Source organism: Hippocampus guttulatus, chromosome 2 (assembly GCF_054856545.1).
Source record: "Hippocampus guttulatus isolate MCC_2025c chromosome 2, RoL_Hgut_1.0, whole genome shotgun sequence".
Taxonomy (NCBI): domain Eukaryota; kingdom Metazoa; phylum Chordata; class Actinopteri; order Syngnathiformes; family Syngnathidae; genus Hippocampus; species Hippocampus guttulatus.
In genome coordinates, this window is record NC_141262.1 from 34,315,875 (window position 1) to 34,556,346 (window position 240,472).

A 240,472-nucleotide genomic window follows, 5' to 3' on the forward strand; every position below is an offset into this window, starting at 1 on the left:
TGTCCAAGTGCTGCCCTCCAAGAAAAGTTTTCAGCGCAAAAAGTGACGTAAGTGTCTTCTGCTTAAAAATGAGCCCCCTGTTGTTTATGAGCAGCGAGGGCAGGTCAGCTCACCAGAAGGCTTGTCAGGCAGGTTAAAGTGTTCGCTCCCACAGTCAAACAAAGTATTTAACCAACAATGTGACCCCGGTTTGTTGGCCATACGGTTTTCAAATCAGTTAGTTGTCACCTGTCAGGGAACGGCGCACCTGCAAAGGCAGCATCTGGCTCGGTGACACGCGTGCACGCACACCAGCGGGATGTCATTACTGTGCTGCATGAATATGGAACTAATTAATTGTCTCCCAAGTTATAATGGGGCTGTGTGGGGAAAAAAAAGGGGGATAACCAACATCCTAAACTACGAAAGGGGAGGAGAAAGACAGAGTAAAAAACAAACTTTTTAAGGTCTTCACTGAAGTTATAACTTTGAAAAAAGTACTTCCACACCTGTCTGAAAGACATTATGTTGTGTGTAAGGAACCATTTTCCGGAAAGCAGTCAAGATAATGCATTATATAGCCTGAAAAACTGTAATGGTCAACAACATCTGGAACGAATCGGATTTAATGTATCCCTCACCTTGCAGGGTCTTGGGGATGACTGATTTACAAAAAAATGGCGGAGTCACTCAAAACAACCTACCAGGCGACTTGCAGAATCGGAATGGGTTTTTTTTTTCCTTTATTAGTACCTGAAAGAACAATCACAACTAACATCCTTTAGAATCAGGTCATGCACTACTGCAGATGAAATGAGAAAATTGCTGAAGGAAATGGAGACACAGATAATAACGATCATACCCACACCTCTGTTGCTTTTCAGGACACACAAAGACACTTTATGAGTTGATGGGCACGCTACGGCGCCCAAGGCGCTTTACAAAGCCTCGCATTCACCCGTTACACACGCCAATGAGAGGCTGCTGCCATGTCCACTTGGAGCAAATTAGCTCAAGGACACTGACGTGGTCACAAGGGTTGAGGATCGAACCCACACACCGTTGGGTTGGGAGACGACCGCTCGACCACTGAGCCATGCTGCTTAAAATTAAACCGAGGTGGGGGAAGTTCCTTCATTTCTGGTTTGGAATTAGGTCAGAGTGATGACACCTGACATTTAATCGAATCCTAATAGGCAGCAGGATGACTGGAGGGCTATGAAGCTCTGTCTTTGAAAGATTTGATGAAGACACAGCAGGATTGTGAATTGAATGAAGAGGCACGCTGACTCGCAGAGAAAAGGAATTCTCCAAGTGAAATGATATGATTTGACAACTTTCAGTTTTCTCAAGTCAGAGTGAACACAATAGGACATCAGGTTTTGGAGACAAGTCAAATTGGGCCCCATTACATTTCTGGGAAGAGGGTTAAAGTGTGAAGCAGGAAAAAAAAAAAACATTTTGTTGGGCTGTGACACACGGGAAAGGGCACACGTTATTGGGAGCGTTAAAAGCATCGCTTTTCCAGGACCTTTATAGTTTTGCTGTAAGACTGACATTCATTTGTGATGATTCAAAAAATGCTCGAAGGTAAAACAACATTCACGCATATCTGATCAGAATATTTCTTCTCCCAACAGGCTTCAACATGTGGTACACATTAAAATAGCGCTATGTAGTGTACTTATTAATCTTTTTTTTTTTTTTTTTTTTTAATTAAAGAAGAAGCGTATTCTTCTTCTTAAGACATCAGCACCTTATTCCCACTTGGAGTATTTCCAGCACGGCCGTGACCCTCGTGAGAATAAGCGGATGGATGGAGGGATGGATCCAACAGTACTCCCGTCATCCAGAAGGGGGCGCGTGACTACATTTTGCCGGTTCATCATTCGTCATTGAACACCGGCCAGGCCACCTGTCTGTCATTATTTTAAGCCAAACCAAAACTGTTAATCGTCAGTCCATCATTGTTCATTTTAACCGCGATTCCATGATCGCTAAATTCCAGGTTGTCATTACAATTCTAGAACCATCAGATTGTTTTCTTGTTTGTTTTGTTTTGGTTTTTTTAGAACTATCAGATCCTTCTTCCATCCTTCTTCCGCCGTGGCCAATCGACATTGAAACGTGCTACTTATTACGTTGCACGCCAGTTGACATGGGTGCACATGGAGCACCAGATGAGTGCCCACTCGCTTGAATTTCTTCAAGCACAAATTCTGCACAAGTGAAAGTCTGGTGGCTTAGTGGTGAGAGACACCGGAGGCATTTATTTCATCATCTCATGGTTTCAAGTACACTCCTGTCCCACATTAATTTTTACTCTTTAGAATTTCTTGCAGCCAGTTGGGAGTTGGAAACGAGCTGTTTTGTTTCACTTGTTGGTTGAAGAATCAGACACCGTGTTTGTGACGAATCTGCAGACAGGAAAGCTGGAATTGGGAGCCAAATTGAAAAAAGAAATTCTTTGCTGTCTGCTGGATAAAATTCTCACTGCGCGTATTACAACAGCATACTTCAATGCAGTTTCCATACGAGACTTTACACAGATCTTCATGGCTTTAAGTCAAATCGGTGATTGGTTGTAATTTGTTGATCCATCAGTAACATCATTTGTTGGATCCAATGCATTTCAATGGATGTGAATTCTCAGCACATTCTGGCTATTCGTGGAACGGGCTGGTCCCAAACCCGTGAATAGGAGGGGTCGGCTCTATACCGGTGGTAAATAAACGAGCTGACGGGTGTCCTTTAACAAGTTACTAAATCTTCAACGTGCAAAGCAAAGATTTGCACCCGTCCCGATCCATACGTTGTTCCTGTGAGTGCTGGTCACGGCGTCACCGGCTTGCTCACGTTTCAACTCCAAGTAATTAAACTTCAACCGTCAAATTCATAGAAGCAATGAATAATAACATGAAGCATGTATAGGGGAAACATCTCCACTGTGACCAATCTTCGAACCACAAAGCCTTTGAGAAAATGCAAGAAAGCAAGTAGACCGTGCAGCCGGCGCGCGAAGAGTAAATCCATACAATCCATTCAACAAATCCAAAAATGCTTATACACGACTGAATGAGCAGAGGCTGCGGCGTGACCATTAAACCATTCACAAAGCCAAAGCTGAGAGTCTGTGCCGTTTAGGGGACACATAAAGTGTGTGAAGCTTTTGGGGTGATCGTGCAGTGATAAAATGTTTTCTCTTGTGTTTGGAAAGAGTGAAGGGGCAGAACTTGCGGGGGGGGGACTTTTTCTCCTTCTATTCAAACACCCAAATCGTGGGTACAGAAAAACGTGATACTGTATTTTCATGCCACAGTGCGCAGCCATTGGACAGTGACAAATCTGAAAGCAGGAGCGTGTGTCCTCATTCGGGTCATGGGTGATGCCAGCTGATTTTGGGCAAGAGGCGGAGTTTACTCTAGATCGGTCACCAGTCTCGCCAAACAACCATTCACACACATGCGTACTAATTTGGAGTCTTTTTCACACTACATCACACCCCTTGTTATGATCGCAGGTTTTGGACAGGTGTGATTCTGGTTCGGCCGCCGTGTACATGTCTGATGTTGCTCACCGCAGTCCTAGGAATGCTCAGGGAGTTTGTGTGAATGCTCAGACGGATGGAAAATTCGAGGGAACATTGCTCATGAGGTCATCCATATGGCTTGTCAAGTAGAAAATCTAGTAGGCTATTTTTCCAGAATGTTTCATGCAGAGTTGCATACCGATATAGTCTCCTCGAATACAAATTTGTTTTTAATGCACTTTTCGGCAAAGGGATCTTGGGATGCTGTTTACTGTCACTGTTTTGCATAAACCGCACTGAAACACATCGTCGAAACACAACAGGCAGAAACACTGATGTATCTTTGGCCAGCGATGGAGTACTTAGAATGCATGTAGTTGCACTTACTTGAAAATAATTGCATTTTCATGACACAGCGTTGTGACTAAATCACAGAACCTTTGGGCCAGACTTTAAGGTTTGCAGGTGTGTTCAAAGTTGCCACAAATCCCACAGTTTTTTATCAGATTATTTTTAGGTGTCATAAATTGTCTGAAGACCTCCTACTCACCAGTCAGCACAAAACAATAGCTCGATCCTTAATTGCAGTATCTGGCAAAATGAAAAACAGAATAATTGAGCGATCAACTAAAAAATATAGAAAGTATAACAAATAGAATCACTTCCTTTTTGGCCCCACAATGCCCACAGGCAGAACATTTGACTACTTGACATGACTTTGTCCTTTTGCATTTGTTTAACGTTACAACAGAGAGGAAAAAGCGCCATGCCATTTCCTAATGTACTTTGTTGGTGCAAAACCGGAAAGTCTGACTTGTGGCTTATTCTTTTCATTTGTCACATTCAGCAAAACATACAGTACATGCACACCCCCGATTGAACCACGATCAAAAATTAAAGTGCATCAAACTGCAGGGGATCACTTTGTATTTGTGTGTGGGGGGGGGGGGCACCACTTTCTTATCACCTGAAGCAATGCTACGAAAAAAAGGTTGAGCTATAAGCGTGGAAGTTTGAGTGAACAACTTACACACAAATTTCAGAAACATGACCAAGTTTGAGAATACCCATGCATGTGGTATTCCTCAACTCAACTCAACTTAACTGTATTTATAAAGCACTTTCAAACAGCCATCTCTGCATACAAAGTTCTGTACATGGAGCAATTTAACATATACAATAAACAGTAAAACAAATCTGTAATAAAGACAGTAGAAAGCACCGAACAGTAAAACCAAGAACAAATCTAAGTCATGCTGAGTCGAATGCCAAAGAATACAAGTGAGTTTTGAGGAGGGTTTTGAAGATGGGCAGCGAGGAGGCTTGCCGAATGTTCAGTGGGAGGTCATTCCAGAGAGAGGGACCAGCAACGGAAAAGGCTCGATCCCCTCTGAGCCTCAGTTTAGTTCTTGGTACTTCTAATAAGGTCTGGTCCACAGACCTGAGGCGCCGGGCAGGTGTGTAGGGGCGGATGAGCTCAGAGAGGTAAGGTGGCGCGAGGTCATTGAGAGATTTGAAAACAAATAAGAGGATCTTGAAAATAACTCTAAAATGTATGGGGAGCCAGTGAAGGGATGCCAGAGTAGGAGTTATGTGCTCCCTCTTACGAGTACCAGTCAAGAGGCGAGCAGCGGCATTCTGGACCAGCTGAAAGCACTTAATGGAGGACTGGCTGGCTCCAAAGTAAAGGGCATTGCAGTAATCGAGCCGCGATGTGACAAAGGCATGAATTACTGTCTCAGAGTGTTCATGAGAGAGGAGAGGTTTTACTTTTCTGTGATCATTGTGGCAATGAGGTCATTTTGTATTAAAAAAAAAAAAACGCTTTCAGTATCGTCAAGGTAGAAGTGTGCCAATTTAATCTTCTTAAAGTACTATTAAAGCCTTACAATGCGTTATCGTCAGAAAATGGAGCCAGGGTCACAAAGGTTAATGTCAGGTCATTCTCAATGCATATATGCCAAGGGATTTGTCCTGGAAAAGATGACACAAGGTCAATGTTTTTTTTTGCCCTCTGCGCCACGGCTGAAAAGCAGAATTTTAAACCGCCTCACCGTCAAGCATTTCACCTCAATCATCCTGGTTTGAATGACAACTTGCCCATGCGGTCATCCCACCTGAAAATGCTGCCACCCTTGCAATTCATTTGCTGCGGCTGTGCCAGAAGGAAGACGGATGGCATATCGAAAACAGAATGAAGTTCAGCATTAATTTTCAGCATGAACACACTGATGTTATCTACCAAGGACCACATCAATATAAATGGAACATGTTTATTTGTGTGCGGGTGTGTGTTCAAGCAACCACTGTCAACGCGGCACAGCAATGCGGCCCACCACACATACATCTCGCCATCCATCTCTCTCAGGCTAATCCCAACCATACATCTCTACCCTCTCTCCGAATCAGCCATTTGATTTGGACGCCACCTGTTACTCTCCACATGATTAAAACAGAGAAGATAGGAAAGCAATTACAATCAGTAGTACTGCATTGTGTGTGAATTACTGCATGTTTGTTTGTTTGTTTGTTGTTTTGATCGACACAAGCAGACTAGCGTGCACACAACGCACGTATGTGTGGTACTTTATCGCTCGGGATGGGGCGAAGAGTTACTGAATGCATTATTTATTGTTTTATTTTTTAAGCGATGGCCCACATTAGATGCTTTTGGCCATGCCACTTCATTGAAAAGGTTTCTATGTACTGGAAAATTTCATGAATAACACTCATTGTTTTGCCCCACACCCCAAATTGAGGGTGGGTGTTAAACAGAAGAATAAGTTTGTTTAGACCAGGGGTGCCCATTACGTCGATCGCGATCGACCAGAAGATCGCGGTCTGCTCCCAAGTCGATCGCGAGCGGTGTAGAGGAGAAAAACAAACAAACAAACAACCATTTGTATGTCTTTGTGCATGTTAGTAATATATTTGTTTTGTGTTAATGTACACTGCACCCTAATCATCCTATCAGTCTCATTTACACAAAAAGTATTTAAAAAAATAAAATCAAATATCTTCCTGCGTCACCGGAAGTTGTTCGCGCTCAGCAGTCTGCAATTGCGGCTTGTGATCGGAGTTGCTGCGCGAAATCTTTTATCGTTATCATTCTTCTCATTCAGTTTGTTTCGTATACAATTCACCGAGGGCACGGGCAAATAGGAATCTGGAGGGCCGAGAGAAGCAGTTTAAAACGGCACACGTGAGCTATGATAGTTAACAGGCCGCCAAAGTGCCTGTCGTGCCTCCGTGTCAGGGTGTTCCTCATCCTGGTGTGCGTGTGTATGTGCGTGCGCGGTAACGGGTCGATCGCGGTCCAAAAGGTTCTAGAGGTCCATGTTCTTCCTCCCCATTCGTAGTCATGTATTGGATTTTTGCATTTTCCTCTTGTGAGTTGCTTTTTAAATTTATTTATTTTTGGTTGTTGTCATAGTGCAATTCCCGTAATTGGCTTTCCGTTGCATTATTTTCTCTTATTTTTCCTTGCATGCTGCAAGCGCTTTTTGTTGGCCCCCTTCTTTTTTAGTTCTTTGTGATCAGCATTTTACGTTGTACTTTTTCGGTGTATGTTTTTCCTTAAAAATATGCGTTAACGATCTTGTCCTTGTCTGCGGTTGCAGGATCCAATTCTGTTCCGGATTTATTTGTATTGTGAACGTGTAAGAGGGTGGGTAAAAAAAATATTTTTAAAGGGGAATTCCATCAAACATTCTTCTCAATATGTTCTATGTACCCCCCAAGTCATTGTGATTCATATTGTGTTTGTAGAATATGAATGAAGCAGCAAAATCCTGCCATTTTTATTCATCTCAGGGGGCAGCCATTTTGCCACTTGCTGTCGACTGAAAGTGACATCGCAGTTGCTCAGAGCTCAGGTAAGGTGGCTCACCTGTTTTCTGAATTTGGTCATGTGAAGTTTGCAAGCTGAGCCGTGACTGGTCGTTACCTCAGCCCTGAGCAAGAGTGACTCAGAAGCTACAAGAATGTTACACAACTAAAAGCTTTAGAAATGTTCCTCTTCTCCGTCATGTCGCTGCTGTAGTCTTATTCGCCCTGGTTTTGAAGGTTTTCTGACCATCAACAGCCAACAAAGCCTCTCATCAATGTTCTAGATTTTCAAACTGGTAAAATCATTTCCCTCCCATCTTACCTACCTTCCAGCTCAGCTCTGACTGGTGCAACTCAGATTTTTTTTTTTAGGATCCCAGCACTCAGAGTGTGATTTCATCCTTCAGTGGGCCATGAAAGCTTTTTAAAAGTACATTGCCACCGCCAGCGCATTAATCGTCTCGGATATATTGATTTGGCTGTTCTGTTGTGCAAAGAAGCAGATGGAAGGGTAGACAGGAAGAGACAACAGGACAGCAATACAGGCAGGGGGAAATCGAGTGGAGGAAGAACCAAAGCAGTAGAATCTGGTCAGTAGACTTCTATAAAGAGGTAGTTTGAATCCCGCTCAAGCATGCCGCTGTCTTGGAGGAAAGCAGGTAGTATATATCAGATATCAATTAATCAAAGAAAGTGCTTTTTTAATGCAAGAACTGCGGCAAGAAATGAAGTTCATGAATGGGACTCGAAACATTTATCACTGTCAGCTATCACAAGGTGCAGAAGATAAAAAGTCAAATGTGCTCTGACAAAATTCCTATTCATTTCTACAGGACCGGTGGGACTAAATGCTTCAACGCACCAACGACTGAAGAGAACAATTGATTGATGTAAAGTGAAGCGACACAGACGTACCAATAGCCTTAAACTGCGCCCCCCAGTCAGTCACACGATAGATCATGTATACATCAGGGGTGCCCAAGTCTGATCCTCGAGAGCCCCTAACCTCCCTGTTTTCGATGTCTCCCTCCTCCAACACCCACAATACAAATGATCAGGATCAGGCTTCTGCAAAGCTTGCTGACGAGCCGATCGTTTGACGTACGTCTAGTGCAGTCGCGAATGCTGGTCTGTCAAGGAGGGGAAGTTCAATTTCGGCATACATCATAAAATGTGTCCGTTTATTTATTCGTGAATTCTACTCTCCGTTCCTTTTCAAAAAAATGAAAAGGATCCCTTCACCATAGGATCGTGATTGGCTCATTTCGCTGTCAATCAAAAAGCGATTCAGCCTCACACAGATCATCCGATCATCATGCAGAAAAGCTGAGCTTCCAGGCCAGCCTATAGACGCCCACTGTCCGTAGACTCCCAGAGATGCTGAGCGTCCAACAGGCGGGACAAAACCAGCATTTATCCAATGACTCGTCTTGTTTCAATGCATTGGGACAACTTACACTGAACTCTCTAGGCCACGAGTGTCAAAGTCAAGGCCCCGGGGCCAGATCTGGCCCGCCACATCATTTTATGTGGCCCGCGAAAGCAAATTAAGCATGTCAAGTTCGATGATGCTTGCTAAAGTCTGAACCAAAATGTCAAATTGTCATATGTAATCCACAATGACAGTCATTATTCTTGATCCCTGATTTTAAAACTAGTTATTCATCAATTTGTTGTGCACTGTGTTTGTAATATGTGGAGCTGATTAAACATTTAGATGGTTTCCCAAAATTCATAACGGCCCTCCAAGGCAAACCGTGACTACAATGTGGCCCCTGACAAAAATGAGTTTGACACCCCTGCTCTAGACGCCCAGCTTCCGCGCGGTCGACGCTCTGCGTCCACAAAGTTTAAAGCACAGTGAAGCTGCAGGAATGAATGAGAAGGGAGGGAGTCACGTTGTAATCGGTAATAAGAAGCTGATTCGGAACAAAAGTTGAGCGTGTTGTAGCGCATATTTAGTCAATGACATGTCCACACAATTGTACGTACATACTGTACATATATTTGATCACTTACTTTTTGACATTTTAGGGGAAGCTGAGCTTCCCTTGCAGTCTTAGAGCAATCGCCTCTGGTGTAGTGGACGAGGGAGACATCGAAAACAGGCTAGATATGGGCTCTGAAGAACCTGACTTGGCCACCCGCTGACGTACAGTATACGTTCTCACAAACAAACGTAATTGGAAGTAGTGAAACATGTAATATACAGGAAGTCATTTCACGGCGCCTCTTTATTCTCCAGAAAAATCCATTTCAAATTGCGAGTCTCACCTATGCTTTTGATCATAGATTGTGCCTCTATTGGCCTGTGAACAGGTTCTCTCCAAGAAGACCATTCAACAACCGTGGCTCATTTAGCTTCACCTGCTGGGAAGACCAATCACATTTGTGCACTTCCTTCTACGGTACACAGACTCCTTCGAGTTACTTAAAAGAACGGGTTCCTTCATCTCTCATTTTAGGAGTGGTTCGTGAAGAATACATGAGAGATCAATTCACAGAGGGTCCAGACTATAAAATGTAAGCTTTTGTTTCATATTCATTGTGTGGCTGAGTGGTTAGCACGTCCACCTCAAATGACCTCAATTCTTTTTCAATGTCCTATTGATTCTGGCCTTTTATTAACAGACGATCAATCGCAGGAGTACCCCACAAAGACTTTGCCCCACCCCCTCCCTTTTGACCCTGAACGGTACAAGAGGTCCAATACAGAAAATTGACGGATGGCCTTTCTTTTTCTGTTTTATCCCGCCATCTTTCAACGACGCTTTCTCGCTCTCAGACATGCACGTATTGGCCTTGAAAAGCTTGAAAGTGCGTGTGCCTCGGCAGAGAAGGGAATCGGGAAAACCGCTCGATTCAAATGATGTAACCCTTACAGCATATTTGAAGGCGTTGCAGCAGAGTGGAAATTAGAGTTCACGTACTTGGACTTGTTCACAACAAATCTTCCTGACGTGAAGATTCCTGGCTTTAAAACTGCACAATTGTCAATCCACCAAGTCAATTCAAAGCAGCAGTCCAAAAAATTCACACGTCAGAAAACATGGCACGTATGAGTCAAAGATTTAGCTGTTTGTTTGTTTGTTTGTTTTGCTGACATGGCATCCCAAACATTGAATTATCCATAAAGCATCATTTCCTGAAACTGCAATTTTCATGTACACTGAAAAAATTTTTTTGTTGAATATACTCCGTCAAGTAGTTGCACGGAATTAAATTATCTGGATCCAGTTCCATTTCTCAAGTAGACTATACATCAACTTCAAAATATATCTGGATCTGGATGATTTATTTTGTGTGGCCACTTGACGAAATGTCAGTCAATTCAACGCACCTTTTTTTTTCTGCGCATGATGTTCACTTATCGCCTTTGTGGGCGCTCTTTCAAAGAGACAGAAAGCAGAATTTGAACCATCAACCTTTTATGGAGGCGTAATAAAGGTGGGGAGGCCAAGGAGTACTGTAACATGCCTCATAAGCAAAATGGAATTTCTACAGCCATTCAAATGCAACGCAATGCGATGTGAGTGATCAGAACGGAGGTCAAGGGCCTGGAAGGGCCACGTTTAATATGCTTGAGCAAAGTCCTCCTTGGTTCTCAGTGGACACAATCTCACTGGCCACCGCACTGCTTCACATCAGTTGGAGGGCCTGGCAGAAGCATGTGGCTTCAAGCGTGATGGGAAGAAGACTGCCGGAGCATCACCCTGATGACGAGTCAGGATGAAACACGTCCGACTGGCATGAACAGAATGCGTGACTTTGTTCAGAAAAAAATTAATCAGCAAACACAACCACCGTGCCAAAATTCTTTTTTTCACTATCATTTCAGGGAAAGAGATGTTTGGAAGTCGGAGGAGAAGAGGAGGTTGAAAAAAGAAAAGTCAAACATAATTTAAACGCAGCGCTTGTGTATTTACTTCTGTTTTTCTCGAGCGAAACTCAAATCAAACTATTTGTTATGCACCTTTCGTACGTAAAAATGGCTGTCAATTATAGACGGATTTTCGCCCAGTCCTTTTCCCTCGTGAGTAGTAGGGGTTGACTCTCCCCTATTTTTTTTTAAATCTAAATAAACAGTTGCAGGAAGAAAAAGAAAGGACATGAACCACTTAGAACTACACAAATTTCTGCATAAATCAGTGATCAAATGTCATTTTGTCATCATCTGCTCCAAAAGACAAACACACATTTCATTCACCAAGTAGTCACTGCGTGAATACACACTCTCACCAATCCTGAGGTGAGCTCAACTGCAGGCTTCCAGCTAACAACGCACAACAAAGAAGAGGTCCGACCTTTTTCTTGGCCTGTGTGTGTTCCAAACTCATTAATGAAGGACATATTATCACAACTTCAGTTCTGTGGGTTCATTTGAATATTTCTAATGGCAACGTAAGGTAATTGCATGCTAATGTAGGCAAAGGTGCCTGGAGGGTAATTTAGTACATAGAAGTGTCAGGAGGTGAGAGTTGGGGAGTCAGCTCCCATCTGTGCGGCACTTCAGGCCGTGGACTTTACCACTGTGGACAAGAAAGGACAGGTGCTGGAGGTTAGAGAGGAGCGGCCCAGCGCATCGGTTTTGGTCTCAAAACAATATGTGTGTGTGTGTGTGTGTGTGTGTGTGTGTGTGTGTGTGTGTGTGTGTGTGTGTGTGTGTGTGTGTGCGTGCGTGCGTGCGTGCGTGCGTGCGTGTGTGTGTCAAACAGACAGATGCCGGCCTGGCAGGTGCACCATCCCCATGACAGGTGACCGCTTTAACTGCGTTGAAAGCCTTATGGCCAACAGGCCAGGGTCACACCGTTAGCTAAGTACTTTTTGATTCTTCGAAGGAGCCCTGCTTTGACCTGTCCGAACGCTGAAGGCAGAACGCTGGCTGCATTTGCACTCCATCTGTGATGAATGCACCCAATTTTAAGGCTTAATCGCACTTCACGGCTAAATGAAGAGGTAAAACACGTCTCCAAATTAAAGCTTGTGTCTACACTGATTGTGTCAGCTACTGGTCTCCATCCAGATTTTTTAATTTTTTTTTGTTAACAAGTGTGTGTTTGTCTTTGACCTAAGCAACCAAATGTTTGTTGGTCTTAAATGGGCTATCCAGATATACGATTGAAAGTGATGCACATAATCAAGTGAAGAGTAAACAGCGCAAAACCCGACTGACCAGACCTTGAGTGTCAAAAACTCAGTTTATTGCTTTTTGAATAATGCTTCAAAAGAAGAACAACCTCTCCGGGAGCCGTCACCTTACCGTGGTGGAGGGGTTTGTGTGTCCCAATGATCCTAGGAGCTAAGTTGTCTGGGGCTTTATGCCCCTGGCAGGGTCACCCATGGCAAACAGGTCCTAGGTGAGGGACCAGACAAAGCACGGCTCACAAAACCCCTTATGACAGACAAAATCGATGGCACTCAGTTTCCCTTGCCCGGACGCGGGTCACCGGGGCCCCCCTCTGGAGCCAGGCCTGGAGGTGGGGCTCGTTGGCGAGCGCCTGGTGGCCGGGCCTACACCCATGGGGCCCGGCCGGGCTCAGCCCGAAGAGGCAACGTGGGTCCTCCTTCTCATGGTCTCACCACCCGTGGGAGGGGTCAAAGGGGTCGGGTGCAATGCGAGCTGGGCGGCAGCCAAAGGCGGGGACCCTGGCGGTCCGATCCTCGGCTGCAGAAGCTAGCTCTTGGGACATGGAATGTCACCTCTCTGGCAGGGAAGGAGCCCGAGCTGGTGTGTGAGGTAGAGAAGTTCCGACTGGATATAGTCGGACTTGCCTCCACACACAGCCTGGGTTCTGGTACTAGTTCTCTCGAGAGGGGTTGGACTCTCTTCCACTCTGGAGTTGCTCATGGTGAGAGGCGCAGAGCAGGTGTGGGCATACTCATTGCACCCCGGCTCAGTGCCTGTACATTGGGGTTCACACCGGTAGACGAGAGGGTTGCTTCCCTCCGCCTTCGGGTGGGGGGACGGGTCCTGACTGTTGTTTGTGCATATGCACCAAACGGCAGCTCAGCATACCCACCCTTTTTGGAGTCCTTGGAGGGTGTGCTGGAGAGTACTCCTGCTGGGGACTCCCTTGTTCTGCTGGGGGACTTCAATGCTCACGTGGGCAATGACAGTGAGACCTGGAGGGGCGTGATTGGGAGGAACGGCCCCCCCGATCAGAACTCGAGTGGTGTTTTGTTATTGGACTTCTGTGCTCGTCACGGACTGTCCATAACGAACACCTTGTTCAAACATAAGGGTGTCCATATGTGCACTTGGCACCAGGACACCCTGGGCCGTAGTTCGATGATCGACCTTGTGGTTGTATCATCGGATTTGCGGCCGCATGTTTTGGACACTCGGGTGAAGAGAGGGGCGGAGCTGTCAACTGATCACCACCTGGTGGTGAGTAGGCTCCGATGGTGGGGAAAGATGCCGGTCCGTCCTGGCAGACCCAAACGTATTGTGAGGGTTTGTTGGGAGCGTCTGGCGGAATCCCCTGTCAGAAGGAGTTTCAACTCCCACCTCCGACAGAGCTTTTCCCATGTTCCGGGGGAGACGGGGGACATTGAGTCCGAGTGGACCATGTTCCGTGCCTCTATTGTTGAGGCGGCCAATCTGAGTTGTGGCCGTAAAGTGGTTGGTGCCTGTCGTGGCGGCAACCCTCGTACTCGCTGGTGGACACCAGCAGTAAGGGATGCCGTCAAGCTGAAGAAGGAGTCCTATCGAGCCTTTATGGCCTGTGGGACCCCAGAGGCAGCTGACGGGTATCGACTGGCCAAGCGGAACGCAGCTTCGGTGGTCGCCGAGGCAAAAACCCGAGCGTGGGAAGAGTTCGGTGAGGCCATGGAAGCCGACTTCCGGACGGCTTCGAGGAAATTCTGGTCCACCATCCGACGTCTCAGGAGGGGGAAGCAGTGCACCACTAACACTGTGTACAGTGGGGATGGGGCACTGCTGACTTCGACTCGGGACGTTGTGAACCGGTGGGCAGAGTACTTCGAAGACCTCCTCAACTCCACCAACACGTCTTCCTTGGAGGAAGCAGAGTCTGAGGACCCTGAGGTGGGCTCTCCTATCTCTGTGGTTGAAGTCACCGATGTGGTTAAAAAGCTCCTCGGTGGCAGGGCCCCAGGGGTGGATGAGATCCGCCCGGAGTTCCTCAGGGCTCTGGATGTTGTGGGGCTGTCCTGGTTGACACGCCTCTGCAACATCGCGTGGTCAACGGGGAGAGTGCCTCTGGATTGGCAGACCGGGGTGGTAGTCCCTCTTTTTAAAAAGGGGGACCGGAGGGTGTGTTCCAACTACAGAGGGATCACACTCCTCAGCCTCCCTGGTAAGGTCTATTCAGGGGTGCTGGAGAGGAGGGTCCGTCAGGAAGTCGAGCCTCAGATTGAGGAGGAGCAGTGTGGTTTTCGTCCCGGCCGTGGAACAGTGGACCAGCTCTACACCCTTAGCAGGGTCCTCGAGGGTATGTGGGAATTCGCCCAACCAGTCTACATGTGTTTTGTGGACTTGGAGAAGGCGTTTGACCGTGTCCCTCGGGGAGTTCTGTGGGGGGTGCTTCGTGGGTATGGGGTACCGAACCCCCTGATACGGGCTATTCGGTCACTATACCACCGATGTCAGAGTTTGGTTCGCATTGCCGGCAGTAAGTCGGAATCGTTTCCAGTGAGGGTAGGACTCCGCCAAGGCTGCCCTTTGTCGCCGATTCTGTTCATAATCTTTATGGACAGAATTTCTAGGCGCAGCCGAAGCGTTGAGGGCGTCCGTTTTGGTGGCCTCAGTATTGCATCCCTGCTTTTTGCAGATGATGTGGTGCTGTTGGCTCCTTCAAACGGGGCTCTCCAACTCTCACTGGAGCGTTTCGCAGCCGAGTGTGAAGCGGTTGGGATGAAAATCAGCACCTCCAAATCTGAAACCATGGTCCTCAGTCGGAAAAGGGTGGAGTGCCCCCTCCGGGTCGGGGGAGAGATCTTGCCCCAAGTGGAGGAGTTTAAGTATCTTGGGGTCTTGTTCACGAGTGAGGGCAGGAGGGAGCGAGAGATCGACAGGCGGATCGGTGCAGCGTCTGCTGTGATGCGGACGTTGTATCGGTCTGTCGTGGTGAAGAAGGAGCTGAGCCGAAGGGCGAAGCTCTCAATTTACCGGTCGATCTACGTTCCAACCCTCATCTATGGTCACGAGCTATGGGTCGTGACCGAAAGAACGAGATCCCGGATACAAGCGGCCGAAATGAGTTTTCTCCGCAGGGTGTCCGGGCTCTCCCTTAGAGATAAGGTGAGAAGCTCGGTCATCCGGGAGGGGCTCAGAGTCGAGCCGCTTCTCCTCCACATCGAGAGGAGCCAGATGAGGTGGCTTGGGCATCTGATTCGGATGCCTCCTGAACGCCTCCCTGGTGAGGTGTTCCGGGCATGTCCCACTGGGAGGAGACCCCGAGGAAGACCCAGGACACGCTGGAGTGACTATGTCACCCAGCTGGCCTGGGAACGCCTCGGGATCCCCCGGGGAGAGCTGGAAGAAGTAGCTAGGGAGAGGGAAGTCTGGGCTTCCCTGCTAAAGCTGTTGCCCCCGCGACCCGGCCCCGGATAAGCGGTAGAAGATGGATGGATGGATGGAAGAAGAACATTTGGATTAAATGACTTACTTTTTTTTTTTTTTATGTAAAAGAGAAGACTATACTTCACTGCATTTTTCAAGGTTTGTCTTTGACAGGAATAAATTGTGTGGGAGCTCATTTCACAGATGGATGAGCAGGGCAGACTAACACATTATTGGCTTTTAATCATTCTGTAAGATTTGGTGCAAATCAAGAACTAGTCTCAAAATATATTCCTGACCATATTTTTTTTAAGTGCCTTGTAATGATTCCTTACTTGCTCTGTGTAAGACACGGCTTCTTCCCCCGCCCCTCCCCCACCCAGACTTGTCCACACACGATAAATGTTCCACTATGTTTTGGGCTGAATTGTGCAGCAGTAATCTGTTCACATCCATTTTCCAATCCACTTATCCTCACCAGGGTCGCGGGCGTGCTGCAGCCTATCCCAGCTGACTTCGGACAGTAGGTGGAGGACACAACTGAACTGGTTGCCACCCATTCACGAGGGCACACACAGACGAACAACCATCCGCGCTCACACTCACACCTGGGGACAATTTAGAGTGTTCAATCAAACTACCCTATATGTTTTTGGAATGTGGGAGGAAACCGGAGTACCCGGAGAAAACCTACACAGGCACTGGGAGAACATGCAAACTCCATACAGGAAGGCCAATCGAACTTACTGTGTTGCACCTCTGCACTGTGAGGCTGACATGGTAACCAGTCGATCACCAGGCTGCTTAATCTGTTAACATTTGATTTGAAAATAATTAGCTGACTGAAATCAGTGGAATCTGCAACACACTGCTTTATTTTCAGTTACTTGGGCTAAAATATTTCAATTTGTATGTTGGTACATGTACTGCTTATTTCCTTATGTTACAGATGCTACTCAGGAGGCCCACCGATGAGTTGGGCACAGGTATGAACAACAATCCTACTACAGAGATTTTTCAAAGAAATCTAACAGCACAGTGTCTTCCTGCACGAGAAACACATACCAAAACGTTTTTAGATGCCTCACTCAGCTCACCTGAATTCCCTCGCGCAAGGAGTCCTCGGTTTATGACGGTCCAGATATTTGAGGTGTTGTGGTTGTAGCGCGCAATGGAATAGTTTGCATAGTGGCTTCCCAATATGTCATCACGGGGTACAAGAAGACACACTCAGTTACTGCCATGTTCAAAGGTTGTATATTTGGGGTTGAATGTTTTTCATAGAATTCTTTCCTGGAATTGACTTCAATGCTGCGTTAGCATAGCTTAGTTAGATACTTCCGTACATACTTGGAACTAGTTGTTATATCTACCTTCGTCATAAGACTACGACAGACCCAAACTATTCACGAATACACAATATCGATAACAAATCCTTTTCACTTGCGCTTTCATCTTATTTTGGCGCAGCACCAAATAGGAGGCATACCAAGTATCCATCCAACCATCCATTTTCTCCATTTCACAACTGACAACATTTTTGGCTTTTTAGGGAGGTTGGTAACATCTCATCGTGTAAATATGCTTAGTCATGCTAACACGTGAACCTCCAGCGAAAAATATTGCAGAGTAGGGTACAGTATCTGGGTTAGAGGTGACTGGCCCTTATTTTGTCCCACTCCTAACAAGAGTTTTAGGTCAGTTAATATCTGAAACTGTGATGGATTGATTATTTTTAGTCATCATACATTCGCTTATTAGATTGATTGATTGATTGATTATGCTTGCAAAGAAGAACGCTTATGCTTGCAATCATTAATTGACTATGCCTGCAATGAAGAACGCTTCTGCTTTTAATAAAGATACATTCTTTATTATATACTCACTTTTAGAATCAAGAATGCTTGGTGCACTGTGTGGAGGTTTAGGGACGCAACCACCTTTCTGAGGACGCATTTGGGAAGAGATTAGTGTTAAGACTAAACAGTGAGCAAGGTTGGACAGTGAATGGAGCCATCAACACCAGCTGCAACGTGATGTTTTTGTAACAATTGCACACATGTACGTAATTTACACTCACATAGTCAAACAGGTTCAGTGTGTGTTCAACAGCCTCCACCCTTTAGGTTGGACACACCTATGTAGTAGCTTTCCCAATAAATGAGGAGGTGAAGGGGGAGATCTTTAGGGTGACGTGCGGAGAACTGAAACCGAACGCTTCTCCTCATTCCCTCCTGGTACCAGAATTCAGTCTCCTGTCTCCTCCTTGTGTTTTATTCCTGAGTGTCAAATTGGACCAACCTGACAGACTGCAAGTCATTCATCAAACAGAAGTGGCTTCAAGTGAGTCCAGCAGACCGCAGGTGTGCTACTTATTTGTCTGAGCACTCTACAGCATAGGTTATATGTGTCAAGTGTTTGGTGTGAAATGTGGAAGCACAGCCATGCACACTTTATATTGCATTTTTTGTTATATGACAGGTGTATTCAATTGGTCCAAATGGGTTTGGGCATTCTGCTCTGAACGAGAAGAACCATTTCTAACTTAGTCCCACGATTACTTAAATACAGTGTGACCTTGATTTCATGGACTAATTGGGGGAATTCGCTGACTGTCCGTTCCATCAAACCACTTATTTGTGGGCTAAAAACACATGGTGCAGAACAAAGTTATTCTTTTGAAATTTTTTCGTGGCCTAAAAATAACATTTTAAAAAATCAAAAGCTTGAAACGGAAATGTTTTCATGTTCATTCAAACTTACTGTGTTGGTGCTTGGGGGATGTGGGGGGCGGGGGGTGATGGAGTGCATCAGTTCACATTCATGAGCCACGATGTTAGCGTTTCCTTTTTTCCCTCTATTACAATTGGTTGACATAAATATGGGCTTTACGGGGGAAAAAAAGTGTACTGTACCAAAAATATGGGCAAGAGACATTACTAAATCCAGTAACAAAACAAAAACAAAAAAGACCCAACTACAAAGTTGTCTATACGACATGCTCCTGGAGAGACGCAGACCGAGGGCGATGCTAAGCTAATGTCAATATTTTCCATTCGATTTTTGGGTGCTCCCTCCTCTGCTAACATAACTGCCACATAGGTCCATGAAACATTACCTTCCAACATGGCCAGCACATTGGTGTGCTTTTTTTTTTTTTTCAACTTACCTGTGAGAAGAGAGCAGTGCAACTTGGGCAGTCTGTGTCTGTTGATGGCGCCACAGCACCAGTAAATTGCCGCCAATTCGGAGACTAACAGTCTTGAAATGCTACTTTAGAAAGAGCGTTTTGAGTGGACTGGACACTATTTTCTCAATGTTGAATGTAGAGTCTATTGGGCCATTGTTTCCTTGGCAACATTTGACAACCCATGAAAAAAAAAAAACCTTCACATTTTCCTCCAGCAGGAACCGGGTCATTTTGAATACTTTTAATGCATAAGTCGTAGTTTCAACATTAACTGAGGTGACATCTGTCATCTGTTGTCCACAGCAGCGGCCCCCAACCATCGGTCCGGCACTGGGCCTCTGCCCATTTGGGACATGGCCGCACAGAGACAGACCTGTGAACTGTGAGCAAATTTACTCCATCAGACTTGACGGAAATGTGCGCGACTCTCGCCAAACGGAGTCGTCCGTCCCCCCCCCCCCCCCCCCTTTTAACATTGGTTTGCAAGTTGAAATTAACAGAATAGTAACAAATTGACCAAACATTTAGTTAAACGTGCATCTGATGGGTAGCCATGACCTCTGAAGATGAAGCCATTTTAACCAGAGAAGTTCCCCGAGTGGTATCTCCAGAGCGACGTGGAGGAGGAAGCTGCTGTGCGTGGTGTGTCGTTAAAAACAAGGCAATACGAGAAACCTGTTGAATCATTTGAACAAGTAGCACCCGTGTGATCAAGTGGAAAGCATGAAAATGCAAGCAGAGCTTGCACAGCTTGCCCACGTAAACATTAGCAGTCTAGTCACTAATAACTAGCCGGCAGCCACGATTAACAGTTAGCAATGATGCTAACGCCATAGGTAGGATTGTAACTTCAAAAAGGATTATATTTACATGATGTGTATTTATTGTTCCTCATTGGTCCATTGCTTAGTAATTCACTGTGTTATTTTATTCTACATTCGTTGTACAGAAGAATAACACTGCTTGAAATGAATGGGAAACATTTACTGTATTTTCCACACTGAAAGGCGCACCTAACAGTCTTCCATTTTCTTAAAAGCTCACAGCGCACCTTCATAAAATCTGATGTGCCTTGTGTATGGTCACTATGGTAATATTTCGACCCCAAAATGGCTCCTTGCTCGAGACATGCTGACAACGCAGAGTTCAAACTGATGGCGGTCGGTTACGCGGTTGAACACGGAACTGGAGTGGCGGCAAGAGGGGTCAACGTTAACGAGTCAATGTTATAACTTGCTGTTGGTTAAGTGAACCATGTCGCTGCTTTATTAAATAAGTTTTACTGACATCTGATCGTTCTGTTGGCGTTTCCTTGAGGGTAGCTTCATCTAGTGGAGGCATTGTAGATTGCGTCTTATAAAGCGGTGCGCCCAACGTATAAAAACAATTACAAAATAGGCCATTCATTGAAGGTGCGCGTCATAATCCAGTGCACCTTTCAGTGTGCACAATACGGTATGTTAATAAAATGTTTAATTATGCTCTGATTATCTATGTTGTCAGTACCAGTGCTTTAAAACTAGCAATTTAAAAGCAGTATAAAAAAAAGGTAGCCAGTCCGCGAACAATATGTACTTGTCTCAATTGGTCCGTGACACAAAAAAGGCTGGGGACCACTGCTCTATTTTGCTTCTCCTCATCAGGGACACAGTTGAGCTGGAGTCCATCCCGGCTGGCTTAGGGCGAGAGCCGAGCTACAACCCGCAAGGGTCGCATTACATGACATCCAAACTGTTTTAAAACTCTGCCTGAAGTCGGTGTAATATAAAAAAAAAAGTTTAAAAAAACATTAACATAATATGCTGTTTAGCCATTAAATGGAGATCATTTTTTAAATTTTGCTGGGTACCAGTCAATCCCGGGGCACATACAATATAGCGTACATACAAACAAAACACTCACATTCACACCTATGTGATATTTCCTTGTCATTTAACTTCAGAAATTTGTTGGGCGAATAAGATGCAAAACTATCGAAATGTGTCGAAACCGCTTTCTTGCCTCACAACACAACACTTGAGCATTATCCTTTTTTATGACAAAGAGTGACACCTCAAAGAGAACCAATTTGAAGGTGTTTTGACAGGATAGACCAGTGGTCCTCAAGTAGAAAGGCTGTAGGTCCACTTATTTTTTTTTTTTTTTTTATAAGACCTGTCCCATGCACGGCGGTCATGGGGAGCAGGGCTATATGCCCATTTAGTATGGTCAAGCCAAGCTTATACAAATCAACACTCCTCACAACCAACCAATAATGGGGTGCATGAAAATAACAATTATTCACTTTGCCAGTACACAGCAAATAATGAGAGGTATTGTGTTGAGGCACAGGAACTCTTTTATTTTGTTAAGTTGTGCCTGCTTAATAATAGAAATAGCCCTTTTCGGGAAATAAGACATTTTTACTTTAACTTTGTTAAACAGTAGTTGTCTTTTTTCCCCTTAATTTAACAAAAGCAAAACAAAATACTCATTTTACCAAAATAAATACTAAACATGAAAACAAAAATATCCTTTTCATTTGTACAATTCCCCTTTTCACATCCCCTCTGAAATCACTTAAAAAATATATCAGAAGAGGAGTTAAGAACCATTTTAAATACTGACACAAGGGAGCACAGGAATGTGCAGGGCTGTTCTTCCACTAAAGGTGAATGCAATGTCTGAGGCATGCAAATATTATTTGAGGACGCCATTGTGATGTTCATTTACCATGTTGCGGTGTTCTGCTGTTAAACAGCTGCAAAGATCTCCGGGTAGACGGGAGCAAAACTGCACACAATCGAAACCTCCCGCGATTCGTCTTGCCTAATTGTCTGTGTGCGGCTCTCCTGGGCTGAAGCTGTGAGCACACTGTGGCGCCGCGCATGCGTCTGTTTCCTGACACAATCATCCATTTTGAATGCGTGACGCTTATGTATGGGCACACCTTAAGTTCAGAGGAGCCAATCAGCGCATCGTTATCGCCGACATGCCCTGCTCAGCCAGGGTATCCAGTTCGTCAAACATTATCCACACACAGTCGCGCTGCTGCGTCCTCTGCAATACATCTGTTCGTGCACGCAAATAATAAAACGGATCATTTTAACAAGCGATCGCGGTAATGCGCAGATTATAGTCCAAAAATATAAAATGTATAACGTAAAAATCACTTTATAATTTATTATTTTATACAATTTGCCGAGGGTCCGGACAGAGGAGGTCCGGACGTGGATCGCGGTCCGCCAGTTGAGGAAGACGGGGATAGACTCAAAAATCATGTTCAATAGAAACCATGAATAAATCACAACATAAGAAGGCTAGAGATGATCTCATATGTTTCTTTTTGCTGAGATAGGATCCAGCTTCTCTGTGACCCTGAACAAGATAAGCATTTAAAAAAAAATGATCACAGATTTTTCCTGAAGACCGAAATCTAGATTTGGTTGTGCTGTGGTTCTGAGCATTAAATGCGACTGCAGAGCAAGCAGAACGCATGTAATTGTTTATGTTTTAATCATTGTTGGGAGAAAAAATAAAAACAAGATAATTTGCGGCCTTCTTATTTTGTGACTCATTCGTGTTCTCCGTTTAACGTGAATTTTGTGTCTATCCCGTCAAAACAACAATTTGCTTTTAAATTGGTTCTCTTTGAGGTTCCAACGCTGTTTATTTTTCAGAAAATAAATCACATTAATCCATACACAGAGGTTGTTGGTTTACAACTGTCCTGATATGCAGTGGCGGTTCTGGATCAATTTCGCTGAGGGGGCCGGGCTGGGGCCAGGGGTTTTGATGGGGGGGCACATTCAACCCAGGGCTAAAAAGACAGATTTGAAATCTTATTTGACTTTTTATTTCTTCCGACTTTGAAATTGTAGTCATAACATTACAGTGATGAGAAAAAAAACAGTATTAGGAGGGCTAAAATGTCTGCAAGCGTAACAATACGCCGTGTCCATCTGTTGAGAATATTCAAACCAGGGGATGATATGGTACCAGCCTGTTGGGGACAAAAGTTGCAAATACACTGAAGCTAGATGTTTTACATGCATATAATTATCCAAATTTTAAAAGGCAATGTCTTGTATATTGATCCTGTTAAATAAAAATTAAAATAAAAAGGGAGACTAAAAAAGTTACACACACACACACACACACACACACACACGCGCGCACACACAGGCACACACACACGCAAATAGCACTCGTGTCGTGGTAATTTCCTTCTCTGCGGACTGCTTCTCATTATCCCGCTCATTTTTAAGTGGCGCAGCGCACTAAAGGGTCCGACTCGAATGTTAAATCACGCACTTTGGTTCCACCTTTCGCGTCGGCGACTCGGCACGACTGCGTAATCTACGCTCGGAGGGGGGGCCACAGGGGGGGCCAGAATCGGTGCTACAGGGGCACTGGCCCCCGTTGGCCCCTCCCCCAGAACCTCCACTGCTGATATGCAACATTTTTTGAGATTACTGTATTTTCCGCACTATAGGGTGCATCAAAAAGTCTTCAATTTTCTCAATAAACTCACCGAGCACCTTAAAAACTGGTGCGTCTTTTGTGTGGTCATTACGGTAATACATCGACTCCAAGATGGCTCCTTCCTGGAGACATGCTTCCAATGTTATAACTTGCTGTTGGTTCAGTGAACTGCATCGCTGCTTAATTAAATAAGTTTTTGTTGCAGCTCAGAAAAAAGGAGAGCTGTGGTGTTCATTTTTTAAAACAGGCTCAACAAATACAGGTACCTGTACGTCTTTGTCTGTCTACGTGCCTTCTTTCATTCGACTCGAGAGGTGTTCAAGACCGCCTCCGAAAAATGTAAACGAATGATTACGTCAATGAAACTACGAAAATTGAAAACAATACATCAAAACTGATAAGCAAGCGAGGATATCACAAAATCTATAGCCACCCCTACAGAATTTAGATTGTGATTTCATCATTTTTGAATACACGACAAAAGAATAAATAACTACAGTACTACTGACATCTGATGGTAGTAGTCGTGGCGGTATGATCAAGGAAATGACAATGCGTTTTTCGGAGCCGGTCCTGAACGCCTCTCGAGTTGAACGGAATAAGAGAAGGCTCGGAGACGGACAAAGACTCACCTGTATTTGTTGAAAAAAGGAGAGCTGTGGTTTTATTTCTTTTAAACCGCAGACTTTATTTATGGTTTTCACAGTCTCAACAAATACAGGTACTGTACGTCTTTGTCCGTCTCCGTGCCTTCTTCTGTTCAACTTGAGAGGCGTTCATGGCCGCCTCCGAAAAACGTAAATTCATTATTACTTCAATGAAACCACGAAGAATATCAATCGAGGAAATCACAAAATAAATTCTGTAGGGGTGATATAGAATGTATTTTGGGATTTCCTCACTTGATTTTCTGTTTTGATGCATTATTTTCAATTTTACATTCATAATTAATTAACATTTTTCAGAGGCGGTCATGAACGCCTCTCAAGTTGAACTGACGCCTCTCGAGTTGAATGGAAGGAGCGTAACACCATCTAGTGGAGGCATTGTAAATAAGATAAGATAAGATATCCCTTTATTTGTCCCGCAATGGGGAAATTACAGTCAGAATTCAGAAAGGAAAACGCTGGGTAGGGAGAGGGAAAAAAACCCCACGCTCGAACTATCCTCTTCTGAGGATAATTTAAGTCCAGGATAAAAAAGACCCTAGCACATAAATAAGCATATGACAGTTACAACAAGTCACAAGACATAACATGTAATAAGGGGGAGGATGAATGGGAAGGGGGGGTGGGGGGTGACCGCAACGCGGCCGTCCTGACCAGCTGCACGGACACACGAGCGCTCTGCAGATCGAACCAGGTCACGGGGGAAAAAGAATCGGAGCGATGAAGACGGTGATAATAAGGATGTGTATGCGCGTGTGGTTGTCCAGTTGTGTATGTGTATGCGTGTACAGGTCATAGCTGCTTCGTCGAGGTCTGCTCATGAAGACAGTCCGGGCTTATCAGTCCATGGCCGAGAAGGAGGGGGGTGATGGTGGGGGCCCTAGATTCCATGCGTACTTCCATCCAGGGGAAAGGGCCAGATAGCATTGTTTGTTTTGGAGGGATGGCCGCCAACAATTTCAGACAGCCTTGAGTCCGTGGCCTGTATCTCTTCAATGGCGGCGATCAGCCAAATCCTCAATCTCTTTCCGCAGCGCGGATTCCAACTTCTCCATGTTGTTGTCGATCGTACGGAGTCGCTCAAAAACCGCATCAATATTGCGGTTGAGCTCAGTCACCGCTTGAGTCTGAGTGTTGGACACTCGCGCCAAATCATCCAGAATGACCGGCAGCTTCTTCCCTTCCAATAAAGCCGGTCCCGTCGGTTGAATTTTGCGATGGAACAGAAAGCTGCCAACACCAAACAGCAGCATACCTGTTATCGAAAGGCCGATAATGTCGATGTCTTCCACATCCTCAACGGACAGTATTGACGGGCACGCCATTCTCCACTTTCTCCATGGATCAAGGGCGTATCCGGCAGCAAATGTCCCCGGGGGGCAAGCAGGCTCCCCACTGCCTGCTCTTTTCGTCGAAAAAATTTTGTCGATTGCATCGAGAGACCAGCCAACTAATTCCATGGTTAGTTCTTCGGATGAAAATACGGTAGGAGGCTAGGAAAAAGTTTGACAAAGACAGCACAAAGACTAAGTGGCGAGCAAGGAGAGGGTGGGGGTGAGGGCAGGAGCTGAGCAAAAAGCGTCCGCCTTCGTCGAGAGCCAAGCAGAAAAGGGCCAAAAAACTGCGCCTTATAATGTGAAGCGTCCAATGTATGAAAAAAGTTTTACAAAATAGCCATTCATTGAAGGTGCGCCTCATAATCCAGTGCGTCTTTTAGTGCGGAAAATACGGTACAGACGACACTCAATGAGCTAATTTTCACAGCAGCATAAGAAGGAGTCGTCATGCGGCACAGGAATCTCAGCTCAGTTACTGCCTTCCTGTTTTTCACTTGATTGTTTCTAGAACGGCCAACAAGTGTCTTCCTTCCAAATATCGATTGTAATTATGACTTGGCGACTGCGGTACTGTGTGCAAGTGATAGATACCTCCAACTTAGGTACAATTTCAGGTTCCGTTGCCGCCGCATGTAAGGAACTCCTCCGTAAAGTCATATGCCATTGCAGCAATTCAATCAATGCAAAATTGCCAAACCATGTAATGTACTGAAGGTCTGGATCAGGACATCCACATCTTGGAATATTGGAATGGCTATAAATTCAGAAAAGTAACATTTTGTCAAAAACTGTCCTTGTAAAATGTACTTTAATTTTCATGACTCTCGATCCCCCCCCCCCCCCCAAGTAAATATCACCCCAGTTTTTTTCAGGGTGTTTCAGATTTGTGAAGAAGATATATTCTAAAATAATCAAAATAAAATCAATAAATACATTGTGTTAAATACATCCTTTTACAATTTAACACGAGGAGGATAAATAGGATTACGTTGGTTTGAGTGACAGACTTGGTGGCTGGAGACACTGAAAAACGACGGGAAAAATAGAAAGCAAGGACTTATCTTCGGTCTACCCATGGTCAGAGCAAACAGCTTAATTTTTGCTTTTGTTTTGTTCCCCCCCCCCCCTTCCATAAAAGGAAAAAGAAGGTTTTAGTAACAGGGTTGCATGTAGGTTGAACGACACAATTTTGGAGCAAAATTATGACTGCTGAAAACGTGGCTTTGCTAAAACCAAAATGATGTCACAATTTCTAGGAAGACACACCAAAAAGAATCACACCAAATAAAGCTGATTTAAAACTTATGTTATTTGGCATTTTTGATAAGTCATCATGAGGGAGAGACGAGTGAAAGGCCACCTCTGGGGGCACTTAAAAGTTAGGTGTTCAAGTAATATTTCGGAATACCTTTACGACAGCTCCAGTTACATTTTGTGTCATATTTGGCCAGCTTTACAGAGGGACAGGACCAAGCAATGACGACACCAATCAAAAAAAATATTTCCAACTGCATTTTTATTTGACAAATTCATCAGATTGAGATTTGCAAATACTTCACCAGTATCAGAATGGTTACCTGGTTGTTTACTAATGCTGTGTAGAAAACCAAGAAGCAACAGTAGCGGCTTGCTAAACAAATGGCTGAACAAAAAATGTTTTCCGAGGGACATGTGTTCCTTTGTAACCGTCAAGTGCGTGAACAACACGGCCTATACTTCGACATTTATAGAGACATTGCATAATGTGTTCGTGAGCTCGCATAAAAGGCAGATAATTTTTGAACAAAAACATGATTTTAATTCGCAGTCAAGATAACCTGTATTTACAGAGAGTTCAGAAGCTATAACAGTCAAAATTATATTCATCATGTAAGGGCCGTTAGTACACTTGTTTAAATGATTGACACAGTACCTTCTGCACATGGATGAATTGAAATTTCAGGGGCGGAAGATGTAGTGTCTTCCAATTCTTGAATGGCACTTGCATTCAATGGGTTTTCTCTTGCGTTACAGTTGTATATCTACAGAACTGAAGTTAAAATGTTGCGCTTCATTAGTCAGAATTGACTAACCACGAGAACACCATGCTGCCCTTTTGATCAAACCATTCAGGGAAAAGAGCGAGGATGCTAGACTGAAGCCCATAAACAGTGTATAATTTGGGTGGAAAAGGTCAAAGCAGCTGATGGCTCCATCCATCTAAAATAGCAGCTGACCTAATAGTGGACTGGACTGGCTGCCAGGGTTGATTAAACAGAACTAGAGATGCATGACAGCTTCGAAACAAGATGCAGAAAGCCCAACCAACAAGTGGAGGTGCGAGTCACAGTTGCTTTCAATCTTCCATTTCTGTCGTTTAAAAAAGAACATTTGTTTTCACACAAGGACAAAGTAGGGACAAATATCTCTTGTCTTGATTTCACATTTTCTTGATGCGACTTTGTGCTGAACCTTCACCATAGCTAACATAAGTCTCAACCACAAGCTGTCTGCTGATGGCCTCATCCATCTAACATGACAACCAACCTCTGAGAATTGCTTTGGGATCATGACAGGTCAAAGTGAGAGAGACAGAGAGAGAGAGAGAAAGAGAAAGAGAGGGGGGGGGGCGCTTTGAAAAAATAAAACCACAGAGAGAGTCAGAAATGAGAACTTTGAAGTATGAACCTGTTCCCTTTCAATGGAGTTTGGATGAATAATGATGTGAGCAAAGATCAGGGTTGACAAGATAAGGTTGTCCTAAAGCTGCAAAAGGTATTCTTTGACAACAGATTTTGATTAACTCCTTAGCAAAAAGAAGAAAAATAAACTACAACTAGAACAGATTAGCTGCCTTGCACTTACAGGTAAATTCCATTGTAAGACAAATACAGAACAGATCACCATTTGGGTTTCCGTTGCCCTCAGAAATGTGCCAAATGCAATTTGAGCAACAGCAAATTAGTCATTCAAACAGAGGAGAAAAAAAAACCTCAAATGTAGCCCAAAAGGTTTGATGCTCTCATGAGGTGGGTTTTGAGACGTGGCTGTTTATTGCAAAAGTATAAACACATTTCTTTGCATTTACACGAGTCATATTTGCTGAATTCCGTCTGGCAAGGCTTTCAGCAGCCGTTGTCTAAGTGTATGGCATAGAAGGAGCCTCTTACAAATTCAAAGCAAAAGGATTGTTCCGTCATACTGTATGTTCCTCAAGTTTCACCTGGCTTGGACTGAAGCTTTGAACCAAGAATATTGATTAGAATTGAAGAAACAGTCAAAACTTTAGTCAGGAGCCACGAAGATCAGTGTGGAGTCTTTCTCTTGGAATCATCCTGCGGCCGCTGGCAATTTCAAACACAAGCCAACAGCACCCTCCTGTGTCTAAATTTGGCGGAGGACATCAAATGTGAACGAGCGCAATGCTGTTGCAACCTCGTGTTCCAAATTAAAATTTTAAAATACAATCAACTTGATTGTATTTTAAATTTTTTTTTAATTTGTGGTGTTTTTACTTGATTGAATCAAGTAAAAATACCACTTTTAGAATGAGTTTGTATGCGAGTGGCATATGGGTCAAACCCAGAGGTCAACTTTCACGTACATATGTGTCCATGTCAAAAATATGACATGAGATGACAAACACTCATTGAAGACTCGTTGACAAACTGATAATTTTGCACCGGAAATGTGCAGAGCCCTCCACAACTTTGAAGTCAAGATGGCGCCCGAGTAGGCAGCCGTCAGCAAGTGCTCTCATGAGCCTTGCTTTTTTTGTTGTTTTTGTGTTTGTTTTGTCACTTTGTGTTTGTTGTTACGTCGTGTGGACCTGATGTGGACTTTTTTCAGCATTTTTTGGCCACGACATTCATCAAGGAGGAGACTCTGTGCTCGGTGGTTGCGCCTTCTCGGCAGCATGGGTATACCAGCACTGTTTTTGACTGGGAGGAATGTCGGCGCCATTTGACTGTCGTCGCTGGACAGTCCCGGGGCGCTTGTGTCTTGGGCAGCATTTTTCACAGCCCCGCTTTGTTCAGCGGAGAGATCGGTGCTGTTAAACGGTCTGCGGCTGGATGGATGTAAGTCTTGAGGAGCCGACGATGAGAAGAAAGGAGCGTTAGCGCGGAGCGCCGATGCGGATTTGGAACTGGGAGTCGCGGCTTGGGGTTTGAAGCGGATTCAAAACTTAGCTTGTAGCAGACGCGTGCACATTTTCAGCATGACGTCTCTGATCCACTGGTGAAAGGACACTTTGATCCTCTCCTCTTTCATCTATAACTGCTTCAGACAACAAAGTGTATGCAGAAAATTGGTGAAGACTGAACGACTGTCTGTGTCCTATGTGTTGTGTTGTGTTGTTATTTTGACTTCAAAATGGCGCCGCGTGAGTGGCTGCCTTTCCAGCAGCTCCTATATTTTGTTGTTCTACTTCTTCCTTTCATAACTTTGCTGCTGTGAATTGGGAATTTCTCCATTGCGAGACTAATAAAGGTTTTCTTTTCTTTTGTTATAATTATGAGCACCCCGAGTTAAGGAGTGCTAAGATCCTTCAAATAAGTTCAATTTTTATTGCAGAAGCAAGACCCTCATACTGAAAACTGTAGAAATGTTTCACCGTGTCCATGGCATCTCAGTCCCCAAACCTCAACCCTATTGAAAATCTGTGGCGTGCGCAAAAGTGTTGAGAAATTCTGCAGAGAGAAATCATCGAAGAGCCTTCTTTCTCAATCCTCCCAACTTGTGAAACATTATTCAGTGTATGTACCGGTAATTATTTGTGAATGCGTGGTTTATTTTTTTGATCCTGTATTAAAAAGAAAGAAAAAGAATTTATGAGAAATTAAAGACTGCATCTTAACCAGGGGTGCCAATAATTATGGCGGGCAACTATTTTACATAGGGTACACATTTTAACTGATTTTATTTGTTTATGTATTTTATTGCTTCAAGTCCAAATGGCCTGGCCCATGGGTCCTTTTGAAAACTCAAATGTGGCCTTTGAGCATGAACGTTTGCCCATCCACAGGCAACATTAATTTGAAAGACGTGTCCCACTAGTGCGGCATGAGAGTTTTCGGGGCTCCTGGGGATATCCACTAAAGGTCTCATTATGCTGTGTATTTAAAGGGTTACATTTGAAAAGCTGCCTCGTCACTTCTGGTAAAAGAAAGGTTAGATTTTGAAAACATCCATTCATTTTCAAAACCGCTTATCCTCACAAGGGTCACGGGCGTGCTGGACCCTTTCCCAGCTGCTTCGGGTGGTAGGTGGGGTACACTCTGAACTGGTCACCACCCAACCGCAGTTCATGTTGAAAATGCAAACCGGGTTTGCTAAGACTGTTATTTTATTGCTAATTTCTGTTCATGTGATGTTTATGACTGAGAGAGAGACAGGGGGAGAGAGACAGAGAGAAAGAGCGAGAGTGAGAGAAAGCGAGAGAACTTTTGAGCACTTTTCCATGCGAGTCGAAGGAGAAACAGCTTTGCATCAACGAAAGGTGGCCCTGAGTAGCTGCACTTGTGGTGGCTACAAAAACATGGGTATCATAAAGCAACACACAGACAATGAGCCAGAAGATGATGATAAAATAGACGCTGTTAGAAGTATACAGTATAATACCAAATGTATATTGCTAAAAAATAAAAGAAACACTCAATATAATGTAACTCCAAGCGTTCCCTTAATTATTTTTTTTGCATTTTTAAAAAAATAAAAATAATGCCATGCCATTGAGATGATAGTATAAAAGGTATACAGGGTGTTGAGATTTTTGGGAATGATATAGAAAGGTGATTCTCGTTCTGCCTGATGTTGACGCTGTCCCCGTTGTTCCTGCACTGAGCAACTCTTGTTGAATTAAAAATTGCCACTTTTCAGCCAAGCCACTACAAGAGATCACACAATGCTGACTAAGCCTTTCCGCTCCTTTAACATCTTACTGTATTTTTCAGTATATTAACTTTTATAACCATATAAAAGGCAAGACATTTAACTCATAATGATAAAAAGGGGCTGCGAAAGAGCCCAATACGACAACCAAAGTCTTTTCAGTCAACTTCTTCAGCACTGTAGATGGTGGATATGCTAATCGCTCGCACACGCTGCCACTGTGACGAGAGTATAATCATCCATCCATCCATTTTCTGACCCGCTTTATCCTCACAAGGGTCGCGGGGCATGCTGGAGCCTATCCTAGCTGACTTCGGCCAGTCGACGGGGGACACCCTGAACCGGTTGCCAGCCAATCGCAGGGCACACAGAGACGAACAACCATCCATGCTCGCACTCACACCTAGGGACAATTTCGAGTGTTCAATCAGCCTGCCATGCATATTTTTGGAATGTGGGAGGAAATGGGAGCACCCGGAGAAAACCCAGTATTATCATATACAGTATCGTACTGTATTATAATAATATACAATTTAATCTCTAGTTTTTACGTAGGCTCGAGGCATCTTAGCTGCTTACAGGCGTGGGACAGAGGGCAGCCCCAGCAGACCGTGAAGTGTACGGTCCCTGCGCTCAAGGTGAAAGATCATCCTTCGAGAAGCTTCAGGTCCTTTCCTCCTTACCGTATCTATCAGTGCACGTGCTCTGTGCGTGGGGATCATTTTCCCCTCTGCAATTGCATCTTTCTCACCGTCGTTCAGGACTACACCCAAAAGGTCGTCCAGTAACTGAGAAATAACTTCAGCACTGACCCGCTCCGTAAAGTCAGCTCTCAGTCTCAGAAGCTCGTCATCTGGAAGAAGAAAAACAAAGTAAGTTCAAAGGTTCCCGCATTCTGCTTTTGATTACATAATAGGTCAACTTTGGGACTCAACTTCCAACAACAATCGTAAATGAAAGCATCTTCAACATTGAAGTCCAAACACTGCCAGTCTCATGAAAGAATACAGTTTGAATTTGTGGGGATAGCGCTATCATTGAGCAAACCCATCGAAAAACATGATTTCATGTAAGATTCGGACCTTCTTTTTCCTCTGCATTTTTCCCTCTTTGGTGTGACGTGCATCACTCATTTGCAACAAAACAATTAGCTTTGTCTTGGGTCCACACTCATGTCTCACATTTCACGGTAGCAATATTTTATCTTGATGAGTATTTGCAGTCAAATCAATGCAAGAATAAATTTTTTTAAAAAAAGACTCACCGTATGTCCTGATTTCAGCCACAAAGGGTCCAGAACCAGAATAGTCACCTATGAAAAAAAAAAAAAGATGAAAAAAAAGCTGATTATCGACCACCATAATAATGTGTGGGCCATGGTGTTTCTAAAAAGATGAGCACACACCTTGTCGAATATCGCAGCTCCACACTGGCCCACTTGCATTTTCAAGTATGAGAGTGAATTCTTCCCCTGGTTTTTTGACGAACACCTCAAAGAAATTAGGGTCCCAATCTTCATATGTCAGTTTAAAAACCTGTGAGAGAAATACAAAAGAATACCTCTTTAAAAAAAAAAAAAACATTCAAATCAAGTGAAAATACCAGCATTGTTGATCATTTCAGGTGATTATACATTTTGTTCATTTTTTTAACCTTAATTTATCCAGGCAGAACATATTCTCATTTGCCATGACAGCCCATCAGTTACATTGTGACACAACACATGAAATGCCATATAGGACAGGGGTGTCAAACTCATTTCACATTGTGGGCCACATATGGCCTCGGTAAATGTAAAGTGGGCCGGACCATTAAAATTATATATACCATACTCTGCTATAAATAACCAAAATAATGTATGTCTTTGTTTTGGTCTAAAGAAGCACAAGAACATTAGGACAATGTTGAAATGTAATCAACAGATCTAGCGGATACTCCATGAATTGCACCTTATTAAAAATATTCATTCGGTGTCTTTTATGCATTTTTTCACTTTTAAATTATTCTGCGGGCCTGATCGAACCTCCTTGCGGGCCGGTTCCGGCCCGCGGGCCGTATGTTTGACACCCCTGATATAGGACATGGCGAAGAAAAGATAAACGGGCTAAAAACAGGTGCAGCAATCATCTACAGGACAAGGGTTAAAATCAAGGCCCGGGGCCCAGATTTGGCCTGCCACATAATCTTATGTGGCCCACAAAAGCAAATCAAACATGTTAGCTTCCATGATAAAATTCTCATATGTAATAAATAAGAGACTATAAGAGAATATTGTCAGCATTTTCTTCTTACCAAACCCCTCATGACAGTAATTTAAACAATAGTTGAATAAACCATTATTATTGGCGGGTTTATATGGTTTCGGTCATTACGGCCCTCCAAGGGAAACGGTACCAAAAATGTGGCCCACGAGAAAAATGAGTTTGACACCCCTGATCTGCAGTACTCTCCACCAACTTTTTAAATGAATGAGGTGAGTTTCATTATTTGTTGCAGAGTGTTCCAGTCGTTTGGAGCAGAATGGCGAAAAGAAGGTCAATCTCGTGATGAGAATATGAAGCTTCAAGATTTCATGGGCGAGTTGTATTTTTTTGGACTCCTCTAGATGGCACTCTGTTCAACATAGGACTGGAAAGCACACTGACTTGCCATTTCTTAAACCCCTTTCTGTAAGCTAACAGGGAGGACTCAAAAAATACAGCAGGTGCTTCATGAAGCATCTTGAAGCTTCATTTTCCCATCACTGGGTAAATCGTAAGTAGTGTGGTTTTGGGTTACAAGGAGTTGAATCAAACTGCTGTATAGAGCAAAAATATATTGGGATCTTGCCGAAGGGTGTTTCATAGATAAACATAGACAAGTGAAATTGTCTGTGTGAGTAAAAAGAGGGCCCAAAAACAGGGATTACGGTCCGTCGTGATGAGTGTTCAGGGGAGCATTGGTGACAAAGTAGATGGCCGCGTGGTGTCAGGCTTCCGATAACAACTTTTTGAAGTCAACCAATGAGTACAATTATTTGTGTTGAGCCACTGTGTAAGGCAGTTCAGCCATACCTTTGGGCTTATTGATGCACCATCAACATCAGTTTTGAGGTTAAATTGGTCATCCATTTCCAAGGCCCCCTGGGGGTAAGACTTCACAATCCTTTCATAGCCTAAAAGAGAAGTTGTCTTTTCTAGTTCCTGTGGTGGAGAAACACACTACAGTCACAAAATCAGCTCTTCATCAACAAACGTTAAATTAAATAATCTGGTCTGCAGCGATCACACTTGTGCCATCAAAAGAGATAATTACTGCTTCAAGAGCAGGGTCGCTCGGGATCAGATAAACATGCAGCGTCAGGAATGCTTTCTTGGTCTTGTAGATGAACGCTTTGCACTTCAGAGACACGAGAAAGCCAGCCCAACGCTTGATCCGGAAGAGCACTCCTCTTGCAGAGAAATCTGTGTGTGGTAGCTTGACATGGGATGGCGTGACCTCAGACACGTTTTCCACACTAATTCCATCATTATCTGAATGCAAAACTGCAAACTTCTCGAAGATTGTAGGATCAGCAGCTGCACAAGAGAAAATGCACCATTGTTAATTTGCACACGACCTGACAAAGTCTTTTCTCTGCAGTCATCCTCACTTACCCGTGCAGATCCAGTGTGGCAGATAGACCTCATCAAACCGCCCCTCAGTAACCGTGATGTCCAATAAGGGCCCTGCAGCCATGTACTGGAGGGACTCCATTGTGTTCTTGTGCTCCCACCATTTGCCAAAGCGGTACTTAAAGCTCAGAGGTGAATCCTTACAAGTCCAGCGCAGACCTGAGACACTGCACTCATATTTACCTGGCACAGAGAGGAAACTGGTGGCACACCAGATTATTACGGTTGATGAAAATGAACAAAACAGTTAAAACTATAATTGAGGGGGGGGGGGGGGGGGGGGATCACGCAAAGGACTGAAAATTGTTATAATCCTGGTGGGACAGAAAGAAAAACAAATGATGACACCAACATCTAGAATGATGCTGAATGTTGCCACTGAATAAAATGGAGAGCACTGACCACCCCAGCAAATTCGTGAAAGCGTGATATTAATAGAGACGTATTGTATTGCATAAATGAAAACATTCCCAGAGCTACAGTTAAAAAATATCCTTTACATCCCATTCAATGATGTGGTGTCTGACATACAGAATGAATTAATTCTGTTGAAATAATGGGCGCAACATCATGAATTATATTTGTGTCCCCCAGAGCGTAGTGAGAGTCTTGAAAATGTGCTTCACCTGTACCAGGTGACCCCATCATCACAGCTCACTTCCGGCTCAAGTTTAGTCCATTCGTCTTCGGCAACTGTTGCAATTTCAGTGAACCACTTCTCCTGGTTAAAGGCACAAAACATGCAATGAAAAGTTACATGGTATTTAGAGCAGGCCTCCATTTTCATAGAATTTTATAGAATCCAAATGTTATTTCATTGTTTATTCCGGGATCACATCAAGAATCCAAATACAGGAAGACAATCAACATTTTGTCGAAGATGTACTTACTGTGTCCATTTCAAAGTTGTCCTTCATCCATGGTTGCTCAGTTTGCCTGAAAGTGGTCCGAGGGGAAAATAAAAACTTAAATACACACACCATATGAAGCAAAAATATATAAAAATTATTTTATATATTTTTGTTTTGCTGGTTAAAGTTTTTTTTTTAATATTGTGCTCCTGAGATAATGTTGGTGATTAGTTTGAATGCATTATTAGTTATTGAATGTCATTTTATTTTTCAGTATCGTATGGTTTGACATGGTCAGTCAAAAAATATTTATTGTAAAATTTAGGATTCAATGTAATTTTTGAATTTCAGCTGCACTTTAAATCTTTTCTGTTCCAGTTACTATTCTTTGTTGTAAATTGGTCCATATTTCTTTCTTTTTTTATGCTCTTATACGTTATTAAGGATACAGTGTTCTGCAAAGGTGTACTTATAACAATTTTATAGACAAATGATACTATTTATAGCCGTGCGGGGGGGGGGGGGGGGGGGGCGCGAGATGTTTCCCTCTTCCTTGGGGGGGCATGACAGAAAATGCCAAGAACTTAATCTGCTTGTACCAATGTTTTTGAGCTTCTGGTACAACCTTTAGCCGTACCTATAGGCATGGCGCGGGCCCTTCTGAACAGCCAGCAGAATCTGTGTCACAGATTTCTGATCTCGAGTAGGCTCAGCTTCATGGTTATATCCCGCAAAAGTAAACGGTGGCATGGTTTGGAGTGGGTCAGAGGAAAAACAACCGCAGCGCCATCAGCTTTTTCACAATTAGCTTTTTAATGAAATATGAGCGAGGTGACAACGCAGATGAGACTGTCCCCCATCTACCAGATGAGCCTGGTTCATCAAGGCTCCTTCAAACAGTAGATTGTGTCACCTACACGCCTGTCCCTTGAAAGCTATTAATCGTGTCACCAGTTCAATTTTGGGGCCTTCTTTGCAGCTCTCGCAGTGTTTCTTTAGTCAAAGTCAAGTCCCAAAATTTCTTGACAACACTCAAATCTGTGCGCCTCTGCAGGTCTACATCGTTGCTTTCATGATATGCAGTTTAACATGACTGAGTAGTAATACTGCCTCAAAAAAAACAAAAGAGTCCGTTGATTGGCTGGAAAGTAGCAAGAAGTGCTGTCGTCATTGTGCAAATCAGCAGAAGGCATTCAGTCATGTGACCGTGGCAGCAGCCGTGAGAAGACAACATTGCTTCAAATGCGCAGTCTTCCGTCTCAGCGACGTAATTTAAGAGGCAGACTGAAGGGAAGCGAGTAAAAGGCCGCCGTCAACTACATGACTTCAATGATAGCTGGATGCGTGGTATGGACTTAACATTCAATTGTTACACGCTCGTAGTCCGCATCATAAAAATATTTGCGACTATGTCACGTGTAGTATGTGGATAAATATTTCGTTAACTGTCGGTCAAAAGAATGAGGCTGCATTTGTTGTCACTTTAAATGTATTTGCAATGACGTCGCAAACAGCGGCATCTGCCGCCAATGTTAAGGACCGTCCACAAACGGATGACATGCATATATCAATGCAAAGATGAGTAATTCTTTCAATCTAACCGCTGTCGGAGCTGGAAGTGGTAGACCGTTGCATGATGGCCATCTCCCATTATGGAGACACTTTTTGAAATTATTGTCAGACATATTACCTCTTATATAAACTGTGAGAGTATCTGTCAAGAAACATTTCAGTGACATGCTCACCAAAATCGATGAAAAAGAAAAAAAACACGAAGTTGCCAGGACATCATTTGAAATTTTTCATGTAAGATGTATGAAGCAATTTAAATCTAAAGCTGTTGATCTAATATTGTTTCGTGAAGTACACACAGATTTAGAGTTTTTTTTTTTTTTTTTTTTTTTGTGGAATATTATCAAATTACTTGTTTCCAATTTTGGGAAAAAATAGAGCCCATATCACCCACCTGTATTCCCTGCAGATTGCACTATATCGGGCCTGCGCCATTTTGTATGGGTGTCCAGAGAAAATGTGGTGCACTCAAAACCAGACACAGTGCACTTGGAAATGTAGTGAGCATCAACGTTCAGTCATCAGGTTAACATAAGCCACATTGCGTTGCAAGCAGGAAAACAAATTACTCAGAGGTTTTAGTGCGCCTCAATAGGCCACTGCAGAAGTGCGGGATGATAGAGTGAGTGAGGCTAGGGGATAAGAGTTAGCCACAGTCTTTACAGGCAAACACCAAATCTGAAACCGACTACCTGTATACACGTTTGGGCTATACGGTGTTTGAATCATTAAGGTAATAGGACACATTTGGCCATGTACGTGCCACACAAGTACTCCCGTGGAAAATGGGTGGATTCAAACAAAGTGTGCAATGAAATGCGAAACTGCATTTGTGTGTTTATCATATCGAGATGTAAATACCTGGACAAAAACTGAAAAAATGGGCTCTTCCTATATTCACCTTTATATCTCGTCAAACCCTTTTTTTTTTTTTGTTCCAAAGCAAAAATAATCAGCCTCGCACATTCACATCCCAAAAGCCTTTCACCGGTTTAAAGACTTACATTTTCCTTAAGACTGTGTCGAATGCTGGTGGCTCCCGTTCCTCAAGGATGCTGTAGAAGATCCGTTTTTGTTCCACAGATTTCAGATGATCAATGACTTTCGACATCTTCTCCTGAGGGCTGTGGATAGCTTTGATCTCATCGCTTACAGCAACTCCCCTTGTATTGAGATCCTTTATTAGAATGTCAACATCTCTCACCATGTCAACCAACATGCCTTTGTATTGCTCAACAAGGCAGTGCCCTGTGGAAAGGAGGGGAATCGGTTGACACATCCCAGTTTGTTATGAATATTGTGCTCAAAGTAAGAGCAGTAGTAGGTAGAATTGGCTTGATTCCCTTTGACCTGTTCTAGTTTTACTGTGATATGTGAGATGTCATAACTTTTAGACTGTACTGTGATTTTTGCAACAGGATTCCTTTTGCACTCCGCTGTGACCTTCTGGATGAGTTGTCATTACATTCTTGCAGAAATCAAATTTGGTTACCACTCGGGTCGTGATTTTTCCCAGTTTTGTCCATTTGTTAATATGGGCTCAACGTGGCTCGGCTGAGTCCCGAACCTTGGAAATGGCCTTGGAACCTTTTCCAAACTGACAGATTTTAGTCCCTTTCTCGATCGTTCTTGAATTTCTTGAGAATATGGCATTGCACTGTTTGTTTCTTTTTGAGACATCGTAGCCTATTTCTCTCTATCTGACTCTTACTATTTACTTTCTTGATTCAACAGATAATCACATCACCGTTTATAATAAACATGTCACGCATAAAAAGGACAGATTAGAAAGGAGGAAGGTATGTTGTCATGTTGCAGTGATAAAAAGAGATGTGCACGTCTGGGGGATTAAAAAAAAAAAAAAGGCAAACAATGGTTACAAAAAGCTGGCAAAGGGAAGCTACCACTCACCGAAGAGTCGAGGCTCGATCCGACTCAAGCAATGCAGCATCTTCTTGCTTGCTTCTGAACCTTTCAGGAGGACGACATGATTCAAATGGAACACCATACTTCCGATGTCAGGGTTGGAAGAGATGATCATACTCTTTTCCCCGGAACTCAAGACACGATCCACTTCAAGACTGTTCATCAGCCGAAACAAAACACTCTGTGACATCAAGTCAGACCTCAACACCGGAAGCTCTTCAAGTGTTCTAAGTTTTAGTCGCTCTTGAGGCAGCAACTGTCCATGGGTACGGGCAGCTGAAAACAATACAAACAGAAACAGTCAGATGTGTTAGACAAGGAGAACATACGCTCATTCCCAAGTGCTCATCAAAGGGCCTCTGTCATTTATTGTTGGTTCTGGTTAGACTAGGAGTTATTCTGATTGCCTGAATAGAAGTAGCAACAGAAGTAGTAGCAGTAGAAATATTTACAGTGGTGAAAACAACTGTAATTATTTCCCAATGACCAAAAACAAAACAAACGACAAAAAAAAGACTTACGGACTTTAAAAAAAGCGGGATCTCTTTGCTTTAGGAAAAACAACATCTTCCGGCTTGCTTCTGGACCTTTGTCGAGGAGCAGATCAATCAGAGAGTCTGCTTCTTTTCTCAATCGAGAGATCGAGAACAGAATCTTTTGGCGTTCAGTGCCACTCAAGACGTCAGCCTTTGAAAGCTCCAACAAAAGTTCATATAAAAGTGAAAATGACACCTCTTTTACAAAATCAGGCCTCAACTGCTGAAACTCTTTTTGTCCGGAGTCATCTGGAAAACAATTCAACCAGAGAAAATCAGGTCAGGTGTCTTAGACAGGGGAGAACATACGGTCATTCCAAAGTGCGCATTATTTAAAATAGAAACACTGTCACGGTTCTGTTTTTGGTTCTCATCAGTAGGTGGCGTCAGAGGGCTTCTCCTCCAGCACCACAGCTGTTCGTCGTCGTGTCACTGTTACCCATCTGATTAACTCATTTACACCCTTTGACGTATAAATACGTCAATTCGCGCATAGCCGTTCCCTCCCCATGACGTATTAATACGTCAATCACGTGTCTTCATGGGGGAGGGTGCAAGAGAGTCCGATGCAACTTCTCACCACAGGATTAGGCTTGACGGCAATGTTAAATGGCAAAAAAATGGCCATCGGGTGGCAGTGGTGCAAAAATCAACCAGGATCAAGCCGCAGAAGTAGTAGAAAGGGCAGAAGTAGTAGAAAGGGCGTACAGTGAAGGAGGGGCGTATGTGGATAGTGGATTGGAACATTAGCAACTAGCAACGATGGAGAAAAGGAAATAACTAACTAAAAATGATTTTTTTTTTCGGTATAAAAGCGTCCTCGAAACAAAACAACAAAGGAGATGGTGTTTGTGTGGAAGAGAAAATGATGCTTCGGTCACTAATCGAAAGCGGCACCCGTCAAACGAACGTCGGCCTGCACAAACATGGCGTGCTACACGCGCGTCGCATAGCTCACGCCGAGTTTCGAGTTCATCTGATGAAGATGAACTTGCTCCACGTCAGCGATCATCGCTTGGCAGAGCATTTTGTGCCTCCCGATGCCCCACGTCGCCCACAAATCGTCTCCCCGGCGACTTCCAGCGATGACGGCAAAGAGGCTGCATTGCTTCGCATGGCCGACGCCGGGCACACGTCAGCGATTCGTTGGAATCGTCTCGTAAAGACGACGGCGAAAACGATGAATTGGAGAGCAATTTGGATCCCGATATGTCGGACGAATATGTGCCTTCGGATATAACGGAAAGCAGCTGAGCGTCCTCGCCAGAGCCGCTGGAACGAGGAGGTAACTGCTGACTAGCTTGCAAGTTCCCATTCAAAACTTCATCACTTCTTATGCCTCCTGTAGTGTCCTTTTTGTATTAATATTGTGTTAAACCAGATTAGTTAATCATAGTAGATAGAGAAAAACGGGCATACGGTTGTCGAACAGAGAAAGTAATACGTCAAACAGATGTGGAACCAAGAAGCTAATTGTGTATTAACGAAGCATGTTAGCTACCAACTTTTGACCTCCTCTAATAGGTTTCATTCGGACAAAACACTCAATGCCTTTCTATATCATTTCATCAACGGCTTGACCTACGCAGCAAAGAGAGTACTGAAGTGCGTGTGCATTGGGGTATCTGTTCTATGTTAAACGGTGTATGTTTGAAGGTAAAGAATACAAGCCTTGTATATCCCAACGTAGCGAGCGGGAAATGAGAATGGTTGCTATAGCTACACAAGGTAACGACCCTACAATGGAATGTGGTTACTATGGCAAAGCAAGGTAGCTGCCCCTAAAAGGTCAGTGTTAAGATAAGCAGAACATATAGCGCAGCAAGGTGGCTGTCCTGAAATGGTCATTGTTGAAATTAGCAGAACATAGCAAAGCAAGGTAGCTGTCCTAAAATGGTCATTGTTAAGATTAGCAAAAAACCTGCAGTCTGCCCAGAAGGAATCATCGCTAGGTGGCCACACATACGGATAAGGTTAAAGCCACAAGCAATCACACAAAGGGCCCGGTAGGGGCCCCTATTATATTTTAATAAACAGAACAACTGTGATACCATTATAAACCATAAACCAAGTTGTGAAGTAATTATAGATACCATTAAAATCTAGCTAACGAAGAAAGCCACAGCCAATCAGAATTACACAACGCAGTATGACACCATTAAGTTAACAAACGATCGTAAAAACTAACCAATGAAATGAGAGGGGTTGCCCCTCATATCGCTATAAAATCTGTGTGTATTCCCGGGAGAATTCAGAGTTTTCCGATGTGCACATCTGTACCTCTCCGGGTTTGACTGAATAAACTCGTTTGTGACCAGCCTGCACCTCGGCCTCTGGACTTAGTCTGTTTTTGGACTTCGAACGATCTCGGCTTCAAGCACTTAGAAACTTCTGGTGTGTCCCCCGATCTGCGGCTCGACTAAGAAACTTCTCCTCGCTTCTTTTTGTGTCGGCCCACCGGATCCTTCAGCTGACGCCCGGGAAGAGGCGGAACGCCTCGGCGCGCCCCTGGTGTCCGGGAGAAGGCGTGGGGGGTCTGGTTCCGGGCCGACACATCACTCCTCAGTCACTTTTATGTACCGCTACATTCCCCGCTATACTATGAAGTTGCCAGTAACACTAATCATTTATGTACGGTTGATGCGTCTCGTAGATGTGGATGAAAATATGCGCCGTAAATGCGCTGACTTGCATGTCGCCATAGGTTTAAAAAAAAAAAACAGGACACATTTGGTCCGCTCAGCTCTGCTAAAACCACTAGTGTTAAATTCATATTCCATTTCATTTCAAATTGGATGCTGAGCAACGTGGAATGAATGGTGTAAATAGCAGTGTGCGAGCATGTATGTGTGTGTGTGAGAGATGTTGAAATGTAAGTGGAAAGCAACAATAAAAAAAATAGAAAAATAAAAGTGTGGTAATTGTACATACGTCTATAAATTACAGATTGTCCAACCAGAAGCCAAAAGATGACGACTCCTCGCTTTGGTGGTGGAAAGAAAGGTAAATAAAATGATTGTACCTCACTCTGCAGCAAGATATATTTGCAACTTTTTATGTTTCTATAATTTATAGGTCGTGCATCTGGACGTGGTGGGATGAATCGATGTGGTGACAAACTGGATGGAAGCCAAAAACCATCTTCTCCACAGCTGCACTTTTGTTCATAGTTCAATAGTTTTGTTGTGTGCAAATAAATTATTTTGCCACAAAAACATTATTTGTAATGTTCTTTTGTAGGAGGAACACATTATTGAGGTATTTGAGCTGCCACGACAGCAAAAAATTGTGTAAAACTTGAAATGATGCTTGAAATGCATGATTTTACAAAAAGCTCATTTTCTCTGGATTTCTGCAGAAAATCGGCCTTTTCCATCAAACTTAGCAGTTTTCTACTGCTGATTGCCAACGGACGGAGAAAGATAGAAACAAACTTTTTTTTCTGCCGATAGAAGAGAGTCTCACCTTTCTTTTGACAGGTTGCATGTATATATAGCCATAGGACAGAAAATTCTGTGGGCCTTGCAAATCAGTCAAAATTCAGTAAAATGTGAGGGATTGAGGAGGTTGCTCCAGTGAAAAGGGGTGGTATTCAATGAGTTAAAAGGACTGCCAAGCCGTCACTTGCTGTTGGATCCTTGTGTTACTGTCATGCTGTTTTGTTGCTTGTGGTGATACGTTTTATTTCCTGGTGTGTTCATGTTACTTTGAATTGTGATCTTTTCAGGACTTGGTTCATGCTTTCAAATTGGTTTTTGAATACATTTTGTTCGTTATGCCCTGCTTCTAGGTCCTCTACCCTTGCGCGAACATGACAAGCACGTCACATTATTGGAATTCATTTGTGACCATTTCAGAGAAGAAAATGTGGGAAAGTTTCCAACGGTGTATAGAGCAACATGACAAGTGGGCACCATCATCTTGATACTGTATGTTGTAACACACATGGAATGTGTACCTGAAAGGCTAACAAATAAATTCAAGAAAAATGACTGACAGATTACAAAAGTACATGACCTATTCCACGACCCACACTGCTTTTCCCACAAATAATGTTTCATTTACACCCCTGACGTTGAGCTTTAAGTGTTGTCATCTGAAGTGTCTTGGTCATTTACATCCGGCAACTTGGAGAACCAACTGGAATTTCGGCCCATGTCAGCTTATTGGTGAAAATTTTTAACTGAACCCTGACGAGCAGATGAAACGAAAGCATTGTGGAAGTACAGTATATTGAGAAATACTCAAGATGAACTCTTGCTCTTTGAAGCTTTTTCAGACAGCTTTTCGACATGCGAGATCACACAAAAACATTGGCAGTTGTTTACTAAAACGTCAATGCCAGTGGCTCTCAAACGTTTTCCACAAAGACCCTCCCTAGTGAGCAAGAGCAGGGAGAATATTCTGTGTCTCAAAGTGTTGTAGTACGTGTAGTACATATTGCTACTCCGTGTGTGCTAAAGCAGCAATTGTTGGAGTCATGGAGGACAACCATGAAATATATTGTGTCGAGGAAAAAGTATTCTATGCGCCTCAATTTGTCTAAACACTGCATTTTGATTGGTTCATATTCCACAAATGCAATATCAAACAGCAAAATCTACCCATCTCATGGGGGCGACCATTTTGCCTCTTTCTGTCAATTGAAAATGGCATAACAGTCGCGCAGAGCTCAGCTCGCGACCGATCACGGCTCACCTGTTTTCTGAAGCTGAGCCAGGATTGGTTGTGACCTCAGCCCTGAGCACCTCTGTTGTCGTATTCAGTCGACAGCAAGTGGCAAAATGGCTGCCCCTTGAAATGGGCAACAATTCAGGAAGGTTGCTAACAGGTGTATCGTTCTGGTGGATTGTACTGTTGAACTGCTTAATTTCACAAACGCAAAATGAATTTGAATGACGTGCGTTGACTAGCGGAGGCGCATTGAACCTAGACAAATTAGTTTTGGAAAAAGTTGCCATTGTGATACACCTGTTATTTACCTTCCTCAGATCGAGAATAGCTAGACAGTGAAATAACCATTACTTTTAAGAAAACTACATTTTATCCCAAAACAGACCTCAATATTGAACCTGATGCTTGTCATGGTGAGAAATGAGTTTCAAAGTGCTTGCTGACCCAAAATTTGTAGCTGTAAAAGCCAACTCTTTTCTCCGTAATCATGTCATATAAGGGCTCGTTTAAATGGCCGCTCAGCTCAAGTCACTGAAGACAAAGAATAAGACTTACAGTCACCGGCGCCACTGGTGTCGCTGGTGCTGCTCGTGCCAGCCTCTAAAAAAAAAAAAAACATTTAGGTACAAATTGACAGATGTTCTATTAATACTGGGTTGAAGATACCTTTATGATCCAATTGAAGCACTTACGGACTTTAAAAAGAGCAGAATGTCTTTGTTTTAGGAAAAACAATGTCTCCCTGCTTGTTTCTGGACCTTTGTGGAAGAGCAGATCAATCAGAGACTCTGCATGTTGTCTCATGAAAGACATCTGAGACATTATCCATTGTCTGTCCCTGCCACTCAAGACATGATCGTCATCAAGGTCATCCAACAGGTCACATAAAAGTGAAAATGACACCCGTGATATAAATTCAGGCCACAACTGTTGAAGCTCTCGTTGTACAGGATCATCTGAAAAGCAATGCAAATGGAAAAAGTCAGATCAGATACCGTTGCTCGGATGGCGAGAACATACGATCATTCCCAAGTGCTCATGAATTAAAATAAAAGCACATCATTATTGGAATCAATTTGTTACAATTTCAGAACACAAAATGGAAAGTTTCAAACTGTGCATAGCAATTCAAGAAGTTTTCTTTTTCTTATTTTTAAAAAAAATGGTTTTAAACAGTATGCGTGGGTTGTGACGGTCAGCTTGAATAAAGTCTGACGGGTATTATATATTACATATACTGTAGGTATTTTATTTTGGCCAGCAGTTACGCCAGCAGTCTCCCCAGATTTGATAAGAGACCTGCCATTTGTCTTTTTTCCACTTGCGTTTGGCTTTGCGACACCCCTGACAAATAATCAAGTTGTACTGTTTTACTCTGATTCGAAGGTTGTTCAGTTGTTGTTTTTTATGCTTTTCACTGTCTTCGTTATTAATTTATTGTTTATTGTTGTACACGTGATATTTGCTCCATGTACAGCAACTTTGTATACAGCGGTGGTTGTTTTAAAGTGCTCTAGAAATACAGTTGAGTTGCGAACCGCTTTATCTTCACGAGGGCCGTGGGCGTGCTGCAGCCCATCCCAGCTGTCTTTGGGCAGTTGGCGGGGGGGCACCCTAAACTGGTTGCTGACCAATCGCAGGACACACGTAGACAAACAACCATTCACACTCACACCTAGGGACAATAAAGAGCAACCTACAATGCTTATTTTTTAAACGAGGGAGGAAACAGGAGTGCCCGGAGAAAACCCAGGCAGGCAAGGGGAGAACATGAAATTCCGCACAGCCCGAATTTGAACCCGAGACTTCTGTACTGTGAGGCAGACGTGCAAACCAGTCTGCAATTCTGCCGTCCAGAACAGCTAGAATATGATAATAACTGAAAAGAACGGTAATCATTACAGTTCTTTTAAAGAATGAACTCTTTATCCAAATGCACAGACCTCAATGTGGAACTTGATGCTTGTTATCTGAGACATGCGTTTCAAAATGCTCGTTGACTCAAAAGGTGTAATAGGAGAAGCTCAACACCTTTTCTCCATAATCATGTCGAATATACGCTCATTTAAATGGCAGCTCAGCTGAAGGCATTTAAGAAAAAGCAACAAGACTTACAGCGGCTGGTGCCACTGGTGCTGGCGGTGCTGGTGGTGCCGGCCTCTAAAAACATACAGTTGCAAATATAAGGCGGGCAGTCAATAAAGTGCGCTGTTGTGCGTCTTCAGCACATGAAAGAACACGCCCCTTTGTTCATTTTCCATCTCTGAATCATGTCACCTTCTCAAGTGTTTTGGTGCAGGCTTTATCACCCAATCGAGGCTTTGTGCAGGTCTACAATCGTGTCCCTTTCATTTGACAGCCCTTAAGTCTTAGACGTGGAGGTCGAGTGCTTGGAATGGAAGAAATTGATTCCTCAAACACAAGTTGAGAACGGTACTCGGGACTCCTGCGAATTGAGCATCAGCTAATCTTGTTGGAGCCGGAATGGCAGGCAATCAATATTTCATCCGTTGAAATGCACGACAGCTTGTAAATTTTATATCCTACACTCTTGACTGCTGTGCATTCCATTGCCATAAACAATAAGGCATTTGAACCTGCAACTAATTATTTTGTTAATCAGTCAATTGAAAAATTCCGCAGGGGATGAAATAATTATTTCTTCCATTGCAGGTACAAAATAAAATACATATCATGTGTCACGCACAAACAGGATGCATTGTAAATAATAATCAGTTATTGTTATGATCATTGTTATTTATTTAGTTCGTTCGTTTTACTGTATTGGCTGAGCATGGTCACCAGAGTGCAACTCACCGGGTGCTTTGAAAAGAGTCGGATTTATTTGCTTCAGCAAAGACAACGTCTTGCTGCTTTCTTGCGGACCTTTGTGGAGGACCAGAGCAATCAGAGACTCTGCTTGTTGTGTCATCTTCGGATTCTCCTTCACTATCTCATGCATTTCCATGAAACTCAAGACCTGAGCCTCTTCAAGACCGCGCATCAGCTTACGTAAATGTGGTAAGAACGCCTGTGTCCTGAACACAGGCTTCAGTTGTCGAAGCTCCCTTTGCGCAGAATCATCTGATAAACAAAGCAAACAGAAAAAGCCAGGTCAGATACCTCCTGCGGAATGAACAGACGGTCACTCCCGAGTGCTCATTAAATTAAGATAAAAACTAGAGCTGTCAGTGCAGCGCGTTTTTATTGGCATTAATTAAAATGAATTTTAAATTTTTTCTCGCGAGATTAACGCGGCACACGTCACAAGCGGATGTTACGTTGCTCTACAAATAAACCAGAAACAAAACAACAAGCGCGCTGCACAGGTCCACGCACGTTTGACACCGAAAATTGATACTTAAAGAGTTTATGAATGGAAAGTTTACTTTTAAAAAGTTGCCAGATTGTTCCACTGACAAGCCCAAAGTTACCTGTATGTTTTGCAGTCGTAAACTGAGCTATCATCATAGCACGTCGAGTCTGAAATACCACTTAATGCCCAAGCATACAGCTGACGTGGGTACTCCGCCCCCTCGTCTCAGACAGACAGCTATGGATCATTTCAAAGCGAAGAAAATGGATGACACGACAAAGAACAAATTTGCTGAAGCCAGAGCTAAATGTATGGCTACTGCATGCAAGCCTGTCAACATTGTCCACAGCTCGACTCAAGCTGAAATCATTCGCATTGCATCTAACGACTCCACAACGGATTGCCAGCGAGAGCCTCCATTACAAGCTGTGTCCAGAGATTGTACGTAGTGGAGAAGGCTAAGGTACACCAAGCGGGAGAAGACACTGTTTCGGGAGAGAAATAAGAATAAAGAGCAGGTAGCCTGTCGAATACGATGTATGCCACTGACGCGTTGTTATTTGTTTGGAACTATTTTGTGTGGAAGGTTACAGTGTTCCGTGTCCATATAAATAAAGCGGGTGGAGTTTCTCTGTGTTCTAGTGATGGGAATTCCGGCTCCTTTTAGAGAGCCGGCTCTTTTGACTCCGCTCCCTAAAAAGAGCCGGCTCTTTCGGCTCCCAAATGGCTCCTCAGTTTTTTTGTTGCTTAAATTAATTTACTACCAAAAATAACGTAATATTATGCGTAAAATGAATTACTAATGCAAAAAATAGACAGTATATCAAATATTTATTATTTATATGGCTTTATGTATATTCCTCTGAACATACCCAACATGGAGTACAACATGGAGTGCTACAAAAATAAAAACAAAGTACAAAGACCCATATCAAAACAAGGTCAACAAAAAGTTCCAATCTCTGAATGTGTATATTTATAAGCTTTTAACTATTTACAGTAAAACAACATAAGTAAGCTTTGAATACCACACAACAAATTATAAGTTAAAATTTGTAAAACAAAAAGAAGAAAGCAGCACCCAGGTAAAAGTTTTAACTTGTCTTTCGCGAAGATTGGCATGAAGAAAAACCAAGTGCCTCAGCTTTGAGGGGTTGATCCTGTTTCTCCTCTCTGTTAATATTTGCCCTGTTTTGGAGAAGATTCTCTCAGATGTTGCGACAACACACAGCCAACACAAAATGGCTGAAAATCACTTGCAATCATTTTACCCAGTTCCTTGTCAATTGTGTTCTGTTTTGCTGGTTTTATAGCTTTTTGCATAAAGTGGCTCATAGAGCTCTGGGTTGTACATCTAGGCAGTTGTGACATTGCAGCAGCAGCAACAGTTGCAGACACACTAGCACCTTCATTAATAGCTGGTTCCCTTGCTTGTCTTTTCTCTTCAAATTGTACTGATGGGTGGACTTTTCTGATGTGCCTGTGCAGGTCATTTGTGGAGCCTGATCGATGGGATATTTTAACCTTGCACAGTCTACACGCTGCCTTTGAACTATCAATTAAATTGAAATGAGTCCAAATTTCACTGCGTTTCCTATCCATTTTCTCACCTTTCCGCTTTCCACCGTGTTGTTTTTTTCGCTAACTAACTCTCTCGTCTCCTCGTTTGTCTTGTTTGCGTGCTGCTCAGTGTGCTGCTGTGTCTCTTCTCTAACCCCTCCCCCTTCTCTAAACTGCAGCGTGTGTGTGTGTGTGTGTGTGTGTGTGTGTGTGTGTGTGTGTGTGTGTGTGTGTGTGTGTGTGTGTGTGTAAAACCCTCCCCTTCCTCTTCTACCACGGATCTTGACCAATCACGTGCGGCTTTAACCGAAGGGGGAAAAAAACAGGAGTAAAAAAAAGTCGGCTCCTATTCGGACCGGCTCCCAATGAGGAGCCGGCTCCCATCGTTCACTTCAAAGAGCCGGCTCGTTCGCGAATGACACGTCACTACTGCGTTCGTCTGACTCAGACTGACGGTACGCTTAGACACGTCGAGAGTTCAGCGGTGCAGTCGTAGCGACCATACTGAAAATAAAACGTCTCCGGTGTTGTCATCGAACCAAGTGTAGTCATCCGAAATTATGTCTACACAAAACCGTAGAGGGACTTCCGCGCAAGAAGGAACAACAGAATCAACATAGCCTGACTGCTGTGTTCAAAGCAAACTTGAGAAAAACGAAGTATGCAACCATGGCTTAAATCCACAATAGGCTGAGTACTAGTTTACCTTAGATGTGCACTTTATAATGTTATATTGCTCTGTTTTGATTCCATAAAAAGAGCTATTAAAGCAGCTGTTGTGTGACAAAATATTTTTTTCACTGTTGCTGATGGACAGTAATATTGTGTGAGAGATTGTGTGTGAATAACTTCCATGTGAAAAATGTTCAATCGAAAAAAATCAATTCAAAAATCGAAATTGTTATTTCAGTAAATATTTGCATTTTGCACATAGAAAACTGATTCATGATTCCATGTTGAGAGCATTAAAACGGGGGAAAATAGGACAAAAAATATCTAAAAGGAAATTCAGAAACGATAAAAAATGTGTGAGTAATCACGATAAATTTTTTTGTGAATTTGAGTGAATTATTACAGTTGCATTTTTAATTAGATTAAATATTTTAATCGTTTGACAGCTCTAATAAAAGCACATCACATTATTATTGTTATTATTGGAATTCACTTCTTACTGAAACCTGGGTAGCAGATAAAATGAAAGCATTGTGGAAATATGCTGAGAAATAATTAAGTTATGCTTCTTTACTCTAATTTAAAGGCTTTTCGGACAGATTTTCGATCAGCGACATCACGCAAAAACATTACAGTCCCAAGAGAGTGACCAGGAGCAGGGAGAATAGTCGGTATGTCTGTGAGCATTGCAATGTGTATTCATGCTGTGCATTTTTTATGTGCTGCTGCTCCGTGTGTGTTTATGTGCCAGTTGTTTGGAGCGCTGTGATGACTGTGAAAATATAATGCAGTTGTTGAAACAACGTCTTCAACAAAAGTACCATGCCAAAAAAATACTCTCAAAATACCACTGGACTGACCAACGTTAGAATATCGTCGTTAAGTAGTAGAACAATGAGACCGAGTTTTTTTGACCGAAAAGTATAGGAGGTCACTTTAAAATTAGGCCATGTGAACATTTACATTGTGCTTAAGAACAGGTAAAAAAGATCATATCTAAATATTGATTTCATTAAAATTTATTGGAAAAATTTAATTACCGTATTTTCCGGATTATACGTCGCTGCGGAGTCTAGGTCGCACCAACCATAAAACGCATAATAAAGAAGAAAAAAAACATACATAAGTCGCACTGGAGTATAAGTCGCATTTTGGGGGGAAATTTATTTGATAAAATCCAACACCAAGAACATACATGCCATCTTGAAAGGCAATTGAAAATAAAAATAAAAACAACACGCTGAATAAGTGTATGATATGCTAACGTTGCATCGAACTGAGAACGTGCCTGGTGTGTTCGAGTAATATATTAAGAGTTATTCATATAACTATAGCATAAAGAACATGCTAACAAGTTCACCAAACCATCAGTGTCACTCCAAATCACGAAATTGAATGAAATCTTCATCCTCTGTGTCACTTTAAAACAAGTCCACTAACTCCGGAGGCAGAAGATGCAGCGCTTCCTCTTCTACGTCGCTTACGTCAGACTCATCGTGGTTTTATCAATACAGGTCTAGAGCAGCCTCTTGTGGTTTAATGTGAAAATAACATGAAATGATATAATAAAGTGTTAATAATTTCACCCATAAATCGCTCCAGAGTACAATTCGCACCCCCAGCTGAACTATGAAAAAAACTGTGACATATAGTCAGGAAAATACGGTAGTGTTTTACCTCACCGGATTAAGTAAATCAACCACTTCTAAAAGACTGAATAAAACATATTGTGCTTATATGTTAAGAACACCCGAACCATAATTAACGAATGTACTATTGTAGGAGGCTGTTTATGTTAGTCACTTGATTTTCTGTTTTGTTGCATTATTTTCGCTTTTCTGAGTGTAAGTGAAATAATCATTAATTTACGTTTTTTCAGAGGCGGCCCATAAACGTCTCTCGAGTTGGGCGGCAGTTGAAAAGGCACTTAGTCCAACAGAGGCGTGTCTGTATTTTCTTAAGTGTTTCACGAATTAAAAATGTGCATATTTTACAAACCAACACGACAGCTCTGTTTGCTTCGGAGCTGCCACATTATGCTATCCACATGACTGTAGCTTTGAAAAAGTTGCTATTGTGACCTGTTATAAATCTTCCTCCGATTGAGCACAGCAACACGCTCAAATGATGATGGCAGTACTTTGCAGGATTTTAGTCTTCCTCCAAAAATACAGCCCTCAATATTGAAGTTGATGCGTGTGATGGGAAACATGCGTTTCAAAATGCTCGTTGACTCAAAATGTGTAGAAGGAAGAAGCTCATCTACTTTCGACTTAATCATGTCAAATACAAGCTTAATTATCTCTTAGCTCAGTTAAAGTCATTGAGAAAATTGAACAAGACTTACAGCGATAGGTGCCACTGGCGCTGGTGGTGCCACTGGTGCCGGCTTCTAAAAACATGAAGTTTCAAATTTACAGATGTTCTCTTAAATTGACATCCTGGAATTGCAGGGGGTTGCAAAAATTACCAAAACTAAAGCAAGTAATGGGAAGGCTAAAAGTCCAAAATATTTTTTATTGGAGAAATGCTTTTGACAGTGGGGAAGAATGACAGAAGAGGGTTACAGTGCCCAAATACTCTTTCATACTAATGGTTGGTTCGTCTGGGGACGCTCATGTTTTCGTTCACGGCGGATGCATCCCTGCCATGGAGGAATATTGAATCACACGACTAACAGCTCCCACTTTCTGATTATTTAGACTCAAATGAGACTAAAGGGGGAAAAAAAGGAAAAGTCTTCCACCAATTCTCTTGTGCAAGCCATGATTTGTGTCTGGCAAGAAGACAGGAAATACTTTCACGATACTCCTTCCTTCCTTCCTGCTTAAACCTCACCTAAGTGGAATTGCTTGTTCAGCCCAGGAAAAGCAGCTTTTAAATTATGGGCAGGAAAAAGGCGCAACACAAATAAAAGATATTGGGAGTTGTAACGACAACATTCTGACATTCCATGAGTTGATGTAGCAAACATTTTTCCCCCAAATACAAATACCGGTACCTTCAATAAAGGAGCTTAATTCGAACAGATCAAACTCCATGCGTGTCATATCATGCTTGAGGAAATGAATCCTTTGACAAAGGGCATTATTATGTAATTTACGATTTAGGAAATGACACACGGCAGTGTTTTTAAAAGTAAATATAATCCAACATGCAATCAGGGTACTTTTTTTTGGTGGGGGGGGGGGGGGGGGGGGTCAATCAGAACATTTTAAAGATCAACAGGAGAATTTTAAATTTTGATTAATTGTCCAGCCCTAACGCACATACACACGCAGACGTGCACACGTACACACACAAGATAGCTGGACAATAGGAACGGCATCGGCTTTGATATTAACACTTGTTTCTTGCATTCCAATTAAAAAGGGCACTGGTTGGTCTATTGTTTGACCACCTGTAATATTCCCTATCTTGAAAAAAAACTCAAACTGAAACCTAGAAACTGGTACTCGGCGCTCCGAAGCAGAGGAGGAAGTAGTGAGGTGGGTGAAGCCTCTATTTTTAAGCAAAAGAGGGGTGAACTCCAGAAGCATATTAAAAAACACGAAACGTATCATTTTAAAAAATGTGATACTTGGCAAAAAGTCTTTTCTCTGGTGTGTGTTGTGTGACTTATTGAAACTGTCTTTCCAGAGACTCTTTTACCACAAACTGAGCATTCATGCATCTCATCTGCATATCCTCACAAGGGGCCTGGGGGGCCGCGGGCCTGCTGGAGCCTTTCCCAGCTGTCTTCGGGCAGTAGGCGGGGGACACCCTGAACTCTTTGCCAGCCAATCGCAGGGCAAACGACCATTCACGCTCACAATCACACCAAGGGACGGTTTAGAGTGTTTCCATGAACCTGCCATTCGTGTTTTTGGAATGTGGGAGGAAACCGGAGTACCTGGAGAAAACCCACGCAGGCATAGGGAGAACATGCAAACTCTGCACAGAAAGGCCAGCGCTGGGATCGAACCCTGCACCTCTTCACTGTGAGGCCGATGTGCTCAACTTTCGAGCAACGTGTTCCCCTCGATGCAAAATATGAGATTTAATATGTTTTAATTAAGGGGAAAATAATTGATATTTTTGTCTCCCCATCTACTCTACCGAAGTCAAAAATACTGTTTTGTTTGTTTTTAAAACAATATTGACTCTTTTTTACCCAGCTGGTGCGACTTTCTCAAAACATAATCATTTACAAATTTACAGATGTTCTCATAGAGTCTATGATCAACTTAAAGCATTCAGAGTAAGAGTTATTCTTCCTTCGTGTTTGAGTCTGTCGATGAGCCGCATGCACGTCACTGGTGAAGATCGGTATCAATTTTATAACATAAAACCGGCATGTACTTGGCAAGCTCTTTCACATTTTAAGTGTGACATACTTTGCAAATGGATCTCCATGTTTGAGGAAAATACCACCATGCGGAAATTACGACCACCTTCAGACTTTACCGAATCACACCACTTTGGAAGTTGAGCACGAATTTCCAGGTAATGCTTGGTGGGTGGGTCAGAACCCAAGACAAGAGACAGTCGGGGCATCTTCCAAAGTGCACAAGAAAGGCACGTGGGAAATTGATTGAAGAACCTGAGTTGAATACGCTGCGATTGGCTGGCAACCAGTTCAGGATGTCCCCCGCCTATTGCCCTTGTGAGGATAAGCGGATCAGAAAATGGATGGATGGATGGATGGATGGATGGAGTTGAATACGCCCAAAATTGCGCATGCGCCTGAAGGAATGTATCCCTCGAATTACACCGGGACTCACTGGACCAGTGGTTCTTAAGCTGGGTTCGATCGAACCCTCTGGTTCGCTGAATCGGTCTCCGTGGTTGGATGGAGGCTTTGCCATGGAGGTTAAGACACACCCGATCAACATGTCAATTAGTTATGACACACCCGATTGGCCATCACTGGCTGCAGATGATCACATGACTTTGCTTGTCCAATCAGTTCTGTGGGAAATTTCGTTCGCTTAGTTTTCACAGTATGCCTGTCGTGATTGTACCTCATCCATTTTTTAAAAACCTATACTTTACTGATACAATGTAATCTTATTTACTTTTTTCTGTTTTTTATAAATGCAATTTTCTTTGTATATCTTGAATTTGTAAAAATAATAATAATAATAATAATCTCATTTATTTATGACCAATAAAGGGTTCGCTGGATGTGCATATTAACTGGTTGCCTTCGATACCTCTGAGAAGGTTCAGAACCACCGCACTGGACGTTGAAAACACGTTTGACTCGTCGTTGCACAGTCGAAAGTGAAAGTAAACTTTCTTCTCCCGTCCATATCCTGTCGCACTTTTCAGAGTCTGTTGTTGGTTAAGAATTTTTAAATGTGAAAAATAGTAGTTACCAGCACTTTGTTCATCCGCCATGTAACCGATCTCCTCGAGCGAAACTTTTATAAGGTTGTCAGTTTCATCCTTGCCCAGCGAGGAAGTCAAAACGGTCAACAGCTCCTCCGCCGTGCTGCACGTCCCCTCCTTCAACGACCCTCGACTCACCAGTTGCTGACAGAGCTTCTGGAAGTCAGCGATTGTCAATTCGGACAGCGTTTGCGTTACGTTAGCTCCATTTGTAGCCATCCTTTCTCACAAACGTCGTCAAATCGAGTCACCGTATCCTCAAGAACTCTGATGCTGCGATGTCGGAACTGAACTGTCGACCCCCCACCAAGAAGAGTGCACTGGAACGCCCATTTGAACTGGGAGGTCTACATTGCCAAGTCAGTGTCCTGTACTCGTGAAGTTGTTGGGTCGACACCAGCAACCATTCACCAGCGGGGAAAATGGGGTGGGGGTCCTACGTCTGGGGGCGGCGCATTGAAAATCTTTTTTTTCTCCATCATTGCTGCTAAAATGCCCGTTTTAAGGCATTGGTACTGACAACAGACATAATGATGGAGCTGACAACAAATATAATGATGGAGTCATTAAACATTTAAGCAACACAATTTTCTTCATTTTTTTTCAAACATTTTAATTCAACAGCATAACAAATGTGATTTAAAAAAAAGTCATCTCTCGTTTCTAGATATCTAAAAACCTCGGGGCTTCTTCGCCGCTTGGAAAGGATAGGACAAAGGGCAACCTCAGCTGGGCGTGAAGTGTACGGTCTCTGCGCAAAAGGTAAAAGATCATCCTCGCAGAAGCGTCGGATCCTTTCTTCCCGATCAAATCGACCAGTGCACGTGCTCTGTCCGCTCGGGTCACGTTCCCCTCTATTATTGCTTCTCTCTCACCGTCATTCAGGCTTGTGCCCGAAAGGTCATCCAACAACTGATTAATAACTTCTTCACTGACCCGCTCCACAAATCTGGATCTCACTCGCAAAAGCTCATCATCTGGAAGAAGAAAACAATGGAACCCTCATTATGCTTTTGTTTGTATGGCAGTTAAACTTTCATTTATGAATGAACGTCTCTTCTGTCACATTTCTGTCACATTTCCGAAGATTTTGGAATATCTGTGTGGATAAAACTATCATTGAGCAAACTCACAGAAGAACACGATTTCATGTAAAATTCTGACTTTGTTCTGACGATGCATTTTTCCCTCTTTGGTGTGACATGTATAACTCGTTTGTAACAAAACAATTAGCTCCGTCTTGTGTCCACACGTGTCTCACATTTTACGGTAGCAATATTTTATTTTAATGAGTATTTGCAGTCAAATCAATGCAAAAAAGAAAACAAAAAGATGGTCACCATATTCCACCACGGCATCCATGAAGGGTCTCTGACCTGAGTAGTCAACTGGGGGGGAAAAAAAGCAGATTATCCACGACCAAAATAATGTGCCGGTAATGTAGACAAACACGCCAAATGTCTAAAAAATATATCATAAGAAGAAGAAGAATACTTATCAACACACACATTGTCGAATCTCACAGCTCCACACTGTTCCACCAGCTGCATTTTCAAGTGTGAGGGTGAATTCATTCCCTGGTTGTTGGATGAACACCTCAATGTAATTCGGGTCCCAACTTTCATATGGGAGCTGAAAATCCTATGAGAGAAATCCCAAAGAATTCCAAGTAAAAAAACAAAACAAAAAACCCAACCACCGTTCAAGTCAAGTGAAAATATCAGCACTGTTGACCATTTCAGGTCCGAGCACAATTTGCTTTCTTTATTTAAGCTTAATTTCACCTGGCGGACCAGATTCTCATTTACAAGGTCAATGATAAGCACTGTCGATGTTGGGCATGGGGAGGTTACATAATGTGAGCAGAGTACAAAGCGATAGTGGCTTCTTGTTCAAGAGTCTGTCCATCCCTTCTTCGTGTGTTTCAGGTAAACGTGGAGCAGTCAATTTGTCTCTGCAAGTCAAGAGAGGGCCAAAATACAGGGAGTACTGTTCACAGTAGTGGGTGTTAAAAGGAGCACCGGTGAATAAAGCGGGCTGCAGCGTGGTACAGTAGATGGTGTCGACCTTGTGGAGTAGACATTTTGAAGCCGCCCGATGAGTACAATTGCGTTGAGCTCCTGTCAAAGGCAGTTCGGCCATACCTTTGGGCGTATTGCTGCACCTTCCACATCAGTTTTCAGGTTGAATTGGTCATTCATGTTCAAGGCACCCAGGGGGTAGGGCTTCTCAATCCTTTTGTAGCCTTTCTCTTTTGCGTTCTTGTGTAGTTCCTGTGATGGAGAAGCACATACAGTCACAAAGACACCTAATCAGCGGCAAAAGTGAAATAAAAAAGAGTATTGACTGCAGCAATCACACATGTGCCATGAAAAGAGATAATTACTTCTTCAAGAGCAGGGTCGCTCGGGATCAGATAAACATGCAGCGTCAGGAATGCTTTCTTGGTCTTGTAGATGAACACTTTGCACTTCAGAGACACGGGAAAGCCAGCCCGGCGCTTGAACCAGATGAGCACTCCTCTTGGAGAGAAAACTGGGTGTGGTAGCCTGACATGGGATGGCGTGACCTCGGAAACCTTTTCAAAATTAACTCCATCAATATGTGAATGCAGAACTGCAAACTTCTCCCAAATTGTCGGATCAGCAGCTGCACAAGAGAAAATGCACCATTGTTAATTTGCACACGACCAGACGAAGTCTTTTCACTGCAGTAATCCTCACTTACCCGTGCAGATCCAGTGTGGCAGATAGACCTGATCAAACTGCCCATCAGTCACCGTGATGTCCAATAAGGGGCCTGCAGGCATGTACTGCAGGGCCTCCAAATTTTTATCGTGCTCCCACCACTTGCCAAAGCGGTACTTAAAGCTCAGAAGCAAATTCTTACAAATCCAGCGCAGGCCCGAGACACGGCACTCAAATTTACCTGGTACACAGCAGAAGCTGGTGGGACACCAAATTATTGCGATTAATGAAAATGAATACGAATTGAAAAAAAAATGCTAATTAAAACCAAAAAAAAACTGTTTAAAAACAACAATAACAACAAGCTGAATTACTTTTTACAATTACAATACAAACTAAAGATAACTTTATTGACGGGTAAACTGTCCTTTGTTTTCGCCTGACAATTAATTTTATGCATAAGATTTCAGAGCTTATTTTAAATGTGTTTACTTTGGCAATACTGTATGGAACGAGGAAGTTTAAAACCATTAAAACAGTTGCGATTCCCTCACTGTATGTCGCGTAAATGCGAAGTCACCAGGTAGCAGTTGTCCGGCGCTTGCCTGGAGTTGACACATTTGATATGGCTCCTCCGCGACTCCAACCACGTTTCAGCTAAATCTTAATCTCGCTTCCTGTTCTCAGACAGACACTTTTGCTGCTTGCTCTCGCTTGCATTTTTCTACTGACCAGCTTTTCTTCTCACGAAACCAGAAGCAACACCAAGCAAACTTATATCTGTGAGACTGTTGGCATCCAAAATGTGAGCCACATAAGGTCCATATCTGAACCAAATTGTAGAGCCATATCTGGCCCTACTCCGGCCCACGCTGGGCCAGAACAGGCTCCTGATATCAGCCTTAATTCAGCCTTAACTAAGCCACTTCATTAATGAGCCATATTTGACCCACATTTTTTTTTAAAAAAGCCTCAAAAACGACAGTTATAAAAATATGTTTATTGTCATAATTTGTGAACCTTACATATAACTGCACATACACTGGAAAACTGCATTTTTCTTTATTTAACAGTGAACACGGAGTCCAAGCTGGGATGCAGCTTGCTCTTGAACAGCATTTTTCCATCCATCAAATTGCTGTGCTCGCCATGCCCTCTTTTCTTCTCATGCTCTCCTTCCATCCCTACCCCTCTCAGGAGCTAAATGTAGACATCTTTTGATTGTGACATCGATTTCCTTGTCTGTGGCCCCAGATGTTAGGCGGTTAGGTCTCACAGCGGCTGTAAGAACTGTAAGAAAACAAGGATGGACAGTGTGTTGGGAAAACAAACATTTGTACATGTCATTACCAATGAATGGTCAGTAAAAATAACCCTTGAAGTTTCTTTAAATAGGTGTGACACTGTGGGGTGGAATATTTGCCACCAAAAACTAAATGTGGATAATTTTTAAATAGTTTATACCGAATTTGAATTACATAAATTGAAGTTAAGTGGCTCGGATAATGGATGGATTTGTATATTTTACTCTGAATCATATTGAATAACTGAATCTGAATTGTACAATTTGAATTTGAAAATAATCAATTTTTTTTTTTTTTTGTACACTCGGATGAAGATCGGTGCGGAGCTGTCAACTGATCCCCACCTGGTGGTGAGTAGGCTCCAACGGTGGGGCAAGATGCCGGTCCGACCTGGCAGACCCAAATGTATTGTGAGGGTTTGTTAGGAGCGTCTGGCGGAATCCCCTGTCAGAAAGAGTTTCAACTCCCACCTCCGGCAGAGCTTTTCCCATGCGGGGTACATTGAGTCCGAATGGACCATGTTACGTGCCTCTATTGTTGAGACGGCCAATCTGAGTTACGGCCGTATGGTGGTTGGTGCCTGTCGTGGCGGCAACCCCCGTACACGCTGGTGGACACCAGCAGGAAGGGATGCCGTCAAGCTGAAGAAGGAGTCCTATCGGGCCTTTATGGCCTGTGGGACCCCAGAGGCAGCTGACGGGTATCGACTGGCCAAGCGGAAAGCAGATTCGGTGGTCACCGAGGCAAAAACTCAGACGTGGGAAGAGTTCGGTGAGGCCATGGAGGCCGACTTCCGGACGGCTTTGAGGAAATTCTGGTTCGCCATCCGACGTATCAGGAGGGGGAAGCAGTGCTAACACTGTGTACAGTGGGGATGGGGCGTTGCTGACTTCAACTCGGAACGTGGTGAGCCGGTGGGCGGAGTACTTCGAAAACCTCCTCAACCACACCAACATGCCTTCCTTAGAGGAAACAGAGTCTGAGGACTCTGTGGTGGTCTCTCCTATCCCTGTGGCTGAAGTCGCCGATGTAGTTAAAAAGCTCCTCAGTGGCAAGGCCCCAGGGGTGGATAAGATCCGCCCGGAGTTTCTCAAGGCTCTGGATGTTGTGGGGCTGTCCTGGTTGATACGCCTCTGCAACATCGCGTGGTCATCGGGGAAAGTGCCTCTGGATTGGCAGACCGGGGTGGTGGTCCCTCTTTTTAAAAAGAGGGATTGGAGGGTGTGTTCCAACTACAGAGTGATCATACTCCTCAGCCTCCCTGGTAAGGTCTATTCAGGGGTGCTGGAGAGGAGGGTCCGTCGGGAAGTCGAGCCTCGGATTGAGGAGGAGCACTGTGGCCCAGCTCAACACCCTTAGCAGGGTCCTTGAGGGTACGTGGAAACTCGCCCAACCAGTCTACATGTGCTTTGTGGACTTGGAGAAGGCGTTTGACCGTCCGTGTCCCTCAGGGAGTTCTGTGGGGGGTGCTTCGGGAGTATGGGGTACCGAACCCCTTGATACGGGCTGTTCGGTCCCTATACTGCCGATGTCAGAGTTTGTTTTGCATTGCCGGCAGTAAGTCGGAATCGTTTCCAGTGAGGGATGGACTCCACCAAGGTTGCCCTTTGTCGCCGATTCTGTTTATCACCTTTATGGAGAGAATTTCAAGGTGCAGCCGAAGCGTTGAGGGGGTCCGTTTTGGTGACCTCAGTATTGCATCTCTGCTTTTTGCAGATGATGTGGTACTGTTGGCTCCTTCAAGCAGGGCTCTCCAACTCTCACTGGAGCGTTCTGCAGCCGAGTGTGAAGCGGTTGGGATAAAGATCAGCACCTCCAAATCTGAAACAATTTTCCTCAGTCGGAAAAGGGGGAGTGCCCTCTCCGGGTCGAGGAGGAGATCTTGCCCCAAGTGGAGGAGTTTAAGTATCTTGGGGTCTTGTTCATGAATGAGGGCAGGAGGGAGCGAGAGATCGACAGGCGGATCGGTGCAGCGTCTGCTGTGATGCGGACTTTGTATCGGTCTGTCGTGGTAAAGTAGCTGAGCCAAAGGGCGAAGCTCTCAATTTACCGGTCGATCTACGTCCCAACCCTCATCTATGGTCACGAGCTATGGGTCGTGACCGAAAGAACGAGATTCCGGATACAAGCGGCTGAAATTAGCTTTCTCCGTAGGGTGTCTGGGCTCTCCCTTAGAGATAAGGTGAGAAGCTCGGTCATCCGGGAGGGGCTCAGAGTATAGCCGCTTCTCCTCCACATCGAGAGGAGCCAGATGAGGTGGCTCGGGCATCTGATTAGGATGCCTCCAGGACTTCTACCTGGTGAGGTGTTCAGGGCATGTCCCACTGGCAGGAGACGACCCAGGACACGTTGGAGAGACTCTGTCAACCAGCATGTCTGGGAACGCCTCGGGATCCGCCAGGAAGAGCTCGAAGAAGTGGCTGGGAGAGGGAAGTCTGGGTTTCCCTACGAAAGTTGCTGCCCCCACAACCTGACCCCGGATAAGCGGCGGAAAATGGATGGATGGATGGATAGATGTTTTTGTCTTTGAAACTGTATTTGATCCTCACTGGAAATTACATTCTGTTTATTTTCATATTCAGTCTTACAAATACAAAACTTCATTTCAACGTCAGATTTTTTTTTTAAGTCAGGTAATAATTTTTCTCAATTAACTTCATGGCCAAGTATGAAGAATCCGGTTCGTATCACAGCAAACGGAATCAAAATGAATTCCATTGTATTTCAGTGAAGAAAGGTTTATTTTTGTTATCTTGCCCAAAATCCCTGGCAACACCTCTGACTGTAAAATCACCTACATTTTCACTCAACTCATATGCACAAGGAAACTGTGACGCAGCAGGTTCAGAACCTACCCGCCTGTGACGTTGCGCTTTATTTCAAAATGTGCGCGCTTCAGTATCTTGATTTCGATACAGCAAGTGACAATTTTAGGAAAGAATACATGTAAATAACCATTAAGGTGTAGCACACTAAATTTTTAATATTTCCCAATGCCAACATCTTCTTCTTTTCCTTTCAGCTTTTCCCTTCAGAGGTCGCCACAGCGAATCAGTTGCCTCCATCTAACTCTGTTTTGTGCATCCTCTTCTCTCACACCAGCTACCTTCATGTCCTCTTTCACTGCATCCATAAACCTTCTTTTTGGTCTTCCTCTCGGCCCCCTGCCTGGCAGTTCAAGACTCAGCATCCTTCTCCCAATATATTCACTCTCTCTCCTCTGGACATGTCCAAACCATCTCATTCTGGTCTCTCTGACTTTCTCTCCAAAACCTCGAACATGAGTTGTCCCTTTGATGTACTTATTCCTGATCCTATCCAACCTGGTCACTCCCAAACAGAACCTCAACATCTTCATTTCTGCTCCCTCTAGCTCTGCCTCCTGTCTTTTCTTCAGTGGCACTGTCTCCAGTCCAAACAGCATGGCTGTCACCACGGTTTTATACACCTTTCCTTTCATCTTGGCTGAAACTCTTCTATTGCACATCACACCTGACACTTTTCTCCAGCCGTTTCAGCCTGCCTATACACGCTTCTCCACCTCTTTTCCACACTCTCCATTACTCTGGACAGCTGACCCCAAGTACTTAAAATCCTCCAGCTTCTTTGTCTCTTCTCCATGTAATCTCATCCTTGTACTTGAGTCCCTCTCATTCACACACATGTACTCCCCTGTCTTGCTGCAACTGACCTTCATTCCTCTCCTTTCCATGGCAAACCTTCACCTCTCTAGATTTTCCTCCACCTGTTCCCTGCTCTCACTCGAGATCACAATGTCATCTACAAACATCATAGTCCATGGAGATTCCTGTCTAACCTCGTCTGTCAGCCTGTCCATCACCATAGCGAATAAAAAGGGGCTCAGAGCTGACCCCTGGTGAAGTCCCACCTCCACCTTGAATTCCTCCGTCACACCGGCAGCACACCTCACCACTGTCTTACAGTCATCATACACGTCCTGCACCGCTCTAACGTACTTCTCTGTCACCCCAGACTTCTCCATACAAGACTACAGTTCTTCTCTGGGCACCCTGTCGTACTCTTTGTCCAGATCTACAAAGCCACAATGAAGTTCCATCTGACCTTCTCTGTACTTCTCTATCAACATCCTTAAAGCAAATACTGCATCTGTCGTACTCTTTTTTTGGTATGAAAACATACTGCTGCTCACAAATGCTCACTTCTGCTCTTAGTCTAGCTTCAACTACTCTTTCCCATAGTTTCATTGTATGGCTCATCGACTTTATTCCACTGTAGTTACTACAACTCTGCACATCTCTCTTGTTCTTAAAAATGGGCACTAGCACACTTCTCCTCCATTCCTCAGGCATCTTCTCACTGTCTAAGATCTTGTTGAAAAACCAAGTCAGAAACGCCACTGCCATCTCGCCTAGACACTTCCATACCTCCATTGGTAAATCATCAGGTCCTCCTCCTCCTCCTGGGCAATCGGCCCCCCATCAGGGACTTGCCCACCATCCCAGGTCCCACAGCCGGTATGACTCTCGCATATGCCACGCGAGGTTCACACCCAGTGCGGACCCCGGAAGTGTCCTCGCCTGATTATTGTTTAAGGAGGGTTGTGGGGCGGCTACTCCCACTCCCCTCCATTCCGGCGGGGCGAGCGCTTTGCGCCTCACCATCCGGTGAGACCCTACATTCTTCCCCGCCGTCTGGGGGCCAAGAGCCCCGGCGTCCCCCCTCCCCCCCCTCACGCCACTCGGAGGCATCCCACCACGCGAGGTAAATCATCAGGTCCAAGTGCCTTTCCGCTCTTCATCCTCTTCAATGCCTTGCTCACTTCATCCTTGCTCATCTTTGATACTTCCCGGTCCACAACAGTCACCTGTTTGTTCTTTCTCATTTTCCTCATTCATCAACTCTTCAAAGTGCTCTTTCCATCTTCCCATCCCACTAATGGCACCAGTCAATACATTTCCATCTCTATCCTTAATCACCCGAACCTGCTGCATATCCTTACCATCTCTGTCTCGCCAACCTTTCCCTATGCCACCATAAAGAAGTCATATCTGTGCTTGCAGCACATAATTTCCCCCCATTTCGGGGTAATGCTAATCATCATTTTCGCGTTCTTCAAAATTCAGGCTAAACTCTAGACAGCATTGTCTTCGTTTTGTAACTGCCAGTGTACTGTCACAAAAGACAAACATTAACCTAAGCATAAAATAAATGCATTTACTCACCACGTCTTTTCTGGATGTCTCACCGGACCGTGCATGGGCAACTATGGTCAAAGAGCGTCGTCGTTAACTGTGAGCGGTATTCTTCTTGCTTCTTCTTTTTCTTCTTCTTAATTGGCGGGTGGCAGCTAACATTCGCGGTGCATCACCACCTACTGTGTCGGAGTGCAGCAATACATGACTGTTGTATAATAAAGTACATAAGAGGAAAAAAACCCTAAAATTCAATACTTGTACCTTCTTTCGCTGACATCAGTCGACTTCAACATAATTTTACTTGACCACGTTTAATTTGTGTGTGCGCACAAGCGAGCGTGCACAAGCCTGAGTGTGTGCGAATAGAATTCCGCATACGTCTGCGATGTAAAACAAGGCTGTGTGTAGAAAAAAAAATCTGAAACTGCATTTAAGGGTAGCACAATACTGGCTGTCCATATATGGCCCAGGGTTGTGCATTTATTTCTGGGCCACATACTTCACTCAACGACTGGGCCACATCTTGTTCGCCAGAGTCAAGCCAGTGCCTCTTTTGCCACTCCTGGGCCATGTTCGGCCCACATGCCTTATGCCAGTGCCAACGCAATGCCACCTGTGTCAGCTTCATGCCAAATGTGGGCCAAATGTCTTTGCTATCTGGTGGCATTCCCTGAAATAGTCTGGGAGCAAAGTCGATAGACGTGAGACAGTGGAGCCAAGCTTGCATAAATGAATGGGGAATCTGATTGGTCTGAGCTGAATATCTCTTGAACCCCAAGGAGAAAACAGCCACGGACAATAGCTGTAAGAAAAAGCAGCAGCAAACACAAACTTTGCAGAGGACGTCCAAGGAAAAAAAAATAGCAAAAAAGATTTGCTCCATTTCTGTCCCCCTGATGGAAACACTCCATCAAAAGAAGCAGTCATCTACCGAGCCTAAAAAATTGATAATCGGTGCCAGAGCGTTGTGAAACATTTTTACGGAGAGAACACCAAAGTGCTGCTGTTTTACCGATGACAGGGTGTCCAATAGACAGAACCAAAAGCAACACAAATCCTTTTCGAAGAACGAAAAACTAGCCAACAAGAAACCCGCTATGAAATCTACTTCAAGCGCGCCAAATTTGGAAGACTAAAGTCAACATGAAATACAAACTAATGATAACAAAAAAGGAAAAACAAATGATGACATCTACAGCACATAGAGATGCTGAATATTTTCGCTGTTAGAATAAAAATGAGAGCATTGATCGCCAACAAAGTTGAACATTCAATAAACCGACAGTTAAGTCCAACAGTGTCGATTTCAAAAGTGTCCTTCATATCCCAACCTATCATGCGGAAATGTTTTGGATTATGATCTGTTTCTTTCCTTCTTCGAACATTTCTCTTCCGATCATTCTGTTACCACCATTCAGAAGCAATCAATTCCGTTTCTCAACACCGTAGGTATTAGTTTTCTGATTGCACCCAATGAGTGTCGTGAAAATGTGTTTCACCTGTACCAGGTGCCCCCATCATCACGGCTCACTTCAGGTTCACGATGAATCCATTCATCCTCGGCAACTGTTGCTGTTTCAGTGAACCACTTCTCCTGGTTAAAGGGACAAAACAGGCAATGAAAAGTTACAGTGATTGGGAATTATCTCCTTCCACTTCACCCATTTTCATTGAATTTCATGGAATTAAAATATTATTTGATTCTTCATTTTGGGATCACTTCAAGAAGTTGAATAGAGGAAGACAATCAACATTTTGTAAAGGATGTACTTAATGTGACAACTGCAAAGTGTTTTCTTTTGTAGACTCTCACCGATGATGATTTGGACCTGAAAGGGGTCACGTATTACGTGTATAAATAAGTAAACAAATATAAAACAATCAAGCCTTGCCAAGTACTTAAGAATAGACAAGCTGTGTGGTCATTGTCTATTTATTGACCTTACTCGCTATTGTTCTTCAAGTGTTATTTTCTAGACCAGGGGTCGGGAACCTGTGGCTCACGAGCCAGGAGTGGCTCTTTTGATGATTGCAACAAAATATTCTCACTTGTTTAATCCATCCATCGATTTTTCACTGCTCATGTCCTGTTCAGGGCTGCAGTTGGCGGCAGGAGCAATTTTAATTGGATGATCCTGGTTTATGTTGGCCGTTGCTGACTAAATCAGTAAGCACCCCCTTTTGAATCAGTCTGCTCAGTCACTAGCTCAAAGCTAACCCCTTGACAAAACAGATGGTGAAAAGATGATGAGTGTGGTACACTTCAGGGCGAAAGGACAGAAGAATTCGCCTTTATGGAGAGAACAGCTTCTGCGGTGTGTCTAATTTTCATGTGTCAAAATTGCATCAGTTAGACAGTTGAATGTAAAGCGGCACTTTGACACGCGCCATGCTACCTTCGCATCAAAATACCCTGCGGGAGACAGCAGAAAGAAAGCGTGCTAGCTACTGAACAGAGTGCAAGCTAGCCAGCAGCAACTCCGCTTATGGGCCCGGCAAGGTGACTATAATTCCACAATCTTTGCTGGATCTTTAGCAATAATGAGGAACGGAAAACCTTTCTCATTAATGGTGAGTCTTATAACAAAATTATTTGAAGGAATAAATTCAGAGGCTTATTACAGTGACATTGTGTTGAATTCAATTTTAAAACATAAATATGGCTGTTACTGAAATACATTTCCAAATATTTTTCTTTCTTGGCTCTCTTAGTTAAAAAGGTCCCCAGCCCCTGTTCTAGACAAGTGACACTTCAAAGTAGCTCTCATTTGTTCATAGATCCTTGTTTGTAAGTATTTTTGTTGTTTTATTATTGCTCTTGATCATTGTTTTAATGTCATTGGATTTTAGATCATTGGTTTGTGTATTTTCGATGTTCTATTGAGCCTTGCCTTTGCAAGCGCTTTTTGTTTCATGCATTATTCTTCCTGGCTCCTTGTGACCAGCGATGTCAGTTTTTACTTTGTCGGTGCGATTTTCTTTCATCAATATTTTTGTTGTCACACTTTGTCGGAGTCTGTGTTATTGGAATTCAGAAAATGATTCGGTTCTGTCTGAACCTGACAAGCTGTAGTCGGTGCCTCTGTGGTGGAAGCCATCATGTTCATAAAACCCCAAATGTTGGGGCGAGTGTTCTAATATTTACAGCGGTTGACCCTTTGCCAGGCCAGTCCTTCCGAATCTTCGTCAAGAGCTAAACAGCATCAAGGACGGATTTACTGGTACTACTGTAGTAATTAAAGAATTGTCCTCGTGTGTGAAACGTAACAGACTGAAATTCAAAACAATGGAGCAACTTATTTTTCTGAATAAAAATTTGTGAAGACAAAGCTCACAAGCATTGTCTTCACAATTTACTCATTTACATAATTTTCACATTATTCAAACATATTGAATAATACAAAATGATTGCATAGATGTGAATGATATTGTATACACTTTATCATCAAATCAGTCAATTCTGTCTGTCAAGTGGGTTGCCTGCAGGGATTTTGAAAGTCCAGCAGGTGTCAGTGGTCAGCGACACAGTATCAACACAGTGTGTCATTGTGTCAACACGCTTCATGAGGCTTCATGTGGACCCATCACTGTTTTGGGGCCTACAGAGTTTATTTAATCGGCTGCTGCATTTTTCCTTGATCTTCCATTCAACAGTTATTACTTAGTAAACTATTGGTATCGGTCCTCTTGAACAAATTCCAAATGGTTGTACAGTACTGGCTACGGACCAAGTTCTTATAATGGTACCGCTTGAGTTACCACCTCTTCTCAGCTTCAGAGGGGCTTGTTTTTCCAACGCATACACAGATTTTCCCATACACTAACTTCACAGACCCAAACTTCAAACAGAGTATCGACTTTCAGCGTTTTTAATTGAAGAATCATTGTAATAGGACACATTTGGACACTTACATGGCATTCACATGTTTCATTTTTATTTTTTTTCTTTGCTTGCATGAAAAATGTGGGGATGCAAACAAAGAGTGGAATCTGCTAAATTGCGTTTGAGTGTTTGGTGTTGATCAAATTATGATGTAAATACCTGAAAGTATAAAAGCTCAAATTATGCTCTCTTGTGTCATATTGAACTTTAGATGCCGAATCCCAATGCATTCAGTCAAAAGCAAAAATGCAAAAATAAAACCCCACAAAAATATGTACCGGTACATTTGAATTTGAATTTGACTGAAAGCCTCCAAAGTCACATCCAAAACTTTATCCCTTCGCTGGATTACAGACTTACTTTTTTCGGAAAGATCTCGATTTTGTCGTTTGCTTCCGCTCCTGTAGGATGCTGGAGAAGATCCGTTTGTGTTCTACAGATTTCAGATGATCGATGACTTTCGACATTTTCTCACGGGGGCTGTGGATGGCTTTGATCTCATCACTTACAGCAACTCCCCTCATATTGAGATCATTTATTATCATGTCAACATTTTCAACCATATGGGTTGAAATATCTTTGTATTTATCAATAAGGCGGCATGCTGTGGAAAGGAGGAGAAAAGAAACATCCCAGTTTATTATGTCATAGTGTTTGTGTTCAACGTAGCAGTAAGAGTTTGTCTTGGCTTTATTACCTCAGAGCTGTAAATGCTTCACGTGATATGTGAGATATGCGTTTGTTTTAAAATATGTTCCTGTCATTGCTACCTCTTGTACTTTTTTGTGACCGCCTGAATGAGTTGACATTACATTCCTAGAGGCAATTTTGTTGGGCGACCACTCCTAGGATGGTTAATAAATGTTTCCCATGTTTCCCATCTGTGGATATGGGCTCAGCATGGATTGCCAGCATCCAGGACCTGGAAATAGCTTTGGAGCCTTTTCCAAAATGACTGATTGCCATCACTCTCGTTTGTTCTTGAATTTTTTTTTTTTTTTTGTATTGTGGCATTATTTGAGAAGGACATGATACGGGGGTTGTGGTTGTAATAAAGTGGATTTAAAAAACTCAAATCAGTATTTAGAAAATATTTTGTGATGACTTGAGTTTTCTTTTTGACATATCCAAATTGGCTTGATGATCCCAAAACATTTAGGTGTGATGACTACCCAGTGAGAAACTAAGGAACTGGGTAAAGATTTGTTCACATAACTGGATGTAATAAACATGTCACACGTGAAAAGGACACATCATAAATGAGGATGATATGTTGCAGCTGTGAGACACAAAGAGCTCCAGTTTTTTCTATTCAGCAGATATTTAATTACTTTTAAGGAAAGTACTCTCAGTATCCAAAAACACAGACTTCAATTTTGAATTTGATGCTTCTCGTGGCAAAAAATTATTTTCAAACTACAGTCAAACCTCGGTTTTCGTCCATAATCCGTTCCAGAAGGCTGTTCGACAACCGAAATTGTTCGAAAACCGAAACCACGCTCTTTTTAAAATAAGAATGTTGACTGTACACGTCTGCTCACAATGGAAAGCAACACGAGGAAGCGTCACTTCCTCGTCTACCCGAGGAAGCGTCACTTCCTCGTGTAAGGAAGGCGAGAGGAGTCAAATGGGGCATTCAAGTGCGCTCAGTTCGTTTGAGAACCGAAATTTGTTCGTCATCCGAGGCATAAAAAAATCAAAGTTTTTGGTCGAAAACCGAATTGGTTGAGAACCGAGACGTTCGAAAACTGAGGTTTGACTTTACTTGCTGGCACAAAATGTGTAGTAGGAGGAGCTCAACTTCATTCTCCATGATAATGTCAAATAGTAGGTCATTTCAATGGTAGCTCAGCGAAAGTCATGGAAAAATTGGAACAAGACATACAGCCACTGGTGCAGCTGGTGCCGCTGGTCCCGCTGGTACCACTGGGAGCACTGGTAGCACTGGTGCCGCTTGTACCAGCCTCTAAAAAGATGCAGTTACAAATTTACAGATGTTCTTTTAATACTGGCTTCATATACTGTACCTTTATGATCCAAGTCAAACAGTGCTTCTGAAATAGTGGAGGAGGCTCCCGAAAGCTAAGACGAGGAAATATGAAGAAGCGTATGTAGCGCTTGGTTTCGCTGTGACTACGGTGGGAGACGAGGAAAGGCCGGTGTACCTACTGTGTCTAAAAATGTTGGCAGTGGACATCATGAAGCCAAATAAATTAAGGGGTCACTTAAATAACAATCACGCTGAGTTTTTTTCAGCGAAAACGTGATGAATATATGTCAAAATAACGGCAGAAAAAAAACCCACGAAATTTTCAGTGATATTTATTGTAGATCTCCATAATACAATGTCTGGTTAATGTCTAATCATCATTCTACTTAGTGGCATTACTGTGTTCAGAGTTGTATTCCTGCGTTACTTTTTTCACCAACTCCAAATGCTGACCCATCGGCTCGAAGTTACAGCATCCATTCATATTTACTTTGGAAATGAAAGCATTCGAGTAGACTAGCACCATTCTGGGCAAAAGCAAACGGAACTACCTGTTAGGGGGAAAAAAAACAAAAAACGGAAATTTTCAGAATCCGTATGATTTGTGCGATACGGCCATATACGTAAGATTCACCACAAAATCCGTATGAACTATGGCTAAACCGTATGAGTTGACAGGTATGGTTCATGTAACCTCTTCAGAAACAGAAATATAAAAGATGTAAATGTTTATACAGTCTTGTTTAACTTAGATTTTGTTACAAAAGACAGGCTTTGTTATCAGAAATCACCCCTCCTGCTCCCGAGTCCTCACAAATAAAATATGAAATGTCGGGTTTGCTTTGGACTCAGGCCTGCAAATCAAGCTAAGTGATCGGGCTCGGGCCAGGTAGGGCTTAAATACCCTCGGGCCGGGCTCGATTTTTTAGGACAGATCTTAGCTCTACATGCGGGAGGGGTGGGGAGGGGCGCGAGATGAGATCAGATCAGATAGCTTTGAAGGGGAGAATTAAGGGTCATTACCAACTGCTCATTAGATTAAGTTAAAAACATTTAGGAATACATTTGTGACAATTTCAGAAAAGAAAATGATGGAAAGTTACAAACATTACAGCATATAGCAATGTGACAAGTGGCCATCAACCGTGTAATTTTCTGAAAAATACGTTCGAATGAGCACTTCAAAGCAAATATCTCAAGCAATAATGAAGTCAAACTGATTGACTCTCATTGAAGACTTCTCAAACAGATTTCCTTTCGACAATGACAAGACTTTGTGTTTGCGCTGGTGTTTCTGTGCAAGTGCGCTTGCGTGCCAGTGTATCAACACAACGGTGCGAGAGGGTTATCAATCTTTTACTGTCACCTTCATTGACAATGCAGGTTATCGGCCTTTTGTGAAGCACTTGATGTCGCATTTCATGTCAATGAAAGATGCGCTGGAAACACCATCAGAATCGATTTGAGAAAGCATGACCATACTTAGTTTGACATGATGCAGTGGATGCTGTTCTTTGAGTTTTCCATTAACTGTAATCCAAGATCACGGGAGTGGACACAACCACCTTTGCAAAGCCACATAGGGACATCGAGTTGTTTATTTTTGGTTGAATGGTTTAAACTCTCATCAAGCATTCATAAAGGGGGTTGCCTTGTTAACTTCAGAAATCAGTTTTGTTTTGAAATGTGGGGTGAGTCCTATTTAATTACCACCCCTAGCCTCGCATTCTCATGGGCTCGCCATATCTCAGCGATTTCGAATACAAATCTCTAAATATTTTCATGAAAGTCCACTTCCATCTCTGATACACACACACACACACACACACACACACACTTATACATATATATGTATACTGTATATGAATGTGCCTGTGTGTGCGTGTGTGTGTGTGTGTGTGTGTGTGTGTGTGTGTGTGTGTGTGTAAGAGGGCCAAAAAAACATTCTGGACTGTATTATACAGCGGTACCTCTATTTCTTACGAGCGTCTCTTCATACGAAATTTTCAAGTTACAAAAACCACTTCTGAGAGATAACATGAACTAAAGAGGGCAAAAAATGATGAGAACGCAGTTAAAAGTTAAATGACCATCATTTTTATTCTTTATTCTTTGTTTCTTACGTTATGCACAGCTCTCATTTATTGTGCAACAATCAAATTGTAACATGAATTTGTTACATATTTTGATGCATTAAATGCTTTATAAAACATTTATGTATACATGGAAAACGTCTCTTCTTCCAAAATATTCTACTTAAGATATCTAGAACATATTCATTTTGTAAGTAGAGGTACCACTGTAATTACACAAAATCTGTGAAATTGCAAAGGCCTGATGTGTTCTTTTACTGTCTCCACAGTCGAAAGTGAAAGCAAATTTTATGACACCCCCTCCTCTCCCCCTTCTCCTGTTGCACTTTTTGCAGTTTGCTGCTGGTTAGGAGTTATTCAATCGGAAATAAACATGTCGAAAACAGTAGTTACCCCCATGCAACCAATCTCCTCGAGCGTATTTATAAGGTTGTGAACTTTATCCTTGCCCAGAGAGAAAGTCAAGACAGTCAACAACTCCTCCGTGGTGCTTCACGTCCTACTTCAACGCCCCTCGGTTCACCAGTTGCTTACCCAGCTTCTGCAAGTCAGTGCTTGTCAATTCTGACAGCATTTCCGTTACTTCAAGTGGACTTGCAGCCATCCTTTCTCACAAAAGTCCTGAAGTCGAGTCGCCGTTTCCTCGGGAAGTTTGAGACCGCCGGGCTCGTTTGTTACAGCGGTCAAGCCAGCCTCCACTCGCAAAATTGAAGTCAAGTGAGCCGTCCTGCGATTGTCACACTGTGCATTACAATAATCTGCCGCCGGCGAGCGGCGTTGGCCACCTTCAAAATAAGAGCGCTTCAAATAATGAATACGCGTCAGTGGTTTGGATTAAAAGAAATCAATTAAAATATAAAATAAGTCATTTCTTGGCTGTCGGGTAACGATAATTTCACCCAGGAAGAATAAGAACTCTCAGAACAATGCCAAGAAGCGTTCTCAAGTGGAGATAGAAAGCAAAATCAATGGTAATTCTACATGAATTTCACCTGATATTTTAAAAAATCATTTAAAAAAAATGAATCTTCGTTATTCTCAACCACAACAGATTGTCGACACACTAGGGCACCCCAGGTATCCAACCACAGTACTGGCATTAAGATCTGATTTTCCCTTTCAAAATAAAATGTCTCCGAAATATGACATTTTGACCTCCTCGCCTTATTTCAAAAATTATTTAAAAAATTAATTTTAGGTATCCCTCAACCAGACCTGGTCTGGGGGGACTCTACAGCACTCCAGGCATCCAACCAGATTACCCTCGCTCAGATCGCATTTTAAAATAAAAGGCCTCTGAAAACTGACATGTTGACCTGAGTTCTGACATGTTGACCTGAACTCTTAACATGTTGATCTTTTCGTCCATTTTTAAAACATCTTAAAAGAAGGAATTTTAGTTATCCCTCAAACAAACAAGGTCTGGGGGACACTAGAGCACCCCAGGTATCCAACCATCCATCCATCCATCCATTTTCCGAACCGCTTGATCCTCACTAGGGTCGCGGGGGTGCTGGAGCCTATCCCAGCTGTCTTCGGGCGACACCCTGAATCGGTTGCCAGCCAATCGCAGGGCACACAGAGACGAACAACCATCCACGCTCACATTCACACCTAGGGGCAATTTAGAACGTTCACTCAGCCTGCCATGCATGTTTTTGGAATGTGGGAGGAAACCGGAGCACCCGGAGAAAACCCACGCAGGCCCGGGGAGAACATGCAAACTCCACACAGGGAGGCCGGAGCTGGAATCGAACCCGGTACCTCTGCACTGTGAAGTCGACGTGCTAACCACTGGACTACCGGGCCGCCATGGTATCCAACCAGACTAGCCTCATTCAGATCTGATGTCGCATTTCAAAATAAAAGGACTCTGAAAACTATTATCGTTGTTGTTGTTGCACTTATTTTTATTGTTAATATTATTTTATAACAAAACAAAGTTCAAAACCTGTTTTAGCCCTACTGTCATGTTGTGGGTCAATATGACCCGTTGAGAAAAAAAGGATTAAACTTAGTCTGCTGGACTCTGGGGGGTTGTTTTGTTTTGTTTTTAATATTTTAAAAAAAATTGCACTTGAAAACAATCTGAGCACCTTTTGAATCAAAAATCTATTTTGACGACGTTGATTCAACACCATTATACACTATGGCTGAAAATAAATGCATTCTCTTTATTTATCGGGGAACATGGCTTTAGGCGCTGTTTATGTTTCTCCTGGCTGTGCAAGTGACATCCTGAGGTATGCGAGCGGCTGGGATGGTCGGGAGTGTTTCAACGAGAATCGAGCATGTCTGTGGAAAGCCACTCCTGTTTTGTCTCTTGTCGTCCTTCCTTCGCCCTTTTCTTTTCATTCACCATAATGTCTTTCACTGGGAACTATGAGCTGGAGAGTCAAGAAAACTATGAAGACTTCCTCAAAGTAATTGGTATTGGTTTTCTCGTTCCATCAATCTCCAAATATCTGCAATATCGCACATGTCAACTTTGTTCACTGTCTGTATTTGGATTTTTTTGCCAAAGGACTTCTCAGTGCCAAGACTGACAGCAAAGTCCAGACAGAAGTCCTTCAGGATGGAAATGACTTCACGTGGACTCAAACTACCCCCAACTGGACTTGGTCAAATAAATTCACCACCGGTCAGGAATGTGAGCTGTTGACAATGACAGGCTCCACATTCAAGGTGAGTCGAGATCCTTTGCGGCAGGTCGGCGGTGAGCATGGGTGGGAGGAGGGGGGTGGGGGTGAAAAAAAACTATCATTTTTCATTTGTAGTTTTGATAACATTCATTGAAAGTTCTTTGTGTAAGAAGTGGGTTTATTGGTTCTTTACAGGCCCCCGTCAGTATGGATGGTGGGAAGATTTCGATATTATTTCCGCAGTACCTCTTCACAGCTGAGATGGTGAACGATAAATTGGTCATGGTGAGTGTTATTGATCATCACACAGATTTAAGCATTGATACTAAAATCCCAGATTAGCCTTAAAGGGGGCATATTATGGAAAAATGACGTTTTCATCTTTGTCTTGCTGTGTAGAAATAATTTGGTCTCTCTTGTGCTTGCCATCCTATCAAACATGAAGTGAAACCACCAAATAATTTGGAATTATGTGCCTATTTCTGAAAATGTGACTGAGCGCTGTTTGACTGTTACTGAGTTCTGCCCTGTTGTAAAACTGTGGAACGAATTCACATAATTACCACCCCCCGCACCAGGTAGAAACCTGTAAATAGAGATTTACAACTTCATTTCGCTGATTTAAATGTTGATTGAAGATCTCTTGAGTTGAGGTGAATGAAAGATATCTTGAACGAGAATTGCGAAACAACATTACAGAGATTGGAATACAGTTTTTATCAACTGTGGGCCTCTAAATAAATATACTTCGCTTGAGTCTGAATGTTGTAAGGCAGCAAAAGAACACCTCCAGTGCTTTGCGTTTCTTCCTCCAGCTTCTCTGGTCATTCCAATGCCAGTAATTAACAATTAAGTCAGTAAAGTCCCCGCTGAAGGCCCAGGAAGAAAACCGTAACCTGGATTAACCAAATCTATCCCAATTCTAAACTAATGTTGTCCACTCAACATGCTCCTGTTCTAGAAATGCATCACTCCGGGAGAGAAGGGTGTGACTTTCACAAGAGTGAGCAAGAGGACGTCTAACTGCAAGACCCAACACGCTTGAAAAGAACTGACGCTGTATTGAAGTTGCTGTTGCAAATGCTGGAATGGTACAAAACATCTGTTGACTTGAAATGACATTTGAGTGCAACTGACCCAAGGCTGCACCGCCAGCATTTGGGTTGAAGTCAATAAAAGTATCACTTGACTCATTTTAAACTCAGTGATTTTCCATTGAGCCATTTAAAAAAAAAAAAAACATTTTTTGTACAGTACTGAAGTCCACTACAAAAATGTATCCACATTCCAAGAACATGAAAAAAGTGCTATCTATCTATTTATCTGTCTGTCTGTTTGCCTATCTGTGTGTGTGTGTGTGCGTGTGCGTGTGCGTGTGCGTGTGTGTGTGTATGTATATATATATATATATATTTGATAGAGATAGATAGATAGATCTACTGGATTAACATTAAATGAGGGAAATTTATGGCGACAGTGAGAAAACACACGTACACCAAAAAAGATGCAGACACATGTCTTGGTATATTATTCTTTTTTTTTTTTTAATCGTTATTTCAATTACATTTTTGAAATAGATTTTGATTACACTGCTTGTCTCTTGCTCACCATCCTGTTGGTAATCCCATTCGGAATGGAATTAATCTGGAATAAAGAACAGCCAATAAAGTTCAGTCTTCACAGCAAAATTCCAGAGTGTAACCGGCGTGCATGCTCACCTCTGTGAGTTTGTCACCAGACACCTCAGCAGTGTAAACATATTTGGGGAACTCGATCTTGATTTTACCTCCTTCTAAACGGACAGTGGTCTTGAATGTTGTGCCGTCCAGATCTTCCAGTTCCGCCTTCCTGTTAAGCATGAATGTGTGGGTCAGACTGTCACCGCCCATATACTTGGTAATGCTGTAGTAATCGCCCTGGTAGATGTCCGTCACCATGTCTTCATTGGGAACTTCCACCTTTGACACCCCTGCACACAATATGACATCAATCCGTTACTTTCTTGGTGTCTGTGTTGTTGTTGTTGTTGTTTTCATGGAGCCAGCATCACAGATTTCTTACCAATCGCTTCCAGGAACTCCTTGTAGTTCTCCTGGCTCTCCAGCACATATTTGCCGGTGAAAGGCATGATGAAGACGAACGCGAGCACACCGCTGACTGCGGTCCGCCAGTTTACGGCTCCCGTTTTTATACTCCACTCTCATGTGTTTCAGTACCTTGATGCAAACCACTGGGTTGGTCCTTAACCGCTATACCCAAATACATGAAAATCGACTACTCGTCTGCAGGCACTTGTCCAGTTTCCAAAGCAAATTCTGTATTTTCCAAAGTCCTTTGCATTCTGAATGACAGGATAACATTGTGTTCTTTCCACCCTTAAATTTCACAGCGTCAACTTGTCCCACGGTGTTATAAAATGTGATAAAGCGTGTCTACAAAGAAACCCGTCCAATTCTGTTGGTCATGTTTTCATCATGGTCCAGGGTGAGCAAACCCTGGGCTGCTCAAATAGCCATATTGCTCTGAGCTGCCTGGTCAGTGATGTGGGAGGCGATCACATGGGCATACGGTGTGAGATCTGAGACCCCGCCGTTCAGTAGGCACGTAAGAGTTAAGCAATATAACGATATGCAGTGCATCATAGATACAAAATAAAGCATCTATCGTATTGTTAGATTAGGCCTGACGTAATTGGTTGACTGGAGTTTGGCTGTTTTACTGCTGTGACCTTTATTTTGCTTTTCCTTTGCTTTCTTTATCTATGGCACTCTTGGCACACATTTGAGTTGAATCTAGTTAAGACCGTGCAGTCGCACATCATCACGTGGACTTGGAAGACTCGATTCTCTGTATGGGGGCGGCCAAGAGGGTATAAGAACGGAAATCATTCAGGGGGCGGTTAGACCTTCTTCCGCATCTTTTGAAGAAGGAAACACCCCACGAGGGTGTACTCGATCTTTCGGGCATTCGTGAAATAGTTAAGCTGAGAATGTCCAGTGTTGACTCACTTTTCGTGGGTGATACGTTCCAAGCACCCCCGCAATAAGGGAATTTCCATAAAGCAGATGTTGACCTATTTGTATTTTTTTAATCCTATTTAGGGGGAGATTTACGCCTCTATTAAACCAATACAGTCCAACTCCACCCCTACACACACACACACACACACACACACACACACACAAACACACAGCTCTCACCTTTCTCAACACTTCATAAATGTAACTTAAAATGCAAAATAGAGAATAAATACCGAGCTCCTCTTGATTATAGGTGACAAGGTGTCTAATTTTCATGGTCTGGGGTTTTGAAAAACAACCCCCCCCCCCTCCTATTTTTTTTCTTTTCTCTTCTTTTTTTTTTTTTTTGAGATGGGGGGGGGCGACTTAGAAGGAAGCAAAAGTCGGAAGAAAATATGCCAAAATAGCAAGGTAAAACTGTATTACAAGTTATGGTCACACATTAAAATACGTGATAGCGTGAATCTGCAGTAAATGAACCGCAAAGTAGCAAGGGATCACTGTACAGCCACTTCTGGCAGTTAATGATTTAGCGAGCATAAAGGACCTTCAAAAGTTCAGATCAGGACCTTACAATTAGGTGCCATGACGTGGATTGTTCAGATCAGAACTTTACAGTTTGATGTAACGATTACCGTTTGTTTGTATAGGTTTTTTTTCTTTTTTAGTTGATGGACAACTCTGCTACCTTGTGAACAGTTAGAGAACAACACAAAGTGCCTACGGACCACATTTCACGAATGATCAATCCAGCCGGTGAAGAAAGCTGGCTGTGTTGTCTGTTTCTCGATACACGCCCACCATTATGATGGCTAGGATTTCTAAAAGTAACGTTTTTATTATTCTATCATAGTAACAATTTTTGTGTTGTGAAATACTGTACTTATTTTGAGTTGCTTATCACTATCTATCCATCCATCCATTTTCCGATCCGATTATCCTCACAAAGGTCGCGGGGGGGTACTTGAGCTTATCCCAGCTGTCTTCGAGCAGTAAGCGGCGGACACTCTGAACCGGTTGCCAGCCAATCGCAGGGCTCACATAGACGAACAACCATCTGCGCTCACATCACACCTAGGGACAATTTTGAGTCAGCCTGCCACGCATGTTTTTGGAATGTTGTAGAGACCCCACACAGGCACGGGGAGAACATGCAAACTCCATACAGGAAGGGCGGAGCCGGAATCAAACCCTCCACCTCCGCACTGTAAGGCTGACTAACCAGTCGACCACCGGGCGCCCTGCTTATCACTAAGATATTAAAAATATAAAGAAACAATGATGTCATTTTTGATTGTTGGCCTCATCTGCAACAGCCACTCACAGCGTTACAGAAAATAAGGTTTAGTAGGCAGGGGTTCGGTAGGGGTGTTTGCATGGGACAGTTCTGCACGTTTCTAAGTTTGGCATTGTGTAATGTTGCAAGACATGTCATGTGTTTTGTATTTCATGGACAACGCGTTCCTCTCGTAAAGTGACAAGCTTTGTCGTGAGCGCCTCTACGAAGAGGAAAGTACCCTAAAATCCCGAATAATTGTGCGATCAGTCTAATATTTTCAGAGGTTGATGTGAGCACGAATTAAATACTGTATGCCAATATACATTTTGGTCACCATCGGTCGCAGTTTTGGCACAATTAGGTGACGTTTGGATTCCGACTGTACGGGGTTAGACTGTCGTGTTGCATCACTGTACTTCAGTACGAGTGAAAAGGGACATACTGTATTACATTAGTATCGTATCGGCCACTAAAAAGGGGTTTGAATCATTTAATACAAGATTCCATGGGACATATAAACACTATGGAAATCTAAAATTAAATATAAATATTATTTTCCCTTTTCTTTCAATTCTGAAGCAGATAATTGTTGAACCGGGTTGAAGTCACGTCAGCCCATCCGCCATATTGTATGTGGCTTTAAAAATAGACATACATTTGGCAAATGATATCGTAAAATTGAGCTAGGGCAGTGCTTCTTAATTATTATATGTTAAACAATTCGCGCCGCCGCCCCCCCCCCCACTCGCTGCCGCCACTATAAATGTCATTTGGCTCTAAAATTGTTGAAAGTACACGTCTGCACGACATTCTATCCTTATTAACATTGAAGAAAAGAACAACGAAAGAGATATAGTTCAACTTACAGTAAATATTTGAGAAGGACTGGTGTGTAGTTATAGAACACAGTTATCGACATTTATTGAACATGAAACATGCCGTAATTCGATGCCCCAACCGTTCTGTCACCACATCAAACTTCAACAATAATTAACATCCTGACAACTGATATCTCAATGTTAGCCAAAGCAGGATTATTATGTTTTCTCGAGGAAGAATGCATCGATACATCTCTTGTATTGATTGTGAGGCTGCAATGGTCAAACATCAATGCAAAATCCACAGCTGCATTTACAAATTTATAACACTGAGAGGTGCTCTTGCTCTTTGGTGAGACACAACGGGACCTTCGCGTTTCAGCAGGCCTCAATAATGGATACATACAATTCGATGAGAAAAATAATGAAGGAAATGTAATGACCTCCATGCGTTTATGTAACCTATAGTTGTCCTGAAATAAAATGTACGTGTGTTAGCTGTTGTAAAAGAAGAAAAAAAATCCAAATTACTTATTTGAATCCCCTAAATTGACATTTTTCTCTTGTTCCGCACTCTTGATGAGCAACACACATATAAGTAGAGAGAGAGAGAATTGGAACAGGTATTCACTCCAAAGGCAGACAAACAAAATAATATCAAGCAGAACCATGTTGAATGCTTGTTTATTAGGTTTAAATACCAGTTTTGCAAGATCTTATTTCCAAATTACACTGCTTGTCTCTTGCTCACCATCCTGTTGGTAATCCCATTCGGAATGGAATTAATCTGGAATAAAGAACAGCCAATAAAGTTCAGTCTTCACAGCAAAATTCCAGAGTGTAACCGGCGTGCATGCTCACCTCTGTGAGTTTGTCACCAGACACCTCAGCAGTGTAAACATATTTGGGGAACTCGATCTTGATTTTACCTCCTTCTAAACGGACAGTGGTCTTGAATGTTGTGCCGTCCAGATCTTCCAGTTCCGCCTTCCTGTTAAGCATGAATGTGTGGGTCAGACTGTCACCGCCCATATACTTGGTAATGCTGTAGTAATCGCCCTGGTAGATGTCCGTCACCATGTCTTCATTGGGAACTTCCACCTTTGACACCCCTGCACACAATATGACATCAATCCGTTACTTTCTTGGTGTCTGTGTTGTTGTTGTTGTTGTTTTCATGGAGCCAGCATCACAGATTTCTTACCAATCGCTTCCAGGAACTCCTTGTAGTTCTCCTGGCTCTCCAGCACATATTTGCCGGTGAAAGGCATGATGAAGACGAACGCGAGCACACCGCTGACTGCGGTCCGCCAGTTTACGGCTCCCGTTTTTATACTCCACTCTCATGTGTTTCAGTACCTTGATGCAAACCACTGGGTTGGTCCTTAACCGTTATACCCAAATACATGAAAATATTCAAAATACAGTTACATTAATTAGGTGTGTTCAGGCAGTTAGTCTCCTTCATTAGGCAAATTACTGACAAACTGGTTCCCTCACCTTCACACTCTACATCAGTCTTGTTGCGAGGTCGGTGCCACGAATTTGAAAATAGCCAGCATTCAACCCAGCTTGATAAAGTTATTGATTAGATAAATGCATCAAGTGTTCATTACCATGATCGGTGTCTTCACTAAGATGAATAACTTTTTTTCCCCAGAATCGTATATCAAACTGGTAGCCCTTCTCGTTCATCAGTAAAAAAGCTTTTTCAAAAAGGTTGGTTACCCCTGTTCTAATGTGATCCAATACAAGAGCTGCATAAAAAAATCCCTCTCTCTCTATAGGTATGCACACACACACACACACACACACACACACGCCAAAGCCCAACCTCGAAAGATAGACAATCAGACACAACCCCAAACTCAGTTTTTACATGTTTATTTTTCCATGGCACATCAAAATAAAAAATACACCATTTTACAATTCAGTGTGACAAAGCAACACTATGAGATGGTACATTAAAAAAAATAAAATACAATAAAAAAAAGTAACAAAATATAACTTGGAAGTTTTTGGTGTGTCAGTGTAGTTCGGTGCGAGTCAAATCAGCACCACTCACAGAAGACAAATAAAACACGCAGTGATGCACTAATCTAGAGACAAATGCTTCCAGTGACATCTCTCACTCAAAGGTGGTGGCTGCAATATGCAACATAGTCATTGTGTTTGGAGAGCCGACTGCTCTCTGGCGGAAAGGTGACAGTAAGTCAGGTCACACAATTGTTCCAAATAACTTAGAAAAAGGAGTGAAGCAGTGGTGTTCAGACAGGAAAAAGCATATTGCACCTTTGTGGCAGGTTGATCAAGAAGTCCCAAGTAATGAGCGCATTGAAATCTACATGGCACGAGATTCCCAAAAAGAAGTGAATGAAAAGAACCCTTTCGTCACTTGAGGAAATAACTCTTTAATAACCGTCAAGTCCATCGACAACAGCTGGGTCCAACGTATAAAATAGGTTTGGGAGTGAAAGACCGTTTGTGGTATCTCCTCTGAACACTGGCACACACAATCTGGATGTGTTTAAAATTAACAGGAAGTGGAAAACTGGGCACTTCACAAACGTGGAATGCAATTACGCGCGACTGGATGCAGATGTTTGTGTTGCAAATGCCATCATGCATCATGTTTGGGAATGAAACATCTTTAGAGGGAATACAGTACACTTTCTGGCACCCCCCTACATTGCTGTGCTGGGTGTGGGTTAAATGTTTTGGGGATTCAGTCGCTCTCAAATGTTTTTTTTTTTTTTTTTTTTTTTTTTACAAACACGTGGCTGGTAAGTTCCCCAACCCTGACTTAAAGCATTTCAGCGCAGGATGAAGGTGAGTTTTAGCCTGTATCCTGAGCCTTTATGACAACAATGGTGATGTTCTAGGTTGGTATTAAAAAAAAAGATATCCAAACCCAAGTGTATATATAAAAGCTATGGCATGCTCCAATGTAATATTCAAGTAATTTTGTTCAAGTCCCTGATACTTAAGTGGTTCATGTAAACATTATCAACACAGACTGACCCAGCAGTTCAATAGAAGGCAGCAGCAGCATTTTATATGTACAGTACACCACTTCCAGGTCTGCTTCCCCATGCTGGTCCAGTCACATCAAATCTTTGATACCGGCTTTAAAACTTGGTTCACCTTCTGTGCGCTGCAAGGCATGCCTTTGGAAGCGGTGACGAGAGATTCTTGTAGGTTTTGACTTAGCGGGCCAGTGAGGGCTTTTTTTTAAGCTGCCAACCGCACCTGCTGCGCACCAAACAAGGAGTTCTTCCGCCCCCTCAAGGACTAATGCGGTGAGGAATTCCCAGAGAGGCCCCTTTGGGTTTGACGCAGCCTACATGCGTTTAATCAATGTTTGCTAACACGAAGAGCGCGCGCGTTTCCTTCACATGGCACGGCCTGAAAACACAAACTGCTGGGCAATGGTGACCCCAGTATGTGTTTTCCCTCCCAAAAATGTGGTCATTTTGGTAGAATGAGTCTTCTACAATCGATCTATCCATCTATCTGTAGATATAGATAGATATAAATGTAGATGTGTCTACAAAATCAAAATGGGAAAATATCTTTTTCACAGCTTTGTTGTTGGGTTTTTTTGTTGTTGTTTTTTTTTGCACTTTTACAAAACTTGGCACTGCTTTCATCTCAGTCACAATCTAAGATATCAGTCAGAGTCTGCGGAGAAATCAGTCATGTCAGAGTGATGACCTCTACCGGGTCTCTTTTGTCTTTGGACCGCTGCTTGCGTTTGAGATGTCTCTGCGAGAAGGGAGGGAGGGAGGGACGCGTCGAAGGCGTTGCCGTGCCGACGGAGAGAGAGGACAGATCCGCGAGAGGCAACGGGGACGGGAGCGCCGCGGCGCTCTCCCTCTGCCGTTCTCCCTCCGTCTCCTGGCGTCACCTGTCGAAGCAGCCGGCCGCGAAAGTGTGATGGGCCCCCAGGTAACCACCGGTGTAGGCCACGCTCAGGCAGTGGTGAGCTTCTCCGGCGAGGGCCATCTGAACGGATATGGGGCCCTGCAGCGGCAGCGCACGAGCACCCGCCTGGAGGCCGGAGGGCAGACTTGAATAGGAAGGAAAGCCGCCCCCGGCGGCCAGGCAAGAAGCCCCGCTCAGGAGCCCGACCCGGTGGCTCTGAAAAAAGTCCTGAGACACGTTGACCACAGGCCCCAGAGCCTGAGCGTCGGCAAGCGTTTGCAGCTGAGACAGGGAGGGGGAATGTTGGGAGAGGTTTGGGAAGCGGTCCGGCTGGAAGAGCAACTGCGGCGTGCTGGAGGTGGACGACGAAGACGGCGGTCTCTGAATGGCTGACACCGGAGAGCGGTGAGAAGTTTGGCCCTGAGATTGCAGAGAGGAAGCTCGGTGCGGAGGGGCGCACTTGGTTTTGTTGGCCTCTTTTACGTCGTTGTCGTGAGCACTGGGGAAAGCAAAGGCAGGCCTGTGTCAATGTCTCGCTTCGTAGAAAACAAACGCATTCGGTTCTTGACGCCGTGTTCAGGATCGACTCCCACAAGCAAGACCATCAAAATAAGAAGCGAGACTGAATGGAAAAGATTTCATTCTGGCAGTGTCCCTGACCGTGCTTATGTTAGTTTTGCAAATGTAAAGTGTAGCTCCAGTTATTATTATTATTATCCCTTCTTTAGTCCTTTCATTTTTTTTTTGATTTCATCAAAAACTTTATTTTCAATTTTAATTTTCCCAATTTCAATCATTTTCATTTCCGATAACAACCTCGGTGCGTGTTCGTATGTCTTACAGCAGCATGAGTTCGATGCACTGGGTCAGGTGGTCCCAGGTGTAGCCGGTCAGTAGATGCAGCGCAGTTGTCCAGCTCGGGGAAATCTGGAGGCAAATACGCGACGCCGCCACGCATGCGGCAGCAACTTGGGATGGCCGGAAACTCAGGAAAGTGTGATCTAAAAAAAAAATTTAAAAAAAAAAATCAATCAATCAAACAAACAAGGTTGTGTCAGTTTTCAGTCCAAAGCGGTCCATTGCCATTCGACCCACCTTGCAGTGAGACCTCCAGGAAGTAGTGAGTGTATTTGTCCATGAAAGCCTTGGTTTTGGAGAGGGAGGACAGGGGCCAGCCGTTGTACAGATCTCCCTCTTGCACCGAAGCGTTGAGGTAGTAGTCGATGAAGTGGGCCGGTGTGGGCATGCACAGATTCCAGCCAAAGGTCTCCAGCAGCAGAAGTTCCATTTTGATCAGATCCTTCTTGTTGAGAACCATGTTCAAATTACACATGAAGCCCAGTGAGTTCAGCTGCTCCAGTTTCGGCACTCTGTCCTCCTTCTCTTCAAATTTGCCTGGGGAGGATCACAGTGACACGTCACAATCACCGAACGCATTCCGGTGGCAACTTGTCGAGGGTGTTCAACTGAGGGGGGGGGGGGGGGGTCTCTTTTTTAATTTATTATCACATACATGTAGATTTCACGACAAACAGCACTCACTTTGTTTTTCTTGAAACTACCTTATGTTCATGAAAGACACATTGTGAAACCCGTTTAATTTACCCTTGTTGACACGTTCCAATCTCCAAGGCTGTCAAGAACTTTTCAGCCCATTATGCCATCAGATCTTAATATATATAATAAAACGAAGGCCGCATCATAGGGCTAATCCTGGGTAAACACCCTCTTTTGCTTAGTGCAAGGAAGACAACATGCTGACTGTTTGTTATGCATGCCAAGTGAAGAATCACACCTTTTTTTAAGTTTAGTCCCGATGATGCGGTTTCGGAACAAACCACGTTTCATTATCACGCCGGCTGGAGCAGCTCCAGGCCGAGTCACTTGATCATCACGAGTGAGCCGCAGCAGAGGTCTGTCACGATGCTTCAAAAGGGTTTACCAAACAGCTCAAATGAAGTATTTAGTATTTAATTTGGAGGGAGCGAGTGCGGCGTCATCATCCTTTCGCCAAGGTGCATCGACTCTACAGAATGGTACCGGTACATGCAGGTCAGCTCATCTTGATCGAGCTCCGCTGACGGATCATTCGGGTTTACCCTAACGCCAAATGAGCAATTAGCATCTACAATAACAGGCTCGGTGGCAACGGGCTTTGGATCATCCCACAAAAGCCGAAGGCCAGCGATCACAAAGCAAGCGCCTGCTTCACATGAGCAGATAAGTTGACCGGCACTGAACATCTGGCTGAAAAGCAAAGCCATTCGGCGAGCAGGTCTCGATGAGGCTCACTGAGGATTACACAAGCCCGCGGCCGTCTATGAATAAGTCAGCTTCAGGCCTCATCCAGCATTTCCCGGCGTCCTCGCTGACTCACTGCATTTTGCCTTGCAAACGTTACAGCAGTGCCCAACCCGAGACATCCCCACCTCTCATTTCCATGGCAACTGCCCAAAGCCTCAGGGGGTCCGTGTGACCAATGAGGAGACAAGACGCAGCCTTGAATAGTTGAAGTCAAACTTTCAGCGCAAACTTTGAACAATCGCCATGCGGAGACATCGTGCCGATAAGCCGCGGGTTCTATTGTGCGCACGGGTACCACAGAGAAAACTCCAGAGCCACTGGCTTTGCTCCAAAACTACAAAACAGAAAGTAACATGTTTGATGGACCTCAATGACCATCGACCAAGGGAGTGCCGCTCTTCCTCACCAAGCGTGAATTTTAGCACTGACCTACTCTGAGGTGGGGGTAGGGTCAGTGAGCGAGCCGGCCTGAGTAGTCCGGGTAAGCGGGGGGACCGCAGCTCCGCTGGCCATGGGGGTAATTAGCGGAGAGGCAATAATGGCGCGTCTGCACCAAAACAGGAAGCTCGGCGAAACGAGGCCGTTTACGCCCGGCGGCCACATTCTGTCACCCTCATAGGAACTGGCTGGTGCCGGACGGCTGCGTCCATACAGACGACGCCATAAAAACCCGTCGATACCGCAGCCTCTTTGATCTTACCGCAAGTCCGTCGTCGCCTCGAGCTTTTGTGCACCTGGAATGGGCGAATGACAATGTCAAACGTGGCACGTCTGCTTTTACACTACGTCGTGTTGCATAGAACGGCTTTCGTGGATCGAGTTCAAAATGTATCGTTTGCGGTCAAAAAAAATCTCTTTCTACCCATTTCACGCAATCGGAAGTCAAGTGGCAGTTTGGACAAAGTTGCAGTTTAAACGGGGCGACCATATTCCTGGCAAGATTCTGATTGTGAAAAATTTAATTGTCTTGGATAAACGAATGTGAATCGATTTTGCGGTGGCGAGCCTCAGTCAACATCGAAATACCAAACGGCTTCAAGACGAGATGGTTGTTGCCATCTGAGACATCCCAATCGGATGAAATATCATTTTCAGACGCTGGAAAATGCATCTTGACAATCTCTCGCTGCACAGTCTGTCAACTTAATCCGCCAATCCGGAGAAGATTAACTCAGAGTAGCAATAAGGTGTATTTGAGTGTACGAGTCGATGGTTTTGCTTCTAAGACAACAGTAGAGGAACCATTCGGTCTTTACACACACACACACAACAATGTCGAGCGGCAGGCATATTGTAAGGCAGATGATCATGACAAAGGCCAGCTTTGTTTTGCTGTGCTCGAGCTGGTGCATTCCTCGCCAGTTAGTTCCGCCTACCTGGAATGAGGGCGACAAAACGATCCTATCTGAAATCAACGGCTATGGGAGGCGATAGCGTTTCGTAAGGTTCAGCCAATTCAAGGGCTTCTTCTGGAGCTCTGCGTGATCATTCTCACGACATCTACGCGTGATGGCAAAGATGAGAACAGGCCGGGGAAAGGTCAGGTGGGAGGATAAGGCAAGACCAGGATGCAGGGCCTCTTCCCGGGTGCGCATTTGGGAGAAGCGGTGGGATCAGAAACCCGAGCGCTCTTTCTGCTTCACGACACAAGATAGCAAGCAGCTCCTCTGAAGAAGATACAGTGCTCGACATCAATGAGGGCGCGCGCACACACACTCGCACACTTTTCACCCCAGAATTTGAGATTTCCAAAACATTTTTTCTAAATTCTGACAATTGAACCCACTGGCAAATGATTGGCAGTTACAATTGTGTTCATCGAAAAGTCCTCATTTTGGGAACATTAAATGACGGTTAGGGGAAAAAAATGGATATTTTGAGTCTGCGCATGATCAGATATTTTCCAAAGTGTCGGTGCAGAGTACCCACTCATTCATAGCCCTGCATCCCAAGTGTCCGAGGATGTCAAATAATCTAAGACAGCTTCATGAGAAGTCTGAATTTAAACTATGATTTGTTTTTTTGAGAAATATTCATTCAGCGCCTCATTCTCCTTTCTTTTTTTCCCTCTTTGTATTGACGTCCATGGAGGAATTTCCTTTGCCCGCACCTATCCTTTTATGTGCTGCCTCATCTTTCATCAGGAGTGTGAAATTGCTCACAGCTCCATCATAGGATCTCCTTGTTGCCACCCCTGGCTGTGGCAGCTCTCACAATGCAGGTCCAAGTCGACCCTTGACCTGTGATGCTAATGGCCAGTGAAGTGGCCAGGAAAAAGCAAAGAAATTGTGTGACTACGTCGTTGTGCTTGGTGGCTCGGGGCGTGCTACAAAGCGTGTAAATGCTGATCCGCGTTAGTAAGCCCGTTGCACGTCACAAAACGTTCTTTTTATTCTTAAATGCCATTTGGCAATATCATAATGACACATTTAAATGACTATGAAAGCCCAGTTGCACCACCTTTGTCAAAAAGGATACAAAACAGTGGAGGTGGCTTTCTTTTGATATACATTTTGGGAGACCTCACTGGGTGGTTCAGTTCCAACTTATCCCACTTTGCAGCCCCCCCGCCCCCCTTGCCTTTGAAGTAGCACTTTGCTCATTTCCCAACCGCCCCAAGGACGGTGGGCTGCTTTTACTGGCTGCCCTGCCCCAGGACTGGCTCGCTATGCCTGTCCGACACAAGGTGAGACAACCGAGTGGAAACAGACCCAGTAGCAAAAGGTAAAAGGACCCCACAAGAGTCCAATTACGTGGCAGCAGCAATTCCAAGCCTTTTTAAGATCAAACACTGTGAGGGATACTACTTGAACGGACATCTTGACTGGGCGATCGGGGCAAAAATCTATACGGGCTGGTCATAAGGTTGCACCAGCAACCGACATGTCATTTAGCAACGTTAGCTTTAAGTCTCTGCCATACAAGCGCACATCCTCCCTGCTCCTAGTCTCCATTCCCCTCCCCCTCTCGGAGAAGGGTCTGGCTGCACGTCCTGCTTGCATTGACAGGCTTTTGTTTGAGGCCTGACTCGGAGAGCATATGGCAGGTGCCCCTCAACCCCCGAGTTCCTCCCCACCCCGGGGCTCAGAGGCCTGCGGAGGTGCAATGTGTCGAGTCAATATTTCACAGAGTCTCACAGGATGCTCTATTTGTTTGTTTGTTTGGGGTTCCGGAATCAGGCTGCTTGAGTAAGAAACGCAACAATCGACAATCAAACAATATGTGCGGCTCTTTGTAATATTTTGCTGTCGCTGCTTGTAACACTCAACATCTTATTTTCATCAACTGTCAAGTGGGAGTATATCTGAAAGAGCTCAACCCGCTGTCAACTCAAACGCCAATAACGCATGCACTTCCTCTCTGTCAGTATCATTAACATTCATAACAAAGCATCAAATGTCCTTTTGTTTAAAATCATATCTGTAGCTCTTGAATTGAAATTCATTCGATTGTATAAGTCGTCACCATGTGGTCACCAGTCCATGTACCGTATTTTCCACACTAAAAGGCGCACTGGATTATGAGGTGCAACTGCAATGAATGGCCTATTTTGTATTTTTTTTTCATTTATGAAACGCACCGCATTATAAGACGCAATCGACAATGCATCCACTAGATGAGCTACGCTCAAGGAAATGTCAACAGAACGATCAGATGTCAGTAAAACGTAGAAGACTGGACTGTCTCAGAAGTGTTTGTTATTTATTCCTTTGTTGTGTATTCACAAACGAGGAAATCACAAAAGAAATTCTGTAGGGGGGCGGGGGGGGGGGGGGCTATAGAATTTATTTTGTGATTTCCTCGCTTGATTTTCTGTTTTGATGCATTATTTTCAATTTTTGTAGTTTCTTTGAAGGAATCGTTAATTTACGTTTTTCGGAAGCGGTCATGAACGCCTCTCGAGTCGAACGGAAGAAGAAAAAGCACGGAGACGGACAAAGGCGTACCTGTATTTGTTGAGACTGTTTTAAAAAATGAACACCACAGCTCTCCTTTTTTCGGAGCTGCAACAAAAACTTATTTAATAAAGCAGCGACACAGTTCACTGAACCAACGGCAAGTTATAACATTGTAAGCATGTCTCCAGCAAGGAGCCATCTTGGGGTCGACATATTACCGTAATGACAAGGTGCACCGGATTTTAAGGCGCTTGTGAGCTTTTAAGAAAATGGAAGACTTTTTGGTGCGCCTTTTAATGCGGAAAATATGGTAGTTCTTTTCTTTCGCCAACACACACACACACACACACACACACACACACACACACACACACACACACACACACACACACACACACACACACACACACACACACACACACTCAAGTCAGGATGTGTGATCATTCCAAGGCATCACAGCATTCAGATAAGAAGTAACATGACATTCCTCAGGGATATTTGAGGAAAACAACAGGGTCCCTAAATAAATGCTTCCAACAGCCAGTAACACTCGTTCCCAGGGGGCCTGAAAATCAGACTATAATCTTACTACAGCACAAGAGGCTCATCTATGAACAAACATCCACCCAGAAAGACACAATGGAGTAACGGGATTAAGCTGTGACGACTGGGAGGCACAAAGGAGGTAGCGATTAATTAACCAGAACAGTTTTAAGAAAGAATGAGCGTGGCTGTCTGAGGCGGTTTGATAATTAGGCCAGATTCCAAGGCAACCCTGGGGACAGATAAAAAGTAGAGACAACTCCAAATCAAACACCCTTTTAAGCTTTCATCAATAATGCCAGGGACTAGCTGGAGAAAGCCGTGGAGCAGAGGAGAGGGGCTCCAGAGCGCAAACACACAATCAAAGGTTTCTATTAAAAAAAGATATCATCTGTTACAGAATGCAGAAAAAAAAGATCTGTTCAGACTGGCTTGACAACATCGAAAATCACCCTCAAATAATTTCTTTTCAATGTAATCGCTTCCTCGTCTCATCCTAATCCGTCCGACCGAATCGAAGTCTGATCGCAAAACCAGGCCTGAGCATCATTACTCAGCTTGCACACAAACATAAAGTGCACCCTCCCAAGTGAGTGGGCCCCGTTCCAGACACCATCATTAGCCTAATTACCCATGATGCCAGAGGTTGCGTTCTAGTGCCGCCCCCCTCCCCCCAAAAAAACAACCTCACAGCCAGTTCATCACCAAACAGAACGAGAATTCCATTGATTTTTGTGCAAATAGCTAGTACTGTATTGTACTAGTATGTTAACTTTGTAAAAATATTTTGGGCTTATTTACAGTGCTAGCTGATGTACAGAAAACAGCAACAACAAAAAAAAAGCACCAGATAGTGAATGAAAATTGGATTAGTGTGGGTTTGCGAGAAGGATTATATGGAGTGAACACCCGGTTTTCAAAGGGGATACGATACGTTCAGCTGTGATCAACGCGCAACATGAGAAATTCTGCAGAGCCCTGTTTTTCCCAAAATTATTTTACTCCTGGCCCCGTGGTTGACTGGTTAGCGCGTCGGCCTCACAGTGCAGAGGTGCAGGGTTCAATTCCGCCATTGGCGTTCCTTTACATGTGCTGCCCGTGTCTGCGCGGGTTTTCTCCCACATTTCAAAAACATGCATGGCAGGTTCACCGGGCACTCCAAATTGTCCCGAGGTGTGAGTGTGAGCGCCGATGGTTGTTTGTCTATATGTGCCGTGCGATTAGCTGGCAACCAGTTCAGGGTGTCCTCCGCCGACTGCCCGAAGACAGCTGGGATAGGCTCCAGCACGCCCCGCGACTCTTGTGAGGGTAAAAGCAGGTCAGAAAATGGATGGATGGAGGGATGGATTTTAGTCCTCCTACACCAGCTGGTTGCAAACCCAGTCCTCGTGGGCCATTATCCAGCCCATTTTAGATGTCTCCCTACTCCCACACACCTGATTCAAATGGTTAGGATCGTCATCGTGCTTCTTCAGAGCTTGTTGATGGGCTGATCATTTGAATCAGGTGTGTGAGGTGAAGATAACATCTAATACAGGCAGGATAGTGGCGCTTGAGGACCGGAGTTGGGCATCACTGTCCTCCACGCTTTAAATTTATTAAATTGTACAGTTAACAAATTGTAACAAAAAAATGTGAATCATAAAATGTATACAAAATGGTGTACCAATTATAGTGTCTTTAAGAGGCGGGGCCTGATGGTGTGGCATGAGACGTCTGAAAGTGCGCATGAGTGTCTGAGCGTGAGCTTCGGCCGTCTGCAGCGTCCATGTGAGCTCATTCTGCTTTACTGTTCTCTCAGCACTGGATCTGTCCATCCATTTTCTCATCCGCTTATCCTCACGAGGGTCGTGGGGCGTACCGGAGCCTATCCCAGCTGTCTTCGGGCAGTAGGTGGAGTACACCCTGAACCGGTTGCCAGCCAATCACAGGGCATACAAACAACCATTCACACTCACAATCACACCTAGGGATCATTTAGAGTTCCATTAACCTGCCATGCATGTTTATGGAATGTGGGAGGAAACCGGAGTACCCCGAGAACATGCAAATCCACTCGTCTCCACTCGGGAAGGCCGGAGCGGTATCGAACCCAGCACGTCGGCACTATGAGGTGGATGTGCTAACCAGTCGGTCATTGTGCCGCCCCCCCCACGACATTGTATCAACAACTGAAATGTGCATCAACACTTGTGGCTCTCCTTTCCCATTGGTGAGAGCATTAAAGAAAGGAAGTAGACAGGAAAAGATACAAAACCCATCACTGAAAAAAAGGAACTTTGGGGGGGGGGGGTGGATACAGCGTGACTGATTGTGGTATAGCGTGAAACCACTTTATAGAAAATACAAGGTGAATGTTGGACTTACTGGCTAAGAGCAGACAGGACAGGGCAATGACATAGAGCTGCTTGACGGCCACATCGTAGTGGTCCATGAAGAGGTCCAGCAAGTAGACGGAGAGGTGGCGTGCCGTTGGACATAACTGGTAGCGATTACTCAGGATGGCCAACAAGTCTGCAAAGTAGCGACGCATGCCAATCTGCGGTGAATGGGCTCGATAGACGGGTAACTTCAACTCCTGGGGAAGAGACGGAAAAAAACACGTGAATGATTGTGCGTGGGTAACAGGGTGTACAGAAAGCAATGGCGGGTAGCTATAGGGGTTGTAAACCGCATGCATAATAATTGTGAGTTGCGCAGGTCTGCCGCTGGGTGTCAGGAGTGGTGCTGTGGGGTTAAAATACTCATCTAACTCTGCCTCCATCACATCTTGATTATGGTGTCAAGTCATTTCCATATCATTTCTTTCTCCTTCGTTGCGGCGAAGAGGAGCTAATTTGGGTCACGGAAGAGGTCTCTGAGTATCGGGCATGGCTGTTGGTGTCTCTGTGTGCGGTTGGCTGGGTTGACGGGGGTCGCTCTTCTCAGAGATGGAGCAGTGGATAGGATTAGGTTTCACCCTGAGCACGTCTTCTATTCATGTCCCATTAGCTGCATGTGTTCCAAAACAGTAGGAAGATCCTAAGGAGCATTAGCATTGAATCGGCCTCAGGATCTTCTCAATCAGTCAGGGAAAAATCGAAACTAAGAAAGGACAAGGCTCTCTAGTTTCTGTATTTCGCAAGTATAAAAGGCATATTTTGCTTTGTGCAAACACACAAAGGAGCTACGTTCGCCAGATGTTTAGGGCAGAAAATATTTGTGCTTCTAAAAGTGTTTTGCTCTTGGAAATACAGTTAAAAAAACAACAACAACAACAAAGACGTTTGATCTGGATGTATTAAGAGATTGGGGATTGCCAAAGTAATCCTATTTTAAAATTGTGAAGGGTCTTTACATGAGAAAAATTGAGTCAGGACAGTTTTTTGAAGCAAGCCTCCATTTAAGCAAAGTGCAACACTTTGCAAAACAGATTGCTTTAAAGAAAAAAAATGTTCATTCTGGAAGGATTACAGGAAATGTCACTTATTTATCTTGAATGCCATAAAAAAAAATACATGCAACCGGATCCAAAAAGTGACTCTTCAATGCAATCCCAAAATAAACAGTGCCGCCCCCTCCACCATCACCACCACCACCCAAATCCACATAAAGCAACTCCACCCCCTATGCCAGAATCCAGCATACCACCCAGTCCGCCCCAAACTCTCCTCCCACTGCTTCAGCTCCTGCCTCTCGTCCATCTGTCTGTCTGTCTGAGGTTACAAGGGGTGCGGGAGGACTGGGGTGGGGAGAGCTCCAAAGAGTTGGGGGGGGGGGGGGGGCGGAGAGGAGAGGTGCCTTTGTGGAGGACCTGCACGATAATTAAGGATTCCACAGCTGCCTCTGGCTGATTTGCATGTCTGGTAATTTGCCACATGCTCCACAGTGCCACTATCTCCCACATCAGGGCATTTGCACCGCAGCAAACGTCATTAAAGGCTGGAACAGACTGTGGGGGAGCAGGCACCATGGAGGAAACCACAACACTGCATGAAGGTGTTTTAATGCTCCAAATTCCACAAGAGTGCATTTGTTTTCTTTGTACCTACTCATGAAATTACACACATGCAAAACTCAAGTCAAAATCGCTAGTTCAATAAGGAGCAATTTCACAAGATGCCCTTTCAGTACGTATCAAACATTAATTCAATACTAGGTGATTCCTACAATTCCACAGAAAGACAAACAGTAATCAGCAATGTGCACAAATTTTGCCTATTGTTATTTTTATTTTATTGTTTTCTATCCTACTTAGGCATGTATTTGATAAGTGAATGAAGATTTTGCTAAGTCATGTGATAATCAGTACCTTTTGCGAGAGAATGTTTATAGGCAAATATGCAATATTTTCATGACTCTTAAGTCTCTCCGGAGTACAAATTACAATTCGGGGGGGTGGGGGGGGGGCATTTATTTCACATAAACTGAGACTGAGAACTGTTTAGCTTGGACTCGAACCCAAAATCCCTGGTCCCTAATCGTGGGTGCGTTCGTGAATATGCTCGGGGCACGCACTTCTTCACTGCGACTGATCGGAAACTCAAAGAGCGTTGTTCAAATGTGCCGTTCGGTTATTCAGAGTGCCTCAAAGAAGGAGTGCCGGAGATCAGTGAATCAGGCAGCACAGACGGAAACAGTTCAAGTATGAGCTGTCGATCGGTTAATAAAGTTGCCTGTGTTCAAATAGCAAATGGAGGAGAGTGAACTCTGCCTCTCTGAACACGCAGACTCGCAGAGTGGTGTATGGGCGTTGGATTTAAATTCCCGACGCAACGACAGGAAACAAGTTCCAGTTGGATGTACCTTCTGCTCTCAACTACAATACAATACATGCTGATTTATATAGCGCTTTCACAACAGCGGCAGCTGTAACAAAGCGCTTAACAAAACAGTTAACATAAAGTAAAACAAACAACACATAACACGGACAGTCGTGCAGTCCTAACCACTTTTCCATCACACGCTTTGTTGTTTGAAGCAGTTTGAGATGAAAGAGGAGAGAATCAAAGTGTCCTTTAACCAGTGGATCAGAGACGTCATGCTCAAAATGTGCACATGTCGGCTACAAGCTAAGTTTCAAAGTCAACAAGAAGCTGTAGCATCCATTGGCGAAAAAAGAGATCGGTTCACTTCTCCTGTCCCATGGAAATCCATTTCAATTCCAAGCGGCGACTCACGGTTCCAAATACGCATCGGCGCTCTGCGCCAACGCTCCTCTCTCCTCATCCTCAACTTCAGCAGCCATCCATCCAGCCGCACCAACGCCGACTGTCCGACAGCGCCGACATAGCCACTGAACAAAAACGGGGTTGTGAAAAATGCTGCCCATTACAGGCGCAAAAACACAAGCGCCCCAGGTCTGTCCAGCACCGACAGTCAAAGGCGCCGACATTCCTCCCAATCAAAATCCCTGCTGGTACAGGCGTGCTGCCGAGAAGGCGCAACCACCGAGCACAGATACTTCTCCTTTGACGAATGTCGTGGCCAAAAAGCGCTGAAAACAGTCCATATCAGGTCCACACGATGAAACAACAAACAACATGTGGCAAAACAAAAGACAAAAACAACAAAAAAGAACAAAAAAGCAAGGCTCTTGAAGAGCACTTGCCGAAGGCTGCCTACTCGGGCGCCATCTTGGAAAAAAAATAATAAAGTGTTTCTTTTAGTTTAGTTTAGTTGGCTTACAGTTCCTTAACGAGAATCCCATGTTGCATTGTGGCCAAATGTACGATAATGGTCGGTTATTGCGCCTTTTGTTACTCTAAATCGGGGGTCTCAAACTCCTTTTTGTCACGGGCCACATTGTAGTTACGGTTTGCCTTGGAGGGCCGTTATGAATTTTGGGAAACCATCTAAATGTTTAATCACCTCCAGATATCACATACACAGAGACCAACAAATTGATGGATAACTAGTTTTAAGATCATAAGTCAAGAATAATAACTGTTACTGTGGATAACAAATGACAATTAAAAATTTTGGTTCTGACTTTAGCAAGCATCATGGAACTTGACATGCTTGATTTGCTTTCGCGGGCCACATAAAATGATGTGGTGGGCCAGACCTGGCCCCCGGGCCTCGACTTTGACACCTGTGCTCTCAATCCTTGTGGGGCAAAGACGACGCATGCTGAAGGAGCGATATGTCGTCAGACTTTAGTTGCCATGACTACTACTCCTTCTGTTTCCATTCTTCTTTTATTTTCTTTCGGTTAGTGGCAAATATTTTTGGTGCATGACTGCCACCGTTTCAGCATGCTAAAGAAGGTGGCCAGCGGCAGTAATGCACCAAAAATACTTGCCAACTGCCAAAAGAAAGCCAACACGATTAGAGGACGGGATTTTGGGGGCCAGTCTGGGCTCTAATTTGAATATATGCAAGTCGCGCTGAAGCATAAATCGCCAGGCCAGCCAAACTATGAAAAACATTGCATGCACCCTATCACCTGAAAAATACGGTAATACAACGGTAGCGTGTTTTGCCATTTATGGTTTTGACAGTTTAACAGTAGTCAAGCACTGTGTAAATAGCCCTTTACGGCAGAAGCAGTAAAGTAAGGGAGCAGTTCTTGCGGTGTTGCTCCCCTAGAGAAGTTCATGTTTCTGTTTGTAAGCAGGTTTACATTAAAACAACAAAAATGAAAATACAAGCGGACTTGGATGCACATTGGTGGGATGATCATTTTCAATCAACAGCATTCAAATCCGGGTGAAATTTGAAAGGCGTTTTAGCTTCAAGTAACAAGCAACCTGCAAATGTGTTGGCAATACGGATGGAAAATCCGACTAAAGGATGTATGTCCATGAACCTGCTGAACTTTTTTTCAATTAAAATATTTGTATTAAATCACAATCCATCATGGGTGGCACGGTGGACGACTGGTGAGCACATTGGCCTCACAGTGCAGAGGTGCAGGGTTCGATTCCTGCTCCGGCCTTCCTGTGTGGAGTTTGCATGTTCTCCCCGTGCCTGCGTGGGTTTTCTCCGGGTACTCCGGTTTCCTCCCACATCCCCAAAACATGCATGGCAGGCTGATTGAAAACTCCAAATTGTCCCGAGGTGAGCATGAGCGAGGATTTTGGCATGTCTATGTGTGCCCTGCGATTAGCTGGCAACCAGTTACTCGACATTGTATACGCCAGCAATGTGTCTACTTTTGGTGTATGTGTAAATATTTCTGGCCCTTAAAATCATGCAATCTACTGCCACTTTGTGTCCCCTCCAGATGTAATTCTCCTCATGTGACACTTTTCGAAGGGATGACTCAAAAGGTAGTGCGCATCCTTAAAACACAACAGTCAAGTAATATATGCCGTTAACACAAGAAATAAAAGATAAAGCAAAACGAAAAAAGAGGGGAAAAAGAACAAGAAAAACATTCAACAAATAAAAATTGACTCCAGGCCTAAACGGCACAGACATTTACAATCAGTCAAAAGACACCTATTTAACCTTTAGCCCAGTCCGCATTCAGTTTTAAATGACGGCAAACTCTGCATGTTGCCTTAATTTCCAAGCTAAAAAAAAGATTTTCAGAAGGCGGGGGAGACTTAACCACGACATTATTTTAGGCCGCTGTGAAAATAGTCTTGTGTAACAGTCTGCTCTTTCAAAATGCGGGCATGGAACCTGTGTCTCAGACATGGAGTGAAGCAAATTCGGCGCTCCACACCCCAACGTTTGCGTGTGATGCTCCCCTGAAGCCACACATCACCAACGGGCCATCTCGCACATTGGGGGTTTATTTGCAGCTCAGTCTGCATGCGTAGACAGCCAGGCCAGCTGACGGCTCACTCTGAATCACACCCTGTGTTTCTGAATAGAGGATTGTGCGAGGGAATGTCTACTTTTGAGCTCGTAAACATCGCTATCAAAATCGGATGCCTCCACTTCACGTGACGCACGCGGAATACCTGAAACTGTTATCTAGGATCTTCTCTCACCGTGACGCTGGCAGGGACTTGAAGGTGCCTGCCGCTCAAGTGACAGATGTCTCCATTAAAGTCGCACGGGGGAAGAAATATGACCACGCTTAAGGTTAATTAAGACATTGCCAATTAATGAGCCTCGACTCATCCATGTAATCCCATTTAGATCATTTTAAATGGGCAACTTGGCCGCGTAATTACATTTTGCCGCCAACGTTTACAAAACGTGAAACATCCTCAGAGACTTTGTTCCATCATCACAGCGAGAAAGGCTGGGTTTTCAGATTTGTTCTGACCAATCGTGAAGCCCCGCTTTACAAACATGACATTTCGTTCATGGGGAGAACAACGAGGAAAGCAAAAGTCAACGCCAATCGCGGACTGTTCATTTGGTACATGAGCCTTCAGGGGGGGACATCACCCACGCTGTGTCTCTGAATGAATGATTGATCCTAGGGCCCAACCAAAATTGCTTTTTTTTTTTTAGGCTGATGCAAATTCAGATATTTGGCATAAAGAAAATTCCTCAACCCGATTATTTGCTTGACTCATTTCAACAAAAAAAAAAAAACATTAAATCATTCAAATAACTTCCTTGTTTGCCTCTTCATACTCGCGAGATACGAATTGCAGAGTGAAAACTTGACACCACGTTGTCCTGTAATTAGTATCTGTTCAACTTTCAACACAGAGGAATTTTCAAGCACAAAACAAGACGGCGCTAAAATCTCACTCAAAACATTCCCCTCGTTTCCTTTTTTAGTAGTTATACGCAATGAATGAAGAAGATGTTATACTGCTCTCCTCTTCCACTTGTTGCTCACGGTGGTCATAGAGGATCATTCATTCATTCATTCAGAAAGAAAGAAAGAAATCATGACCAGGAGCTTCGGCAGCACAGACGTTACACGGCCATCCACCACTGTTGTAAATGTTGGCGGCGTTCAGGTGCAGTCACTCGCGCAAGCAGTGGGACAACAATGTCATCTTCTCAGGAAACATGCATATTGACGCAAGTGACGCAAGGGCATCCATCTTTCTGTGTGACACTTAACAGCATTTACTCTTCCATGAAAAAAGAAGAATATATTAGTTTCATTGGCAAAACTGTGGCCACTTTTGATCATTTTAAAATAGGGTTCAAAATGGCCAATATAATTGCTCTGATAATGAACTGACTGGTCAAGCCCGACATAGAGAAGTTTGCAGCTATTCAAAAAAAAAAAAAAATTTTTTTTTTAAATCCAATACAGTCAAACCTCAGTTTTCGAACGTCTCAATTCTCGCCCAAAATATTTGCGAAAACCGGTTTTCGACCAAACTGAGCAAACTCGAATACGCCACTTGACTCCTCTCGGCTTCCTTCATTGTGTGTAACGTTCATTGTGAGCAGACGTATTTGTTGTGATTTACGCGAATCTGACTGTTTTTATGTCATTTCTGCATCGTGTATTAGCCCCTAATCGTGGGCTAATAAAATAGTTTCAAATTTCAAACAAATCGCTTTTCGAACAGCCTTCTGGAACGGATTATGGTCAAAAACCGAGGTATGACTGCATATTAAAACCCTCTGCATGACCTGACAGCAGAAAATGATTCAACTGTTTTTTTTCTGGGGGTAGACCAGCTCTCTCTGGCCCCATTTTATGCCTCCAATGTAATTTTCAATTAATTTGTCTTCATCATGGCGGAAATAAAACAAGTCAATCAGCGAATGTACACAGAGACGACGTGACTGAAGGATGAAGCTCGTGTGGACACAGGGAGGTTCTTGCAAATCAGACTATTATCGTTTTTTTTTAAGGTTATTTAAGTCCATTTAGCAACAACTGTTTTAAAGAAGGAATCTCTACTTGATGGCGCAGGAGACAAACTTTGTTTTGAGGTGCGGACGGCTACATTCGCGCGGCTGCATATGGCCAAAACCAGAGGCGTGACGTGACCATTCCCATCAGATCATCAGGTGAGTTCTTATATTTTAACTGATTCTACAATCTAAAAAACACAACAGCTAACTGGGAACATTTCATTTTTGGCAGTACAGGTACTCCATCATGAACAAGTCAAGCTAGCAATGTAGCAGCCTTGGCGTTAGTGAGATGGGGGTGTTTCTTTGGGTGGAGTGGAGAGAGGCTGCATTCAAATCTTGTCGTACTTTCAGGACCACATACTCCAACTATAACACCACTATCAAGTCTCAATTACAGAAGCCATCAATACTGTACCAAAACGCAATACGACAGCAGCGCACAACTGCCAAATGCAGTGGAACCCTTATTTATGACTGTCTCAATGTTCAAATCATTCAATTTATAAACCAAAGACCAATTAAAAATACTGGTCTTCGTGCGAACCTTGTCGCGGCGTGCAAACGTTTCATTCATCCCTTTTGCGGCTCGCACCGCGGCCATTTTCGGGAGGCGGATCATTTCAGCCCCCAATTGTACTCGACTCTGAAAGAAACAAATCTACAATGAGGTATCTTTGAACGGACCGAGAGAGGTCTGGACTAACGCAGACTGGCGACGCAGTTTGCACGCGTTCCGGCAGGGCAGCTGCATAGGAATGAGGACCACAGTTCTGCTTGTTGTTGTAGTTAACTTGGCGAATAATGTTATTCATATTTATAATATTTGTTAAAGGATCATTTTTAAATTGACAAACCCGTTCAAGATCGAATTTTAAGTTTATAGATCAAGGTTCCAACGTACATAGTCAGTGCGCCTAAGAGAAACACTACTACTAGTGTTGGTAATAAATTACCGGAATTACATTGATGAAATATTAGAAATAGGGATGTAAATGTAGGTCAGTGCTTCTCATCGTGTACAGGCCAAAAGACAAGAGTGGCCCTGGCAACTCTACCAGTGATGAAAGCGTGAGCATCTGTGTCGCCATCAGTGTTATGTTCACGTTGTCAACAACTTAACAGCTGCTTGGCAAGGTGAACTCACCTTGATGCGGAGGGACTGATGGATGTCTGCAGCGAGTTGTCCTTTCCACCATTGCAGCTCTCTTTCCATCTTTTCCCATCCAGAAGAGCCTTTCAGGATCTGCTTGGACCTGCAGAGACACACGTGTTCCACAACATCAAATGGCAAGCTGATATGGGTTATGCTACTATTTTCTCATCAATAATTACTGATGAAAGGCATTTTTATAGGATTTTGATAGTGAGCAATATGGAAGTCTTGATGGATTCCAAAACATCCTCATCGAAAAAGTTGATATTCGGTGTTCGTCCGAGGCCATTTCCAATTGCGGGGAGTTTTAATGGCCGTTCAAATGTATCACGGACGCTTTCTGGCAAGCTTTTAAACAGCCACGAATTAAACTACAAGTTTAACCTTCGGGTCGCTGTTTCAATGTATTAGCAGCACCACACGCGACACACAAGTTAAAGAGTCCTCATCACTCGTGTATAAAAAACCGGTGTGAAAATGAGCGCGTCGTGATATCGCTGAGCCCCCTCGACTCGTACACGTTTAATTTCATCTTGGATACAACGGTAAAACTTTTTTTTATAACCGACCTTGTTCAACGTGCCACTCACCGCTCCGTCGGGAATGCCCCCCAGACCCCTTTGTCTCAGTCCGACATCCTGAATGAGACAACTCCGTTTCGGCTCAACTTTGAAGAAAGCCCTCTTTACTGGGCTAAAAGGCGGACTTGGGGTGCTCGGAACAAGTTCCCTCAAAGGCCACTGACCCCGAATCCCGGCACGGACCGTTTTGCGTGCTGTATTGACACTTTTCCGAGCGATTTTCTCGGCGAAGCTTCGGCTGGAACAAAGTCGCCTGCTCGGCTGCACCAGCTGCCGCCGTTACGGCTAGAGGCTCATGCGCTTGACTCGAGAGTTCCTTCCTGCGTACTGGGAAATGTAGTCCTTTTCCCACTGCGGGCTTCGTAAGAGGACCGCAAAGCAAAGCTCCGGTTGTCTGTCAGGTTTTTTCCCAACGTTTTCCGTGATGCGGCTCCCCACAACAAAGACATGGTCGTTGTTCAATTTATTGTTGTAACTGCACCAAAATAACAATAGCCAGTTTTTAATGACAATATCGGAGAAATACTTAACACTTTGTGGCTGTGGAACTGCCAGACAATTTTGCTTTGCACCGATCCCAAACTTTTAGATATTTGCTATCTTTGACGAAGTCTTTCCAGGTGGCTCACACTCATTGATTTGTAGAATCCTGTGAAATAGAAAAACACGTGTAACATAAAATTGTCTCTATACGATATAAAACAGTATCTGTGATACAGTTGACCGCAAAATGTCTCAAAGACGACTGTAATATAAATATTCAGAATGAGACAAACAATTTAAATTTGGACTAATTTTAATCAGTTTTGTAATTTGGAATGGGATGGTATACGTGAAAAAAAAATTGGGAAGATCTGAGGTTTGCGAAAATGAGGCAGATGAAAATTTGAAGTTGGTTTGAACCAGCTGAGAAATATGAAAGGGGGACTAAATGTAAATTGGAGTCGCTATATTCAGTTTAAATTCATCTCTCCTTTTATTATTTATAATTTTATCTGTGGTTTTAATGTTCTTGTTTTGATTGTAAAGTGTCCTTGAGTGTTTTGAAAGGCGCTTGTAAATGAAATGTATTATTATTATTATAAAATATCAGCATTTATCTGCATTTATCTTGAAATGTTACCGATGCAATGTGGGAAAATGTCTACGAAATTCAACTTTTTTCAATCCAAATAATTTGATTAAATCACAATCTATCGCGGGTGGCACGGTAGCATACTAGTTAGCACGTCCTCCTCACAGTGCAGACGTCTAGAGTTCGATTCCAGTTTCAGTCCGGCCTGCCTTTGTGGAGTTTACATGTTCTCCCTGTGCCTGCGTGGGTTTTCTCCAAGTACTTCGGTTTCATTCCACATGCACAGTAGCTTTATTGAACACTCTAAATCAGGGGTGTCAAACTCATTTTAGTCGTGGGCTAATTTGGAGTTGCGTCTTCCCTGGGGGGCATTATGACAGTGAAACCACAAAATTATTACTTGTACACAACAAATTAATAGATTACTGGTTTTGAAATCGGCCAAGTTAATATAATAGTTTGTTCAATTATTTTTCAAGTGAGTGTAAACAGGGTAACGAAAGGATTGCAAAATCTCGACGTTATTTATTACACATGACAATTTGACATTTCGGTAGAGATTTTAGCAAGTTGACACAACATGATTTGCTTTCGCGGGCTACATAAAATGATCCTGCCCCCAGACCTCGAGTTTGACACACATGCTCTATATTGGTTGTTCGTCTATGTATGCGCCGCAATTGGCTGGCAACCAGTTCAGGGTGTACCCCGTCTATTGCCCGAGGACAGCTGGGATAGGCTCCGGCACACCTGCTACCCTCTTGAGGATAAGTAGATTAGAAATTGGATGAATGGATGGATGGATATGACTGCTGAAGCGCATGCTCGTCATACTAAAGGTTAACTTCACTTTTATTAATTGTTGAATTGCGGTTTAGTGTGTGGTCGTTTTTAGCGCCATCTGGTGACAGAGTTTGTTCATTTAACCACAGACGTCCAAACTTGAGTGCCACAAACGGAAAACTGAGAGCGGAGAGTCAAATCATCTTTGGTTTGTGAAACACGCTAAAAACGATTCAATACGGTATACAGTACTAGAGAAGGTAAACTTATGGTACGTTTCTTAAGACAATATCAAAGCAAATATTTTTAGAATTAATGTTATATCTGTGACATTGAAAATGCAATCAAACTTTTTATTTTGCTTCTAACATTAAACGTTTTCATGTTATTATTTTGCAGGGAAATAGCCAAATAGCTTGTACCATTCAACTTTGTACAAGTATTCAATAAGTACAAATAAAAAAACAGCATGACAAATGTTCAACTTTTTGGGGGGAAACTTAAAATAACAGGAATCAACTTCTTGACATTTTAAATTTATGATTCATATTATTTTTTATATTACACAGCCCTCTGCCATTGACTGAAATTCTTGTCAAAGTGCCTTCTGGCTCCCATCGCAAATGTCACAGAGGTCATCTGTTTTCAAGGTTTGGTCATGATGTTCGCAATGAGTGCCCGAGGGCACCTGCACGTCAATTTCAGTGGACAGTAGGGGACGGTGATGAGAAATTCAGATTGATGAAAATGCTTCCTCTGCTTTCTGCTTATTTCGTGAATGCAATATGTATATGACTACCATGTTTTAGACACCTGAGGGCGCATAGAACATATTTTTGCAAGGAAAAGTTTTGCTTTGCATTCTGCTTTAAAAAAAAACAGGGATAGGGAGATGTAGAGAAAAGAATTGAGAAAAAAGCTGAAATATCAAGTGTCATCAGGTAAATCAGCACTTATGTATCAGCCTGATCAGCATAGATGAGGAAGCCTGTGAAGGTGCTGTCAGTCCAGAAGGGGTCAAAGAAGAGTCCATTTTGCTCTGAGTAAAAGATCTGCAACCAGACCTGGTCCAGATGCCGCAGGTGGAGGACAGTGGAACCGGACGCCACGTCGTGGTTCCCCGTATTTGCGTCAAACGTCTTAATCTTGTACTGTCCGTTGTGCACCAGCCCGATTGCAAGGTGCTTGTTGGCCACGGTGATGTCATAGGTGAAGTAATAGACTCCGGGGATGGCGCACACAAACTTCCCACTGCTCGTATTGTAGTGATTGCCCTCGTTGATCAAGATGCGGCTGAAGCGAATGGGTGTGCGTTCTTTGGGATAACTCTTGGACACGGCCACCGAGAAAGCCGAGCGGGCGTGTGTGCCACAATCGCAGCCTCCCGCTTCTCCTCTATGACCCACATCCCCCTCATCTCCTTTCTGGCCCCTTTGTCCCGCTGGCCCCGGTGACCCCCGTTGGCCCTTTAGTCCCCGAGGTCCAGCCTTGCCAATGAGGCCCGGGCGGCCTTTTAAGCCTGGTTTGCCTGGATTTCCGGGCCTGCCGTGATCCCCTGGGGAAGAAATGACAAGCGGTGTAGCTTTTTATAAACATCGGGTAGCATGAGTAGGTATCTACAGTTGCGAGAAAGATGAACTTTTTCATAATGTTTGTCAAGTCAACTGTATTTATAGAGCACTTTCAAGCAGATGCCAGGAGTCACTGACTGTCGATGTGAACTGAAACGATGGTTGCGTTTGTAGTTTAGCAAAACAAGCCAGTTGGCTCACCCCATCTCCATAGCACGCTAGTCATTTCAACACCAATTAATTATCCATTCCCTCAGTCATCATATTAAGATGCATCAATTTTCACCACATCTATATTTAAATCAACTTAATTTACCTCATGCAGCGTATATTCTCCCCGTGGCTGAAGATGGCTCAAATAATTATCTAAGACATTTTAATGATTTTTATTTTTTATTTCAAGCAAAATGCCTTTGCCATATGATATGGTAATTTTTGTTCGTTTTTTAAACCAATGCTGCTACCAGAGACATTTTTAAGGAACATGCATCTGTGGAACAAGCAGCATGACTACAATGTAGAATTAAGTATGCAATACAGTTCGTAAGTACTGTACATTATCCAAACAATGAAAAAAAAAAGATCACAATAAACATCAGATGTCCGTTAGGAATTGGGGATTCATAACAGACAGATAGACAGACATGTATCATGAAAAACAAATATCCATCGCTGGTGCCAAATAGCTTACTCTGCTGTTGCTATGGACTCTTGTTTTAAGCTTCTGGTACCTCCTTTATCAGGGCCCTGATAAATGGCCAGCAGGAAACAAACCCCCCAACTATTATGTACCTCCATCTCCTTTTTCTCCCTTCTCTCCATCCTGCCCATCTGGACCGTCCTTCCCAGGTGCACCCATCGGCCCCATTGACCCGGGTGATCCCGGAGCTCCTGGATTTCCCGCAGGCCCCGCCGGGCCCGGCAGGCTACAAACCAGATTGGAAGAGTGGATAGTGATGTTGCGTCCTTTCTTGGGTGAGGAATAAATGGATTGGCCGAGGACCACCACGAGCAGACAGGTCATCATACACACATGGAGCACTGCGGCCACTGAGGAGTCACAAAAGGATTGAGAAAATGTCATTTAAGACCAACTATTCGGTGAAGTTTATAAAACATGCAAACTTAGGCAGTTCAAATGATGAGGCTACATGCAGTGATTCTCTACAAGTAGTCAACAAACTCACTCATTGAAAATGACGGGCTCTTTCACCACACTCACTGTCTGTCTTCTGCATCAGGTCGCAATCGGTCTCTCATGACTTTTTTTTTTTTTTTTCAATCATCAAACCAGAGCGTATTCATTCGGAGAAGCGCTGCAAGGAAATGTGCAAGTCAGTGACTCGCAGTCTATAACATCCGCCCAGCTATTCAGCCTCTCGAAAAACAACAAATGCTTTCACCATGACGTCATTAGATTCAAGTCAGAGCAACGGTTTTTGCACAGCTGAAGTCATTATGATTTAGGACCAAGGACTGCATGAATGTAAAATAGAAATGATTAAACTTCAAAGTTTCAAATTCTTCATGACTGCAAGAGGGCCATAAACAATTCCGGAGGGATTTGCCACCGTTATACATGGTCCAGCTGTTGGGGGGAATGGGCGTGTCGGGATACCACCGTATTCACATTGAACTGACACCACATGAACAGAAATTGGAAATGCATGTTCAGAAACAAATGTTCAGAAATTGAAAACAATAATACAGAACATCAGATTAAATCCAAATATTGATCACCTTTATCTTCCAAAAAAGCGAGCCAGTTGAAGAAAATATATACATTGCTATGGTCATATTCGCCACCGACCCTGTGGCTTTGCAACAGAATGTAACCAAACTTGAGCTGAATGAATTATTCAATTATCAAATGAATCAATAATGCTTTGAGATAATCGATTAATCGTTTCAAGACCTATATTGAGATCTGTCCAAATCCTTGGAATTTCAACCTCGCAACAGTAAATGTTCTCAGATTTCTGTAGTCCTTCACACAAGCAGACTTGTCTTTGTGTTGAATCATAAGAAAACATTTACGGTACATTTTTTTTCCTTTGGGGGGAAAAAAAGGCCTTTTCCTGTCCTGTTACAGAGCAAACAAGCCACTAAATATAATTTGTTTTTTGGTGCGAGGCATTTTCTGCACCGTCAGTGTGAATTAATGTCTTCTTTTTGAATAAAGCGATTGAAATTAAACTTGTTTATTTAAATCCAGTTCATCAATTGAGAAAATAATCAACAGATTAATCCATTATTAAAATAAACGTTAGTTGCAGCCCTCAACCAAACTGGACTTTTTCCAGTCAATGAACATGTTGACAATGGTAAAATGGTGAACTAGTGATTCGCACTTTTGCCTCATAGTTCTTCGGTTCAAATATTGGCTCCAGCTTTCTTGGAGTTGGTGTTTTCTCGCCGAGGTTGGGTTGTTGCAAATTAAATGAGCTGAAGACTCCAAATCATCCATAGGTGGAAATATGAGTGTGAATGGTTGTCTACTGTACATGGCCGGCGACCCGCCCAAGATGTACCCCACCTCCCTCCTCCGACCCAACGTTCACTAATGAAGATAACAGCTACGGAAAATGGACAAAGTGTAGTGTGAAAAATTTCACAATATTTAGTGTTAGTTATGATAAACGTTTCAGTTCTTACCTTGATTGACTTCCCCTGAAAAGTTACAAAACATAAATAAAAGTAAAAAACAGACAGCAAAGTCGTTTTATTAGGGAAAAAAAGTAGTTACTGTGGGGGCAGTTTTGTATGAATGCAATCTAGTTAAAAATAAAGAAAATGTGTCTCTCATAGTCCTGGAAATGCCCAATCACGTGCGGTCGTTTGTGAGACTGAATTGCATTGTATTGTATTGTGTGAGACACCGTTTCATTGAGCAACAGCTCCGGTAGAGCTCCAGGCGAAAGTTTTGCGGGGGCAGTGGAGAAGAGGGAGACGTCACTGTCCAAGAAAGGAAGCCATAGGATCATCTGGCCGACAGCGTTTCATGCGGAAGGCCTCGATCTCCTCCTCAGTGGGGGCCTTGACTTCCTGCAGGCTGTGGTACGGCCTCTTCCTTTCGTCCAGCTGCATCATTGCTTCCACATGCTTCACACGCTTGTCTTCTGCTTCCAGAGCCTGCATAGACAAAATGGGTCAGCAAAATGGAAACAGTGGAAAGCGACGGGCAGTACGCCGTGGATAAGCAAACGCTTTTACCTTCTTCAGCTTTTCTTTCTTTTTCTCTTCATCCTCTGAATCACTGTTGTCGCTGCTGACGTGCTTCTTATTCTTTTTGTACTTCTTTTTCTTTTTCTTCTCTTTCATTTTTTCTTGGTGCATCTGATGGTTGCAAGCGATGCCAGAACAAGGGGTCGATTTTGCTCGTCGGGCTCCATTCACATTGTCGAAACACATTAATATTTTTTTCTTTCATTTTCATATTTTTATGATTGTGAGAACCCCCAAATGAAAAAAATGAAGATTACATTTCAATTATTCGCTCAGGCCTACTAAGTATTAGTATCTCATACCTCCAGCAGAGTCTTGGGCTGCTCTTCCTCTTGCATTTCATTCACACCGTCTTCGAACGGAACACACTCAGAGTTGCTCTTCAAGATGAAAAAAAATAAAATAATAATACGTGAGTAACAAGGTCAACGTGCACCAGGAAAAAAAAAAAGCATGGTAGTGCCCTCAGCACTCACAATTCCAATGCAAGCATCTCCTGTGCAGTAACTTTGTTTGACCATGGAGTGGCAGCACTTGTATCCCCAGAAGCCATCCTTCCAGTACGAGCCCCAAATACACTGAACAGCACAAAATGTTTGGTCAAGGAAAACAGAAACCGGTCACAAGCCCATCAAAGCATGCTCGGCCATCCTTACGGTGTGATTGTTGATGAGTACGTCTTCTTCATACTTGGAGCGAGCCACAGCTTTCTCGAGACCTTTAAGGACGGCGCCATGACGAGAGTACTCCACGTAGTCTTCGGTCTGAGCCAACAGCAACTCCCGCGGGGGTGCGTCCAAGTGCTCCTGGCCTCCATACTAATGGACACACAAAAAACAGTCATGCAACAACACCAGCTAAACATCGTCTTTTGCTCGGATGATCATCATCGTGGATTTTTTTTTAAATACAGGAAAACAGTTTTGAAATGCTAGAAATGAAAATTTGCGAAATATGGCTTGTTTAGCAATGCACTTTTGGTGCTTCTCAGTGATCTGAGGGCTAACTTGAAGCCAGTCAGAAGGAGCCAAGTCATACCATAAAATTCCTTTCAATTTTGTGTTTCTGGGTCATTTCATTGTGGTGCCAATTGATGTTGGCCTTTACAAGACCGGTTGTTCAGGTGGGAGCTCCAAAGTCTTAAAACCAATGTTACGCAGAATGGGGAGAGTCGTGTAATTGCCACGCAAGTGGGACAAGTTCAATACAACGAGAAAAGGCTTTGATGCAGCTACTGGCTTCCCCAAAATTATTCGCTCCCACTAACATTTCCGATTCCATCAATGCAAACCATGGTGAAAACCGAGGATGCAATAATATCGCTTTTTAAGACTGAACAAGTATTTACATTTGAGTACTCACAGATACACTCTGTACCGACAAGTGACAATGGCATTAGATCTTGAAATAGTGATGAAAATCAAACACGAATCAAATATTATTCAAAACACAAACTTTTCGAAGGCATAGCATATTTCACTCAAATATAGTCATTCGTACGGTGAATAACTTTTCATTCGGTCAATGCAACATGACAACACTAACACAACAAAGATTAGATAACAAAAAATGTTTCTCACAAAGTGGTGAAAAACTGTCAGAAAACAACAAAACTGGCACAGGAATGCATGGCATTACCTGAAACTGAGCTTCATTTGCACAACACAAACAACAGCAAATTAGTTCAATGGCTAAATTGGCACTTTTAAAGATGTCTCCACCTATGACATTTTGCAGAACATAATTTGCAGTCACCTAAAAATGATGTCACCAGTTTCCTTAAACTCTCGCTCCACACACATGGCTGACACACGCACAGACACAGCCCAAAGTATTTTTGATGTCGCTCTGTCTGAGCAATTAATTTAGACACATTTCCGTAGATTAAATGCAAGCAGCGTACCCTCTCCAGGATGCTCTCCCTCTGTTGCTCTTTGAAGTCTTCTTTCTTGACCTTAAAGGACCGATGAAGCAGCTCCAGCTTGGTGGGGTCAGCTTGCAGATGCACTTCCGAGCCCCTCTCGTAGGCTTCCCAGGCGAACACTAGCAGGAGAACGCATTAAAACACTTCAGGAGGCCTTAGATATGCATGACATCAGTTGAGATTAACGCTCACTGATGTGGCTGTTAATGTAACTACTGTTCACGTTCGCCTGATTATTCGAGGTTTCTTTGTGACTTACTTTGTGTTTGAGCCATGGTGATGGTGTCACCACTATAGCGGGCAAAGTTGTCTCCAGCATATCCCACTCTGTAAACAAAAGCCAAATGGAATATCAACTGAGGCTTGAGGTAATTCAACATCAATTTAATTTTTTTTTTTTTTTTTTTGCCATTGAAGACCATACTACAACAACACACCTTCCGTGTTGTAGCATCTCTACAAATAGGTATATAGATTTGTATTCAATCGGCCGTTGAATCGTTTATTGCAATTTTATTCTGTCAAATATCGGGATCATCGTTGGTCTCAAAAAATCCATGTCAGTCGAGCCCTAGTAAAAATTTATGTAGCACAAATCAGTGAGATGAAATCGGTTGTAGCTTAGCCTTACAAACATGATGTTAGCCTTGCGCACCCCAAGGATTGGGTTCTGTTAATTCGGACTACTTTTGAATTTGTGGCTAGTTTATTATAATGGTGACAAGTACACCCATGACCATAGCATAACTTCTTGAAGTGTGTGTGTGTGTGTGTGTGTGTGTTTTTAAATGTGTTACATGACAGTGCTGTGGAATAAAGAAAATCAAGGAGCACTGGTGCCAAACGTGCTCCAATATACAGTAAGGTCTGTAAGTATTTGGACATTGACATCATTTTCAGCATTCTAGCTCTGTGCAACTCAACGATAGAGTTACAAGGAAACAATCATGATCTGCTTCAAGTGCAGACTTTTTCAATTTTAGGGTATTTACATTCAAATCAGGTGAATGATGTAGGAATTGCCACACATTTTGGGTGTGGCTCCACCTTTTTAAGAGACCAAAAGTAATTGGACAATTGGCAGCTCAGCTATTCCACGACCAGATATGTGTCGTTCCCTCATTATGACACTTATAAAGAGCAGAAAAAAAGGCTGAGAATTCATTTCAGTTGCGCTATATTTATTTGGAATGTGGTGAGGTTATTTTTCAATATGAAGGCCAAAGAGATGTGCAGCTGTACCTCTTATATTTATTAATGATGTGACTGCTGACAAAAAGCAGCAGAATGAATTGTGTGAGTGAGAATGAAATGAGTGTTTCGGACAAAATCATTCGCTCATATTGAGCTAAATACTTTAAAACTCATTGGATCGTGCTTCACACTGCAGATGGACAATGACCCAAAGCATGCTGCGAAAGCAACCAACAAAAAGGCTGTTTATGCTTTTTTTTTTTAATTAACGCCTGTGGTATTTGACAGAAGAGATGATAAGTTGAAAATGAAATGCATCTATACTTTTTTTAATGACTTTGACGAAATTGAAACCGTCTCACTGGAAATGCTACTAGAAAGCAGCTCGTTGTCAATTAAAAAAATGAAATATCGCAATCTAGACACGAGAATTTTCAGAAGGAAACCTGCTGCAACCGTACTTCCTATTTTACTTGTATAGCTGAGAACGTTCAAGTACACTTTCATTGATGCTAAACATGTCTCATGAATGGCTGATTCCTTTATTTTAGCTTTATAATTGAATACCTCACTTCTTTTTATACTTGTAAAAATACCTGTCAAGTTCCTGAAGGTTTTATGATGACAGTTGGTTGAGCCTAAAATGAAATTATTTCATTTCTTTTAGATGTTAGTATTTTAGATGTTCAAGTCTTATTTCCAGTAACTTACTCATCGGGGTTCATGCCAGTGCTGGAGTACGGGTTTTCTCTCATTGCGCGGGTTTTGGGATCATAGTAGGCAGAGTTTGGATCCAGATTCCTCAAATACTGTGGCAAACAAAAATTCATATCAATATACATCCATCCATCGTCTGTTCCGCTTTATCCTCATAAGGGTAGCGAGGGGTGTTTGGAGCCAATCCCAGCTGTCTTCGGGCAGTAGGCGGGGGACACCCTGAACCGGTTTCCAGCCTATCGCAGGGCACACAGAGATGAACAACCATCCCTTGCTCACACTCACACCTAGGGACAATTTAGAGTGTTCAATCAGCCTGCCATGCATGTTTTTGGGAATGTGGGAAAACCGGAGTACCCGGAGAAAACCCACGCAGGCCTGGGGAGAACATGCAAACTCCACACAGGAAGGCTGGAGCCGGGATGGAACCCATGACCTCTGCACTGTGAGGTCGACGCACTAACCACTGGACCATCGGGCTGCATGAATGTACATAGAGAGGATTATAACAGTGATATAACCACATTGGTCAGACGCCTCTTACTTTAGCTGTGTCTTCCCTGATACGCAAATTCCGGACAGTGATTCGTCTCTTGGAGTCGAAGTTTTGACCGGGCATGTCGATATCATCTGCGTATTTATCTTCATCCTCATCCTCACTGTCATGTTCCCGCTCCTACAAAAAAAAAAAAAAAGGTACCACATATCAAATGTGCTTTCCATGGTTAGAACTTAAGGTCGTTGTCCAGGGGGTCCAGAATGCTTACCGATTGGTCTAGCTTCCCTGAAGCCAACTCATCCTGAAGCTTGTGAGCCTTCAGTGTCCTTTTGGCCTGCCGGGTGAACAAATAGGACATGATCAAATAATCACTGAAGTCAAAAGAGATGTTTGTGTAGCTTGATGCAGAAACGTGCATCTAATGTGAGCAAAATACAATTTGAGTTACATGTAGCTATGCAAAGGTCGATTATGGCTTTGAAAGTTCACAGTTTTAAAATGTCAGGCAAAAGCTCATTATGGACAGTTTTAGCAGGTTTTGAAAGCTTTTCTTTTTTAGGAGATTTCCAAGCTGGCCATGTTCAGCTGCAATATAATTGGCTGCTTGCAGAGACAACTAAACGAGCTGTATTTTTTTAAGTTACAGTGAAACTCTTCTCGAACGAAACCTACATGGGCGAAAATACCCCCTTATGTGAAAAAATGCATTAACACCATTCCCATTCTCCTGCCCTCCATACGACGAAAGAAAACCCTGTTGCGTTATACGAAATCATTTTCTCTGCTCCAGCCTCGCGAAGACATTCACGACAACGAAGTCTAATCCAACAGCAACCTCTACTGCTTTGTTCGGAAACGGCAACAGCAACCACCACACTGGTTTACATAGTGAACGATGTTTATTTCGGTCACAGCTGCGAGTTTCCTGAACGCAACATACTCATAGCTGCTCTGCCATTGGCTTACGGAGCATCCTGGCCTCCGATTGGCCAAGAGGAACCTCACTATCGATGTGTGTAGATCCGCTAGCTAGATCCGTAGAAGATAGAGTGGAATGCATCCGATTAGCTGCTCAGAGTAAATTGCTTATGGCTCGACGGACATTCAAATAAACGAACGTTTCCTCGAATGCTTTACTTGTTATCATGCTAAAAACCTTACGCTAACTGGAGGGCTAATGAGAGAGAAGCGCTCCAGTTAGCGTAAGGTTTTTAGCCTTCGAGAGCTAACTATGGCCATCAAGGACTATGAAGCGTCCCGTGGCTGGCTTAAAAGTTCATTGCATGACATCAGCTGAGCAACGCTGTCTTGGGTGGCGATCGAGGAGAGGTCGAGTTAGAGACAGTGAGATGGTGGAAAGAAAAGCCACCGGGTCCAGGAAGTATTTGTTATTGTTAGATTCAGTCGAGCATGGACGTTGCAATGCTAAAATGGCTACAAAACGGACCTTTGGATGTCAAGCAGCTAAGATAAGAAGAGCTCTGATGCTGGAAGAGAGGGTAAAAGTGATCAAAATGAAAGACGGAGCAAGCAAAATAAAAAACATTATCCAAGAAATTGATGTAAGTGAAAATGAATGCTGATCGTAAATTGCGCAATTTCTTTCCCTTTTTTTCTTTCTACACTGACAATATGAAGTGTCAAATAAGTGTGTGCTCATACTTATGCACTATGATAATAAAAATAGAGGACACATACGTTTGTGTGTGCGTGTACGCATTCGTTTGCGTGTGTGTGTGCGCTTACATCTGAGATCAAATTTGCTACAGTGAAAAACCCCCTGTTGTGAAAAATGTCTTGCTGCAAACATGATTTCGCTGTAGAGGAGTTTCACTGTCATGATTGGCCTTCAAATATGAGGCCACACACGTTTTTCTTTTCTCCTTCGCGGCTGAGCAGAGAGGGGAGAGGTGAGCAGTTTCGGCCCACAGAGAGAGAGTAGGAGAGGGGGGGAGATGAGCGAGAGCAACTAATTAAACAGATGACGTTTTGTTATGTCGATCCAGCAGCAGTTAGCCCCCTCGGGTCTGTTCTAAACGTATCTCACCAGTGATTAACTCAGACAAAATGAAACTGAAGAATGTTAATATTTCTTTCCTTCCTGATTTTAACAAGGTTTGCTTAACGTACCAAATTTTCTGTGTTTTGTTTTAAAAATATAATACTGTTCAATGGAGAAAAACAAATGTTTTTATTTCCCCGAATAGATATCAGAAAAGGACATTTTAGAGTTATAAGTTCAAGACCATGATATTTTTGTTCCTGGTTACCTGAAATTAAACTTGATTTCTCATACAGTCCACCAACAGTTAAGTGAAACTTCTTACCAAATCCACTTTGGCATACTCCTCCACTATGCGCTGGTGTTCCTCTGGGTCGTAGCCATTCCAACGATCTCTCTTTCCGTCGTAATCCAGTTTGAGCTGCACCTGAGAATGTTCATCTGGTGCGATGCCTGTACCTGTGAACTTTGCCCCGACTTTTCTGGGTCGCTGAGAAAAGTCATCAATTAAAAGGTCACAGTGGAACAATTTACAATATCTCCTCCTTTGATTGAAGGACTGTTAAGTCAGTTTACCTCCAAACAATCTTTCTTCTTGTGTGTCATTGCGCCACAGTTTTCACAGGCACCCTTGCGGAATTTAATAGCAAGAGTGTTCTGTTGGGAAAGTTGACATGATTTTAAAGTTCTATTTGTCCTATTTCTAAATAGTGGCTTGTTTTTTCTCACCTCTTGCACTCCTCTTTTATACCATTCTCCAATGGCAGAATAATTCTCTTGAATTTCCGTCTGTGGTCTCTGATGTTTAAGTGTGGGCCTTTTGGATGGGTCAATATACCACGGCACGGAGGAAATATACTGAGGGATGTGCGGGTTTATGTCCCTAGAAAAGTAGTGAAACAAAAAACACGTGATGATGATCTGGACCAAAAGATGGTAATTAAGTTGTATGATGACACACAATGGACAAAAAAGAGTTTGCTTTTTCAACCCCCCCCCCCCCCACTCCCAAATAAACAATCTTTTTTTTCAGGTTTTAGAAGTAATCAGTCAAACACAAATTTAGAGTTCAGTGTAGTATGACTTTGTGATACAGCATGCTGGACATCACTGGGGTCTACTAGCTACAACTGAGGTAAAATTCAGAGATGATGATTCAGAGAAGAAGATGAGGATACGTCCTCGGTGCAGTTCAGTACCACGTTTTGCCATTTTCATATTTATTGTTCCCAAAAAGTAGAGAATATATGATGGTTGTCTGTGTTGTGCGCTCTGTTTTTATGTCCAGAGCTCTGGACATTGATGTCACACGTCTCACAACCAACTGCATGGCTTTATCGCTGTTCTCCGTTGTTCATCCTTGGGGTGCAAGCACCGCCATACTGCCAATATGGCTGCATTAAGAAAATGCACACAGGAATAGTCTCGTCGACATCCGAAACTCTATTGCTGCTCTGTGCAGCAGTTGTTTGAAGGACGAGAATTACCATAACATCTTTGTTAATTGCCATTAGCACATCTGTGGAATTTTGCATTGTATATATGAACATTAAGATAGTTCACATTCATTAGATGAAATTAAATGGTTTAGTTCTATCTTGATTGTTTGACTCTCTCTTGTTTCGTTTAGTGGCTTTCGATACCACATTGTTTTCTGAACAAGGACAAGTATTCACTCTTGAGTACTCACCACGACCAAAAACCAAATACCACTAGTACTTTTGATACAACAAATATCTGTTAACACAATTACAGGTAATCTTGAAAAAAGATATTTCTTTCAGATGCACATTGATTCTCCGATGCGTTTGTCCGCCACGGGGTGGCATCAATGACTGACGAGGAATATTTAGTTGATGCTATATATATATTTTTGCCTTATGTCTAAGTGGCTGGTATCATTCACGAGAACCTGATACTTTGTAATAAGGTCTGTAACGGCCCGATCCCGTACAGTACATGATTACTGTAAGCACATAACACTGATGAGAAACACACGAAATGTAAATAGTTTACTTGAATTTACTTACTTGCCCTCCTCGTCCACCTCAGCTGGAGCGTTTCCCAGCTTTCTCTGTTCCTCAAGTTCCTTCTTCTTCCTCCAGTCCTCTCGGGTCATCTTCTTGGGCTCATCCAGGTCCACGACACCCTCCACAGCGGCGTTCCCGTTGTTCTGTTCGGTCATGACTTAACCTGCATCACGGCACATCGGTGTAACGATTCAGGCGTCAACAACATGCAAAAGTTGAGCAGAAATATCTCCACACTGACGTAAATACGTGTATTTATCTTAGCTCAGTCGAAATTCCTTGACGATGGTGAAATAGTTTATATCTCATTAATGTTTGACAGACGAACTGGTTACCTTACCTGATTATCTATCCAACACTTAAGACTCGATTAGACTCCTCTTTCTTAAAAAGGTTACATACAAAAACAAAACGCGAGCTTACAAGGATCGCAATTTCAAGCTAAGGGAAATACGTCACAGTTTCTTGCTCTTTGTTGTGCAAACGTGACAAAAAGTTGAAGAGCGACATCGAGTGGAGGGGATGGTTAAGCTCAGTTACTGTTTGCTGGATGAGCTCAAAAGCGTCTGCTCCAAAATATATACAGTATTCAGTGGCGGATGCTGGTCTGTCAAGGAGGGGAAGCTCAATTTTGGTCGACATCATAAAATGTGTTCGTTTATTTATATGTGAATTCTACTCTCCGTTCCTTTTCAAGAAAATTATCTGTGACCCTGTCATACCAACAAGTCGTCTTTTCCCTCTCGCGCCCACAGTTGAAAGCACAGTGAAGTTGCTAGAATGAATGGAAGAGAGTCTCGTCGTAACCAGTAATCAGATGCTGATTCGGAAAAAAGTTGAGCAAATCGGTGATTGGCTCATTTTGCTGTCAATCAAAAATAGATTCCGCCTCAGACAGATCATCCAATCATCATGCAGAATAGCTTAGCGTCCGGGCCAACTGATACACGCCCACTGTCCATAGACAGGGCGTGTATTTGATCACTTACTTTTTGACATTTTAGAGGAAATGCCCAAAAAAATAAGTGATCAAATACATGTTTGTACATACAATTGTGTGTACATGTCATTGACTAAATATTCGCTACAACGCACTAAACTTTTGTTCTGGATCAGCTTCTTAAGACTGGTTACGACGCGACTCTCTTCTCATTCATTCCCACAGCTTCACTGTGCTTATAACTGTGTGGGACTGGGCGTCTCGAGAGTTCAGAGCCCATTGTCCCAATGCATTGAAACGAGACGAGTCATTGGATAAATGCTGGTTTTGTCCCACCCACCGGACGCTCGGCGTCCTGGGAGTCTATGGACAGTGGGCGTGTATCGGCTGGCCCAGGACGCTGAGCTATTCTGCATGATGATTGGATGATCTGTCTGAGGCTGAATCTCTTTTTGATTGACAGCAAAATGAGCCAATCACCGATCTTTTGGTGTAGGCATCCGTGGGAGCATCTTTCTAATCTCATTCTGTTCTAAATTGAACTGGAGACTTCTTCTAATCATCTTCGCGACACTCTCTTTGTTGAAAACGACTAGCGACGAATTAACATTTTATTTCTGGTGGGTTTTACTGTAGTTGCTGTAGTTGTAGGACACTAGTTAAGTCCCTGGAAAAGACGCATTGTTGGTGTGACAGGGTCACAGATAATTTTCTTGAAAAGGAATGGAGAGTAGAATTCACGTATAAATAAACAGACCCATTTTATGATGTTGTACAGTGATCCCTCGCTATTTCGCGGCTTCAGTGCATCGCAAATTTTTTTCAAACATATTCATTAAAAAAATCATACCTGTAGTACAGTACTGTATACTGTATGTGACTTGCTGTTGTTTTGCCGACTTTCGCAGCTTCTCGCAGACCGTTTGCAGACTTGTATATGAAAAACAAGTTTTTAAAAAATATGTTTACTGTATTTTGTTATTCATAAACTAACCTAACTTATACATGTTTAAATATATTAGAATACATTATTAAGTCGTATTAATTACTTCGAAATTTATTTCTGCATGCATGTATACCATTAAATTTGGCCTTATATTATGTACCGGTACCTACATGGAGGGGGGGGGGGGGGGGGGGGGTTCGCTACCTCGCGGATTTTCCTTTATCGTGGGTGGTTTTGGTCCCCATTAACCGCGATAAACGAGGGATTACTGTCGGCCGAAATTGAGCTTCCCCTCAGCACCCGCCACTGATTATACACACACACATATATATACAGTAAATATTCCCATCCCCGGAATTCTATGGAAAGGAATATCCTTCACCCGGAATAAAATCCTATGCCCGCGATAAACGACGGATTACTGTCGGCCGAAATTGAGCTTCCCCTCAGCACCCGCCACTGATTATACACACACACATATATATATATATATATATATATATATATACAGTAAATATTCCCATCCCCGGAATTCTATGGTTTTACTGTAATTGCAAAAGATTTTAACTTTATTCAATTACGTCGTGTAGATCATCGCATCGAAACGTAGAAGAACTGTAACGACTGCAGCGGAGCGAGTGAAATGCATCCGTTTGAGCGAGGCTGGACACAAAGTTAAAAATATCCAGCAGACACTTGGAGTCGGAAAGACGCAAATCTAAGAAAATTTAAAAAACAAGGCATCGATTCAACTCCTGATGACAAGCCACCATCCAGCAAGGAAGCAATGCAAATGGCAACAAAAATCCTTCAGTATGCACAAGAATTACCAGACATCGGTGATCAATGGGACAGTTACTTGCAACTAGCAAGAAAACTGTATGACACGCAGGCAAACATTGTCATAAACCAAAGAAAGCAAACAAAACAATCCAAAATACACATTTTTTCCCCCAAGACAGAAAAAAAATAAACATTAAAATACTGTATTTTACTGTTGTGATTTTTTTTTTGGATACACCTGTATTGCAGTTTTTGTGATATAAACAGTTTTTGGACAGTATATTTTTGTATTTTATTGATTGTGCTGTTACACGTGCATTTTGTCAACATACTTGCAGGTTCATAAAGGACATGTACCATGCTCATTTCCCAAATGAGGAATTTCTGTTATCAGGACAAATTGGACAGCGCAAACACCAGTCCGTACTAGAGAATATTTACTGTATATATATGTGTGGTTGTGTACACACATATATACATAGTTTTTTTTTAAAATGACAATTTATGCAAATTTAGTATAATTATGTGTAGAATTTGGCGGATTTGCCTGCCCCCACCCCCAAATTTTCCCATGTATGAATAGAATCATAAATGGCCTAGATGCAACATATTTGTATTTGTATTGCCTTGGTCATCAATCTATTGATTGTGAGATTGTATATAAACTATAGGAGTATATCGATTTTGTTACTGATAAAAAAATAAAATAAAATGCTTGTCTCAGACTTCAATGACTTCAGTGTGTTTATTTTTGCAATTGGGTCAAATTAAAACATGAAAACAATGACATGAGAGTGTTCCAATGACCACGCTTGCTTTTTTCTTTTTCTTTAGAAGACAATGTTAAAGACGGTAATGACAAAATGCCCTTGTGATTAGTTTTGTCAAATAAAGGAAAAATCTTGATATTTATATTTAAAAATGTCTTAAAAAAGTCAGATGTAAACAATGTGTAATAGAATGCACAGCTGAACCTAGATGCACCAGACACAAATAAACAAATATTACCAGAAGTAAAAAGTAGAAACTGAGTGAATGTGCCCCTTAGGCATTTGCACCGATACGAATCCCAGTCAGTGCAGCTGTCTGGGATAAGAAGGCAATATTGCATTTGAGTAAAGTAGGTGACTCTGTGTCACTTGTCATCGTCTCCTCTTCTGCCCTAGACATCCTCTTCGACGTCTTCATCGCCAGCATCTTCTTCGACAGAATCACTCCATCTGCCATAAACGTCTGGCTCCTCCTCCTCTAGACTGCCTCCGTACAGCGGCTCATCTTCTACTAACTCTATCTCTTCAACATCATTATCATCCGCTTCATCATCATCTTCATCATCATCATTGTCGTCGTCATTATCATCATCATCATCATCATCATCCATGTCGCCATCCGGGTCTACCTCGACCCCACACACCTCTCCTTCTTCCATCTCGCCATCCTCGCTCAGACCCTTGGAGGACGTTGGGCTGGAAAACGCTTTCTCTTCAGTCTTGTCTGTGAGGTAAGACCCGCCGGAGGGGATGAAGCTTGAGGTAGCCGTCTTTGTGTTTATGTAGAGACGAGGAGGAGCAGGAGGAGGATGAAGAGAAGGCTTCCAAGTGGCTGAGCCAGCCCGACCACCATGTGAGGCATCGGGGGAAGAACCTACAGACCCTGCAACTGCAGAAACAGGTGCCGCAACAAAGGGCTTTGAGGCGGTCGCTCCTGGCACGTATTCGCGGATCTCGCCTGGTTCCAGGGGGTCGGGCCCGCAGGGGTCATGCTCACTGCAGGACAGCTTGCCATCCAGCTTGGAGATGAAGAGCATGCCATCGAGATGTGCTTTGCAGAATGAGCTGGGGCACATCTCACAGAATGAAACCGCTTCTATACTGCAGATGTCACACTGGTGCCATGGACACTCCCATCGACCTGAAAATGATATTATGGTCATTCATACTTTTTATTTTGCAATAAGATGACATTGTCATCGAATGGTAAAATACATATTGGTCGAAAATGTATTTTGCGTTGTGAGCCACAAATTAAGGTAAGGGATGGGCGAGGGTTTACTGCACACATCTAACAAAAGAAGTGGCAGTAAACCCTAAGACAGCTGGAATAGGCTGCAGCACCCCCCGCGACCCTTGTGAGGATAAAGCAGATCGGAAAATGGATGTAATGCGTAACTCTTATTTAAAATTCAGTACAGCGCATATGTACAGTTCAGTTGCATTCACGACTTGGTGTCAGGCATAACTATAAGTGGTGGAACGGTTTTTGAAAACCGTCTAAACCGACACTCCCAAATAATACTCTGAGTAGTTTTACAGTTTCATATACTCTACATATTGAGTGTATTATTTTTACTGTTATTATTATTATTATATTTGACATCCCCATCGGCCTCTGTTGGCCTATTCATCCATCCATCCACCCATCCATTCATTCACTGGCCCATCGTCATCCATCTATATGCCTAACTCAAATTATCCTCAAATTGAGGGTTCCCTCCCTTGTGGTTTCTTTCTGACTTCCGGGTTGAGTGAACGCTGGCGCGTTTTGGCTGCCGCTGCTCAACCCGTATTGTTTTGTGTTTTTTGTTATTGTAAAGTGTCCTTGGGTGTCTTGAAAGGCGCTTATAAATAAAATGTATTATTATTATTATATTATTACATAGTGCAGTTCATTCGGGCTCCACAATGAATCAAATTCAAATGGATATCATATGTGTATTTCACTTATTCAAGTATACGGGGTCCGGATAGATTCAGTACTTAAAAAATGCAGTCGATATCATTGTTTCAGGAAACGCGAAGAGTTAAACTGATAAAACCACAGATCACATATGAAACTCAAATCGCAATATCAACTGAGGAAAAAAAAATCCTAATAATTTTTTTGGGTCAAAATAATTCAGCTTCACTGTTGTACATACAGTAACTACATTCTACAAAAAGTGTTAATAAATACAAATAAAAACACTATTGACATTCTCTTTTGTGTCTTACTGCTTTCATACAATATATTTTTATTTCTCAGACCTCGGTTAATGTGATCAGGAAGGAATTCCAGTACTACTACACGACAGCCAACCCAGTTGACGTTTGAAGACACTACTTGCCTGCAGGTCTCTTGGCCAGGTTGAGACAGTCAGCGTGGTAGACCTTCGGGCAACCGGGCTTCTTACATGACACGATCTGGCCCCCGTCACCGCAGCTGAAGCACTCATCCTCCCTTTCTTTCGTCACCTCTTGCCTGGATTTTTTCTTCATGGCCCCTCTCTTCTTCCCTTCCTTTATTTTTTCCGCTGGTGGCTGGTTCTGAACAAGAAGAACGGCGGAAAGTAATTTCGCAGATCATTGATTAATTTCCTCTTTTCAGGCGAGGTTACAGGTAATCAAGGATGCATGGCCATGTTCTGTTCATACCAATCGGTCGTTAACTGTTGTGCGGTTGTTTGGGTAGACACACGACACAATGGAATTACACTACTTGTCCAGTTCTGAATTGGATGAGACATTTTATCCACAATGCCATAAAGGGTATGCACCACTGAGCATTTACTGTAGTTTGTGCAGAGAGGCGAGTGTGTGCGCGCGCGCGTGGTCAATTGCCATATTTTAGTAACGTCCAGTTCATAATACTGAGGTATATATCATTGATATTTTTTTTTTTTTTTTTTTTTTTTGCTATCAGAACGTTCGTTCAGACACAAGATATTTTGTGGCACACAGTTTTGTGGTGGAATTCTTGACTCAAGAGAAGCCAAACAGATGACAAAAATAGTGTAGCAAAGTTTAGCAGTTTGAAGCTGCATGCTCCTAAACGAAGGACGACCGGTATCAGAGTTGGAATTTTTACCTTTGGTCGAACACCAAGGAAGCCACTACAGTTGGGTGCTCCACATTTACAGGCCGTTTTGCCATTGCCAAGACACTCGAGGTTGTAGTTGAAAGTTAATTCCACACCTAAAAAGGACACCTTCCGTCAGTATCATGCAAACTACCACAACGGGTTGCAGATTGTAGCTCAAACCTTTTGGGATGTCTTGCAAAGCAAACAGTCCCACACGGGTGTCCCCATTCACGGTCCATTTCTGAGTTTCACAATTTGGCTGGCAGCTGTGATTCATGAAGCGAGCCTGATTCCCTTTGGGGCCTGCATCGATGATTCGGTCCTGGCATTGAAAGGCAAAAAAACAAAACATGCACAATCAGAGATCGGACTTGTGTTTTGTGATTCATTTATTAGCATTTACCTGACAACTATGCTGTTGCCGTTTTAAACATGTATGTCTCCAGGATCCAAAACGTGTAAAATGCTAACACCTGAAAGCCATGTTTCCACCGAGAGGTACGGTTCAATTTGTAGTACATTTTATCATTGTATGGTTTGGATTAGGTGAAGCGTCAACCAGACAGACAGTGTTCTTGTTGCCAGTTAAAGTAAGATGAATCCTCCTCCGATTGTAATCCAGCTACTTTTCTTTTGAATGGTGGTTCCTTCCCATGTCATTCATTTCGTGGAACACGGAAGAAGAAGGGACTTTTTTTTTTAAAAAATCAAGAGCAGCGAGCCTGTCTCCACAAATCTAGTATTCCGCAGAAGCAAATTGTTTTGCTTGTTGGAAATTAACTTTTGTGGCCATCAGGTCAGAATCTTACCTTGTCTAATGTCAGCATGTAGAAGTTAAAGATGTCTTTTTCCTGAGCATATTTGATTCGGGCCCGACATTCTTCTTCATCTATCACCTCACCCACGTATTCACTCACAAAAGCTCCCTGTGAAGAAATATAGTGATAAGAGCAACTAGAAGAGAGAGAGAAAAAAAACTAACAAACTTGTGAGCGGTGGCACTTCCGTTTCGGACCCACCTTCTTGATGTCAGACACGCTGCGCAAGCCCCAGCCACGCGACAGTGTCCTGAATATCTCAACAACCGTGTACTGGCGTTTTGTGAAGGTCTGGTTCTGACATCGCTCCCCAGCAGCGCAAACTTGAGGATGGCACTCGTACAACAGCATGCGATTAATGCACTCCGAATCCACGCCACACGGGTTCTCGTCTGACGCCTTACAGTTGCAGCGTGGGACCTCAGATAAATCAGCTGTGATGATCTGCACCTTCCCAATTGGCTTGTTGACCTAAGAAGCCAAGACAAGTGATTCGATTGACATTAAACTGCTGGTGACAAACAAAACACCCATTGAGGAAAACGCACCTTAATGTGTTTATATGGAGGAGGTTTCTTATGAATCTTTCTGTCCTCCTGAAGCTGCCTCATTTCCTTTTCAGATTGAAGCTCTTTGAATCTCTCCGCTGCTTCACTTAGGGCTACCAACAAAGACACTGTGTCACTGATAACACTCCCCCAAAAAATGTCGGGTATTCAAAATGCACAAGAGCACAGTTTACCCTTTTTATACACGGCGTCGGCGCCCTTGCCCATTTTCTCAATGTTGTGGGTGTCACCCTCCATGTAGGGAAACACACGGGCTTGGTAAGTCCATACAAAATCCTTGGAGCCAAAAAACTGCACCGGGAACTCCCCGACCTCGTGTTTCATCCTCAAGATGTTATTTGGGACATCTTTGGCCAGACACACTTCGGCAGGCCACCACCTAACAAAGCATTTGAGTGAGGTCTCATTTCAGAAATATGCAATCAGCGTCCATGATACTCAACACAAGATAATCAATGCTTTTAAAAGTACAGATACGTCTCCTACAGAATTCCTTCTTTTACAGCTCATTCAAATTCGATCACCGCCAGATCAAGAGGGAAAGAGCTGACTTTCCAAAACGATTCCTCACCACAAGTCGATATATAACGTCTTGATACTTGCATCCAAAAAGCTGGACCGTACCTGTAACGTCCCCATTTGACCCACAGTATGTCCTTGATCCGGGGCCTTTTTCCTGCCTTGCAATCATTGCAGAACCAGCTGCCTTGAGGCATCTCCATATTGAGACATTCCTGATGAAAAGCAGCAGGACAGGCTTCACAGCAAAGCAGGCTGCCTCCTGTAAAACCAGAGCAAAAGCATTCAAGGCACCGATTGGATGATGCGGCGTTTTTAACCACGGCTGTTTTTGTTGACTCAAGGCTTTGAACTCTGATTTGCAACGCAGAAGAGGAATATTAAAAGAAAAAGACAAACTAGACAGATCCATAAACAATAGAGAGGAGACTTAAAAAAAAAAAAAAAAAAAGGGAACGACCTTCAGAGCACACAAAGCACCAGCTAACGTTGATGTGCTCATGGTTCTTGCAGCCCTTCCGAGGAGTGAAGTGGTTTGGACAAAGAAAACCATTGTTGGCCAGCACCAGGCTGCCGGCTGCCATGCAGTTGTCATTTGCGTGATAAGCCACGGGACAGCGCACACAGCGAGCCAAACGTCCTGCAAAGCATGAGAACAAAGAGCAATGTAGTTATGAATTCAAAGGATTATTATTATTATTTTTTTAATGATCAAGTGTGGCTGCAGCAAGTTTATCATCACAACAGTGAGGATACAGCCACATGGGCTCAACCCAGCATCTTTACATCACTCTAATATTGTGGTATTCGAGCGGATTTCCACAGCAACATCAGGTTTTTTTTATGCATGAAAAAAAATAAAAAATAAAATAACTGCCCCTCCGTGAGTCGTCACCTTACCGTGGTGGAGGGGTTTGTGTGTCCCAATGATCCTAGGAGCTAAGTTGTCTGGGGCTTTATGCCCCTGGCATGGTCACCCATGGCAAACAGGTTCTAGGTGAGGGGCCAGACAAAGCACGGCTCAAAGACCCCTTATGATGAAAAAAATATATGGACCAAGGTTTCCCTTGCCCGGACGCGGGTCACCGGGGCCCCCCTCTGGAGCCAGGCCTGGAGGTGGGGCTCGTTGGCAAGCGCCTGGTGGCCGGGCCTACACCCATGGGGCCCGGCCGGGCACAGCCCAAAGAGGCAACGTGGGTCCCCCTTCCCATGGGCTCACCACCCATGAGAGGAGCCAAAGGGGTCGGGTGCAATGTGAGCTGGGCGGCAGCCAAAGGCGGGGACCCTGGCGGTCCGATCCTCGGCTGCAGAAGCTAGCTCTTGGGACATGGAATGTCACCTCTCTGGCAGGGAAGGAGCCCGAGCTGGTGTGTGAGGCAGAGAATTTCCGACTGGATATAGTCGGACTTGCCTCCACACACAGCCTGGGTTCTGGTACCAGTTCTCTCGAGAGGGGTTGGACTCTCTTCCACTCTAGAGTTGCTCACGGTGAGAGGCGCAGAGCAGGTGTGGGCATACTCATTGCCCCCCGGCTCAGTGCCTGTACATTGGGGTTCACACCGGTAGACGAGAGGGTTGCCTCCCTCCGCCTTCGGGTGGGTGGACGGGTCCTGACTGTTGTTTGTGCATATGCACCAAACAGCAGCTCAGCATACCCACCCTTTTTGGAGTCCTTGGAGGGTGTGCTGGAGAGTACTCCTGCTGGGGACTCCCTTGTTCTGCTGGGGGACTTCAATGCTCACGTGGGCAATGACAGTGAGACCTGGAGGGGCGTGATTGGGAGGAACGGCCCCCCCGATCAGAACTCGAGTGGTGTTTTGTTATTGGACTTCTGTGCTCGCCACGGATTGTCCATAACGAACACCTTGTTCAAACATAAGGGTGTCCATATGTGCACTTGGCACCAGGACACCCTAGGCCGCAGTTCGATGATCGACTTTGTAGTTGTATCATCGGATTTGCGGCCGCATGTTCTGGACACTCGGGTGAAGAGAGGGGCGGAGCTGTCAACTGATCACCACCTGGTGGTGAGTAGGCTCCGATGGTGGGGGAAGATGCCGGTCCGTCCTGGCAGACCCAAACGTATTGTGAGGGTTTGTTGGGAGCGTCTGGCGGAATCCCCTGTCAGAAGGAGTTTCAACTCCCACCTCTGACAGAGCTTTTCCCATGTTCCGGGGGAGGCGGGGGACATTGAGCCCGAGTGGACCATGTTCCGTGCCTCTATTGTTGAGGCGGCCAATCTGAGTTGTGGCCGTAAGGTGGTTGGTGCCTGTCGTGGCGGCAACCCCCGTACTCGCTGGTGGACACCAGCAGTAAGGGATGCCGTCAAGCTGAAGAAGGAGTCCTATCGAGCCTTTATGGCCTGTGGGACCCCAGAGGCAGCTGACGGGTATCGACTGGCCAAGCGGAACGCAGCTTCGGTGGTCGCCGAGGCAAAAACCCGAGCGTGGGAAGAGTTCGGTGAGGCCATGGAAGCCGACTTCCGGACGGCTTCGAGGAAATTCTGGTTCACCATCCGACGTCTCAGGAGGGGGAAGCAGTACACCACTAACACTGTGTACAGTGGGGATGGGGCGCTGCTGACTTCGACTCGGGACGTTGTGAACCGGTGGGCAGAGTACTTCGAAGACCTCCTCAACTCCACCAACACGCCTTCCTTGGAGGAAGCAGAGCCTGGGGACTCTGAGGTGGGCTCTCCTATCTCTGTGGTTGAAGTCACCGATGTGGTTAAAAAGCTCCTCGGTGGCAAGGCCCCAGGGGTGGATGAGATCCGCCCGGAGTTCCTCAAGGCTCTGGATGTTGTGGGGCTGTCCTGGTTGACACGCCTCTGCAACATCGCGTGGTCAACAGGGAGAGTGCCTCTGGATTGGCAGACCGGGGTGGTAGTCCCTCTTTTTAAAAAGGGGGACCGGAGGGTGTGTTCCAACTACAGAGGGATCACACTCCTCAGCCTCCCTGGTAAGGTCTATTCAGGGGTGCTGGAGAGGAGGGTCCGTCAGGAAGTCGAGCCTCAGATTGAGGAGGAGCAGTGTGGTTTTCGTCCCGGCCGTGGAACAGTGGACCAGCTCTACACCCTTAGCAGGGTCCTCGAGGGTATGTGGGAATTCGCCCAACCAGTCTACATGTGTTTTGTGGACTTGGAGAAGGCGTTTGACCGTGTCCCTCGGGGAGTTCTGTGGGGGGTGCTTCGTGGGTATGGGGTACCGAACCCCCTGATACGGGCTGTTCGGTCACTATACCACCGATGTCAGAGTTTGGTTCGCATTGCCGGCAGTAAGTCGGAATCGTTTCCAGTGGGGGTAGGACTCCGCCAAGGCTGCCCTTTGTCGCCGATTCTGTTCATAACCTTTATGGACAGAATTTCTAGGCGCAGCCGAAGCGTTGAGGGGGTCCGTTTTGGGGGGCCTCGGTATTGCATCCCTGCTTTTTGCAGATGATGTGGTGCTGTTGGCTCCTTCAAACGGGGCTCTCCAACTCTCACTGGAGCGTTTCGCAGCAGAGTGTGAAGCGGTTGGGATGAAGATCAGCACCTCCAAATCTGAAACCATGGTCCTCAGTCGGAAAAGGGTGGAGTGTCCCCTCCGGGTCGGGGAGGAGATCTTGCCCCAAGTGGAGGAGTTCAAGTATCTTGGGGTCTTGTTCACGAGTGGGGGCAGGAGGGAGCGGGAGATCGACAGGCGGATCGGTGCAGCGTCTGCTGTGATGCGGACGTTGTATCGGTCTGTCGTGGTGAAGAAGGAGCTGAGCCAAAGGGCGAAGCTCTCAATTTACCGGTCGATCTACGTTCCAACCCTCATCTATGGTCACGAGCTATGGGTCGTGAACGAAAGAACGAGATCCCGGTTACAAGCGGCCGAAATGAGTTTTCTCCGCAGGGTGTCCGGGCTCTCCCTTAGAGATAAGGTGAGAAGCTCGGTCATCCGGGAGGGGCTCAGAGTCGAGCCGCTTCTCCTCCACATCGAGAGGAGCCAGATGAGGTGGCTTGGGCATCTGATTCGGATGCCCCCTGAGCGCCTCCCTGGTGAGGTGTTCCGGGCATGTCCCACCGGGAGGAGACCCCGAGGAAGACCCAGGACACGGTGGAGAGACTATGTTACCCAGCTGGCCTGGGAACGTCTCAGGATCCCCCGGGGAGAGCTGGAAGAAGTAGCTAGGGAGAGGGAAGTCTGGGCTTCCCTGCTAAAGCTGTTGCCCCCACGACCCGGCCCCGGATAAGCGGTAGATGATGGATGGATGGATGGAAATAATTGATGGCGTCTGAAAAAAGGTGTCATACTTAAAAGTGGATGATGGTATGTATGCAGCAGTGCTTTGGAGCTTTATTATGACAATTTACATAGTCATATACTGCAATCTGCTTGAGGTATTCAAATTATTTGATGAAGATATCATGTTACTATTATCAAACCATTTTTTAAAAAATTGGCTTGTTTCTGAAAATTTTTAATGACGTAGCGGTCTCACGAATTATCATGAATTTGTTGAAAGGAATGGTAATTTGCAGGAATAAGATGTATGTGCATTTGCAAATTCGCACAAGACTATCAGCGGGAATCTTGCTTTAATTTGAGAAACATCAATAAAGTATGGAGACCTTAAATGAGTGAGAGGTTGTGCATAAATGACAGGTAAGCAGTTAGGATGAGGACTATATATAAATCTTAACAACAAAAAGTTGGAGATTTCTTTTTCAACCAAACCATTCCACATATTCATTGAAAATCAGAATTTTCCATGGATTTCGGCTGAAAACCAAACACTTTCATTGTCATACTTCACACCGTAATAAAAATGTATGACTGAAAGTTACTAATCCAACTCGAGAGGTTTCCCACAAAACCTCCTATGGAAAGTGTGCAGCTGATGGCACAGATTGTGGAAATGGCTAACATTGACAAATCCGCAAATCAGATCGCAACATATGAAGCTTCTTACCTTTGGAGCTGCAAGCATTGAGAGGATTGGCAATGTGACACGACAAACAAACGTGGAAGGGGCAGCGGAAGCTTTTGTTATGGCGCTGCGTGGCTGAGAAGGCCATGATGCAGTCAGTGTGATAGAACTTTCCACACAGGGGGATCATACACCGCTTCACGCCGTGACCGGACTTCTTACACACAAAGCAGGTGTGAATACCTGAAATTGTAGCATAGGAATATTGTTCATTCACTTCAGCATAAAGCCAACCCAAACCAGTCAAAGCCAACTTAGAAAGACGACACTCTCACTCACCGGAGGTGCACTGTTGGCAGAGAAATTTTCCCTTGGGCGCTGCAGACAAACCAATACACTGTGGGTGAAAGGCTCCATAACAGTGGCCGTCACATACCAGAAGGTCTCCTGTCCTCTCACACACCTACACAAAAGCATCATCAAATCAAGGCCATGCACCACCACTTACGAGTACGGCGTCTCTCTTTACCGACACACATCCGGCCGGCATTTGTCAAAGTGAATTTTGAATATGCTTTTTTTTTGTTTGTTTTACATTCATGATTGCTAAGAAAGTTCCAAAAAGATGTCCCACAAGCACGAGCCACATCCTGGTTTTCCTTTTATGACAACTGTCATTTTGATGAATTATTGGTGTAGCAGTGGCTGAAGAAAAAAAGACAAACAAATTGGGAGGAAGACCCGGGTTCCGGTTAAAACTCATTCGATGCCACGGACATTTTTTCATGTCCCCCCCCCCCCCCTCCCAAAGAATCCAGGGATTCAATCCCAAGTAAATCTTTATTTACCGGTACTTTAAAAAAAATCATATGGAAGGGTAAAAAAGGGTGTGAAAATTCCAGGCGCTGAATGAGTTAATATATTTGAAGAGCACCATCTCACCTGGCAGACATTCTCCTTAAAGGAAACAACACCTATTTTCCCTTTGACATCCACTTGGGAACATGGGCTGTCCATCAAACTGGCATCAAGCACCTACGAAAATCAAGACAGAACCTTCATCTACGTGAAGTAACAGATGGACACCTGCTATTTTGAGTTACAGATATGATGTGAGCACCTCAGTTTTGGGAGCTTCATTGTCTGTGTCATGTTTCTCTTCAGGGCTGCAGGGCATCAACTCGGCCTTCCGCTCTGGGGACTTGTTCGGGATGACAACCTTCACATCTTCAGCCTCGGAGGTTGGAATGGTGGTAGAAGGTACGGAAGATGTGCTGGGAGCAGATTTCTCTTTCTTTACAGGCGCAAGCTGTAAAAAGCAAACGCCTTTTATTCAAGGTTACTTAAACATCCTGTATAATGAACTTTGGTAGTAGTTGTGACAAATACTGACCAGATGTTCCTTAATGTTAAGCTTCTGCGGTATCACAGTTTTGTCGACCAACACTTTCACTTCAGAGAGAACGTTCAGAGGGTACTTTGGCTCCTGTGTGAAGACACAACAACATAAAAAAAAACACAATCAGACTAGAACTTCCAAGAATTGTCCTGGCCATAAAAATCTGGTCGCATCATTCTCTGTTGACCACACGAAATGATCGATCTCAACAGCAGAATTATGTGACATAACAACAGAGCGAAGCATGTGTTCCAAGGTCACTCTCAGTCAGGGGTGCCCAACTTTTTTTAACCAAAGATCGACTTTTCAAGAAACCAACCTTTGGCGATCGACCCGCTACCGCACGTGCATGCATGCCATGATGAGAAACAGCCAAAGAGGCCCCGAACATGAACAAAACAGAAAAATAAAGTCGATACAAGAGTTTGTAAGTTTCTAAAAAGGAATCAGTGCCTACCTTAGTCGAGACCTGATGTGGCGGCAGGATGCTCAGCTTTTCTGCATGATGATTGGATGATCTGTCTGAGGCGGGATCTCTTTTTGATTGACAGCGAAATGAGCCAATCACGTTCTTTTGGTGTAGGCATCGTGGGAGCATTTTTCAATTCTCATTCTGTTCTAAGTTGAACTGGAGACTTCTTCTAATCATCTTAGCGACACTCTCTTTGTTGAAAACGACTAGCGACAAACTCATCTTTTATTTCTGATGGGTTTTATTGTAGTTGCCGTCGTTGTAGGACGCTAGTTAAGTCCCTGGAAAAGACGACTTGTTGGTATGACAGGGTCACAGATAATTTTCTTGAAAAGGAACGGAGAGTAGAATCCACGTATAAATAAAAGGACACATTTTATGATGTAGGCTGAAATTGAGCTTCCCCTCCTTGACAGACCAGCATCCGCCACTGGGACGCACTTTGGCAGCGTCTTCAGTGCAACAACGTCACTATCGGAGCTCACGTGTACCGTTTTAAAATGGTTCTAATGGCACTCCAAATTCCCATTCATTGCCAGTGTCATTGGTGAATTGTAGATGAGACAAACTTTGAATGAGAATAATAAAAATAAAAAAGATATAAGGCAACAGCTGTGATTGCAAGCTGCAATTGCAGACTGTTGACCGCTAACAACACTGGTGATGCAGGTCACGGGCCGCCGTAGGTTAAAGGTGACCTGCTTTGTTATATTATTTTATTTTTTAAATACTTTTGTGTTAAAGTGAAACTGAGAGGTTGCTTAGGGTGCAGTGTGTACTAACACAAAAATATAGAATATGAATAACACGCACACAGACACACATTTTTTTTTTTTTTTTTAATCCATATTCCCCTAGGCCCCCCGCGATCGAGTTGGGACCAGCTCGCGGGCTACCGGTCAATCGTGATCGACTAGTTGGGCACCCCTGCTCTAGGTGAAGCGCACACTGCTTTGCACAACCAAACAATGACACAACCATTTGTGTGTGTGTGAAGTGAGACTGGACTTTACAGTCCAGTTGTGGCTGTCATGAAAGTTGTGCCTCGTGAGTCTAAGACTGCACAAAGAGCAGCCACTCACACTACCTACCTCCTCCTCTGGAGAGACGGACACTTCTTCAATGGTACAATCCAAAACTTTTTGAGACAGCTTCCGAGGCCTTTTTCTTTCTGAATCTGTAACAAGGAGCAGAATGATATCAGCATGCAATATCCAGGAATGAGACATGGGATTGTGGAAACTCTCCAATACCAGATTTTGGGAGTAGATTAGCTTCTTCGGCTGTGACCGCATCATGAGAGGGTTGATTTGGGCCTGGGGAGGTAGGCAGTCCATCAGAGGGGCATTGATCCTGAGATTGACCGTGCGCCTTTGTAGCTGGAGACGTAGGAGGCGCTATGGAGACTGATGGTGAGCCAAGTGTCTCCGATGTGATGCTGAGATTCAGGACCGGTGACACGTTTTCACTGGCATTATAAAGAACCTGAGAGGCACACATACAAGGTATCAATATGACCTTTTACAATTGACGACCACAAGCCACACGGGGGACAGAGTAAAAACAAGACAAGGTATGCTGATTGACAGACGTCTTAATTGGCGCATTGTAGTTTTGTACGGAGTAAAGATTTACAGCAGTGGTCACCAACACGGTGCCCCCGGGCACCTGGGAGCCCTCAAGGACGACATGAGTAGCCCGCCGGCCTAATCCAAAAAATAGCTCACCGGTGATTAGACATTGGGACTCTCCAGGAATATTGTTGAAGCGATCATTTCAAAATGTGAACACCGGCAGGTATTTATAATACAGTGTGGCCAATCGATATTTATGTTTCATAATTATTGCGAGAAAGCACTAATGTGATCAGCATCTTCTCAGAAATTACTATAATTATGATATCTGAAGGTAGCTTGAGCAAATGTACTTCTAAAGTGCATACCATCAAACTAGTAGCCCTCCACTTTGATCACTACCTCACTTTACCCACAAGTGCCATTGTTTATGTTGTTTATATTGTCTATGCTGTATACTGTTCACATTACATTAGCTGCTATCTTGTCTTAGCTGTGTGTTTAATGCACAGCATGTTTGCACTGAGGAGGATAGAGAGGAAGAAATTTCACCTATGCAGCATGTAATACATAAAGCATATTTAACAATAAAGATGACCTTGAACCTTGAGTAGCCAAGGAGCTCTTAGCTTCAAAAAGGTTGGTGACCTTTGATTTACAGTGACTCAACTTATTATATTTGCAATCTATTTGACCATAAATAGGAAGCTTGTTTGCAACAGACAATTTACTTTGAATGTATTTAACGGCAGCAGAAATACCTTGAATGAATCTTTCACTTCAACACAAACATGAAACTGAAGTCGTTCTTTCACTAGTCCTGCTGTGCAGAAATAGTTTACATACAGCTCTACTGACCACCTGTTGTTTCTATTTGTCATTTTGCATTCCTATTATACAACGCCTTATTTCATTTCTGTCAGCATGTACCGTAAATATTTGATTTCATTTTATTTCCCAGAGTATAATCGTAAACGTTCCAATGACGTGGAATTGTGGACCAAAGGTTGTATTAAAATAGGATGCTACCGGCAGCAGAGCTGGAATACTCGAACCAAATCTCCAATTGCCCTGGCTGCCTTCCAGTTTCAAATCAATGTCTCTCTTTTAGACACATTAACAAATGAATTCAAGTGACAGTTATAGAAAACGTCTTCTGATGAACAGTGCCCGCACCCGGGGAAGGAAAGTAACTTCTTTTGTGGTCATGATTGTGTTGTACCGTATGGGACGGCAATGATCATATTACCGTATCGGGTGAGTCTAAGCTGTGTTTTGTGGATTTCCTTTTGGGGGCGAAAATGTGTTCATATTCCTCCGTGGATTCCAGGAGTCTTTTAGTTGGTTTCCGGAGGCGTTTGTTCTCAAAATGACCTGCATGAACACACAAAAACCCTCTTGGGAGTCATTTTTAACCATCGATGTGGCCAAGCCAAACAGCAGTTATTTTGTCTTACCGGCTGCACCGCTTTCCTCAGAGAATGAGTTATTGTCCGACAGCCTCTCACCATCCAAATGAAAATCTGGAGATGCTCTCGTAGTGTACGATCCGTTCATCTCGTTCTCCTCAACCATCTGCCAGCGCTTCTTTGGGGCAATGGGAGATTCGGACCTCTTGTCAAGGTGAGTGGCAGCGGGATCGCAGGGAACCGGATGATCAAATTCAGCTAAATCAGCGTGGCCACTGACGAATTCCCTGCCGAAAGCCAAGTCGGCCATGTCGGAGGAAAGGCCAGGTAACTGAAGCTTCACTTTGGCAGGAAGTCTCTGTTTTCGCCGTTGTTTGTCAGAGTTCTCAAACCGCAAAGGAAAATCTTCACATTGGAAAGTGCCGGCCGATTTCGTCCTCCACTTGGTTTTCACTGTAGAGCATTTTCCCGACTTTGCAATCTCTGTTTTGATTGCTGGGCTCAAAGTGCCAGAAGACCCCCTCAGTGGCTCACTACACGGAGGAGAAGGAATGACTAAAGGCTCCCTTTTGATCAGCAGAGGTGGTGGTGGGACAACCAGGGGCCTCCCCTCCTTTGCTCTCGTGTCATGAATGTCTTTGAGGAGCATGAGGAAGGTACTGAATTTATAATTAGCATCGGGCCGAAATGCCGCAAGCTGGCAGTCGCCATTCTTGTCAACAAGAGACTTAAATGTGATTTCCTTCATATCCAGGAACGCATCCATGGGGCACAACGATGAAGAGGGGGAGGACGATGAAGAGCTAACAGGGCTAACATTCTCCGTCTTGAGTCGAACGGGATGAGGAAAGGAATCCCTTTGGTCTACATTAGGAGACTTTATTAATGTACCGACACTTTTTTTTTTCTTGTCAGGCTTCCTCGCACGCTTTTTTGGAGTCCTCTGATTTACACAGCATGACATATCAGTGGTTGATTCCCAACAGGGAGAGGTTACAGTTTTTAACAGAGCTGAATCACGGGGTTCTTTCAGACGACAATCATGAGGGTGGCCTGACATTTGGCTTGCAGCCAGTGCATTTTGGAGCTCAGCCTTTTCCTCTGCTTCCACGGCCGTCGTCTCGAGACGACCACTGCCAAGCAGCTTTTTGATTGGTCTGTGTGAAGTTCCTTCGTCGTCCTTTAATCTGTGATTTTTATGGTCCCAAATGTCGGAAAAAGCGCAATCAGAATTATGTGGATCTTCAGAATGCTGGACTGTTTCTGTGAACATCGTTTTTACTTGTGCGAAGGGCTTGTCCAGTTCCTGCACTGGAGACGACGTTAAGCGCTTTGGACAATGCAACGCAGGAACAGTTTCCAGATCCGTATAAGGTGAGGCCACGTCCGGGTCTTTTTGCAGTGCCTGGCGTGGTGTACGAAGGTCCAGTGTATCTGTGAAGTCCGGTGATACCGTTGACCCGCTGATAATATGCCCAAATATGTCTGACAGACATTTTTTTTTCTTTTGGCAGGTTTTGCTCTCAGTGGACAGTGTTCCCGATGAGTTTTTGGCAATGTGGTGCTCAGTGCTTCTGGGAACAGTATAAGGGGATACGAGTTGACCAGCATCTTCATTGAAAGAGGGGGTCTCCTGAGGTGGGCCATGTACTGACCCCCCTCCATTGAGAGAGACTCCAGGATAACACTTGGCATTCCATTGTCGCGCGGAGAGCAAATGTTCAGCTTCCATCACGCTGACATCCCATGCAGACTGCAAACTTTTGGGTACCTGCAGAAAGTAGAAACAACATGTCAGAGCCTCATGACAGAAATCGCACTTTCTAAAAAAGAGAGATGAAAATATCAAACTGCAATAAGAGCATTCAGCAGACCAGTGCCCAGGCGAGGGCAATGCCATGCGAGATGCTCCATACAAGGCAAACAGGCAGCCATTTGAAAACTTGCTTTTGTGCTTCCAACAGTAAAATAAGCAAGGGAATAAAAAGGCAACGTTGCACTCTTTCCCTTTATGTGGCAGCAATGATCAGTCACAATTTACTGACAAGCGAAGGCGGCAAAGGCATGTCAAACATGTCCTATGTGTAAGTTGTTCTTTCCATTTGAAGTTGGCAATCAAATATCAAAGTCAAACGACTATTTTTTGCTTTGTGTGTTTTGTTTTTAATCGGAAGCTAAACCTGGGATAAAATTTTGATTTGTCATACTTCAATTATAGGCTCAGATCAAACATATCAAAGGGAAAAAGAAGCCACAAGACTGAGTTTGAGTTCATATGTGACCAAACTTAAATGAAATATGACCAATTACACTGGGGAACAATTTGAAAGAAAAATCTATCTGTTGAGTGAGATATTTATGCTGATTAAAACTAAAACATGCCGATTCCAAATTTACAGGACGTTTTTTTCCCCCTAGCACGATCAGTTTTTCTCTCCACGGCTATCCCACGGGATAAGCAAACTTCCACTGATAAGATTGCAGTAAGAAGAGCTGACTCAGATTAGATTCATCGACAGCTACGTGACAATTTTTTTGTGCAGTTACAATTGAGACGTGTGTGCAGCTCCCAATACGTCAGTACCTCCAATATCTGCAAAAAGAAAGCTAGCAGAGTAGAAATGAGGGATTAGTGCTGGCTTTTCTCTTAAGCTTGCAACCATAGGCATATTTCCTTTTATGTTGTTTTTTTTAGAGTTCAACGCTTGCAACTATCCCATCTGAGGGTTTTATTTATAAAGTAGATACGTACACATTTGCTTCGTATGAGAAAGCGAGGATCCAATAGCTCAAAACCTTGACATGAAAAAGAAAAACTGAGCTCAGTTTTTGATGCCACACCCCAAAATTTGTTCGAGACAGCTGTCAGACGTAAGTCAACAAAACTTGTGTTGCCACTCTTATCTATTTATTGTCACTTTTTCATTTTTTTGAATTGAAATTGGAAAGAAGATATGATACATCGATGATGTCGCCATTCTTCCCCTAGTATTTGGCATGCCGGTCAGCAAAAATCTGGAAATCGGTTCAGGAGGATTTTCTTGTTATGCTACTAAAAGACATGAGTCATTTTCCCACCAAACGTGACAGTTCAGTTTGAGTGTTGCTTTGCGTTTCCTCTACCGGGTGTGTAAGCAGGATCGCAAATAGGATCACATCAACAAAGGTAAACATGACGGAGCAGTGACAATCTACTGCCTGTGGGTTGTGCAGACTATTTGACTTTTCGACTGCACAATGACATTCAGAACGTGATGTCGACTAGTTGCTAGCCTTAAACGCAGTCTTGAAGAGGAGTCTCAAAGAAAGTGCAAAGTCAAACATGACTTGACTGATTTGAATCGTCTTCCATTTCTAAATTGGTAAGTGACAGAGAAACAAGGGGTGGGCGGGGGGACTCGGGCAGGATCTCAATTTTCAGACCCCACATTTGAAGGCCGTTGTTGTCTGCAATTGCTAAATTGAAGCTTACATTTTGGAATATGCCTTGCTTAATCGACAGATGATACATCACACAAATCAAAGTGGAAGGAGAGTGGGGGAATTATTCCACAGCACACCAAGAGGACTGTGATTATTTGCAAATGCTGCAAATTCCCACAACTACTACAGGTTTCTTTGTTGGGTTGGGTTGTGCAAACATTTACCTCACTGTTTGAGAAACAAGCTCACCGAGCGAGATTTTTTTTCCCTCTGGCTGGAAATATATTCATGTGACAGCGGGCGAACCTTTGTCTTGTGTTCCTAATGTGCATATACCGGTAATTGGTGTATGTGCTGTGCATTGTTAATGAATATAGATGATTGCAAAACGTCCCGTTCTCCAGCATTTTTTTAAATTATAGAATTGTACAGAAAAAATATGAGTTGCATCATCAGCGACTAGTCAAAGTAAACTCCACTTTTATGAATTTAACGCCAACTTAAAGGTCATGTGTGAAGTCGTTTTAGAAAATCCCAACCTGAATATTTTTATGTCACAAGTAATTAAACAAACCACATGAAATAAAGCATGCAAATAGAATTTCTATTTTGTAAATTTGACAAAGTAATCGTTTCTCCCAAAGTGACATCCTCACGGGCGACAAACCGGGCAGTGTGACATCACTTCAAAGACAACATTAGCGGGGCTCACTGTGGGAAGTGTACAAAGCCAGTCAGAAATCAATTCGGAAAGTGATGTTTCAAACTTAACTGAGAGGATCCAGACGTTTGAAGAGTTGGAAGAAGAAGAGCGTGTCGGCATGGTGTACGTCGGACCATACATGTACAACAAGCCAGATGGTCAGGATGCGGAAAATGTTGGGCCCGAACGGCCGGACATGGAATGGACACGAGACCCATTGGGGTCGGAAGAACGGTAAGATATATCGGCTGCGGTTTTTAGCCTAGCATTATTGTTTGCAATTCGACGCAGTGCCGTGCTGTAAATTGCGCACGATGGGATTACCTACTTAGTCCATACATTCTCGCTCGAATTGAGAACACGCGTCAATAATGTGCATTTTTACAATGTATTTCAGGCTGAAATAGGTTCATATAATCTTTCTCTAAATAATTAAAAAATCTAAAGGTTGTTGTGCATTCCATTAAAAATAGGTTTTACCACATCCTTGACCATAATTTGGATATTTCCGTACCTGTTGTTCCATATACTGTATATATGTGACTCGTGCGTAATTTACCATGTACTTGTAGTCTTTCTCCTTCTGCTTCCCTCTCGGTCTCAGCTTGGGTAGGTCATCAAACTGATAGCTTCCTTTGAAAGGAATAATGGCTTTCCCTGGGACCCAAGCACACTCGATCATCTCGCCAATCGTCTCCAGGAAGTACATGCGACAGGGGCGGGGACTGTGCACTAGAAGGAAACACATCAAGAGTTGGGATGATAAAATTCAATATTACCATCATGTCATCCGTGGTCCGGCGACTCTGAAGGAAAGCTCACATTTCATCTTGGTGTGGAGGCCCAACTGAGGGTCGCAGAGAACTCGGCAGGGCCACCAGGGCCGTCTGTTGAACTTTGCCCACACCAACTCGCCTTCCACATGTTCCACTGATGGAGGAGGCCTTGTTTTTGCACTCTTGGACTAAGTGAGAAAATTAAACCATTGGGTTAAAACGCATTTATAAAACAGGTGAAAACTCACATCTGATGAACACAAATAATTGCAATTAAGAAATATGACATGCTGTGTCAGAAATGTTCCAGGACTAGTGTCATAAGACATAGTGCATTTAAAATCCAAAAATATAAGTTTTCCCCCTTCAGTCCAACGCACTTTGCCAGCCTTCTCTGCCACGCCCTTCTCAAAAGTCTTGCGGGATCGTCCCCGACACTATCATCTCGGCAATCAATATGTTGTCCAAGACTTCAAAATCAGTCCCCTTGAACTTTGGAAAGCACACAGAGACAGGTCTTGCGAGAAGGAAGGCAGCTCCATCGCGGCTGGCCCACGTTTTAGGGGAAAACTCGTACTTTGTGGTTTAAGTTTGAAATACATCTTTTGTGACAAAAGTTTGAGAACTTTCCCGATACTGTACATCTCTCCACGCGGCTAAAAGCTCCAAACTGTCTTTTGTGTTAACCCTTTGCTTGCATTTTGTTTTTCATATCATTATATTCATCCAAGATTATTTCAACAGTGATCACTGGAGTTGCCTGTGTTGAGAAAGGAGTATGTGCGGTATCCGTTTATGTGCTCATCACTGCAAGCCCAGTCAAAATGGATCGTTGACGTCTATAGCCGTCAAAAGCAGTGATTAATAGGAGTTACAAGAGTGACTTGAGCACAGCACTACCAATATTCGAGATGACAAAAATACTAGTGACTAGATTTGCTGAAAACTGCAAATCCAGGTGACCAATTTCAATTTAAAGCACTCAGACAGTCTGTTGGGTGTACATTTCAAGTGACACATCCGATGTGGTTCTGTTTACGCCGACAGAACATATGAAACGACCTGCCTGCGGAGACGGCCAAATTGCATGTAAGAAAAGACGCCACAAGCGTCAACAGTGGGTGGGGATCACAGGGAGGTAAATAATACTACAGAAGTCACACAAATATCAAGCTGTACATTCAGTGTAGTTGACCTGGGCTGGCTCTTTCCTGCAAATGATTTAAATGAGGGTAACCTCACCATGTCTGCAAATTTACTTTGATAATTTGATATTTGACACATCTCTAATGTAGCATATTTAGACCTCCAATTGTCTACTGCAGGGGTGCCCATTACGTCGATCCTGATCTACTGGTAGATCTAAGACAGGTCCCAAGTAGATCCGAGGAGTGTCGAGGAGAAAAACAAAAAACAAATAACCATTTGTGTGTCTTTGAACATGTTAGTAATATATTTTTTGTGTTAATGTACGCTGCACCCTAATCATCCTATCAGTCTCGTTTTCACCAAAAAAAAAATCTAAAAAAAAATAAAACAAAGCAGGTAAATCTTGAATTTACGGTGGCGCGTGATTACGTCACCGGAAGTTGTTAGCGCTCAGCAGTCTGCAAATGCAGCTTGTGATCAGAGCTGTTGCGCTCTATCTTTTATCGTCATTGTTCTCATTCAGAGTTTGCTTCGTGTACAATTCACAGAGGGCACGGAAAAAGAATAGGAATCTAGGGAAGCACTTTAAAATGGTACGTGTGAGCTACGATAGTTAACAGGCTGCAAAAGTGCATCGCTTGCCTCAGTTTCAGGCTGGTTCTCATCATGGCGTGCGTGTGTGTGTGCGCGCGTGCCGGTAAGGGTAGATCGCGGGAGGTTAGTTGATCGAAAAGTAGATCCTCGGTCCAAAAAGTTTGGGCACCCCTGGTCTTCTGTATGCTTTTTAGATATACAGCAGTTTGATTTTTGAAGAGGTCAATTCTCATCTGAAGATATCAACTCCCTTTTTTTTCTACACTGCCATAACACATATCCGAATTGTACCACTTGAGAGGAGAAAAACAAAAACCCTTGTGTTACTTGAACCATACAGTGTAAATCCAGCCTTTGAGACAGACCATCTAAATATCTGGAGTTGTACAAGCAAGAAACACTTAGACAAAGCCTTGGCTTTTCCGAGGCGCCAAACAAAGAATCCGCAGTGTTTGCAACTCACATCAGAGTTGTTGCCAGATGGTGAAATAAAGCCACGATCAGTAGAGCCAAGTTCCCCATCGCTTTCCGATTCCTCGTTCATGCTCCACCCGTCTCTCATGGGGATGTCTGGCAGCGCGTCGGTCAGAGTAGGGTTGAGTTCCGATATAGTTTTTGACATCAGGTTAAAAACGGTAGGTTTGGATGTCCTTGTGTCTGAGCCCGAAATGTTTGAGGCTCGAGAGCCTGGAACGGCGTGCTCCCAAGTGTGGTGATAAGGGTTGAAGACCTCACTCCGTTTGTTGTGCGCGACATGATCGCGTTGCAGCTGCTTTGTGTCACTGCTGTCAAACAATGTCGTGCCAAAATGCAGGTATCCGTTTGAGGTGGGAGAACAACACTCTAGGCTGTCCGGACTGTGAGGGAGGAAGCCATTCCTGTTGAAAAGTGGCAGAGGTTCAAATGAGGTGTTATCGTTGTATGGTGAGGGAGGCAGAAGGACAGACGGTGGCTCAAATGCATCATTGTCATCATGCCGGACTGGGCTTGAAGGGTGGAAGTAATTCCTAGCATGGCGGTCAACCTTCTTGACCACAGCATTTAAGTCAGGCAGCGTCTTCAGCGGGTGGTAACAGTTGGACACCGATGGCTGCTCCGACCCGAGCTTCGCCATGCCGCACTGCTTTCTGTAGGAGGTGCCCACAAAGCCATTGCGGGGTCTCGACTCCGGCTGGCTGCTGGATCCAAACACTGAACGGAAAGCCGGGCTGTATGACTGACTCATGTTGCCTTGGCTCGCCCCTGTCAAGGAGAAAAGTAGGGGATAGTTTTAGTTTTTATTTTCACTGAAAGTGTTGTCAAAGCATGCTCAATAATAGTGTTGATTCAGAGTAGCGCTGTAGAACTTGTTTTCAATTTAATTACGTTTGCCGGAAAGGGGGGGGGGGCAGTCATAATGTTGAAATCGCGTAAATGTCATCGAAAATCAAACGACAATGGCTTCAGTCTTTATTTCTCGGGGAAGTGAGATATTAATATCAGTCAATGGTCTTCTTTTTAGGAAATAAGGAATGCAGACAAGAGCAAGAGCACTTGAACAGCCTGAATTATTATGCTAGAAAAACATTGACAATGGCATCGATTATGGTTTTGGCTCCACCTGAAGAGTCTGGGAAAAGATGTGTAAAGTTATATTTCTATATTAATTTTCCCTTTCTTGAACATAGTCATGCCATATTTGATCCAGACAGTGAACTGCACAGTAAGTGTTTACGGACTAAGCATGTGCTGAGAGTGTGAGGCAGTGACTATTTCTTGTCCCTTACTTTATAGGTTTTGTGTCTGTACCCTAAGAATCGCCTCATTGTGTTATCAATTTGCCCCTGCATTTGGTCATGATCAATTCTACGGCTAATTTTGAAAAATGTTCAAAATGTAATCTAGGATCATGAAATGGAATGATGTATTTTTCCTTTCCTTTACTTTGTTTTATTGTATTAGTTCTACAGGTGGGCTCACTGTAAAACAAAACTGCCCTTCCGGGACTAATAAAGTATTCAGAATCTGAACAGCACATCTGCCCCAGTTCTGAGATTCTGCATTTGAATTTTGACTCCTGCCTTCCTGTGTGGCGTTTGTACGTTTTCCTGTTGCTTGTGTAGGTTTTGTCCGAGAATGCTAGCTTGCCACATTGGCAAACAAACATCTGCTTCAGAAGTAAAGGTATTTCTTCTCTTGTGAGGATAAAGCGGATTGGAAAATGTATGGATGGATGTGGTAAATGAAATGTAATACATCAAAAGTATCGGTGAGTAATCAAAGAGTGAACAATTGTTGTGGTGTCAGTCTGAGGGGGAAAAAAGCGGTATTTAACATCCCTATCTAAAAAGCATTTGTGTTAGGTGAACTGAAATAGTAGTACATAGGCGTGAATGTCCGGATAAATATTGTTTGGCTATTTGTGCCTTGTGATTGGGTGGCAACCTGTCTGGGGTGTACCCCACCTCGTGCCCAAAGCCGTCTCGTCTAGGCTCAAGCACACATCTATAACTGCTTCAGAGAACAAAGTGTATGCAGAAAAGTGGTGAAGATTGCACGACTGTCTGTGTCCTATGTGTTGTGTTGTGTTATTTTTGTTATTTTGACTTCAAAATGGCGCCGCGTGAGTGGCTGCCTTTCCAGCAGCTCCTATATTTTGTTGTTCTACTTCTTCCTTTCATAACTTTGCTGCTGTGAATCTGGAATTTCTCCATTGCGAGACTAATAAAGGTTTTCTTATCTTATCAATAAAATATTGATATTTATATTATATAATAACACACATGCCAGAGGACTCACTAAAATTTGAACAGGCAGGAACGTGTTTTCCCCACTCCAGATTGTGAATTGTCACTGCATGGCTCACACAGAGGAGGCGGGTCACAAGAAAACCCAACTTGTGCATGACACATTTCATTCATAAATGTCCAGCACAATTAAGCTACTTGGATGGACTGCTGAGGGCCACTGCTATGGCGGAGGAGTCAATCGAGGAGGTTGTGCAGGAAGGAGGTGGTGACACTGAACCAGCAGATAAACACATACATGGGAAGACAGACGTGGGAAGCTACAAACAACTCACAAAAATCAAACACGCGTGGAAGGGGGAGAAAAACTCACCATGTGCTAGTCGGTCACTATGAAACCAACAACGGCTGCGTGATTATAAGGCACAAAGCAAGTGTTAGTGCGCAGATGTGCACAATCCCAGCAGCGGTCCCCGAGTAGGCCGAGGCAAGGCGCTCATTCTCTACACCGGCCCTCTCCGCGGACTGCCACTGTAGAAACACAAAGTAGCACTTCTGAGAAACACAAAGCGAGCTCCATAACGACCAGCTCGTGTCAGCGAGCCAACGGCGGTCCAGCCTCTGGCACTCCTGCTAGCTTATTGACTACATGATCCCCGCCTGGTCGGCCTCCGGTTTGTGTTAAAACAAGCCGCGAGAGCGAGCGAGTGTGTTGGTGAGCTGCAGCCAATCGGCACCGCCACCCAACCCCCCAGTCAGTCTGCTTCAAGCACAGGCCGTGACACCCAAACGTTCAGAAGTGCGCGCGCGCACGCATACGGATGCCTCGCGCACGCGCACCAAGATTAGCTATGAGGACACGAAAACAGCATACGATTTAATATACGAATTCATCGTGAATGGCCATTTAACACACCGCGCGTTCTTACAGCGGAGGGCCCGATCAGTTCAGTGCTACGAACAGCGGCGGCCATGTTGCTTTCTCAGCTAGACGGGAAGAGGAGCGAGGCCGCTTGGGCAAAAACGCGACAAAGAAAACGACAGCAAACACTCACAAAGTCTAAACTTTTACACCGATAGAGATGTTCGCCTTGTAGTTTGTCTTCACGTGCACGCACAGGCCCGTGGGCGCCGCTCCCAACTTTTGCAGTGCAAAAGGAGTGCGGGCCACAAGACGAGACAAAGACGACAGCCCGGCTGTATACGCTGATTTGACAACACATTTACTTACCTCGTATTAAATTTGAGGTATTCCACCCAAACGCGGCCCAATTTAGTCACGTTTTAGTAGAAGAATCATCTGGTTACACACGTACTTATTTACTCTCCTCGCTGGAGCACCGTTTAAACACTTAATGTCACCCATTTTTAAATTCGTTTTCACCACAAGCTAATCCCAACGTGTAAGATAGTACACGTGATTATAAAGGTCAGTTATCGGTTATTATAAATGTATCGCTAATTATTTGAACACAACGGTAACTAATGTATAATGTTACAGGTTCATTGTTGTATCGAGACATGGAGGTCCTCTGGTGTACACAGAGGGAATCACACCTTCTATTGAACAATAAGCCATAGGCAAAGCAATTTTATTTGGATTCTTGTTTGTCAACAAAGTGCAACAACATGCCGTGGATTTGTAAGTAATATGGTTAGAAAACAGTGAAAAGTATGTGAGGGTGTGTTTAACACCCTCACTCAGACATACATGGTAACAATGGCGCGCCCAGCAACTACAATGTATTAAAACCAAGCAGCCTCCATGAGCTTATACGGTAATTCCCAACCTGTGTGTCGTGAGAGCGAATCAGGCGTGCCACAGGAAAGCATTCAAATTGACTTGATTGGTCCAAAAATGATTTATTTACTAGAAATGATGTCTCTTTGTTCAACTATCTACGGCAGCAACATAGTGACAAGCAGAGCAATTAAATGCTCTTTGACTTGATGGCAGAAGGCACATAATTACCTATGAATACCCTTAAGTGCCATTTTTGTTTGGTGGTTTTGAGCCTTGGCTCAATAAAGGTTGGGAACACTGGTTTATGATACTGTACATGCATCATAAACAACACTGTTAAAACTTGAAGTTGTACCAAAAATCCGGTATTTACAAGAAAACAAGCATGAATGTTTTAAGTGGATAACACATTTTACATACGTTCAAATAGTGGTGTTATGACTGGCTGTTTACCACAAAATACTTATATATATACTGTATATATAGAAAACTGTACAATATACTGGTCCGACGTGTTCAAGGAGGCATCATAAGATGACAAAAGAGTCACTTTTTTATCACTAACATAACATGCATGCTTCCCTGCCAAGACAATTCTTGGCAAAAGGGATTTTTTTTTGACAAAGATAAGACTGTACGTTGAAATTGAGTTAGGAAGTTGAGGACAAATGCTTGGCTAAGTGTCATCATTTTTTTTCTCTGCGCTCCGATGTTATGAACTGTTTTCATTTGGTTTAACGAGAGGCTCACACAAGTTTCTCTTCTCCATCATGGCATAGGCAAGTAGCGGAAGATCACAGCCAGTGAAGTCCAGCTTCGTCGGACTAAAGTCGAGTTTCTTGGGAGCATCACCACCACTTTCCTGCTCCTTAAGCTTCGCTGGACTCTTGACACTACCGGGAGGCCTCCCGGGGCTCACCTTATAGCCGGCTGCTTTGGTGGTACCGAGGGGCCGCCCCGGGCTGGTTTTAAAACCAGCAGCTCTTGTGGTCCCAGGTGGACGTCCAGTACTTGTGCGGTAACCAGCTAACTTGGTAGTTCCCAATGGTCTGCCTCTCCTCCCGGACTTCACTTTGCCTGTTTTTTTTGTGCCGACAGGCCCTGCAACCTCCCCGCTGTTGACTGTCAGCGGCTGAAGCTGAAATGAATTCTGGGTCTCTTGCGCCGGACCCGCCATCACTTTGTGCATGTTCGGTGGCAATGGAGCCAGCCCTGCAAAGGACAGGTGCAAGCCAGAGTTTGAGGGAGAGCAGGGGTAGAACTTGTTAGATTGGAGGCTGCATAGATCAAATCGGCTTGCCGGGTGGCAATCTTCTGCAGGTGCCATACAGAAGTCATTGCTGCTGCTGCTACAGGTCACTTGATGCATCATTTTCTGTTGAGGGGGGTGGGGGTTGGGTACGCCAAAATAACACGGCAAATTATGTTATACACTCAACAATACAAGCACCTGGGATCACACTAAATGTTAACGCTACACACAACACGTTATTGTCCACGAGGCAATGAAGCGAGGCATGCATATACAAGTAACGTGGTTTTCTAAAGGAAACATTAACATACATGGGGGGGGGGGGGGACTCACATACCTCAGTCTTGGGATAACACACGATGAAATGTTAATATCGTATTTTTAACGGTCATGTCTGCGATGTACGCCCAGGTGTCCGCAAGTAAAAGCGAGCAATGGCTTCATCTTTTATAATCCTTCAGACGGTAGGCGAAATAAGACAGGAAGCCATTTTCGCCTGAAAAAAAAATCGTGTAGCAAGATGGAATAACCGCGCATGCGTATGCGTTACGATGTCGTATTTCCGGGAAAACCGTCACCCGAGCGAAAGGTTGACAAAACGGGGGGCATTACACGTGTAGTACATTTTGTTAAATTACACAAATCTCGCATTTTGGTAAACGCGTTGCCACAATTCATACCACGGTTTAACGAGTCCACCGTGTTCAAAGCTGAACGAGGCAAAGAAAATGCGGTTTTAACCTAAGACCCAAACTCTTGCAAGGCATGCATTTTTATTTTCTCTTTGATATTTAGGCTAATTGGGACCTGATGAGTGTAAAAACAAAGAATTATCTTTTTACATGATGTAGTTTCTGAGAAAATGATGTCCACATATGAGGACATTCGTTTTAAATTTGAGTGAACACAATAACGTCACAATTGAGTAATGATATGCAAAACTTTATTTGTTGCCTGAACACAGCAGCATTTTTCCCAAGTGCAAAAACAAACTTCAAAGCAACACAGCAGCATTTTTCCCAAGTGCAAAAACAAACTTCAAAGCAACAACTTGTGCCCCTTTACGCAAGTCTATGAAGTGCTGCTAACAGTTGCAGGAGGACAGATATAAAAAAAACTTCAAAGCAACAACTTGTCTTCATGCCTATGTATGAAAGGCAGAGTAACAGTTGCGATCTGCCTGTAAGCAAAGGAACACCTTGCATGTAACACACTGCACTCGAGTTTTCCCTGAGCAACCTTTTAATCTGCATCGTGATGCGTTCTTTGATTGTACCACTTCTGGCAGATGTGCATTCGCCTTCCTGCGGAATGAGATATGTAGCACTGCACGCTGTTTCCCTTTGACTGAAACCTCCGTGTCATCTTCCTGCTCTGAAAAGTCAGTGTTGTCGTTGTCTCTCTCAGCCAAGAAGGTCATGGCCACTTCCATGCGGAATTGAAGGAACCGCATGATGTCCTTCTTTGGTGTGCCATTCAAAGTGAGGTCTTTGCGGTACAGTAGCCAACTGTTGGCTAAAGCCAGATCGGTAAAGTGCATCAGCATCCGCAGTGTCCATTTTTTTGTAAGGACACTCATTCGATAATAGCTCATCATTCGATCCACAAGGTCCACTCCACCCATCTTGGAGTTGTATTCACGGATCACACATGGTCGAGAGATGGTCACATACCGTTTTAGTTTTTTGTCCCATCTCTGGCACGTGTCTTCTGGCTCTTGGGCATGTATAGCAGAGATCATCAACACTGGTTTATTGTCAAACCACTTGGTGACACAAATGTTTCCATCCGGGTTGGTAACTTGTGCTGAGGTTCCTCTTCCATTTTTTTTCATAGTCTTGTCACTGGGCAATTTCTGCACTGCAGCAGCAACTCGATTTTTCATAACTGTACCAGTTATATACATTTGCTGCTTCATGTGTTCCGCTGCCTGGATTTCTTACTTTTGCAAAATTCAACTTCCACAACACATATTGAACACTTCTAAACATATCTGAGAAAGAATCAGCCATGAAATGTGTTTTTTTTTTTAACCTGGTCGACTTGGATCGAGAGGAGCCGTCTGAAAGTTTGAGTCTGTTGTCTGCCATCTTGATTTTTTCCATGTGCTTGTTACACTCTTCTTCCACCACAAGAGGGTAGTGTGACGTCCTCGTAAGTGGACGCCAGGCCCTTGTAGTCCAAAATTTAACAGTCGTGACAACCAAAAACGTCATGTCCACACATGTGGACATGACACAGTGTTCTAAAACACGACCACAATAGTAATAATAAAACCCCATTGACACAATTATGTGAATAAATCAATAGCCATCAAAATTGGCCCTATTAAAGTTTAATGAGTGGTAGTTCTTGGATCTCAAAGGGTTGGGGTGTCTGAAAGTTGTCATAATGTTGCCAGTCTGTGTACACATAATTTAAAAATAAACACAAGTATATTATTCAGGTTTTATTAACATCCAAGTGATTTTAAGTACAGACACTGGAGATCTGAACCATCTGCAATGATCAACGGGTAGCAATCTACATTTATCAGTATGTGTCCACTTGATGGTCATTTCTAAAACAGATGCAAGATGAAGTCCACAGGACTTAGGATTCTCTCATGAGCTTGGTCAGTTTCTGAATCTTTGTCTTTGTGGACATGTCCACATACTTGTCCCCAATGCTGACGATCATCCCACCCAGGATTGAAGGATCGGACTGAAAAGAGGAAGACATTGTAAGTCGCATACATTTTGTTACTACCGCACAATCCTAGTGCTATATATAGTCCTCAAAAGGGTAATTAAAATGTTTTTAATGAAAATAAAAATCTCATTTAAAAAGCAGAAAACATTCACTTGCATACAAAAGTAAATTGCGAATACAGTGGACCCCCCATCACCCAACCACATATTAGTTCTACATTTGCAACTTCACACATTTTTTTTTTTCTTAACATGTCCACTGTTACTCATAGAAAAGGCACTTATTTAGTTTCCTGAAACAAGGCCCAAAAACCTCAAAACAAGTTTTAGCAAAAATACTGCCTACAGTAGGGGTCACAAACCTTTTTGAAAGTGCAAGCTACTTCTTGAGGACCGATTAATACAAAGGGCAAGCGCCGTTTCTTACACACTTCTGAAATATAATTGTCAAAACTGCCTCCAACTATCTGTTAATATGTGGAGATACTGATTATGTTAACATAATAAGCAACACTGATTTAAATATTCAGTTGCTATTATAAAACTTTATTTCAATAAAATATATAGCACATATTTTCAAACGATCACTTCACTGGTGAGATATTTTTAGAACAGGCCCACAGGCTACTCGTGGTACTTGTGGGCTACCCTGGTGCCTGCACGGGCACCATGTTGGTGACGCAGAGTCTACAGTATGAATATGAATATGTATTGTACTGTAGAGTCCCTTCAATCGAGCCAACGCTTATGTCCGCCATAAACACATTAAAGAGAAAACCAAACATTCATAGTACTGTTCAACCAAACTTCAGCTTGACTCAACTTTACCTACGATTTGTGACTGACAGTCGGCAAGAATGGAGAATAAGATGATGGCACCCATGTGTACTTTGGCTCCGATAGCTTAATAAAACTAGGACTAAACACGGCAACAACACAATTTGAATCAGTTTCAACTGCTCATATGAATAGCTGTGAATTCCTCTACAACTGCCAGTTTGTGTTGTGACTGTGGATGTACAGGTTTTGAGCTAATAAACACCAAAGCACCAACTGCCTGGTCAGCCTAGTAGCCCAGGAGGCAGCAGCGTTTCCCTCAAACACAGGCTGAGATTGTTGGCAGCATTGATGTATTTTTTATTTTATTTTATTTTTTAAACCAGACTGCACTGCTTCAATAATTCTGAACCCACAAGCGGTTTCCGATACAGGAGTGTCTGAAGATCTCTGCATCTGGAATGCTATTGAAGTGTTTGTGTTTGGTATATTTATGGGTTAAACTGTTAATATATATAACTTTATTCGATCGTGGTTGAAATGCAGTCCTTACGATACACTACTCGTGATGAACAGAGAAGATGGTAGGAAAGTGAAATGTCAACTAAAATTGTACCTTGGTTTCCATCTTGATAGTTTCACCCTTCTGAAGAAATCCATTAAGCGCAAGTTTCAGCTCAGCGAGATTAGCTGGATCCAAAGGCTGAAATGAATATATATTGATTGGGTGCATGCAGCTATGTATGACTACAGTAAATAATCATGGTAAAACATGATTCTAGTAATAAGCAGGCAGAAACATTTGTGCGACCTACCTGAGCAGTGGTTACAGAGCAGATCACCTCCCCACGGTGTGCACTCATCATCTTGCCAAAAGCAGTGATGACATCACCAGTTAGCATCAGACGACCATTATCAGACAGAACATCTGCACAAACCAAAAATACATCAACACATGTACATTTTTAGCCAAAGCTATAATGATAACCAAGTCCTGCATGCTACACAATGTAAAAATACTGTGATATAGTATTTCTCACCAGCAGTTGTCGAACATTTCTGAAACTGTTATTCAAAAATAAGCGTCAAGCGACAACTCACTGATGAGGTTCATTGTGATAGGGGAGACTTTTGCCTTTGCAAGGGCATCATGAAAGGTCTTCTGCTTGAGGCTCCGCTTCACATGAGGGTTCATGACAATACTAGAAATTTTGGGGTCCTTGATGAGGGCCTGGGGGTAAAAGCAGTATTAGAGAAAAGTTAATAACGTCTGCAATCTTCCGAGCCTGCTCGGATCACCAAAATCCTCTTTACTTACATTCACTTTACCCAGTTCCTGCTCGACTTGGTCCAGTTTTTTCTGCTTACTGGCAGCTGAGAACAGAGCAGTGGCATAGCGACCTTCCACGCCATAAACCTGGATTGGTGGCTGAATGGAAATTCAAGATAAGATTAAAACACTGATTTAAAGTTCTGTCGTATGAAGAGTCGGTCACGCCACATTTTACATTTATTTTTACCTTGACCAGTTTGGCTGCAGGCCTAATGGCTGATGTGCTAACCAGGCGGGCCTGCAAAAAAACAAGGAGCAAAATTGTAACATTCATGTTGTCAAGAACGTGAGCGTGTTAACATTAACACAAACACTGTCCCTTGCAGCTAACGGGTAGGCTAGCACTTTAGCAGTCATTCAAGTGCAAAGCCGCGTGTAATTATTTGTGGTATTTTAAATCAACAGCGGGTCGCCATCGAGTTTATAGTGCATTTACTATCGTTTATATCCACGAATATCGAGATGGAACTCATGTCAAACAAATAAAATGTTCACATTTATTCAACGTCTTACCTGCTGTCCTAGCATGCGTGCTGCCATTTTCTCCTCCAGCTGTCTAGACTGGAACCCTCGACTGCGCATGTGCAATGAAGAGAGGAGATCTCGTCTGTCCATGGGGGTTGTAGTCCTTTAACTGGAGTGTGGACATCTGTGCCCTTCAGGAAGTGCTAAATACATATCATTTTTCAAACATAATTCCAGTCATGCTAATATACTTCATAATCGTCACATTGGCGTGTTTGAGTCTCTTCCCACAAGCTGTTCAAGACGCGGGGTGAATGACACGATAATTACCATTCGTCATTTTTTCTGCATTTAACCGGAGATCCCAGTTTGTTGTTAGGTGGGCGTTTACAGTACAGTACTGGCGTTTTTCTAGCTAGCAAACGTTTCGGATGGTCAGAGGCCGACACCGCACTACTCTCCTGTTTGCTCTGGAATGAGAGAAGCCACCAGACGTGGTGTGTGTGCTTTAAAATTAAAGCCAAGTTGACACAGACAAGATTTTACGTGAATATTCACAAAAGCCAACTTTTGTGTTTTATTTTGTCCGTTGCTTTCAAAATAAAAGTCTAAAACAAATAAGCCCAAGATCAATGTTATTGCTACTCTATGTAAGATGCTTTTCACGATGCATTGACTTACTGTTAATGTCTATGTAGAGCAGCTGCTTTATCAAAACGAGTTGGCCTCGGATGACACAATGTATTATAAAATCAATTTTATTAACTCATTCCATGCCACTGTGCCTCAACATGAAAGCAGATGAGGGTTTAGTTAGATTTTCCCCAAAAGGATGCTTCTATTTCACGCACATGGGGATTTAACCACATTAAAATGCACAAATTTATCTTGCCTGGAACATGAGAACAGGGCCCGCTGCACCTTTTCCAAAATCGCTTTACACATGTGCATCCTTACTTCCATCCTCCCTTACCTGAAACAAATTTAAATCACTGCGTCTTTGTATATCAACCATACCCATACAAATGTTTGAGACTTTTTTCAAATTGCCATCTTTATTTTTCCCCATATCAAGAGCAAAGCATAAGTGACAGCATCAACTCAAAAAACTATACAAAAACAAAACCGCTAGGAAAATACTTACCAAGGCTGTTCCTTCAGTGTGATTTAAAACGAGACCAATCCGATCTTTCAGCTATTCTGCAATATAGAACTTGAACTTCTTAATCAAAATGACCATAAATGTTAGTAAGCAGTGTAACATCAAAAATGAGACAACTACTTGACTGCAGATTTGGTGAGGAGAGGACATCATTATAACCCCCCCCAAAAAAAAATACACACCTATCCCTTTTTGTCATTAAATAAACATCTGAGGAGAATCTGTGAAGCAGTTGCAAGGTATGCTAAAATGAAATGTTCAAAGCTGAAAGAACGTGTGTAAGACTTACAATTTCCATGGCATACATTCACATAAAAAAAGAAAAAAAAAGAATCATTTTATAAATAGAACTATACGGGTTGGATATTTGTGCCACAAGCTTCAATTAGTCCTGTACTTCCACACACACGAGAAGAACTACTACTGATCCAAGTAGGTAAGAGTATTCAGTGGTCGTTCAATTGTCTCATGCGTTCCTTTACTGTCGTCTCAATCACATACAAAACGTGATTGGGGGTTGGGGGGGATAAATGTGTGTATTCACGACACTTTTAGCCCCACTTCGAGGCGAATGTGCAACACAATCATTCACAGAAGAGGGCTGCGAGTAAACCATTCAAACTAGGATGCTCATGACAGTTTGGGATAAAATGGTGGGGAGGAAACACTGTGGTATTTTGTGAATAAGTTGAGGGCGGGCTTCCAGTTCAGGCACTGTCACCAGTTTCTACTGTGTGGACTTGAAACATGTGTTCTGGTTTGTTTCCTTTGCTGTGGTGCTCCCACATCTGCAAGTAGAGCCTCTCCAGGTCCATCGTGTACTGCTTGGTGTTGAAGAGAGGACTACAAATGCGCTGCTTCCAAACACATGCACGAATCATCTTCAAGCTGCGAGAGGAAAAAAAACAAAAGGATCAATCGGTCTCAAGTTCGACAAACATTCAAAAAGGTAAATCAATAGAACTTTTTCCCCAAGGTAGAATAAATTTCTTCCTACTATTCCATGTCAGATCCGAGTTTTACTGCTATGTCCTCATAGTCCTGTCGACTATGGGCGATGAGTTCCGGACAGCCAAGGCAGCCGAGTTGTGAAGCAGCCACTCGTGAAGCAAGGGTCTCACCTGTACGAGGATGTATATGGGTGATCATAACTCAAGTGATATTGTTTACATACTCTTCATACTCTTGAGAAATAGTGTGTGTGTCTGTGTGTTTTGGTCTGAAATAACCAAAACCTCACCTGGCATAGTGACCATGGGTGTTCCAGCCCACAGAACATCCATGCCTGTGGTGTGACCGTTGCACAGAGGCGTGTCTAAGCATACGTCAGCCAGCTGACCCCTCCGAACATGTTCTTCTTTGGGGGCCACTGGCGAGAAAATTATGCGAGAAGCGGGGAGGCCCATGTTCTGAGCGTACTGCTGGATGTTGGGCTCACCCACAGCAGGGAACCGAAGGAGCCACAAGACACTGTTCTGCACACGTTTCAGGATCTGCAGCAAAGAGGAGTTGCAAAATATTTTAAATGCAAGCTTAAAATAAACTTGTGCTATTAATGTGTAGTGCATAATCGAAGAAGCTCTGACTTACATTGGCCCACATTTGAAGGGTTGGGGGGTCAATCTTGTAGAGTTGGTTGAAGTTGCAGTAAACAATGGAGTCCTCTGGAAGACCATACTGGGAACGGGTGGTCACAACAATTGTGCGCGGCACTTCCTCTCCCGTGGCTGCTTTATTGTTGATCTGAAATGGGGGTGAAAACAATCACTTGTAAGAACATTATAGCACTCGATCGCAAAGCATGCAGCGTTCCTCAACATCCAGACAGAGAAAGTAGCATTAATCTGTCTGTACATTCACTCTAACCAATGGTAAGCTGCTGGTTCAATGGAATTTTCTCAGAAAGTATTTTACTTGTCCCTCAACCATCAAACAAACTTAATACATTTCTGGTTAGGTGCAGAGGTACTACTCCAATGCCCATTTGCACTGGTTCAATAGAAATATGTGGAAAATGATCCTCTTACTGTAATACATACCTGTGTGGTGGCAAGGCCATTGCTGACGGTGAAGCTGTTGATGGTGACCTGTATTTGGCCTTGGTTGATCATGTTAATGATTGCTTCAGCAGCCGTGTTCATGGGAATCACAGGCATAGACAATGCTCCATTTGCGTCTGCAGCAGACTCCTGATTGTTGTCACGTTTCATCTGGCCCACAGAACAGATTCCTCCAAAGTTTGAGTTGCATGTTTAGCAAATTTTGTACAAACAAGTCATCCTTATTCAACTGTCAGGAATAACTTACAAGTGGATTAGTGCACCACGTTCAGTGTTGTTTAACAAAACCACTCATATTATTTTTTTTTCCACCTTCAAAAATGTTATCTACCTTGATAACTTTGACATCTGGCAGACTGTCCAAGAAGGCCTTCAGATCGATACCATTGAGAACGATGCGGTTGTCAAAGATGTGTCCGTTTGACTTGAAATCAATCACTGCCTTTTTCTGTGGGTACAAAACATACCGGCACAATTAAAAAAAAAAAATATATATATATATATATATATATATATACACCGTATTTTCACGACCATTCGACGCACCGTATGGTTGGGCGCAGTCTCATTAATGGGTGCTATTTCTGTATTTTACACATAGACAAAACACACTGTATTATTGGGCGCAATTTTAAAGTGGTAAAACATACGCCAGCTTAAACATACGGCATGCATGCGCGCACGCTAAAAACACGTTAGCTTGAAGCATACGGTAGCATGCCAAGACATACAGATACAAGCTAAAAACACGTTTTTAAAAAGGCAACGGAAGACTGAGTTCCGTTGTATTTTATTTAGCCATCGTACAATGTACTCACGTTTTTCGATCAATCATCACCCAGAAATCCATCAAAGTCCTCATCCTCTGTATCAGAATTGAACAATTGTGCAAGTAGTGGTAATCCATCAAAAACGCTGTGTTCCCTCTCGTTGTCAGTCACTCTCATTGCCATGTGGCTCCACAGAAATGATGCCGGCTTTGCCAAAAACCCGAACAACAGTGCAAGCAGACACGTTCGTCCAAGCAGCCACAATGCATTTGCAAATTGTGGCGTAACTCGCCCGGCGCCGCCTCTCACTCTTTGTAAAGTTGTGTTTGCCATCGATCATTCATTGTTCCCATGCCGCTCGCAACTTTACTTTGAACGCCCGGGTTGATGCCGATGTCCAGCGGTTGGAGTTCTTTAGTCAAGCCTCCGGGAATAACGGCAAGCTCAGAGTTCATTTGCTTGACTTGGTTTTTCACCGCTGCTGTGAGATGGGCACGCATGCCAAAAGCATAACCGATGGCTTGAAGTTTGAACTGAGCTTCGTAGGCGTGTCTCTTTGTAGAATTTATTTTCGGGGGTTCTTAGAAACCAAAACCGAAGTTGTTTTGCAACAATGCACATAGCCACACTCTATACAGGTGTTGGTACCTGCTTGGGGCGTACCTTTAGCGTCCACTTACACGCCCACCCTTCACTCATTGGCGGACATCTTCCCCGCATGCCTGTCCTCACTCACATCTGCCTTTTCTCTCTCTCGCTCTCCATATGTGTATATATATACACGCCCACCCTTCACTGATTGGCCGACTTCTTTGCCGCATGCCTGTCCACAGTCACTTCCGCCTTTTCTCTATATAAACAGCGTGTCGGCTGTCAGTCAGGTTTTGGAACTCAGCGCAAAGACAAGACGCTCCGCATCATAAGGCGTCCTGTCCATTTTGGAGAAAATTTTAGACTTTTAATGGCGCCTTATAGTCGTGAAAATACGGTATATAAATTAGCAAAATAAATGAATAAAATGACAGCACGTGGAGGCAGTACAAACCTTGAGATGAGGAAACATGTTGGCATGATCACCAATGAAAAAGGTATGTGGCATAAAGGCAACCTTCTCAGAATATTGCTCAACTACTTCCCCAGGTGATGTCTCCTTATCGGTGATGATGTAGTCCATGAAGGGTGCGCCGCTGGTTCCAGGGTAACCTAGCCACATAGCCTAAGGAGAAAACAAATGACTTTAAAATGTATTATTATTTTTTTAAAGTCAAGCCATACACGATTGACTCTCAGAGACACAGCCAAGATGAAGCTTAAAATTATTAAGCATCAATAAGCCTGGTATGATAATTTTTTCCGGGATGATAAATTTTCTCACGATAAACAGTTTTTTAAAACGCTCATCAACCATGACATTTTCTAATGTAATAAAGGTATCTTGGCTCAACAAAATGTTGAAAGGGTCGGAAAAGGGTGGAGTGCCCCCTCTGGGTCGGGGAGGATATCTTGCCCCAAGTGGAGGAGTTTAAGTATCTTGGGGTCTTGTTCACGAGTGGGGGCAGGAGGGAGCGGGAGATCGACAGGCGGATCGGTGCAGCATCTGCTGTGATGCGGACGTTGTATCGGTCTGTCGTGGTGAAGAAGGAGCTGAGCCAAAGGGCGAAGCTCTCAATTTACCGGTCGATCTACGTTCCAACCCTCATCTATGGTCACGAGCTATGGGTCGTGACTGAAAGAACGAGATCCCGGATACAAGCGGCCGAAATGAGTTTTCTCCGCAGGGTGTCCGGGCTCTCCCTTAGAGATAAGGTGAGAAGCTCGGTCATCCGGGAGGGGCTCAGAGTCGAGCCGCTTCTCCTCCACATCGAGAGGAGCCAGATGAGGTGGCTTGGGCATCTGATTCGGATGCCTCCTGAACGCCTTCCTGGTGAGGTGTTCCGGGCATGTCCCACCGGCAGGAGACCCCGAGGAAGACCCAGGACACGCTGGAGAGACTATGTCACCCAGCTGACCTGGGAACGCCTCGGGATCCCCCGGGGAGAGCTGGAAGAAGTAGCTAGGGAGAGGGAGGTCTGGGCTTCCCTTGCTAAAGCTGTTGCCCCCGCGACCCGGCCCCGGATAAGCGGTAGATGATGGATGGATGGATGGGCTCAACAAAGGTTGATTTCTATGTGATATAATCAATAATCTTCAAATTTAACACTCAAATTGTTGAATACATTTTATACGATCTACTTGTCGTGTTTGTATAAACATATACAATCCAGCAATTTCAAACAAGTTATAATTTTCCAATGCAACAGTGACATTGCATCGGAGCTACACGGACTGTACGCTGGCTGGTCTCACTGTCAATCAATTTAGCCACTCGAAAAAGTTATCTGGTACCAGTCAGAAATTCCTGGCGGTTGTAGCCAATGCTCTCAGAAACCACAGTGCATAAGCAAGCGATGAAATTATGCAAAAATGGCACCCTAGACGATAGCTGTAAACCGTACGATGGTTGGCATTCATGCTACTTGGTTATTATTGTCGATACTCCACTATGCTGCGCCTCACTAAAAACGCAAGAGTTGTGCGTGCACGAGACATGTCAGCCGAACTGGATCAGTCGCACTGAACCATTTTTCTTACCGTTTGTGTACTTATGAGGGCCAACTCCCACAGCAGTTGAATGACGGCAGAAGCAAGGAGCAGTGTGAGTGATCGATAATGACGTATATTAAAAAAAACGCTCGTAAATGACCCTTCATCAACTCTCACAAAACTGTTATGTCTATTTTTTCCTCATCCAATAGTAAGTCGATATAGCAATTACCCGTATCGTGACAGAAGTTTGTATCAATATGTTGATCTTACCTGAATAGGAGCAGCACGCAGGGCAAAAAGCTCGTTTCTGGCCCCTTTGGTGTAACCATTCATGTTGACCAGAATGTGGACCCCATCCTGATGAATACGATCGGCTGCCTTGCCATTACAAGGAATCTACAAGTAGAGATAAAAGAATCTGTAAAAATCCAGAGAGACTATTTTTCATAAATATTAATTACGCACAGCTCTATTTGTAGCCATGACCTTCAGAAAATACAAGACATCACCTGTGAGAGGTCTGTGAAATTATGAGCCTCTGCCACGACTTTCACTCGGAAATTCGTACTGTCATCAGGGCTCAGTGCGTAGCAAAACACCTTGGGTATGAAAGGGAAAGATTACATATTGAATAAGAATGATGAAATATTTCTATAAAACCCTACCCAATGATTCTTTTTGGTAAACTTCTTTGCAGCTTCAATTTATAACTAATAAATTGACTTGTTTACAGTGACTCACCTCAAATTTCTCAGGATTGTGCATGCCAGGAATGGACTGCATCAAGTGGGAAGTCGGGTGGTTGCCAAAGTCTGAGCTGACATATCCAACACGCAGTCGTCCACCGCTGGCCGTCAGGTCTTTTGGATGCTCGTAAGCAGGTTTGTGCAATGCATTGATCTGTTCAATAAGCAAACGTGGAAGAATGGTACGAGTCACAGGGGTTCATTTCAGAAGCTACACTAGGAGGTTGCATTGTGCACTTTGCAAAAACACTCTCAAAACCCTGGTGCGAATGACTCAAATATGGCTTGGAAGACAAAGTGTACCTTGTCCAGGCAAAGGTTCCCATGGCGCTCAGCAATGGCCTTGCGAAAGCCGTGAGAGAGTGGATACAACATACTGTGGTGGGGGTGAACCGATGGTAAGCGGTTCTTTTCCAGCTGGTCAGCAACAATGCTCACTAGCTTTTTCATCCGTTCATCGTAATCCGTCCAATCGCACACAATCTAAAAAAAATTATATCACGTACAGCAATGCTGTCAAAAAGTAACACAATGCCGAACATTGAATATGTAAATGGCAAAAAAACAGTATGAAAAAAACCCCACCAACCTGCAAGCAATGTGCCAGGTTACAGTAAGCATCGGGAAAATCAGGCTTGAGTTTCAAGGCGGTGCGGTACGATGCGATGGCTTCTGGGATGTTTCCAGAGTCCTTACAGACCAACACCATCGTACATGAGAAACATGATACACTCTTATAATAAATAAGAGGCAACCACGAAATTATCATGCAAACGTTTCTTTTTTTTTTTTGTCAATTCCCATCATAGTAGCTCGGGTAATCCTATAGTTAAAAGTACTAATAACACCGCTCGATATAAATAACAAATCACAAGGTCATTGGTGACACAGTCAAAAGTCTAACAACGCTTACTTTGTGTATTGAAGCCAAATTGCTGTGAGCGTCAGCAAACGCAGGATTGATCTGGATGGCACGGGTGTAGCACTGGAGGGCTCCTTGCACATCTTGCATTTCCTTCAACGTGTTACCCATGTTTGAGTACGCATCCGCAAATGTGGGGCTAATTCTGTAAATCACAGACAGTGTTAGCACCTTGAGTAAACCCTCGCTGTTATCTCTGAACAGCATAATTACAGTTTAAAGACAACCTGTGATCTCTCGTGTTCTGCTGCACCAGATTAAAAGTCAAAACTGTATATAATAGTGGCATTGTCTGACCAAAAGTGAAAGAATCACATACATTTGGGTGTGGTGTGGCACAGCTTGACAACAATCAGTTATTCTGTATACTATTGCATGAATATAAACCTGATAGCTTCCTTGTAGTGCATGAGGGCCTCCTGGAGTTTTCCCTGTTGTTGCAGAACACTGGCCAGGTTGGAGTGAGCCGCAGCAAACTCTGGGAACACCTGGACACATTGAAGCCATTTTGATGGTGCTCCCAAACTGATATTTGACCCACGAGTAAACTCTTATCGATCATCAAGCCGTACCTCTAGCGCTTTTCTGTAAAGCTGAACTGCCTCCTCAATGTTGCCCTGTTCACGTTTGATGTTAGCCAAGTTGTTCAGGGAGTCTGCGTGTGTCGGGCACAAACGCAAAGCTGTGTTGTAGCACTCTTCTGCCTCAGACACCTGAAAAAACATTGGTCACGTGAACATTTCGTCATTGCTACGTCGAATGAAGTGATAGATCCTTCAAAGTTCAGGTCAGTGGTGTGAATCTGTGTTCCAAGTAGTTGCCTTACATTGCCTTTCTCCTTCAGTGCATTTGCCAAATTGCAGTAGGCATCTGGAAAGTGAGGCTGCAGCTCAATAGCTCGGCGGTATGTGTCGATAGCCAGGTCAATGAGGCCTTGCTCATAGTAGACGCAGGCCAGGTTTCCATGAACAACTGCGTGGTTGGGACTAAGACTCAGGGCTCTCAAATATCCCGCCACAGCCCTGGAAACACAACATATGCTAAAGCCTCATATTTAATCAACAACACTGAACTGCGCAAAATAAGATTTATTGTAATCACAACAAATTTGGTTACCTTACACAAGCTAGATAAACAATAGGTACAAAAACGTCAGGATGGAGATGACTGACCTGTCAAAGATTCGGGCTTCCTTCAAAACGTTTCCTAAATTGATGTAGGCATCAAGGAAATTTGGGTCCAGTGTTACTGCCTTGAAAATTGTCACACAAGACATACAAGTACACATATTAATATATGGGATGAACAAACAATATTCAAACATTTCTTTCTGGGTATTTGAAAATATAGCAACAGACCTTCTCAAAATGGTGTATGGCCAACCATATCTCCCCCTGGGCATTGAACACACAGCCCAGGTTGCTCCAAGCCACTGCGAAGTTGGGCTGAGTCTCAATGGCTTTCAGGTAACAAGCCTCGATTTCCCAGTGGAAAAGGCAACAGGAAAGGAAGAGAACAGATGGAAAGGGAAAGTATAGCACGGAGAGGGGAGGGCATGGGATTGTTAAAAAAAAGAAAAGAAAAAAGTGTGCGTGGGGGTGGGGTGGGGCGGGAGAATAAAAGCAAGAAGAAAAAAAACAACAAAAAAGGGAAGAGAAAGCAAAATTAGTGACTTAACTACGGGAAAACAAAAAGTGAGTCTACAGCATGGGCTCGCGTGCGCACAAGTCTGCTGCGCTAAGCTGCATTGCTTTTTCCTACGCTGCGCAGATCCAACCAACACCTACACATCGGCCCTCATCGTGCAGTTATGGCCACAATTTTAAAAGCTCGGTGGCAAAATGAATACCTAACGGTGTGAACTGACTTCAAACCACTGGAGTAGCAACAACCCAAATTGCTACACTCCCAATACTGAGCCAAATAAAGTTTGTGTGAATTTAAGCAACACCTCTTATGAAGGCATGACAACTCACAACCTGTGATGGTGAACCGATTGTGCAGGTCATGGTCCCTGAAATGCATGCGCGACAACATCACGCAGGTGGGGTTGCTGCCACCACAATGCACCACGCCTGCGCAGCCTCGCTCCTGGCAGAGGCCATCGCTTTGCTGCTTCGCTTAAACGGCCTGGTTCAATAGCCACAGACCGACACCCTCTGGCAGACAGCCTGCCACACCAGACTGGCATACGCCACACCCACCATCTCTTTGAATAATTGCGGTTGAGGAACCATTAGCACAGCGACAGGAGCCTAGGTTATGATGCAAATAACACGGGGCATTTTGAAGTCAGTAGGGACTGTTGAGAGCAAACTTGTACATGACCAAACTCCAGAGATATTGGGGCATTTGGGAGCGAGGCTGGTTTTAAGGGTGGGGAGGTCTGCAACCATGAGGCCATAGGGATTGGGGTAGAGGGTCGCGTGCTGGCGCGCTGTGCCTTTTTGGTTGCCTGGAGGGCTTCGCTGCGCAGCCCCTGCGCTACTATAGACTCACAGCGCAATATCTGCATCATCAGAGCACTGCAACTCAATAAAGAAGGGAAAAATAAAAAAAACAAAACAGGAAAAATAATCAGGAGTTATGTAAGAGTTAGAGCGTTCTTACTTGTTTTTCACCATTACGGCTTCCAAATCCAAGTTTCTTTATACTTAATCTAGAACTCAGTAATTAGTATAAGCATATCTTAAAAATGCTTACTGTCATTTATTTTGCTACTTTTCTCATTTGCTCTTCAAGAGATGCCACGAGAGAGGAGCTCAAGCGTGAAGTGAGGTGGTTTTTCTTTTTGGTGGCTGTTACAAACCCGTTACCATATTTTTGGACTTTGTCAGAGTGGTGGCCGCGGCTGGCTGGAAGAAGAGAAGACTGAGGCTGCCCCTAGTGTTCCTTTCCGCCGGGCACCTACGCAGGAATAGTGTCACCCACCTGAAACCTTCTATACAACAATTTCAGTTGAGGGAAACCAAAAGAGACAAAATCAGAAACAACATTGTTAGTAAAGTTGATAAACAATGCATTGGTCTTTCAATTTGGAAATGTAGCAGGTTCTTCCAAAACACATCAAGCATAACCAACTATATTTAGTATTCATTCATGCAAAAAAATATTTCAAAGAAAACCCAAAAAATGTTTTGGGGGAGCGAGATGGGGAAGAAAGGCTTTTTGTGCTTGTAACTTGAAGTCCTATCAATTGTACGAATTCAATTGAGCTGGCACTACAGGAGGGCAGTTACAGGCTTGATCTTAAACAATGAACTGATCCCATTGCTTTGAGGAAATTACATATCTGAAGCAAAATGGAACAAGAGTTAATTGTTGATTTTCGGCCTTTTAGCATTTTCAGGAAATATTTTAATGCTTACAATGCTTTGTCCTGGCCTGCTTTCTTGAATCCTGGCCAATGGGGTAGGGAGAAAAGTCTGTGGTTTATTTGGATCTAGAAGCCTCCACAGCTCTGAAATGAAGAAGTCATCGCTGTTGCTGCGCACGCCTGTCCTTTTCGAGCCGCATCTGACGCAGGCGGTGGAGTGCAGATTGTGAGCTGTCTGCTTGACACTGACGGAAGGCACCACTGAAAGGCACCCAAGTTGAAGTTTTTACAACTATATGGGTGACTATATCATGGCATAATAGAAAACATGGCATAGTTAGGCACAGTTGACTAAAAGAAAGAATGGGCACATGAAAAGCCCTTTGTGGGAGGGTGGGTGTTACAAAGGTCAGGAAGACAGCTCTGGGCGCGCACACTCCACCAATCCTTAGCAAGCGCGCGGGGGGCCAGGGAGCGACAGAGCTGAGGAGCTTGACACTCCCTGATACTCCATCCCCACTCCTTTAACCCCCCTCATCTAGCATAAAATAAGAGGGCCTGTAACCACTAGTTCAACTGCACACCTCCAGATTTGACTCCGCACAGGGAGCCGCTTGTAATCGGAAAATAATTCAAGTGGCCAATAGAAGCGTAAATGTCCTCAGGGTGAATGTTAGGTGGGGAGGAAACGTGTGTAATGTCCATTAACTGGATATAATACTGGAGGTACAGTGGTGAGGTTACAAACCATCTTATCTTTGGCACTGCAAATAGAAACTAGGTACTTATCAGTTCATATATTCTTCACAGACCGAGCCAGCATTTTCCCCCCACAGTCAACTATCAATTGTATGGAAACATTATAACAGATGGCTAGTGTTTGACCTAATAGAGCCTTTCTTCCTAAAGGGTGGGAATGACGTCTTTTCGAAGGTCAAAAGAAACCAAAAGGAATTAGGACAACTGGTAAGATACGGGGTTGAAGGGAAATGTCTACAATACTGGGGAAAACTTAAAATTCTATAGAGAATGTTTTATCATTAAAATAATGATTTATTAGTGTATGTTTACTCACATGGGCTTTATCATTTAAGATAAACATTTTTTTCAAAACATGTATGCAATGCACACTTTTTAATGAGAGAGGAGAAAGACCTGTTTTCTGATATATAACGGGGCAAACTGCGGTAAAGGCGAGGGTCTCTATTTGCTTAAAAAGGAGAAGAAAAAAAATGTCAGTGGCCTAAGGACGGCTCTAATAGGAGGGGTGACACTAAAAACAACACAGACAACACAGAAAATCCAATCAGAGCACCACATTATTTCAAACACCAGACCACGACACCAGACATACCTTGGCCTCTTCCAAGCGCCCAAGTGCTTTAAGCAAGTTGCCCAAGTCACTGCGCACACAGTAAAGATCCTGAGAAAGAGAAACAAATCACTTCGATATTTTGCAAACAACTGCTTTTAAGCTTACAATTGTTTGCTCTTGCTACTGATGGCTTGATCCAAGTCCAACGTGTAGTGCTCGACTTACAGGGTTGTACTGTAATGCAGACACATAAGCCTGCACCGCTCCTTCCATGTCCCCTGCGGCGACCAGAGCTGCAGCCAAGTTGATGTATCCGTCGATGAAGTCCGGCTTCAGTCGCAGAGCATGCCGATAGTGTTCAATGGCCTCCTGCAGTTGCCCTCGCTCCTTGTACACATTCCCCAGGTTGGAGTATGCCTCGGCCAGCATTGGGTTCTGTTTAATGGCCAATGTACTGAAATGAGCTGACCTGTTGGGTTAGAAACAGAACAGAAGGGTCAAAAATCCGCAAGTGAATTTCTGGCACCAAGCAATATGTGAAAGGAAATCTACAGTATACATCTATCCATTCTCTCATATAGCCTTGGACACCTATTTATGCAATTGCACCCTTGAGAAGAAGCAATAATCAAATCAGAGAGGTCACACACATATACTTGGACATGCAGATACTTGATGTCTCCAACTTGGTGGAATGAGCACAAGGGCCTTCTGAAATGCTCACTTTAAAACATTATCTTTAAAAACAAGGAGGAAACTCATGAACCTGCTCAAAGACCTCACACTGAAATTAATATCAAAACTGTTTATGTGCCTTTGTATGTGCTGCTGTTTTGGTTAGCATTGGGGGTCATTGGGGTCATCAACCAAAGATTTAACATTCCTGTGTGAATGATATGTAGGGGCTGAAGGAACGACACGCGGCATGCGTTTTTATTTCATGAGGGTGAAAAAAGAAGCCATCTACTTAGCTTGAAAACGCAACTGGCAACATATAACGTATTACAGAACAAGACACACTTCTACAATTGTCCAAACAAAATACACTCCTGAACTAAAACGCATATTGAAGCTGTGATTGTTGGTCATATTGTATGCAGCCTCAGGCATGGCTCCTGGATTTTTTTCTCTCCCAAGCTAAAGGAAGTTCGACCAATACAAAGGGGGGCTGAGAAAATTATTCATAAGTATATCTTAGAATATAGATAAAATGCTGGAGGGGCTTAACTTTGACGATACAAATTTCTGAAGGTGCTATAGCACCCACTAGACCCGGATTTGCGCCATTCATGCCCAGCCTTAATAGGTCCAGCATACAAGAAGGGCACAGCCAAACAGACCCAAGTGGACAATCGCGTAAACAAGAGTTGGCATTTCTTCACCCCACACCACGCAATTGAGCACCGCACACCTACTGACAGGTTCTAGCAGAAAAAAATGCAATACCGAATAAGGATTTGGGACTCCAAATACGTATACCGGTAACAAACTGCATTCATTATTGTTTTGAACTATGAAAATTGCAAGAATATCAAGTGGAGAGCGTATGAATTTGGACTTTATGGGAAAATGTTTTCAAAATTTCATCAACATAACAACCATCATTTGGACGACAATTATTTTGATTAGGACTCAACAGTCGGCCTCTTTTCTGTGTGAATATACTGTACTTGAACTGAAGATCGATTTGATCTCATTGATGTCGAACAAACTAACGTCCTGCATGTTCAACATTTTCAGCCTGCAACATGTAAGACAATAATTTCTTGATGAAACCTGTCAATAAAGACCTTAGTCACTGAGGCCACTGCTGGGAGGCAGTATTTAATTAATGAGCAAGCAAAACTCAGAAAAATGGTTCTTTGATGACAGAGAAATCGCTGACTCCCTGCAGCTACACCGCATCTGTGTTGCATTGGACCCATGACGAGCCCACCTCACCTACCTGTCAAGCCTTCGGCACTGGAAGTGAATAGAGGAAAGGAGCAGCAGCACGCCTGTGTTATCAGGCTCCTGACGCCACAGCTGCATGCAGTGGCGCTCTGCTGCCTCAAAGTCCCCTGACTGATATTCCCGATGTGCCAGCTCAGCCAACCCTTGGAAGGAAAGAATACGTTTTGACGATTCTGGAGCACCAACACAGCCCAAGGAACAGGGGGAAGGGGGAAAACAAGACATTAGATGTGATGGATGGAAAATGGCAGACAAATGAAAAATAAATTATAAATACTGATCACATATATATTCAACAAAAAACAAGATGGTGATTTTTATTCAACGATAAAAAGTTGAGGGTAACATCTTTCAATACAAAGTGAGGGAAAACAAATCTTATAAATTGGGCATTCTGTGAAAATAGGCATGTTGCCATGCATGAAGAACTGCTGACACACAGTAATGCAAAAAGACTGCTCGAGCATAGTTTATTTAAAATGGGCATGCTGCCTTGAAAACATGCAAATGCTTAACTTAAAATTGATGACAAAATACATGCATGGGGTGACAAAACAAATATAGGCGCGGGTCAGGCTAGCATCATTCATTTACAGAGAGGATGAGTATCAATGCTCAAATATTGCTTTTACGTTAATCCTGCACATTAAATCGGACGTATTAAGGAGGAATTAGGTTGCAGTTAACCTTGCAGAACAGGAACTAAAAGACAAATTCACATCAGCCATCGCAGGCTTGATCATGTGACAAATGTCTATTATATAATGAAGCTAGACTCTGACAAGACACAGTTGTCTTTTTAAAACCACTACGATACAAGATACACACCAAAATGTTCACGTTGTTCCAACTCGGTTATATCAACGCTCAAAATGACGGCCGGTTTCTGTCGCCCCCCCCCCCCCCCTTCTTACGCCATTTCATCTTTTAAGAGGGAACCAACCTGTGCTATCAGCCACGTTCCCCACGGAGGTGGTCATCTCCTCGGTCTTTGAGTCTTGCACGGTGGACGTCAATGTGTCAGCCGGCAGGTTTACAGTTTTAAAAAGAATAACGTGCTACCGGGCAGTCAGTCGTCTTTGTGCAACAACGAGCAGAAAGCACGTTGCCAGCCAAACGGCAAGCCGTTACCTTTAATTTTCGTCACGTCACACACCGCTACGTCAACGTTGTAGCCAATGCCTGGTTCAAAAATAGCTTGCCAATTCAAGTCGATTCACGATAAGTATTCGGAGTAACATTAAACGTATTTTTTAAGCTAAGGCTAGCTATAGCTTCGTTACAACGCACTCATCGAGTAGAAAATGGCGAAGTGGGTGTAACCAAATTTTGGCCGGGAAGTAGTTCCTCACCGTGTCATTTCGATGCAAAAAGCGACGCGTAAAAAACATCAAATAATATTGTATTCATCTAACACTTAATACTGTTATGTAAAATTTATGTTTTATTTATCAACTAATCATAATGTTCTCTCGAAACAAAAAAAATACTAAAATGCCAATGGCGAACTATTATGCGCGGAAGTATACATTAGCGCAGTAACGATAAGGACGGTGACTGTAAAACCAATGCGCGAGATGTTTACCTGACAGTCTAAAATAAGATCTGTGCAGATATTCAGATGACAACTTTTAATTGCTCACTCACCATAATGCATGTAAAATTAATAACTTGTAAATTCAAAACTAAACGTTACATTAAGTTGAATTGTCATTGTTAGTTCACACTTTTCAGTTAAAAAAAAGTTTATTAGCGTGAGTGAATATGTCGTCAAATTGACCTGCATCTTACTGAGAGTACAGTACTATTGTATTCCGATTCATTTATTACTCATGAGAGTCGTTCAACAACAAATTACCACCGCCATAAGATAATTTTATCACAATGATTCATATATATCAAGTACGTACTGTATTAGGAAACGCGTGGGTGGGTGGGGGTGGTACACGAGGTCCCGAGGTACACCCTGGACTGGTTGCCAGCCAATCGCAGGGCACACATAAACGAACAACCATCCACGCTCACACTCACACCTCAGGAAACTTTAGAGCAGCGGTGTCCAAGTCGGTTCTCAAGGGCCGCTGTCCTGCCTGTTTTCCAGCTCTCCCATGGACAACACACCTGATTCAAATAATCAGGAACGTTCTAATGCTGCTTCAGTGCTGGCCGACGAGCTTACCATCTGAAGCAGGTGTGTTGCAGCCGGGAGAGCTGGAAAACGGGTAGGACAGTGGCCCTCCAGGACCGGAGCTGGACATGCCTGCTTTAGAGTGTTCCATTAACCTGCCACACATTTTTTTGGAATGTGGGAGGAAACCGGAGGACCCGGAAAACACCCACGCAGGCACAAGGAGAACATGCAAACTCCACACAGGAAGGCTGGCACCTTTGCACTGTGAGGCCGACACGCTAATCAGGGGCTGCCCGATTAGGAAACATTCATTCATTCATTCATCTTCCGAACCGCTTTATCCTCACTAGGGTCACGGGGGATGCTGGAGCCTATCCCAGCTGTCTTCGAGCAGTAGGCGGGGGACACCCTGAACCGGTTGCCGGCCAATCACAGGGCACACAGAGACGAACAACCATCCATGCCCACACTCACACCTAGGGACAATTTAGAGCGTCCAATCAGCCTGCCATGCATGTTTTTGGAATGTGGGAGGAAACCGGAGCACCCGGAGAAAACCCACGCAGGCCCGGGGAGAACATGCAAACTACACACAGGGAGGCCGGAGCTGGAATCGAACCCGGTACCTCTGCACTGTGAAGCCGACGTGCTAACCACTGGACTACCGGGCCGCCGGGTATTTACTATTTATTGTTTTGATGTACTGTATTTAATAATTGCTTGGTACTGTATATTCTCACCTGTTGTCACCCTGTGACCCACGTTTTCCAAATTGTCACTCCGTTGCCACCCACTTTATATAAACCAAGAACAATAAAGAAAATTCTTGTTCAAAAGTTTCATCCATTTTCAATACCGCTTATCCTGAACATGATCGCTGGGGGTGCTGCAGCCTCTCTCAGCTGACTCGAGGTGAAAAGCGGACTACACCCTGAACTGGTCGCCAGTCAGCTGCAGGGCACATGTTGAAACAACCAGCCATTCACACCCACATACACACCGTCATTGAGCGGGAACTGACCCCATGTCGTATTAAAATGTTGCCTTTGAAATTATATATTATATTTTATACATACACAATAACAATAGTAAAATCCTAATCGTAAATGCAACATCTGTACAGAAAAAAACATGAATATAAGTTAATGAAAACCAGTGAGTTGTATGTTGGTACTGTCTTACGCCAATGGTCCCATGTATTTTTTCCCTGTCCGCGACCCACCGAAAAGGAATCCATGATCCACTTTTGGGTTCTGACCCATCAATTGAGTATAACTGTTTGGAAGTATTAAACAAGTCATGCAAAGCTGCAAAATGAAGAAGCAGCTCAGTGGTATCACAGTGGCGCTACAATAGCTTGTATGTAAAATAAAATTCCTCCATAAAAAACTTCTATTGTTGTAAATATGAATAGACATATTTGAACATGTCGCCTTTTTACTGGTATTTCTTTTCAGATTGTACTGTTATTTTTTTTTAATTGATGATATTCTTCAGTCACAGCGCAGTCTATGCCGAAGTTTCCAATGTAGTGGGTTGTGAAAAAGACCTTAATTGCGATATGTCCTGTACATACTATGTTGTCGTATGTCGGTGTTGTTATTTGTGAAACGAATACATAAAAGGTGAAAATATTTGGTTCAAGGCTGTTTTGTTTAAATGAAGTACAACAAAATGGTCCACAGGAGGCGTACTCTGTCAACTAATTGGAAGGAAACAGCCCCGGATATCTGTAGTGAAAAAAAACGTACAGTCCTCGATATACGATCAAGTTCCGTCCCTATGACCAGTACGAATTTGTACGTTAGTCGGGAAGAAATATTTCTATTATATTAAGAAAAACAGAAAACACTCAAATGAAAAAACAGCAAGTATCGCCGAGTAACAGTGTTGTCGCAGGCCTACGCGCATGAGTCATGAAATTCCTAAATCAACCCCCGCTCTAAAACACTTTATCGTGCACCGTTCATGACCTCAAAAATTACAGGAAATATCAAAATGAAACAGATTTTAGGTCATGAATGCAAAACAATCGAATGATAAATGAGTATCCCTTCTTGTGAAGACTATTCTTTAACCTTGATGTACTGTAGATACTGCCCTTTGTACAATATTGCCAGAAATCAACGTATGTTTCCATTATCTGTACTTGCGTGAGGATATTAACCTAACCACCTGGAAGCAATTTCACGTGCGGCTGGCTAACTTAAAGTAGTTAAGGAAACCCAATGAAAAAAGTGAAATTGAAAAAAAAATGTAAACGAAATAAAATAAACAGGAACATATACAGGTATTTTTAAACTAACTGAAACGACACCTTACGTTTATAAAACAAATTATAATTAGAGCAAAAATTGCATTAGTTTTTATTTTTGTGAAGGTCGTACATGAACTATCTGGGTTCATTTAAAATGTATTACAGTATTTATTTCGGTATTGCTGTGCATCCGCCGCGACAGGAGAACAAAAGCCGATTGAGAAATTTTGTTTACTTTACTTGATTACACACCAAAAAAATCATCATAAAAATTAATAAACTTGCTCTAAAAACAAATACTAACTGATTTTAAAAGCAAAAGTCAAAACCAAATAAATCCCAAATTATAACCCAGATGGCTACTCACAAAAGGGTAGTGATTGTTTTTCTGAAATTTTAGCATGAACCTAATATTCACTACACTTGAACTCAATTCAATCTTCTCGAAACCTTTGGCTACATTCCACTGTTCAGTGTTTCAGAACTTTTTGTACAACTTGCTGTTCTCTAACAAGGAGCCGAATGGCAAAATACATAACATGTGTTTGCTCCATGAATGGACCACTAACAGGTTAAATAAGAATTGTTATGTAAACAGTTTTGATCCTGCATTTTGACACCATGAAACCGAAAGGACACTGTACAAATGGCTTCAAACAGGAGGGAAGTGGCCACTGATGTGAGTGTCACACAGTGTCATCACAATGTTGGAACAGAGATTGGAAGAGTCACAGAAAGGCACAGAAGTAGATGTTCTTTGGTATGTTCAAGGATGAAACACCTGTCGTGAATTTTGACATTCACCTCTTTGTAGCGAGCAAGTTGTGAAAAATGGAAGACAAATTAAACCAAATATCACTACTCATATAATTTGGTCACCTACATGCTGATATTTTTTTATCCTTGCTTCACTTCATCACAGTTTTTCTTGGACTCCCGTGTAAGTATTGGACCCATGCAGTCATTAGTGTAGCAATCTTTCTTGTGTATTTTGAATAAAAGGGGGGTGGGGTGTTCTGCTTTGTGCACCCTAATTTCCCATATTGTTCCCCAGTGGGAAAGTAGCTGACATCATTGCACCTGTTGGTTTTGCGGTGCGTGCTCAAAGTATGCAAGGGCTTCAGGGTTTGTCTACTCTTTCCCCATGTTTCTCTGCTTTGCTCTCACACTTCACACCGCTTTCGCGCTCACCCGATGATGTCATGTGCACTGTATGCGGCGATTGCATCTGACGTGCTTTATCTTTGTGCAAGCCGCAGCCAGGCATTTAGGCGTTGAGCACATCTTCTCTCGTACATCTAAAGGGTTGGTGACAGCTCTCCGCAACAAACCCCGTTTTCTTTCACACGGGCTATTTTTGGATGCACGTGAGAGCAAGAGCTCACTGGTCAATTTATTAAAATGCCATTGCATTGGCTGAAGATGTCAAGAATTTAATTGCTGCATCTCAATGGGTGACCTTAATTTCAATCCATTGGATATAATCCAATACCCCATGATGACCCACATTATTTAAAACTGCATTCATTGATATGTGAATACAGTGGATTTAAGGGTTGAGGGAGTTCATTCATTAGATGCATTACACCAACAATGCCACAACAATTGGGTCTGTTCACAAAATCACCTTTTAATCATCATGATTGATTAACCTTTTTTCCTCCATAGTTTTGCCCATGGTAGTCCATGGCGACCAATCCAGTCCATCACACCTTGACTTGAGTCAACTCGGATAGGCTCCAAATCACGTGCAACACAAGTGAGACAGTGCTACAGAAAATGCTTAGATGGTTGGGGTTGTAACGAAAACCGATTTGAATCAGACAATCGGTTTCGATTTAAAAGATGTGAGCGCATCAAATCGAACCAAATCATTCCAGTATAAAATGTATCGGTGTCGTTGAATCGTACCGCACACCTTGTATCAAGGTACCCATCGAATCCTCTTTAATCAGAATCTGAATCATCTTTCTTGGCCAAGAATGTCAAAATATACAAGGAATTTATCCCCGGAAGTATGAACCACACTCAATTTGGTGTGACAACCACAAAAACAAAAAGAACATTTAGGAAGTACCTGTAAAATATTAGTACAGAGAGCGTTTACAGAATGAAAGGTACTATTAGAAATGTAGAATTGCACACTGACAGCTGTGTGACAGCCTTGCAAATGATGCAGAGACCATCTATCTATCTATCTATCTATCTATCTATCTATCTATCTATCTATCTATCTATCTATCTATCTATCTATCTATCTATCTATCTATCTATCTATCTATCTATCTATCTATCTATCTATCTATCTATCTATCTATGTGAAAAGTTCAAGAACACCCTTAATTCACAGCTTTTTCTTTATTCAAAAATGTCATGAATTGTTGATTTTCCTTCAGTCATCAACACTATGAAGAAATATACATTTTATTATTAAACACATGTTAATCAAAGGGCGGCCCGGTAGTCGAGTGGTTAGCACGTTGACTTCACAGTGCTGAGGTACCGGGTTCGATTCCAGCTCCGGCCTTCCTGTGTGGAGTTTACATGTTCTCCCCGTGCTTGCGTGGGTTTTCTCCGGGTCCTCCGGTTTTCTCCCACATTCCAAAAACATGCATGGCAGGCTGATTGAACACTCTAAATTGTCCCTAGGTGTGAGTGTGGGTGCGAATGGTTGTTCGTTTCTGTGTGCCTTGCGATTGCCTGGCAACTGGTTCAGGGTGTCCCCCGCCTACTGCCCGAAGACAGCTGGGAAAGGCTCCAATAACCCCCGCGACCCTAGTGAGGATAAAGCGGTTCGAAAAAAATGAATGAATGAATGAATGTTAATCAAATCTGATAAGATTTGGATGATACTCAATGACCTGGAATGACTTTCAGTTCACAGTTGTGCATTGTCAAGAGTTGACAGCTTGAATTTCTCGACCTTCAATATATGAAATAAACGCCACGCTTACAGTGCTGCCAAATGTGTTCAGATTGTAAAATGACAGCCAGGAACTCATTGCAATTAAATCTAACTAACCATTCCTCTGCAAAATAAAGTGTCCTTAAATCATAACACACTGTGTGTTGAGATCTGTGATACGTTATCGATCGGATCTTTCACTCGAGAGATGCACACCCCGATTTTGCTAAAAACACATTCATCTTTTTCTCATATCACTTTTCCCAGCTGAATTGGTTAGCAATCAGTGAGAGGGCATTTGTGAAGAGCACATTAAATGTCAGGATGGACTTTTAACTCAAATTTCTTGATTGACCAAGCATGGGGAAAATTAGCAAGTCATTGTTTTTCTTAAATATAATTTTCAATGGGATAAGACAATTCCTCCCTTAATGTTCTAAAAACCAAGGGTGTCAAACTTTTGTCATGGGCCATATTTTAGTTACCGTTTCCCTTGGAGAGGCATGATGACTGAAACCAAATAAAACATCCGTAATAATGGTTTATTCAACTCTGGTTTAAATTACTGTACTGAGGGGGTTGGTTACAAGAAAATGCTTACAATATGTCTCTTTTTTATTACATATGAGAATTTAAACTTTTGCTAGAGATTTTAGCAAGCATCATGGAATTTGTTTGATTTGCCTTTGCGGGCCACATAAAATGATGTGGCAGGCCAAATCTGGCCCCGGGCTTTGTGTTTGTCAGTGTGTTCTAGACCCTCACTCCAATGCCTGTGTGCTGAGTGAGGTCTGATCAACTTTTGGGTTGGACAGTTGAAATAAAATAAGCAGCGCCTCTGATGGTGGTGCATCCATTTCGCCTCAGTTGTTTCAAGACATGATTTATCATTAAAGCTTGGATTTCTGCGACTATTTGAACGGATTCATCACCATCAGCTCCAGTGCTGGTAAACACAGTAAAATACAAACTGCTCAAAGAAGGAACCTCGTTTAATAGCTTGGTTTGATCTATGTTACTGTTCATGCAGCACATCAACATGCAGTTCAATGTGCTTGTGCTTGTTTTGCAATTTTTGCTTATTTTTGGCCCTTGCTCAAATAATTTCCAAGACCCGCGAATGCTTACAGAATGTGCAAAAAGGCAATGATATTAGATGTCTCCCAGACATGTTAATCTTTCCAGTGGTTTGAATCATTTTCCGGGCCTTTATTTAAATAAATTGTCAGCTGCAGACTGATGTTTTTTGGCTGCACATTTTGCCCTTAGAAGTCATGTCAGAACATACAAACAACGCACGCCTGTAAACAGCTTGACTCTTTGAAGTGTGGCTAAAAAAAGACACAGATCTGGGTTGTAATTTATGGCACTTTCCAAGTATGTGAAAGAGATTCCTTGATTGTACTTTACGTTGCATTATTATATGATCAGCTTTCTTATGGTGCTTCTACTGGTGGTGACGTGCCTTGAAGGACGGGACATATAGTGAGTGAAATTAGGAACTCGGACTCAAGGCCCGAGGGCCAGATCTGGCCCGCCACATCATTTTATGTGGCCCGCGAAAGCAAATCAAACATGTCAACTTCCATGATGCTTGCTCAAATCTTGACCAAAATTCTAAATTCTCACATTTAATAAATAAGAGGGACGGTGTAGGCTTTTTCTTGTTTCCAAACACACATCACAGTAATTTAAACAATAGTTGAATAGACTGTTATTATTGACATGTTTTCAGTCATAACGGCCCTCCAAGGAAACCCATGGCAAAAATGAGTTTGACACCTCTGGTCTATCACACGGTTATTTTAATGTTTCTGTCTTTTCAATGCTTCTCGCAATCTTTTTCATTTTGCTTTTGTGTGCTTGATGGTTTGTCTCATTAAATGGCTGAAAGTACCTGCATCGGTGACTGTCGCTGTCCACTTTTTAAAAAATTCACTCAAGCGGCAGTGAATCTCAAGCTTGCTTGCAATTACAGTTTGTAAATTGGAGCACTCCTAAATCAGGGTACGAGTGAAGATTTAACATCCCTCCTGGGATGACTAACGTACATCTTATGATCAATTTCACTGTGTGTTGATCACCAACCGCAGAACGGGTCAGATCTCAGTTCCAAGGTGTCGAGGCCTGTCTGCCTCTTCCGTAAAAACTCAACATTCCATCACTTGTCATTCATCATGACTTCCTGACCTTTGTCTCTTCTCTTTTCTCACTCTTCTGTTGTGGAGGACAGTTGTGGTGCTGTGGAGGACCCAGTGACAGCAGCCTTTAGCCTCTGCTATCACTTACACCAAATGATTGACATGACTCTCCAACCCTGCTCTCAGAATGTCTTCCAGCTATGACAGCGCAGATGTCTGACGTTGACTTTTTGCCACTTCCGGCTCTTGGAAAGCAGTGCGTCACGGCGCAAAACACACTCACTGTTTTGTAATAATATCCTTACCACAGACATGCTGACTTACGACATGGTGCACCACAGGGTTTTAATGGAAACTGTGGCCTCCCCTTACGGGGTTAAGATTCTATCTCCCATGTAAAATATTCTCTTCAGGTAGAAAATTCTACTTATCCCCACTTTGCCAGATCTCATTTAGATCCACTCACGGGAGCATCAGATGGCATACAATCCCAGAGACGGTATGTCTGGGGTCGGGGAGGGATTGAAGTTGACTCCCCCAGGCTAGCTGGAGTATTGAAGGAGCTCTTGTATGGCTTTGTGGGGGTTTGTTGCACAGTGTTCAACACACAGGAAGAATCGCTTGTTGCTTCTTGAGATTCTCTTTTGAGTGTTGGTTGCTTATGTTGTGCCCATGATCGTGCAGCTCTGTTATTTAACCAAATTTATTCTGCTGCACAAGCATAGACTTGCTTTATGAAGCGCATTGGGGCAGTTCATTCCATGTCATGTGCTTATTGTGGAGTCTCTTGTTTCAGATGATATTTTTATTTGTACCCCCAATTCCGTATTGTCTTGCATTTGTTACCGCAAAGCATATTATGTTTACAACAGCACATAATGCGTCATGCCCCAGCCAAATATTTTGTTCAAATAAGTGTTTTGTTGTTGTTTTTAAAAAAAAAAAAAGGTAACAGTGTATTTTGTAGCACAAAAGGGCACAGGGGAAAAGGACTTTAGCTGTTGTCAGCAATAATGTATTTTTTTAATTCCTTTTTACCTTTTGGAGAAAAAAAAGTTTTAATAACAGAATAATTCACCCATTCTGAACGGTATACACATTGCTCTAAATGTATACATAATATATAGTTGTTTCAAATGCTCAAGATTACATTAGAAGATGCAAAGGATTGTTTCCTCAAAATTGTCTAATAAATGAAATAGATATTTAAGAAAATGGCAAATATTTGTCGCTGATAACGCTCATAGATCTTAAAGTATTTTGTTGTGTATAATTTCCCTCCAAAAGATGCCCATTTAACAATTAACAATTCAGTAACTCGGAATTTGGCCAGGCTATGAATAATTTTGACCTTGCCGTATTAATACAATGTCCTTGCTTGCTGTAAGTGTGCTAAGCTCTGGAGTGGCCTGTAAGATAAGATAAGATAAGATAAGATAAGATAAGATAAGATAAGATAACCTTTATTTGTCTCACAATGGAGAAATTCCCAATTTACAGCAGCAAAATTATGAAAGGGAAAAGTAGAAGAACAAAAACGATCTAAAGAAATATAAATTATAAATGCCAGCAGTCGGCGGGAACAAGCGGCTGTACCTCTCCTTCTTGCAGCGCGGGTGTATCAGACTCTAGCTGAAGGAGCTGGGTGGCCTGGAGGGGGTGGGAGGGTCTGTCCGTCATAGATTTTAGCTTGGCTAGCATCCTCCTGTTGCCCACCTCATCCAGAGTGTCCAGGGAGCAGCCCCGGACAGAACTGGCCCTCCTGACCAGTCGCTCCAGTCTCTTTCTGTCCCGGGCTGAGATGCTGCCTGACCAGCAGACTATGCCATAATGAATGGCTGAGGGCACCACAGAGTCATAGAAGGTCTTAAGGAGTGACCCCTGAACCCAAAAGACCTCAGTCTTCTGAGCAGGAAGAGCCGGCTGACCACATATGAAATGTCGTGTTTTTAGGCTAATAATGACTGCACATTTACTGTAAACAGTAAGTTCATGAAGCATACATTGCTGGGAATAAAAAGGTGTCTCCCTGTGGGGCTCGCCACTACCCCACCAAAACAATCAATATCAGTTTGCAGCGCTCACCTTCTGTCAATTCCTATTGGCTTTTCTGCATCATTCAATTGGCCTTCCAGACAGTTACAGCATCCAATAATTGAACTGCGGCCAGCCCTGAGCAAATAGGACTAGTGTTGTGTGAGGGGAGGAAAACTTGGATCATCCGTCACTGACCCCACTTCCCTCCGAGTGCCCCTCCCCTCCTACGAGTTGTGTAATAGTTTTCAAATCTCTGAATAATCTCGCGCCACCTTACCTCTCTGAGCTCATCCGCCCCTACACACCTGCCCGGCGCCTCAGGTCTGCGGACCAGACCTTATTAGAAGTACCAAGAACTAAACTGAGGCTCAGAGGGGATCGAGCCTTTTCCGTTGCTGGTCCCTCTCTCTGGAATGACCTCCCACTGAACATTCGGCAAGCCTCCTCGCTGCCCATCTTCAAAACCCTCCTCAAAACTCACTTGTATTCTTTGGCATTCGACTCAGCATGACTTAAGATTTGTTCTTGGTTTTACTGTTTGGTGCTTTCTACCGCCTTTATTACCGATTTGTCTTACTGTTTTTTGTGCATGTTAAATTGCTCCATGTACAGCACTTTGTATGCAGCGATGGCTGTTTGAAAGTGCTCTATAAATACTGTTGACTTGTTGACTTGACTTGTTAGTCAGTCATGGCGAGGAGCATTTTTTTGTCCGGAAAGAAGGTCACCACCACAGAGGAGAACTCAGCCTCTCAATCAGCCTCTTATTAGGTTGTGATGACAATATCGCACTGCATCATCCTAAAACCAAATGGGACCATCTTATGCCATTTGCGAGGAAGCGGGTGTGAGTGAATTGCATTAATGGCAATCAATGTCTGTACCAGTTGACAGTTCTCGTGTCAAAAGTGATTATTTACGGTCTTCATGTCTGTGTGAGAACTAGTCCCTTTCTGTCTTAGTGAGGCAGGCTTAAGTTATATAACAGCACATTATGTCGCAATAAAGCATTAGAATTTCTTTGAACAGATAAGCTTTGCGATAATAAGTGATCCGGAGCTGCTTTTATATCTTTGGTGTTTTATAACTAACTTAAATGAAGCCATTTACTAACATTGGTTCTAGTAACTGAAGCAGGTATCAACAGGTTTAATTGCGTCTTGCAAAGTAATTCTGCATTCCTCTAATACAGTTATTAATTGAACACTTATCTACTCATGCAGTCGTTTGAACAATTTAAATCACGTTTGTCTTTTCCCACCCAGTTCTTTTCCTTTCCAGGTATCCTGTTGATATAATTCACACAGTCACAGAAATACAGCGAAAATTGGATTCTCTTTGAGTGTGGTTGCGCAACAAATTCTGCTCACATGCGTTTGATTTTATGAATGACGATCGAGCATTCCGAAAGAGTGTAAACAAGGCTTTACCGAAAAATTGACCTGAGGTCATATCAGAGCAAATGACTTGTCGATTCGCTCATGATCTGTGCATAAGCGGCCAAGTCGGAAATGGGCCGGACCACGGCAACTGTGAAAGGAACAGGGAAGGAATTGGGAGGAAAAGGCGTTTCTGCACCCAGTTGACCACTACATCCCTTCCCCTTGCCAGGGGCTGTAATAAAACAAGAGGCAATAGACACAAGACACACATAATGGCCTATATAGCAAAGTGCAGAAATAATTAATGCAATTGCATTTTTTGTGCCGCCATATCGGAACTTGGGATGAATTTATAACCTTTGGTCTTGCTTTTTCTGCAAATCTTTGTGAGACAACGTAAGGCAAGAGGTCATTGGTGTCACAGGAAGAGAGCAGAGGTTATTGCCGTTGGTTACATCAAGACTCTCTGGGGTTACTGTGTGTTCATGGCCATCTGAAGGTTCTATCCGTGTTGAAATATCACAAATAGTGATTTTTCAGAAAAAGTCACCTCACATTTTTTGTTTGGTTTCTGCAATCTTGCAGATTCACACGATTTCATCCCTTCTGCGCTATCTCTCAGGAAAACAATAACAGGAACCGCAGACACTTTTGTCTTGCTGACTGTATGAATGGAAAGTGAAAACAATGCAAACTCAAAACTGTGTCCAAGTTCAGGAACTTCCCTTGGCTCAGCTATGCTTGGCTCAGATAAGATTTGTCCGTATAATTCCTGCATGACTGAAATCAGCATGCACTTGGAATAGCAACGCTCGAACAAGTTGCAAAGACACAATAAACATCGAGATAGGCTGATCCCCTTGAAAGGACTGGCAGGTCCATACATAAGAATTGTTCCCTCCAGGGTCCATCCAGGAAGCAGACATGGCAATAAAAGGTTCTGGATAGCAGTTTCAGAAGTGAAGGTCAGTGAAGGAGTGGAAGAGGTGCTGACCTCTGACATCATCGTCCCACAGTTGCAGACTCCAAATCTTTCAATACAAATCAGTTTAAAAGTCCATTTTACAGGTTGGTAAATAATGAATGATACATTTTAGGAACCTGCAAGTGTGATGACCAATTAAAGCACATTTTCAGTTTTTATTCATTTATTTGTGGCCTGCTATATTTGTCTTGTAGATACATAGTCACAAGACAAATATCGTATGTGGAGTGTCCGGCGTGTGTGGAAAAGCTTCATACAGTATGATACAGTAACTACCAAGAGATAGTGGGTCACAATCTCTTTGTGGTCCATCTTAAAGGTGTTTGATGAGGTTCAGAATAGGTCTGTCAAGCATCCAAGCGTGCCTTGTACTGATCCTCACTCAACAGCACCTACAGCACAAGAGCCGATGCATGAGAGACCTACTCCACGCGCAGGCCTACGCCCCAGGACCACCCAGCCCTGTTGTGCCACATCGTAGCTTCCCACTCGACTGTGGTGCCCACGTTGTCACTAAAGAGGTAGTCAACCATGTTGCGTTTATGCTTGACCACCAGGCTCTAGGCATCACGGCGGCCATGTCTAATATGCGACTCCTCTGCGGGCCACCGGAGACGTCTGGGATATACTGTATGAAAATCGACAGTAGGGTCTGTTGCGCAACGAGATTTTAAACATAAATAATGCCAAGCCAAAAACTGAGAGTGACATAGATTCCTCCAATACAGGAGGCTGTAAGAAAGGGAATGGGAATGGCTCACAAAGCCACAACAGTGTATTACTTCAAAACCGTTTTCTCTACCGATTTCATGTTCACAGTGGGGGTGGAGCCGAACGCAGGCTACCCATACCAAGGCTCGAAATAATCCGTTTTGCACCGCAATTTCCGAGTCAAAATTTGCATTTCGCGCCTCATCAAAACATAACGAATAGCAAAAGTGAGAATGTTTGTTATCTGTTTTTGAGTCCTGAGTTTTGATTTTGACTTTTGAGGTCTACACAACAAATGCTCTCATAAGTACATTACTGCAGGTGTATCTTTTTTTTTTTTTTTTTTTTTTTACATCAATTGAGTATTGCTAAAAGACCATATAACCCATTGAGAAATGTTAATTTTAAACTGAAATTTACATTTGTGCTTGAAATTGCCCACTGAAAATGTTTCTAGGGAAGAAAAAAAACTGCTGCGGTGCACAATGTGAATAAAAGAAATGAAAAAGTGATGATTACATTAAAAAAAAAGAAGGAAAATTATAGTTAATTCGTTATATCGTCATCATTTTATTGTTTATGAATTCCCTTGCTTCAGTTCTGCAAAACCTGCAAAAAATTGCTCCTCAATCTTAGAGAATTGCTCCTCATTTGAGGTCATTGCGTTGCAAAACTGCTCCCCCAAAGAGAAATCATTTCCAGCCATGTCTGTAGACACAGACAACTATTAACACTGTCACTGAGAGATGATGGAACCCACACTGCCTGCACAAAAATAAGGCGAGAATACATGTATTACTATACCATCAGTGACACTACTTGGCAAACACTTTTTTGGAAATGTGCCAGGGAGGGATAAAAGTTTTCTTTTAAACACAGCCCCCGCATCTCCTCCTCCTCCATGTCTTGCTCAGGTCACAGTTGGAAGACCACTGAGAATGCACCACAGTCCATCCCCCAGCATGCTCAATGAGGGAGGCGTCAAACATGAGCTTTGCCATTCACATGAGTGCATGTGTCTGCATGTGTCTATGTGTGGATTGTGTCAGGAGAGACTGTTTGTGTCTGCTTTCGCTTCATCTCCTGGGGCAAGCCCCGGGGTCTGTCACAAATCGCTAATTTCCATCTCTTATACTTGTTACATAGTGTGATTAACTGCTTCCATTAGACTCAGTAAACATCCATACATATACATGTCCCAGTTAACTCTTCACACTCTGCTGTCAACAACCGGCAGGTGTGAGCGATGACAACGGAGTAACAGGGTTCAACACTTCTGCTCCCCGCTGACTTCCTCTCGCACGCCCCAGCTCCACTGTGAGCCACACCCTGCAGCAACAGGAGATACAAGTGAAATCGCACACAGCACACAAATATGAGCCTGTGTTTGTATCTGGGGGTTCCAACGCACGCCCGATGACCAGTTTTAACCCAGGAGAAGCCACGGTGTCTCATATGGCACCTATAAATTCTGCTACTCAAATGCTACCCTTAAATCCCAAAGGGTCAAATTTAGCCCTAATCCTAAATTCGGATTAAAGCATTGAATATTTGAAAAAAAAACTACCGGTATATTTTGGTGTTCAGTGAACATACCTGTATAGCAGTCATTTAATGTATAATTCATCATTTTCCAAAGAAGAAAAGGGTTCTTGGGTTCTCCGGGGTTAATACCCGAATACCTTGACTGGATGAATCAATTCGACTGAAAACGTGCCCATCTACTCAGACTTCAGTTAACACTAGCCCATAGCTGATAACCTGCGAGCCTTAACCTGAGACCTTTGACCTCCACCTCTGGGCTCTTCAAACAAGATATTGGCCTCTAGGGATTCATTGTGCATATTTTAAGGGGTTTTGCTTTACTTTCTCTATTTTGCTTTCTCCCTGTGTCCCTGTCTAGTCCTGGATCTGGTTCGCTTCTCTCTCTGGTTCGGTTTCAGGGGCAGTGCGAGATAATCCATTTAGTCTGTTTCCTTTCGAGCGCATCCAGAGTTTTTACAACACTTAACCAGAGACTGGTGTGGCATACACGTGAGGAGTAAACATCAATCGATGATTCTGTTTATTCTCAAGGTTCCCTGCTTAAGTAAGTCGTATCCTGTTCTCATTGACTGTCAGCAACCGGAGTTTCCCATACACAGGATAGACAGTATATTGTATGAATGGATGGCAATGATAATGATGTCAGGCACATTACAAGGCTTTACAGATTGAAAATATTGTATGTGCTTCTCGTGGTATTTTGAAGACACACTCATCAACCAGGGGCGATGTTCCAATGGTTAGCGTGTTGACCTCACAGTGCAGAGGTCGTCGGTTTGATCCCAGCTCCGACCTTCTTGTGTGGAGTTTGCATGTTCTCCCTGTGCCTGCGTGGGTTTTCTCCGGGTACTCCGGTTTCCTCCCACATTCCAAAACAAGCAAATTAGGTTAATTCATCATTCTTCTCCAAAGAAGTTATTTGAATGGGAGTGATGGTTTGTTGATACAGTATGTGCCTAGCAGTTGACTGGACACCAGTCCAGGTTGTACCTTGCCACTGGGATAGGCTCCAGCTCTATTAACATCAAAAGCATTGTGCACAAATGTAAGCTTTATGGCTCTAATGGGAAACATCCATCCATCCATTTTCCGAACCGCTTGATCCTCACTAGGGTCGCGGGGGGTGCTGGAGCCTATCCCAGCCATCTCCGGGCAGTAGGCGGGGGACACCCTGAATCAGTTGCCAGCCAATCGCAGGGCACACAGAGACGAACAACCATCCACGCCCACACTCACACCTAGGGACAATCTAGAGCGTCCAATCAGCCTGACATGCATGTTTTTATGGAATGTGGGAGGAAACCGGAGCACCCGGAGAAAACCCACGCAGGCCCGGGGAGAACATGCAAACTCCACACAGGGAGGCCGGAGCTGGAATCGAACCCGGTACCTCTGCACTGTGAAGCCGACGTGCTAACCACTCGACTACCGGGCCGCCCTGGGAAACATTGATTTCATTTTAACTTTTCATTTGTGATTTCATCTCCATATACATGCACACATAAAACCCCTTTCTGCTTTGGATTTGTCAACATCACTCACGACTATTGGCTTTCCTTGAGCCTCTTGTTCAGTTCTTCAGATCCTCTTAGGGTTGAGTGGTTCATAAAGGCTCAGAGAGTGTGATGGGAAGTAATGGTGGATAATAATGCTAATTGAAGGCGATTGCAGTGCTTCTAAAGCGTCTAAAGCGGTAAAGTGGTATAACTGCATGAGGCCTGCTTCGATTCAATGAGCTTGGCTAGAGAGTGCTGTTTTTTTATTTTTATTTTTAAAAAAAAATTTTTTTTTACCCTCCGCAGAGCCTAGCAACTGTCCGTCCCTCCGGTTTGGACCAAAACTTGGTCATGGTCACTCATCCTTTTGTTCTTTGGCTTTGCACCCTCTGCCGAACATGTCAGATCCCTGTGTGTAAGGGACAGAGGACGGAAGAGAGAGAGAGAGAGAGAGAGAGAGAGAGAGAGGCCTTGCACGTGAGCTCCAAAGAGAAAGAAAAAAAAGCTTGCGTTTTCCTCTCATTTGTCTGACCTACATTTATTCATTATTTTGCTCTCAATGAAATATGAACCCAACCAGTTTGGAAAGTGCACTCTCCTGCCAAGAAGAAAAGGCGGACACATTTCAGAATATCAGCAGGAAACAGCTAGAAAAGTTATCTTGTTGAAGAACAGAAAAAGGGCACAGCCGGATAAGTGCACAAGGATATTGGCGAATTTCATAGATTGTTCTGTTTCAATAACAACAACTTTTGGTAGATTTTGTTTTCATCAGGGCTCTAGACTGCCCCTAAATGGTGGCGTTTTGCCCCTAAAACATAAAACACTGCAACTACAATTTTCATCTACTCACGCCACTGAAACCAATACATTCGCATCGGTTTTTAATAATCCCTGTTCATTCTGAAATGAAATCAATCAAACTGTCTTCAAAAGAATGTTTCATTTCAGAAGGTTTACAAAAATATGACATTTAAAGTATGATGGAACTGGTCCTCATAAGGGTTGTTGGAGAACTACAGCTACAGCCAACTATATATATAGTTGGGATGGATATATATATATATATATATATACAGTATATATATATATGTGTGTGTGTGTGTATGTATATATATAGATAGATAGTGTGTGTGTGTGTGTGCGTGTGTGTGTGTGTGTGTGTGTGTGTGTGTGTGTGTGTGTGTGTGTGTGTGTGTGTGTGTGTGTGTGTGTGTGTGTGTGTGTGTGTGTGTGTGTTGTACTGCATTTTTGCATTTTTGATCTCAGGACTTGGCCAAATTGTGAGTTTCCTCTCTGGTGTTGCTTTGCCAGGACTTCAGGCTTTGCCACCTTCACCCACTGCTTGATTGTTGGTCTTGATGCCTTCACTTTTGTCTTCAGTAAGTAAATAGCATGCTCTCCTGGCTTGAAATCAGGCCCCCCATATTCTGGAGTCTTGGTCCGGGGGACCCATGGGTGCTCTGTTTCGCCAGCATCCCCCATGCTTTAGCAAAGCACAGGCAGCATTGTTATGCAACAGTTTGGTATGAATGAATAGGTTTGAGTGCAAGCCCAGTGAATGCATGTGGAAATGAGAGAATGAGAGGAGCGGCAAAGGGGATCCCGGGGGGAGTCTTTAGCCCTTTATGTCTTCTCTGTTTGTCTGTGTCCAAAACGCGATGAAACTGACAAGGTGAGCAGCGAGGAGGCTGCGTATTGTGGGTGTGAGAGTATCCCCTCAAACCGAGACCACCAGCCAAAACTCCTCAGTCCTCTACCTCCTAACTGTTTAGTTTCAATTTCATTTTGGGGGCGTAAAATGGATTCATTTCTATTTAATGCAGAATGGGATTTGTATGTTTTACATTTTTTAATGCCCTTTGAGAAATAATTTTAAATCTCTGAATGTGACCAAAGCAATACAGTGCTTGTTAAAAGATAAAAACAAAAAGGTCCCTTCTCCTCTGCGGGCAAAGCTGACCTCAGGCATAGAGCCAATATTCCCACTGTCTCTCTCTGCGGATGACATCACTGGTTGGCATCAAGAAGCGTGGGGGAATAATTAGGTTTTAGATGGTTGAAGTAACCATGAGTGTGTGCAATGCAGCACGGAATTTGCACGGATTTACTCAACAAGAAGCACGTACATTTTGATCGCTGCGGAGGTATAAATATGACTCAGTAGAATGTTCATTTGGGGAAATAAAACCAAATCATTTATCGGTACATTTCAGGTCAACACATCTTCGGGTGGGAACAGTGCTTTGACATATAATTTCTTCGATAAAAAAACAAAACAAAACAAAACACAATCATATGAACATTTAACAAGACTGTGGGTTGGTTTAGCGTTTGCGTGAGAAAGGAGGAGAACTTGTTTTAATAACTCACTATAGACTTCATACATGACCACCTCAGCAAAGCCTTGCAGTTCACTACGCTTTGCACGACATACACGGCCTACTCAAGGCAAAGCCTTTATTTGCACGATGCGCTTTGTCAACCTCTATTTAGTTGCTTCTTTACAACACACCCAGGCCCTTTGAATATTAACCGTGTGATCACTCTTGCCACACAAGCAGGCTCTCTGGACCCCCAATCAACTCAGCCCAGCTCCCCTGCCGCTTGCTTCGGGGCTTTGTGTCAAACCACAGCTTGGTATACACACAATTGTCATTCACTGTGATGGAAATGTTGGAGAAGCAATGCTTCACTCACGTTGTCGAAACATTTCGATTCACACATCAAGCAAATTGCTAAACGTGAGGGGAAAAAAATTGGCTGATTTGCTGCAGGATGTCTCTGGCTTATTGTAAGATGCTAGTGAAGTGCAACTGTTGTCCTCACCGGTGTAATGAGCGTGGCAGCCGGGGCGGGAAGGTTTCTGAGGGTGGCAGCGTCTGAGCTGGTGCTTTTTGCAGGCCAATAATCTCCTTTATTGAGTCTCAGGAAATCCTAATTGGAGTCTGAAGTGGCCCTTGTGGCCAGATGCGCGAAGACAAACGGTCTAACCCAACCCCCAAGGACAACTGACCACAAGCACCTCAGTCTCCTTGCCACCTGCTGAGTTTAATTTAAACTCGCAAACACACAATAACCAAGAACAACTGACCAGAAGTACCCCGGCATCTTTGGGGAATCCCATTTAGAAGCGAAACTAAAAGGAACATATGAGCCACTCCTTCACTTCCAGTGCTAAAACATTATTCCACGCTTGGGTGATATTGCCAACAAAAGATACACATTCAGGACAGGATATAAAAACACCTCAGAAACCTTATCCTGGTTTCTCAATTGACTCAGGCCTTGGTACTACAAAAAACGCAAATCACAAAATATTTGATTATTTATTCATCATTAAAAAAATTGAGGATTACATAAGGATTAGCGCACAGCAATTGCTACAGAATGATAAACCGGCCATTGGTTGTGCGGTGGTTCACATCGCTGATACAATCAATTCCCTTTTTTTTCCGGTCAGAATGAAACAAGACACAGCTGTGAATGTCAAACTTAAAAGTGGAGGGGAAACATGAGATGTTTTGAAAGCATGACAGTAATAAAACAATGGAAGACGTGATAAGCACGGTTTACAAAAAAGAACCAAAAATACCGATGCATACATTTTAAATCATTTTAACAATAACAAGATACTAAAAACAAATACTAAATTCCCCAAATGACCAGAAACTAGTGCTGGACACATACAGAGGAGGAACATGTTGTCTTGATTGTTTGTATAATGTGCCTCCTGAGTCACTCACTGTCGTAAAAATAAGGAGAAAAGTTAGCTAACGGTTAGCCTAGCTTCTTGTATTTCTTTTTCTTCAGTCTCTCACAGGGCAGACTTTGCACTACCCCAGGCATGTGGTTTGGGTGAGAAGATTGTTGGTGGAAATTTTGTTGTGCGCGGTGCATGGTTTTTACAAACTACAAAAATAACTAACACTAATATATAAAAAAAAAAACATTTTTGTTAATGACATCATATAAAAACAAGTGCCGGTAAAATAAATAAATAAATAAACGAAGCATTAAAACAACACTTGAAGTTTCTAAAAATAAAAAATAAAATTTGAGTGAAAATGTCTCTCATTCTCACCTCAATTGATTTTATAAATGAGCTTTCAGGGTTAATTTTAGATGTAGTATTACTTTACATGCATACAGAAGAAACAAGGACAAACACTCATTTGGGAATTGTACTTTACTACATTGTACTTTGAGACATTTTTAAAACCTTGCACTTAACCAATAAGAGCGACATGAATGAGATCAACGCAATATGATTTGATGAGAAGTAAGTGCCAAGATCTTCTGGCAATCGTCATTTCTGCATCATTGCTTTTCCGGCCTTCTCCCGGAACACGGGGGCTGAGAAAAACTAATAGCTCACATGAAAAACCAAGCATTCACACAAATATGTAGCAGGGAAGCTTTTTATGGTGTGTCTCAAATCCTGAGTCATGCTGTCTTATCTCTGCACATCATTATGTTTGTGTCACCGTCTAACTGCATGTCTGTGAACCCCCGCACAGCAGCAAACAGTGTGTGAAGTCCTCTTGAGATTTTCATGTATAGCTGCATGGGCGTTGACTCATCTAGATTCTGGAGATCGACATTGATTTTTTGTGTGGGGGTGCATCATCACAGTAAAAGAAGCAGACTGACCCGTTTGAGTGTCTATGTATCTCTTGCCTAGCTTTCTGACTTGTGGTCAGTCCACAGATCGTTGTCAGGCCATAACCGCATGTGAGTGCAGATCTAAGGAGCCTGGGTTTGATTAAGGAGACCCCCCCCCCACCAGACTCACCGTCACAGCTCCAGATCAGACCCAGGTGGTTGTGTGTTTTCTCATACAGGCTGTGTTTAAAAATACCACAGCACACAAACGTAGTCACACTGACCTATTTATTCGACCACAAAATCCAGAAGGCATGATAATTGCATACTGCAACATCAATACCTTCAGTTTTACAGTCTCGTTTACACGACATATATGGGGCACCAGGGCATACGATCCATACTATGGATTTCTTTACAGCTTGGTTGTTACCACCATTGCGAAAAAATTGTAGTTGGGGCTTTTGAGTCACATTACTTATATATACTTATATATACATAGCAAAAGTGAGTTTTGTATTGTGATGTAGTGTGCGTACATCCACGTACGAGAACAATTCTTTCCCTTTTGCGCAGCACGTCAAGGTCTTCTCTTAAGAGTGAAATCATGGCATGAAGGGATAGAGAGATGGGCCTCCACAATACTCACAAGGTTTAATGACTTGCAATGGGTCAAAAAACGTGAGGTTCCCATCGGAATCTTACACGTGAACACCCTCATGCGCATTCATTCATTAAATAATGGAAGCACATGCACTGAAGCTCACTGTTATGCAAAGAGGGCCTGTAAACACATTGCAGATTGTTTTGCCTCCTGGAGTTTTGTCCATTACTATCTGCTGAGCTGGAGACTTTACACAGTTCTGATTGGCAGATATTTTACATTTATACTACATTTCTGAGTGGTCCTTTTCATTTTCGGTCAGAAATGGTTTTCAATTATCAAATTTTTAAAATCATTTAGATCAAGAACGTACTTACTATGTCACATGCAGGTACCGCACAAGCAGACACGCTAAAAAATAAAGAAGAAAAATCAAATAAAAACAACAAACACACACACACACACACATAGCATTGTCACTGGTGAAATAAAAACAATATGAGACAATGTCATCGCAGTCTATGGGACCAAAAATTATACGACACTATTTTATTTATTTGGATACGTATTTGCTTGTGTGGTGCCTGCGAAGTACCAGTAAGTACAGTATGTTCTCGATGCCAAGTGTCTGTCGCCGACGACTCGGACAGACTAGGGCAGCCTGAAATCATTATGGCACAATGACAGATGGATTGACGTACCCACCACTGTTAATTGTTATTATTTTTTCCCAATGCATTTCAATGGGTGTCAATTATATGCAAACTTTGGCTACATGTGGAATGGGCCAATCCAAATCCCCTGCAAATAGTGGGGGTCAACCGTACAGTAAATAACCTACCGGTGGTTTAACTCTGTTCAATAGATTGGTCCATCTTCTAATCGGATCGGTGATCACTGATCAGGTAGTTGTTGTTTTTTTTTTAAATTCGCAGATCGGTAATCATGTCCAAAATCGTGATCGTGTCAACTGATCTCTACCACCATGTCAGTTCATGAGTGCTGGAAAATGCTCAGGCTTGCTGTGTGGACTATAAAGCAGCCCTCTCTCAACAGTGGCATTTCCTTGTCCTCTTAGAACGCCACTGTACACTGGGATGTGAGCAACTGAACAGAAAATGAAGTTTCCTGAGAGAGGTTTGCTCTGGCATGGGTACACTCAAACCATGCCCTAGTGCACAGCAACAACAATAGTCAGATCTGTGAGGTCATAACCTCCTAATTACTGCAGATCATGAGGCGATGACAGTCACTTGTCGGTGTTGCCTGTGATCGAGGCTACCTGTTGCTGTCGCACCTCTGATGAAAGGTCATTGTGGGAATGGGCCTGGCACCATCTGGGCCATTTCAGCACCACAGTACAACTTCTAGCCTCTTGGTTTTCATCCATGATATCTTTTTTCCCAACTGGCACTTGTATGGAAATCATTTGTCAAGTCTGAGAGCCATCCGCTCCTGCTCTCAGGTTCTCAATAGTAGACTTTTCTTGCTTGATCAAGGCCTTCTACACTGGTTGGCGATCACAGGCCTGCTTTGTAGACAGCAGAGGCTTAGGTGTCATCATCATGTACTGTACATGATGTAATAGAAAGCAGTGGCATTGTTTGTCCGTTAACCCTGCGCTTGTGTTGGTTTTCTAACATTCCAAAAAGATCCCATTTAGGTCAAATGAAGATACTAAATTAGGGCCTCAAACTTGGGAGTCATTTGCAAGATTAGATTTTGCGGCCTGCTCTTTGATATCAAAGTTTAAAGTTTTTTTGCCATGTGGTTACCCTGGGCATAACATCATTCGAAAGGGACACCAAGTGGAAGGAAGCTATTTTTTTGCCACTTAATCCCAGTCAAGTACTGTATTTTTCAAAACCTACCATGGACAGAATAGTTGACAAGAACAGCCAATTTCAAGAAAAACAGTAGCCAGAATGTTGTTGTTGTTGTTGTCGAGCACACGTCTACGTACATACATGTCTTGTATGTACGGGGAAAGTTGCAGCGCTCAAGAAATTAAATGTCATGACTCAACAAGACAAGCTGAGGAGTAAGCAAAAGTACAAAGTACCAGTGAGATGAGAGAGAGAGGACCGTGTCACCAATGTTTTTCATGTTTTGAACAACCGTTCATGTTCTGAACTGCGATGAATAAGATTAAATAGAGTGGATTAATTCTACTTTTATCGAATACTTAAATCCCTTTTCTGTGGGATACTTGATGCGGCCCAGAGACACCAAAACTCTCTCTCCAGCTGTCCCCCCACATGAGTTGACTTTGAGACCCCTGCTCTAAATTTTCCATAGTTGTGAATGTGAGTGGAAATTGTTATTTGTGTCGTGTGATTGGCAGGTGAGCCGTTCAGGGCGCACCTCGTCACTTGCGAGAACAGAGACGACCCGAATGAGAACAAACACGATGGTAAATTGCTGGCCAGAGTAATGTAAACTGTGGCATTAATAGGAAAGTTGCCGTACATTACTTTAGTAAAGCATTTTACGACTGCATTGTAACACTGTACTGCATTTATAGTGTCATCCTTTTTTCCCACTGTCTCTCCCTCAACTAGGTGGGGCGGATGGCGAGACAGTCTAAAACCCTTAACATAAGTGTAAAACAAAAGCTTAACATCACGTTAAATCGATAATTATGCCCACTACAGCGTCCTAAAATATCAGAACAATCGTCCAGGTATTGTGCAGTTTTATGGACAGTAAGTCTTTTCTTCTCCATAGATGCTCATTGTAGAGAAAATCACAACATTGTTGAATATCAGAAAACTGCAATAAATTGTCACCACAATTAATCAATATAGACAATTTGCTTATGGGCACGTCAACCTCTGAAATCGTGACAATTATTGCCTCCATTTTTTGCCTCCATTCCACAACACTAAGCTGTATTGTGAGTGCCTGTTGAGAGGAAGATGTAAATGTCCATGAAATTCCAAATCTAGGGCAATCCTTCTAATATTTGCAGTGATTGTCCATTTGTAGAGATGTCCATAAAAATTGATCACAGTTTTCTGACGTCAAGTGAAGAGGAAAACACTTAATGCCCATTGCGATCATTTTAATATTTTCAACAGGTAGAAGTGGGCATGAGTTGAGATATGCACATAAGTTGTGTTGACAATTGATCATGGTTTTTGGATATAAAGCGATGTTAAACTTTTTTTTACATTTAAGTGTTTTGGACTGTCCCCAGATGGCTTTCCTCTGTCTTGAGTTTGGAACATGAATCCGTTTGTTCTGATAAAAGTTGTGAAGGTTCACCATATAATCAAGCCTTTTCAGTACCATTTACGTCTATCAATTCACTTTCTATAGCACTTGACCTCATGATGGTTGCAGGTAAACTGGCACATATCCCAGCTGACATCCTTGATTGGTGTGACATTATTCTTTGCTGATTTTAGTAGCAATGCCCTTTTGCTTGGAGAAAAACAAAACACTATATGTCAATGCTGCCCATCTGCCCCCACAGTTAAGAGGCACTGGATTTAGAATAGGTTTGCATGTTGTCTGTGTGTTTTTACGGATTTTCTCCCCATGAATACCCCGCATGATACCCCTCCCACCATTTTCCCCAAAACGTGCATGGTGTATTTTTTTTATTTTTTTTTTATGGTGCGAATGTAAATGCGAATGGTTGTTTGTCGATATGTGCCCTGTGACTGGTGACAAGTCCAGGATGTACCCCACCTTGCTTCAGTCAGCTCGAATGGGCTCCAACTCCGACCGTAAACAGGATAAGCAGTAGAATAGGATGACTGAATGATAACAAATTACATACTATATTGGGTCAACAGCTTTCCACAGTAGCCTACCTAGGGAGTAGTTTCAGACTTGCTCCAATTTAAAAATAAAATGTATTCTGGGAGAGCTTTACATTTTTAGTGTAACTGTAATTGTGATGGATTTTCATTGACGTTTTAGTCTGTAAACACCATAAAAATCCAAAAGAAAACAGTAGATGTGGACCGTAGTTGTGTGAAACTGAGCGTACTGCAATCTGACAACGCTAATTCCGCACCCCATGGAAAAAACTGGGAGGAAAAAAAAATCAAGGCATCAGCCTGCGAGCGAGAGCGCGCCTGCGCGTCCCCGACCAAAACTTTTCACTTCTCCTCACGAGTTGACTCCAGCGGGTGGATCGGCTGTCTGTTTACAGGGATGAAGAGGAATTAAAAGCGAGAGTGAAATGTTCATTTAAAGTGGTTATTGCCCTCTGGTTGCTTACATCAGGTAAGTGAACATTTGACTAGGTTCACACTCACGCATCGCAATATTGCAATATCAAGAGTATATAATACGTATACTAGAGTTCATCCAGAATTACGATTTGGGGGGGGGGGGGGGGGAACGTTTAAGTCGCAGAAAGTTGAGTTGTACCGAATGTGATGGTTTTTTTAATGGCCAAATGACGCTCAAAACGCCATTACGCCATTTATTGTATGCATGCGTATAATCAATTGTGTGCGTGTTTATATTCAATCGAAGTTAAGAAAAACAAGTTTCGTGCAGTGAGCTCAGCCTAAAATCTTTCGCAGTTGTCATTTTCTTTTCAAACCAAACAGCCAGCCGCGCAGTATTTGTGCCCAAACTCCGCGTTGCGATCAACGTCTTTGAACCAGCCTGCTCAAACTTCTGAGTCATACCTAATTGCATTACTAATCCTGCTTAAACCTGCCGGTACAAGTGTGTGCAACCAGCTTTCAGCCGTTAACTTCTCATAACGAGGGAGGGGAAAAAAATAATGTCAAGTCTACACCCTGTGCTTTTTTGTGTGGTTAGAATTACATCATTCTACATCGCCGTGGTGATTGCATGTGTTCTAATTAGAAGGGATCGGCGTTCGCTGCAGGTGTGTTAGCATGCATGTGAGCACAACAGGATGGGACAAGCAGTTCAAACAGCTTACTGTGCAGAAGTCAAATATTAGCATATACTTTCCCTGCCTCAAAAAAAAAGGCAAGATGGAAAGTTGAAGCACGGGTTATATTTCAAGCCAGAAGTGCTAATGAAAGGGAAGGACTGGGCCATTAAGTCAGGTGAGGTCATGTGTGGCGTCTTCCTGCTTCAAACCCCTGGATGAGACCACTTTCCTCTTTCTTTTCATGTTCAATATTGTCTGAGATTTCATTTTTGTTCTTGTTGTCTTCTTTCTTAGGCTGGTGGACTTTTGAACTGTGTGCTTGGAAAGATGTCTCCAACCAAGTAGATGCTGATCAACGTGACTCTCGCCGTCAAGGAATCTCGTGCCTTTCATGGAACACTGCCTCCTATCCCCAACGATCCGTTGCCTGTGACAGTGAAAGTCATGGATTCATTCACGGTGGCGGTGCCTGTCCTGGCACCTCCACCGCCACCGCCACCGCCCCCTCCTCCGCCACCACCACCTCCTCTCTCGTCGCCTTTGAGCCGGACGGACAGCGGCCATCGAAGCCGGCTGAGAAAGCTCAACTGGGAGCGTATCCCCAAAGAGAAGGTGGAAGGGAGGAACAGCGTGTGGAGCGGTGCGGGCCCGGGGGAGGACGAGTTCCCCATCGATTTGCACTCTCTGGACGAGCTCTTCGGCCAGAAGGACAATAAGCCTCAGGACAGGAACAACACTTTGAGACGGCGGTCTGCTCTGCTGCGCTGCAGAACTCCTCAGGATAGCCCAGAAGAGGTCAGTGTACACTTTTAAAAGTGCTCAGTCAAGAGTCAGCCTAAGTCAATCAAAATCCTAAAGGGACAGAACCAAGGCTGGGTTATTTAGAGGTATCCAGCGCACTGGAGAGAGGATTTGACCCAGCATGCTGGTCAAGATTTTGATCAAGCAGATAGTAAAAGCTACCCACACTAATGAGTTAAAATGACCTAGAAATTGGTGACAATGTTATCAGTGAAGCCGTGGTTAAAACCAATCCTACTTTTATTACCAACATCTGAACCCCAGCCCTTGTCTCCAAAGGTAGCGACGTTACCTCCTGAGCCATCTAGCCACCGCTAAGAATTTCCAAGAATGCTACATTCAATTTACTTTAGCTTCAGAATGCCAACAAGGCTTCAGCTCTTCAGCTTGCCTCAATCCAATCTTAAACACAATTTTCTGCGTCAAAATAATCAACCCACCCTTGGTTGAAAGGAACCCAATTTGCTCCAAATCCAGGGAAAACGACTCATCATTTTTTTTGTGTGTATGTGTTGTACCTACTAATAATTTTTACTGTAATTCCTTTCTCCTTTTTACAATGACTTTCATTTTACAGATCTCCCTACTGGACTCCAAACGCAGTATGAACATTGGGATATTTCTTCGCCAGTTCAAAATGTAAGCCCAACTTATTCTTACCTAGAACACATGAATAATTTTATATGACTTCAGTTTACAATATGGTGAGCAACTATTGCTGCGCTAAAAGTGACATTTGAGATTCTTTCAGATGACATGAATACGTGTGATTGTATTCTCAGAATCAGTATGATCTAGGATTCACAAAAGTATCACTCATTTCTAAATTGGTGCTGAAATTTTCTTTTCTTGATGATAGACATCAAGAGGTTTGTGACTTGTTCAAAAATATATAATTTCAGTGTATTATCCACATTTGGCTTTAGTTAACCAGATTTCTTCGCTCATTATTAAGATACACATTTATGCACATTGAAATAGGAATAATGTAGAAACTATGATTAAACTTTCCAATTGATGTATATAATGCATGATTAAGTGATCATGAAGATGATTGTTTTGAAGTCACTGAGGCAAATAGATTGACCACCTCGGTTTCAACCAGCAGACACACAGTTGTTTCAGTCCCCATTTAGTTTGGTGTCTAAAGTTGAAATGTGGTACATTAAAATACACTTTTCCTCATAATTAATTGTATTTGAAATGTTTATAAATAACATAATGTGAATTCAATAGCAGTCAAGTAATTATTGATCGTCGCTCTCGTCGATGAAGGGAATTTTGTCAAACGTCTCATAATATATTGTGGAAAGTGTTGGAAATAAAATCTTCCCTTGCAACATTATCAAAAGCGATTTAAAAAAAAAAAAAAAAGAAATCTGGGATATGCACTAACGTCATGGACCAGTCCATGGCTCATGCAAGACTCATCTCCTCACAGCCTCTCTGGAAATGAGTTTCTCTCTCTCTCTTTCTGTGTGCGTGTGTGTGTGTGTATGGTTTCCTCTTTTTCTTAAATCTTGTTCAATCCAGTCAAGAGAACAAGCATGTTTAATTGTGCCCGAGGGGTTCAAGTCTCGATTTGAACTACCATAAATCAAACGGCATGGAATCGGTGCCAAAGGATTGAATGCACAGGGGGGCGGTGCGAGCGTCATGGGTGTGTTCCTGTCGAAATGGCAGGGGGACAGGTGCAGGGGAGCTTCCAATCTCAGTCCACGGACTGGATGTCCTTAAGTGTCCACGTTTGACGCTCGGGAGTCAGAATTGACACTTACTAAGGCCCCGTGAGAGTGCTTCCTGTTTAAATGACCTCCTACTATATGGGGGACCTCACGAGTGACCTGAAGTCATCCACTCTCCTTGATTATTTATTTATTTAATGTCTGACTCAAAGCAACACTTCCCCTGGGCAAAATAGTTGTTTTGTAATCCATTATCTGTTGGAACAAATGTTGACTTGTTGTGCTGCTCAAGACTGAGTGACATGTCTATTCCAACCCGGATTTGTTGAGACTTGTGTGCAAGCCCAAGTGTGAAAAGTGCGTCTTTATGTTAACTTTTGTCTGGTCTAGAGCTTTCTTGACTTCTGTCAGTGCAAATGGAGCTTCTGTCGAAATGTGGCATCAGTTCCTTTTTGTCTGTTTGTCTGTTTTTGAGTGCATGGGAACAAACTTCACTGTTTTTGTACCAGAGGCAGAACTTACTAAGATGAAAAACAAGAGGTATATATAATGATTCCTGACACAGAACAACTTGGGATATTTTATTGTCATTGGCACGTGTATAAAAGCAACAACAAAAGATCTCATTAAGAAAAAGGATATGAAGACTGTCTGCCAAGTCCCAAGGGGGTTTTGAAATAAGCAAACACTGTTCATACGAGAAGCTAAGGTAGCGCCAATGGAAAATAACTGCAACAGAGGTGCAGTGCGCTCAACGAGGCTTGTCTAAATGGAATAGTGCCAACTTTGGTACATGGGCAAACTGCCATCACGTGAACAAAATGATTCCTCAACTTTATTCAGATCCTCGCGAAAATCGAATAAGAGTGATCTTTCAAAGTTATGTGAAGTTGCTGTCATTGTGTGCTGAATGGTGTGATAAAATGTCGAGGCACAACACCACCTTCGCTCCTTTGTGCTTGGTGGAGGTAATAAATCTCAGTTATTTTGCAAGGGCGCTATTATTAAATTTGATGGAATGCTGGTATTGGGTATCTTTAGATTGTTCGACGGAATCTCTTCTTGTGACAGGGGAGTGTGTATATTCTCACAGGCTACCATATGTGTTGGTATTGCAGTACGAGGGTGTGTCTGTAATTCGCTACGAGATGAGGTTAATAGGCAAACTGCTGGAGCGACGGGTGAGCTGTGCCACTGGGTAAGACAGCCACAGGCCAACCAGATCAGCTTCTCTAGCGTCCCAAAGAAACTCCAGACATGTTGTGCATGATAGACAAGCAAGTTTCCAGTGTGGCGTCAACTGACTGATAAGAAAAAGGAAAAACCTCATTATCTCGCGATTGTGTGAAAACAAAGAGGTGATATTGCTCACAGGAGCAGGGTTGGGACATTGTGAGTCTGGTAGCCTTGTTGCACGCATGATGTCATACTCATGGATCATTTTGTGGGATTTAGTTTTTTTTTTTTCCCCCACAGGCCGGCGAAGGAGATAGCTGAGGATATCAGGCACGGAGCTGGAGACCGTTACGGAGCAGAGAAACTCACGGAGCTCTGCAAGCTGCTACCCGACATTGAGGAGGTAAAGTGCACCCACATGCCGCCGGCCAACCTCCTGACCTCCTCTGCTCACTCATCATCTGGCTTTGGTTAGGATGATCAAAAAGTTTACTGTTACGCCGCACTGTGTGATGTGCTCTGTTCCTGCAGGAACAGAGCATGGTCAAAGATATTGGAATCAACCGTTCAACAGGAATCTGCTTTGCTGGATTTTTCTCAACATCTGTTCTCTTTCAGGAATCTCGCCTGAGGAGCTTCAGCGGGGAACGTCGCTGGCTTGGAGAGCCTGATCTTTTTATGCTCCTGCTGGTGGAAGTCCCCAGGTACGCTCCATCGTAGCCCTGCTTTGGATATTATTACCCAGCATGTCCCCTGTACAGCACAGTGCTTTTTTTTGTTTTTTGCGTAGCTTGAGTGACTCACCTGCTTCCTCTTGTAATGACGCGTGTTTATTTAAGTGATGACCAAGAGTGCCTTTTTGTCTCCATTATCACTCATCCGTGCCTATTCACTCATCCGTCCTCCCACCCCCTTGCTCCCATTCCATTAGTTTTCGCCTTCGCTTGGATGCCATGATCCTACAGCAAGAGTTTGACCCCGCTCTGACCTCTCTGTGTGTGGCAGCCAGATGTCTGAGGGAGGCGGCTAGAGGTAAAGTAACAGCGGGGAGTTATGTACTCTGGCGCTATAAAGATCTTTGTCTTTTCCCTTTTTTGAATGCTCCCATATAGAATTAGTTAAGGGTGGTAAGTAGAGGATGTGAAAAGTAGATGATCTTCTTGTTTTAAGAGAAGCCCCCACCCCAATCAGGAACGTTGTAATGACTCAATCGCTTACAACGAAAACGTGTTCATTTTTGTCTCCCTTAGAACTGCTGAGCTGTCCTGAGTTACACTCCATCCTCCGTTTGGTGCTTAAAGCAGGGAACTACATGAATGCTGTGAGAGGCCCTCTTTTTATTTTGCGCAGTATTTATATTTTCTTGTTGCTGATAGTGTTGTGGTACACACGTCGGACTTGTGCGCGGGTGGCGTGGGATCGGTTCCCACTCCGTGACGGTGTGAATGTGGGTGTTCATGATCGTTTGGCTCTGTCTGTATCCTGCGACTGACTGGCGACCAGTTCAGGGTGTAGTCTGCCTTCTGCCTGAGGTCAGCTGGGATAGGCTCCAGCAACTCCCTGCAACCCTGTTCAGGATAAGCGGTGTTGAAAATGGTTGGATGCATTATATTTTCTTCGACTGAGCCACACAAAGCCACATTTTAAATTGTGTACAGTAAAGTACGTTATTTGCTAGGGGACTATGCCTGGTGTTTGTATCATTGTTTGTTTTTAAAATTGTCATGAGCTGAGCGTCTTTCTTTATCTGACCTTGTATGTGCTTACTCAGGGTGGCTACTCGGGGAATGCAGCTGGATTTCGAATTTCATCACTGCTCAAACTGGCTGACACCAAAGCGAACAAACCCGGCATGAACCTGCTTCATTTTGTAGCTATGGTAAGCGCTTGTGTGTGTGTGTGTTTGTGTGTGTGAATCCAATAATAGAAGATTCAATGAGTAGTTTGTTACATGGGGTGCGATAAAAGTCGAGGACGGTTCATTTCAAAGTGGCATAATTCAGTTTGCTTCAGAGGCATTCTGATTTGATTTGATTCGACACGGCCTTAGTTCGAAAGGGTGCGGTGCAATGAGTTTCTTGCCATTTCACAATATGAATGAACTTGTCAGTATTTCTAGGTACACAGTCGTATATGCAGCCTGTAGCCAGACTGGTCCTCACAGCGTCGGATTTTGGCGGCACTTTCAAATTACATTTGACTTAATTTGGAACATTGCTCTAATCATTTGTGTTTGTCTCCACAGGAAGCTGTAAAGAAGGATCAGAGTTTACTGTCATTTCCTAGCCAACTGGGCCATGTTGGCGCCGCTTCTAGGTCAGTCTCTTCCCAAAACATGGATACAGTTTGAATGCATATGAATATTATAAGCTGAAACTAATAACATTACTACACCCTTGTGACAGGCTTCAAATACTGATTTCAACTGAGATGTTTTTAAATGGTCCATTTGTTAAAATGGACCATTGTGCTTAAACATGTATTCCACCCAGCTAGACTAATGCTTTAAGGTGTAAAACTCTCTTTCATGTTATTTTTTTTGAAAACGTAGATTGTGCGAGGAGTCTATAATGGAGGATTTATCCAAGTTGAAAAGCAGAGTGCAGGCGCTGAAAGCAAATGTCCTGACAGAGAGAGAGATTTTGCAGCATGCGCAATCTTTCTTCGAGGTAAAACTCTCTTATTCATGTCCTCATTACCCAACCTAGACACATTTTTTTCCCCCCCAAAATACATGAACAAACTGATTGTTTATTCAAGTGTTTGCATCTGCGTGCAGGTGACAGAGGAGCGTCTAAAAGAGGCAGAGGATGAAGTTGAGGGCATGAGGATGTCAAGTCGAGCATTGGTGGATTTTTTCTGTGAAGACGACAGTACGTTTAAACTTGAGGAAGCCTGCAGGGTCTTTGACTTATTTTGCCAGCGCTTCCAAAAAGCTGTCAAGGTTCGATCTACAAATGAAATCAACTTCATATCATGTCAAGTTAAGCTGAAAGTTAAATGCACACATTTTCTCTTTTGCTTCAGGAGAATGCAGAGCGCGAGTTGAAGGAGCAGAAACGTCTGGAACGTCAGAGGGAGATCGCAGAGAAGCGTCGCTCAGTGGCTGTCTGCACGGGTCTCGACCTGAGAGATCCTCACAGTCAAGGGAACCAAGATGATCTGGAGAGACTCCTTGAGAAGAACTTGAGCCGCACCTGGAGCCGTCGTAGCCTGAGAAGTTCTGACACGCGCAGGTACTCTCACTGCCTGCCCAGCGACAAGAGCTTCCCAGAGCCGAGCACCAGCCCGACAGCCATCAGCTGTCACTCAAGCAGCTCATCTGACCATGAAACAGCCACCGCGCTTTGTAGCTCTCCAGAGACGGATGGCTTTTGTTCCCCAGTTGGTCAAGCAAGTGTCTTGGAAAGCGACAATAAGAGTCAGTCACGCCATTACCAGGCAATAAATCAGTGCATGGAGATTGTTCAAGAATCTCTCGTTGGATCGTATTCGCAACATGGACCTGGCTTCACGGTTAGGCAACAAGGGTCTGAGAGCATTCCTCTTCAAATACAGGCATCGGAAGTGAGTGGCCTTCCAAAAGTGGATGCAATGTCATGCAAGCAGAAGGCTAGCAAGAACACTGAGTTTCCACCCAACTCCTCCCGGGATGCTGCTGCTCTTAATGCCGATACCCCTTCGCTGTGCGCTAAAAGCCAGAACTCCGGTCCTAGACATAGTTTTGGAATGCCCCCAACTGACAGGAATAGTTCTCTTCAGAATAAATTAAACAGCTGTCGAGTTGGTGGGCCTGAACATCAGTCTCCTCACAAGACTGGAACGCTTCATAGCAACAACCGCCCAACATCAGTGAGCTTTCGGAGAACTGAGAAAGAATCACGTTTATCTGTTAAGGCGACAGATAAAGTGGCGTTGCAGCAACTAAACAGAAGGATGAAAGCAAGTGCTGCTATGTCTGGGCCCCATGAAAGTCTGAGGAAGCAGTTAAACACAAAAGGGGTGGTGACACCAGTCGCGGAGAACTGGATGCCACCCAGTCTTCCGGAGTTCAGCCAGTCACACCCAGAGGAGAACTCCGATGGGCAGAGTACGAAGAGGGAGCTTGCGAGGTCCTACTCCCATGTAGGGGAAACTCTAGAGTGCCGCACTCTTGTGAAAGGCCTCCGATCCTATGACACACTGTCACCACCGTCATCCCCGATCCCGCGACCAGGGCCGAGCCTCTGCTCCAAGTGGAAGAAAGAGAGGGAGGTTGAGCCGAGAACTCCGGCTTCTCCATCATTAAAGGAGGAGAGTCGTGCCTTGAAGGTTCCCATACGTGGTACCGTCAGAGCTAAGAGAGGACCTGGGTCACTTGTTGGACCTTCCAACAGCACAGGTGTTCCAAGGGTACGCCCCAAAACGGAGGCTACAAATAGTGCCCAAGTACCGTCCGCAAGTAGCCCAGCGACCTCCCGTTTATCCTTGCGTTCGTCTCCTATCACGCAGCCTGCCTCACTTCGCGCAGATGTGAAAAGAAGTGGTAGTGCACGAGAGAGACCGCAGACTGCGAATCAGCCGCAGATTCCTGGAAAGTCTTCCCTGACCCGTAGGACGTTGGAAAGACCAACAACAGAGAAGGTCTCAGGCAGGCCCCAGTCAACATTTGTTCGAGGAAGCCCTCTCCGCGTGGCAAAACGAGTCGCCCCGAACTCCGAGACTCGGTCTACTACCGCAACTCTCCCGGCCCACGGTCCATCTCCTGCCACAGCTAAGACCATACGTACGGCGGCCGTCATGTCTGGAGCCCGGAACAAAACTACTAAGACCACCAACACAGGCACCTGTGCTACCTCTAAAAATCCTTCAAGAATTACTGGCTCTAAAATGCTGCGACCGACTACAACTCAGCCACTGTGGAAATGAAAATAATATATTTTAGGCCTTTTTCGGTCTGTCTATACAGAGCTGGTTATCTCTGTACATGATCAGTTCCAATACATCAAGCATATACCATATTTTCCACACTAAAAGGCGCACTGGATTATGAGGCGCACCTTCAATGAATGGCCTATTTTGTAATTGTTTCCATACATTGGGCGCACCGCATTATAAGACGCAATCTACAATGCATCCACTAGATGGAGCTACGCTCAAGGAAACGCCAACAGAACGATCAGATGTCAGTAAAACTTATTTAATAAAGCAGCGACACGGTTCACTTAACCAACAGCAAGTTATAACATTGACTCGTTAACGTTGACCCCTCTTGCCGCCACTCCAGTTCCGTGTTCAACCGCGTAACCGACCGCCTTAAGTTTGAACTCTGCGTTGTCAGCATGTCTCGAGCAAGGAGCCATTTTGGGGTCGAAATATTACCGTAATGACCATACACAAGGCGCCTTGGATTTTAAGGCGCGCTGTGAGCTTTTAAGAAAATGGAAGGCTTTTAGGTGCGCCTTTTAGTGCGGAAAATACGGTACATGTGTTTTGGGATCATTTGTGACACATTAAGTTTTGTGTCCTCATGCACAAGTAGAAGAGTAAATCCTCTTCAGCCCTACCTCATCTTACAATGTAATGTGTATCCTTTGCAGGCAATAGGATACAACTCAATTGGTGTTTGAACAACGAGCCAAATCATCACGGTGTGCCCAATGAGACCGCTTGTGCTCTTGTTTAAGTGTATTGCTCGATGGAATTTTATATTTTGAACGCTGTGCGCCCTGTGCTGTCAGAAATAATTGTGTTCTCATCCCGTCTTGGTACAAACTTAGTATCCTTCTATTGTGCACAAACTGAACAGGCAGTGAGGACATTTTGTGTGTGCGTGTTTTTATTTTTTATATTGTATCAAAAGAATATATAATTTTATTGAACAGCATCGGCTCTTATTCACTGTTTTATGTGGATATGTAAATAGGATGAATAAAGAAGGTGATATGGACACATGGGTTTCTCTCTGTTCCAGCAGTCGACATCGATTGGTTAGCGTTAACTCAGACCAGCCGTTACTAAAACGGTTTCTTCCAAAAGTCAGGTTAATGTATAGCTAGTGGTGGGCAAGGCCTTCTCTGTTGACAGAAGCAGCGACCTATATTTACCAAGAAAATTCAAAAATCGGTTCTGTGAAATTGTGTCAATTCACTGCCAACCATCCAATTCTCTTTATTTTGGAGCAATTTCTTGGCTACCCTGCCTACAGTAGCCTACATAATCAAGGATGTTGATTTTTTTTTTTTTTTTTTTTAAATCAGTCAGGTTTCAAGTTTACCTCACGGGTCCGGTGAACTTGGCTGGCAACTAGTTCAGGGTGTAGAAGACTGCTGCGGCACGCCCCGCGACACTTGTGAGGATAAGCGGATCAGACAATTGATGAATGGATGGATGAAAGGTCTAGTTAACATGTCCACAATAATGTCAACAATTTTCCATCTTTGATTGGTTGGTCAGAGCAAGCCAAGTTTGACTCACAGAAGTCACATCTGTGGTGACAAGCACATATTATTCAATTTAATAATCCGCGTCTCTAGTGAGTATGACATTTCATTTACTTGTTTCATGTTTTTAACATGTTATTAGGTCATATATCTCGATTCTGAAGTACTAGCTCTGTGGACTTCATGATGATTGACAGAAGAATTTTAGTGTCTTCATGTAAACACAGGTGTGAGTTACTTGGGCCCGCCACTCACACTAGTGATCACGTTTGAAAGCACCTGAAGTGAACCATCACAAAAAAAACAACAACATTCCAGCTAATCTTATCATCCCTTCTTTTTCTGATCCGCTTTATATTCACAAGGGTCGTGGTGGGTGCTGGAGCCTATCCCAGCTGTCGTTGGGCAATAGGCGGGGGACACCCTGAACCAGTTGCCAGCCAATCGCAGGGCACACAGAAACAAATAACCATCCACGCTCACACTCACACCTAGAGACTACTTAGAGTGTTCCATTAACCTGCCATGCGTGTTTTTGGAATGGGGAAGGAAACCAGAGTACCAGAGAAAACCCACGCGGACACGGAGAGAACATGCAAATTCCACACTGGAAGGCCGAAGATTGAATCGAACCCTGCACCTCTGCACTGTGAGGTCGATGCGCTAACCAGTCGACCACCGGGCTCTTATCAAATACTGTATACCAAAATTCTATGAGATGTTAAACCTGCCACACTTTAAGGAAGGGGCTCACACACACCAAGAGGTGCAACCACCACAGTTTGGGAACCTTAACCCACCCTTGCCGTGCCATCTTATGGCATTTTTGTCACTTTTATTTCTTCTGAATTGTCCTTGTCTGCTGCATTTTGACACAATTGTGGAACCCCAATTCTGTAGGTGGCTGTTGCCATGGCAATGCCTGGGACGTTCCGGCAATTCTCCTCCCAAAACAAGGAGGTGGAAGGGTTGGGGCAAAGCTTGACAGCGGGTGTTAGTGTCCCAGTGGGAACTCTTTCTTCACAGACCGTAGTGACGCCGAAGTCTTTTGGGAAGGGGCGATAAAGTGGTGTCACTTTTTGTTCTTGAGTGTCCGGTGTGTCGCACAGCACTAGCCTTTTAACCTCGGTGTGTAAAGGTGACATCATCATTGGGTCTCCATTGGTACAAGACAGAGTGATCCCTCTTTTAGTTGCCTTTGTTTTTTTCTCAATGAATTTGAACAAAAAGAAACTTCAGGTTTCTTTTTCTTAAGGTCATATAAATGGGGTACAGATCCACCGATGGTTTGTGGATATGTGCATTTGAATAAATTCGGTTGCTTGCTTAATTCCTGTGAGGAAGATTAATAATCAACTAATCATTTTTTTATTTCATTTTTTAAATTTATTCAAAACTGATGGGAAAACTTCTCTCTGGATGTTCCAAACCTCTGTTTCAATGACAGCGTCTGCGAGAAGTTGTACCACAGCTGAGGCCCATCAAGAGCTGACTTGTTGTACTTAATCAAAATGACATCTTCCTGTGTGTGTGTGTACATATATACAGTATATATATACAGTATATGTGTGTGTGTGTGTGTGTGTGTGTGTGTGTGTATATACGCACGCGCGCGTGTGCGCGCACACACACACACACACACATATACCTAGGGGCAATTTAGAGTGTTCAATCAGCCTGCCATGCATGTTTTTGGAATGTGGGAGGAAACCAGAGTACCCGTAGAACCGGGAGGCCGGAGCTGGGATTGAACTCAGTACCTCTGCACTGTGAGGTTGACGCGCTAACCACTGGCCCACCGGCCCGCCCTCATGTAATATACCGTATGTAATAGTTCATTTTGATGGTGAGGCAAATATTGAATGAAAAATATAAATCAATTTGTCAAGTTATTTACACGGCGGCCCGGTAGTCCAGTGGTTAGCATGTCGACTTCACAGTGCAGAGGTACCGGGTCGATTCCAGCTCCGGCCTCCCTGTGTGGAGTTTGCATGTTCTCCCCGGGCCTGCGTGGGTTTTCTCCGGGTGCTCCGGTTTCCTCCCACATTCCAAAAACATGCATGGCAGGCTGATTGAACTCTCTAAAATTGTCCCTAGGTGTGAATGTGAGCGTGGATGGTTGTTTGTCTATGTGTGCCCTGCGATTGGCTGGCGACCGATTCAGGGTGTCCCCCGCCTACTGCCCGAAGACAGCTGGGATAGGCTCCAGCACCCCCGCGACCCTAGTGAGGATCAAGCGGTTCGGAAAATGGATGGAAGTTATTTACAGCATTAATTAATCACTATTTTATCAGCATTATTTAAAATGCTGATACATTTTAAATAATGTATCAGCATAATGACTGTGCAAAATCATCTTGATTGGGAGCTGATGTTACCACAATCACAGGGCACATATAGAAACATCAATTTCACATGATTACCCTGTGAAAACTGAACCCATGCTTCCTGTGAAGCATGGGTTAGAGACGAATGTACCACGACACCATTAGTGACTCAAAATAAGTCAATTAACCAAAAATTTACATAAAGAAATACAGATATACAATCCCAGAAGTATCCATCCATCCATTTTTCAATCCGCTCATCCTCACAAGGGCCGCGGGGGGTGCTGGAGCCTATCTCAGCTGTCTTTGGGCAGTCGGCGAGGGTCACCCTGAACTGGTTGCCACGCTCACACTCATACCTAGGGACAATTTAGATTGTTCAACCAGCCTGCCATGCATGTTTTTGGAATGTGGGGGGAAACCGCAGTACTTGGGAGAAAACCCACGCAGACCCGGGTAGATTTTATGTTGAGAGGGAAGAAATTTCATCTGTGCTGTATGTTACACATACAGTGTATTTGACAACAAAGCTTATCCAATCCAAAATGCAAACTCCACATGGAAATTATTATTATTATTATTATTATTATTATGCTGTGTCATGTTTTGGGGCTCCGTATGCATAACCAAGAAGTACGTTCAAAACTTTGGTGACCCCAGTTCTAACCACTCGAACGATCAATATATATTCTTTATCATATTTTATCCTGCTTAAAAATGTTCCAGTGATTAATTAAGCGACGAGTCGTTTTTGCTCAACTGGAGAACTGCAGTTGTGACGGTAACTTTTTTCTAACGCCCAAACTGAAAAGGCCAGCTCTTCTCCAGATTTGGAATAGACAACACTACCATCTAGTGTCAAGTAAAACGACGATCTAAACATTAAAAACTACGTTTCCCAGTTTGCACCTTTCCATTGTGTCACTTATTACGTCTTGGGCAGCTCCCCGGATGCGGCTGGGACTGACCAAACCAGGCAGAAGAGATTGCTAGCTAAGTGGCGGTAAGTGACAAAGTCTTTAAATTGTCATCGCCTAAGCCCATAAGAACGTTTAAACTCAGTATTAGGATGTGGAAAATATTATCTTGGACCCGCTAGGGCTTTGTAGGATTATAAAAAGACGTTTTGGCGCAGTAGTGTGTTATAAATTCATCAAGTTGTTTGCTAAGTGGCTAGCTTGCCTGCTATCATATGCGCTAGTTCCTTAGCCGGATGCTATCCGCCAGTGGGGAACGCCTAACTCGTACTTGAAGAGATCCCCGACCGATAATAATCACAAGCTCACAGTTTGTCTTTCGCTCCAGTGCCTTTCACTTCCCTGAATGTCCCTTTGTTCCTACATTGGTACAGTATTTGCTGAATGCGCCAACTGCCCTCAAATTTAACTGCTCTACGCAAAGGACGACGTTTAGCAAATCTAGCCTTGGCTAGCGAGTTTGTTATATGGGTCATTAATGCGTGACTAATTTGCGGGTGTTTTCAGCTCTCTAATGTAGTTTTTTTGAGTAGTGTTGAGTGAAATAAACTGAAAATGTTTGGCTCACCCAGGTACCGTCATTTGCCTCTAGGTGCTGCAGCCCAAGTGGTCGTTGGCAGTATGCAGACCATAAAATGTGTGGTGGTTGGCGATGGGGCAGTGGGGAAAACATGCCTTCTCATCTCCTACACCACCAATGCCTTCCCTGAAGAATACATTCCAACGGTGTTTGACAACTATAGCGCCCAGATGAGCGTGGATGGTCGCACCGTTAGCCTTAACTTGTGGGACACGGCCGGCCAGGAGGAGTACGACCGCCTGCGTACTCTTTCCTACCCCCAGACCAACGTCTTCATCATCTGCTTCTCCATCGGCAGCCCCTCCTCCCATGCAAATGTCAGGCACAAGTGGCACCCTGAGGTGTCTCACCATTGCCCCAACGTGCCGATCCTGCTGGTGGGCACCAAGAGAGACCTGAGGGGTGATGCGGAAACGGTCAAGAAGCTGAAGGAACAAGGTTTGGCTCCCACCACCCAGCAGCAGGGAAACGCCCTCGCCAAGCAAATCGGGGCCGTCAAGTACATGGAGTGTTCTGCGCTGCTGCAGGAAGGCGTCAGGGAGGTGTTTGCCGAGGCCGTGAGAGCAGTTTTGTACCCTGTCACGAAAAAGAACACCAAGAAATGCGTGCTTTTGTAATAGCGCTTCCCAGATTTGGATTGTGGAGATCCACAGATGCGAACGATGGCTGCTTCCAATGCCTCCTTGAGCAGGTTGAAGACTTATTTTTCAGCTCCTTCTTCATCCTCAGGAGGGCTTCATCTTTACGACACCATCATCACCAAAGTGACTTTGACAAAACGGTGGCAAAAAAGTAGATCTTGTATTTTCTTACTTTTAAAATTTTGATATTTACCCATTCTTCACATGTTACACTTGTTCTAGATTTATAGCATCCCCGCTTTGCCTTTATAAGCAAATTCTGGTCGTAGTTGTCACAAGCCATAATTCCATCTAAACCAAGCTGCCCTGTTTGACTCGAGAGAAGAGATCTACTGTTCTTTCGGGGGAGAACTAGTGACTACCTCAGACTCCAAACTTGGGTTGCGTCTCGCGAGTCTCAAGCAACTCTATTGTGACCCTGGCTATTATTTAGTTGTCATGTAGAGGCTGAGCAGCTTTTTTTTTTCTCCTTCAATTCAAGCATCTTGAGTCCAAAAGAGGGCTGGATGAATCCCAGACAAGGGCCTGTTCCTGGCAGCACCAGTTGGTGCCAATGTGCTCAGTGTAGCATGTTGGTAGTACAGTACTGGATCGACCCTGTCGCCTGTAATGTGGCGGAGGAGAATCAACTTTGTAAGATGAGCCCCACCCATTCAAAATCAACTAAACAGGTGGCTTGAGAGACAAATTAAGCCAAATCGGTCCTGGAGTTGTTAAACAGCCTGAAGGAAGAGGACGTCGGGTCATAGCACAGCCCTTTTCTTATTCAGAAACGTGCCTAAGAATGACCACTTGGAATTAGTCGGGCCTTTGACTACATTTCCTTGATCAGTTTTCTCAGAATGTTCTGAACATAAAATGCGAGCGCACGACTAAGGCATAACGTATCCGAACAGAATACAGTGGAATCTGCAACGTGGAACAATTGTGTTTTGTGTGGTACCAATTTCAAAACAATTTTCTCCCATTGGAACTAATGTAAGTTGAAATACTGTAATTTTTTTCCAGAGTCAAGCTGTGACTGACTGTAAACCTTAATCAACTGTACAGGAATTGTTTCATGGAACATTGTAGCATTCCTGCTAGGGATGGGCAAGTACCTGTTCTATCGGTATCAGGCTGATATTGGTCTTATTTTTAGGTATGGAGCACTTGTGGGGATCGCAGATACCATCCATCGATACCTAAGGCAAAACAAAATCTGACATTAAGGCCTCCTCAGCAGTAGTTGGTGCGATACTCTGCTGGTTTGACACCTTACTTAATCATCTTCATCGAAAAGAAAGACCTCAAATGAAATGTTATATGTCAAAAGTACCAACGGTAACTAAGAATTCTCATATTAGTTTTGGTTTGCGGCATCAAATATCTCTAATTGCTACTGGTCATAAATGACTTGCCTGTTATAGATCCCTGACATAGAGGTAATGGAGAGGAATTGCCTCATGCGAGTTTCGTGCTCGTCTTTCACCGTCAGTTTTTCAGCACACGCTGTTCATGTTTGAAAAGGTGCTGTTGAGATTGATTTCTCACACTGTTAAAGCAGAGAGACCGTTTCCAAAAGTTGGTTTTCTGGTCTTTATTATTATCACATTTCACCTCTCCTTGCCATTTTTTGCTACTCATTTTACATTTCCTGCTTTTGGGCTGTTTGACTTTGCAGGTTCCACTGGAGGTTTGCAGCATTGCATTTTGTCATTCTTAAGACCATTTCATTCCTGGAAAAAGGGCTATTGCTGCTTTGGTGTGCGCTTTCCCACCATGTTGCAGCATCCAAACTGTCATTGATTGATGACGGGAGCTTTTGTGCGGTCACGATGCCTTATCCAAACCAAAAGCCACGTTGGTGCTCCTTTGTCAAAGTTTGTCATTTTAGTGCCACAGAGCTCCAACCAAGCAATGACTTTCATATTTGGTCATTGAAGCCTTACCTTCTTCCTGCCAGTAAGCACGCTGCAGCAGCTCTATAAAACGGCTGCGGAAGTGACATCTCAGTGCACCACAGCCACACTTTTTAAAAATGTTTTTTTTAACTCACTGCGGTTATTCGTGCATTGGTCGGCATAGTGCAGCAATAACTGCATTGGTGGAAGGTGCCTTGTCAGTTTTAAGATTTCTGTTTATTGTTGCAAATAAGCGGTTGCTCTCTTTTAGCGTCAATAAATATTTGTTCAGACTGTGGAATTAAATGTAATATTGTTTTATTGCGCCCTATAACAACCTAAGCGCAGTAACAGCAAAAGGGCTGATTTTAGTAAAAATGTTGAGTGTTGAATGTACGTGCTCAATTAGACAAACTGTGGTCGGCTTTTAAAAAAAAAAAAAATTGTATTCCCCTTTATCCGGATGTCCTGATTTCATTCAAATATGATGGAAGTGGAACATACACCTGTGGGCCCTCTGTTGTCTGTGTCCCAGAGCTGTATGCTACCATGCGTGTGGTACTACGCTTTTACACTGGGAACTTGATTTGTAGAGATCTGTAATTGTTTTATATATAACAAAGCATATTTGTATAAATGAACTAACAGTGAGATGATTTTAAATTATGCCAAATAAAATGGTGGTTTCAACCAACTTGTGTTGTCAGTAGTGTTCCCCTGCTACATATATATATTTTTAAGCCATCATATTTCATGGGTTTTTAGAGTATTCTTGGGTTAATGACCTTGCATGTTTGGATCGTGAGCCACAACCACCGATGCACTTTTCAAGTAATTCATTGAACCCCACGAGACACTACGATGCGTGCATTTTTTTCCAAGACAGTACCCACCCGATATTCACCTACTGCGAGTAGGTCTGGGACGAATTCCCCGCGAAAAACGGGGGTTCACTGTACTGTGCGTTACAGTACTATAAACAGCATGAAAGTACATGCAGCAACAGGAGGCAGTTACCACATTTGGCCACTAGATGTCTACAGCAGATATCAAGTCCAGCCCATATGGTTCACTAATGAGGCCATTCTTCAAAACGATTTTCCTCCACCGTACATGAGTTAATGGCGTATTCCCAAAACGTTTCCAGCGCCATCAGTCATCTTAGCAGACACCCAACTGCTTCAATCAGTGGCGGCCGGGCGGGAAACAGAATACTCGGCACACTGTTTACTTTGAAAAATCCCCTTGACCTTTGGATGGTGGCTCTGAGATGACAGATGTGTTGCGCTCCACCTCAAGCTCATTAGAAAAGCGCTGGTGCAATATTTAGAACCCATTTCCATTCCCAGGCAGCGTGCGGGCGTGCTTACAACCATGACAGTGCAGTTCGTGTGTTTGGACCGTTTGTTAGTGCCTGATGTATTATTATTGCGCATGGAAAAAGTGGCTCGCCAGGCCAAAGTGATGAACACAGAAGATGAGACGGGATGAGCGGAGGTTGTTGTTTGTAATACGCTTAACTAAGGCAAGCGGCTTAATGAGACGTGGGCCACTTGAGGTGATCCATTTCAAGGGTCGTGGACTGCGCTACAATGGTTGTGTTTGTCATTCAGGGAGAACGCCACTATAAACGATACACATGTATGTTAAGAGCATGTTCCATAAATTTCAGCTTTGGAGTTCAGTCCTTGGGACATACATGTACAAATATATACTTAAATATTCTGAAGTGTTCTTCGAATTTAGCAGACATGCAGATTATTTTGGTTTATTGTTGGATGAATTAAACCAAGGCCAATATCCACACCTCTAAAAACATCCATCCATCCACATTCGAATCCGCTTATGCTCACGAGGGTTGCGGGTGTGCTGGAGCCCTCGAAAAATATGTACAGTGGAAAAGAAAACGTCTACACCCGTCTGTTCAAATGCCATTTTTTGCTGATATAAAAAGTCGACCAAAATGAGTGATTTAAGCAAACCTTTTCCACCTTTATTGAGACCGACCACCCTTTCTATAATCTTTCCGACACGGGTAATAAAAACAACTGAAATAATGTGATTGCATAAATGAGCAAACACTCTCATAACTGGAATGTAGCTGTGCTCAGAATGAACCGTTTAATTGCAAGCTCATGTTCGAGTCAGGAAACACCTGCCATGCCACTATGAAAGTACACATGAGTATTCTAATCAGAAATAAAGTTCAGGTGTTCTATTCGGCTTTGCCTGACATTTTTTTTAATTTCTTTTTTTTTATTTTTATGTTTTGCTTTCTCGCAGAAGCCTGTCAGACCCAACGCATTCTCTCACATATGTTTGGGATATTTGTTTTTATGGTTTAGCTTTTTGGCCGTAATTCTAAAAGTTATGTTTGACACAAGCACAACATTACTTGACACCAAAGAACACCATACCTACAATGAAGAATGGTGGTGGCAGGATCATGCTTTGCTCAGGTAGAACAGTTACATTAGTCAAGGCGGGTGGAGGAATGAAAAGTTCCAAATACCAATCAGTGCTGGCATGCTTTTGCTAAAAAAAAAAAAAAAAGTCAGTTTAAGTCTAAAACATCTGAACTTTATTTGAGGTTAATCAAGCACTATAAATAGTGGCAGGGCTGTGCTGATTGATGTCAAAAGCAACATGTTGTCCTCTGTCTGTACGGATGAAAGAACACAAGCAGGATGGTACAGCCTTCAGACTGGGAAAGGTCGCAAAACATATTCAAATCAAAAATGTTTCGGGAGAAAGAGAGAAAATTAGATTTCAAAGCAACACAGAAGGGTGTGAAGGAAATTAGCTCTGCTTCAGCTGAGTGGAATAATTTGGGGCAAATATACAGGAAGCCAAGACGGTCACGGGGAAAGTTGAAGAATTCACAGCATTTAAGACATGCTTCATATCTTCCCATATCTACACATGAGAGTGGGCACAACATTAGGTATGCACTAAATTTCAAACTGTAGCAGTAATGTTTTCTGTTTAGCTTAATGCTAACAAACAATGCGAATCACCATAGACGAATGAATAGTGGTGTTCGAAACTTTAGCAACAGATATATGTACCATAATTTCCTGACTATAGAGCGCACCTGATTATAAACTGCACCCACGACATTTTTAAAGGACAAACCATTTTGTACACACATAAGCCGCACTTGTCTATAAGCCGCAGGTGCCCATATTGTAACATGAGATATTTGCAAAGAAAGGATAATCTCGTGGGAAATTTCGTGAGACTTGGACCAGGAAGTGAAGTGAGACGAACGTTGAGCTGTGCTTATTCAGACCTGATGTATCTGCAATCGGCATTGTAACCCGGCTGATATTAAGAGTAAAATATCGTCGTTTGGGAGTTTGAACGGTGTCGCACAGTGGGTCGTGTGAACAGCCGTGAAGCAAGGGAGATTAGTTGTTTTCCACGTGTTTTGGACACATACAACATATCGGAAAGTGCACACCAGCCATGGCTGTTGTCTATTTTTGTATACTTTTCTATTTGTTAGTCCCATTTGACATACCTCAGTCTTTTATTCTATTAATGTTGTACATTTTCTATGTTCAGTCGGGAATAAAGCCTTCATAAAAATGATTTTGTGTTCAGTCAAGTCTGTCAGGGATCCAGCCACACAGCTTTCCGATTGCAGTCCAGCTCAAAACATAGGTGAAGCGCGCCCTCTCATAGCCGGTTGTTTTCACTGTGGCACATGATAGCATCTCAATGTTTTCTGCTGGAGCGCTCCCTGGCGGCCGTTGGAAAAATCTTTAAATAGGCCGCATCATTAAATAAGCCACAGGGTTGAAAGCGTATAAAAAAAGTAGCGGCTCATAGTCCGGAAATTACGGTATTTATGTCGACAGCAACAACAATACCCACAGGCATATGTTCTTTATCATTCGCAAAGAATGACTAATACTGTATTACTGCGAGTAACTTCAGGGCTTTTTCTGCAAGACAAAGTTTTCCACCAAACCTCTGCTAACCTTTAGATTGTTGGACCGCGTAAATAAATGTGTTGCGCTTTGTAATCATAGGCTGATTTGTGTGTGATGTGCGGCTCGAGGCTGGGAAAGCTTCACCTTACCTTTACGGATCACTAAAGCAACAACGCCTCTGTGAAAAACAATATCAGAGTCGGACGGGCTGATTGGATGTCGGCTCAGCGGTGATGTGCAATCTCTCTAAAACCACGAGAGGCTGTTCAAACACTGCTCTCGCCTGATTTCTCCATCACCTCACAGTAGGGGAGGGCAGTTCAGCTCTGACCTTTGCAGAACCTCACTGAGGAAGTCAGAGAAAAAGAGGAGAGTTTAGGAAAACACACACAACAGACACTTAATTAACTAGATCATGCATCAAAAAAAAATGCTGTCTTTACAAAAGATGGAAGGTCATCCATATGACAATTATTATTCGTGTGATTGTAGTCTGCTGTGCTGTAGAACTGGGTGTAGATATTTGCTCAAATTGTTTGCTCCTCGCAGGTAGCTAAATAAGGTCTTCAAAATATAGTGTTAGGTCCACAAATACAGACATCCAAGTTGGAAAAGGCCTTATTGTCAGATTCCCATTAAAAGATTGTCCTAAGTGTGGGGTGCTCGATGAGTGATTTTTCCTCCCCGATATGTTTGGAATATGGTCACGGGCAACAGTCGTGAATGTTGAACCTGTTCAATATTCTGATCAAATCAAAGAGAGGAGCACTTTCTTATTTTCTGTTTGTCTCACTTATTTCCCAAGTCATTTACAATAAAATGACAAATAGAAAAGTTTTTGCAACCGCAGTGATGTAGCCATGTGTTTTTTCTTCTTGCTTTTTTTTTTCAAGAAATCTGAATGCCCTGTGGCACCACACTGCAACTTTTAGGTCAGTATTGGCACTGCAACAACCATCTTTCAGGGGTGGTCACTCACAGTTATCGGTGATTATCGGTATGTGCTTAGTGTTCTTGTTTGGTCATCATGCGTACACCACACACTAAACGTAAGAACACAATTTTTTTCCCTCATTGTGTAAGGTCTCTGACATGGAAAAAAATCGGTTAAGATGTTAAAAGTCAGCATGTGTGTCCCACAGTATGATCAGTTAACTATGCATGGAATAGGAACCGGTTTGGAATGATGTTTGACCATCCAGGCTGTAGACGGGAAAAAAAAAAAAACATGCCGCACAATGTGTTAAAGAAAGCCCACAAATGCTTCTTCTCTCCTGCTTTTCATGTCAACCATCTTGATGTTCCGACAGCCGATGTCACGGCCATGCTCACATCAAGGTCGAGGCTTGGAACGTTTCCAGCGGAGGATGGAGTTCTATTTTTTTCTATCTGGTCTTTTCCTTCTGTATTCACAAGCCGGTACTCTCTTTTCTCCCTCTGAGCGCTTGTCTTTGAAATGCACGTTTAAATCTCACCGCTTTGCTTTCCGTCGTCAAGGCTTTGTTGTTATAAATGTTGGAGCTGTTCTAGGGCATGTAGGTGCTATAATCTGGTCAGGGAAAAGTCCTTCCATTCCAACCTTTAAACCAACTGTCTTAAGCCCACTGTGAAAGAGGGGCTTAGGATCAGTGTGTGCTGATATTCATGTCTGAGATGTTTATGGACTGCGGGGAGGTCAGTCTGAGGTTGAGCCAGTAAACACGTCAGCAGAGTAAAGAATGTTGCCCCTGGCCCACAGCAGTTAAACCACAATAAGAAAAAACATCCACTCATTTCTATTTGATTCCACAGAGAAAACAAATGTTGTTACAGTGTTTGTTATTAAACTTTGACGATGTTTGAATAAAATGGAAAGGGTAACTTCATGTTGTAACAAATTCTACTACCTTCATCGCTGTACTTTCCATTAAAAAAAAAAGGATTCATCTGTTCATTGTGTGGGGTGTCCATGCATGGACAGATGGATCTTTTTTTTTTTTTTTAAGTTTGTTTGAGAGAACTCTAGATACTATCAACATTTAATTCATTTAAGGATATTATGTGTGATTTTTTTGGGGGGTGGGGGGCAGAAAGATTGTAAAACAAACTGCCGAAAATGTTGACCACTGCTAAACATACTTAATATTGCACACTTACCGTATTGGCCCGAATATAAGATGGCCCTGATTATAAGACGACCCCCCTCTTTTTCAAGACTCAAGTTTGAAAAATGACTTTTTGAACACCAAATTTATTTTTATACAGAAAATAATTACAGTACATATGAAACAAATGATTATAACAATATATTTGAGAGAAAAAGCAATTTTATTTTGCCTCATTCAAATCTTAATATCTGAAGATTTAAATATGTAAACTAAAGTGCAATCACATTCGTAAATGAATGGCTTCTGGTTTTTGAAATGGAAATTACATCATAACTTCTCCTCAGCTGCCGGTTAACCTGGCCGATCTTTGACCCACCTTTCTCCAGATTGTCGCTATATTTCTCCATTTTCTGTTATCTCTTCTATTATTTTCTTCTCTTTTCTTTCTTACCGCAATTTTTTATTTTTCTTCTTCATGCTACTGCCATTTTTGTTTTTATTCTTCGTGACAGGGGTTCACTTTGGCCAGGGGAGTCAAGTTCAGCATTCGCTTCAATGGTATCTGGCGCCATCTAGCGTCGTGAATGGGTATAATGTCTAGACCCCGAATATAAGACGACCCCCACTTTTCCAGTCTGATTTCAATGCAAAGAACACCGTCTTATATTCGGGCCAACACAGTATATGTTTTGGAGTCACCACCCTTGGCCAGTCCTCATTCTTGAAGGCACCTGTGAGCCCCTCATTCATCACGATCATCTCAAAATTCACCAAGGTAGCGAGGCAGGAGGAGGTAGAAATATTTGGGGAAATGAGGCTCCTCATGTTATGAAGATGTTCACGAAAGATGGCATCAGTGCTGCGCTGAGTAAATGAACTGTCTGCGTGGCTTAAATACTACTATGACCACGAATGTATAACTTCATGCTTCATGTTTCAAGTGGGATTAAAGTCCAATATAAAGACAACACTGTTACTCAAAACAATGCTGATTCACGGATGATTATTGTCTGTTAGTCTCTCTCCCAAGCAGTTCTTCCTGGCCGCGCGGGCGGTTATTGGACTTTTGATGACGTATAGGTCTGAAGTATACGGATGAGTGTCCATTGTGGAGATGCATCACTTACATGCCCGATTGATGGCCACATAAGAAAGAGACCCAGGTCGAATTTGAAAAAATAAAAAAAATAAAAACATCTCGTACTTTTCACACTGTATAAAAAGAAATCAGATGAATGTTACATATGGACAAAAAAAATCGCAATTGAGCTGCAGTGTTGACATAGCTGAAGTCAAACCTCCCATCTCGTGGTGAATGGTTGAACAGTTGATGCATAGTCGCAGTAAGCCACGCGCAATTTTTTTTCTTTTTGACCAATATTTTGATTATATATATATATATATATATTTATATATATACAGTATATATATATATATATATATATAGAGAGAGAGAGAGAGAGAGAGAGAGAGAGAGTAATCCCTCGTTTATTGCGGTTAATGGGGACCAAAACCGATAAACGAAAATCCGCGAATAATAGTATCAGTGAAACTCCCAGTGACAACGGCAGAAAACCATATATTCGTAATGGATTATTGCATAATGCATAAATTAAAGAACCGCTGCTGAAATATTAAACTCAAGAGATCAAAATTTGTGAGCCCAGTCACGGTGCATGAGAGCGTGCAAACGTGCTTGTCTGACTTCTGTAATATGCGATTTGCTTCCATAACATCTGACAGTCAGCGACAGACGGCTTCCTCTGTAACCATGGAAACTGCAAATTAGCCTGTTCAATTGCTACGCTAATCAACTGGCTGACATCCTGAAGAGAGCAAAGGAAGAGAGGAAGTAGCAGGAAGAAGAGGTGTACACCACAGAAGGAAGAGACTTGTGTTTACAATAAAGGAATGGTGGGGGGTTCACAGTGGAATTATGGTTGACACGTCGAATGTACAGTTCTGTGGTTCTGGGTTTGAATCTTGGATTGGGCCCATGCGGAAGCAAATACAGTAAATATTCTCTAGTACGGACTCGTGTTTGCGCTGTCCAATTTGTCCTGATAACAGAAATTCCTCATTTGGGAAATGAGCATGGTACATGTCCTTTATGAACCTGCAAGTATGTCGACAAAATGCATGTGTAAGAACACAATCAATAAAATACAAAAATATACTGTCCAAAAACTGTTTATATAACAAAAACTGCAATACAGGTGTATCCCCCCAAAGAAATCACAACAGTAAAATACATACAGTATTTTAATGTTTATTTTTTTCTGTCTTGGGAAAAAAATCTGTATTTTGGATTGTTTTGTTGGATGCATTCTTTGGTTTATGACAATGTTTGCTCAGTGGGACACTGAGCAAACATTGTCATAAACCACTTGGAGTCTTTCCGACTCCAAGTGTCTGCTGGATCTTTTTAACTTTGTGTCCAGCCTCGCTCAAACGGATGCATTGCACTCTCTCCGCTCCAGTCGTTAACAGTTCTTCATGCGATGATCTACACGACGTAAGTGAATAAAGTTAAAATCTTTCGCAATTACAGTAAAACGCACGCCAATAAAAACTCACTTACACGTCGTCGTTTAGAATCTGATGATCGAAAAACGCGAAGTGAAAACTTGTTTCAGCGTCAGTCTTTTCCGTCGCATCGGGTGGGCGTTGCGTGTATTTAAGCTCCCGCGGCATTACACCTCCATCCGGGTTACGGGTAGTGGAATTTCCGCTTACGCAACTTCCGGTAACACGTAATATCGTAGTCAAAATGTTAATGCACAGGTTTTTATTCCGGGTGAAGGATATTCCTTTCCATAGAATTCCGGGGATGGGAATATTTACTGTACATGGCTGGAAATATGCGTCATCATGCTGCACCCGAAGTACAAACTACAAATTTAGGTGGAGTTCTCCCCAGTCTCTGCTGAGCTCTATCAAGGCTCCAGTTTTCTCAAGAAGAGACATTTCCTCCAGATGTGATATGTGCAGTTTAGCAATCCGGGGTGGTGCTCCTTCTATGTTTTCAAAGCAAGCTGTGTGCAGTAATTGGAGCCGGTTCCCCTTGGGGTAGTGCGATAATCACTAATAACATCACCAGCACCGATGCAGCACCCAGCGGAGTGCGCCTGACCCCTGCCTGCCTTCATCCCATCGTGCCATAATGAAGGTCAAGATGAGTCACAAAAACACACACAACAGCAGCGCATACATGTCTGTGGAACCTGTGAAGTCGAAAGTCTTAACAAGGGAAAACAAACTCCAATTAGCGAGCTATTTGATTGACTTTCTTTGACTTATTTATTGCTTCTCTGTACGTGTTAAAGTAGCAGTTGTTCCTAACTCTCTAACTACCGTAAACTCTATGCTAATTTTCAATAGCCCTTTTATGGCATTTCTTATTATAGGCTAGCATTAAGCTAGCGGACTTAGTGATGTCAGTAGAATTAGACTTTGTTAGTTTGGCTAGCTAAGCAAACAGGCTTTGTGGCATCAAAAGAATTAGATTTTGTTAGTTCGTTTGATTGAGCATTTTGGGGTTTTAAATGTACACCAATTAATTTTATTTTCATTTTTTTCATCAGTTTTACAGTAAACTCTAACAGGGCGTGACCAAACAAACAGCCTGAAAGCAAGCAGTCTTTGCTTGCAAGGGAATATTTGACCAAATCTGTTTGACTTTTTTGTGAATTTAAATGTATTTTAAGTGTGTGGACTACGTAAAATCGTAGATGAAAAAAGAATAATAATTCTTGCGACATCACTGCCCTTCACCAATACCAGGCAAGTCTGGAGCAGACTTCAACCCTAATTAGTGTTTCTCCACTCATACTGCATATTCCAATTTTATGCCTAACCCCAACCCGCCCCTGTCCTCTTCCAATATTCAAATCCGACCCTTCCCTGCGAATAAGTTGGCTCGGTTGACATAAGACCACGCCCCCATTCCCCAAACACGGAAGACCCCGGCGAAGCTTGGGACCTCCGTGCCCGGGGACGGTGCTTCATTCATGAGTCAGAAAGTTGGAAGCTATCCCTGCTGGATCTACAGTCCTGGAAGGAGGGATTTTGGAATCCAATTTTAATTTGAAATATCCTAAATATGGTGTGGGGACATTTTACTTCCTGACCTATGAAGAGACCCTAGCCTTAATCAAAGCCCAGAGCATTTCAGAACACTAAAATGCTCATTAAAATAATGTCTCAATATGAGTTTTTTGGCCTGGATCCTGGGCAGATGTATTTCTATTTCCATTTGTTGAGTCTCAAGACCCAAATGGGACGTCCAAGTCCATTGCAGAATATAATAGGTTAGTTGATACATCGAGACCTTTCTACGACGAAGTCGCTTTGCGCACAGTCCCATGACAGAAGGCCCTTTTATATGAAAGATAAATAGCCTCACGGAGATGTAAATCCACACCTCCACTGGACACCGCAATAAGCCCAGCATAAAATCATGCATGGAACACTTGTTCAGACACGTACTCGCTGTTTGCGAATGCATCGCTGCACACAGAAGGAAGGTCAACTGCACGTTTGTCCTCTGCGGCCCTCCAGAGTTATTGCTTTTTCCCCATGCTGTTTTCATTTCACAGCTGAATCAAGAAGACAGCCCTGTCGACACAGGAAATAATGACATGCATCAACATTTCCTAGAAGAACGCAAAGGGACCAAAACACAATCATCACATGAAGGCTGCAGACGTGGATGCTGTATGTAACAATCAGATGCGTTCAGCTATCAAAGCTAACTTGGCTGTAAGGTAAATGACAGTGTACATGTTTTGTTTTTTTAAAAAATTCACCAGTTGAAGCCGTGCTTATAAAAGATAGGGACGTTTATTTATTGGACCTCTCAGAAAAGTGAACTTTTTTGGCATTGAATAAACATGGTGTATCAAGCCTATATTTGACCAGAAATCTTGTGCTGTGGGAAAAGGGCACACTGCTGTCAAAGCAGACGATAGATTGTCCAGGGGTAGAATTATTGACTTGTTCTGCTGATAAACAAATGGACGGATCGCAGAGCTGACAAGGGCCTAAATCAGCAGCTTCTTAAATCCATTGTATGCACTGTTCCCCTGCGCACATAGTTCATCATCATCGCGTGTTCACACCTCCAAGAAAGCGCTTAAACCCATGATGGTACCGTCAACAACGAACCCGCCAACACTGAAAGGGAACTAAATACAAGCCAGCAAACGAGACAACGTACACCTGGAGAAGACACGAGTGGCTATTGGGAGCTGATTGGCGGACACAAGGAACAGGGCTGACAAGAACAGGTGGAAATCAAACCCAAACAATTAAGATGGCATTCGAAAAGGGACACGGGGAAAACATGAAACAAAACAAATTGTAATTAAAACAAGGTCACGGATACAAATCATGACAGAAATTCGGATTCGGGTTTATGGTAATTACAAATGGTCAAACAAGCATATGACAATGAAAAAGCACACAAACATAATGCTAACATATAATGCACCTATAAAACCTTCTCTACCTGTTCTTGTGATTGTTAATTACATTTCATTGTTTAATTGTTAATATATATTCAGTACTCAGTGCTGCCTTGCATGTCGGGGTACAATGTAGAATTGAATGCACCTCTAAATTCAGACTCTATACTGTCCAAAAAAAAAGAAAAGAAAAAAAGATTGGTTGAAAATCTGCGATAAAGTGGGGATGGTAGCTGCAGCCCTCGGAGATGTGGAGCCACCGGCACAACACGTCCATTCACATTAGTACAATAGATTGAATCCAAATGATGGTCATTTGCCCTCTCTCCCAGCAGTGTAATGAGCACGGAGGAGATACAGAGGGACCGGCCAGCGCGTCAAGAGTGCAGCAGGAACATGACCAAGGCCTTACACATTGACCTCCGGCAGGTCGCTCATATTTCTTCCCAAACTGTCAAAAATAAACCATGAGACCAGTTGCTCTGCCTCCAAAATCCTCTCGCATGAAAGAAATTATGTCATATGGTTACAGTGTTATTGTTTCGAGTGGTGTATTATTGTTGTTGCTACGCTTGGTATAAAATGATTGTGATTTGGAGACACCCTTCATATCAAAGCGAGGCAGTCGGTGCGATATATATATAACATAATGGCCGGTGTAATTAAAAATAGTAATTCATTTGACTGACAACACGACACTCTAAATCAAGTATCACGAGTGGATTATATTTTGTGTTTTTAAAACAGATCTGTGTGCCAGAAGGAACTAATGATAGCTGCGCTTTAAGTGAAAAATTATTTCAAAAAATGCTGATGGACATTCTTTACACTACATGATCCCCACAGAAAACATGGGGAAAAAAAAATTCAAAAATACCAAAAGTGAAAGTCAAGTTGCCCATCCCTGGTGTCTATTACAGTCCAGCCCAGCGGGAATTCGTTAAAAGGTCCAGGTTACCCAATTCGGGGCTGCACAGAAGTCAGTCCTTGACATTTCCCATCATGCATATACAGTACAGCAAATATCTACTTCATTTTAGCCAAAAAGGAACCTTTCCTTCACTTTGTTTGTTCCACGATTGGCATCACAAAATAATTAAAAACCTTTCACATCCTCATCCTGTAGCATCAAATCCAATTTGCCAGTCCTTTTTATTCTGCTCTTCCTTTTTCCCCTCAATGTTTTATGACTTCTAAATTGACTCAGTTTAATGTGCACAATTTACTTATGACGTTTACCAATGCCATTTAGGAACATCAGAAGCTTACTATGGTCAAATTTAACAGTTAAGTTCTTATTAACGTTGATGAATCAGGCCCACCATTCTTATACATATAAGTATTGTGCCTTTTAACATAGGTCCTTGGTAAGAAATTAGATTTTATGTGTGAGCGTGGCTGTTTGTGTTCAATCATTTGCTATTTTTGTGTCTTTAATACAGTAATCAAGGTCCCACCATGCAAGTGTCATTACCATCAATCCATCCATTCATTCCATTTTCCAATCCGCTTTATCCTCACAAGGGTCGCGGGGATGCTGGAGCCGATCATCCCAGCTGTCTTCGGGCAGTAGGCGGGGTATACCCTGAAGCTGGTCGTCAGCCAATCGCAGGGCACGCATAGACAGACAAACATTCGCGCTCTCACTCACACCTAGGGACAATTTAGAGTGTTTCATTAACTTGCCACATGTGTTTCTGGAATGTGGGAGGAAACCGGAGTCCCCGGAGAAAACCCACGCAGGCACGGGGAGAGCATGCAAACTCCGCACAGGAGGGCCAGAGCTGGAATCGAACATCTCTGCACTGTGGGGCCAACGTGCTAACCGGTTGGCACGGTGGCCGCCACCACCGATAGAGTTGACGACAATTATATCCACCATGTGACTACACTTTGATTCTAAAATAGATTTATCGTGCACCAGCCCACACCGTGTCCGCCCACATGAAAATTTAGGCACACCAACAAACGTGTGACAATTTAAAAATCAAGGAAATGAAGGGAGCGGGGTTGATATCCAATTACTGCGACTTCAGTTTGGGATTTCTCTTTTGGATGGCTCATGAAAACCAATATTTGGCGTGACATTGTCTTCTTGAGGTGAAAGATAAAAGACTGAGCCGTGTCAGACCATGATGAGAAAACCCTTGTGGGTGCAAAGCTCAAAATAAGGAGCACGAAAGTTGAGCGCACCATTACCCCTTGCATATTTGAGAGCTTTTTAGTATGCGACAGGCTTCAGGTGCTATAGGAGACACTCTTTCAATCTTGAGCGTGCCGTCTGGCCGAAACCCATGGAGATGCAATGATTCATTTCCCCTGCTAGTCTTCAATCAATAACACAGGCAGCAGGGAGGGAGCAGAGTCTCTTTTTCCTCTTTAAATCAGGCTCTATATGGCGCGGCAAGACAAGCCGTTCATCCTTTATCATGGGGCCGGGGGGGGGGGGGGGGGGGGTAAGCTCAAGGAATCTTTTAAGGCAAAACGGGGGTTGCTGGATTGTGTCAAATTGGCCACAGTGGTTTGACATGATGATTGAAGTGAAGTATGACTACAGTGGAAAGGTTTAAAAAGGTGCAAAGGCTGTTCAATATCCAATTATTCTTATTCTTATTTTTATTATTATTATTAATTTTAAAAAATGTTTTTTTTTTGTTTATTTCTGTGTGGGTAACCGAACCAATTAGTATTCAAAAACTGTTTAGAGCAGACTAACGGAATAAAGCAGAAATGTCTCCGTGCACATTATTTATAACACAACATAAGACTTTTTTTTGATTGAACTCAGGGGCAATAAACTTGTGAAAGCAGCAAATTAGACAGCGTCATTCAGCCAAGGTCAGACTAGGGAGCTTGTTTACTACTGAGCCCCAAATCTACAGTATTTAAACAAACACAAAAGGCATTTTTTTTAAGGTACAGCAAAATAGCTTTAAAGTTGTATAAATAATTGTTTGGATGCTGGCTGATTTTTAGGATTTTGCTGCAAAATGAATACTGTCAAAATCTTCAATTATTATTATTTTTTTAGTCTAGCTTTTATCATTTAGAACACAGGTGTCAAAGTCAAGGCCCGGGGGCCGGATCTGGCCCACCACATCATTTTATGTGGCCCCGCGAAGATAAATCATGGATGTCAAGTTCCATGATGCTCGCTAAAGTCCGAATCAAAATTTCAAATTGTCATTTGTAATCCACAATAACTATAATAAACAATATTGCAAGCATGTTATTGTTACCAAATAGTATTCATGTATTCATGTAAACAATGTTTAAACAAGTCATTTTTCTTGACTTCTGATTTTAAAACAAAAAACTTAAAACTAATTATCCATCAATTTCTTGTGCGCTGTGTATGTAATATGTCGAGATGAAACATTTATATGGTTTCCCAAAATTCACATTCATAACGGCCCTCCAAGGAAAAGCGTCACTACAATGTGGCCACGAGAAAAATGGGTTTGACACCCCTGATTTCGAACATAGAACAATATTATGAGTACTCAAATTTCAGAGACTCAAAATTATTTGGATGAAGGAACATAAGTTCAATGGCATTTTGAATGAACAAAAACACAACATCAACAGAACTTGAGTCAAGAGAATGGTCCACGATGAAGAGACATCTTAAATACCGTACCAAAAGCCATCATTTTGTAAAACCTGTTACATTGTTTTATTTGACATCTGTTGTGATGGTGTTTGAAGGCAAAAATGTTAAAAATCTGTCACTGTCGACGCTTTGCTGGCATTAACTGTAAAAGAACATACATTTGAACGTACTTGAAAATACGTTTGAATATGCTTGTAGGCTAAATGCAAAATCAAATGATATCAAAACGAAAATTAAATCAATAAACATTGTTTATTCATAATTTTATGATTTATTAGATTTGCAGTGCATGATTCCCGTGCCGCATTTGTTCCCGTGAAGCCACATTTTGGCGTGCATTGACATGCATACTCTGTGGCATTATGGGAAAAAATACACAACGGAAATAAAAATTACGAATAACATTACAATGTTTACTTACTTAATACGTGAACATATTGGTATAATGTAGGCCAAAGGCAAAAATAAACAGCATTTATTCTTTTTTTACTTGCGCAGTATTTGGCATTTAGCCTACAAGTTAAGGTAAGCTTTTTAAAACTTTTGTTCAAGTTAGCCATTTTTAATCTTGACCACTTTTGAGGCTTTTGTTTCAGTTGAAGCAGCGGCAGGCAGCCACCGGCGGGCTCCCACTGTACTTAAGAGTTCAAAACATTGACAAATAAGAGTACCCGTATGTGAGTGTATGTGCGGAAAGCTCTATCGTATGATTTAGTAAATTGCCCACCTCTGCATATTGCTTAGAATGTACTAACAAATATGTTTAATCGTACTTGTTACGTATTTGTAAGTACGTTCAAATGTATTTGCTAATCAAAAATGTTTACTTCCCATTGTCAGGTTCCATGCTTCCATACAATATAAATATTGCTGAGAAAAGTAGAATGTCACAGTTTTTAAATCGCTAGAAGCACATTTTTGTATTGCGTTGTTGTTGTTGTAACTTGCAGGAACAAAATGTGCCACCTCTAATCCCGATAAGAGGTCTGGAAAATAACAACATAACTGCAACTTTACCATCAACCGAAAGACAGGAAGGATAACAAGTGTGCAGCCAACACCCAGGCTCTTCTTCAAAATAACTGATTTACCGTCTCCCCTCCTTCCGCTGCCTTTTGTCAGCGAGATGGATGGGCTCGGCTCACGGCGGAGGTGGCACAAACTGGTGGCAAGTGTGGGGGAGCCATTACTCTTGTCAGATGGAAACAGAAAGTAAGTTGAGTGGGCGGGAGGAGCCCATCAGAGGTCACGTCGGTGGTCAGATCTCTGAGGGAGGGGGAGCAGGTGTAGCATAAACACCGCGGTATTAGCGGTGGATGGAAATAGCCAGAGGAGTTTGGGGAGGCGGGGGCCACGGGGACAGCGGGATGTGTTCATAACAGATCTAATGTGTATGAGTGTTGAACGGCAAACGGGGTGTGGAGGGGCTGAGGTGTGCTCCCATCTCAGGTGAGCAGTTAAGGGCATGAATGCGTTGCCTGACGGATGAGTGTTCAGGCCCCGCTGTGACGGGAAGGGTAATGAGCGCACCTACGGGATGTGGGTGTTTGTTTTGGGGGGGCCGGACGCCTGCAAGTGTCTTAATTAATGTCATCCCAGAAGCCCCCCGTAGAGGTCTGACCTTCTCTTCAAAGCCTCCAGCTTCTCACCCTGCTTGGGGCTGCCATCAGTGAACCTTGAATTATTGATGAGACCGAGAAAAGGAGCAGGGGGGAAAAGGATGGTGACGGATCAGGATTCCTCCATTGTTTGCGCATCTGTGTGATGTGTGTGTGTGTGTGTGTGTGTGGCTGGGGGTTAGAAAATGAGCTCATAGGAAGCTGAATGATCTATAATGGGAGGGTTAAATGAGACTAACACTGGGGGTGAGCATCTGCGAGGTCTTCTGGATGTTACCGTCGGTGAGCAGGTTCAAGCTGAGCTGCTCGAGGAAGAAGGGAGTGGACAAGAACAGAACAATTTGGAGGAAAGAGGAAATGATAGGACACACACACACACACACACAGAGAAAAAGAAATCAACAAAGTAATTTGCATTAATGATTTGGATCGAGCTGTTGGGAGTCATGGCAAGTGGTACTGCTTTCATGGTTGCATGTAATGTTCAGACAGTTTTTAATCTGTGTGTGGTGGCGATGCTCGTGATTGCTACATTGTCGATGATGTTAAATACGAACTCGTTTATAAGATAAGAAAAGATAAGAAAACCTTTATTAGTCTCGCAATGGAGAAATTCCCGATTCACAGCAGCAAAGTTATGAAAGGAAGAAGTAGAACAACAAAATATAGGAGCTGCTGGAAAGGCAGCCACTCTCGCGGCGCCATTTTGAAGTCAAAATAACAAAAATAACACAACACAACACATAGGACGCAGACAGTCGTGCAATCTTCACCACTTTTCTGAAGCAGTTATAGATGAAAGAGGAGAGGATCAAAGTGTCCTTTCACCAGTGGATCAGAGACGTCATGCTGAAAATGTGCACACGTCTGCTCCAAGCTAAGTTTTGAAAGCAAACGCGAAGCTGTAGCGTCCATTGACGAAAAGAGATGAGTTCACTTCTCCTGTCCCACGTAATCCGCTTCAAACTCCAAGCCGCGACTCCCAGTTCCAAATCCGCATCGGCGCTCCGCGCTAACGCTCCTTTCTTCTCATCGTCGGCTCCTCAAGACTTACATCCATTCAGCCGCAGACCGTTCAACAGCACCGATCTCTCCGCTGAACAAAGCGGGGCTGTGAAAAATGCTGCCCATTACAGGCGCAAGACACAAGCGCCCCGGGACTGTCCAGCGACGACAGTCAAATGGCGCCGACATTCCTCCCAGTCAAAAACAGTGCTGGTATACCCATGCTGCCGAGAAGGCGCAACCACCGAGCACAGAGTCTCCTCCTTGATGAATGTCGTGGCCAAAAAATGCTGAAAAAAGTCCACATCAGGTCCACACGACGTAACAACAAACACAAAGTGACAAAACAAACACAAAAACAACAACAAAAAAGCAAGGCTCATGAGAGCACTTGCTGACGGCTGCCTACTCGGGCGCCATCTTGACTTCAAAGTGTTATGTGCTTCACATGTAGTTATTGGGGGCAGAACAACGAACATTTTTTGCAGCCGACTATAATGCGGGGAAAGTCAAGTTGAAGTCAAGCAATGGAGGATGTCATTTAAATTTACACAGTACAGCGGTCCCCAACCTTATTTGCACTGTGGACTGATTTCGTGTCTAGGCATATATTGATGGACAGGCCAAGAACCCCCCTCCCCAATCTCCCTAAATCATCAAAAACGTACTTTGCTCCAAGCAGATCAGGAGAAGCTTATCCATACTTTTATCTCGGGTTGGCTTGATTTTTGTGATGGTCTTCTGGGTGGCCAACCTCAAAGGAGCATCAAACAGCAGCAGCTCATTCAGAAGGCCATAGCTCGGGTTCTGACCAAAACAAAACGGTATGATAACTCCACTCCGAGGCTTTACATCTGCTCTGCTTAATGGTTTTGGTTCAGAACACAATAAAGAAATGCTCATGGAATACATACAGCATATTAGTCAAGACCAGAGTTCAAAGCAACCTTGCTGAAGCAGCATTTCTCTGTTATGCTGCACACGAGTGAAATAAGCTGCCAACAGAAGTAAAGTCAGCATGTGTGAATGCTTTTAAATTCCGATTAAAAACGTTGCTTTTTTTACCCCCATATTTTCATTTAAAGTCTTTTAAGCATGCTTGCTGCCGTATAAAACTGCCTTGACTATACATTGCAAACGGGCTAAAAAAACAAACCAAAATAATAATTTCTGCGTTTCACTGTTTCTATTTCACTCGACCTTTTATTGTATTTGATGAAAAATTTGCAATGTGTCTCACTTTTGGTCAAATATTTCCACACCTTTGTAATATACATATTGCTGAAAATTATACTGACACCAGTGTTGAATGAAGTTTCACACTGTTCGTGCGTCTTGTGTCGCTCAATTTCTATGATAAATAACGTTTTTCATTTCATCCAAGGCAATGAGGCACATCTTTTCTGAGAACTAATTATTGGCATTTTAGATTTGAACATCCCAGTGGTTGACCGGTTAGCGTGTCAGCCTCACAGTGCAGAGGGGCAGGGTTTGATTCTGACTCCGACCTTACTGTATGGAGTTTGCATGTTCTCCCCATGCCTGCTTGGGTTTTCTCCGGGTACTACGGTTTCCTCCAACATTCCCAACACATGCATGGTAAGTTAATGGAACACTCTAAATTGTTTCAAGGCGTGAGTGTGAATTGTAGTATGTCTCTGTGTGCCCTGCGATTGGCCTACTGCCCAAAGACAGCTGGGATAGGCTCCAGCACGCCCCGCGACTCTTGTCAGGATCAGCGGATCTGAAAATGGATGGATGGATGGATTTGAACATATGTAACATTTCCCACAGCTCATAATACTTCAGTCTGTGATAAGAGTCACAGTCACACATTGTATGCAAATGAAGCTGCATCATATAAATCCGAAAGACATATTATCTCTTGATTACCTTCTTCTCCCTTTTAATCCCCGAGCTTCTCGTACACCTCCACATTTCCCTGCCAGGTCGTTAACGGGCCTCTCACTGGAACTGCTTCCTACCTACATCCAACAAAAACAAATAGCATCTTTCATGGACTGACAGAGTATACCGAGAGAAGAGTGCTGCTCTCGCTGATGTCTTTTTAATCCCTATTGCACAAGTATCATACTCCCATCCAGACAGGAAACAGCTTCTGTCACCCGGTGTCACCGATGCGACTTTACTACCCGCGAGTATTTTTGGCAGGCTAAAGCCCGCTGACTCACTTTTCTCTTCTTAGATTCTTGAGTAAATGTTCCATAGAGAAGCAAAGTGCTTGTTTTTGTGAATCTCTGTTCTCCTGATTCTGATTGGTGTCAGGCAAGAAAAAAGGCATCTTTTGTCTCACACTAGCAAATCCCAAAACGCTGACATGGCAGAAAGTGAGATGAAGAGAGATCAGAAGAACACAGACAGTATAAGATACCGACTTATGCTACACACTGTGTCGACAGGACGCCCTTTGAATGTGATAAACACACAGGTTAACAAAAAGTTTGAGAAAAATGATGTGGAGTTCAGTGTTCTCAAGTTCTTCCATAACACTGGGAAAGGGGCGGAGTTGGACAATGCCCCATTCAGAAAAAAGATGACACCCCATTGAAACAAATTTACATGGAATGGCTTCGTTGATGAAGAGATAGTTCGTCCACAGAGTGCATCAGTAATGTTTCAGTCAGTCAGACTCTGACCTTATTTTGTTTGGCAAAGCCGAGGCCATTGCGGTAAATATTCCTATCTGTCCATCTGCAAACACTTCCGTTTGTTCTTGGCTCACCTTCTGTCTGCCACCAATACTAATGTTTAACGATCTTTTATTCAAGGCCCGCTGTCAAGACAGTTGAGGGGGTACCAGATCAATACAATATTGTGATGGGAAAGGCTGATGTGACAGAAATCGGGAGTGATGGAGTTTTTGATTTGGGACCGAATCAAAGCTTTCCTCTCGCACGGGCTCTGCCAACACGTGTTTACAGGATGGAACTACAGCGTGCTTGATCAAAAATAAAAAAAATTAAAGTCTCTCAAAGCCACCTGAATGCAACGCGATAACAAATTGTTCCATTAACTCACATCTAATCTGGGACATGATGTTCATCTGCTTGGGAAACTGTTTCCGTGTGTGCTCGTCAAACAGCATTTGCCTAACACACCACCTGCGGCAAAGTAAATGTTATCATAGCAGGGAGTGTTTTGGCGTGCATGTGCAATGGAGTCTATCTTCCAAGCGGAAATCCGCAGCTCAACAGCGATGGAGGCCCTCTGAGTGTGTGTAAACAGTTCATCGGTCTCCAGTGAGTGCTGGGAGCGGTTTTCACCTTCAGCTTTTCTCTTTGTTAATGGCAGACGTCAATGCTGCTTCCATCCATCCATTTTCCGACCTGCTTATCCTCACAAGGGTCGCGGGGAGTGCTGGAGCCTATCCCAGCTGTCTTCGGGCAGTAGGCGGGGGACACCCTGAACCGGTTGCCAGCCAATCGCAGGGCACACAGAAACGAATAACCATCCACACTCACACCGAGGGACAATTTGGAGTGTTCAATCGCCTGCCATGCATGTTTGTGGAATGTGGAAGGAAGCCGGAGTACCCAGAGAAAACCTACGCAGGTGCAGGGAGAACATGCAAACTCCACACAGGGGGGCCGGCGCTGGAACTGAACCCAGGTACCAGGAACCCGGTACCTCTGCACTATGAGGTCGACGCGCTAACCACTGGCTCACCGGGCCGCTGCTTCCATCCTATAACACAAAATATGACACAAACATTCACATGCGACTCTGTAATCCTCAATTTGTGATTTGGAGTCAAGAAGGGTTGAACGTGGACTCTGAAGGACTCATTCACGGCAATTCCAAAATAAGATCACAAATTCGACGCCTCAATGCTCTCGAGTGAGCGTTGTGTCAAACACTTGACCTTTGTCATGTAACGGAATGAGCTAAATAATGTATGAAACACATCCAGCTCTCGGTATGATACAATAAACACGGTGTCAAACGACAACAGCGCATTCATAGAAATAGCCCTAAAATAATGCCTCTGTGAGATTGAAAAAGCAGAACTGAGCATTATCATTTCGTTAAAGATTTTTAATGAAGTCCTAGTATTGAATTTCACCTGGAAGTCATGGTTAAGAACACACCTCCTTTGAGTGTGTTTTGCCATCCAATCATTTTTACACACATTTGGTACCTTTGATTTAATGCTATTTCTGGGTGCTCAGAGGTGCTCCGCTGCAGGTCTGAAAGTTTGTAGGTCCAGCATGAATGATTTGTATCCCTAGCAGTGCTGGCAGTAAACCCTATTTTCAAAATGTAAAAAAAAACGGCAGAAAATGAAAGTGGGATTTGGGCTGGAGGAGGACCCCCGCTGCAGGTTTTGAATGTTTCAACGAAGCTATTGACCTGAAAAAAAAAATGGCCAAACATAAAAATGGCAGAAATTGGTGCTTTGGTCGTTGACAGATGTAGCCTTACCCCAGCCACTGACCTGAAAAAGTGGTCAAATGTTATAATGGCAGAAAATTGATCCCCTCCTCCCCCAAAGAGAGAATGGATGCCCTTTTGTTGTCTCTTTGGTTGATTGAACTGCCAACCGTTCTTCTTGACTGGGCAGGTGTTACTTCAACAGAAAACAGTTGGTTAGCAAATAGCTTAATGGAAACCTTAATGTGTGTGTCCATGCATCTGTGAATTGATTCGGCATCATTGGCGGCGAGTGCACCGTGCTGCCTTGATGAATCACTGTAATTTGGACAGCCCGCTCAGGGACTGATTCAATCGACTATTAGACAGCAGTTGTGCATTGATTACCAAAGCAGATAATTGCCTGGGCGAAGATGAAAATCTGCGCTGATCTGGGCACGTTGTCATCTTTCGAAGCAAAGATAAATGTTACAAATCCTCTCAGTGTCACGTTACGCACGAAGCAGGAAAAGGGAACTGCTTCGTACGTAACAGAGAATAAGTGGATCCCCGAAGGAGCAGACACCGACAAGGACTTCGTCAAAACAAAAATATTTATTACAAACAAAACCCCGTCAAATAAACAACAGAAAGCGCTGGTGAAAACGAGAACCAGGAAATAAGGAAACGCGACAAGAGAAAACGCTTGCAAAAAATGGCAAGGAAAATATGTTAAGACAAGTACTAGTTCACGTACGCTAATATAATGATTCCCTTGGGACGACGAAAATTTAACCAACAGCGAATGGTATCGAATAAGAATTGCAATCATAGGCAACAGCAGTGGCACGGCATGCAATACTCCGGCAATGGGTTGACCGTCGGAGCGCCTAGATAAAGCAGGTGCAATCACTGACAAATAGGCAGCAGGTGTGCAGGCGGCAGGAGTGAACGCGTGCCACCTGCTGCCGAATACGGAACATGACACTCAGCCCCTATGTAAAAGCCTGACAGTGCCAAAAGAGAGAAGCGGAAGCGGACCAAATCAATTCCTGCAGTAGGTTAATTGTCTTGCTACACCTCCTTCTTTCTGCCAATTGGGGGATGGTTTGTATTGATTTACTAATCGACTCAGATTTTAATTTCCCCATATGTCTGAGGCATTGTTGATAGTCTGACGTTAGGAATCTAATTACCCCAAAGCCAAGTAAAACCCACAGGAGCAATGTGAGATGAAGAGGGGTGACGTTATGGAAAAGTCATTTTGAAATATAGATTTGATTTGAGATGAAGGTGTATCAGAAAAAGGACACATACGCTTTGTAAACCAACACACCCGTTACTGTATGTCATTTCTTCAAGCAACAGCCTCCAGTCTAATAAATGCAGTGTTGCTATTAATCGTTAAGTGGGTCAACTACTTGAAACAAACGAGCGGCTCCCGAAATCAATACTAAAATGTAGGTTGTGATTGTACCCAGTCAGCAAGGGCATCTGGCCCGCATTCGGCATGAAGCTGGAACAGCTGCCCAGTCAGCAAAATTGGTCTGGCCCAGCTCTGGGGCAGACACGGCACGTACACTCGGCCCACATACCTGAATGAATGACGGTCCTGCACTGGCCCACATCTGGCATCCATGATCTGGGCCGCATCAGGCCCAGATCTGAGCCACATTGTATAACCATATATGGCCCTACTCCGGCCCTTCGCTGGGCCAAAACAGGTTCCTGATATCATACTTTGAAGCACATTTGTTCAGACAAATGCTGAGCCCATTTGAATTTCGCTAACCAAAACCACCAGCAAGACATTGTCTATATTCTGCTACCTATTCTGCCACCAAAAAAACTCGATCAACAAAACTACACAATTTTTAATAATCCCCAAATCAAAAAATTATTTCACAATTGGTATAAAGATTACATGCTGTTCTTCAATTACAACGACATTTTTCATTCTGCTAACGCAACACAAAAACCCTCATGCTGAAAAACCGTCGGGGGCAGAAGAGAGGAATTTCCTTTTTTTTCCCCCTTTCAGCCCCACATTAATTGCCTGCATTCATCCAGTAGAGTTCCAGTGCGACAGTCTGATTAAATCTGAATAACTCCAGCATGTTCCGTTAGTAGTGTTTTTAATTAAATTCTGTCTGTTCATTGAAATAGCTGCAGCTGCAGGGGCGTGCGCTCCCCCCCACTCTCACCTTGATGTGCTGGAGACACAGCCATAAGCCATAAGAGAGACTTCACAGGAGTCTTGGAGAAGAATACAGCAAGACCACATGCACTTCAAAGCCACGTGAGAATGTCTACATAATGGATGACACGCGGGCGGTCTGCTCTGAAGTACATTGTTCCTCTCTCAATTAATTTCGAAGCAATTCTTCAATAGGCACCTTTGTGGATAAGGTAGGATGGCACTTTTGAGAGACAGCTAAAAGCGTGTGGTCTGACAAAATGGTGATCGTGATAAAACAAAGAGGAAAAAATAAACAAGTTTTATCAACAGAGGATAACAAGACTGCCTGGTATAGGAGTAGCCACGTCTAGAACGGGGACCAAACCTCCATAATTGGCCTTTTGGAAAACAAAAAAAGTTAGGTTGGGTTGTCTTTGAGTAAATTAGCTCAACTCAACTCAACTCAACTCAACTGTATTTATAGAAAAAAACTTTCAAACAGCCATCGCTGCATACAAAGTGCTGTACATGGAACAACTAACATATACAACAGTAAAGCAACAAATCGGTAACAAAGACGGCAGAAAGCACCGAACAGCAAAACCAAGAACAAATCTGAGTCATGCTTCAGTCAAATGCCAAAGAATACAAGTGAGTTTTGAGGCGGGTTTTAAAGATGGGCAGTGAGGAGGCTTGCCGAATGTTCAGTGGGAGGTCATTCCAGAGAGAGGGACCAGCAACAGAAAAGGCTCGATCTCCTCTGAGCCTCAGTCTAGTTCTCGGTACCTCCAATAATGTCTGGTCCACAGACCTGAGGTGCCGGGCAGGTGTGTAGGGATGGACGGATGAGCTCGGAGAGGTAAGGTGGCGCGAGGTCATTTTGAGATTTGAAAACAAATAATAGGCTCTGAATATAATGGCTGAATATAATAATAGCTGAATATAATGGCTAGCGTGCTAGTAGGCTCCAGCAACCTATCCATTTCACTGTCAAAACAGCACATCTCAACCATTTGTCCAAGTAAGAGATAGTCAAGCGCAAGTGATCATTGCTGCTGTAGACTGTAAATTTCCCCAGTGTGGGACAAATAAAGGATATCTTAGTTACATAATAGGGACGTGGGCCATTTAATCTAACCAAATCGATTTAAAGTCACACACCATTATCCACCAATGTTGGGCTGGCATCAAAAATGGCCTTTTGGCTACATCTACCAAATTCCCAGATCCCCAATCAATTATCCAGTTTTTCAGCGGTCATGTGAACTGTGTCAGAATTTCCACATTCGATTTTTGATTCAAGATTCCTGTTGATATGTGAATTACGTTCGTCATTGTGTCCCTCTACTAAGCAGGGTACCCAACATAGTATCTTTGAAGTAACATTTCAGACGTTCGAACTATGATGGCTCAGAAGAAGATCAAAATCATTGTTCAAGCCTTTCGCCATGGATTACAGTCGCTCTGCTTGGGTCAAACGACAAAGAAGCCTTTGTTTGCTTGTGGTATCATGGGAGAATGCCTCGGCTTTTGCCACTCAGACCGTGTGACATCCTGGTGAATGTCTGATATTCTCACACTTGACAAGAGCATCCAGTAAATCTGATGTAAGCGGTCCCAAGGCCATGAAGAACTTCTGTGGGAATTTTGGTCTAAAGAATTGATTGACTCCTGATGGTAGTGAAGCTCTTATCATGGAGTTCCATAACCAAATCTGTCAATCTAGATTTTAGTGTAAATTTGAGTTAATCTCAAAAGCAACTGTAGGAAATGATCACAGTTTGCAAGGAATCCCTTCTTCCTGTATGAGCGTCTCAGCATGTTTTCTGCCTGTTGTTCACTGTCCAAATGGGCTGTCTGAACGGGAGAGATTCTATTTCCACCATGCATTTTGCCATTATAACTTCAAAGAAAGAAATTTTCACTGCCCTTTTACTCTGAAAATGATACATTTTTATATTTACTAGGATCATTAACCTGACTTTACCTGTTGCCTCGTGGTAGTGAACTTATGACATACAGAGTGCGGAATGAAAGAAAAGAAGGTTGTCTGAAGTCCCCAGGAGAGTTTCCGTTTTAATACTTGAATAAATACCTAAAAAGCATTTGAAGTTTTGTTTATGCTGCAGTGTTTGGACCTTGTGGGAGATGAGCAGACAAGACACAAACAGGCATTGAGGGTTTATACAGTCAAGGTGCATTCAAGGACCTTCCTCGCTGCACACAAATAGTCGAGACCAAAAAGGTAACCTAGTATGACTTATAATGTCCCTGGTAACACATATCGTCTTCCTTCCAAAAACGACGCTTACGCGGGAGCCCATTTAAACCAATGCGTGTCCCAGTTGTTCACGTCAGTGTGTTTTGTTCATTGTTGTCTTCCGACTGTGTCCCTGAATGCTGAATTCCGCTTCTGTATTTACATCTCCCAAATGAGGCTTTTTCCTCAGTGTGCTAAATAAGCCAGGAAGCACATTGGGGCTTTATAAAGCTGGCTGGTTAACATTATATTGAATTAATTATAATAGCAAAAGACGCTGTTGGATGAAATCCTGACAGGGGCAACTGCATGAAGGTCTCTGATATCGTGAAATACATTGTTTTAATGTTCTGACAGATATCACTGGGGATTCTGCGAAGGCAATCAGATTCTACTTCATTTTCTTACATTTGGATTTTATCTGAAATATATGGGCCACAGTATGCTAGGTCACATAAAAAATGCATGAACTTTGCCTGTTGGAAGACTCAAATGTGCCTCCCAAACAATGCAGTACCAACAAGAATGGCATTTTCTTCATGAACACGCTATTATCTGCTCACAAAAGCAATCATCATCATCAATTGGCTACGGGAGGTTTTTGATCACTCTTAAAAGTGGAAGTACTCGACTGTAGCCTGTGGTGTTTGTTTGGTGCGTCAAACAAGAGTGCGCGCAGTTCAGGAAATGATTCAACTAACATAACATCTGCGTGGTGCAGTCAAGGATTATCATTGTGCTGTTCCTGCTCAATGGGACACAATGTCTTCAAGCTAACAAGGAAGTTCCCGGTAATTTATAATGAAATCGGTAATGACTAATCATGAGGTCATGCTGCATCTGTTCTTTGCTCAGAGTAAATCTAGTACACAACTGAATACCAACATCTCCGGATCCATGAAACAGGGTTGTGGCATAAGCCACCGTAGACGCCTTTTTTATATGGATGCCGCGATTCCAGGGATTTTTGAAGCATCTGTCCTTGGCAACTGTCACAATGCAGGTTTGTCCGAAAAAAATTTCCAAGACGAGTGCCACCAAAGCAAAAACACACTACCAGTTTTCTTCTTCAAAGTATAGACAATGCACGATTCTCTTGAGAAACGTGGAAGTTGGACAAGGGGGCATAAAGTGTACACTCGCTTTCACGTTTAGGTTCATTGAAGACGCTAAAACTGTCCACAAGAAAACTCACAAAGCACAAACATGCCGACAGGGATTGATGAGCTAACGACGACACGTTTTGTGTCCTATTATTTTAAGCTAATTGATTTGATTTAGCAGATAATTAGCATATAAACAATTTGCACTGTATCATATTTCCTTGAAATGACATGAAAAAGCAGAAACCTTTTTTAAATGTAAGTACAATGCACCAAGATTGCTCCCATTTTCCATTGCAATGAGACCAGACACAAGCCAGGCAGCACTGATGCCGGACATTAAATAGAAACACGTGCAAAGCTACATTGACTGACTCGCTTCTGTGCATTTTGACAGCAGATGGTCGTGTCAGCATGTCATTTATTGCTGTGGAGTAAACAGTTCGAACATTTTGGGCAATTTTTCCACCGAGGAAAGCCATAATGAGCA

General features: G+C 43.3%; 14 protein-coding genes and 1 long non-coding RNA gene across 26 annotated transcripts; 4 read left to right on the forward strand and 11 right to left on the reverse strand.

The window, feature by feature from the left end:
- Nucleotides 1-27,018: 27,018 nt before the first annotated feature.
- Nucleotides 27,019-55,894, reverse strand: LOC147209813 (uncharacterized). 2 transcript variants are annotated; one of them, XM_086105839.1, is made up of 17 exons: nucleotides 55,511-55,894; nucleotides 52,498-52,542; nucleotides 47,420-47,686; nucleotides 46,718-46,762; nucleotides 45,295-45,558; nucleotides 45,158-45,202; nucleotides 39,914-40,177; nucleotides 39,378-39,668; nucleotides 38,471-38,714; nucleotides 35,934-35,979; nucleotides 35,670-35,761; nucleotides 35,026-35,243; nucleotides 34,685-34,947; nucleotides 34,444-34,572; nucleotides 32,796-32,925; nucleotides 32,655-32,702; nucleotides 27,019-32,243 (listed from the first exon to the last, which is right to left on the reverse strand). In XM_086105839.1, exons 1-17 carry the CDS (start codon nucleotides 55,740-55,742, stop codon nucleotides 31,966-31,968), a joined length of 2,901 nt encoding a protein of 966 aa, XP_085961965.1. In that variant the 5' UTR covers nucleotides 55,743-55,894; the 3' UTR covers nucleotides 27,019-31,965. The 2 variants fall into 2 exon arrangements, with proteins under 2 accessions (XP_085961965.1, XP_085961963.1); XM_086105837.1 differs by having other exon boundaries at nucleotides 35,670-35,764; nucleotides 55,511-55,893.
- Nucleotides 37,101-43,951, forward strand: LOC147209814 (uncharacterized). Its single transcript, XR_015100269.1, has 3 exons — nucleotides 37,101-37,241; nucleotides 42,875-42,931; nucleotides 43,004-43,951. It is a non-coding gene; the product is annotated as an uncharacterized LOC147209814 (long non-coding RNA).
- Nucleotides 55,895-56,120: 226 nt separating the features above from the next.
- On the reverse strand, nucleotides 56,121-73,261 carry LOC147209815 (NACHT, LRR and PYD domains-containing protein 1 homolog). Its single transcript, XM_086132236.1, has 9 exons — nucleotides 73,192-73,261; nucleotides 68,935-69,044; nucleotides 66,191-66,285; nucleotides 58,251-58,468; nucleotides 57,910-58,172; nucleotides 57,668-57,796; nucleotides 57,032-57,164; nucleotides 56,864-56,911; nucleotides 56,121-56,500 (listed from the first exon to the last, which is right to left on the reverse strand). Exons 1-9 carry the CDS (start codon nucleotides 73,259-73,261, stop codon nucleotides 56,187-56,189), a joined length of 1,380 nt encoding a protein of 459 aa, XP_085988362.1. The 3' UTR covers nucleotides 56,121-56,186.
- A 1,691-nt stretch (nucleotides 73,262-74,952) lies between these two features.
- Nucleotides 74,953-76,499, forward strand: LOC147209816 (gastrotropin-like). Its single transcript, XM_086105840.1, has 4 exons — nucleotides 74,953-75,087; nucleotides 75,182-75,342; nucleotides 75,495-75,584; nucleotides 76,261-76,499. Exons 1-4 carry the CDS (start codon nucleotides 75,021-75,023, stop codon nucleotides 76,342-76,344), a joined length of 402 nt encoding a protein of 133 aa, XP_085961966.1. The 5' UTR covers nucleotides 74,953-75,020; the 3' UTR covers nucleotides 76,345-76,499.
- Nucleotides 76,500-76,838: 339 nt separating this feature from the next.
- LOC147209817 (gastrotropin-like) lies at nucleotides 76,839-77,541 on the reverse strand. Of its 2 annotated transcripts, none has more exons than XM_086105841.1 (3): nucleotides 77,361-77,541; nucleotides 77,018-77,268; nucleotides 76,839-76,943 (listed from the first exon to the last, which is right to left on the reverse strand). In XM_086105841.1, the coding sequence occupies exons 1-3, from the start codon at nucleotides 77,425-77,427 to the stop codon at nucleotides 76,884-76,886; spliced, it is 378 nt and encodes a 125-aa protein (XP_085961967.1). In that variant the 5' UTR covers nucleotides 77,428-77,541; the 3' UTR covers nucleotides 76,839-76,883. The 2 variants fall into 2 exon arrangements, with proteins under 2 accessions (XP_085961967.1, XP_085961968.1); XM_086105842.1 differs by having other exon boundaries at nucleotides 76,849-76,943; nucleotides 77,086-77,268.
- Nucleotides 77,542-81,101: 3,560 nt separating this feature from the next.
- LOC147209818 (gastrotropin-like) lies at nucleotides 81,102-82,035 on the reverse strand. Of its 3 annotated transcripts, XM_086106067.1 has the most exons (4): nucleotides 81,917-82,035; nucleotides 81,621-81,775; nucleotides 81,278-81,528; nucleotides 81,102-81,203 (listed from the first exon to the last, which is right to left on the reverse strand). In XM_086106067.1, the coding sequence occupies exons 2-4, from the start codon at nucleotides 81,685-81,687 to the stop codon at nucleotides 81,144-81,146; spliced, it is 378 nt and encodes a 125-aa protein (XP_085962193.1). In that variant the 5' UTR covers nucleotides 81,688-81,775; nucleotides 81,917-82,035; the 3' UTR covers nucleotides 81,102-81,143. The 3 variants fall into 3 exon arrangements, with proteins under 3 accessions (XP_085962193.1, XP_085962192.1, XP_085962194.1); XM_086106066.1 differs by lacking the exon at nucleotides 81,917-82,035 and having other exon boundaries at nucleotides 81,621-81,875; XM_086106068.1 differs by lacking the exon at nucleotides 81,917-82,035 and having other exon boundaries at nucleotides 81,137-81,203; nucleotides 81,346-81,528; nucleotides 81,621-81,882.
- A 272-nt stretch (nucleotides 82,036-82,307) lies between these two features.
- Nucleotides 82,308-102,795, reverse strand: ccnjl (cyclin J-like). The gene is made up of 6 exons (XM_086105843.1): nucleotides 102,550-102,795; nucleotides 101,951-102,059; nucleotides 93,454-93,664; nucleotides 85,436-85,735; nucleotides 85,182-85,341; nucleotides 82,308-84,839 (listed from the first exon to the last, which is right to left on the reverse strand). Exons 2-6 carry the CDS (start codon nucleotides 102,017-102,019, stop codon nucleotides 84,320-84,322), a joined length of 1,260 nt encoding a protein of 419 aa, XP_085961969.1. The 5' UTR covers nucleotides 102,020-102,059; nucleotides 102,550-102,795; the 3' UTR covers nucleotides 82,308-84,319.
- Nucleotides 102,796-103,107: 312 nt separating this feature from the next.
- Nucleotides 103,108-108,474, reverse strand: c1qtnf2 (C1q and TNF related 2). 3 transcript variants are annotated; one of them, XM_086106071.1, is made up of 3 exons: nucleotides 106,762-107,134; nucleotides 105,463-105,953; nucleotides 103,108-103,189 (listed from the first exon to the last, which is right to left on the reverse strand). In XM_086106071.1, the coding sequence occupies exons 1-3, from the start codon at nucleotides 107,051-107,053 to the stop codon at nucleotides 103,172-103,174; spliced, it is 801 nt and encodes a 266-aa protein (XP_085962197.1). In that variant the 5' UTR covers nucleotides 107,054-107,134; the 3' UTR covers nucleotides 103,108-103,171. The 3 variants fall into 3 exon arrangements, with proteins under 3 accessions (XP_085962197.1, XP_085962196.1, XP_085962195.1); XM_086106070.1 differs by lacking the exon at nucleotides 103,108-103,189 and adding an exon at nucleotides 107,157-108,474 and having other exon boundaries at nucleotides 104,121-105,953; nucleotides 106,762-107,019; XM_086106069.1 differs by lacking the exon at nucleotides 103,108-103,189 and having other exon boundaries at nucleotides 104,121-105,953.
- A 202-nt stretch (nucleotides 108,475-108,676) lies between these two features.
- slu7 (SLU7 homolog, splicing factor) lies at nucleotides 108,677-118,055 on the reverse strand. Of its 3 annotated transcripts, none has more exons than XM_086105845.1 (15): nucleotides 117,901-118,055; nucleotides 117,561-117,723; nucleotides 116,260-116,413; nucleotides 116,107-116,187; nucleotides 115,856-116,020; nucleotides 113,797-113,862; nucleotides 113,574-113,705; nucleotides 113,024-113,121; nucleotides 111,378-111,445; nucleotides 111,098-111,237; nucleotides 109,851-110,012; nucleotides 109,671-109,772; nucleotides 109,497-109,574; nucleotides 109,183-109,305; nucleotides 108,677-109,101 (listed from the first exon to the last, which is right to left on the reverse strand). In XM_086105845.1, the coding sequence occupies exons 2-15, from the start codon at nucleotides 117,713-117,715 to the stop codon at nucleotides 108,922-108,924; spliced, it is 1,704 nt and encodes a 567-aa protein (XP_085961971.1). In that variant the 5' UTR covers nucleotides 117,716-117,723; nucleotides 117,901-118,055; the 3' UTR covers nucleotides 108,677-108,921. The 3 variants fall into 3 exon arrangements, 2 of the variants coding, with proteins under 2 accessions (XP_085961971.1, XP_085961970.1); XM_086105844.1 differs by having other exon boundaries at nucleotides 109,183-109,392; XR_015100270.1 differs by having other exon boundaries at nucleotides 108,954-109,101; nucleotides 109,183-109,355.
- Nucleotides 118,056-120,955: 2,900 nt separating this feature from the next.
- Nucleotides 120,956-146,264, reverse strand: LOC147209822 (histone-lysine N-methyltransferase, H3 lysine-36 specific-like). The gene is made up of 24 exons (XM_086105846.1): nucleotides 146,146-146,264; nucleotides 145,464-145,621; nucleotides 142,828-143,606; nucleotides 140,668-140,809; nucleotides 140,405-140,577; nucleotides 135,768-137,490; nucleotides 135,560-135,684; nucleotides 133,990-134,221; nucleotides 133,828-133,913; nucleotides 132,259-132,351; nucleotides 131,986-132,174; nucleotides 131,808-131,900; nucleotides 131,205-131,328; nucleotides 130,908-131,108; nucleotides 126,433-126,612; nucleotides 126,078-126,234; nucleotides 125,627-125,832; nucleotides 125,433-125,545; nucleotides 125,086-125,355; nucleotides 124,876-124,992; nucleotides 124,247-124,388; nucleotides 124,073-124,179; nucleotides 123,333-123,531; nucleotides 120,956-122,140 (listed from the first exon to the last, which is right to left on the reverse strand). Exons 3-24 carry the CDS (start codon nucleotides 143,587-143,589, stop codon nucleotides 121,392-121,394), a joined length of 6,183 nt encoding a protein of 2,060 aa, XP_085961972.1. The 5' UTR covers nucleotides 143,590-143,606; nucleotides 145,464-145,621; nucleotides 146,146-146,264; the 3' UTR covers nucleotides 120,956-121,391.
- Nucleotides 146,265-146,666: 402 nt separating this feature from the next.
- On the reverse strand, nucleotides 146,667-148,627 carry LOC147209823 (uncharacterized). Its single transcript, XM_086105852.1, has 2 exons — nucleotides 148,424-148,627; nucleotides 146,667-148,209 (listed from the first exon to the last, which is right to left on the reverse strand). The coding sequence occupies exon 2, from the start codon at nucleotides 148,204-148,206 to the stop codon at nucleotides 147,547-147,549; it is 660 nt and encodes a 219-aa protein (XP_085961978.1). The 5' UTR covers nucleotides 148,207-148,209; nucleotides 148,424-148,627; the 3' UTR covers nucleotides 146,667-147,546.
- Nucleotides 148,628-150,522: 1,895 nt separating this feature from the next.
- Nucleotides 150,523-153,540, reverse strand: atp5po (ATP synthase peripheral stalk subunit OSCP). Its single transcript, XM_086105851.1, has 7 exons — nucleotides 153,400-153,540; nucleotides 153,074-153,124; nucleotides 152,872-152,982; nucleotides 152,655-152,784; nucleotides 152,369-152,481; nucleotides 152,170-152,256; nucleotides 150,523-150,789 (listed from the first exon to the last, which is right to left on the reverse strand). The coding sequence occupies exons 1-7, from the start codon at nucleotides 153,499-153,501 to the stop codon at nucleotides 150,679-150,681; spliced, it is 705 nt and encodes a 234-aa protein (XP_085961977.1). The 5' UTR covers nucleotides 153,502-153,540; the 3' UTR covers nucleotides 150,523-150,678.
- Nucleotides 153,541-154,379: 839 nt separating this feature from the next.
- On the reverse strand, nucleotides 154,380-169,504 carry LOC147209825 (UDP-N-acetylglucosamine--peptide N-acetylglucosaminyltransferase 110 kDa subunit). Of its 3 annotated transcripts, none has more exons than XM_086105848.1 (22): nucleotides 169,125-169,504; nucleotides 168,174-168,324; nucleotides 166,454-166,697; nucleotides 166,268-166,336; nucleotides 162,956-163,072; nucleotides 162,770-162,849; nucleotides 162,424-162,619; nucleotides 162,170-162,310; nucleotides 161,985-162,085; nucleotides 161,589-161,742; nucleotides 161,265-161,366; nucleotides 160,979-161,158; nucleotides 160,671-160,829; nucleotides 160,439-160,528; nucleotides 160,200-160,325; nucleotides 158,389-158,559; nucleotides 156,905-157,021; nucleotides 156,553-156,723; nucleotides 156,104-156,256; nucleotides 155,749-156,006; nucleotides 155,511-155,629; nucleotides 154,380-155,401 (listed from the first exon to the last, which is right to left on the reverse strand). In XM_086105848.1, exons 1-22 carry the CDS (start codon nucleotides 169,159-169,161, stop codon nucleotides 155,221-155,223), a joined length of 3,117 nt encoding a protein of 1,038 aa, XP_085961974.1. In that variant the 5' UTR covers nucleotides 169,162-169,504; the 3' UTR covers nucleotides 154,380-155,220. The 3 variants fall into 3 exon arrangements, with proteins under 3 accessions (XP_085961974.1, XP_085961973.1, XP_085961975.1); XM_086105847.1 differs by having other exon boundaries at nucleotides 168,174-168,354; XM_086105849.1 differs by lacking the exons at nucleotides 166,268-166,336; nucleotides 166,454-166,697; nucleotides 168,174-168,324; nucleotides 169,125-169,504 and adding an exon at nucleotides 164,414-166,261.
- Nucleotides 169,505-195,105: 25,601 nt separating this feature from the next.
- fhdc2 (FH2 domain containing 2) lies at nucleotides 195,106-205,441 on the forward strand. Its single transcript, XM_086105853.1, has 12 exons — nucleotides 195,106-195,219; nucleotides 196,145-196,645; nucleotides 197,229-197,290; nucleotides 199,813-199,915; nucleotides 200,131-200,216; nucleotides 200,444-200,544; nucleotides 200,763-200,833; nucleotides 201,284-201,391; nucleotides 201,758-201,828; nucleotides 202,064-202,181; nucleotides 202,292-202,456; nucleotides 202,540-205,441. The coding sequence occupies exons 2-12, from the start codon at nucleotides 196,196-196,198 to the stop codon at nucleotides 204,418-204,420; spliced, it is 3,216 nt and encodes a 1,071-aa protein (XP_085961979.1). The 5' UTR covers nucleotides 195,106-195,219; nucleotides 196,145-196,195; the 3' UTR covers nucleotides 204,421-205,441.
- A 3,766-nt stretch (nucleotides 205,442-209,207) lies between these two features.
- Nucleotides 209,208-213,036, forward strand: rhogd (ras homolog gene family, member Gd). 2 transcript variants are annotated; one of them, XM_086105854.1, is made up of 2 exons: nucleotides 209,208-209,264; nucleotides 209,831-213,036. In XM_086105854.1, the coding sequence occupies exon 2, from the start codon at nucleotides 209,860-209,862 to the stop codon at nucleotides 210,433-210,435; it is 576 nt and encodes a 191-aa protein (XP_085961980.1). In that variant the 5' UTR covers nucleotides 209,208-209,264; nucleotides 209,831-209,859; the 3' UTR covers nucleotides 210,436-213,036. The 2 variants fall into 2 exon arrangements, with proteins under 2 accessions (XP_085961980.1, XP_085961981.1); XM_086105855.1 differs by having other exon boundaries at nucleotides 209,221-209,264; nucleotides 209,811-213,036.
- The last annotated feature ends 27,436 nt before the right edge of the window (nucleotides 213,037-240,472 follow it).

Excerpts from the sequence above, each read along its gene's own strand:
- c1qtnf2 (XM_086106069.1), bottom strand. The coding sequence starts at position 107,053 with ATGACATTTTCTCAATCCTTTTGTGACTCCTCAGTGGCCGCAGTGCTC. Across the intron at positions 105,954-106,761 it reads GGGAGAAAAAGGAGATGGAG|GGGATCACGGCAGGCCCGGA; the intron begins GTACATAATAGT and ends TTTCTTCCCCAG.
- rhogd (XM_086105854.1), top strand. The coding sequence starts at position 209,860 with ATGCAGACCATAAAATGTGTGGTGGTTGGCGATGGGGCAGTGGGGAAA.
- LOC147209813 (XM_086105837.1), bottom strand. The coding sequence starts at position 55,742 with ATGGCTACAAATGGAGCTAACGTAACGCAAACGCTGTCCGAATTGACA. Across the intron at positions 45,559-46,717 it reads CACCAGTGGCACCAGCCGCT|ATGATCCTGTACAACGAGAG; the intron begins GTAAGTCTTGTT and ends ATTGCTTTTCAG. Across the intron at positions 35,244-35,669 it reads GATGGGGTCACCTGGTACAG|TTTCCTCTCTGTGCCAGGTA; the intron begins GTGAAGCACATT and ends GTGTGCCACCAG.
- LOC147209823 (XM_086105852.1), bottom strand. The coding sequence starts at position 148,206 with ATGATGCATCAAGTGACCTGTAGCAGCAGCAGCAATGACTTCTGTATG.
- LOC147209815 (XM_086132236.1), bottom strand. The coding sequence starts at position 73,261 with ATGGCTGCAAGTCCACTTGAAGTAACGGAAATGCTGTCAGAATTGACA. Across the intron at positions 66,286-68,934 it reads TCGAGATCTTTCCGAAAAAA|GAGAAGTGGTTCACTGAAAC; the intron begins GTAAGTCTGTAA and ends CCCTTTAACCAG. Across the intron at positions 56,501-56,863 it reads GGATGCCGTGGTGGAATATG|ATGATGAGCTTTTGCGAGTG; the intron begins GTGACCATCTTT and ends TTCTTCTTCCAG.
- LOC147209822 (XM_086105846.1), bottom strand. The coding sequence starts at position 143,589 with ATGAGTCAGTCATACAGCCCGGCTTTCCGTTCAGTGTTTGGATCCAGC. Across the intron at positions 134,222-135,559 it reads GCTTAGACTCACCCGATACG|GTTCTTTATAATGCCAGTGA; the intron begins GTAATATGATCA and ends TGTGCCTCTCAG. Across the intron at positions 125,546-125,626 it reads CGACGCCGTGTATAAAAAGG|CCCTAAGTGAAGCAGCGGAG; the intron begins GTAAACTGTGCT and ends CTTTGTTGGTAG.
- atp5po (XM_086105851.1), bottom strand. The coding sequence starts at position 153,501 with ATGGACAGACGAGATCTCCTCTCTTCATTGCACATGCGCAGTCGAGGG. Across the intron at positions 152,257-152,368 it reads GCTCTGTAACCACTGCTCAG|CCTTTGGATCCAGCTAATCT; the intron begins GTAGGTCGCACA and ends TATTCATTTCAG. Across the intron at positions 150,790-152,169 it reads CTATCAAGATGGAAACCAAG|TCCGATCCTTCAATCCTGGG; the intron begins GTACAATTTTAG and ends TCCTCTTTTCAG.
- fhdc2 (XM_086105853.1), top strand. The coding sequence starts at position 196,196 with ATGCTGATCAACGTGACTCTCGCCGTCAAGGAATCTCGTGCCTTTCAT. Across the intron at positions 196,646-197,228 it reads CTCAGGATAGCCCAGAAGAG|ATCTCCCTACTGGACTCCAA; the intron begins GTCAGTGTACAC and ends TTCATTTTACAG. Across the intron at positions 201,829-202,063 it reads CATGTTGGCGCCGCTTCTAG|ATTGTGCGAGGAGTCTATAA; the intron begins GTCAGTCTCTTC and ends TTGAAAACGTAG.
- ccnjl (XM_086105843.1), bottom strand. The coding sequence starts at position 102,019 with ATGGAAAGAGAGCTGCAATGGTGGAAAGGACAACTCGCTGCAGACATC. Across the intron at positions 93,665-101,950 it reads ATCAGTCCCTCCGCATCAAG|GAGTTGAAGTTACCCGTCTA; the intron begins GTGAGTTCACCT and ends TCTCTTCCCCAG. Across the intron at positions 85,736-93,453 it reads GTCCTGTCTGCTCTTAGCCA|GCAAATTTGAAGAGAAGGAG; the intron begins GTAAGTCCAACA and ends GATCCTCCCCAG.
- slu7 (XM_086105844.1), bottom strand. The coding sequence starts at position 117,715 with ATGACCGAACAGAACAACGGGAACGCCGCTGTGGAGGGTGTCGTGGAC. Across the intron at positions 116,188-116,259 it reads ATAAAAGAGGAGTGCAAGAG|AACACTCTTGCTATTAAATT; the intron begins GTGAGAAAAAAC and ends CTTTCCCAACAG. Across the intron at positions 109,393-109,496 it reads AGCCCAAGACTCTGCTGGAG|AAAAAAATATTAATGTGTTT; the intron begins GTATGAGATACT and ends TGAAAATGAAAG.
- LOC147209825 (XM_086105847.1), bottom strand. The coding sequence starts at position 169,161 with ATGACCACCTCCGTGGGGAACGTGGCTGATAGCACAG. Across the intron at positions 161,743-161,984 it reads CACTACAAGGAAGCTATCAG|AATTAGCCCCACATTTGCGG; the intron begins GTTTATATTCAT and ends TGTGATTTACAG. Across the intron at positions 160,529-160,670 it reads ACAATCCTGAGAAATTTGAG|GTGTTTTGCTACGCACTGAG; the intron begins GTGAGTCACTGT and ends TTCATACCCAAG.
- LOC147209816 (XM_086105840.1), top strand. The coding sequence starts at position 75,021 with ATGTCTTTCACTGGGAACTATGAGCTGGAGAGTCAAGAAAACTATGAA. Across the intron at positions 75,088-75,181 it reads AGACTTCCTCAAAGTAATTG|GACTTCTCAGTGCCAAGACT; the intron begins GTATTGGTTTTC and ends TTTTTGCCAAAG. Across the intron at positions 75,343-75,494 it reads TGACAGGCTCCACATTCAAG|GCCCCCGTCAGTATGGATGG; the intron begins GTGAGTCGAGAT and ends GGTTCTTTACAG.
- LOC147209818 (XM_086106067.1), bottom strand. The coding sequence starts at position 81,687 with ATGCCTTTCACCGGCAAATATGTGCTGGAGAGCCAGGAGAACTACAAG. Across the intron at positions 81,529-81,620 it reads GGAGTTCCTGGAAGCGATTG|GGGTGTCAAAGGTGGAAGTT; the intron begins GTAAGAAATCTG and ends TATTGTGTGCAG. Across the intron at positions 81,204-81,277 it reads CTGGTGACAAACTCACAGAG|ATTAATTCCATTCCGAATGG; the intron begins GTGAGCATGCAC and ends TCTTTATTCCAG.
- LOC147209817 (XM_086105841.1), bottom strand. The coding sequence starts at position 77,427 with ATGCCTTTCACCGGCAAATATGTGCTGGAGAGCCAGGAGAACTACAAG. Across the intron at positions 77,269-77,360 it reads GGAGTTCCTGGAAGCGATTG|GGGTGTCAAAGGTGGAAGTT; the intron begins GTAAGAAATCTG and ends TATTGTGTGCAG. Across the intron at positions 76,944-77,017 it reads CTGGTGACAAACTCACAGAG|ATTAATTCCATTCCGAATGG; the intron begins GTGAGCATGCAC and ends TCTTTATTCCAG.